Consider the following 233,967-nt stretch of genomic DNA (forward strand, 5'->3'; position numbering starts at 1 on the left):
GCATGGATTATGCTTTTAACATCCTATAAAACTGGTTTTGCAATTTCAATCTGTCAAGTCTTCTGGAAATAAGCCCTGAAAGTCTTCTGCAAATCCTTTGGCACAGCACATCTCGATTTCTTTTCTATCTTAACAATGTGACTAATTATTGTTGGGAGTCCAGAGAAGATGGATTAGTGGTGCAGGCTTCAGGCTTTAAGCAACTAGGCTGTCTACACTGAAACCTCGCACCATTCCAGCTCCATTTCTGGGACCCCCAAAGTAGACTGGCCACTGGCATTTCTACCGCATTGTCCAATGCTATTCAAAGCAATATCAGGTGTGGAAGTGTCATAGAAGGCAGCGCGGTCAGGGGATAAAGCACTCAATTATGGGACAGGAGACAGGGGTCTAATCACTGCATTACTGACTCGTAATGTCACCGTGGGCAAGTCACTAACTCTCTCTGCCCCACCAACCATTGTCATGTCTAGTCAGATTGTAAATTCCGTCTCTCACTATGTATATTGTCACCCCTCCGCTCTGCAGAGTGGTAGCCAATGTCCAGGCGCTTCTGAAGGAGAAATTAGTGTAAACTGTTTTCTTTATTCTCTATACACCAGTCCTGAACAGAGGTGGTCATAAATGGGGTGCTGCCAATTCTCTCATTCAGTAAGCTCAGCCCATGCAACCACCCTGTTCCTCAGTAGAACTCTGCCCCTACAACAGACTCTACTTCGATTAAGGGAGAGAACAAACTTCCCTGCTGCCTGCCGCAACTCCCCCCAAAAATTTGCATCATAAAACGGACAGCAATGGAGCTCTTCTTCAGACTGAACAGTGCTTGCATGCTAAGAAAAACGGCTTGTAAGACTATGTGTAACAGGTCCACCTGCCAACTCCTGCCATTCCAAGATTGCAATGCCTAGCGCAAAGGGGCACAGAGTGCATCTCTGGGTGCTATTGTAATTTACACAACGAATAATAAGAAAACGCCAGTGCCCTATCTACATGAGCAATGGGGGATTTGCACTGCGATGCAGCACTCACGGAAGGTTTCTTGCCAATGGTTAATGTAGCTAAAAGCACAGAACTCCTGCAAGCACAGGGTCAAATCCCAATGGAGTTGACTGCATTCTTCCCAGGTACATAAACAGAGTTCCCTGCAGTGTGCCGGGGGCTGAAGGGGACCTTTCTGATAAGAGCTGGACAATAGAGGTTCTTTATGGACACTGAGGAGGGATTTTTCAAAAGCGCTGAGCCCTGGCCTAACTCTGCTCCTGCTGGAAGCACTGGTAAAGCTCTCATTGATGTCAATGGGAACAGAGTTATGCCAACGCAGAGCATGTTGGAAAATCTCACCCTGCGGATCCTACAGCACTTCTAACCCAAGCAGAGGTTTGCCCTGGTGTTCTCAGCCAAGAAAGCCCCAACCCTGACTTGTGCAACATGCACTGATTGGAGGAGATGCAGACCTGGCTGCATTTTGGGGATGCAGTGAATTTGTCAAGCATTTTGACAGGGGACACAGGCACGGACCTGATTCCTGGCGAAGAAAGAATTAAATCCAGCACAACCTTCCCCTCCCATTGCTCAGGGGGAGAGCTAGAAGAGAGGCTGCTGGGATGGCAGAGAATGGTGGAAAAAACTGGCTTATTTCTATTTCCTAATGGAGCTGTGCTTGATTTCTGCTTACTAATAATATCCCTTGTGGGAAAGTCCTTAGTGACTGCCCCTGTGTCTCCTTTCTGCTGTGTCCTCCCCACAGCTGATAAGCACTGCAGTTCCCTTGGCAGAGAAGGTGCCATAGTTATATAAATAGATTAGAAAACATCTCCAGCTGGTGTGAGATCGCTATGCTGCCCAGTAGGAGACCTGTGGTTGAGTGCTGGTCCTGGGTGGGGTGGTGTCTGTAGCAAGAGTGGCTCTAAAGCCGGCCTGTCTCCTTAGAGACCTAGTGGAGGGAAAAGGGCCAAGAGTCTGTGAATAGAAACGTCTGTGTGCAAATCAGCATGTGCAAGCTGGACTCCTAACCACTCCTGAAAGTACAGGTGGAAGCCTCTAAACCAGTAGTTCTCAACCAGGAGTCCAGAGCCCCTTAGGGGGCCTCGAGCAGGTTTCGGGGGGCCTCCAAGCAGGGCCAGCATCAGCCTCGGTGGGGTCCAGGGCAGAAAGCCAAAGCCCCACTGCATGAGCCAAAGCCCCACTGAAGCCTGAGCAATGTAGCTTTGTTGGGGCCCCTGTGGCATGGGGCCTCAGGCAACTGCCCTGCTTGCTACCCCCGAATGCCGGCCCTGGCTTTTATATGTAGAAAACCAGTTATTGTGACACAGTTGGGTCGTGGAGTTTTTATAGCATGTGGGGGGGGGCCTCAGAAAGGAAAAGGTTGAGAACCTCTCTGCTCTAAACCACTTCCCTGAGGCTGATTGTCCTCTAACCTCATTTTAGTTACACTGTGCCAGAAGCAGCCCCTTACTCAGGAGCACGGCGGGGAGCGAGCGTGCAGGGAGGTGATCAGCATGCATGCGCTGCAGATGGCTCTGGAAGATCTCCCCTTGCTGACATTCGTAGGTCCCTTATCCTGCCTGTGGACCCAGACACTAGAGAGCAGCATTGCTCGCAAAAGCCAGTAGGTAACAAAGTGAGCTGTAGCTCATGAAAGCTTATGCTCAAATAAATGTGTTAGTCTCTAAGGTGCCACAAGTCCTCCTGTTCTTTTTGCAAATACAGACTAACACAGCTGCTACTCTGAAAAGTAAGCACAGACAGCATGGAAGTGGGTTTTCTGTGCACCCCTTTCCACCTGAGAGAGTAGGAGCCCCTCCTGGGGCTCTGCTGAAAAGAAGCAGTGGTTAGTTGAACCCACTCCCAACTGGGAGGGAGGTGAACAAGCAAAGGGTGTGTGACCCAGGGGCCTGCATTTCCCGCACATCCCTGGTTAATGTGGATTTTACGTGCTCTGTGCAGCCACCATCCCCGGGAGGAAGCTGTGGCTATAAACCAGTTTACTTTCCAAGTAAGTAAAAGTGCCCTGGGAAGGCAACAAATGACTGAGCTTTGATTTCTCAGGCCCTGCCACCGCCCTTCGGTGTTTCCAGCAGAACTGGAAATGTTTGCACGCTGCTGGGACCCATGTTCTCTGTCCTCCTTCCAGGGCTTTTTCAGCAGATGGAAAGATGGTTATATGCTTGGAGAGGGTCATATCATGCATGGTGACGCTCCCCTTGCATAAATCCCCTCACCTGGCTATGTTTGCTCTTTGACCACCCCTCAGTAGGGGGCCTGCATGCAGAACAATCCTGCTCGGTTAAAAAAGATGTTTATTAATAAAAGGGAAAAAGAGCCAGGTTCAGGTGTGGCTGGAATTGCTCTCTGATGGGCTCCAGCTGGGCTAGGAGGTAATGGGTTGCTCAGTAGCAATAGATAAGGTAATTATAGGGAATTAGCCACCCAAGCATTTTTGGAAGGTGACTGATAGAAAACAACCAGCAAAATACCAGGGAGCCTCTTAAGGCACCAGACCAGTCAGCTTCCCCACATGCAGCAGGTTCAGACACAAGTGTTTCTGTGACTAGACTGTCTAGAGTGAAAAAATTAAATTGGATGGAGTCTCTTGTTACTGGGTCACCTTCACATTCCTCCAGCGTCTATCTGGGAAGTGTGACCTCTGCAATGCATCAGATGTTTACCTGCTGGCGTGGTTACAGCCTCCTGCCTTAGAGGCTGTTCATCTAGTCCACGCCCCCAGCTCATTCTCCTGGCCCTGCTAACTGAAGAGGGGACCAACCGCCCAGCTGCTGTATCCCAGCACAGGAGGGCAACACCTCTTGCTGTTGCTTTGCAGACAATATTGTGTTGTGTGAAGTGTGTAGATGAAGGCAGGTTGGAGCTGGTTTGTGGGTGGAGCAGTAAATTAGACAGAAGCGCACAGCTGATTACTGCTGGCTGACTTGAGGAGGAAGGTGGGGGGATACCGAGTGGAAAGAACAAAGGAATAGTTCCCACCTGGAAGCGTCCATCCACAAGGCTGCCATACACCAGATTCGGTATATCTGGGACCTTTATCAAGCCCTGCCTGTGAACATTAACAGTGGCATGGTCCCAGTGCTCCTATTTGTTTCTTTAAAGACTCTCTTTCCAAGGTTGACATTACCATACATCTCTCCCTTCTTGTTTTCTTCCGTGTTTCCTTGGTTCGATGTGCTGCGTCAGGAACTAGTGACAGGGAAGTTAAACATCTCCTCTAAGTAAACCAAAAGGAGGGGGGGGGCCTCCCTTCTGCATCCTGCTGCGCTAAGGTCTTGTCTACATACACAGTTGCATGGATTTAACTTGTGATTTGAAAGCAGTTTAGTTAAACCTGCACAAAAGGCTGTGTGGACACTCTTACTTTGGTTTAAATCAGGTTTATTCTGGTTTATTTTAAATTGATTAGGGAGAGGATTAAGCTAAAGATGAAATCTGCTACTTTTAAACCAAAATGAATGTGCACTGAGGGGTTTGCACCCGTTTAACCGAGCGGTTGAAGGCTTGTGTGTAGACAAGGCCTATGATGCTGACCTGACATTGCTCTGTTACTCGTAGGCCACTCCATGCGAGTCTGGAGGGTTGCACTGATAGAACTCGGATCAGAATTTGGCCCAGAGAATGAGAAAACGGAGAGAGGGTTCCATGTGTCTGGCTGCAAAGCACGGAGAGAGGCACTGAGTGCACTGCTTGGGGGCTCTTTCCTGCCTGCCTTGCCTTTTCACCTACTGGCCTAAGCAAATGATTGATCCCTGAATCCCCTTTCTTAAGGAACTGACTGAGCAACAGCTAGGAGTCCTTGCCGCACCTTAGAGACTAACAAATTGGACTCCTTGTTTTTGCTGATACAGACTAACGGGGCTACCACTCTGAAACCTGAGCAACAGCTGAGTGTCTTACTCAGATGGCCCAGATAAGATCTGAAGAGCTCAGTGCCTTATCTTTAAGGGGACCAGAAATCTTGCCCACGGGGTCCTTCACCTTCCCACCCTCCGCCCCACCCCCAATTATTTGTTCCCTGGCTTTAAATGCATCACAGACAAGGAATGCATTTCCCCCCCACACTCCTTGTTCTACATTTCTGTGTTTGCATTACCATTTGCAAGCTATTACTGTGGGCTGCAGCTTGGAGGCTGGTGGTATGGCTTTCTCCTGCACCCCCCTTCCCAGGCCATGCACATCTAAGTCATCCTATGGGCCTTTCTAGCTGTGGGGCTGTGTCTGCCATTTGTGCTGAGAATCCAGCCAGCCTCCTCAAGCCGCACCAGAGATCTGCCCAGTTCTGTGTTTTCAGGGGAATGCACCTGGTGTACTTGGAGTGGCCTCATCCACTGCTCCCTTTACATCTCAGCGAACATCCAGCTGTCCTCTCATCCTGTACATCTTCTCTTCTTGGCCTGTCTCCCCACATCCATTCAGCTGCTTGCACCGTGTACTCCTCTGACCCCCTGTATCATTCAGCCTGTGTCTGCTGGCTTGAGAGAGGAGTGTTTGAGTCGGGGGGAAGAGACGAACAGGCTAGTATTTCAGTGAATAATGTGGGCTTTAGGACCTGCTTCCAATCGCCCCTTCCTCCAGCTCCCACCCACCGCCTCACCAGGGGAGTTGCTCAGAAAGTGCTTTTCTTCTCCCTTGCAGAAGTTGAACTTTGGAGGATTTTCCTTCATGCAGCTGCTGGTGGCTGCACTTTTTCCAAGGGCTGGCCTCGTCTTGCCCCCCACCCCCAAGGAGGACACCTTCTAGCAAAGGGACACTAGCCCAGCAGCACTAGAAGCTGGTTGATTTGTTTCAGTGCATGTCTGGGAACAGCCAGGAATTAATGGAAAGGCTGGGGGGAGCTGTGCCTGCAACTGGGGGCTCTCCTCTGCCCCTCTAAAAGTAGTTAAGGAAAAGGCAGCCTGATTTCCCTGCGCGGGATTGTTCTTGCCCTGGGGGTAGGGAGAGTTGTGGGGAGATTCTCAGCTCTTCTGGGGACGAACTGGAGAAGGAGCATTTTGCATGAAGGAAGCCGAGGAAGGAATCTTGCAAAGGTTTGGGGCGCCACGTCTCCAGGCAGGAGCAGGAGCAGAGGGGTTTCCTGTCTCTGTGCGTTGGAAGACTCCTAAGCCATGCATCCCAGAGCAGGGCTCCTCCTGGGGCTTTGGCTGCTACTGGCCTCTGGCCTTGGAGAGCCCATCTCTGATTCTGGAGGGGTCACCTTGGCCTTTGTCTTTGATGTCACTGGCTCCATGTACGACGACCTGGTGCAGGTGATGGATGGAGCATCCCGGATCTTGGAGCGGACACTCAGCAGGAGCACAAAAGTCATTAGCAACTATGCTCTGATCCCCTTTCATGACCCAGGTAAGGCAGTTCTGGTTCACGCTAATCCTGTTGAGAACAATGCATTGCGCTGACTCAGCACCCATGGTTCTGGTCCAGGGCAATGCAGTGCAATAAACCAGAATCCATGGTTCTGGTCCAGACAAAGTACTGTGTTGCATTAAGCCAGGATCAATTATTCTCGTCCAATATGAAAAATGCTACAAAATATGGGACCCATTTGCACAAGACATTGCATTGCACTAATTTAGGGCCATTGGTTCAAGTCATACTGAGATCATTTCACTCTGGGGACTGGATTCTGGTCCCGTAAAAGGCCTGGTACGGAGAATCTGGGACTCTGATCCAGTAGGTGACATGTGCAGTATCATGTGGTTCCCTTAACCCTGGATCAGTATGAAAACAGACAGAGCTGCATTTAGTAAGGATCAAAGTCCCCCACCCTTTCAAGGCAACTTTGTCCTGCCCTGTTGTCCCCCTTTTGATCCTCAGCTTTTCAGCCTTGTTAGGCACAGGGAAAGCTGGGAGGTAAACGCTCCAAACACAGTCAGAGCAGGGTTGTGCTAATATGGCTAGGATCATTGGGACCTGACTCACTGGCTAGAAAGTATCAGATTAAATTTGAAAAGCATCAGTCTGACCCAGACAGCTAGGGCCTAAGATGGAAGCTGCCAATTTCCTGAAGTAATTCTAACAAGCCTCCCCATATCCTGGGGGATTCCTGCCGCAGCTGATTCTCCTCATGTTACCATCCCATTTAGATTGCTTTAGCCTCAGGTCCTTGCTTAGTTCACAGCCATGCAGCTTGGACTGCAATTTCCTCCAGATCTGTAACTGGAGCAGGGTTGGGCCAGCTCTGTACTTGGAAGGAAGACCTCAGAGAGGCTAGGTTCTGCAGGGCAGGAAGGGGGGTATTGGTGACGCAGTAGGTGGCACTCCAAGGATGTGTCTGCACTGCCAAAAGTGTGTCCTTAACTTGTCCGCTAACAGAGGTTAAATTAGCAGTGAAGACAAGGCTAATTGACTTTTATCTTGGGCCAGCAGCTTGAATTCGACCCCAGGCTGCCTTGTAGGCTTCTCCAGCCAGCACAGAACCAGCAAGATGGTAAGGGCCATATAGTACTGCAAGTGGTTTATACTACTGTGATGTGAACCTTGATCCTTGTGGGCATTAATGAGGACAGGTCATTAATGCCCATACTTTTCACAAGGATTAGTTATGGTGTTAATTCTGAGGATCCTGGCCATATTCTAATTTGATTAATTACATCCTGCTTCCCTAAAAATCCTCTTTTGCATTTTCTGCTGGATGATACACTTCACATCATGTCCCAAACTACTGTTGCTATGCGCTGTTACAGTTACTGTGATCCACCCCAGAGTTGGCTGCATTTTAGTGGATGGATGAAGAGAGGCCTTAGCTGTATAGTTTGTAAAGCAGTCTGAGGTCTTTCTATCTGAAGGACACTACTGGGATAGAAGTCGTAATTGTTTATTTGAACTCTGATAATAAACAAGGAAACAGTGCTCTAAGTTAAATAAAGATGAAAGTTTGTCCTCTTACTGGTCCTTGCTTTTATACACATCCATGAGGTGCTAATCAATCATACCAAATAAGAACAAGCTCTCTGCCAAAAATTCATACAGAAAATAGCAATTCTGAAGAAAGGAACATTTGAATTAAAAGTACTGAAGACAGCAGGAGAAGCTGTCAGAAGCACTAAATGGATTTTTAGAATGAACCGGCATCTATCTGTTGAGTACATTCCTTAAAATAGAAACAGGGCCCCTCTTTACAGCCTAGCATCCACTTGGTCTGTGGGGTGCATCTGTCTTTTGTAACAGAGAACAGTTGGCTTGTCCATTAAATCCAGGCAGCTCGTGTTTCTGCACTGGTTACCATTGGAGACGGCGCCCCAAGGAACTCTACGCCTGGTGATTTAAATGGACTCCATTTAATATGGTCCTGTGTATGGAATGTCTCATGGTACCGGACGTGATTCTTCCTTGTGGGATGGACCCAGATAAATTAATTGACTCTGTGGCTTATCCAGATGGGGATACTTGGGGACTGAGCAAGTTCCCGTTCCTCCAGTCTCTGTCCCATGCTGCGCCACACTGGGAAGTTTCATACCCACAGTCTGCACATGCTGTGCGTTGTTGCTATCACACCATAGCCAAGGTCCTGCCCTCACAGTAATAACTACCCAACAGGGATGGGTCTTGTCGTCTAGGCCAGACTAAGCTGCGTGTTAGCCATGTCCCGGAGCCAGGCTACAATCCAAGGCTGTAACCCAGTCTGGTAACCTAGTTACCGTGCTGATCGGCCTTGTCTATGTTGCAAGGCCAACCATCTTGTAAAAGCATGGAGGGATTCTGGGGCTGCACCTGTGTCCTCTGGTATGGTAGCGGTTACAGTGTAGACCGGACCTAGAGCTGCCCTCCTTGGGCTTTGTAAGGATGATTACTTCTCATTGCCATCACAAAGGGCACCTGTAAACCAGAGGGTCTCTGTCAATCCAGGAAAGAGCTGAAATGGCTTGGGAGGCGTGGGAGGATGGGGCATGGTGGACGGGGCTGGGGGAAATCCTCAGCTCCTGTGGTACCTCTGTCCTGCTATAGCTGTTTGTTTGCATGGAAACAGATGGGGTTACCTCTTGCCAGGGACTCATCTGGCTGCAAGGTCCCTCGTCAGGCCAGGTGTCTGGTTTGCTGTAACTGGAGCACCCTGGCCGGGTAAATTGGCCGTCTCTCCTGTTAAGCTGAAGGAAAAGCCCTCCAGTCTCTGTGGGAGTCAGTCAGAGCACTGGCATTATTTCAGAGGCCTCTGAGCCTGTCTCATGTCCAGAGAGAACCAGTCTAGGGAAGGGGTGCCATAGGCCAGCTCATTGGTGCCAAGCCAGAGTTCGGTGTGCTGATGACTCTTTGCACTAAACGTGACATCATTCATCTGAGGGTCTCTTCCATTAAAACTCACGGCCCTCCTATGCGGCAGGTAGGTTCTCTTAACCCTCAGAGAGCAGTGGGGAAACTGAGGCTCAGTAGACCTGTGGAAGTGCATTGTGTTAACTAACTTGTCTTAGCTAACTTGATGCAAAATGTGATTTTTGCCTTTAGCGAGGACAAGGGCAGTCATGTTTTAATAACGTGTTAGGAGCTGGTCGTGGTTAACTCTAGGGCAGAGTTGAGTTTAGTGCCACATTAGTTAAAACGTGTCAGCGTGATGCGTTTTCTCATTGTAGACAAGGCTGCAGTGACATGCCCAGGGACACAGCCAGGAAGTAGAACCCGGGAGCTTGGGCATCCACCTGCCCTGCTGTAGCCACTAGCAGAATAGTAGGCTTTAAAGGTATCCCCCATCTCACCCAAAGCTGCAAGGCCCGGAGTGGAGGAGTGTTAACAGTGTAAAGGCATCGTACATATGGGGAGATGCCTGCTGCAACAATGAAGGTTTGTCTACACTGCACTTAAAAACCCATGGGTGGGCCTGTGCCCGCTGACTTGGGCTGTGGTGCTGTTTAATTGCAATGAAGACATCCAGTCTTGGGCTGGAGCCCGGGCTATAGGACCCTGTGAAGTGGGAGAGTCCCCAAGCTGCATGGGCCAGCTGCGGGTGTCTCCTTGCAGTGTAGACATACCCTAAGTGTGATGGAATCCGCTCTTGTGGCGTGAGCCAGCAACTCCTGAATTCCAACCCTCTGTCAACAAAAGGTCTGTCTACGCTGCCATCGCGGGGTGTGCTCCGCCTGAGCCAGCTTTAACTTCGTTAGCTCTGGTACCAGAGCAGCGAAGCTGCAGCAGCAGCACTGGCCTTTGGCGCTGGCTTGGGGCTTGAGTGCCTGGCTTGGTCCCCTTTGCAAGACCAAGCCACATGGGGGTGTAACAAAGTCCTGCGACAATGTGGATGAGACCTAAATACCCTGTAATCTAGAAAGTGTCCCACTACAGGGCTGCCCTTTTGGGACTCCGGAGGGGAGATTACCTCTCAATCCCACCCAGGATGGTGGCCACCGTGGAAAAGCACGGACTGGCCGAGCCATCATCAACCAGCCCAGTAAAGGAGACCCAGCGTTCGTCCAATGGCAAGGGAGTGTTCTTTGAAAGAAAGCTATAGTTGCTGATGCAGGTTTCTGAGGACAGGCAGGAACTAACGCAGGTCTTTTGGTATTTGCGGTGGTGGTGTAGCTGTGTTGGGCCAAGGATACTAGAGAGACAAGGTGGGTGAAAAGCTCTGTGTAGCTTGGAAGTTTGTCTCTTTCACCAAAAGAGGTTGGTTCAGTAAAAGATATTACCTTGCCCACCTTGTCTCTTTCATAGGCCTAGTGAGGCTAATATAGGGAAACTTAATATGAGAGAGAGAGAAGATTGTAGACTTGTGCTCAGAGAGGAGAAAGCACTGATATATGCTGTCTCGATATCTTTGGCAGAGGTTGGACCAGCGACCCTCACAGCAGATCCCGAGGAATTCCAGCGAGAGCTCAGAGGTCTCTACGTTCAGGTACAGTTGTCTGCCTCATCTTAATATCTGTAGCACTGTTGGCTAGTGGCCTATGCAACTGGTATTTGAAACCTGAGTGTGGCCAGTTCGGAAACCCAGCTTGTTTGGTTGGAATGTAACCCTTAGCGGGTGGCAAAGAAGCCCCAGATGCCAAGGAGCATAACTCCTAAGCCAAGCGGCCATGGAGCCAGTGCCAGAGGAAAGAATTTGTCTTTGTCATTACCTTTAAAAATAACTAGGAGCATCGTCCAGCAGCGCTACCTGGATCCTCCCTGCCATGTGCGGACTGGGTGCAGCAAGGAATTCTGGGGACACGTGTCACTCTTAAGGGAGATACATTTCTACGCCCAAGGCAGGGAAAGAGAGGGGCTAATGCTGGTGCTGCTGGGGACAAGTTCAACTCCCAGCACAGATGTAGAGCAGCCTCAGGGTGTGCCCAGCTGCCCCTTATTGGAGAATAGCTGAGGTGTGGGAATGTCCTGGCGATGCATGTTGGGAGCACATCAGGGGGCATGCTGTGTCTGAGTCTCCTGAGGGGAGGGAGAGAGCACAGAGCAGCTCTGCACTGGTCGGGAGAGACCCTGGGGGAGCGGTGGGGGGGCCTGGTGTGGTCAGTGCCCCAGCAAGATGCCAGGGGTGCCCTGTTGCTGCAGGTACCATCTTTGGATGAGATTTAGACCTGAGGCCTTGCCCACCCCTGGTTATTCTAGATCCTGGCTGGGAGCTCTTTGTGTGAGAAAGGGTCCTGCCTAGGGTCTGGTTTGGGGAGCTACTGGAGTTGTTCCAGACATGATTTTTCTCCCTCCCACATAAAGTTTAGCTGAAAACAATTTTTGTTTGTTTGTTTTTTTCATTGAATATTTTCCCCAGATCAGATTTTTATTGCAAACCCCTAAACTAAAAATGTTCAGATTTGGATTGAAAAACCAAAACCAATAAATATCAGAGGGGTAGCCGTGTTAGTCTGCATCCACAAAAGCAACGAGGAGTCTGGTGGCACCTTAGAGACTAACAGATTTATTTGGGCATAAGCTTTCGTGGGTAAAAAACCCCACTTCTTCAGATGCAATAAATTGAACATTTCTGACAGAAACAGAAAGATATACCACCACTGCGTTCCACTGCACAGAGAGCTGCATTTTGGCGATAGAGGAAGTGACTCGTGTGTAGATATTCATAACCTTGAATGATGCATTTATCTCTGTGCTCTGAGAGCAGGACATGTACATGTATCACTGCAAAGAGCTTTAGGGTCCTTTGAAGTGCAAAGTGCTATACAAGATATTGTGTATTATTATTGTGTAAGTAATAATCGGCCACCTGGCATGGCTTGGTTATAGCTGAGCGGTCTGTTGAACTCCCCTCTCTATGGTCTACGTCAGCTGGAGGCCCCTAAATGAGCGTCTCTTCCCAGTCCCGTAGGAAAGCTGGCTGTTAGATTCTGTTTTCCTCTGTGTGTGTGAGATGAAACTGTTACACTGGAGGGAAGGCTGGGAAGCCCCCGGGGATGATGGGAGGTTGGATGACTCTGTTGCTGAGCTGCCCACCAGGAGCTGGCATCTCTAGTCGCCATGTGTTTGCACTGCTCATGCTTTGCATGAAGGGTCCATTTGTGAATGATTCATCGGGATTGCAAGCAGGTTACAGGCAGGAGTAGTGTGTGTTATCCGAGGTCACCAGCACATCAGTCAAAGGAGTTAAAGATGGTTACCAGCAACCTGTTGGTCTCTGTGATGGTCTATAATTAACTGTTGATTACAGCATAGATTAATCATTTATTAACCCTTTATAAGCAACTCACAAGTGGAATTTTGGTGTCTGAAAAAGGCACGAATCTGCTGGGATTCCCTGGTGTTTCTGAAGCGCAGGGTGGGACACCAAGTGTGGCTCCTGCCTTTAGCTTCACTCCAGCAGCCTGTGATGTGGCACCTGTGCAGCCAGGTGGCGCTGCTGTGTGCACCTGTGGTGCATACCTGTGTTCAGGCATTGCCAGTGCAAATGGCAACTGTGCCTGTCCGCACGAGGGGCTTTCCGGGCTCAGGATATATGCCCAGGGCAGAGCAGGCATTGCTCACTGAACTCTTGGAAGGTGAGGCAGTGATTGTGAAGGGGCACGTGGTTTCAGCAAGTTTTTCCCTCCCTAAGGGAAATGGTGTCCCACCCCAGGTTGATTCCTGCAGCCCTCACTTTGGGCTCCGTTAGGATTACTCAGGTTTCCTAATGGGCTCTTTGGCTGCAGGGCGGAGGGGATTGCCCGGAGATGAGCGTCGGAGCCATCCAGCTGGCTGTGGAGGTCTCGCACCCGGGATCGTTCATCTATGTGTTCTCGGATGCTCGGGCCAAAGACTACAAGCGCAAGCAGGAGTTGCTGCAGCTCCTGCAGCACAAACAGTCCCAGGTGAGAGTCCGGCTACTGGCTTGCAGCTGCGTTCCCAGGAGATGTCCCTTCTCTGTGACCCAGGAGCCACTGAACGTCCGCTCCCTGAGCCCACAAGGTGACACAGAGCCATGCAAAAGAAGCCTTTTGCAAAGCACCACAGAACCCCTCTGTACTGGTCCAACAAAACCTATAAACAATGCCATGTATTCTTTACCTCCGTCTGCTGGTACATTTTCTATTGGCTAACTCTTGACAGACATATAGACACGGAGCACTCTCGTAACTGTTGTTCACATTGTAGCTGGCACATGCCAACCTTCTGCCAGTGGGGGAGGTGTGAGGATGGTTGGTTGGAGTCTCTTCTGACTTGGTTTGCTGTTGTGCATTTCTCTGTGGCAGGTTGTGTTCGTGCTAACAGGGGATTGCGGGGACAGAAGCCACCCTGGGTATCGAGTGTACGAAGAAATTGCTGCTACCAGCTCTGGGCAGATATTCCATCTGGATAAACAACAGGTGAAGGAGGTGAGTGGAAAAGACCTGAATTTTGTTACTTGTGAGCATCTGTGCTCTCAAATGAACTCGCGCAGAAAAACGATAAAAGACAAAAACGCCCTGTCACCTGTGGGTGAACACTTTTCACAGAGCGATCACTCCCTATCTGACCTCTCAGTCCTCATCTGCAAAGGAAACCTGCCCAATGCCTTCAAAAGATGAGCCTGGGAGTTTAAATTCATAACTTCGCTAGATACTAAAAATCATGGACTGTACAGAGACGTGATTTATGCCTCATTACAACAATCTATAACCCAGCCCCCAGCCTTTACACACATACACCCTCCCCCGATAACTGGAGGGGTATTAATGGCCCACTTCACCTTGCATGGTCCCTTGAAATATGTGTTAACTTATGCTAAACAATCTGTTCCACCTTGTATTTAGCTGTGACACTTTGTGTACCTTTCCCAGACCTGAAGAAGAGCTCTGTGTAGCATAAAAGCTTGTTTGTCTCAACAATAGAAGCTAGTCCAATAAAAGCTAGTGCCTCCCACACCTTGTCTCTCTAGTATCCTGGGACCAGCGCGGCTACAACGACCCTGCCTACGAGAATGGAAGACTTGGATGGTTTTCACAGTCTCCTTTATGTTTTGGGTGGCTGGGATGGCGTGATGAGATCATGATGATCAGAGGCCTCTCTCCTTCGCTGGCTTGATGCTGTCGATCCCCTTTAGTTCAGGTGGACTCATCAAGTTAGCAATGCAAGGCTCTTTTGTCTTTACTTGTAGTCACATTAGTGGCTTAGATTAGCGTGCCATGGATTGTTATCCCTTAGGGACTTCATGGAAGTTTGGGCATTCAGGAGCAAAGCCTCAGAGCCCATCTAATCCCCTGTCCCTGCTCCAGGGGACTGAAGAAGATGGTTGTCTCAGGGCTAACACAGGAGTCTGGGAGTCTGTAGACCTGGGGTCTGTTTCTGGTTGCCTTGGAGGCTAGCTGCGTGATCCTGGGTTAAGTGCTTCACTTCTTTGGGCCTCCATTTCTCCGTCTGTAGCATGGAGACGATACCGCTCCTGGGGTGTGGAGGAGTAAGGCCAAGACTGTAAAACCAGGACCTCGGTGGGAGCTATTGGGTGCTCCACACCTTTGAAAATCAGGCAGGTCCCTAACTATGGAGCCTGAATTTAGACTCCTGCCTTTGACGGTCTTGACCTGGCATGCCTGTGAAGTGCTTGGAGAGCAGGAGCCCAGCGTTCGTCTAACTATTCACAACAGTTTTGGAGTGGTGAGGTCTCCTTCTGCCTCCCTTCCACCCCCCTTCCTGGCTGCTGGCTGTTGCAGTCTACTGACTAGTATTCCCATGGGCAAGGTGCGGGCTAATCACTTGTCTGCTCCGAGTGGCTGAGTGGAAGCCATCTGGCAATAATAATTACGCCAGAATCTTTAATTCCTCTAACATCAGCAAGTGTGTGTGTTTGCTTTGTAACTGGAAAGGATCAGCCCTTGCTGCTGTCTCCTTTTCCCTGCACCCTGCCTCCCTCCCTGCTCCAGCACCTGGAAAACAGCATGTTCGGGAGAAACAGTTAAGGCTGGATCCTCAGATGCTGTGTCAATCACTGGAGCCCTGTCAGGTTGAGGATTTGGCCCTTAATTCTGTGCAAAGGCTATTTTCTTTGTTCCCATTCTCTGGACCCAGCTGCAGGGACCGATGGGACCAGTAAATGCCATTGTATTTTGCATTTGTGTATGAGGTGTGACGTGCTATCTATGATACTCAGGCGGGTCCCTGTTACCAAAGTAATGGTATCCAAGTACCTGAGCATCCCGCAGCCTGTAGTGTATTTATCGTCACCACCCCCCTGTGAGGTAGGGCAGGACTATTGGCCCCATTGCACAGGTGGCAAACCACAGCACAGAGACTAGTTGCTTGCCCAAGGTCACACACGAGCCTGTGACAGAGCGTGGAGTTGAATCCAGGTCTCCTGAATGCCAGGAGCTGGGACTGAAATTACCCGAAGTCCTGCACCATCCTTCTGGCTAGGAGCAGACTGGGTTCAGCACTGGTAGCCAGTCAGGAGTTTCCTGTTGCCAGCTGAGCTCTGCTCTGGAGATCGAGGGGCTCCCTTAGACTGGTTCTTCCCTTGGGCAAGGGGAGGAACCGGAGCTGGATTTCTGTGTCCATATCTAACTTCCCCCCAGACCTGTCACTTCTCTGGGCGCAGGGCCCACAGGGAGCAGGGGGGCTGGGCTCCGGCTCTCGATCCCCTGCAGGACTTTCCCAAGCAGGTTGTTTTTCTTTTTTTACGGGAACAAAGAAAACAGTGCAAGGAGTCAGAGTAGCAGCCGTGTTAGTCTGTATTCGCAAAAAGAAAAGGAGTACTTGTGGCACCTTAGAGACTAACAAATTTATTAGAGCATAAGCTTTCGTGAGCTACAGCTCACTTCATCGGATGCATCGGATGCTGTAGCTCATGAAAGCTTATGCTCTAATAAATTTGTCAGTCTCTAAGGTGCCACAAGTACTCCTTTTCTTAGTGCAAGGAGTGAAACTGAAGGGGAAAGGGAGGGGCAGGTGTGAGCGGGGGGCAGGTGTGAGCAAGGGGGGGAGGAGCAAAGAGTGAGCTAAGGAGCCTGGCTCTATCCTGTGCTGTCTGCTCTGGCTGTCCCATCTCCCCTGCACACCACGCCCCTGCTCAGCCCCACCCTGCAGCGTCCCAGGAGCTCCCCATGTTGCGGATTCTGGGCTGTCCAAATGTGTTTGTCTCGGCCCTTGGGCATGGTGGAGGTTCTGATACAGATCTGTGCCCTTCCTAGCCTGCTTTCCTCCTCGTGGGAGAGCTCACGGTGTGCACCTCATGGCACCAGGATGGCTGCGGAGGAGTGCGGTGCCCATTAAAGGGTCCGCTGGCTTTCCCATGGGGCTGGAGGAGCCAGGCCTTGCCCTCCAGTTGAGTTGTTGCTCAAGATCTTGATGGTGAATCTCGAGAAGGCTCGGTCCTTCCTGCTCATGTAACTGAACTAATCTCTGTATACATACAGTGTGTATTCCCCCTGCCTAGTTTGTGCCTGGCCTCTTACCACCTCTGCACCTTCGGGGGAGAGCTAACCAGGGGCAACAGCCCTGACAGCAGGCCCCCTCCCAATATCTCAATGTCTGTGCATCCCGTCACATCAGAGAGCACCATTTACGGTGGGGTGGCCTGTGATAGGAGGGGACCACATTTCGCATTTGAGGCACCTTCCAGTCCTATGTCCCTGCTCCACGTCACCCTCTCTGCCCCGTAGGTGCTGAAATGGGTAGAAAAGGCTATCCAGGCCTCCAAAGTCCACCTGCTGTCCACAGACCACGAGCAGGGGGGAGAGCACACCTGGCTGGTTCCCTTTGACCCCAGCCTGAAGGAAGTCACTATCTCCGTGAGCGGCCCCGCTCCAGAGATCGAAGTCAGGGATCCGGCAGGTATGTAGCAGGACATTGTCAGCAAGCGGGTCCCAACCTCGGGCGGGGGGGGACAGTTCCGACTATGGGGAGAGCCTAATGAGCAACCTATGCCAGCTGCGGGTCCACTGGCCCAAGAGCAGAGAGCTGGGGTTTAGAGCTAAAAAGGTCCTGAGTTCAGTCCCCTTTGGGGACCCAACCAGGGGCTCGTTTGATGAGTGAATGGGAGACTGAGGCCAGGAAATAACCAAGCTGAGCTGCACTGAGGGAGACGAGCCACAGGGCAAAAATCTGTTCAGCAAAAAGTAATGAGCTGCAAAGACCTTGTTAAGCTCCCAAGTGTGTCCCTTCCCCTCTGCCATGTTAAATTCATACTTTAATTTTGTAAGAGCTGCTTTTCCCCATCCCTTCCGGGCTTTTCTTCCCAGCTGTCAGTTGACAACTGCTGATTGACAGTAACTGCTCCTCAGCCACTGAAATTACCCCACATGGCTGGCTTTCCCCAAGCATTGTCAACGCATGGTGTAAGCAAATGACCTGCAGAGAGTGCTGAGGACACGAGGGAGACTAGGAGGATGAGGGTTAAAGAGAAGTGATATGGGGGCTCAAAGCTGGGAAGGGAGCGGTGCAGATAGATAGGCAGCATGGATGAATGAGAGACCCTCTCAGCTGTCTGGGTCCCGTGGAAGGGACTGAGAGGCCGTGAATACTGAGGGTTTAGAATGAGCAGAGGGAAATGTGGGTAGGTGGGTGTGTTGTCATACGCGGGAGGAGGAAGGGCAGTGGGCTGGGTGGGTGTCTCTCCTTAGAGAAGAGAGCGAGGGAACGATGAGCAACTTCCAGCAAAAATGGAAAAGGAGCAGCTAGCTAGCGTGGCAGGGCTTGGGTAGGAGCGAGCTGGGATCCTGGGCTGCTTTCTCCAGGGGCACAGGGTCTGTGGAGGGAGCCATAATGTCAGAAGTGGCGCTAAAACCTGGTGGGAGGAGAAAGCTCTGTGGGCCTGTCAGGTGTGGGAATACAATGCTGAGCCCGCTGCAAGCCACTCAGAGCTATGGGCAGAAAATGGCCCTGGAGCCTGTGATGCAAACAGTCTCCTGCCGAGAATGGGCAACTCAGAGACTGGGCTTCTGCCTTCCTCTGTCCTGGGCAGGCCGTAATGGGCAGATCCGTCAGGCATGGCTTGCCACCAACTATTGGATGTAGCGGGGGTAGGCCGCCCCTCCCGGGACGGGTGAGTGGGAATCAGGAGGCGCTAACCCAAGGATTCCGCTTGCTGGTGCAGGGAAGATCGTTCAGAAAGGCCGGGGCCTGGAGGAACACCTCAACATCCCGAACTCCGCCAAGGTGCTGACCGTCAAGCCTCACCGGCCGGGCGTGTGGTCAGTCAAGGTAGGATGGAAGCGAAAGGAATTGCCGGGCCAGGGGCCTATCTAGGCCAGATCCTAGAGCAGGCAAACCCCTTTGCCTGAGAGGTTCTCCACGTGCCAAGAGACGTGGAGAAATGTATAGAATGCAACTTTGGTGTCTCGTCCCCATTTTGCTCCCCATGGTCTATCCCCTCTCTAAGGTGGAGACGCTGCAGCTGCCTCGTTAACTGGTTCCAGCCTGGTCACCCTTCCCTGTAGCATCCAAGTGTTGCCTCCCTAGTCCCCTGCCCCCTCTGGGAGCTGGGTCCCTTGTGATAACTTCGGCCCTGATGCAGGAAGGGAGGCTGACCCAGGGGCTGGGTTTTCCCCTTCCACCACCAGCTCTACTCTGGAAGGCAATGGGCTGGCCACCGGGAATACTTCGTGGGGTTCTAAGGAAAGCCAAGTGTCCTGAATAAATAGGGGCATGGGACTTCTCAGGAAGGTGTCAATTGGTTAAGGGCACTTTGAAGTCAACTCTAAAAGTCCGAGGGCTGGCTTCTCTACTGGTGTTGGGGTGAAACTCCATTGAAGTAATGGAAATGCTCCCATTTGCAACAGAGAATTTGGCCTCACTGAACATAAAGATTCCCCCCATGGTTCCACTTGTTCTGTCACTCCGATCCCGTTGTGGTTCTCCAGGGCTGCAGAAGGAAGTGTGTGCCTGCCCAGAATGCAGGCTACTAAAAAAGTCTGTCTGCGGCTTACTGCAGCCTCTCCCTTCTCCCCTACCCCCTGATCCTGCATGGTGGGCAGCTTCAGGAGTCAGAGCTACCCCCTTTCCACACTTGCTGATGTGATGTCTCTGTTTGCTGCTTTCAGATCCAGAGCAGCGGCCGCCACTCGGTGAGAATCACGGGTGTCAGCGCCATCCGTTTCCGAGCCAGCTTTTCCCACCAACCTACGTTCGACCTAAATCACCCCAGAGAGCGGCCTGTGCATGGTACCTCCTGCTCTTCCCATGGCGCGTGCGTGTGCGTGTATGTGGAGGGGGCAGTGGGGTCTGTAAGACGCAGTGCGCTAGACAGCGAATGGAGCTGAAGATAAGTAGGCTCCCACTGCTCTGCTGGGCTCAGGGGCAAGCTGCTCTGTTCCACGTTTGCTGAAGCTTCAAGAGGCCTTCGGAGCAGCTCCAAGTGGAGCGTGTTGCAGCAATCCAGCCTGGAGCCAGCAGGTGTTATTGTTTACATGGCGGCAGTGCCTAGGGGTCCCAACCATAGAGCAGGGCCTCATTGAGCTAGGCGCTGTACAAACATAGAACAAACGCAGTCCCTGCCCCAAGGAGCTTGCAGTCGAAGTATAAAATGAGACAGCAGGTTGCTGCGGACAGGCAGGGGAGTCCAAGGTAACGATGAGAAGAGCATGGAAAGCAGTGATCCCAGCCACCAAATAATAGGGGTGATGTTTGCAGCAGAGAGGAAAGGTCACAGTGCTTTACAATGACTGTCCTGGATGCAGTCCTATTCCTTGCTCTTCCCGCTGCCTTCCCCTGTCTCTGCAGGGCTTCCTATCTCTGTGCTGATTAACTGCACTGGCTTGGAGCCTCCAGGGCACCTGAAGGGTATGGAGCTGTATGACAGCTCTGGCCGGCCCCTCGTCTCCCTGCCACTGCGGCCTTTCCCCAATGGCTCCTCCAGCCAGCTCTGGGTGGGACCCCAATTCCAGGCACCCATGGGAAGCTTCTTGCTGAAAGTGACGGGGGAAGACCCAGATGGACACCCATTGCAGCGTGTATCAGGAGTTGCCTACACCAGTGTGGTCCCAGGTGAGTGACTCTGGCTTGTACGGTCCCAGTGGGAAGAGATTTGGAGCTGCTGTCTTGATGCCTTTTTGTAGCTTGTAGAGTAGATCGGGAATAGGCCAACCAGCTTTTATTCTTCTTACAAGCAGGTACCTGAAATCACCCAGGAAAGGGCTGGAGGTAGGTGTAATGTCCCAGGTTCTGAACGGACATTTCTCTAATACTCCCTCCATGGTAGAACCCCACCTACCTTGCGGGGTTCATCTGTCCAACTTCCTTCCAGGAGCACAAAACTTAGCCCTCTTCTGGGAGAAGGGTTTGTAGCTGCCTGCTCTGTTTTGAAGAGGCACAGCCAGTTACACATTTAGTATAAATGTACAGACAAGGTGAGGGAGAAGCTTGTCCTATGTGACTTAAGGAGTGAGGCTGCTATTTGAAAGCAGGGGTGAAGCAGGTATTGCAGTGATATGTATGATATAAATGCCCAGAGAGGGAGGAGTAGCCAGTGTCATAATAGACTATGGAATCACAGCCTTTCGCAGAAAGGAGGTATTTATTAAACCCAAACAGCTGCAATTAGAACCATGAACAAACAGGTTTCTACACAGCTTTGAGATCCAGCTTCGTCTCCATTGTTTACCAGAACCACACCCTCTCTAGTACTCTATAGCGCACACAGAGATCTAATATCTGCAGAGTATACTGCAAGTAAACATATCATTACAGCAGGACCTGCGCCTTACCGAATGAGGCCCTCACTTTAGCTTCTTATAATGGGTTATTAGGACAAAGCCAGTCAGGGGCTGCTCATTCTTTAAAGAAAAGACCATTCCATTTCAGCACAGGGGTCCAGTTTGGTTTTTTTCATGGTTATTTTTTTTTCCTCTCCCCAATCAAATTTTCAATGTTCTGTTTCTGAGAGTTAGGGAGTCTCTCTCTCTTTCTCTTTTTACCCCATGCCTGTCCCCACCACCCAGGTCTACCCAAAGTGAACATGGCCAGTAAAATCCAGGCTTATCACAATCAGTCACTGCTGATCAGCTGCTCTGCCCAGAGCGAGATCCCCTTCCGACTGAAGCTCAGCCGTGGTGGGGAGATGCTTGGAAAGGATCAACTTTTCACGTAAGTCTCAGGCTCTACTGCAGTAAGTCAGTTACTTCGTAAATTTCCCCAAACCCACATTAGTCACATACAAATATATAGGTATATCTGGCTAGGATGTTAATTACAAGGGCTAGCAATCCGCATACTCCAGGGCACAAAATGATGTCCAGCTTGGGGGACAGGAAGGGGTATGTTCCATGGCATAACATTACACCGTAGGTTCTTGCATGTTCTTCAGACATACCTTCAATAGCTGAGACTGGAGATAGGTTCCCCTCACCAGGATGGACCATTGGCTCTGTCCCGGCATGACAGCCACTGTGTTACTCTTCGCTATCTGTCTCCATAGAGTGGATCTTGCTTGCTCTCTGGGGGGTGGGTACTGCTGACCTCCATCATCCAATCTGGACACTTGGAGTTACTGGAAAGCTGCTTCCTTTGAGATTGTGGTGGTGAAGTCCATGTATTAGCGTAGGGTGAAGAATACAGGTGGCTCAGGGGACCAACTTGGAAATTTCCCTTCCAACTGGAATTCCCACTGGGGCCCTGAAGACCTCATGGCCTGCTTATTCCCTGCTGTCACTGCTGTCATGCTGACTCAGACAGCAAATTCTCTTGGTACTCCGTGACACAGCACAGTGGATTTTCAGTGTGCTAGCAGTGGGTTCCTCATTCCTTCTGCAGCAAAATGCAAAATAAAGGTCTTTACATGTGAGCCCCCAAACTTCCAGCCTGCATGCAGGCTAAGGAGACACACTTGGGATGCAGGGTAAAAGGAACTGTGTGTGAATTGTGATCTCCCACTGCTGCTAGGGAGAGCAGTGGAGAGAGTGGGGGCCTCCGTGCTATGTAACCCAACTCTAAGCAGGTCTAGACAGCATGGAGATAAACCCCCAAGCACCCTGTCTATGCTAGTGCTGCTGTCATTGCTGCATGGGGGAGAGATTTTAGGAAAAATCCGAGCGTCGGTCCAGTTGTCAAAAACCCCTGAGATTCTGCTTTCAGCCAGTGTGGCCCCTTGAAGGTGCCTTCAGTGGGGCTCCCCACAATTATGGCACCATAAATGGTGAGTTGCTTGTGAAAATCTCAGCCAGTGCTGAAAGAGGAGAGCCAGGGGTCTTCCTCTCCAGTCTCAGGGGGGTTCTTTGGTTTGTTTCCCCAGGGATTCTGGGACCAGCAGCTGGGAGATCCCTGTGGTTTCTGGAAGCGATGAAGGTTTTTATGAGTGCACAGCTGTTAGCAAAGCTGGGGCAGCGCGAGCTCGCGGCTACCTCTCTGTCACAGGTCAGTACTGGGGATGGTGGGGGGCACTCGGGCAGGTGACAGCCTCAGCCCAGTCTCCCACAGAGCATGCTGCAATGAGGACTCCGCCTCTGGGCTTTGCTTCCAATATTTAATGGTCAAGCTCAGCACTTCAGTGTTAGAGACCTCTGAATGACAGAATTTGGTACTGACTCCAGTGGGGTGAATGGGGGTCAGCAGCCTGGATAATTGGACCCCGCTGTTTGCTTCCCCCATGCAGAGCCGCCTCTGTACCTGATGCCCCCCAGGAACATCACTGCATTGCCAGGACAAGGAGTGATCATGTCTTGCCCAGTGTCAGGAGACGTTGCTTATAATCTGACCTGGAGCCGGGATGGGAAGGTGCTGCAGCCGGACGAGGGATGGGTGAGGGTCCTGCAGAACCTCTCGCTGGAGATTGTCAGCGTTCAGTTGGATGATGGTGGCCGGTACGAATGCACTGCAAGTAACAGCCGTGGGACAGCTAATGCTTCCATCTGGCTCTTTGTTCTGGGTAAGCTGTCCTATCTCCATGCAGTATCTGAGCCCTATGTTGAGGCAATTACCTGTCCTTGGCTGGGCCTGAAATCCTTTAGAGTCTGAGCTGAAGTGGGGGGAACGTACCGGTTGCTTCTCCAGGGCAAGCCACAGATCCAAGAGTCTTACAGGGCCTGTTTGGAAGGATCTGTGTCATCCTGTATGGGTTTATATGAGCAGAAGCAGTGCAGGAGGTGGCATCCCCAGTGCTTTGTGAAAGTCACTCGTCACCAAGATCAGAGCTGGCCTGATGGATCAGCAAAGCAAATCTCTGCTCTTTTGGGACCCCTGCTTCCTAGAAGCTCCCCAAGCCATAGATCAGCCTAGTGGCAGGACTGCAGGCCGGGAACTTGCTGCTTTATTTAACTGCATCCCAAGAGAGTTATGGGGGGAATATTCCCACTGACTGAACAGGACATAAGGGAAGTAACTACTGCACTGAGTAACCCAGTTAACCCTATAATGACCACTTCACCACATTGCTCCCCTCATTCAGTGGTGAGGCTGGAGGGAGCAGCAATGTATGGCCTGTAGCCCCACCAATGGCAAGGTTGGATCTGAGGAACGTTGCCATTCCAGAAGCCCAGTGTGGAAGTAGGAAGTGAGAGAAAGAGATTTAAGTGTAGCCACCTTGGTTCTGTTAGAAACAGGGCAAAAGTTAGGCTAACTATAACCCTAATAACGCGAGACTTGCAAAAGCAGGACTGGGGAAAGTGTATGGAAAATTGCTAAGCTGTCTGACCTTCTTTTTAGACAAAAGAGAATGTAGTGGTAGCAGAAAATCATTAATAATAAGAAGACATCAGGACGGAAAATGTATGAACAAAGTGCAATTGCTATTCGTCAATGCCTGTAAAAAAAACTATAAATATTTGTGATAAACCACTTGTTGTTCGGAGACTTGTCTAAGGCCAGGGTAACTCCTGCCTTGCAGTCTCCCCCGCAATTGCTTGAAATAAAAATTGACTCTGACTTACTGCATACAAACAGAGAGAGAGGATTTGATTTCTTCCACACCAGTTTCACTACTCTCAGCCATTGTTCCGTTATCACCTTCCGCTAGCTCTGTGCTCCCCTTCTGCGGCAGGAGGAGGAGAGCGGGGAACTGGGCCTCTGGAGCTGGGAGCAGGTGATTGGTGTCTGACCCATGTTGTATGTCTCTGTTTGTAGAGGCGCCTCGAGTAGGGGTTGCCGCAAGCTCGCAGTCGTTCACCAGGGGCGGGGAGGTGATGCTCAACTGCACGGCACTGGGCCACCCTGCACCCCGAATCTCCTGGAAACGATGGGACCGTGCCCTGGAAAAGGACGGCAGGTAACGTTAGCTAATCAGAGCCTCGGACGCTTCGCTCCTGGGCTTCGATGCAAACTGCCGCGGGTCAGCCCCGCTCAGCAGAGCAGCCTCAAACTCATGAGGCTGGGTGATGGGGGAGGAGGAGGGAAAGGGGGACACCTTTTCCACTCTGTGTACACCAAAGGGTATTGAGTACAAGGCTTTTATTGCTGTTTCCAGACCTCCTGCAGGTAGAGGCCGGCTTGGTCAGACCAAAGCTTTTACCCAGGTTACAAAACATGGCTGCAGCTCCAGGCTATGCTACAAATCCGCCTTATGCTGGTAAAGGGGCTGGGGCAGCCGTGGTGTGGCCAGTTCCATGACAGGAGTTTGATGCGCTAGTGTTTAGTCTAGGCCGGACCTTGACCTCATGAAATAGAGGAGTTTGTCTCCTGGGGACTGTTGCAATGCTGGAGGGGCAGAGCTGCACCCCCTTGTCATCTGCTCCTGGTCTTAAGAGGGATCTCCACTCTCGGCAGTGTTGGCTGAGTCATGTTTGTTCTCTTCGGCCTGCTCACTGTATGGGGCTGTTTTTTTTAGAGGTGGCTATTAAATGAGTCCCCACAGGCAACCGGAGAAGGATTTCTGGTGGTTCATGTGCCTGGAGAGGGCTGATAAAGAGAAAATGGGGAAATGGAAAGAAATGATATGAACTGCACATCAGAGATTAGAAGGACTCAGTCTAGTTAAAATGAATATATTTAAAAAAAAAACATGCTTCCTTATCTCTGCTAATAACACTGGAGGTTGCGGAGGCTGTGAAAGTGTGTTAAAATCAAACTGACTTTTCACGCTCTGTTGCGTGCAAGGAGGGGAGGAACAATGGAAATAAACTTACTTTTGACCTTTATTTATTGTCAGTTCCTGATAAATTTCACTTTCAGGCTCCCCCACTAGCGCCATGTTGCAAAGGTTTAGGTTACGAACACCGTACTGGACACTTTTTTTTTTTTGGTGTGGTTTTTTTCTTAAATTGCAGAAAACCAAAAAAAGTAAAAAACATTCTGATTTTTTTTTCTTATTCATGGAAACATTTGCTTTAGTTGTTAGGCCTCATTTCTGCTGTAGCTGATCCATCTGTTACTTTTTTTTTTGTTAAGGGCCAAACTTGACCTATGAATTCCTCTTTTAACTTTTTATTTGGGAAAAGTGCTAGGAGATTTTTTTAGGGCATGTCATGTTCTATTTTCTTCTTTTTTCTGAGCTTTGTTTTCATGGTGACCTCCCCCCCCACCCCTGCTCTTTTCTTTCTTGTTCTAGGTTTCTCATAGATGCTCAGGGCACCCTGATAATCAAGGACGCTGTCCCTGAGGATGCTGGGAATTATAGCTGTTTTGCTGCCAGTCGGATTGGACGGGATGAGCAGACAATAATCCTACAGTACACAGGTACCAGCTCCTGTAGCTTGTCCTAAGGCAGAATCTCCATTGGGAAGACTCCATTGACTTTGGATCACGCTCTTAGCCAGGAGGAGCATTATTGATATTGTTTGTATTGTGGTCATGCGCAGAAGGTCCATTTGTGGACAGGACCCTTCTGTGCCAGGCACCGTACAAACCCATAAGAAAAGGCACCAGAGAATAGGGCCTCTGAAGAGGACTGTGGTAAGACCACTGGCTTTGGGATCACTTTGCTATAGACAGATGCTTGCAATACTCCTCTAGGGCCTGATCCGTTGAAGTGAATGGGCTTTGGATCGCGGCCATCGTCAACAAAGTCCCAAGGGAGGCCTGCAATGCTGGATTCCCTTACCTGGGGTTACTCATTCTCCCAGGGACTTGTTGGAAGAACTGGAGGGTCTTACTGAAAATTAAAGTCATCACCTTCAGGAGTAACATGGTGTGAGCAGAGAGCTGTCCAGCAAAACGCTGCTGAGGTTTTCTGGTTTCAGGGTCTAGTTAAGATTAACCTTTCTATTGTGTCTTATGGTTCCTTCATCCCTGTCCTCTCCCCTCCTCTGTGCTGTTCTCATTCCTTGAGTCTGTGTGTAGACCGGACACAGCTGGTTTGAATGCCTGGTGTTTTCCTTAGGTGGATGCATGGTTGGACTCTTGAACTTTTGTGACAAGTCCCTTGTTAAAGAGGTTATGTTCCACCCTCCTCATCGGGCTCTCTGTTCAGAACCTCCCTCTGATTTATAACGCGCCTTGTTACCTGCCATGTTACCTTCATTCTCACTTCAGGCTCAATAAACTGGTGCCCTGAGGAGGATCAATAACAGCGTGTTACAATAATAACTCAACACTACTGCTCTCTCCACAGCATTTCCAAAGCATCCCGCTTTTTCCTGGGATATTTCTAAGCAAATAATTTTCCCAGGAAAATTTCAGCACACACCTTTATCTATTACAGAAAGATAAGATCAGATATGCACATTTCCAGAACACCTCCCTAATAACAATCCTGAAGCACCGTTATGGCTGGCCCAGCGTCTCACTGGCTAGGAAATACTGACCATAAAACAAGTAACCAGATTACATCATCAGGATGTAACATGAAGATGTTGGAAGAGAATATGTAAAAACATTAATCTTCATCTTAAACATTCAAAATATAAAAAGAAAAGGAGTACTTGTGCCACCTTAGAGACTAACAAATTTATTTGAGCACAAGCTTTCGTGAGCTACAGCTCACTTCATCGGATGCATTCAGTGGAAAATACAGAGGGGAGATTTATATACACACACAGAGAACATGAAACAATGGGTTTTATCATACACACTGTAAGGAGAATGATCACTTAAGATGAGCTATTACCAGCAGGTGGCGGGGGGAGGAAGAAAACCTTTTGTGGTGATAATCAAGGTGGGCCATTTCCAGCAGTTGACAAGAACGTCTGAGGAACGGTGGCGGGGGGGGGGGGGGGGGAAATAACGTGGGGAAATAGTTTTACTTTGTGTAATGACCCATCCACTCCCAGTCTCTATTCAAGCCTAAATTAATTTTATCCAGTTTGCAAATTAATTCTAATTCAGCAATCTCTCGTTGGAGTCTGTTTCTGAAGTTTTTTTGTTGAAGAATAGCCACTCTCAGGTCTGTAATCGAGTGACCAGAGAGATTGAAGTGTTCTCTGACTGGTTTTTGAATGTTATAATTCTTGATGTCTGATTTGTGTCCATTTATTCTGTTGCATAGAGACTGTCCAGTTTGACCAATGTACATGGCAGAGGGGCATTGCTGCCATCATTTTTTTAGTTAATCGCTTGAGTTAACTGCAATTAATCGACAGCCCTAATAATAATCCTTTCTTTCTCCCATCCTTTGTCTTGCCTATTTAGACTATAGGCTTTCTGGGACAGGGTTTGCCTCTCACCATGTGTTGTACAGCGCCTGGCACAATGGGGCCTTAATTGGGCCCTGGGCACTGCTGTAATATTAATAATGCTTGTGTGATAATGCTGTAATAAGGTTTGTGTGACCTTCAAGACCTTGTCTTCAAACCCACCTGTGAAATGGCTAGCATGCCGTGAGCATCCTGTCAATAGCGTCTGGCAAAATGAATCCGTGGCATAACCAGAGCTGGGGCAGCTTGGGGGAATCGTATGTTAAACAGACAGGCAAGGGAAAAGAAAGATTCACTGTAGCATCAAGAATGAATTCTCATTGTTAGATGAAGACCCTCAGAAAGTCGATCGGTGTGTGGTATCCTTTGGTTATGTGAGACTGGGAGCTGCGGTCTGTTGCCAAGCTCTGCAGTGTGTCTCTGCAGAACAGTTTGCCATAGGCCTTTGCCTTTGGAGTGCTGGGGTATCTTGTGCATACTCATGAAGTGCTCTCCAGCGTGGAATAAATTGGAGCCTTTTTCTTTTTGTGTCCTGGATATAGAATCTCCCCACGTCGCTGCAGTGACCCCTGTTGTGCAAGCCCTACTGGGAGAAGATGCGGTGCTGGAGTGCCACGTTTCTGGGGTACCCCCTCCCCAGATCATATGGTACAAAGGTAGGGCTGGAATTGACTCAAGTGAGCTGTGCGACAGTTTGTGTGGGGTCCCTGGGGCATATTAACTACCCCCCTACTCTTAACACAGACAGATTGCACCTCCCAGTCCATTATCCCTTTCCTGCAGATGGACTCCACTCCACAGCCTCACCTGGCTAGCCGTCTTCTAGCTCCTGAGACCCCAAATCTCTCTCCACCCTGGCAGCCAGCCAGCAGCAGTCCATTCTGCATTGCATTGCACCTGCTGCTTGGACCATTCTGTGTTTGGGATGCCCCATGTTAGCCTGCCCTGGCAATGAATGCAGGAAATCCCCTGAGCGGGAGGAAGAACCTTCCTGAGATGTTTCCAGCTCAATTTTGCAGGCTCAAATTCTATATCCAAACAAACTAACTCTCCATCCCTTTGAAGATTTGCCTATTGACGGCAAGAGAAGGCAGGAAGGGGCTTTGCGGTGCTAAGGCAGTGAGGAATAAAGGTTTGACGTTCAGGATCTTTCCGTGTCCAGGGGAACAAGAAGTGGCATCTTCTCCGCTTGGCGCCCATCTGGCGGTCCTGCAGCTCCAGGCGGTGCAAGAGGAGGATTCAGGAGAGTACATCTGCGAGGCCGTCAGTGAGGCGGGGGTCTCCTTTGACGGCATCCTGCTGGAAGTTGGCTGTAAGTCTTGACTCATAAAGCTTTGGGCTCCTTCAGGTTATTAAAAAAAACCCAGCTAACTGTGGCAAATGACCTGCTCTGCTGGGATGTATGCAGTGTAGTGGTAGCCATGTCGTTTGCAGGATATTAGAGAGACCAAGTGAGTGAGGTAGTATCTTTTATTGGCCCAACAGAAGTTGGTGTAATAAAAGATAGATTTTACCTCACTCACCTTGTCTCTCTAGACCCCTTTGAGAGAATTCACAGGAGTTTAGACTGGAATGGCCCAGTTCTGCACTCTGAGCTATTCACTGATATCTCCACTCTCTGCCCCGTTACAGTTGAGTCTCTGTCACTGGACTTCCCACTCCTCTGCTCCCATCAGTAATAACTGCGGTTTATAGCAGCCAGCCTAGTTCTTTCCAGACTCTGGATTTCATCCTGCCCCTGTGCTCTGCACCCACACTGAAGTCTGTGGGGCTTTCCAAGGCATAAGTGAGGACAGGATTTAGTTCTGGATGTTCAACACAAACAGGCTCCCTTCACTCACTGCACCACTGGAATGCAGCCCCTTCTAGGGTGGAAACGCTGCAACCAGCACTCTGCTATCTGGCAGGAGTTCTAGGTACAGGAGGCAAAGAGTCTACCCATGAAACTATAGGGGGATTTCTACTGATGCCTGACACCTCAGGGCAGGAATTGAAGAAGAAGACTGCATCCATTTGAATTTGCAGGGCAGATTTGGGCAGGTAAAGTAAATGCTCAAGTTGAGAGTGGGCCAGGATATGGGACACCTCTGGTGTCATGCAGAGTGTAAAGGGATCACGTCCTCATACGCTCAGGGACTGCACTTCACATCTCTTCCAAACCTGTGTTTCCAAACAGAGTTGTCTTACTGCAGTAGCACCGGGAGGCCCCATTGTGCCAGGCACCGTACAGATACCTAGTGAGAGGAACTCCCTGCCCTGGAGAGCGCTCAGTGTAACCAGAGGCAAGGCAGACAGTAGGGTAGCACAGAGAGGTGAAATGGCTTCCCTAAGATCGTACAGCCGGTCTGTAAGACAGCTAGGAATAGAACCCAGGTGCCCAGTGCTGTAACCAGAAGACTTCACTCCCAGTTATCTCCAGCCCTTGCAATGGATGTAGGTAAATCTCTCTTCCCCATTTAGCTGTATCCAGCACTGGCTTTCTTGACTTCTGCTGCGGTGCCATTGTGTGTTGCTCTCACAGAACAGGGATGTCTCAGCCCAGCACCTTGGAGATAGGAGTTTTGTATCTTTCTGTGCAGCTCTAGGACCTTCCATGCCCTACAGCACCACTGTATTCTTCTGGGCTGGCTCCAGCCATCCTATACAACGCTCTGCAGCCAAGCACTGTGCTGCTAAATATGGTTTTGTGTGTCCACACCTGCAAACTGCCCCTCATCCCAGCAGCGCCACTGTGGCCAGTGTCTGAGTGGGGTTGATGGGACTGAGCCCTGCAGGATGGGGAGCAGAATTGTACTGGAGCATCTGCCCTGGGTTCAGCGTGGGGAGGGAAGGGAGAGGAGACGCCCTGCCTGGTGGAGCCGAGGAGACGGGCTGGGTACTAGGTCTGGGAGTGAGAGCAGCACCAGCCCTGTAGCCGTCCTTGGTGATGGGTTCACGTCATTAGGCGAGTGACCTGCTTCAGGTCACGCAGATCCACTTGGGCTCAGAGACTCATTTAGGGGCCAAGCCAAGATGAAAAATTGGACTTCTCAGCTGCAAACTCTGTGCTCGTCCCTTCAGCCGCCAGCTTGCTGGACAGAGCAGATGGGGCCCGATGAGCGTGAATGGGTTGACCGTATGAACCCCTCGGTCCCCTTCTCAGGGGGAACTCCTCACTGAGCCAACTGTGGTGTGGGCTGAGCTGGCTCCAGGCCCCATGGCTTTTCTCAGGGGGATGCAGAGCCTGAGCCGTTTTGAAACGAGATGACCCTCTGCACAGCCCATTCCCCTAGGTCAAGTGCAGAGCAGCTGCGGTTCCCATTGATACAGACTGCAGAGCTGTAGCCAGCAGTGGAGGGGGATTTCCTCAGGCAGCGGGTCCCAGCCAACACCCCCCACGCACCTGGCTCTGGGGTCCAATTGCTCTTCTGTCGGCATGCTGGCTCGGGCTGCTGAAACACAGCTGGCTCTCTACCATTCTCACAGTGCAGCCGGGGCGGGAGGGAGCTAGAGAAAGGGGGAGAAGCACCATGAGGCAGAGGAGAGTGCTAAGGTGTGAAAGCGGCTTCCCCAGCCTGGTGGCTGTGTCACTGTCTGGGCTGCAGTGGGGAATGCCAGCTCCTGGCTCTTATGAGGGGACATGTTGCCACCTCCAGGGGCGAGGAGGTTAAATGCCTAGCCAGGCAGGTCTGGCGCTTCTGTTTACTAGTCAGGGAGCCTCTCCTACCCTGCATCAGTGTGACCCTGCTCAGTCCCGCGCCCCTTGGGGGGCACAGAGCAGTTCGTAACAAAACCCCGGCCACATTGTGTTTCCTAGTGGTGGGCAGGTGCTCTCCTGGGAATCTGTGGGGAGGGAGAGGGTCGGATAGCCCCCACCCTCTGCGTTCTTGGACCCATTGCTTCGCTGGGAGGGTGACTCTCACTCCTTTTGTTGTGATACTTTCCAGAGGAATTTCCCAATTCTGTTCCCGCTTCTGCGGGGAAGGAGCTCTGGGAAGTCTCGGAGGAGTCTCCTCCCACTCACCACCCATTCATTGTTCTTCCTTGAACGCTCTTCGGCCATGAGGTCTTGGACAGCAACCTCCCTCCATCACAGCTGAGGCCTGGATGGGGCCCACTCTGGATCCTGTTGTTAATGCACTTAGATCAGCCAGAGGGATCCTGGCCAGCTACTCCCTAACTCCAGAGACTTAAGCCATGTCTTTGCTATGATTATAGCCCAGTCAGACCTGGTTACAACATGGTTGTCTCCTGAGTCAATTACAGCACGGGTAACGCTGTAATGAGAACGGGACCTGATCGGGTCCAGTCTTGGCTCTGGCTCTCGCTTTCTGAGCAGACTGTCTCCGCAGCCTGCCTGCCTGGCCCCGGCCGGCCTGGGAAGGAAAAGATGGGGACTTGGGAGGGAAGAATTTGCCAGTTAGGCCTCCCCTCATGTTGACAGTGAAAAAAGCTTCCTCCCACTCTCTGGGGCACATTAAGAATTGAGGGTGTGGGTAGCTTAGCAGCTGCTGTTGTGGTTTGGAGAAGACTGGGTGTGTTGGGGGGTTTTCAGAAACCTCTCTGCGTGTGTGTGTGTGTGTTCGCACGGACACACAAGAACAGAGCAAAGACATGATGCAGCTAGGCATTGCTTTGCGAGGACCTGCAGCTAAAAGAATACACGAGACAAGGAATGAAGCTCCTCTTCTGAACAGACTGGCCCCTGCTATCTTTTCTGATGTAGCTGGGGCTCAAAGCCAAGGGTACAGTGTTTGGTGGGGTGTAGGCCTCCTTCAGACAGCCTCCTGAGCCAGCTGCTGCTTCCCACATGCTAATATAATCAAGAGCAAAGCTCCTGGCAGGGCCATGGAGTGAGCCCAGGTTTCCCCAGGCTGGAAGAAGGAAGGGGAAGGGACGGGGCCGTCTGCCTGGCTTCTGGTGCTGGGAAAATTGGTGGGCCTGCACTGATGTCAGAAAGGCAGCCAGCTCCGGTGGTGTGTGTGTGTGTTGTGTACACTGACCTGACTGCAGGCTCCCCCACTCAGTGCTCAGTTTCTGGATCTGGCTCCATCCTGCATGGGGCTAGCAAGGCAGCTGCTAGACTCATTATAAAGGGAGGCAGTGCGGTGAATTCTGTAACATTAACTGTTTAACCAGCGTGGTTCCAGGGGGCTGGGGGAATTGCCTAGACTAGGTGTTGAGACTGTTTTGTGCTGGCGGAGAGGCCAAGGGGAACAAGAGGGGATCGCTTTCCCAGCAGCAAGACCTGAGCGCATTGCAGCGCCGGACTCCGCCCTCGTGCTGGGCAGAAGTGGAGGTAAAGGGGAAGGGTTTGCAGTCCTCAGACCTGGGCACCTGTAATAGGATGAGCAAGCTCCATCTAGGGATGCTTAAACCGGTGTGTGGAACTCAAACACCAGCTGGCTAAAGTGCCCATCTGAGTGACTGCCTCAGGGGGCCAGCTTGGAAACCAGGCCCGCAGGGAGAGACGGAGGCGAACAGTGAGCGATGTGTCTATGGCTGGCCTTTGAAGAGCATCTGTGTACACATAGACCTAGGCCTGTGTCTATTGGGGGAGACCCCAGTGACTCCAAAGGACTTTGGATCAGGCCCCTAATGCCCCAGATTAACTTTGGGGCATCCCTTTTTTTCTGTCTCTTGGGCTGACTGGTGCAAGCTGCTTGATTCTCGTACTGTCTTAGTTACCCTGTGACCTGCTGTATCTAGCCAAGTTGCGTGGTGAGCTTGGAATGACTCTGGGCTGAGGGAAAATGAAGGGTCCCTTTCCCTCAAACTAGCCCTCGTCCCCCCCACAGTCCCATCCCAGTAAAGTGATGAGTGAAGGGCTGAGAAACGGAGAGAGTGGTGCCAATATGGGAGGGTCTCCCCATGGGGGTGATGGGAGCCTGTCACTTGGGCCATCTGTGAGCTGGGCAAACCAGTGAGAAATACCCCCCAGGCACAGCTCCACATGGGGCCTTGCAAGGTGGATTCAAGACCAACCAGGTCTTTTTCCCTCTGGCTTCTGTGATTCGCTCCCCCTCCGTTTATCTCAAGCTGTTTACATATTCTTAGCTGAGCTCCGAGCAAGATCTGCTAACTCCCATAAAGAGTGGGCACCACGGTGTGATATGCTGTAGCTAAATGCCTCCCTCCATGTTTCTGGAAGTGGACAATCTGAAAACAGCCTATGGGTCCTGGGCTCTTAATTGTTTTTTTTTTAAATGGCAGCTATTAAGAGCCACGTGGAATTGCATCATGCACCTTTGGGGATTTCAATTCTTGGTTTATTTTATAAGAAAAATGAAGCCCCGGAAAGGGAAGATCACATTTGCCAGAGTGTCCCTGGCAAATCTCCTGCCTCTTTTCATGTCCACCAGGAGTGCAAAACCATCGTAAAGGTTAAAACATAACCTGCATCTGGCAACTAATAGGTCTGAAGAGGCTGGCACTGGTTAAATCACTGGCTTTCAGATCCTGGCAGGTAGGTCCCAGGGTGACCAGGAGTTTAGTACTTGGGACATTTATTAGGACACTTATTTGAATTCCTCTGCCAACCACTGGCAATGGAGATGGAGAAGATCCATGTTATCTATAGATAGGACCATTCATGTCTACAGATATCTCCATCTCAATAGAAATCCTCAGCATGGAAAGCAGCAGAGAGGGACGTACTGACATGGAACTAAAAGACAAGAGAGTGAAGTACCCAAGTCCCAGATATTTTCTCTCCTGTCCACCATGATTGAGTTGGACCCGTTTGTGTCATTGTGTTAATCGTTAGGATCACATATTAGAGACAACAGGACTTATTAGGTCATCCTGTCCATATGCCAAGTACTGTACCTTTTACACTGTCTTGAGTCTGTCGCACACCCTAGAGCATCTTGGCGTTGTGAGTCCTGCTGGATGTTGTACGCTCATGTGAAATACATTATAGCTACACCTGTTGGAAACTTCTTTTAATGTCAATAACTTACTTAAAATGGAATGGGGTACAGATCGTCTTCAGGGGCTGGGATGTGGAATGGATATGATCCAAAAGGGAAACTTCTAGCTCAGAGAAGACCTGCGTGCCCTTTAGAATGAAACTGATTCTCCTATTTAGAGATTGCGCTAAATTGGTGTCAGGGCTGGATCTGAGACTCTTCTCTGCTGTCTCCTTCAGCTGCCCCTCGGTTTGTAGAACTCCTACAAGACGTGTCTATGGAGATGGGGAAGAGCATCAATCTGGCACGTCATGTTGAGGGACATCCCCCTCCACGGATTTCGTGGTCCAGACAGGACGGCAAAGCTGTCACTGCCCAGCCTGGTCTGCTCAGCAATTCCAGCCTTCTGGAGTCTGATGAACTCTTTGTGGAAAGTAAGAGAACTGGGACTGTTTGTGCATGCATGCAGGGGTGTATGCCAAGGCATGAGCACTTAGTGCACATCTGGATGTGTGTACACATTTCACACGTCTGGGTGTGTGGAGTATTTCTGTGTATTATCTGCCAAAAGATGTGTGTACTGTTCTCTTATGGAGTGATGCATGTGTGTCGTCACTTTATTTATACACATAAGCATTTTGGGGGGGAATTGGACTAGATCTTATGCCCTTGCTTTGTTGTATGAAGAAGCTGATGGGTTTGGCATATTCCTTGCATTTGCATCCTTTATTAACTGCACTCTGAGGTGCGCCGGTGTGTACGCTTTCATAACTAGCTTTGCACAGGCTTGTTGCCTCTTATGTTTGCTAACCAACCTGCTTCTCCACTGCCTGGCACATCATTTGCAAGGGGAGTGTGAGGTGCTACTGTTCTGACGTGGTAGCACGGTACACCTTGTACCAGGACGACTGTCTCCACCCTTTGGACCACCACAAGCCAGCTGGATGCTTTCCAGGTTTATAAGCATCCGTGTGTTATTTATTAGGTCCTTTCCACCAATTCATCAGTACAGCCTCGTGCGGCGACATATGAATGGATATAAACTTGATTGTTCTCATTTGCTCATCAGCCTCCTGCCTAATTAAGCCATTGAGCACTGATCTCCCAGAGAAGTCCTCTCTGGGGTGTGGGCGAATAGCTAGTACCTTAGTGACCAGAGTGCTGGGTCAGACCCTCAGCACGCTGTCACATGCCTACTTTTCACTCACCTTGGACAGGTGTAAGTGACAATGCTAGGCGGTGTGGGATTGTTTTTAAGGCGGTCCCACTGTTTGCTGGCGTGGGCTCTTCCCCCTACCAGAGCTCAGAGATACGGCGGAGCCCCACCGTATTGCCTTGCTCAGACCTTTCCTCTCCCTTTGCCCCAGGCGTGTCACTGGATGACCAAGCCGTCTGTGTCTGCGAAGCACAGAATGTATTTGGGAAGACCCAGGCTGAGGCCAAGCTCACGGCCACCGGACACAGTTCACAGCCTTTCTTTTGGGCGTATTTGTTGTTAGTTTTGTGCCATTGCTAAAGCAAATTAAAGCCTACGGCACAGACGCTGATTGTCCCCGTCCATATCTGTAACGATGGTGATGACTCTTGTTCCACACCGGTCTCCTTTGGAATATGCAGCTTGGGAATTCCAATGCCCGCTGGCTGGGGCTAAATGTAATGCCCTTTGACATTTAGGTTTATGATACTGTATCTAGAGATGAACCTTTACCCAAATCATGCTGCTAACACCCCTGCACCCTTGGGCAAGGTGGATAGGCTTTAGGCTGAACCAAATTCCCAGATCTGAACTTTGGGGGGAAATGAGATCCCGATAGAGACATTGTGGCTCTGGCCCATTTCTAGCGATAATGTGTTGCAATGAGCCCCCTCTGCCTACATGGAGGTCATCAGCAGGGACTGAACTGGGACCTTCACAGCACCAAGAATACAGGGCTCTGCCACTTGAGCTAAAGGAGTAATTCCTTTTGCTATATATAATTGGGCTGTTAGTCACTTGGCCAGCGACTAGACGGGGACATGATCACACATGAAGCCAGTGTATTTGTACACACATAGTAGTATTGGATCTAATAGACTGTAGGATGCAGCTCTAGTAGGTGCAACCATTCACAACTGAGATGTCTGTAGAGTAGCTTAAGCGATGACCCAACCGTTTATACACACCACATCCAAAGTTCCACCCAGCAGAAGGCAGTGAGGAACCTGCATGAGGACAGAATAGATGCACTAACCTATGGCCAAACCCTGGATGTGAGTCTTGGTCCCTGCAGCTGTTCTGGCACGTAGATCCAGCCAGCACGGTGAACCTCGTGCAGTGGTGTGACCAAGAACTGTTTTGCTGTCAGAGGCTGGATAAGGCTCATATTAATGATTTTTCATCCTGGAAGCTAATTTATAAAACACACCAAGAAGCAGAACTGTTGTCCTGGCTTCTTAAAGCCAGCTTGTCCCCACTTAATGTAGCCTTTTCCTTCTCCAGTTGCCCCAGAGATAGCTGTCGGGGCCCCTGTGATCCGTGCCCATGAGGGTCAGCCCGTCTCACTGCCATGCATAATCCTGGCTGGGAAACCTCTTCCAGACCGACGATGGCTAAAAGACGGGCAGCCGGTGAGGTCTTGGTCCTCTATCTGTCTAATTTGCTGTGCCGGAGGGGACAGGGGGGCAGAGAGTGGTGAGTCATGCACAGGTCAGCAGAGTCCTTGCGCTGCTGGAGCACTGTAGGTAAATCTGATTGTTATTGACAGCAGCATAGCATTTGTTGTGCTGTGTCATGCCATTGTGATCGTGTTATTCAACGGGATGAGGGTACAATCAAAGTAAGAGATAGAAAAGACTTTGGAGAATATCCAGGCCACCACCAGGTGTTACCACTCAGACCCCTTCCCTTGGGAGACTGTCATACAGATCTTGCTGTCAGGAAGCTTTGCCCTGATATTCAGCCTAAATTTTTCTCTTTCTTAATTTCCCCCTTTACTACGGGTTGCACTAAATAACTCCTCTTCCTCCAACGTTACCCCCTTCAGAGACTGGGGGCTATTGTAATATCTCCCCTATGTCATCATGGAGCCGTGAGCTCTTTTCATCTCCCCCCCCGTGATTGTCTCTCTTCTCTGAGCTCCCTCCAGTTTGTCATGAGGGGCCAGATCCTTGGCTGGTGCAAATTGCCATAGCTCTGTTTAAGGCAACGGAGCGATGCCAGTTTATATTAGCTGTGGATCTGATCTTAGATATTTTCTAAAGGCAGAGGGACAAGCATGTGATGCTCGTTGAATGACTCGTCCTGACTCATGGTTTCTTTCCGTTTCCAGGTCATGCTGGGCAGCCGCCATTCCATACGCACAGATGGAAGTTTCCATATAGACCAGGCCTTCCAGGAAGATGCTGGGAAATATACCTGTGTGGTCACTAATGCCATTGGTTCTCGCAGGCAGAACGTGACTCTTGCCATCCACGGTGAGCGGTTTAGAGCTGGGCTTTGCACGTTGCTCATCTGTCTGCTGGCTTTGCACACTGTCGTGTTACAGTGTGTGGAGGCAGCTGCCGGTGTGGATGTTGAGTGCTCACCTCCTCTGCCAGCTTTCTGCAGAGCACCTATGAAACCATGGTGCCTTTTGGAAGAGACATGGCTCTTGCCACTGAGAGAAAGCAGCAGTGATGCTATCTCAAGGCGAGAAAATCTTGCGCCATTGGAGCCGGTTTCCTTAGCCAAGCATCAGTCCCCAGGGCAGCACGTTGTTGACAAAGTAATTTAGGAAAATTCTTATGATCTAGCAGCGCTGGGACATCTGACTGGCCTGCACAAGTGCAATTCGATTCTGGACAAGTAGACTTCAGCTGCATACTAAAACTCCTGGGCGAGCTGACTGAAAGGCATGGACATGGGGGGGACACGTAGTGAGGGCTTCTGAGGCTGGTGGAGCTGCCTAGCGGGCAGTGACCATCAGGCTGGAATTCTCAGAAGGGCCCAGCACTCCCAACTGGGGCTAGATTTTTTCTAAAGTGCTCGGCTCCCATTTGGTCACTTCTGGCCAGGAGAGCTGAGCTGTTTTTAGAAGCTGGCCCTCGACTAAGTAGCCAACTTTTCCAAAGGGCTTGGCACAGCCTTTTCAAAAGGAGCTGGGCTCCCTTGAAAACCAGGCCATTGGGGTCACCACAGGTTGCTGAGCGCGCTTGCAGATTTGGCCCATAATTAGATGACTGAGTGGAAGCTGAGATCTCTTGGAGCTGTGGGGGCCGAGCACTTGGAAATCGAGCCCTGAGCTCTGGTCCTCCCTCGCTGTGCTCAGTCAGTAGTAAGGAGTAAGGGGGATGCTTCTCTCACTTACAGTTCCACCCAGCATTCAGCCTGGTCCTGCCCTCTATAGCACCAACGAGGGAGTGGCTGTCACCCTGCCGTGTAATGCCAGTGGAGTTCCCTTCCCCACTGTGACCTGGACAAAGGTAGGGTGGAGGCTGTAATGCTTGGTCAAGGTGAGAGGGGGGCAGAAAGATGACTCTTTCCTTAGCAGTATATTGGCAAAGGAATCCCATCCGGGGTGTGTTAGAACGTGTCAACCGGCTCACTGCCTGCTGCAGACAGGGACTGGCCTGTGTCAGGTTGTCTCAGCTGGTTGTGGTGAACCCTGAGGTCCCCACTGAGTGCTGAGTTGTGGCTAACGCAGTGCCATTTCCCAGTGTAGACAGGGCCAGAGAGATTGGCCTTAAGTCTACCCCGTGTATCTGGAATGGGGAGAGGGCTTAGATCCCAGAGCATCCAGGAGTTGAGATGGATGCTCCTGAGGGAATCCAGTGGGAGAAGGGTTAAAAGCACCAGCCTAGCTCCTCTTTCCCATGTTTACCCCCACCCCTACCCCTGGCTGGTGACTCAGTTAATATCGAAGCCCCGGCTGTTTGTTCTTTTCCTTTAAAGGAACTGGAGCCCCTTTCCTCCCAGAGCCCCCACTACCACATCCCCAGCGACGGGAGCCTCCTGATCCCCCTGCCCTCTGCTGGAGATTCGGGTGTCTACGTCTGCATGGCCACCAACCTGGGGGGCTCTGCCAGCCGGGAAATCCAGCTCTCTGTCAACAGTGAGTCCGCTTGTCCGCTTGCTTGGGGAAGACCTGGCCAAGGATGCGGCCTGTTAAAATGGCCCCCTCTACTGGCAAGCCTTGGGCTGACAGCAAAAGGGAGTCAGCACCCTCCAGGTGCATTAATAGGAACCTCGGGACTCGCTGAGCCTGTTCCCGGCTCTCTCCCCCTTCCCATCCCTCTCAGCCCCAATAGAAAGACAGACACTCTCCTCTTCCAGTGAACATTTCCTTCCCTTCCCTGTTTGCGACTGAGCCTCCAGCTGTCTCTAGGAGTCGTGAATAAGCCCTGCCTAGCCCATGGGAGCCTCACTGTTGCCCGGAGCTCATACTGCCCCATGCAGGGGACTTCTAGGGAACGTGCAGGGGCAGTGTGGTGCAGTGGTTAGGGCACTGCTCTAGGAATCAGAAGACCTGGATTGTATTTCTAGCTCTGCAGCTGACTTGTCTGTATGGTCTTGGGCAAGTCACTTCACTTCTCTGTGCCTCCTTTTCCTCACTTGGCCCTTTGTCTGCAAGCATAAGCTGTTTGGGGCAGGGGCTGTCTCTTACTGCTAATACCCTGGGGCACTGGTCTTGCGTAGGGCAGTAATACAGCTGGCATTTGTCCTGAGCGGCTATGGATGTGCATAGTGAAGGACTGCAGTGAAGTAGCCCCATGGAAGCCCATCTCCCTGCACCTTTCCCGGGCACTAAATTCACTGAGTCGGGAAAGGCCTTTAAAACCCGAGAGCTCTTCAGTCTGGACGCCAGCCTCACTTTCCTCTCTTTGTCCCACCAACCTAGCTAAACCCAGGATTAGCAGGAACAGATCACGTGAGTCAACGGGACCAATAAGAATCTTTGCCGTGGTTGGGCAGGAAATGACACTGCCCTGTGAAGTTCAGGGATCGCCGTCCCCACTGGTCATCTGGACTCAGGAAACCCGGCTGCTGCCTCTTACCACAGCAAGGTAAGGAACGGGCTAGAAGGCGTAAAGCTGGGGGAGCCCAATGGGCTCATTATTAGGAGCCCCTCAGCTTTATTTATTTCCTTCTTAAGCTCTTGGGACTCTGTACACAGACTAGATTAGCAGCTACTGACTAAACTAACCCCTGCCTGCTGTTGTTCCAGCAGCTTCACCGGAGTTATGGTGGGAGATTAAAGTAGAACGGCCCCTTTCTGCAAGTCTGTTGGATGCATGTAGTGTCCGCTTGGCCCCGGAGGCGATCTGATGGGACTGAGTGGTCTGACGTCTTTCATGGGAAGGAGACATTGTCTAGTGATTAGAACTGGGGAAGTGGAAGGCAGGAGATCTGGGTTCCACTCCTTGCTTTTACTGTTGGCTCAGCCTGTGGCCTTGGCACATTGCCTCAGTTTCCCTGCCTGGAACAATGGTAGTGGTCCCCTGGTGCACAAGGATGTGCAGTTGGCATTGTTTAATTCATAGTAATGGAGCGTTTGACATCCGTGGGTGATGGTGAAAGCATTGCACGTAATGTGGTTTAAGTCCCATAACTACCCAGCCAAAGCCATGAGCCCTGTTAACATTCATGGTAGTGCTTTGTGACTGGGTACGGTGGCTGGTCCCAGCCGATGGAGCAGGGACCCAGAGCTGTCGTGTCTCACCAGCTCAGTATTGTTGCAGCAGGAACACTTTCCTTGCTGGTTGCTATGAGCGGCGATTAGACTATGCCTGGCTGGAGAAATCTGTGACCCCACAAACTCAAACGCCTTGGGATGATATCAGCAGTTGGCACAGTCCTTGAAAGGAACCAGAGTAAGTTCTTGGATTCATCCCTACCAGCCCTTTATCTGAACATCTGTCTGGATGGAACATCTGCTTTCAACCCATGTTAAGCTGAAGTGCACCCACTGGTTTGGCGGGGGAGGGAGCTGCTTTTCATGTCCTGTTCTCCCATCCCCGTCCTTCAGCACAGCTGGCTTTTTGTGCATTCTTGGCTGGTGCCGTCATGGTTACTGCTTAAGGTAGTGGAGCAAGGGAGTGCGGTTAGCAAAGCAAAAAAAGCCAAGAATGTTCCTGGAATAAGGCAGGATCTGGAAAGGTTGAGTGATATGATCTGAATGTGCTTAACTCTATCTCGGCTAAAGTGGGGATCGGTGCCAAGTGCCTGCTGAAGCGTATTTTATTGAGGGGTACTCGAGACAGGTCTACTGCACAGCTAATCCCTGCTAAATGTGTTTTATGGCTCTTAGCTGGGATTTAATTGATACACAATCATCCCCCGGCCAAATGGCCGTGAATAGTCTCCTTCACACACGCCAGGTGTCACGCCAGCTCCTCGGTGCTGTAGCTCTGTTCTTTCAGTGGTTGGCTATGTACAAAAGGCAGAGGAAGAGGTGTTCTCTGAAGACTAAAGACACCGACACCGAAGGCACTGGGTTGCCTGCAAAGTACTTCAATCTTAGGGCCCGATCGGGGGAGCTGAGCACCAATCTTGAGCTCCCATTGATCCCCATGAGGGGTTGAGGATGCTCAGGAGACTACAAGCTAATGCATCCCCTGCTCATGTGAGGAGCCTTTGCTTGTGCATGGATCTGGCCCTAAGCCTTGCGAGCCTCTGAAAGCAAACCCAGCGAATGCTTCAGAGGAGGGGGCTCCTCGTGCTTGCAAAAGTGCAAGGGTTGTGCAGTCCTGGTACCAGGATCTTGCAGGGAACATACAAGAGAGTCCCGACCTGGGCATGGTCCTTGCTTTAAACTTTGAATAACTGATGCTCTTGGGCCATCCATGCATGATCCCTGCGCGTCTGCTGTGCTGGAGATTGCCCGGGGTCTGTTTCTGCGCATACAAGGTGAGCTGAGGCACTAAAATGACAGGATGGAAATATCTGGGCCTTAAAGTGAAAAATAGACAACTTTTTTTTTTCCCTCCCAGCAACAGCTTGGGGCCCAGTTCAGGTCTGGTCTAAGTGGGCTCAGCTTCATGGAAATAACCGGAGTATAATCTCGGCTCCAGTGTGGAGTAGGGCCTTTCATTTAAGGGAAAAAAGTCTGATTGAGGCTGGCTAGCTGCAGGGAATCCTGGCGGATTGGGAGGCCCCAGCAACATCCTGGGGATCAAAGGAGAAGTCACAGAGTGATGTGCATAGAGGAGAGAAGGCTGCAGAGTCACTGGCCACCCACAGTCTCCTCGATTTATCTGAGTGCTTGTAGAAACCCCTCCGAGTCCCTCATAATCTTCAGTGTATTTATCCTCTCGGCACTCCTGTGCTACTATCCCCATTGGGTAGATGGGAAACTGAGGTCCAGAGGGGGGAAGTGCCTTGCCTGAGGCACCCAGGGAATTTGGCAGAACAGGGATTTGAACCCTAGTGCCCTAAACACTGGATCATCCTTCCTCTCCTGACTCCATCCGGTGGCTGTCTCCAATGAGTGGTGTAGCAGTTCAGTCCCTTATGGTATCCTTATGTAAACGAGCAGTGGGTCCTGGACCAAACCCTTGCATTCCAAACCCTCCCCTACACCCCCCCAGATCCTCCACTGTCTGACCTGGATCCTGATCCCCTGTTCGCGGGCCAAACCAAAGTCCTGACTCCGAACGTCATAACTTGGGCCCCTTGCTACAGACATGCAGCTGATTCCTTTTATCAGCGGACATTTATCATGGCGTTCGTGTTGGGGAATCTTCGCGTAGGCCGGTGCCTTCCTCCAGGGGTAGGAGCGATGGCTGTGTGTGTGGGAGGGGATGCTGAAGTGTGGGTTCTAGAGGAAGAGAATCTGCATATGAGGAAAACAAATCCAGTGGTGGGGACTTCAGTGAGGAAACTTCCTACCAAACTCTCCTCTCGCCAGCTTGTGGTCTTGATAGCTGCCAGCTTGACTGGTTCTTTGGGGGCTGGCATAGTCACATACCCCTCACACTGAAATATTTCCCTGGTGGTCAGGTATCTGGAGGGCTGCCACCACCACACACATTTCATTCTGAGTCCTTCATGAGTGGGTGGGCGGACCTCCCATCTCTCTCTCCCACTCTCCCTGGCTCAAAACACTGAGTAGTATCTTGAGTCTTGGGAAATGATCTTCCCAGGAAGGAATTCCTTGGAGTTATATTGGTGATGACTTAAAGAACTTGGCCTGACTGTGGTAACATACTGGAAGTAGGAGGTAAATTGCTTTTCTTTTCACTGCTCCCTAGCAAACACTAGTGGTTTATTGTTTTCCACCTTCCATTAGTTTTTTCCATTAACTTAATATGAATGGACTAAATTCATCCCTACTGTATTTCCATTTATTTCAATGGAGCAATGTCCGGGATGAATTTGGTGCAAGAGCTTACACACTGTGTCCGCTGACACTGAAATGCAGTCACCTCTGGGGTGGGAAGCAGCAGCTGTTTAACAGCGCACAACAACGCCATGCAGCAATTGGGCTTTACATAATTTTTCTCATATGCAGAGTGCTTTGCAAAACTAGGAATTAAGTGCAGCAGATGTGTAGGGAGAGCAGCTGTTCGGGGCCCAGTAATAGCTTTTATCTGTGGCAGGATGTGAGTTTAGAGGCAGTTTCTGTTAACACGGGCTAACGTTGGAGGGCCAAATTCATCTTTCAGTGAAGTCGATGTAGCTGACTCATGTCACAGCAGCGAGCCAAGATTTTTTTTTTACCACCAGTGTGTGGAAGAGCCGTCTGAAGAGAGACTGGAACTTGCTGTCCAGCATGAGGCACTTTCCTAGGTTCATACTGACCAAGCAAATCACGTTTAACCCTCACGAGCAGGAATCTCTGTTAAAACTATCTTCGCAGCCTTACTGGATGAGGGCTCCTTAAACGTCCGGTCATTGGCCCGTGGTCCTGGGGTTAATAACAGGGAATGTGATTCCCTGCCTTACAGCTTGTTAAAATTCCCCTTGATCTTTATCCCCCACCTAAAGAGCCACCATTGCTGCGTGGAAGGAACCTTGATTTAACATCTCCCAGTGGAGCTTTCCCCCTCCCCATTCTTGCCTGTCTAAGTTCCTTTGACTGCTTCCAGTCCTCCCTCTCCCCCATGACCTTTCCCCCTTGGCTCTGCTTGCTGCCTGGGGACAGCCGCCTCTCACCGCTTGCTGGGTTGATCGATGGGAGCACACAGCAGGCAGTCTGCGAACGCGGGCTGAGGTGATGTCACGTCTGCAGGGTCCCCGACAAAGGCAGGGTTGCAGCTGGAGGGGAGCACACGGTCAGCTCCAGCTGCACGAGCCGATCTCCAGGGCAGCTCAGCCACCTCAGGAATGACCTCCTGGCCACAGGCAGCTCTGTCTGACGCTGTCTCATTCTTCTACCTCGGCGTGAGCTCTTCTCCTTCGTCTGGAGGAGCTGAGCAAAGGGATTTAGCATGTTGAGCCATGTATGGAAGCAGCTCACCAGGGATGAGAGCTCCATGGGCCTCCCACCACCATGGAGAATGTTCCCCAGTCTTTGGTCATTTGGTGCATTGTGTGTCTGGACTGTGGTGTCTGTCCGGCTGTGGCAGGTTCAAGGATTACTCTTGTGTCCCCTGCGTAAGGATTCAGGGTAATTATAGCTGAGTCATGGTGGCAGGTTCTGATCAGATCATCACTGGGTTAGAGAGTGACTCTGGGGCAGAAGGAGCTAGGGTGAGGCAGAGGAAGATCCTCCAGGGATGCCGTAGGAAGAGCCGTGTTTGGAGGGCAAACTGAAGCTGAGGGTGGGGATTTGGTGTTGGCCCCAGGCCGAGGGGTACAGATGGCCTCTGGAGGCGGGCTGTCTTCGGAGCAGGGAGAGACCTCCCCTCCTCACACTATCAGAAACTGCAAGTTCCTCAGGGCAGGGCCTGTCTGTCCAGTGCTAATCACGCTGACGGGGCGCAGGGAATAGTATCCTTTCCTGTTTCCCTTCCAAACAACAGGAATCCTTCTTAGATGCTGATTGTACACAGAGGGCTCCTCTGCTTCTCCCTGACAACTGATGCCTGCTATTCCCTGTCATTATATGGGCATCTCCCACTGATGTACAGCATCTGGCTACTAAGAGAGCTTTAGGGACACCCAGGCGGAGACGGGGCCATGTGCTGTTCTCTCAGCTCTTGCGGGTTTTCCGTTAGGGTATCACCCTAGTTGATCTGTTCTCTTCTGATCTAGGTACAGCATCCTCCCATCAGGCTCCCTCCGACTGGCTGAGCCCAGGGTGACTGACAACGGCCTTTATACCTGCACGGCAGTGAACCCAGCCGGGAACTCCTCACTGAGCTACCGCCTGGAAGTCCAAGGTGCCTGTTCCAGCAGAATTCTGTCTGGCATGTCCCTGGGGCAGATAAGCTTTGTATTCGGGGGAGGGGGCAGGACAGTCCTGCCAATGGAGCGCTGAGGTCATTAAGTGTGGGGTGCAGGGGTGGGGGCTTGCATGGGAACAGTGGGGTTCCGTCCTACATACCCTTTGCCTGCAGTGCTCTAGGGACTGGATATGCCCGGCAAGAAGCAGGAGCCCGTTGCAGGGTGATGATGATGTACTACAGGCAGCGCTTGTATCTGTCAGTTTCATCTCTCAGCTTACAAGGGATTTGCTGTGGTGCCCATCACTGTAGCATTTGGACATTAAGGGGAATAGGCAGCAACATTCTGGGATGAAAGGAGGGGACTCGTTTTATGCTGGGCCAGTGATTCAGGGTCTGGGGGAGCCTCCTAGGGCGGCTTCTCTTGCTATCTAGTTCACATCCCAGGAAGCGTCACTGGCACCCAGTCACCAGGCTGCCCCGTTGCCCCTTGTTATGCCCCAGGCTGGATCCTCTGCATGAGTACTGTTGTGTTTGCTGTTGGGTCTTTCCCATCTGGGTATTCTGTGACCACCCCCAGGCCACAGCATTGCTCTCACTGACTACAGGGGAATGAGTGTCTAGGTCCCCTCTGCTCAAAGAATAACATCCTGGTCCCTAGGACTCTTGTTTGGAACAAGGAGTGAAAAAGGGACAGGTTTCAGAGTAGCAGCCGTGTTAGTCTGTATTCGCAAAAAGAAAAGGAGTACTTGTGGCACCTTAGAGACTAACTAATTTATTAGAGCATAAGCTGTCGTGAGCTGCAGCTCACTTCATCGGATAAGTGAGCTGTAGCTCACGAAAGCTTATGCTCTAATAAATTTGTTAGTCTCTAAGGTGCCACAAGTACTCCTTTTCTTTTTGAAAAAGGGACGTTGGTCTCTGGCTGATCTGGGAAATTGACTGCTCGGGATACAGTTTCCTTAGATAAGGTTCGAGTGGCAACACTTCAGGGCCAGCTAGAGCAGGCCGGGCGTGGCTTGTTGAAAGCCATTCAGGAGCCTGTGTCCGGATGTGGGGTGCCTGGCAGCAGGACAGGGCCTGTCCCAGCCACACTGCCGGCCACAGCTGTGTCACTTGACATTGGTCATAAGGTCGCATGTTCAGAGAAGTTCCAGGACATGACCAACTAATTTCCTAGTTTAAACGGACCCTAGTGTCCTAAGAGGGCAACCCACCCGGGGCCCGAGCCAACACCTGTTGAGACCAGCAGCAGCCTTTCCTTACGTTGTGCTTAGCATTGGATCACTGCCCAAATTGCTACTGTGTGTCAGTACGTCCTTGAGCCAGCAGACGAGATGTAGACACCCGACCAGACCAGCATGGTGTTGAACTTCATACCCGGCGGGGCTATGTGGGGCTCGGACAGGATGCTGTATACAGACAGCTGCTAACATAATTATCCTGCTGCTGGCCCGGAAGCATTGCAGGCATTTAGCCTAAAGGGATGACTGTGCTACTGAGTTAGAAATGCAGGAGACGCTGAAGTCATTAAGGAGCCGACATCTGCTGTTCCAGCACTGTCCTGGCTGGGTTTACATGTTCATTTCAACGTGGTCATCAGATTTCTTTCTCTTCCCTTGGCCCAATCAGAGTCCATAAACTGGGCTCCCCTCAATGGTGCCCATGGCTTGAACCTACCTCACCTACATGGGGCCGATGGATAGCTCTCCTGCTCTGCCAGACAGGGTGGGAGTTGGCACCACATGCCCTATGTTGGTGTGAAGCCCTCCTGTAGTTTGATTGAGGGTCCCCTTGTCCACTTGCGCAGGAGAGCAGTCCACGATGCTTCGAGCAGAGGAGGTGAAGCTCTGACTTGGGTTTCTATGGACTGTTCATCCATTTCAGCGAGGGGCTGATAAGGCTGGTGAGAGCCGGGTTTAATGCAGGCGTGGTGCCCTGTGTTACGGTCTGCTTTAAACATAGCTCAAGGCCGAATGGTTTATGAATGTGCGTAAACACACTGCACGTTCAGCCAAACATCTCGACTAGGGACATGTGATCCGCACTGCTGCAGTGGCGTGGACTGGGCCGAGATGACGGTGGGGTAAAGGAGAGGTGGTTCCGATGGGCACATACAATGATGTACACGGTCTGTGGCTGCTGGGCTGCGGGGATCTAGTGCAGGAGGATTCACTGCTCTGAGCGGGTTTTAGTGAACATTAACGGATGAAGCCTTGCAATCCCATTGTGAAGTGGGTCCCTGGAAATCCCACATTTTACAAAGGGGAAAACTGAAGCATGCACCAGTTAACCGCTCTTTCCCAAAGTCCCACAGCGAGACTAGAACCCTGGTCGGCTGGTTCTCCCTCTCACCAGTAAAGCATACTTTTCACCTGCAATCACTGTTTTGTTGGCTGGTGTCTCTCACAAAGTGGTGAGGCCATCTGAGTCCATATGCTGATTTCATCTACTGCCTGTAAAGCCAGCCGTAACTGCTCACATGGCCAGGCCCCACTTTTCATCGAGTAACGTCCTTGGGGGCCATTAGACCCAACGATTAAGGCAGGGAAGCTCTGCCCTCTCTGTTTCAGCACAGTAGATGCCTTTGTCATTGTGAGAGAGCAAATCCACATTCTCTCTCCCCACTCCAGTACATGTCCCCAGTCTGGAATGGCTCTGTCTTCATGACAAAAGCTTTGCTCCAAAGGGAGCTAATTTTGCCAAGAATCTCAACTCTGAAGCACTATCAAGCAGCCCCATATGGAATGAAAAAATACATAGCTAGGGCTGCCACGAAGCGGGCACTGGGCTGTGACTCCTCCTCTCATGACAGCACAGTTTAACGATGTTCAGAGCAGAGAGCAAGGGCTCAGGACTCCTGGGTTCTATCCCTGGCTCTGCCACTAAATCCCCAAGAGGCCTTGGGCATGTCACTTCACCTCACTCTGCCTCAGTTTCACCCTCTGTGCAATGGGGCTAATGACACTAACCCTCCTCCCCCCCGAGTCTTAGGATACTTGGCTCACAGGAGATTCCAAGAGCCATTTACGCCGCCTCCCAGTTTGGTGCTGTCCTTCCTGTACATTCGCTTTATTTCAGTGCCTCCTCGAGTTCAGCCAGGCCCCAAGGTTCTGAAGGTGCTAGTGGGTCACACACTGGACCTGCCGTGCGTGGCTCATGGGGATCCAGTCCCCAAGCTCAGATGGTCCAAGGATGGCAGCCCGCTGAGGGTGGGCAACCAGGATTTCCTGGAGGGGCCCGATGGGACGATCAACATCCTGGACATGCGGGTCTCCGATTCAGGGCGGTACCGGTGCCTTGCAGCCAGCAGCGCTGGAGAAGACACCATTGAGTTTGTGGTGGAGGTGCTGGGTGAGTGCTGAATCCCTCGTGTGAGACGAGGCTCTTTCTCTTTCACTGCGCTCCCTGCGGTAATGTGCTGCTAGGTGACAGCTGCCGTTATGGCTGACGGTAAGGCATGAACGGGGGACCTCCACAGTTAAGGGAAGGAGGCGCTAGGGCTTGAGCTGTAGAGCCCGACTCTGGAGCTGGGGCTGTAATAGACTCGTGTTCTCTAGATCAGGCCCAGAGCAGGACTGGCAGCACGCACTGGCCAGGAAGTTACTCAGGAGCAATCTGTAGCTTGGCGTTAAAGGGCCTGGCCTGGGATGAGAGTGAGGTGTCTCCTCCAGACACAGATTAGGGTTCAATGGGGCCTAGATCCTTCCAAATTCCAAGGTTCCCTTCCTCTCCCTTGCCATGTGGGTGGAAGGTCCGATGCTGCCACATGCCACGAGCAGGTCTTTGTGCTGAACCTTCTTCTGTGACAGAGTGAGCAGAGTGCTTGTCTAAGCCCAGCAGGGTGGGGGTGTCCTTGGAGCCCCCTCCAGAACCTGGTGCCCCATGGATCCTGCCTTGATCCTAGCTCCTGCTCCAGCTCCTTCCAACGTCTGTTAATTCATACCTCGGCTCCTCTTTCCCCGAGACGAGTGTCCACAGGGGCAAGACATTGGGGGCCAAACTCTCCCGTAGGGGATTAGGCCGGAGAGTCACAAACAGGACCAAATGAACAATCGGTGCAACTTCTGTCCCCTCCAGAGCCGCCCTACCTGGATGACAGTGCAGATGTCCTGCTAGAACGAGTGCTCCATGAGAATGTCACCCTGCCCTGCCCCGTCAAAGGTAAGAGACTGACTCCTGGAGCTGGGGATTCTAGTGTCAGAGAAGAAAAGGAGTACTTGTGGCACCTTAGAGACTAACAAATTTATTTGAGCATAAGCTTTCGTGAGCTACAGCTCACTTCATTGGATGCCTCCAATGAAATGAGCTGTAGCTCACGAAAGCTTATGCTCAAATAAATGTGTTAGTCTCTAAGGTGCCACGAGTACTCCTTTTCTTTTTTGCGAATATAGACTAACACGGCTGCTACTCTGAAACTAGTGTCAGAGAGGCATCATGGACTGGTGGTTAGAGTGCTGGGCTAAGAGTCAAGAGACCTGGGTTCTAATCCTGACTCTGCTACTGAGTTCCTGGGAAGCTTTGGGCAAGTCACCCCCCCTCACTCTACCTCAGTTTCCTTATGTGTAAAATATAATATTTACCCACAGTGTAATTCTCTACCCACAGCCCTTTACCTGTGTCTCAGTTCCCTGCCTTGTGTGTGATGTGAATAGGGGCTGGGAGGGACTTCCATTCTGAACTGGGGGTTACCAGGTCCATATTTGGGGTGCAGCCATGTTCTCAGCAATCCCCACCATCATGGAAACCCAGCCCTACCAGGGCTGGCTTTCTGGGCCCTGTGGATGGACAGCTGATTCTTCCATCCCTAGAGCTCAAAGGTGTGTAGATATCACAATCCCCATTTACAGATGGAAACGAGTTGCCCAGGTTCAACCAGCAGGTCAGTGGCAGAGCTGTGAATAGAGCCCAGGTCTCCTGAGTGCCACTCTTGTGCCCTTTACCCGCCAGCCCATGCGGCCTCTGACCTCAGATGTTCCAAGGAGTCAGTGAATCAGCTCCTGGTTGCTCAGGGCCCTCCCTGGTGCTGGCACAATTCCTGCTCTATGTGGAAGATGCTGCTCTCCACACGTAGAGAGGTCTAAGTGCAGGGCCTGACTCAGTTTGAGAGCACGCGAGGCACCTGAATGGCTTGTGTTGAAGTTCATGTGGGTTCTTCATGGCACAGCTGGCCTGGTCCTCACCTCTAGTCCCTGAGCTCAAAGATGAAGCAGCCGTGGGTCAGTTCCACAGCGAGGAGTACCCAGGGAAATGCAAGAAGCGGGGTTATTCTCACTGCACCCCCATCCCGCCCTGCCTTCTCCCCAGCTAGCTCTTTCTAGATCTGCCCTGAGTCAGTTTTCTCCATCTGCTCCCTGGAAAGCATAAATAACCTGCAGCCATTCGGGATCTCATTGGGCCTGAGATCTCAGATGAAAACTCCTGCAGTAGCTACAGCTTCCTGATGTCTGGAGTGGGAGCGGAGGGGGCAGTGCCCTGATCCCCTGGGATGCACAGGGTCTTGGATGCAGACTGGTGGGTATTTGTCCCAAGTGGAGCAGCCTCAGGGAACATCCCCAGTCCTGGGATAGGAAGATGGGCAGAAATTGCTCTGGCTTTTCTTTCTTTTACTCCTTCCATCCTTGCTCCTTGCCTTCCATCTCTCCTTCTGCTGGCTCAGGAGTGAGCTGGGAATCCAGACTCTCACGCCACGCATGGCACTGCCCCTAACTCACCCACCAGGGCAGCCTTGGCTGGAGAGGGGAGAGAAGTCACCAGTCAGAGCAGACAGGATTTATAGTAGCAGGAAGGAGCAGACATTACGATATAACAGCACAATGTGCCTGGTGTCTGGGGCACATTTGATGGTGATCGGTGGAGTGCTGGCAGATCACATGGTACAGGCTCCTTTCCCTTGTCTCCAGTGGCTTCTATAGGAGTCTGGGCATTTCCTTGCCCAGAACAGCCCGTTTGCCTGTAGGAGCAGCTGGAAAGGAGCCAGCCTTGGTGCCTGCTGGGTAGCTCTGCATGGGTTGGGGGACGGTACCGTGCTGCATGCGGGGGAGGTGCCACAAATTGCTCTTGCTAGGAAGATATGGTTCATGCAGTGCGAATGTGCAACATCCCCTTTAAGTCGAGGGAGGGTGGGGTGTCCCTTGTAACTGGGTGATAACGGTGCCTCTGGCCTCAATCAGCCCAGGGTACAGTCATCACCGCATGGCCAAGGACTGCCCTGGGGGTCACATGTCAGTCAATGCCCTCTGGGTGGGGTGGGCGTGAGGGGATGCAGCCCCTGGCTGAGTTTTCCCCCCGGGGAGGTTGGTGCTGTTAATTTTCCCTTAGCTGAGCCTGGCACTGCGGGGGAGGGATGGAGCTGGGAAGTAAAACTGTACCTGGAGCGCCTCCTTGTGGCTATCAGCATGCTGCGCACCGACGATGATTTGAGACCACTGCTCCGACAGTGCTCTGGGAACAACTTCTTGGTGTGCGAAGCATTTCACGTGTGGGGTGGGCCGGCCACCAAAGGCAGCGCTGAAAGGGGCCATCAGACAGGCACTCGGGAACTGACCTCGAGCAGGGTACGGCAGGCAGGGTAGCTCCATCTCCGCCCGAGATAGGACTCAGACTAGACCCCTTGCTCTGAGCACCACCCTACGTTTTAGGGGTGTGTATTGAAATCCAAATTTTGCAGGCAGCACCTATTCCTCTAACAGGTGGTATCCACCTTGGAGCTTCTACTTCCCCAAATGTTGGGGTGTGGGGCTGCGGCAGGGCCATCAAGGAGTGGGGGTGAAACAGGCCGTCTGCGCGAGTTGCTCTTGCCTAGAGAAAGCTGCAGCTGTCTGGCTGATCCACCCTTCCCTGCCTTGGCTATCACACAGGCGTGCCGAAGCCGGCCATCCTCTGGCTAAAGAACTCTGCCAAGCTCCTGGGCAGCTTACCGGGCTCCTCGATACTGGACGAGGGCTCTTTGGTGATCGGTTCTGTGCTGCCCAGTGACAGCGGAGACTACATGTGCCTGGCGACCAACGAGGCGGGCTCTGTGCAGAGGAGAACCAAGCTCGTGGTTTACGGTAAGAAGGGGCTGCGTGGGTGGAGCAGATCCCGGTGCTGGGAGGGTGCTCGGGTGCAGCAGATTGGGCTCCATACCCAGTCCTGGTGTGCACTCTCTGTTGTCAGCAAGGGCAATCCCCCCCGTGGGAGCTGAAGGCTGAGTCTGAGCCTGGGAGCAGAGTTTGGACTCCGGTCGGCTGTCCAGAGCTGAGCTGGTGGAGCCGTATGGGGGGAGGGAGGTTGGGGCAAAGACCTAATATTTCTGATCTCCTGGCATCCTGGGGAACATTGGGGTCAGTTCCCTAGAGAAGGCCGCTTGCCTCCCACCCCGTGCCATGTGCGGGGATGGGAGGACAGGCAGAGGGGTGTCAGGGACAAATGAATTGGGAAGCTTCAGGCTTCACTTTAAAGCCTCATCGCCGTGAGCCCCTGGTGCTGGGGCTAAAAGGGGCTCATGGAGAGCTCCTCCTATAGGTGAGAAGGGAGGACTCAGGCAAGGCTCCAGAGCCAGGAGATACAGAAACAAACCAGTCTCCTAACTGGGAATGTCTCACTGACTCCTACAGATTCTCACCACATTGGACCCTGGAGGCTGCTCAGCCTCTGAGCTCCCCCACGACCCGCTTTCTGGGCATGCTCAGATCAGCGGGCTAGGCTGTGGATCAGCAAAGAGTCTCTCCTCAACCCCAGCCCCTCACTTCCATCAAGAAAAGGAGTACTTGTGGCACCTTAGAGACTAACAAATTTATTAGAGCATAAGCTTTCGTGAGCTACAGCTCACTTCATCGGATGCATTTGGTGGAAAAAACAGAGGAGAGATTTATATACACACACACAGAGAACATGAAACAATGGGTTTATCATACACACTGTAAGGAGAGTGATCACTTAAGATAAGCCATCACTCTCCTTACAGTGTGTATGATAAACCCATTGTTTCATGTTCTCTGTGTGTGTGTATATAAATCTCTCCTCTGTTTTTTCCACCAAATGCATCCGATGAAGTGAGCTGTAGCTCACGAAAGCTTATGCTCTAATAAATTTGTTAGTCTCTAAGGTGCCACAAGTACTCCTTTTCTTTTTGCGAATACAGACTAACACGGCTGCTACTCTGAAACCTGTCACTTCCATCAGTATGTCCTGTCCTGTTGCCAGAATGTGGCAAGGAACTTTTAGCCAGCTCCCCAGGCACTTTGGATGCCCTCTGTGTTCCAGCCAAGGTCCCTTCACTCTCTTTGCTACCTGGCTGCAGGCAGCTTTCTCATAGGCACAGACCCATCGTTTGTCACCTGGAGAGTCCATTCCTGGACGTACATGGAACGTGGGGGCAAGCTCTCTCCCACTGTGCTGGAGAGGCAGGTGGACCCCTGGGCTGATGGACGAATTGGTCTGTGCACGCCTGGTGTCTGCCGATGCAGCTGTTTGAGTGGCCATGTATGTCATGCTTTGCTTGGTGTGTGTTCATTTGAAAGGTGTGCACTAGCCTGGTGAGCCAGCTCTGCATTCCTCTGCTTGTTCCTCGCCCAACATGGCTGTTCCTTTCCTTTCACAGCACCCCCTGAGCTGAGAGATGACGGCCCCAGGAGGAATGTCTCCATCCTGGCTGGCCAGCCCCTGACTCTGGATTGTGATGTTTCTGGCATCCCAGCCCCTACAGTCACCTGGTATAAGGATGGGCAGTTGGTAAGTTTCAGAAGAGAGCTAGTGGACACCTTTGATGTCAGAGGGTGCTGCAGTCCCAGCCCTTCACTGGAGAATGGCAGCAGAAGTCAGGTGCTCTTATCTGGACCTGGGTGGCAGTGGATAAGATGCTTCCCACCTTGTCCTACTTCTAGCTATTTCCCCATAGCTCACGGAGAGTGGCAGTCTCCGTTTCCTCAGTGGAGCACAGTCCATCAAGGTCCACAAGGTGCGGAAGGAGGATGCGGGGTCCTACACGTGCAAAGCTGTGAACAGGGTTGGTGAGGCGCAAAGACACTTCCACGTCCTTGTTCTAGGTGAGTCACGGTTCTTAGCCTCCTTCTGTCTAAGGCACAAGTATCCCTGGTCATGCCAGCAAAATCTGTTCAGGGACTGATGGGAAAAATACTAATCCCAGTGTCCCAGTCCTCCCACCAGGGCTAACCTGCCAGCCTGCTGACAGTCCCTCTGGGGAAGGGCTTAAATTCCTTGGCAGCCGCTAATCCTCCACCTCCCCAAAGCCAACAGGGGTGCCAGGCCACAGCTTGAATCCACGGGGCCAAATTCAGAGCTTGGAGTAAGCAAGTGCAACTCCATTGACTTCCTGAGAGTTGCACCCTATTACACCAGGTCTGAGTTTGGCCAGGTGCGTAGTGTTCATAAGAAAGGCGATACTGAGTCAGACCAAAGGTCCATCTTAGCCCAGTATCCTGTCTTCTGACAGTGGCCAATGCCAGGTGCCCCAAAGGGAATGAACAGAACAGGTAATCATCAAGTGAGCCTTTCCCTGTTGCACATTCCTGGCTTCTGGCAAACAGAGGCTAGGGACACCATCCCTGCCCATCCTGGCGAATAGCCATTGATGGACCTGTCCTCCATTAATTTATCTAGTTCCTTTTTGAACCCTTTTATAATCTTGGCCTTCACAACATCCTCTGGCAAGGAGTTCCACAGGTTGACTGTGCATTGTGTGAAGAAATACTTCCTTTTGTTTGTTTTAAACCTGCTGCTTCTTAATTTTGTTTAGTGACCCCTAGCTCCTGTGTTATGAGAAGGAGTAAATAACACTTCCTTATCTACTTTCTCAGTGAGAGAGGGTGTTGAATGAATGAGGAATTAAAGAGGAGAAGCTCTGCTGAGTCTCCGCCTCCTGAGAAGCCTGGGAGTGGCTGCACTGCAATAAGGAAGTGGAGCAGTTTTCCACTGTCACCTGCCTTTATTTTGCTACCCACCTCCCAACCCCCTCCCCCATAGCATGCCAGGCCTGGTTGTTCTTCCTCTCTCTGGACTGCATTTGGAAGGTGAATGGGAGGAGGACGGTGAAACCGACATGCATCTTGAATGCACCTGATAAACTGTAATAAAGCTGTTAATCCCCTTACAGTGCAACGATCCTGGCCCCCAGGTCTTCCCCTCACTGCCCGTATCCTTGGCCATTGTCATTTTGGCTCTCCCAGGATCTCCTCCTTCCTTTCCTCCCCTAGTCTCGCCTGTGGTGTATGGCGTGGGGTCGCCCCACGACATGTCGGTGCTGGTGGGCTCTGAGGTGGAACTGCAGTGTCGGACCACAGGAGTGCCCGCTCCCCAGGTGGAGTGGATGAAGGATGGACAGTAAGTGCCGGGGGACACAGCCAGCTCAGGTCGGCTTGAGGCTGCAGAAAGCTTGGGTTTAACAGGGGTTGTGAGGTGGGAGTTAGGCCCCGGGTAGGGAGTAAGCTGGGGCAGGCACTAGGGACCCCACACCACATGCAGTTAGAGATTGGGCTCCAGAAGCAGAGAAAGTGCTTTCGGAAACCCGGTGACCTCTCCATCCACTTCTAATGCCACTTCCTCAAAACGTCCATCACTGAGACCCTCCTTGGCAGTCTTGGCACAGAGGCCAAGGACAGAGCTCTCGCCTCTCCTCCCTGGGGAGGGTTCCTCCAGCTCACAGGCCTGTCAGAGCACACATGATGGGATCTGTGCAAGCTGCGTGCCGTCCTGCAGGCCAGGCTGCCACCAGGGAATAGCTCGCCATATCGTCTCTACGTGACACTGCAGCGCCTGGTGATGGGGCAGCTTCAAGGTGCAAGGGCTCTGCCCTGTGAGCTGCTGTGCTCTGGAGTTGATCTTGTCCACAGAGCCTTGTGATCAGACACCGCCTCGGAACTTGCGAGGGGTACGTCAGGGTGGAGACGGACGTGGGGGAGGTTTTGCAATGGCTGCCCCATGTCTGTGGGCAAACGGGGTCTCAGTCTCCAGGACGGTCTATCCAGGGCCTTTTGCTGGCACTCAATTTACTGACCAAGGATAAAACCTCCCAGGAGTCACTAGCACTGTTGCCCTAAATGCAGCCAGCTCTGCCCTCTGGCTGAGGTCTTATGCCTCGTTCTGATCTTCTGTATCCTCAGGCCTCTTGCCCCGATGGACACCCGAATCCAGCTCCTGGAGCAGAGACAGGTGTTGAGGATCCAGGGCAGCCAGCTGAGAGACCAAGGGAAGTACCAGTGCTTGGCCTTCAACCAGGCTGGCCAGCAAACCAAGACTTTCCAACTGCATGTTTACAGTAAGTTCCCAAAGTGGAATTTCCTTTCCGACTGCTGTGAGAACTGCAAATAGAAGTAGTGTGAGTGTGACAATAGGTACATCTACACTCAGCTTGGAGTGAGCCTCCCAGACCAAACAGACGGGCTTGAGCCAATGCGCTAAAAGTAGCAGTGTGGACACGGTGGCTCAGACGGTAGCTGGGGCTCTCAAGCCCTCCTGATCCCCAGGGTCTGAGCTCAGGTGGTCTTGGTGTGCTAGCTCAGGGGTGGGCAAACTTTTTGGCCTGAGGGACACATCTGGGTGTGGAAATTATACGGTGGGCCATGAATGCCTGGGGGAGGGAGGGGGACTCTATGGGGTGTAGCATGTGGGGGCCCTCTAAGGGATGTTACCAAGGATTCATGGGGTGTGGCGCAGGGGGAGGGGGGCTACGGGGCGGTACTGGGGACTCCTAGGGGCCCTGTCGGCAGTGACACCAAGGCTGCTGGACCAGGCCCTGCTATGAGCAGAGGCACCATAGCTGGGATGGGTGCGGCCACTGGGCGGTTTCGAGGCTCTCGAGGGTGGGGCTGTAGGAGACTGGGAGGGGATTGGGCATGCTGCCGCGTGGGGGGGGAAGTGTTCCGATCCCGGAAACAGCGCGATGTGGCTCTGCGTGCCGGAAGATGGTGCTCATCAAGGGAATTGTGAGTCGGGTGCTGGGGAGCACCAGGCAGATGAAGCAGGGCAAGCCCCCGACACACCCAGAGAGAAATTATCTCCCCCAATCTCTTCCTCCATGGTCCTTGAGGCCAAGTCTAGTTGAAGTAATTGACGATCCAGTTATGCGTTGCCCCTTCGGGCTAACAGTGGTGGCAGTGGGCCGTGTGCCTGTTGTCTGCAGATGCTCATTGCTCTTCATCTGTGTGCTGATTGGTATATTCAGGGTGGGTGAGAAGCCTTTATGGTGTTACCCAGTGGGTGACAGCTGCATCATGCCAATGCGCTGCCTTTAATGTAAGTCTCCTTTACTCCCCTGTTTCCTCACCACCAACCCTCAATCCCTGAGCCTCCATCCTTCCCTAACTGCTTCTGGGGCCAGAAAGGAGCCCTCTTCTGCCAGGTGTGTTACGGGGGCTCACCTGCTCTAGCATCAGGCGTGACCACAGAGTACATAGGGGTTTGGGTACCCAGGCCACTGCTGAAGGCAGAATGCAGTGGCCCATTGGTCCAACCTAACTCTGTGTGAGCTTCCTTGCCATGCTGCCCTGCCCCCTTCCAGTGGTAAAGAGTCCTTCTTTCATCAGACCAGCGTTATTTCTGTAGGAGTTTCTTGGCATAGTTGACCCTGAAAAGACCAGGTGTGAACGTGCCACGGCTTCCATGTGACAGTGCCCTCGTGGGCCGCTCTGCCCCAGGAGCTGGAGGCAAGGACACTGTGGGGTCACTGTCCACTGTCCTCTGCCCAGCCCCTCCAGTGGGAGCCATGCAGCCGCCTCTCGGGATGTTCATTCTCCCCCGTGTTTCACTCTCCGCATTCATTCGCATTTTCAGCTCCACCCACCATCCTGGGGTCCAGCGAAAGGGCGGAAGTCGTGGGCCTGTTCAACCGCCCCGTTGGGCTCCGGTGCGAGGCTCGGGGCTCGCCGGCTCCCAGCATTACTTGGTTCAAAGACAAGCGCCCCATCGTCTCCAGCGCCCGGGCAGCCTACACCGACGGGGGGAGGGGCCTCCAGCTGAGCCAGGCCCAGGTGGCCGACTCTGGGCTCTATGCCTGCCGGGCCACCAACGTTGCAGGGGTGGCAGAGAAGGCTGTGAGGCTGGAGGTGTATGGTAAGGCTTCCCGAGCCACGCGGCCCCCGGCCTGACATGCTCGGAGAGGGGTAAGGGGAGGGGGATGCGGCACTCGTTCTCCCCAGCAACTTGGGCTGTATGGCAATTGCTCCCCGCTGGCTCACTAGGCAGCACCGGCTGGAGGGCCAGGGCTCCGTCAGTCGGAGGCCCATGGTTGCCATGGCCAAGGGGAGCGGCGGGTGCCTCTCCCGTCGTGCTCGCCGGCTCCTCCTACAGCTCGCCCCGAGTCCTGCGATGACGCGTGTGCTTCTGTCTTCCTGGGCCTCTCCCCTCCTCGATTCCCTCGGACCACCTCGGGCACTTGAGCCGAGCTGTACGGTGTGTGGTCTCAGGCCCATCCGGTCCCTCTGCTTCCCCAGAACAGAATCCCACCATTCCCAGATCATCCCCCCCCTTCCCGCAGAGGTAGCATGCTGGTAATGCAGCAGCATGTCTCCATTCCACGTAGCCGGTGCTAATGCCAGCTGTGTCCTCCCTGCCCCTGCAGTGCCACCTGATATTGAAGGCGACAGCCCAGAAGGCCAGACGGTGGAAGCAGTGGTGGGCCAGCCATTGGCCTTGGAGTGCTCAGCCAGCGGCCAGCCCCCGCCTGCCCTCTCCTGGCTCAAAGATGGCCTGCCGCTGGCCAGAAGCAATGGGACGCAGATCCTAGGAGGCGGCGCGGTGCTGAGGATCGAGAGGGTCTTGGAAGGCTCAGGGGGGACCTACACCTGCTTAGCCAGCAGCCTGGCAGGGGAGAGGGCAATCCAGTATTCGGTGGTCGTTCGGGGTAAGCTGCTGGGCGACCGGAAGGGATGTCAGTGATGCTGCAGGACTGGGGGAGCTGCACAGCATTCTTAGGGGGCAGTGACCTGCTGTACCGTGATAGGGCCATGGCCGGGGCAACATGCGCTGCCCGGTAGCCACCGTGGGCAGGGCAGAGGGAAGGGCTGCACCGAAGAGCTTTTAATGGATTTGCCATTTTGGGTTTGAATTTGTCATGTGTTTCACTGAGGCCCCCTGGCTGGTCCCAGATCCCAGGGGATGCTGACTGTGCCCTCCGGGCCCCCCAGCTGCTCCTGGATCCTCGGGGATGCTGACTGTGCCCCCTGGATCCCCAGGGATACTGACTATGCCCTCTGGACCCCCTGGCTGCTCCCAGATCCCTGGGGATGCTGACTGTGCCCTCTGGGCCCCCCAGCTGCTCCCAGATCCCTGTGGATGCATTTTCCACTATGTCAGGGTCCCAGTCTGGGTTGAGGGTGAGCAGGACTCCTTTTACTCTTTGCTGACTTTTCTTTTGTGCTTTCTTATTCCAATCAGCTCCTCCTCAGCTGATGATTGGCGAGGGGGAAGGTCATGTGATAGCAATTGTGAATGACTCCCTGAGGATTCCCTGCCATGCCACAGGCTTCCCTGCTCCCAGGGTCCAGTGAGTACAGAGTTGGAGGGTGCAAGGGAACCCCTTTCTGGGGTCTGGCACGGGTCTTCCTGAGGCTTCTTTCTTGGCCTCTTAACCCTTTGAGCACTGGGCTGTAGAGCAGGCTGAGTGGCCCCAGGGCTCTCAAGGGAATGCAGGATGCGTGGCATCTGCTCTCCATATTTGGGGGTGCCTCTTTGTGGTTAATAGTATTGGGGAGCTGGTGGGAAAGCCCCATGGGGGATGGAGGAGCCAAAGCTCTGAGCCGTTACCCCTGGAATTTTCCTTCTATTCAGTGGCTCCCCTCCCCATCCACTGCCCCACTCCTCTCTAGTTTGGGGTATAAACTTGCCCTGGCTCGCACCACAACCCCACGGCAGTTCTACCTTAGCACCATCCCCCCGGGTGGCAGGAATTGTGCTGAATGCACCAGTCATCTGCCAGCTGGGGAAGCTGAGGGAAACTGCTTGTGCGTAATATGGGGAGTTGTGCTGATTCACCCTCCTCTCCCCCAGTAATTTCCTCTTTTCTGGGCACAGCAGCCGGCAGTTTGCAATGCAAGGCTCTACGTTGAAATATCCTAGGAGATGTGAGGATGCTTCACCGTAGCAAGCTCTGCCGGCTGCTCCATGATCCCAGCCCCTGATGCCACTTCCGCTCCCTGTTTCTCCGTTGATTGCCTTGCCTGGTGGGCGACAGGCCTCCTTCTAGGTGGCGGGTGGGGGAGCCGCTGTTCTTCACCTGGTAAGAACTTGCCTGTCATTCCCTCTGTCCCAGGTGGCTGAAGAACGGCCAGCCACTCGGAGAACTGGACGGGGTGGTGATGCCAGAGGATGGAAGGATGCTTTGGATCCCCCGTGCAAGGCTCCATGATGGCGGGCTCTATGCCTGTGAAGCCGGCAGCGAGGCGGGCGGAGCCAGAGCAGAGGTGCAGGTGTCAGTGCAAGGTGAGCAGGACTCTCCCGACCCGCCTGTCAGAGAAGCACGTCCCAGGCTTCATGCTGGGAAAGAGATGGGAGCATCTGGCTGGGAAGCAAGGTCTCAGCCAGCCTCCTTGAGGTGCTGCATCTCCAGGGTCACAGGTTCAGCAATGAGCTTGGCTCCTGCTCCAGCCATTTGGCTCCGTGCTCCTGAAGGAGGTGGCGCTGGTTGGCTCTAGACAAATAGTGCCTGTGGGCAGGTCACTGGGTGCACCAGAGTCTCCTGCTGGAGAACTGGGGTGGCATTATCACCTGCCCCCTGGGAGACCAGGAATAAGCACTGTTTCAGTCACAGCCCCCCAGGAGGTGGAGGGCGGCAGGAACAAACACCAGGGTAAAGGCAGGGGGATCTGGTGATTCCATCAGATCCATCCTCTCATATGAAGGAGGCCACAGGCAAAGGTTCAAGTGGCTGAAGGGGGGCTATGACAGACCCACAAACACCACATCTCTGCACAGACACCCCTGGGTGTGATTGGTATGTGCCCACGTGGCGCCACGCCCCCCTTTCCCCTTTCTCTTGCCAGAGCGCCCGTCAGTCCGCGTTGTGGGTGGAGAGGATCTCAGCGTTGCCTTTCGTCACTCGGTGGCTGTTCAGTGCCTGGCCACCGGCATCCCTGTGCCCAGCCTCAGCTGGTGGAAGGATGGAATTGCTCTGCAGGCAATGGGCAGCCTTCTGCGGGTAGGGTGGGTGCAGCCATGGCCGAGACCAGGGGGACGGATGTGAGCGAGAGGCAGATGTGGTGTTGCAAAGATCACATGTGAATGTGCAAGTCCAAAGTAGGCATGTTGTGATGGGTGTGTGTGTTTGTGTGCACGCACGTGTGCGGAAGGGCTGCTGCTGTGATGGTGCGCTGGGTGAAGCTGTTGGGGTGTGGGTGTATCATTACAGTAGTGCAACACTTTAACAAGCCCTGAGGGTATTTCCTCGGTCAAGCGAACGGAGCACAGCTGGGAGCTGTGTCTAGTGGGGTCCGTACCAATTGCTTTGCATGCTCTGTAGTGTCCTGTCACCTCTGGGGACCTGGCACCAAACTGGGCTTAGGACAGCTGAAAACAAGCATGGTCTCAGCCTAGTGCATGTTCGGCAAATGCCAGGTCTGTCTCCGAGAGCTGGACTAGTAGGGGGTTGGAGTCAGGCTGGAGGTGCTAGAGCAGAGTTGTGGAGGAGCTCAGGGCTGGCACAGCAGGGAGCTGTGCGTTCGATTGGAGGCAGGGCTGTGGGGGAAGGAAAGCCGGCTGAACAGCCGTGGCACAGAGTTACTATCCTGAGTGTGACCACGCTTGCGGACAGTGTGTTTGTGTGTGGCATGACTCTAACCATGGAATCTCTCCTGTCCTCCCCGTAGATCGAAAAGGTGGACGTGGTGGACGAAGGGGTTTACTCGTGTGTGGCCACGAACCCTGCAGGGGAAGGGAGGCGAGACGTGAGGCTGAAGGTGCTGGGTGAGGAACCAAAGCTGGGATGGGCAGCACCCAGTGTTCCAGCCACCAGCTCCATCCTGGCAATTGGCTCGCTGGGCTACAACCTGCCCAAAGAGCTACCCCCAGGCCTGAGGACAAACCAAACCGGACAGTCTCTTTCCCTCCCCTATCCTCTCTCTTTCTTAAGTGAAATTGACTCAGCAATTGCAATGTTTGCTGACTACATAGCACCTTCCACCCGGCAACCTCTGTGTGTTACCAATAATCATTAACCCTGCTAGGGCCCTGGCGAGGGGGATGGTGTTACCTCCCGTTTCACAAAAGTCACAGTGACCTGTCCAATCAGTGGCAGAGCTGGGTGTAGAACCCAGGAGTCCTGGGACTACCAGCCTCTGGTTCTAACCACTAGATGGCATTCCCTCCCAGAGCTGGTTAGGGAACCCCAAGAGGCCTGACTCTCAGCCCCTTGCTCTGTCACGGCACAGCTGTGTGCATAAAATCTCATCCTCCCTTCCCGTGCTGCCTCTGACAACGCCCGCATGGGGCTGCGCAGAGCCGCCGGACTGATGTGATGTTTCTTTACAGTGCCCCCAAATATTGAACCCGGAGAAGTGAACCAGACCGTCCCTGAGAACTTCCCAGCATCCTTTGAGTGCCTGGCCTCTGGAATGCCCACTCCTAGTAAGGCAACTCCGCTCCCTCTGGCTCGTCTTCTTTCCAGCATTCGTCCATTTGTCTGGCCTGGTTTCCCACCCCATCTCAGCCCTCTCTGCTCAGATCTGGACCGGTCACATGGAACTCCTCCTCCCTGTTGTGGTTCTACCTCAGAGCCCACAGCAGTCACCTCCTGCTAAAGGGGCTCCATTTTATTGTTTGTAGTAGGACACTGCCCATACCCCAGCTCACCTGGGGTCACTGCTGTACAAATGTGCAGTTAGACTCTCCCTGCCCTAAAGAGCCTATAGCGAAAATGGGCAAGACAGACAAAGGATTGTTGTGGGGCACTGAGGCACAGAGAGACCAAGGCTGGATTTTCAAAGGAGCCAAAGGGAATTAGGCACCCAATCCCCATTGAATTACAATGGATTTGAGAGTTTCTCTCCCTCGGGCATGCCCTTGACTATCACAGCCTAAGTGACTTCCCCAAGGTCACACAGAGGAGTCGGTGCCAGAGCTGGGGACTGAATGCAGATCTGCCACGTCCCAGCGCACTGCCTGACCCACGCGACCATCCTCCCTTCGGGGGTTGCTTGCCTCCAGGCTGGTGGCACTGCAGCCGGACTGCCAAGCCCCCCAGAATCAAATGCAAAGCCCTCTCTTTAGACAGATCTGAGAAAAGCACCCCAGATTGGCTTGCACAGCCCCTGATTATCACAGACACCTTCCTACTAGGGAGGCAGTGTCTCTTCCATCACGGGCCCTCCTCCTTGCCCTGCTTGGGACTTTTTGTTGCTGTTGTACTACAAATACAAAGAATATAATGGGGAATATAACACCAATATAAAGGAGGTGGCAAAGGGTTTAAACTGCAGACAAGGCAGGTCCATGGGGTGGTGAAGGTGGCAGGGTCACTAACTCAGCCCACATCCTCCTGCTTCCCTTTTCAGACGTGTCCTGGTACAAGGGGCTTCAGCTTCTCTCGGCCAGTCCAGGCCTTGTCCTGTCGGGCGATGGGAGGCGTCTGCAGATCAAGCGGGCTCAGGTCTCGGACGCGGGGAGCTATCGCTGCGTGGCATCCAGTGTGGTGGGCAGCAGCGAACTCCATTACAGCCTGCAGGTGACTGGTGAGTGACCCGGTGGGCAGGGAAGGCACCAGCGGCCTCTGTGTCTCTGGTCTTGGGGTCTCCCATCAGTCGACGGACGCCCTTGTCCATGCCACCCTCCCTCCCTGGCACCGATTGGCACGTTCCTTTACCTGTGTAACAAAATCTCAGTGAGCAGAACTGGGGTCAGAGCAGAAGCAGGAGGGTTTGTCTAGACTGCTGGGCAATTCAGAGCTTGGCCGTTTTAGGCCATGTGATTAAACCCCCCCATGTCCATCCCAGCAGTGACTGTGTGCTGTCCCAGAATGCCTTGCACCACCCAGCGACTTCAGGTAATCCCACGTAACACTCCAGTACAATCTAATGCATACTAACGTAAGGCATGGCAGTCTCGCCACATGACCCCAGAGCAGGACCTGTCACCTCACCGGGTCCCACAGAACCCCCAGCTCATTCAAAGCCTTTGAACTCTAGCTTAGACTTTAGCTTGGGATCCTCCATGGCTCTTGCTCCGCTAGGAGGCTTTCACTCTGGAGGAAGCACAATCCAGCCTTTCCCTTGCTCCAGCCTGGACGCTAAACACCTCTCCCTTCAGGGCCGGAGCGTCCCCTTTCTCCCCCTCCTGCAGTGTTGTCTCCCCCAGCCCAGTACCAATGATGGGATTTTGTTCACCCCACTGGGAAGTCCCGGTGGAAAGGATCATGCCAACAAAACACGTTACTCTGGGTGGTTCTGCCCACCCCATCTTTCCTTTGCCCATGCTCATGTCCTGGTGTTTCTGTGAGACTCAGTGCGTGACTTTGGCCTCCCCAGTGCCTCCCCAAATCACCTCCGGCCCCAGCCTTGTCACTGCGTTGCTGAGCGAGCGGGTGGAGCTGGCGTGCGAGGCTGCAGGGATCCCTGCCCCCACGCTGGTGTGGCTGAAAGATGGCAATCCTGTTTCCAGCACGGCGCCTGTGGGACTACAGGTCAGTGTGGACAGCTAGCTTACAACCAGTCGAAGGGACTGTCTGGGTCCTTCCTGACACCAGGCCTGTGCCCTGCCACCCAGAGCACATCAGTCTGTTGGAATTTCCTGCTCCAGCGGGGCTGGGCAAAGGGCCCTGGGGCTGCCTCCCCTGCTGGTCCCATCCCTCCCTGGTGCGGAAACTTGGGAGCTGATGGTGGGGGAAGTGGGGTTCTCTCTCCAGGGCCTGGGTGCCAGCTGGTGAGGACAGGCCAAGTGCAAGTCCCTGGCTCGCACAGCTCTGTGGTTCCCCATCCCGGTGCTTGGGGAGGCAGGATGCTGAGCAGCAGGCTGGAAGCTCCCTTCTGCTCACTGATCCCTTTTTGGTTTGTTTCTGGGGATGGCGCAGATCCTATCCGGGGGACGCGTCCTCTCCCTGGCCAGCGCGCACCTTTCGGACGCGGGGACGTACTCCTGCGTGGCCATCAGTGCTGTGGGAGAGGATAGGTGGGATGCTGCACTGCGGGTGCAAGGTAAGTACAGGCTTCTCTGACCCCCCCCCCCCGGCTAAGGAATCTGTGTCAGACCCCGATTCCCCCCTCCCCTACCCGCACCTCACCTCCTAGTGACTCACAGGTTTGCTAGAGCAGCTGCTGCTCTGCAGCTTACGCAGATTAGGGGAGCCAGTCTGTCTGTTTGCTAAAGCCCTGTAAATATAAGGTATCATCAAACCCCATGTATGATGACTGCAGGGCCACCCACTTCTCAGTGGCTCTGTCACAGGCTGTTCCTCAGCCCTGCACAGGGGCTTTTCCCAGGGCTTAATTTGTGCCAGAGCTGAGCCCCAGTGCCCCAGACCCTGGCCGTTCCGAGCCCCGGCACCCCAGGGCCTGGCCGCTCTGAGCCCTGGCGCCCCTGGGGCTTGCCGCGTCAGTTATGAAAGTAAAAAAATTGCTTGAGCCCCAGTCCCTAATTGCTTGAGGCCAGGCACCTCTTTTGTTACTGATTAAGCACTGGTCTTTCCGCGTTACGGGTCAGGGTATGGGAAGGAGGTGGGAGGAGAGGTTTGGAATCTACTGGTGTGTTCGTTCAGTCGCCCTGCTCCTGCGTGTTGGCCTCAGGAAGGAGCTTTTCCCCGTTGATTTTACCCCAGGGTTGTTTCCTTTCAGTGCCCCCAAATGACCTTGGTGAGGAGCTAAATATCTCAGTCATCATTAACCAGTCTGTGACCCTGGAATGCCAGCACCACGCGGCCCCCTCTCCCATGCTCCGCTGGCTGAAGGACGGGCGCCCTCTCCCGCAGGACCCTGGAGCCCGACTCTCTGCAGACGGGCCCGTGCTCCAGGTGACTATTCTGGCCGGTGCTGAGTCGGGAGGAGAAGCAGAGAAATTCGCCCTGCAGTAAATGGCTATGGCTCGTTGGCTCTCCCCTGCCTGGCCTTGGCAAGGAATTCCACTTCCCGTGAGATGCGTGGCTTGGAGTCACGGAGAAATGGGCCTACCCCCGTCTCGCCCAGGCTGTGTTCCTCAGGCGTGAGAGTCCTTGTGCCGACTCGGCACTTTCCTTGCCCCTTGAGTCCGCTGGGCCCAGCTTGAACGGCTGCAGCACTGCACCAGAACGGAGGGCTTGTTGCCAGGAACAACCCGGACGATGGGCCTGGGCTGCGAGCGGCCTTTGGCTCTGCTGCCGGGCTGGGCGTGCATTTCTGGTGCTGCTGCTGGGCGAGTGGCGCGCTGCTTGCCCGTCTCTTGACCCCACCCCGGCTCTGCTTGCTTTGACAGATTGAGCATGCTCAGGCGCGAGATGCAGGGAGATACACGTGTGAGGTGTCGAGTCGCTTGGGCCGGGCGGTGAAGCGCTACAACCTCAATGTCTGGGGTAAGCCAAGTGTTGGCCAAACATGGGAGGGGGACAAAGAACCCTTGGAGGGGTGTGAATATTGTCTGGCCCCATGTCCTAATGTCACTCTCTGTGAGAGTTCCTCCATCTTAACCACACGGCATAATACAGCCACCTCTTACAAGGGTCAGGAAAATAGCTGCAACTGGGTTGGATTTTAAGAGCTTACAGGCAGCTCTTGTTATCTTAAGTAGAAGCCGTGGGTGCTCAGCTCCCTGGAAATTCAAGCCCCACGCCTGTAAATTTGTGTCTCAGAACTTGCTGAGAAGGAGAAATTCCTTTGTCCCTCCCTGCTCCAGCTGTCCCAGCCTGGATGCTATTAGTGAGGGTGGGGTGTGTGCATCTTGGATCCACTTTATTAGGTTATGTCCATTCCGTGAAGGCAGTTCAGTCTGTAACACACACACCCCATTCCCAAAGGTGGGGAATGATGCCTATTTTCCACCTAATGGCCAGTGAAACCTTATGTAAAACCATTCCAGTGTCCTGTCAATCCGGGTGCGCTCGCAGTGCAAGGAGACTGCATCCTTTTGGGATCTGCCCTGGCAATGATAAAATCCTTCTCTTACACGCAGGCACACCCTCTTCCAAAATACAGCCCTCCACAGTGCTCATGTGCTGTTCCTCAAACACACTTGCATGCATAACCTTACACTAAGCTTTCTGAAGCTGGATTATCTCGCAAACACATGGTTTAGTTGCTTCTTTTTTTTTTTTATTTTAGAAGTCTGTGGTATTTTTTTACTACTTAAAATAGTTAGTTCACACACACCAAACTACTCTGAAAGAATCTTATTAAAATTGCAAAGTCAAGCACCCAAAACTTAGGAAATGCCAGAATTGAGGCTGGCTGTGCAACATTTTTCCATAGCTTTGTCCTTGAGGACAGCTAAGCCATTTTGGCTAAAATTACCAATAATAATAATTAATAATAATCAGCTGGAGGCAAACACCTGGCATGGAAAATTTCAGCCCAAATGATTGAAGATTGGGAAAGTTTTAAGCAACTGAAAACAGGGAAGTGTCAGGCTACCTTAGTACTAGGCAACGCTGCCTGCCCTATCTATAATAGTGCGGCTGGCCAGTCTGAATGTTCTTTAACCCCATGGCTGGCACAGTATACTTTCTATACTGTTGTATGCTGTAGGAGAGTTGTATGATTGAGAATACTGCTGGTTTTTAATAGCTGGAAAGTTGAAATTATTCTTTCCACATGGATCAAACTTGCAAGTCTGTATGACTGACAGTGGCACTTGCGATTAAATGTGTGATGCTGGGCAGGTTGGTTTCCCGTCAGGGCAACAGGCAGGGGTCATGTGTTTCTCGTTGTTCTCCTTTGGCCAAACCCACCTCCTGTAAGCCAGAGAGTAGCAAACAGAGTGAAGTCCCCGGGGAAGCTAGCTAGCATCACATACCACTGCTTCTGTAGCATGTCTGATGCCCCCTGCACTCAGTTATACCTTTCTTTTGTCCCATGCAGTTCCCCCCTTATTCTCCTCGGAAGAGCCTGCTGCCCTCTCTGTGATGGAGGGACAGTCCGTCAGCCTGTCCTGCGAGTGCAGCGGGATCCCCTTTCCCACCCTCACCTGGGAGAAAGACGGTAGGGTTGTGTTCATATCTTCACTCCTCCCCAAGCAGATGTCACCTAGCAGAGCTACCAGCTCTGCAGCGTTAGTCCAGCCAGCTAGACAGCATGGTTCTGAACCAGTGGGCTAGAAGGTCCCAGGCTGGATTTCAAAGCCGAGGATACACATTGATTTAAACCTACTTAGACTTGTGTTGGCTTGCTCCTGCAGCTCCTTCGTGTCTACAAGGAGAAGCTGCCCCTTTTGGGAAGGCTGCATCTGCCTCCGAGGCAATCGCGGGTTTGTCTCCTTGGAGAGAAGCAGGCAATTCCATGTAACCACCATCCGACCCTCTGTAGGACAGTGTGCCTAGGAGCTAGTGCTGCCAGGAGTCTCAGGAGAGACTTGTGTTTTCTTCCCCCACCCCACCTTTCAGGTACGCCCCTTGCCATGGAGCATGGGCGCCCCGAGCGTATCTCTGCAGGAGGCAGGCTGCTGTACATTGGGAAGGTGCAGACAGCAGATGAAGGATCTTACACCTGTGAGTGCAGCAATGCGGCTGGCAGCAGCAGAAGGGAGCACCGGCTGGAGGTGGATGGTGAGTCGGAGAGGTGCTGGGGGAGGAGTGAGGTTTTATACTAAAGGGAGCCGAATCTCTGAGTGGAGAATAACAATAAGAGCTCCTGTGTAAGTCAGTTGTCGTTAGTGGTTTTGGGGAGCACGAGTGGCTGAATGGAGCATAGAGCTTCTCTCATTTCTACTGTCCAGGTGTGGCGCTTGGAGACTCCATGTCCCAGCATGCCGTGCTCCATTGTGATCCACACTTTGTATGCTGGACCTATGGTCTCTGCAATCTACACCTCCCTGGTGAGGAGGGCAGCTATGATCTGTAAAACTAGGTGCTGCCCTTGGGTTCCTGGCCAGCAGCCAGTGTGGGCTCAGCTGGGCAATCTTTGGGAGCCACTGGTCCAAAGTAGCTGTGTGATTTTGAGTATTTAAAGACAGCTGGTGGTCAGAGTCTGGATTGCCTTAGTATTCGGCATGTCTACCCCAGAGTCTGGATTGCCTTAGAATTCGGCATGGCTCATAGCTGTCCTTTGCTGGTCCAGACCAATCGCTTGCTGCCGTTAATATCCTCTTAAAGAAAACCCAGGAGGAGTTGAATCCCAACAGGTCGGTGTAGTGTCTCTGCCTTGTGCTCTTTTCACCTGCAGTTCTGCCAGTGATCAAAGGCAGCGGCGAAGCCCCAAAGAAGATTTCCGTGGCCAAGGCTAGTGAGATTACACTAGAATGTGAAGCTGGGGGATCACCGCATCCAACAGTCACATGGATGAAAGATGGGCAGCCTGTGAAGAATGGGGAAGCGCTTCTTCTTAAGGACCAGGGGTGGAAGCTGCATATTCAGAGGGTGCAGGTCACCCATGCAGGCCGCTACACCTGCCTAGCGGCCAATGCAGTTGGACAGGTGGAGAGGACGTTTGATCTTGCTGTGCATGGTAAGGATATGGGCAGCAGCTTTGCTGTTGTTTCTGGGACCTTGGGGGCGAGGTGTCTGAGAGCGGGGGTCAGGAGAATGGTGATGCACTGGGAAGTTCCACCGTGCATATGATAGAGCATTAGGTGTGAGGAAGAGATAATATTATCAGGATGAAAAGTTCTGTGTAAGCTCTAGGTATTGTTACTGCAATGGCCATCCCAGCAACTAGTGGCAGGGGGTTTAAATGATGGGGTGAGCAACAAGGAGACAAAGTCATCTGCTTTCCCTGGACTGTGTGAACCAAGCTTTCAAACAGTCGAGTTCCTCTGGGGAGTTGGATCACCTGCCTGGTTGTGTGTGCACTTGTCACCCCTGTAAACTCATATTTGGATGAGCCTATAGATTGGCAGCTACATTCACAGTGAGCTGCTCTGTGGCACTGATCTGGGTCCTGAAGGCACCATGGAGGCAGGCTTATTTTTTGGGCATACCTCCTTGTGCCCCTGTTTTGGACGTGGGTGCGTAGTTTGAAGGCAGGGGTAAGCTGGATTTCCTAGGGCCCCCATTTGCTTATTTTCTTGCTTCCATGGAGACTGCTTTGTAAATGAAAGATCATCTGTTTGTCTCTCTAGTTCCCCCTGAGCTCGTTAGGGGAGCAGGGTCAGTGACCAATGTCACTGTCTCTTTGCATGGTGCCCTAACTCTGATCTGCGAGGCCTCAGGCATCCCGCCCCCATCGGTCAACTGGTCCTGGGAGAACTCTCCCGTCATCCCCAGCGAGCACACACGCCTGTTGTCAGGTGAGGCAATAATGAGTAATCATTGCTGGGAGGTTTATTCTGGCTGGCTAGCAGCCTTGGAACTCAGGGTTTCGCTATGGGGAAATTGACTAGAATTGCTACGGTGCAATGGTTGCTCCGGGATAGCTCATGGAATAACACAGGGAGCTACCCTGGAATAGCTATTGCTGAATAGCTTATTCCACTAAAGTGATTTTGGTCAATTTCCCTATGTAGATAAGCCCTTAGACAATCACACTCCAGAGCTGGGAGCCTGTAGGTCACTGCCAGGCTGGGGGTTTTTGGCTCACTCAGCCAGTGTCTCTGGGAGTCACTTGGGGGTTGGGCAGGATCCCACTGAAAATGTCTTTAATAAATAAAAGCAAATATGTGATTTGTGAATGGAAGTGACAGGGCCCTCTGTGGATGCTCTTAATGCTTCCAAGCATCCTCTGACATCTCTGCCAGCGTGTTAGCAGCTTTTCCCTGGAAAGCACCAGAGATACCAGGGGTGGAGGAAGAGGGTGGGGAGGGAGGGAAACAGGTCTAATTACCACTCAGCGTTCAAACTGGTGCACAGGGTTTTAGCTGCCTAATTCATTCAGCAATGACAGGATTTTCTGCTAATTTAAACCCCGGGAGCGAGATTGTCTGACTTGTCCAATGAAAAGTTGTCCTCATGAAGGTTAAATCCCCACGAGGAGCGACAGGTGCATTCTTTATGAAAAGACAGCTACCCTAGTGGAGACCTGGCAAGTGCTAGCTTTGTCTCAGTGTGGCCGGTTGGAATAAACCCTTGCCTCCCACACACACACTCAGGGTTACCTCAGCCAGCTCCACTAAGGCTTCCTGCTGTGGTTGTGATCTTGTTGTAAATGCTGCTTGTTCCCCAGTGAAGACAAACCCTAAGGAGCAGCGTGTCGGCATGCTGCCATGGGAGTAGCTTGAGGAGGGAATTGTGACTTGGAGAGAGATGATTTTGTCCCTACTCCCTTCTTGCTCCCAGAGGGTGGTAATCTGTTACTGGCCTTCACTGGTAGTAGTGTGCCGCACCGCTTGCCCTGCCATCCCAGCCCAGTATTCAGTGCCTAATTGCTATGGAGACTGGAGCTATATGGAGAGAGACCCTGGGTTGTATTTATAGGGTAGACCCACCCTCTGTGTGGTCTCGTGAGGAAAGAGCACTCAAGAGGATGCCATGTTTGGTTGGACTCCCTGCTGGGGTTAGTGGACACTCCTAGTTGGCTGTACTCTGATAGAGGGGCAGGAGAGGGCACTGTGTAGACCCCTCATGTGTCCTTGTAGAGCTGAGGAGGGTGCCCTGATGCTGTGGTGATGAGTGAATGAGAGAGCTGTGACAGGCCAGCTCAGGCAATGTCGGAGACTTGCTAGGACAGGGCAGAAGCCCTGGATCAGGATGTAGTCACTGGTAATGCAGTTTCTTTGTTCTTTGCCATTGTGGCTTTTCCCCTTTATTTCCAGGTGGATGGATTCTGAGGCTAACACGCATGCGAGCCCAAGACGGAGGCCTCTATTCCTGCATAGCTAGCAATGCGGCTGGGGAAGCTAGGAAGGATTTCAGTGTGGACGTCCTAGGTAAGGATGAAGCACTGGGTCAGAAACACTGTAGATACCTGAGTTATTGCTCTGGGACCTGTCACCATTTCCTCTGTCCCCTTGGTTTTTAATGCTCTGCCTGCTACAAGGTTTCCAGTGGGGAATCTCTGATGTAAACGAGAAGCTAAGTGCTACGCTCACACAAGCCCTTGGGATATGCCCTTCATGTACAACAATCCCCAAATCCTTTGCTCTAGGTGGCTAGAAAATGGTTTCTTGTCTCTCTTGGTGTGGTTGGACTCCTGGCAAGAGAATCATCCTGTCTTCCCCTCTCTTTCTCTTTGGCCTTCTAGTTCCTCCCAGCATTGAGAACGTGGGCAAGGAAGACAGAGTTCAAGTGCCTGAGGGTCAGTCGGTCAGCTTGTCCTGCATAGCCACAGGTGAGTGTCGCAAGTCCCGGCTGAGAAAAGGCAAGAGGTGGTTTTAACTCTAGAGCTCTGGGTGGGTAATTATCATTTTGCTGCCCAGCATCTAAGCAAGGAGTAGGCTCTTTTTAAGCGACTTAGCTATCCATGTGCATTTGAGTCCTTTTTCCCATTAGGGAAAATAACTTGCCTATATCCTGGGCTCCCATGTACTGCAGAGCTGGCTGCATTGGAAATGCCTGGATAGAATCACCATCCTGCTGCCACACTTTTTTCTTCTTTCCTCTGGTAACAAACAGGGGAAGATGCATGTTCAGTAACTCTTCAGGGAGCTGATCCCTCTATTCCAGGGAAAGAAACGGAATATGGCACTTGGGTACCATTTATCAGGGTGAAACTTTGATACCAGGGTAAGGTAGAGATGGGAGATCCTGCCTCATCACAGTGAAACCTTTTGGCCATATTAGGTCTGGAAGAGACCTCCTGGATCATTGAATCCAATATCAGTTATCTGCATCATACAATCCCATTCGTACGCTTATCAAGCTCCATCTTAAAACTAGCTCAGTTGTTTGTTCCCACTGCTCCTATTGGGAGGCTGTCCCAGAATGTCACTGCTCCAATGGTTGGAAACCTCCCAGCCTGAATTTACACAGGGCCAGTTTATCTCCATTGCTCTTGTGGCTCATCCAGCACTCTCTGCCAGCTATTGAGGCTTTCTTCTTAAATCCTAGCGTGGATGGAGAGAAAACATTCCAGAACTGGGCTCCGGGTTGCAGAGCACTGGTCTGGCTCACTCCAGCACAGCTGAGTGTACGTGAGACAAATGCCAGCAAAGGCTGAGTTGTGCTTTTTTTTTTTTTTTAACCTCTTTTACCTTTCACCATACAGGCAATCCCAAGCCGGAGATCACTTGGTTAAAAGATGGCAGCCCTTTGCTTAGCAGAGACGCCTATCATATATCCCCAGACGGATTTGTCTTGCAGATAAACCAAACCACCCTTTCCAGCGCTGGCCGCTACTCCTGCGTGGCCTCCAATGCCATGGCTGATAAAACCAAACACTATCTGCTAAGTGTTCTAGGTAAGTACAGAGCCCTGGGCGTTCTCAGATTTGACCGGGGGAATGGAATTCAAAACCACTAAGATGTTCCTTCGTAGGACTTCAGGGTCTGATCCAGGGTGGTGTTGATCTCTCTCAGCTCCTACTGAGTTCAGCATGCAGTGAGGGCACCTGCCTTTTAGCAAGAAGGGCCCAGCACCCTGCAGGGGCCAGGCCTTTGAGCAATTTGTTGAGCCAGGGGAATAGTCATATCCATGTTTCCAATGAAGCCATGTTAGCAATGAGTGTGTTTAGCCGTGGCCATTGGTATGGTTTCCTTGGCCGTTGTGGTCTAGGCATTATTTCACTTCCACTGGTATTGGGCGGAGTTGAACTGACCCCAGAGTTTCTTTAGACATCAGCACTTGAGGTTCTCTTTGCACCAGATATTTTAGTCCTCACTCAGCCAGCTGTCAGCCGGAGGAGCTGAGCACTGCACACTCTGTGGTGGGCGGAGTAAAGTGGTGGAAAGTCTCAGCTGTGACAGAAAGTCTCAGAAATTAGATACATTATCTCTCTCCATTCAAAAACGATCTCTGTTTCCCCATAGTTAGTCCCATGTTTCCTGGGGCGAGCCACGAGGGTGCCACGGATGATGTTACTGTAGTGATCAATAACCCAGTATCCCTGCCCTGTGAGGCCTTGGCCTACCCTTCCCCCACCATCACCTGGCTGAAGGACGAGGTTCCTTTCCAAGCATCCACAAACGTTCGGTTGCTCCCTGGTAACGTATCAATTTCAGTGAATGTGGTTGCTCAGAATGCTTGACTTCATGTAACTGCTTCCTGATTGGTCTCACAGACTAGGGACTGGATCTGGAGCCTTTCACATCTGCGTCCAGTCCAGGGCAATCGTGTGACCAGGGTTCTCTGGCCTGGGGGTGGGATGAGGTCTTGGACCGTGTTCTTACTGGATAGGTGCTGACATTCCCAAACCCATCATCTCAGCCGATGCCTTCTGGAGCTGTGCCCACGGGACACCAGTGATTTTATAGGCCTGGATGCTGTGCTGCAGATGTGACCTTTGCAGCTCAGACTTGAGGCATGTCAGCCGGGCCCTTTGAGGAAGGTGCTTTGCTGTGTGTGAACAGGCAGCCACAATTCCTGGGGAATATATGCTCTTATCATACCCTGCGCTGTGTTGTGTAATAACCAGGAATTGTTAGTTGGGATGATTCACCTGCTTATTTCTTAACTAAGTGACTAAGGGCTGCCATAGGCTCCATCATGGAGAGTCCTTTTCCCTAACCAGGTGGCCGGGGGCTTCAGATTCTGAATGCCCAGGAGGAGGATGCTGGCAGGTACACCTGCATCGTCACCAATGAGCTCGGGGAGGCTGTGAAGAGCTATGAAGTGAGGGTCCTTGGTATGTACGAAGCCCCTCTATAAGTGCTTTGCCAAGGCCCCATGTTTCCGTTATTACGGCCAACTTCTGCTCAGACCTGTCTCATGGCTGCTTCTTTTCCTTCTCTCACATGCGTGTTCCAAGTGCCTGATGGAGCCGTGGCTTTTATGATATGAACATTTTGGCCCAAGAAGGGATCCTGCCCTAGAGGCCCTTTGCTCAAGCTCTTTGTGTGTCCTTCTCCTGCTGCTCTTGGGGGTATGTCCTACCTGAGCTGAATCAGCTGAGAGAGGGCTGTTTATGTCCAGGAGCAACACCCACGCTTCCCTCCTGGTCGCTCCCTTTGTCTCCTGCTCCCACTCAAGGTATCGGCCACCCAGTGTGCTGCAGCAGGCCCTATCTCAGCTCATGTTAAACATCTACCTTCCATTCCCTTCTGAAGAGCCCTCCCTCCTGGCAGCGGAGCTGTGGATCTGTTTTGCACTGACTTGTATTTGCTTTGCCTTGTGCTCCTTGAGTCACAGTTCTCCTTGGCACTCTTCACTGGCTGGCTGTTGCTGTGCACACCTACAGCATAGGAATGTGCCTGCCAAGCTGTTGAGAGTAGCTCACAAACATGAGTACCAACCTCAGGGCAGACTGTTGCAAGACAGGGCACAAACCACAGATGGGTTGTGTGTTCTATAATTAGATTTCACCAACAAAGCATCAAATGTACATTCCTCAAGCACTAAAACAGCCTAACCATGGAGTCACAGACAGTCCCCTTGGGTACTTTGATTTATCTTGTCACCTGGGCAAGCTTCCCTTTGTGATAGACTAAAAATCATAACAATATTAGGTTACTTCCCAGTCCCAAGGACCCATTGCTTACCCCAGGTTGAGTGCACCCTAGATCTCCCGCCAAAGACAATGCTTGTAGTCAATCCTATAATAAACTAACTAAAGGTTTATTAACTAGGAAAAAGAAATGAGCTATTTACAAGGTTAAAGCAGGTAAATATACACCCACAAATGAGTTAGTCTTAGAAGCTGCTGTAATGTGCAAGCTCTATATGTCCTTTAGGGCTAACCCAAACAAGAGATCCCCGGCTGTTTAGCTTATGCTTAGAAGTCTTGCCCTCTCCCTGAAGTCCAAGAAGCATAGGGATAACAATTTCTTCTTGACAGGGATTTGTATTCCCTCCCCCCCAGAGCTCAAGCGAATGGGATGAGTGTTTTGTCTCCTCTTCATGGGTGTGGGGGGAACAATCAACAAAGTCTTTTATCCCCTGATGTTTCACAATAGCTTGTCTGGTGTCTGTGGACCTTCTTTTGTTGGAGAGGAGATGACAGCTCTTCTGGTAACTAGTGTTTCACACTGGGTAATAAGAAAAGGAGTACTTGTGGCACCTTAGAGACTAACAAATTTATTAGAGCATGGGTAATGTTTCTCTTCTGACTGGGAGCGAGGGGGGGAAAAGGGGGTTACAGTTTTAGAGCAAACATATCTATAGTCAGAGTAAACATGTAAATATCACCTTAGAACATGGGGTACAGATGTTCTAAATCAGATTAATACACTCAGCATCCTACAAGCATTTCATGAAATCTGAACGGACAGTCTCATAACTCTCATATCTATTTAAACAATACTAGCACCCAGATGAGCCAGATTGGTTTCCAGCTATGCATTTGTCAGTGCTCAGTGAGGTCTAGGGGCCTTGGTGTTAGCTGTCAGCTGATGTCCCAGCATCGCATTGCTCATGTGGCTAGATCAAAGGGCAGGTGTGGTGGGAGATGGTTCTCTTGTCCTGATTGTATTCATGTGTTGTCGCTCCTAGTTCCTCCTTGGATTGCCAAAGATCATGCTTTGGGGGAATTTGCCTTGAAGGAGGTGAAAACCAAGGTCAACAGCACCCTGATGCTGGAGTGCAAGTCCGGGGCTGTGCCCAAGCCGACCATACAGTGGTACAAAGATGGGCAGGTGAGGTTGCTAAAGAAAAGGCAGGAAACCGCCAGTGTCGCTAGTGAAAACTCATAACCATTTCTAACGGGACTGGAGCCTTCCAAAGGCAGAGCCAAGGGGAGGGGACCAATGGGCTTCAGTGGGCCAGGATCAATGGGTCTGCAGTGGGGAAGGCTGGAGAGTTCCCCTGTAGTCTGTCATGAAGGACCGTTTTCATCCTGGGCAGCTGTTCTCATTTGATCAAGCTTCTGGAGTCCAAAGGAGACGGCAGACGTGTGACAACCTGGCCAGCCCCTGTTCGAGCAGGGAGCTGCACAGCAGTTGGGCACGGTCAGTTGCCTAATGATGCCTAGAAATACAACCGAAAAAGCCCCCTTCTTGGTCCCTGAGGAGGTGTGCACTCCAGGTCTGCCTCCCAGCGATTTCTGCCATGAGGGCAGGCAGGAAAGGGTAATTCTTTACTCTGTGTTCTGTTTTCATTTAGATTCATGATCTTTACACTGATTCTCATGAAATAATGTGCTTGTTTAAGGCAATGAAACCCTCTGATGATTAATAGCCAGGTATCTATTGGTGAATGAAGAGCAGTTTCCAGCTGGCTGGGCAGGGAAGGGACCATTTGTAAGGCTTGGGGTCTGGATTCTGTATTGTCCTGTGGCTGTTTTCAAGGCTTTGATCCTGGCATTTAATCGCCATGAGAAAGGTTTAACTCCGCCTTCTCCTCCCCACATCCTTGTTCTGGGTATCTCCTCACCAGCTCTTGGAGGGTGACAGCCATCTCCAAGTTCTCAGCGAGGGGCAACTTCTTCAGATCAGACCAGCCCATGTCTCGGATTCGGGGCGCTACACCTGCATCGCCACCAACCCAGTGGGTGAAGACGATAAGGACTTCAGTGTGCATATTCAAGGCGAGTCTCTCTCACGGGATCGCGGGTCGCAGAGCTGCAAATGAGAGTCTGGGAGCAGAAGGCATAAGGGGGCTAAGCCCCTAGAATGCAGGAAGTGGAGTGCTAGAAGAGGGGGACGGGGAATGGTCACTGTGGAAGGGTTGTATTTCACCCACAATGCAGTGAGATTCCATGTTCAAGTGGCGCCCAAGGGGCCCAAGTAGCCAGATTAATTTGGGGCCAGATTCTGATCTCTGCTGGGAGAGGCACAAAGGGAGCAGAAATGGGTTAAGAATCCCAGGCAACAGGCAGCTCCTACCTCTTCCCCATATGCAGCCACCCACACAGCAGCGTGGCAGGAGGGGACGTGTCCAGAGAGTGCTTATCGGGGGATTGGCTGAGGAATGCTTCTCATGGCTAAGCTGTCAGTTTCGCTAATCTCTCCTCCTTGGAGCCGCTTGCCCCTGCTGGCTGCCCACGCACTCTGTTGGGTCTTGTCCCCAGTGTGGGTTGATTGCTGGTGCTTGCTCTCTTTCAGTGCCCCCCCTGTTCCAGAGGCAGGGAAATCCCAGCACAGCCTTCCAGCTCCACTACCAAGAGGAAGACCAGGATGGAAAGGTGACAGAGCACCGGGGGGTGACAATCAACAGCCCAGCTTCCCTGTACTGTGACACGAATGCCATCCCGCCCCCGAAGCTCACCTGGTACAAGGATGGAGAGCCCCTCCGCACTGCGGAGGGGGTTTTAGTATTGCTAGGTAACAAGCTTGGTTTATCGATGCAAACTTCAGTGTGGTCAGATAACTCCAAAAGCTTCATTCAGCTATTTGACAACTGCTGCGCATTCCAGGTAGAGAGCACCTGCCAGGCTCCCGGGCAGGCCAGGCCTGGCCAGCTAGAGTATGTCAGATGTGCCCAAGTGATGCACATCTGCTGTGCTAAAGGACATTACAGGTATGGAAGTGCACCGCCCTGGCTTCCAGATGTTTCAGGTGTGCTCAGCTAAAATACACTGATGTCAGCGTTGCACATACACAGAAATACACAGATCTTCCAGCGCGCCCAGGTGATGTACATCTGCTGTACTATGGGACGTGCCAGGATGCCCCTGCTGTACTGCTGGATGTGCTAAATGGTGCACACCTGCTGTGCTGCCAGATGTTCAGGAAGCCTCCTACGGCTCTGTTAATGTCCCTGAAATGTACAACAGCAGCAACAGGAACGGTGCAGGGACAAGCAATGGAAATGTGACTGTCTCCCCAGTGGGGATCTCTCTGGCCATCTGCCTGCCCTGTTTCCTATCTCGCTGTGTTGCCCTTTTTAAGTGGTTGCCTCCTCCTCCCTCGTTACGGCACCCTTCTGAGTGCTCCAAAGGGGACGGATACATGAGGGTGCCCCTAACAGGTTCTAATGCCCTTGGGCCCAGACCCATTAGCTTTGTCAGAGAGGATGTTGCGGGAGGGCACGGCACATTCCGCTGCCAGAATGAGTCGTGGCACAGGCAGCCTTGAGAGCATGTCTATCGATGGAGGTTGGTTGACCCCATCCCGCACACAAAGCAGCTCACAGCTCTAGTTCTCTCGCTAGGAGAACAGTGGTTTCCTAGGAACCATTCCTGTCCCCTCTCTAACTCTCTGTTGCCTGGCAGGGGGACGTATCCTGCAGATCCCTGCGGTCAGAGCTAACGATGCAGGGAGGTACACGTGCTGGGCTGCCAATGAGGCAGGAGAGGACTGGCTGCACTATGAGCTGCTGGTGCTGTGTGAGTATCCAGGGGAAGATGTCATGGGGCCAAGGGGATGTAAAAGTGACAGGTCGTCGCTTCTGGGTCCTGGCAGAAAGCTGGAGCCACCCAGGACCGCGAATGATCTTGAGGAGCTGCCTTCCTCCCCCAGGTCTTCATGGTCCTCCCTGCAGCTGGGCTGAGCTGAGCTGTCGAGGCAACTCCCTTCAGGAGCTGGCAAGCCCTTGCGGGTGGTGTCCGTGACGTTGTATTCTTTGGTGTGTGGACGGCGCAATCTGGCCCTGTCCCCAAGCTCTTGATACTCAGGTTCTCTCTGAAGAGCATCAGTCTGGGTCATCGGCTCAGTCATCCGCAGAAGGGAGGTGACCTGATGTGAATGCCATTGGCTGGCTCAGAGATCACTCCCTGGGACTCCTCCCAAGGGAGGGGAGAGGTTGGTGGGGAGCACATAATAAATAATAATTTGTATTGCTAGGGGCTGGACAGACCTAGAACAGAGACGTTCCCTGCATGCGAGAGTAGCCTTCAGCTCTTGTCACACTTGCATATCTGAGACAGTGGTGCCTAATAGCTAGAGCAGGGTATTGGGAGCCAGGACTCCTGGGTTCAGTTCCCAGCTCTGAAGCTAACTCACAGTGGCACCGTGCTGTCCCTGACAATAGAGAGGGGAGGCGACTGAACTGCAGAAGCTTAGGATAACAGCAAGGAGCAAAGTGAGATAAAATCATGGGAAGTGAGGGGGAGGGTGGGGGGAATGAAGGGGCACTGAAGGATGAAGGCTATTGAGACCCTGCCCTGGTGCTCCATCCCCTTGAGAGGAAGGCCTGGGTCAGACTTCTCCTCCCTATCTAGGAGGGCTGAGAGATGAGCAGCCCATAACTGACCGGTTCTCTTCTGTCCCCAGCTGCCCCCGTTTTCCAGGGGAACAGGGAGGAGTTGGTAGAAGAGGTGACGGTGATTGCAAACAGCACGGCCCACATGAAGTGTGATGTCACTGGGGACCCAGCGCCTGCAATTACCTGGCTCCGCAATGACTTGCCCTTCACCACCAGCCCTCGGCACCAGCTCCTGGAGGACGGCAGGCTCCTGCAGGTCGGTGTCATGCCCAGCAGGCTTTGCAGTGGGTGGAAAGTGGCAGAAAACACGCACCGTTGGAGGTGTTAGCGCAGTTTCTCTGGCTGCTGCTCTGAACCCATGGTGAGTGCCTGTGATGACTCCTATAGCCGTCTCAGCAGGGATCTGCTTTCCCTTTGCAGGTGGCTTCGGTCCAGGTGACGGACACTGGCAGCTATGTGTGTGTGGCAGAGAATCAGGAGGGCTCTACAGAGAAGCGCTTTGCTCTCATAGTTCTGGGTGAGTAATTCAAGTGGACCCTTCTCTAGATTGGTCTCTTATCCGATTCCTTCTTGGTCAGCCCCTTGGGTCCTTTAATAATTTATTTACCCAGTCACTCATCGGTCTCTTGATGAGTTTATCCCAAACCTTTTCTTTCTCCATCCATCCCATTTTTCTCCCTTATCTCCGTAGCAAGTGCTTAAAGCACCACACAGGGAAGCAGACCAAAGGATCCTGGAGAATGCCACATATTAGGCACACACAGTAGTACAGGGTTTGAAAGGACTGAGATCCTATAGCCTAGGAAAACCTAAGCTAGGAGGACAGCGGTAGCTATAACCAACAGATATATTTATTTAGGTACATTGCAGCACGTTTTCACAAATGGAGGCTCAAAGTCTGTTTGCAAAAAATGTGGGTGCCAAATCGCCCACTTACAATTGCACACACAAACCAGGTGAATGCGTGTGCAAATGTCTGGGCTGGTCCCCGGGGAGCCAGTTGAACGTGTGCTGCTGCACCTGCGGGTTTGCTGTGTGGCTTGGACCCCTCTGCTTTTCAAACTCTTTTTCCTTATAGTTCCTGATGGTCTACGAGCCTTGGGGACCAGGGCTTGTTTCTTTTCATAAGGTATGTTGACACGGGGCGTGACTGTGGCTTGTGTAGACATACATGAGTTGCCTTTGATCTAGCTAGCTCAGGTACCAGAGCAGTGAAGCCAAAGCAGTGCATTCTTCAGCACAGACTAGCCTGCAAGTCATTACCTAGGGTACCAGGTGGATTTGTACAGCCTATGCTGAAGCAAACACTGCCGCAGCCCCAGTGCTAAAGGTAGCCCAGGTCTTTCTACGTGAGCTGCAATCCCACCCCGTGACTGCAGTGTAGACCTGCCCTTAGACTGTGTGTGCACAGCACTTAACATGCTGAGACCTGACCCGGTTGGAACCTCTAGGCGCTAGGGTAATCGTAATGACTTCCCATCCATTCAGAATGCAGTTCTGTGCTTGCTTTTCTCCCCGGGCCATGCATCTTCCAAGTTGTGCCACTTTCCAAGCAGTTCCGTTAACCAATGTCTTAGACTGAGGGTAACGTCCGCACATATCATTGGTATTTCACACTGGCTCCTCCTTGGGCAGCTTTTTACTCCTATGTTCGTGGTTCGGACTGCTGTTTACACTGAGTGCAATGTCCAGACAGGGCTCCCGTCTCTCTGGCCTTCCACACTCTGCTACCTCCAGGGCTGCTGTTTAATACGTCCAAGCTCCAATCCTTTCTCCTCCCTAGCTCTTTTTGCTGCCCGTTGCTGTATCTGCAGGGCTGGTTAGCACTCGGCATGTACAGCACCTGGATAAACGGGGGGAGATTTCTAATCAACACGTTTTGATTTTTGGGAGGAGCAGTTCCTCCAAGGATAGTGGGAGCAAACCCCGAAAGCATCATTGCTGTCATCGATAGCAGCCTCTCTCTGACATGCCATGTCCAATCACATCCCACTGCCGAGATCACATGGTACAAGGATGGCCAAACCCTGCTGCTCAGCGAGGAGCTTATCCTCATCCCAGGTGCGTATGGCTGTGCAGGTGAAAACCTTGACTGGTTAATAAGCCAGTGACCCTCCTACCAGAGCTGGCTGGCTGCTTCCTGATGGGAGGTTACATTTCTTATGGGGCCACTTAATAAACTGATACCTAATACAGAAAGTGTAAGGTTAGAATTTTCAAAGGAGTCTAAGGGGTGTAGGCATGCAACTCCTGTTGAGATGAATCCCATAGGTTGTTCTGAGAATCCCAGCCTGGAGTTGCCAGAGTGGATAATCCCCTCCGTGATGCTCTCCGATGGATGAGGCTGGAAAAGTTCTCTCGTCACTCCCTGTAATCAACATGGAAAAATAACCCTGACCTGGCAGCTGAACTGCTGTTATGATGGTTTGGAGGCTGTAATATGCAACTGCTCTGTGTCTGGGTCTCCAACTGAGCTCGACAGGGCCTTGAGAGAGATTTGCATGACTATCCAGATGCAGTGTGGGGAGCAGGCTGGTGGGTGGATGTGGCCAGGTGCTAACTTGGAGCCACGTGGACAGAGCCGGGCAATGAGCCCCAGCCTTTCCTGGCCTTTCCTTATTCCAGGTTCTCAGATTCTACAGATCCCACGAGTGCGGATTTCCAGTGGGGGAAAGTACACGTGTGTGGCACTGAATGCAGCCGGCAGAGACGAGAAGCTGTTTCTTCTCCGTGTTTATGGTGAGCAAAGGCTTCTGAGCCTTGTCTGCCTCATGCACTGTGGCCCAACATCTTCCCCCTCAGCCTTTCTGGTTCCATCAGATCAATGGGACCGAAGTTGCAATTTAGCAGCAGAGCACGTGATGCCACACATGGGCCTTCAGCTCCCGCCCAGGATCCTGTGGAGACGCATCTGTCTGTGCTTGATGCAGGCCAGCTCTGTTCGAGCAGTAGCCTCTATTCTGGTGTGGCTCCTGTACAGCACCTTCCCTGGCCAGGCATTCACAAAGTAATATGATTGCACACACACAGCTACAGCTAGTACCTAGTTTGGAAACTTGGTGCTTTGGCAGCTGCCCGCAATGCTAGGATCTCTAAAAGCAAGTGTGCTTAGGGAGTTATACCTATGCTTGAAAGGAGGCTGTATCCCTATGGGCCAGATTTTCACAGGGCTTGCTTAGTTGTCCTGACAACATTTGTGCATGCAACAGCCTGCAAGGGGTTAAGTGCACAATTTGCATTTGCATGCATTTGTGCAGCTGCCTCCTGCATCTGACCTCCTTTGGAAAGTTGGCCCTGCACATGTGTTTCATGAATAGCCTCTGTGTGGTATGGGGAGGCATGCACACATGGAACTGTATGTCCTAAATATACATGCGTGGGAAGGAATGTAGTATCTTTGCATCCGCGGTGGTAAGGATAGCTCCTTAGAGATCTTTAAATTTATCTGTGGGCAGTCTGTTCCCCTCCATAGGAAATATACTGCCCCATCATCCAGCAATACTAGAGTCTCTTGTCTCTCTCTCTCTCTGGTAAAGTTCCCCCCACCATCACACAGCCCCTTGGAGGCCAGCAGGAGGGTGTGATGGTGCATGTCGGAGAGACTGCTGTTTTTCAATGTGAGGCTGATGCTCTGCCAGAGCCAGAGGTCACCTGGTACAAGAATGGGCACCAGCTGGCACTAGGGAACGGTGCTCAGACCCTGCTGAGAGGGCAGAGGCTGAAGATTGAAAACGCCCAGGTAAGGTTAGGTTGTACCTAGGGAAACCATTCAGCCTTCCGTGCCCTGTGTGCAAGATTCCGACGACTCCCTCCTTCTCGCAGGTGTCGGATAAAGGGCTCTACAGCTGCAAAGTCACCAATGTGGCTGGGGAGGCAGAACAAACCTTCACGCTCACTGTCCAAGGTAAGAGAAGAGGGTTTAAACCACGTGTCTCCATCCGTTCTCTCCAGATTGTCTGTCTCAGGAGACCTAGGACTGGGGTCGTGAGAGGGTGCAGGTCAGGGCTGAGGTTAGTTGGCAGATCTGGAAGCGAGACCAGTAACAGCAAGCCTTTCTCCACTGCCCTACTCCCTGTGCACTGAGTAGGGGAAATTAATCTGCATCGAGCTTTTCGATAGAGGAAAGGTCAGAAGTCGGGCTGGCCATTGCCTGTTTAAACTGCTTTGGACGGAAAATTGGGTTTTTGACTCGGTGAACATTTGTGTGAAAAGTGTCTGCTTCCTGTGGAGAATTATATATATATATATGGGTCAAAAACCAGAATACCCAAAAACTATTTGCATTCTGAAATGCTGCCGCAGTGCCTCATGGGAGTTGTAATTCTCGTGCTTCTCTTCTCTATGGGGTGAGCTCCCCAGCTAGACTTTGGGCTTCTCTGTCCTGCCCTGCAGTGCAGACTGTCAGGGTGTGAATGCCGGAGCACGCCAAAATGTTTCATTCTAATTGCCCTGTGTGGATGCTACTGGCACAAACTAAAAGGTACCTTGTTTGCATTAACACAGTCCTCTCTGAAACGGGACTACACTACTTTGAACTAGGTACCTTTTCATTTGCCCAGCAGCATCCACACAGGGCAGTTAGAACGTAACATTTTGGTGCACTCTGCACTTCGCACCCCTGTAGTCCACACTGAGGTGCAGTGTAGACATAGCCTTCATCTGCCATGATGCACCACCCCCACTCACCAAAACAGGAGACCACGGGAGATGTAATTCAACCAGAGAACCTGGCTTATGGGGGAGATGGGAAGCAGGAGGCAGCACAGTGGCCATCCATTTCTGATTTTGATTGTTCTCTGAAACACAAAGTTTTTTCCTGAAGAAGAATCCCCATTTTTGTGACCAGTTCTAGTTCGATGCTAGGTCAGTGCTGCAGAGCTGTGACCCATGGACATGGTTAGTGCTGGGGAGAGGACTGACTGAGGCAGATGTCCCCTGGGCTCTGCAATCCAGATCTCGATTTCAAACTCAATTCCTAAAACTTGAGGGCTCTCAGCTATGGGGTTTTATCTTCAGAGGCTGGGCAGCTGGGAAATGCAGGTCAGGGATGAATGTGAGCGCAGTCCCCAAGGAGGAGGAGGAGGATGGTAACAGCCCCTCACAGAGCCCAGTGGGGGCTTGGGGCCAGTGCGCAGCTGGGGCTAAGCTTGGGGCCAGTGAGGAGTGTCCAGACACTCCTCTCTCACTGACACCCACTGAAGATGGGAGTCACTTTTTATTTTAGCATTTTCAGCTGTGCATGCAGGTACAGCCCCTGCAAGAGGAGTGCTGAGTAGGGAAACAGCATGGGGCAGCACATAGGGGATCAGGGTTTTGTTCCTAGCTCTGCTGCCTTGAGCAGGCTGCTGCCTGACTGTGTGCCTCAGTTTCCCCACCTATACAGTGGGAACAATGGCACTCCCCCTGGCTTTGGGAACTCTGGGTGAAAGTGCTCAGTGGTGTTTACTGTGTGTCTGAGTGGGGGGAAGGGCTGCTCCGTGGCTGTGCTTTATGAATGTGATCTCAGCAAATGCGGAGGGGTCCTGGTGTCCCTCAGCCCCAGTGGCAGTGACTAAGCCTCCCTGTGTGTTCTGCTTCTCTCCCAAAGCTCCCCCGACCATCGAGAACCCACACCAGGAGATGGTCTACAGAACCGTGGGGAGCCTCCTCATTCTGACCTGCAAGGCGGCCGGTGTTCCCCCTCCTGCCATCAGCTGGCTGAAAGATGGGGCACTGCTGGGTAAGGAGGCTGCATCACCGCATCAGCTGGCTTGATGGGCTGCTGGGAGAGAGAGCAGGGCTGGGTGTTAGCTGAACATAGCATACGCAGCTAGAGCGTCTAGCAGGGAGGGGTGGTTTCTGGGTTTAGAATAGAGGACTGCGGATGCAGTGTTCTGGGTTCTGTTCCCAGTTCTCATGCCAACTTGCTTCGTGAATGGAACCGCTCTGTGGCTCAGTTTCCCTCCTCTAAAGTGGGGATTCCACTCACCATGTGTGGGGATGAGGCCTGGCTCACTCATGTGTGTGAAGTGCTTTGAGATCTAAGGCAGTGACAGAAGGGCATATTATAATTCATGAAATAAACACCATGGGGTATGCGAGGCCATCTTTGGGCGGGTTCATGGTCTTGTGTGCTTTTCATGAACTCTTGTAAAGCCTTGGGGGTCTATTTACAGAGCCAAAATCATGTGAACTCTGGTTCCCTTGTGGTGTTTCAGTTCTGGGGTAGTGGAATTCGCTGGCCGACATGGTATTTAGATCCCTGCAGAATTAAAGTCTCCAGATAATATAAATGCAAGTACCAGGATATCTGACTTTATTTGGTTTTACCCCAATCCTACTGTGAATCCAATCGACTTGAACCAGGTTCCGCTAGGAAATGTCCAGTATGCAGCCAGGGAAATGTGTTGGCATCTAAGGATCCTGATCTTGATTTTGTGTGGTGAAGTTTTCGTGACCCCGATGATACATTGAAGCAGGGTCCCAGCGTTTCATACCCGTGAGCAGAAAGTTCCCAGCGCTGTGTAGGGCAGCGCTGTTGAGTAACCCCAGGAAGAGCGAGAGGAGAATGGGGTCCCAATGTCCCGCTGGGGGGAATGCCAGTGGAAAAGGTGGGAAGCCTCCTTGCCAGAGGTGGGTTGTGGACGAGCAAGCCCGAGGGAACCTCCGCAGAGGAGAAGCTGCGTTCTCTGTACTGGTTTTGGAACGATGCACTCTCTTTCTCCCTCAGAGAGCAGTGTGGAGCAGGGAGTGGTGTCCCGAGGCGGGCAGCTGCAGATCAGCCACTTGCAGCCTTTCCATGCGGGCCAGTACACCTGCCTGGCACAAAGCCTTGAAGCAGAGGCCCGCAAAGAGTTCGTCGTCTCAGTGCAAGGTGTGTGTGGCATTGCAGCAAGCAGGCTGCCTCCGAAGGGGATGGAGACAGATTGTTGTGAGAGCATTCGTGCCTCTTGAGGATGTGGTTTGCACTATAAAGGGGTCAGGTAATTCCTCTGCCCTCCAGTCACATTCTCCTCTCTCCGCTCAGCGGTGCCCAGGATCCTGAGCGCAGGCATCCCCAATGAGCACAGCGTCCTGGAGGGCACCGGAGTGAAGCTGGAGTGTGAAGCAGAAGGACAGCCGGCTCCAGAAGTCACTTGGCTGAAGGATGGGAGACCACTGGAACTGCATGCTGCCCCTCGCCGCTGGTATGCCTCTTGCTAGGGCTCTGGTGTTGCAGAGGGGCGCCATGGCTCAGTGTGCAGCGGCTCTCAAAAAAGCTAACAGAATCTTGGGAATAATTAGGAAAGGGAGAGATAATACGAGAGGAAATATCATATTGCCTCTGTATAAATCCATGGTACGCCCACACCTTGAATATTGCGTGCAGATCTAGTGGCCCATTTCAAAAAAGATATATTGGAATTGGAAAAGGTTCAGAAAAGGGCAACAAAAATGATTGGGGTAAGGAACGGCTGCCATAAGAGGAGAGATTAATAAGACTGGGACTTTTCAGCTTGGAAAAGAGACGACTAAGGGGGGATATGATTGAGGTCTATAAAATCATGACTGGTGTGGAGCAAGTAAATAAGGATGTGTTCTTTACTCCTTCTTATAACTCAAGAACTAGGGGATCACCAAATGAAATTAACAGGCAGCAAATTTAAAAGAAACAAAAGGAAGTATTTCTTCACACAACACACCATCAACCTGTGGAACTCCTTGACGGGGATGTTGTGAAGGCCAAGATTATAACAGGGTTAAAAAGAGAACTAGCTAAGTTCATGGAAGATAGGTCCATCAATGGCTATTAGCCTGAATGGGCAGGGATGCTTTGCGTTGAGTGTAATGCTTGGCTTAGTGCACATAGCTCGAGTGGCTGGTTCTGGCAAGGATGATGCCTGCTACTTAGGGCTCAATGAATTAACCCTATAGCTCGAGTTGGTGGGACTTGTGCTTTCGGCACAGAAGGTCACAGGTTCGATACCCAGGCAAGGCCATGGTGTCTGTGTATGTGTGTGGTCCTAGTGGGTTCTGCTGACTTACTGAGTCTCCTCTCTCTGTATGTGCAGGCTGTCTCCTGATGGCAGCTCCTTGCTGCTCAAGGGGCTGCGGGTGACTGACTCGGGGGCATACACCTGTCTGGCTCAGAACAGGGCCGGAGAGGACACCAAGCTCCACATGCTGAATGTCCTGGGTGAGTGATGCATGCCGGGTGACGCTGAGCACAGGTGGCGTTTGCTGCTGGGCAGGGGGCAAGGATTAATCCCGTCAATGTCAACCCCTTCTCCCCCTTAGCTCCCCCTACTATCGAGCAAGGGGCCAACGACTCTGCGGTCATCACCAGCACCCCCTTGGGGCTGGTTACCATGGAGTGCCAAGCACGGGGCTCCCCTCCCTTACAGATCAGCTGGCTGAGGGACGGACTGCCCCTCCCTCTCTCCCACCGGGTGAGGCTGCTTTCCGCAGGACGCACCCTCAGGTAAGAGAAGAAGTTCCCGAGTGCTTTCCACTCTGGCCAAAATCCTCCCCCTGTACTCATGCACTGTTGTGCCTGGCTGCCACTGCCCACTCCAGAGGTGGCTGCGTTTCAGTGGAGTGTTGAACGTCAAGGAGCCTGATTTTCAGAGGTCCTGAGCACCCACCGCTCCCACTGGAGATACAGCTGGGTGCTCTGGAAGGCTGGGTGCTTTGGAAAGGCGGCCGTATGCCATGCGGTGTGCACTCAGCTGTCCCGTGGCAGTGGCACTGCAAGCAGTGGGGAGCAGAAGCCACAAGCTGGCCTTCATGTGCTCTGAATTGATTCTTCATCATCTTATCCCACTCCCTACCCTGGGAGTTAGGATCTCTCCAGTGCAGGACTCGGATACTGGAATCTACACCTGTGTTGCATCCAGCCGGGTGGGAGTAGCGGAGCGAAGTTTCATCCTGCAGATCCAGGGTAGGAGAGGAATGTCACCTGTGTAACCGAGGGGTCTGCTGAGGAGGGCAGAACCTGGAGTGTGCGGGGAAAGGGGCGATTGGGGCTGAGACAAGAAGAAAGCATGGAGAGGGGTTGGGGAAATGTGGGGAAGGGATGTCTGGGAAAAAGGGGCTGGGAAGTGGGGGGAGGAGAAACTGGCTAAATGCAGATTTGGGGAATGTGGTCACTGGCTAGTTGACTGGAGGGGATCACTAGAGAAGAAATGAGCAAGGGGCAATGCAGGGTGTGATGGGGAATCACCGTGACACTGATCATGGAGGGAGAGATTGACGGAGATGAGGGGCCCCGTCTGTTACTGTCCAGAGGATGGAGGAATGGCAGGATGGACAGCAGGAGCAGACCCAAGCCAGGCTGCCAGTGTGTCAGAGGCCGTATGAGGGTGTCTCCGCTAACTGCGAACGGTGCTTTGCAGAGTCACCTTCTGTTCAGCTACCTTGGGCAGCCTCTTTCTACTGTAGGCCCCTGAACTGGGCATCCACAGCCACGCCTCTCAGAGACAGAAGGTGCAGTCTTGGGTGAGGGGGACAAAGGCGTCATCTGAAAATGACAGGTGAGGCCTCTTCTGGCCCCGGTAACAGATGCCTGCTGCTTCTGCCCCCCTTCCCCCCCAGTGCCTCCATCCCTAGAGCCCTCGGAGAGCAGCGAGACCGTGACTGCAGTGACCCACTCCGCCGTGACCTTCACTTGTGCAGCCAGCGGGTCGCCGCTGCCCACTATGACCTGGCTGAAGGATGGCAAGCCCCTGATTCTGCAAAACAACCTGGTGCCCCACGGCCTGGGCACAAGGCTGTACCTGGAGTCGGTGCAGCCGGCCGATTCTGGCGTTTACTCCTGCATTGCTGGGAACAAGGCCGGGGAAGTGAGCAAACACTTCCACCTCTCCGTCATGGGTGCGTGCCTGGGCAGCCCCTCTGCAGTCTGTCGGCAGGGAGGCTGGAAGGGGGTGAAGGTGGGGGGCAGCAGGAGGGATGGGTGAGGGGCAAGCAGGCTGGGCTGATGGGGCTGAGCTGGGGGGCATGAGGAGGGGGGTGGGCAGTGCCCAGTCTGTTCTCTTGGATTCTGCTCTCTACATTTCTGGGCGCTAAGGGCCAGATCCTCCCAGGGGCATTCCTTTGGACTAGCGAATCTCTGCGCTCATCCCCAAGGAGGACCTTCCCCTTCTGCCCGCCTGCCCTCCCAGGCGCCTGTCTGGAGGAGGGGCGGTGAAATCAGCCCTGCCGTGCCTTGCAGAGCCCCCGCGTATTGAGGATTTGGCCCAGCCCACGGAGGTGGCTGCCGCCATTGGGGCTCCCTTAGAATTGCTGTGCACCACAGTTGGCGTCCCCACCCCCAGCATCACGTGGGAGAAGGATGGCCGGCTGCTAGCCAGGCCCGGAATCGTGGCCAGGAATGGGAGCTCCCTGCGGATAGAGAGCGTGCAGGTGGGGACTTCTCCCCCGCTCTCCCCCCTTCCCTCCCTCCATCCCTAAGTTTTCACCTGAGCTTCCCCTCCCTTCTGGCCTTTCTCAGGCGGATGATGCTGGCTTGTACACCTGCCTGGCTGCCAGCCCCGCTGGGGAGGATGGCAAGAGCTTCTGGGTCAAGACACAAGGTACCATTACACAGCAGGGCGCCTGTGGCTAGAAAGCAGGCAGGTCGCGCAGCGGCAGCAGCCAGCCTCATGTCTGCGCTGCCATCAGACGTGACTCTTGGCCCCTGGGAGAGTCGGGGGGTGGGGGTGGGGCAGAGCTGGCCACATCCGCCTCTAGCCGATGGTGGGTGGGTGAGCTCACCCTGCTGGCTTCCCTTTGCCCAGGGAGGGGAATGGATAGTGCCCCCGAAGGGAATGGGTTGGGTTGAATGGCATGAAATGCAGGGTTGGTATCAATCTCCACCATGCAGCAACCTTGGTGGGTACTGGTTTAGTGCCACTGGAAGGCAGTTGTGTTCAGGCAGGACCAGGCTGGGTCTGCGGGTGGGGACAGGGGCCTAGACATCTCCTATAACTGGGGTATTGGGGGACATACTGTACTCTTCCCCTAGTGGGAGCCTTTCAGGATCATGGCTGGGCCCGCAGGTCCTGGTCCTCTCATGTGCCCACCCTTCTGGATCAGCAAGGTGGAAGGGGGATGTAAGTGCCTTGCCTGTGAGCCTGGGGCTGGGTGACAGAACAAGCAGGGTTAGCACAAAGCGGAGCAGTGAGGGCTGGGGCATTTCTCGGGGGTGGTTGGTAGGTGGGCGTTACCATTTGGGGACGGCGCCCTCTCTCCAGTGCTCCCAGTTGCTGATGGGCACGATTCCCCTTCAGCACATGCCTGACCTGCTTGGCTTGCGTCCCTGCAGCACCTGCGAATGTTCAGGGCTCCGGTGAGACGCGCTCTGTCACCGCGCTGGCCGGCGGGCAGCTCTCCCTGGAGTGCCCTGCCGACGCTGACCCGCCACCCCACATCAAGTGGCACCGAGGGGGCTCCCTGCTGCAGGTGTGTAGTTGGGGCGTTTGCCGGCTGCTGTATGTACCAGGCTGGGCGTGCATGGCAAGGAGGTTGGATGGAGGGTCTGACGTCTCAGCGACGTGGCGCTGACTCCCCATATCATCTTCCTGGCTGTGTCAGGGCCCGAGAGATTCCCTCCCACTCTCTGGGGTGCAGCCAATGCACAAGGTGGCTTCCCGTCACTGCATGGCAGGGGACTGGAGCCCCTGTCCTGGGGATCCCTCCCCAGTGTGTGTCCCTTTGATCAGCCACCCCCTGCCTGGCTCGGCTCTGGCCGCTCAGTGGTACGGATGCTGCCTCTGGGAGATTGAACCAGGGCCACCAGACTCATTGCCCGTGAAGTTTGCAGTCTGGGCGGCACTGCTGATGGGGTGTTTGTCTCTGGGTGCTGGCAGGAGGATGCCCACATGCGGTTTCTGGCCCAGGGGCGCTTCCTTCAGATCCAGCCCATGGGAGAGCCTGACGGCGGAGAATATAGCTGCACGGCGAGCCACGCACTGGGGAGAACCAGCCTGCGCTTCCACGTGGAGATCCAGAGTGAGCAGAGCTCGGGGGGCCTGTGGGGAGGTGTGAGCTCCCGGCTCAGATCCCGCGGCGCCGTCAGTTGCTGGGGCTCCACGGCAGATATCAGAGCTGGGCTGACAGACGCTCTGGCCCTTGCTTTCCTTCCCGGAGTTGGGTTGGTGGGATATGCTGTGTGATGGGATCCCATTTATCAATGAGCCATCTCCCCATCAGCAGAGGAGTGGGCAGGCTCTTGGGAGTCCCTCCATTTACACATCTCATTGCATTGGCTTGGTTAATTGGCAGGAGCCAATCCCCGTGCAGCATGTTCTGTCCACGGGCTGTCCGCCTTCGACCTGCTCGTTACCTCATCTTTCCATTCCCGATTTACCCTGTCCATTGTTGTTATCTTGTTCTTGGCCAGTGGTTCCCCGGATGTTCCCTTCCCTGGCCTTGGCCAGCTCAGAGAGCAAGGCTCTCCACTCGCTGGCCCATTTCCTTATCTTTGTTAGCACCAACGTTCTCGTTTCAGCCTGCTCATCTCTGCGCCTCTCTAATCCTGTCTTCCAAGAAATGAGGCCTCCCCTGGGTTTAATTACTCATCTCAAGCCAGGCGTATGTGGGAGTGAGTGAAAGAGGGAGGGGTTTCAGACCCCCCCCATCCCCAAAACATTGGAACCCCTCAAAACTTCTTCCTACCCTGCTGCAGCACTAGGCTTACAAGAGCAGAAGGGGACTCTGCACTGCCCCTGGACAGAGGGGACTCAAGGGCAGAGCAGCTAAGCACAAACTCCACAGTTTCTCTTACTGTTATTTACCAATGCCTCACGCCCCCCGTGATTTTTTTGTTGCAGCTGCCCCTGTGATAAAGCTGGGCCCCTTGGCTGTGAGCACCACTGTGAACGAGTCCGCTCTGCTGCCGTGCGAGTCGGAGGGGCGGCCCACGCCCCAGCTCACGTGGAGGAAGGATGGCCTGCTCCTGCTGCCTGCTGGGAACCCCAGGTACGTGAGCCCACTGTGCTGGTGGCAGGCCCAGGGCCGTTGCGCAGCCGTGCTCTCCCATCAGTTTGAAACTGGCGGTGGGAAAGCAGCTGCTTCCCGTCTGTTTTCTCAGTGGTGCCTCAGCACAGCCAGTGGCTCAGGTTTGTAACTGGGCTGCTGTGTTTATTACCCCCACTCTAGGCTGGGGGAACTGCGGCAAGGGGAGATGAGGTGACTTGCCCAAGGTCCCATGGCCGGTCAGGAGCCAAGTTGTGAACAGAGCCCGGGTGCTCTGACATCTAGCCCTGTGCTTGGACCACTCCTCTGTGCTGGTGATGGCCACCCCTGGGCCTGCCATACAATGGCTCTGGTCTGCTGGCAAGTGTCCTCCTCTCTCTAAGTGGCTGTTTTCCTATTTGTCTGCTGCTTTCCATCAATGAGGCATTAAACCAAACTGGCCGGTGGCCTGATGGACTCACCTTCCCTCCCCTCAGGTTGGAGCTCCTGTCAGATGGCTCCCTGAGAATAGACCCAGTTCAGGTCCAGGACATGGGACATTACCTCTGCGTGGCATCTAGCCCTGCTGGGTCTGACCGACGAGGCCTGGACCTCCGAGTCTTAGGTAAGGGGAGCGTGAGGCGGGAAGGGACTGACCTGGGAATGAGGCAGGCCCCTAGGAGCCTGGCGTGCAGGGTTCACATCCAGCCATGCTGCATGGATCTAGGACAGCCTCTGCTCTGGATACCACCATCTCCTTTTTCCTATACATGCCGGCTTCCCCTCTTCTTTGTTCCAAGAGGTCCCTCTGCCTCCTGCTGGACTGGCCCAAGCCACTGCGCTTCCCCCTCATTAATGCCGCCTCCCTCCAGCAATGCCTCGAGCTGGTTGGAATCCGCTCCTGAACCGATTGTGTCTATCTCTGCTCCTCGCAGTCCTTCCTGCCATTGCTCCGGGGCCCTCCAACCTCACCCTGACGGCCCACAGCCCGGCCTTGCTTGCTTGCGAAGCTACTGGCCTCCCCAAACCCCAAGTGACCTGGAAGAAAAACGGGCACCTCCTGAACGTGGACCTTCCACAGAGCCGATACAGGTACCGGCGCCGTCCTGCCATGCACGCTGCCTGCGGGGTGGGATGCTCGGGGAAATGTGCAGCTGCCTTTTGTAGCGCGAGTCAGGTCCAGTGGGTGGTTCTGCTGCCATTTGGTTCGCCTGTATGCTGCTTCTGCCATTGTACCCTAGCTCCGCCCTGTACACAGCTGGCCCGGACCCTCTTTGTCCTGGGGGCCACTGCTAACCTTAGTGGGGCAGGATCTGGTCCTACGTTTGTGACTCCCCCTCACCCAGGCACTCTGTGTCCCAGGTTACTGTCCTCTGGCTCCCTGCTGCTTGCCAGCCCCAGCCTCCAGGACACGGCGCAGTTTGAGTGCATTGTAACGAACCCCTCCGGAGAGGCTCGCAGGCTCCTTGCTGTTGCTGTGCATGGTGAGCGGCTCTCGGGCATGCAGTGGTCTCACCTTGGGACGGGCTTTCTGAGCTCTTTCCATTTCCCGGCACGCAAATCGCTGACTGAGCTCCGGCCAATGCTTTCCCGGCACTGGCGTCCGGGCTGGAGCCCCAGTGACAGCGAACACAGAGCCGTGCTCTCTGGGCGAGCAGCCTGGGTGAGCCTGCAGAATCCACTGGGGTGGGGGGTACACGCATGCATGTGTGTGTGCGCGCCTTGGTTCTGCAGCTCAAGCTGCAGCAGCTCATGCGTTTAGCTCTGGAGGTCCCTAGTTCAATCCCTGGTGTGTCGGCCAAGATGATGGCTGTCACTCATGCTTCCCAGAGCCTTGCATCCATGCCCAGAGGGGAGAGTCTGGCTCCTGCTCTTCGCTGCACAGCCCCGCTCACCTTGACTCTCCCCATTTGCAGTCCCTCCCACGATTGCCGACGATCACACGGACTTCACCGCCACAAGGATGTCCCCAGCAGTTCTGACCTGCTATGCCTCTGGGGTGCCGGCACCAGCTGTGTCCTGGAGCAAGGATGGAGCCCAGCTGGGAAACCGAGGCAGTAGCTACCGCGTCTTGCCGACAGGTATCGGCAGCACCATCCCGTACATGGGTGTGTCAGTGGGGGCAGGGCAGCACGCTCACCCCCCAAGAGGGGGCACTATTCACCTCCCCCCTCCATTACTTACTGCTCCTGTGTTCTCAGGTGCTTTGGAGATCAGCCGTGCTCTGCCGATTCATGCCGGGCGCTACACTTGCATGGCGAGGAACGCCGCTGGCGTGGCACACAAGCATCTCCTACTGACAGTGCAAGGTACCCGGAGCTGCCAAGGCCACTACAGGCTGGGGGGAAGGAGGCGAGTCCCAGCCCCAGAGAGGGAGGGTGGGAAGGGGAGAGGCCTGCGAGAGAGCACTCCATCTGCTGGGACCGTGAAGGAGCATTAGGGAGTAGCCTGGCTTCTTGGACCTCTCCAGGTTATGACTGACCATAGAGCCCAGGAGGCTGGGAAAGCAGCCAGGTTGTACACTCTGAAGGAGCCAGCTCAGGCACCATTCTCCGTCTTCATTGCAGAATCCCCGGTGGTGAAGCCCCTGCCCAGCATGGTGCAGGTGAGGGTCAATGCTGGTGTGGTCTTGCCCTGCGAGGCGTCTGGGATCCCCCGCCCGGTGGTCACATGGCAGAAGGAAGGGATCAGTATCCCAGCAGGTGAGCTGGGGTGCAGCTAAACCAGCCGAGCTCATAACTGTCCGGCTGCTCACTGCAGCAGCCGGTCCATGCCTTCACCACAGCACAGTCCCTGGGAGGGGTTGGTGATGTTACTGGAACTTAGCATCCCGGGCGCTGCTGGGAGTGGCAGTGGCTTGGGCGACAAACTATCTGAGGACCTTCCAAATCTCCCATCCCCTCCTGCCCTAGATCCCCAGTTCTCATGGAAGCTCTTCTGGCTGCAGTGCCGGGAGGCACTCTGCTTGGTAGCCCAGTGCATCCCAGCACGGTATCAGAGGGCAGCAGGGGGCACCGTGAATCAGTTCAGTGGGAAATCAGGACAGCTGGTGATCCTAAAATACCCCTTGGCACATGTAAGGAGACATTAACCTGGGTATCCTTGCTAAAAACCACCAAGAGTCATGAGGCTCTGCCTCCACCTGCCGATGCGGAGGGTCCGATGGGTTCTTCACTTCCTAAGCTAAGTGGCTGTGTGCTCCCTTGGAGGAGGCTGCATGTGATGCGTGGAGGAAGCGGTCCCTGTGTATAGTCTGTCAGTCAGTCACTAATGTACTTGGGCCAGGGTGGTTTGACCCCTGGCTGGCCTTCCTGCTCTTGCTCTTCATTTCTGTCACATCCCTTTTCTCTCTGATCTTTGTTTCCTGGTGGCAGGAGCTGGTTTCAAGGTGCTCCCCAGTGGGCATCTGCATCTGTCCCGGGCCTCTGAGGAGGATGCGGGGGTTTACCTGTGTGTGGCTCAGAACCCCTCGGGCACAGCGCTGGGGAAAACCAGACTGATTGTGCAAGGTAGGAGCATGAATGGGGACCCACGCCTCAGAGCAAACCCAGAGCCACATGTGAAACCCAGGGGGCTGTGCGTTATCCCGCAGCATGTGCTCTCCTGTTCTCCTGGGCCTGGCTGGAATGTCCTGCCTGACCTGGGGAGGTGGCAAGTATCTGTTACTAAACCTTCCATAGGGGGCCCAGGACCCAGTGTATTTCCCAGCTTGATGTAGGATGCAGGGGTGGGCAGCAGAGCTTGGTCACCATTCTGGTCCCCTACAGGTGTTGGACAAGGAACACCTTCTAGCTTTACAGTGCTTGGAGAAGAGGGCAGGGTGGCTGGATTGTGCTGTCTCCAAACCAGCGCCTGGGAGCCAAGTGTCACCACTCGCTGTTACTAGAGATGGGCTGAGCTGCAGCATTTGGGAGCTGGATCCAAATTTCCCCCAAGCACCCAGGGTGTTCATGTCTGGGTCTGAGGTAGCACAGGGGCCTGCTGGAAACGTAGAGCCTGGATCTGGGGTGCAAAGCCAGCTGGTGTTTGGATCCGATGTTCTGGCTTGCCCCCCCTCCACTCTTGTGTTGCATTCATCTCTGTGCACCATGAGGAAGAGCAGGGGGAGGCGGGAGGGTTTTGGCAGCACGCAGGGGCAGAGGGTAACAGAGGAGCACCATGCAGAGCGGCTAGGCTGGGGTGGGGTGGAGTTCATTTACCAGGGGCTGGGCTGGCATCTCACTGCAGGGCACTTCTGCAAACTCGGTTATTCATTCAAAGCTGGATCACGCCTGGCATTCACTGGGAGGTAGCTGTGGGAAGGGGAACTCTGTCCGCTGAAATCAGATGAGGGATCCTTTGTCTCCCATTCTCTGTTTTTTTTCCAGTGCCCCCAGTCATTGAGGCCAGCCGGCTGGAGCTGTCCATCCTGGAGGGCTTGCAAGTTCTCCTGCCCTGTGCAGCTCGGGGAGTCCCTGAGCCCAGACTCACCTGGTCCAAAGATGGGGTCCCGCTGCCAGGGACGGAGGGAAAATTCACCTTGCTGCCGTCTGGGGAGCTGATGGTGAAGGACTCCCAGGTAAGCAATCCAAGGGGGCAGTGTGTTTTCTGGTTTATCTGGGGCACATCCCATTTATTTCTCCTAGGTCTGCAGGCTCGTGATAGTAAAGGGATCTTGGGAAGAAGTGGCCTTGCAGTGTCACCCTGGGCTGACTGACTACATGTCCAGTGCCTCTTGTACTCTCAGGAGCTTGGAGGGCTGCAGGGGAGGAAGGGGAGAGCCTGGTTCCCCTTAATAGTGACTCCCATTGGCTGATTTCAGGACCTGCAGTCAATGGCTTCTAAGCTTTCTGCCCCGTCCCCTTTGGCACCAGGTGGAGCTGCCTGTGTCTGCATGTGTGTCTGGGGGGACGTTGATCACACAGGTCCTGCCAAGAGAAAAATTGACTTTTAAAACCAAGCACTGAATCAATCTGTGCACAAACACCACTCGAGGATGAGCCTAGCAGAGCTCTGCCCTCTCCCTGGTATGGTCCCCACTCCGAGGCAGGGAGAGTGGGAACTGGCTGGACCCCTGACGTGCACACGTACCCCCAGGGAAATCTCAGCCGGCACAGTGCTCTCGGGATCCTGAGGAGTACAAAGGACCCAGCTCAGAGTGGAGGATCAGACCGTTGGCTGGAATGGAAAAGCACTCAGAATCTTTTGGGCTTGGTTCATTTGTGGGGTGCAGTGTCTTGCCCAAGGGGTGTCCCACTGACTTACTCAAACCTTCCCCCTTTGCAGGGTGGGGATGCCGGGACCTACACCTGCACTGCAGAAAACTCTGCTGGGAAAGCCACACTGCAGCTCCAGCTCTCCGTCCACGTCCCTCCCGCCTTCACAGAGCAGCCAAGGGACCAGATGCTGAACAGGGGCGAGAGGCTGATACTTGGCTGTGTGGCGAAGGGGAACCCGATGCCCTACCTCACCTGGACGGTTAACAACAAACCAGTCAGAGGTAAGCTGGGCAAACTCTGCCACAGGAGCGGTGGGGGCTGGCATGGAATGAGGGGGGATTAGATTGGGGGAGGCAGAGAAAGAAGGCGTGAGACCCCCTGTGGTGGGAGGGGTAAGAGAGCAGGTGAACGAAAGGAGAGGGACCTGGGGGCTACACTGGTGTCTCTTAGAAAAGGCCCCAGAGATCCTGGTAGCAGGGTGCAGACCTAGCTGTAGGTTATTGTGCAGGGCTGTGTGCAGGAGGGAGAGCAGTCAAGTGGTTAGAGCAGGGAGTCGGGCTCCTGGGTTTTGGTCCAGGTGGTGACACTGACTCTGTCTGAGTCACATGACTTCTCTGTGCCTCGGTCTCCCCACCTGTAACATGGGGCTAAGAAAACCCACTTCACAGGGGGGGCAGTTTGCAAGACTTGCACTGTGAGCTCACTCAGCTAGAGGCGGTGGAGGGGGACGTGCTGCTATTTTCATCATCCAGGGTGGGGCTGCCCTCAGAAGAAGAGGAAAGGGTGACCATTTTGTCCAGGTCTTGCCGTTCCTTCTGGGAAGTGAGGGGATCAGTCCTGGTCTGTGTCGCTCACTTTCCCCCAGGAACAGAAGGGAGAGCTGGACTCCAGGGTGTGGGCTGGGGGCCTTCCAGCCCCTTCCCCATTCACCTTCCCCATTCACCCTAACTCTTGGGCCCCAAGGGCTCCAGCATGCTGGTGGCATGGCTGAGTTGGCAGGCACCTGCTTGCTCCATGGTACCATGCACTGGGGAGCTGTATCCACTGTCTGCCTGCCAAACCATCCCGTGTGGCCTCCCTTGGCAGCGGGCATCTGGGAGCAGAGCGGGCAGAGCACCCTGCAGAGGGAGGCCGTCACCAAAGAGGACAGTGGCACCTACACCTGTGTGGCCGAGAACGGCGTGGGCAGCGTCAAGGCCATTGCATTCGTCTATGTGAAAGGTACCTTGGCAGGTGGGGGCGGCTCGCTCATGGAGTGCTGAGAGGAGGGGGTCTGGTCTCGGTCTGGAATAGCACCTCTGTGGTCAGCAGACCCTGTTCCGGGAGCGCATAGCCCAGACCAAGAAAGATTTTTGTCTCTAACTCATTCTCCTTCCCCAGAGGCTCCGGTCCTACGTGGCAAAGTCAGTGCCTACCAGGTGGAGCCCCTCGGGGGCAACGCCCTCCTGAACTGCGAAGCCCACAGCGACCCTGCCCCAGTTATCCACTGGAATAAAAACGGGCTCCCGCTGCTGGGCAGCCCCCACCTACGCCAGCTGCGGAATGGCTCGTTGGCCATCTATGGGACGGTGGTGAGTCCAGTCCCAGCACTGGCTCCCTGTAGACAGGGGGCTGAGGGCTGCAGGGGTGCATGAGAAGGGGCTTGGGTTTCTTCCCTTTTCTTTCTATTCGTTTGTGCTGCCAGATTTTTCCTTCCCTTCTTTGAGTCTCAGGGCTGGATTAGATTGGAGCAGGGGCTAGCGAAATCTTGGAGCACTCTGCATAGCAGAGGAGACGCTGTCTGGGAACAAGCAGGGTCACCCACACAGGGGCTGGGATCTCTGGACCCGTTCACCCAGCGGAGGTATACTCGGGAGGTAACTTCTCCCTCTGTGGAACTAGTGCACGGGTTCCTTCATTGGGCCAGCCTCTCCTTTTGTTGCGGGGGGGTCATGACAGGGTCTAAAGAAATTCTTTCCTCTCTACCCTATCTCCAAATAGAAGCATTCTCTGTGAGGAGGGGCCAGCCGGCAGATAAGGCCCATATTGATCTCCGGCGTCTGTCACTCAAGGGGAACCTGGAGAGGCCCTAGCTCCGGCTCTGCAGTCCTCTGCAGAGGCCCGATGGGGCATTGCGTGTTCGCCACCAGTTTGTCTTAAAGATGAAGGGGCTTCAGTCTGCCCGATGTTATGCTAATTAGCTGTGCCCCTTGGACTCCAGGGAAGTCGTCAGTGCAGCCCTGCCTTGGACAAGGTGGGTGATGCACCTGCTTTCCCTCCTCCCAGAGCGACGATGCAGGGCGTTACAAGTGCGTGGCGGAGAACGAGGTGGGCATGGTGGAGAAGGTGGTCACCCTCGCCCTGCGGAGTGAGTGTCCGTCCACATTGGCAGCCTCGGTAGTTTAGTCTCACGGACGGTGTCGTCCTCATGCCTGCGGGGCGGGGGTTGAGGGTTGGGGGTTGGTTTGCAGGGGAAATGGCCGAACTGGGTGTATCCTGCTTGATCAGGTCCCTGCCATTGCCCCAGGCCTTGGGCACTGGTGCACCTCGGTCCCTCCAGTTCTCTCCCTCTGGCACACAGTGTCATAGTCTGCTGAGGCCTGACATGCTTTGGCCCAATTGGGTTAAGTGCACAGGCGCTTGCTGGTGTGGGGGCCGGGGATATACAGGAGGTCAGACAAGATGATCCGGTGTCCCTTCTGGCCTTAGACTCTCTGACTCTGTTACTGTCCTCAGGATGTGGGCAGAGGACTGAGATCAAGAAGAAAAAATGACAGAGGTGTCTAGTAACCCCACTGACGGAGAGGATCAGCCTCATAAAATGCCTCGGGGCCTCAGAAATCCAACGTGACTGTGTGTGAACATCTCTCTTGGAAGAGTCTGGGTTACATCTGAGAGAGATACGCAAGTGACTGACCAGAAGCCCCTCAAAATAAGTATGGGTGGAGCTATCCCACCCCCTCTGAACTCTGGGGCAATTCAGAGCTGGATGTCAGAACGCCTATACTGGTCTCGGCTCCACTGAGCACACACGGACTCAGCCGGGTGTCGGGTGCTGCACTGACCAGGTGGTTTCCCCCCTGTGTTCTAGGTGCCCCTGTGTTTAGTGTGAAACCTCAAGACGTGGCTGTGAGTGCTGGGGAGAGGGCAATGCTGCACTGCCAGGCTACTGCAGAGCCAGCCCCCACAGTGGAGTGGACCCGGGAAGAGAAACCTCTCCAGGAGAACCACCGAGTCCAGATCCTAGCCAACTCCACGCTGCTTATCAGCGCCATTGAGGAGAGAGACGTGGGGCTGTACGAGTGTGTTGCACGCAATCTGATGGGATCCTCGGTCGTCCAGGCCTTCCTGACGATGCGAGGTACGTGCCCCATGTGCTGGAGATCCTGCATGAAACAGAGGATCCCATTAGTGCCCTCTACCCTCTCTGCACACCGCAGGGGAGGACGGTCTCTGGGAGGGCAGCATTGCTGCGGGGGTTAAGCAAATAGAACCATATTGGTTGTAAGTTCTATTTCCCCCGCCCGCCCTAATGGATGGGCACTGGGCAAGCTGGGGCAGTTGGTCCAGATGCTGTCTGCCCTGTGGAGGGGGCTGTGGCCAGCACACCTACTCCTGTGTCCACTTGCCCCCTCAATCCAGCGGCAAGGCCTGTGTAGGGGAGGATGTGGCGGTGGAGGTATGCTCGCCCCATCAGTGCCCTGGTACGAAGCACAGCTCTGAGAGGTGCCTCTCCCCCTGTGCATGCTGGGGGCAGGCTCCGGCCTGAGGGACATTGGCCAGTGGGAAGGGAGGATCCCTGCAAAGCTGGGAACTCCCCGACCTGGTTTCTCTTGGTCTGTCTGGGGGTTTTACAGCAGGATTTCAGTCAGCAGGGAGCTGTAATGCGTGTGTAGCATCCAAGTGGTGTTTGCAGATGTGTATGGAGGGCCCTGTGCCCCACTGAGCGCTCCCACGAGAACACGGATGCTAATAGCAGGGGCCTTTGTCTATCAAGTGGATTCACCGTTTCCCAGACTGGGGCAATGGGCCATCGAGGCTGGTCTCTTGTCTCCATCAGTGGCCAATCCTGAATGCATAAGACGGAAGGAATATTCCACCCCTCCTCCTTTGCAAACACAATAAATCAGCTGAGATGAGGAGGAAGTTCCTGGTTCCACCTGCTGACAGGTGAAGCATTAGGACTCACAGTTGAGCTGCTGCACCAGCCCTTAGCCTGGATACCCTGTCTGGTGTAATGCAGGCATTATGCTTATTCCTATAAATATCTAATATGCTCCCTCTGTAGCATCCTGCAGCACTGAGTTGCACAGGTTAACGATGTGCTGTGTCAAGATGTACTTCCCTAGTTATTTGTTTTAAACCATGTTGCCTTTTAATTTCATTGGTTCTTCCCTCCCTTGTCCTGTACTGTGGAATGGCACTGAGAGGTGGGGCAACGGACCTCTATGCCTCTCTTTATTTGATATCCTGCTGCCTCTCCCTGTACTCTTCTCCTTTGCAAGCGAATAGCTCTGGGGTGGAGCTGGGGGAATCTTGAAGCTGCATTTAAGCCCCTGAGCCACGAAGCCGCAATGAAGGCATACCCCACAGCAGGCTGGTCTTCCCCATTTGAGTTTTACTGGATCAATCCTCAGTGATTTGATTCTTTTGTCTCAGGAGACCTGCTAAATGCCCAGGCCTGATGACGTCAGCTTTTTCTCGGTGAACAGATTGAAGAGCCAGACGAGACAGTCATGCGATTAGGCAGAGGAAGTATGTGGCAGTGCCCTGTGCATCCGTCTGATTAGCAGTAATGGGGTGCCGTGGCACTGCCCAGATGCTTTACAGGAAGAGCAAATGAAACACACTGCAGAGAGAAACCCAGGCCAGAGATGGTTGTGTGCAGCACAGAGAGCAGCCTGAATGGGACCGTGTGAGACTATGCGTGTGGCTGTGCATGTGTATTAGTCTGTGGGCAGGTGCAAGGATGTGGCTTGTATAGAGATCATCCAGATTAGTCCTATGGAGCTGTGAACCCCAGCTGCCCTAGGAGATGACTCCCTTTGCTCCAACCGTGACAAATCAACGCTGGCCTGACCTGTGCCTGGCAGCTGGTGCAGCAGTGTATTGAAGCAAAGGGCAGAGGGCTCCTGCAGGCCAGGCTCAGGCTGCCCATGGTAGCTGGGCACCGGAAATGAAGCGGTGCAGGAGGGGAGATGGGGATTAATGGCTCGCTGGCCAAGTGGGCCCTCTGCCCACCAGCTTGGGTCTTGCTGTGCTAAGTGTGGGTCTCCCCCACTCATTCCACCCTGTTCCCCTTCCCTCAGGAGAGCCCCTCAGAGTCCAGGGAAGTCTGATCGGCATCATTAATGACCAAGAATTTGGCATTGCCTCTCTGAATGCCAGCGTGATGGAGGATCCCCGCTCTGGCATGGCCACCATACGGAGCAGCATCAGGAATATCCCACCAGCTGTTGGTGCGTGACGCCCCGGGGATACATCTTGTGTCCGTTACACCTACTACATGGCAAGAAGCCGGATGTAAATCTGGGTGAAATACCCACTACACAGTACGCTTGCCTGTAGTGGAGTGGCATGGAGCGACTTAGCCGTGCGGTATTTTTTTACCAGCTCTAGTGAGATGTAATGGATAAATGCTGCTGTTCCCACTCGTACACGTATGTAACCCATTGTCTGTTCCCTGGCTAGGTAACCCATCCCAGGATTTAGGGAGACCCTCTAGTAGTACAAGCTGCATCTAGTCTGGGAGCTGGAGACCCGGGAGAACCACAGGACCAGTCTATCCCCCTTTATATTCACATACCTAAGTCCTGTCTGCCCTCCCCCCGCCCCAGCCTGGGACAATGCAGTACCTGCAGCGCCCCGCGGTATGCTAACCTAACCGCGACTGTGCCTGCCAGGCACCTATCAGGGTGTGGTTCTTCAATGCCCCTCTGGCACTTGGCAGCCAAAGCTCGTTTTGGGCCTCGTTCAGCGCAGGGCTGAGTGGATGCGGTACAGACTGGGGAACGCTGTTGGGAGCTGAGGAAGGAGTCTGGAGGATGAGGCACGAGGTGGGTTTGCTTGAATTGAGCTGGTCCGATCTTCCTGCCTGCTGCACTCCAAATGCAGCAGGCACCGCAGCTTTCTGTGCTTTCCCTCTGCATTGGGCACTGGTGCGCCCACCGCTGCAATCGTGCTTCCGGTTCTGGGGCCCACAAGTCAAGCAGGATGTTGATCAGTTGGAGAAGGGTCAGAGAAGAGCCATGAGAATGATTAAAGGATTAGAAAACCTGCGTTCTAGTGATAGACTCCAGGAGCTCAATCTATTTAGCTTACCAAAGAGAGTGTCCAGGGGAGTGACTTGATGACAGTCTGTAAGTACCTACATGGGGAACAAATATTTAATAGTGGGCTTCTCAATCTAGCAGAGGAAAGTATCACACAAGCCAATGGCTGGAAGTTGAAGCTAGACAAATTCAGGCTGGAAATAAGGTGTAAATTGTGAACAGTGAGAGTAATTAACCATTGGAACAATTTCCCAAGGCTCGTGGTGGATTCTCCATCACTGCCCATTTTTAAATCAGGACGGGATAGTTCTCTAAAAGATCTCCTCTAGGAGCTATTTTGGGGCTTTCTCGGGTCTAGGTCAGATTAGATGATCACAATGGTCCCTTCTGGCCTTGGGATCTAAGCTTGCGACTCCCTTGGTTGGTTTCTCGGGTGCTGTTGGAGAGGGAGCTGCTCCTAACAGGGTTTTCATGGAAGGGATCTGGAGGCTGAGTTATGGGGGAGCCTGACCCATCACCGAGAGGCCTCTTGCCTTGGTATGAGAAGGTCTGAGTGCCCTCTTCGGTGGCTAGTGGGAGCTGTAGGTGCTTAGCACCTCTGAGAGCCAGGCCATACTCCTGTCCCCTGGAGCACAGGGCTAGCAGGCAGGAACTCCTGAGTGCTCACCCAGATACAGACGGGAGTCTCCCATGTGAGCAGAACAGGGTTAGTACCTCCTTGGGATGAATGGCTCCAGACTCTTTGGTGCTGGGAGTGCTATGCTGGAGCAGGATCATGATCCTGATTCTGCTGTACCAATAAGGACCTTTGACCACAATTTAATTGCTAAGACCAGGGTGACTGATGCACTGGGCGGGGAGCTGGCTGGGATTCCGGAGCACCTTTCCCCAGAGCACACAGCTACTCCTCAGGAGAGCCCTGACTGAGATGGGACTGACCCTTGTGCCCTTCCCCGAACCTCCCAGGGCTGCTGATGAGAGTCCTGGTCACCATCATTGCTCCAATCTACTGGTCCTTTGCACGTCAGAGTGGCAGCACCAGGAACGGCTTCTCGCTGACCAGTGGTGTCTTCAGGCAGGAGTCACAGGTGGAGTTTGCCACAGGTGAGGAGGCAGGCGTGTGTGTCCTGCTGAAAGCCAAGGGAGGACGGCAGAGATCATGGTGCAGGAGTCCGTGGGGGAGCCTTGTTGTTAGGGAGGTTCCCTTAGGGCTGGGTGGGGACGTGGCATCAGTGGGAACAGACGGCCTGGGACAATGATCAGGGTGACATCCGTGGCCTGTCTCGGTCAGCAGAAACGTTCCTTCAGCCACCCAGAGAGCTAGGTATTACCCATAGCTCATAAGGAGGGTGGATTGGGGAAGAAAACCCTGCACTGCTCATTTCTCACCCGAAGGGGTCAGATAATAATAATAAATACCTGCCTCTTACACAGGGCTTGGCATCAGTAGATCTCAAAGGCAGGCAGTATCATTATCCCCATTTTACAGCTGGGGAAACTGAGGCACAGAGGGGCAGTAGCTTGCCAAGGTCACCCAGCAGGCCAGTGGCAAAACTGGGCATTGAATCCAGGGATCCCGAGTCCTATCCTTTAGGTTGCTTTTCAGGGAGTTCCTGGAGACAGGCTGGTGACCACTGCATGCTGAGGTTGTGCAAAACATTCACAGCAAAACCCAAGCCCCCAAGGGGTGCCACCTGGTTCTGGTTTTGTTCTGTGCTAGCCATCTCCACCGTGGTGCCTGAGGAGTCTGGGATGGCTCGTGAGCCTTTGGACCTGGGCTATGTCCTAGCCTGAGTGACCCACCTCTGCTTTAGGGGACCAACTTTAGCACAAAACCCTGTGAACTTTGTGGCTTCAACCCCACACTAGTGAAAACTGACCCCTTGGCCTGAATTGCAGATGGGGGCTCCGGGTTCACTGGAACCCCAAGGGAAACGGGGTGTTTGGTGTCTAGGGATCTGGAGGGAATGGAATGAAGAGCTGTTTGCAGGGCTCCCAGCCAGGCAGGGCAGCTCATTTCAGTGCCAGCCTTACCGAGCCCTTCCTAAGAGCCAGTGGTGGGGTGTGGTGTTTTGCTGGGGTGGCCTACAGTGCTCTGCAGGGAGCCTTGTGTCTGCACAGCGCCTTGCTGGGGTCAGAGACCAGCCTGCAGATGCAAATACACCCAGGTTTAAAAGTTGGCTTCGAGATCTTGAAATTTGCTGCTGGCCCCATCCATAGCCCAGATCTGGGCCCTTTGCAGCCTGGCTCAGCCCCAGGGCTGACTGAAATCATCGTGGGCGGGATCGTTAACGGGTACGGAGTTGCTGACCCCCTGCTTGCCTCTCCTTGTCACTGCAGGGGAGCTTCTCCGGATCACGCATGTCGCCCGAGGCCTGGACGCAGGCGGGGCTCTTCTCTTCGACGTTGTGGTCAACGGGTTTGTGCCGGAGAGCATCGCTGAAGCTGCTGTGCTTTTCCAGGTCAGTAGGAGCTCCAGGACACCGCCCTCGCCGTCTTCTCTGCCCAGCTGCCCCCGCCAGCACCTTGGCAGCGCCTGTTCCTGTTCACAGTGACAGCCAATGGCACAACGGGAGATCCCCGCTGCCATGGTCCCTCGTCCCCGGGAGTCCCGCTGAGCCCCGGTCCCTGAGTGTCCCATCTCCCTCTTCCCCCCCCAGGATTTCAGCGAGCGCTACGTGCAGACAGGGGCTGGGCAGCTGCATGTGGAGTCTGTGCAGAGCTACTTGCAGGACGGGCTCCCGGTTCAGATACGCTGCAACCACAGCATAGAGTACAATGCTGCCCTGGGTCAGCAGCCCTCCCTGGTGCAGCACGTCCAGGCCAGGGCCGTCAAATCCTCCTTCAACCCGGCCTCTGAGGAGCTCCTCTTCCAGCTCAGCTCCTCCCTCCACGCAGGTAACAGGAGAGCAGCCGTCTTCTCCGGGTGAGTGTTGCCCGCTGACAGCCCTGGAGTCAGAGTCCACAGGCCGGACGGTGGCAGGACAAGCTTCTCCCAGCCTGCCTTGCTCCCCAGGATGAGAGAGGGAGGCCGTTCCCCGTTGGCATGCCTGGGAGCTGGGTGACGCTGTGCCGCGGGCTCCTGCCCCCCATGCTCCCCATGAGCCCTGCCTCACTGCGGTGCTGACGGGGCTCTCTTACCTTCTTGTCTTTGTCACAGAGGCGAACGGAGAGCAGTGCCCACAGGGGTTTGCACTGGGCCCGCAGCAGCTGTACTGCATAGGTAAGTGCCTTTCCTGAGGGGTAGGCCATGTGCTTCCCTCAGGCTGGGGCCCGTTCTCCATCTCTGCTCAACGCCAGGGCGTCCTCAGTGTCTGGTGTCCCCGGGGGTGCCGCGGCCCTGTAATTCCCAGTGCGGCTAGACGTCGGCATGCTGCCTTTCACTGAGCTAACGTGCTAACAACAGCAGTGTCGGTGCAGGTGGCAGCCTGGGCTGGCCACCCCAGTTCAGTCCTGCCCCAGGGCCGTACTGGGAGTGGCTGGCCCTGCCTGCGCCCGGGTTGCTGTTTTTAGCAGACTAGCTGGCGCTTGTACGTCTACCCAGCACCGGCTGCAGTTGACCTCCAGCTCCAGTGCGGCCATCCCCTCCCCCAGCTGCTGGAGGCCCTGTGTGCACTGGCTGGGGGAGGCTCTGGCACCCTGTGGCTGGCAGAGGCAATTACCAGATGTGCATACCTGGGAGCCGTCCCAGCCAGGGCGAGGAGAGGTGCTGCATGGGGGCAGGAGGTGAGGTTGGAGCGCATGCTGCAGTCTGTGCGTGCAGCCTCTGTGCTCTCCCCCCAGCAATGGCAGCTCTCCAGAGGCAGTTACCCAGGGGCTGGTTTCTGCTTCCCCGCTGCCCTGGGGTGACCTCCGGGTCAGTAACCTCTGCTGAGGTGCCTCTTCCCCGGCGGTCGTGGCTTCGCCTGGCTCGGTGCTGAGGTGGGGGCAGCAGAGTACGTGCTCTTGCTGGGAAGGGACGGTAACTCCTTTCCCCTGCATCCCAGATAGGAACGAGTGTGCAGCTGCGAAGAGCCCTTGTTCCCATGCCTGCCACAACTCCGTGGGCAGCTTCTCCTGCACCTGTCCCGCCGGATACGCCCTGGCGCCGGATGGCAGGGAGTGCAGAGGTAAGGAAGGAGCTACCCTCCAGCTTCCTTCCCCCCCAACATTGGCCTGACCTCCCAGGGAAGCTGCAGGCCCAGGACAGGACAGCCTCTGGGTGTGAGCACAAGCAATTCGCCCTGCGCCCTCGCTGCAGGAAGGCTCTCCAGAGCCTCCAGAAGCCCTGAGGCGAGGGAGGGGATGCCCCCTCTGCCTTCTCCCCAGAGCGAGAAAGGCCCCTTTCCCTAGGGGTGGTGGGTGCCTGTGGGAATATCAGGAGGCTGGGGACAGGAACACGTGCAGGTCTGGCCCTGGGAGCTCCCTTGGGGAACGTAACAGGGGGCTGCCCCATAGACCAGTCCATCCTTCTTCTCTGGACATCTCAGGGGGAAAGACCCCCCTCCCACCCAGCACGGGAATGTCGGTGCACCCTGCTGGGCCAGAGGTCGAAGGGCGCGGCGGCTGGAGGTCCGGCGATGCTGTTAAGCAGCCATTGGCAGTTTCACCGATGCTGCCCAACAGGAAGGAGACCAGCAGCAGGCCTCCCTGCAGAGAGGAGGGCAGAGGGTTTCTCTTGGAGGTGGCCTGGGCCCAGAAGCCCCCCTGCTGCCAGGCTCCGTGGGCGAGGGGGTGAGGCAGCTATACTGACGGTCGGCTCTCTCTGCAGACGTGGACAAGTGTGCGCAGGGCACCCACGCCTGCCGCCTGGAGCAGCAGTGTGCGAACCTGGCGGGGGCCTATCGGTGTCTGACGCGCTGCAGGGCTGGCTTCCGGCCGGCCGTGGATGGAGTGGGGTGTGAAGGTAACGGCCCCTGGGCTCTCCTGCCCGGCCCATGGGGAGGGACGTCGCCTGGCTCGCACTCCTTCCCTAAGGCTCTCCAGCGGGGCATTCCAGCCTGTGCCGGGGGCTGGATGAACAGCCCAGGGATGAGTCCTCTCTACAGGGCCAGCTCCCCCCATCCTGCCCCACCTGGGGGCCTCCTTAGCGGAGAGGGGAGTTAGTCTCAGTGAGCCCAGCCAGGGAGCCCTCGATCGGCCCCGTGCTCAGTACAGGTCAAAGCAGATCAAGAGGCTGGACACTAAGAGAGGTCCCAGGCAGTGACAAGGGGTCAGTGATCTCCTGGTATCTCAGCCCATGATGCATGAGGAGGGGCCATAGCTTTAGTTCAAGGGTGGGCAAACTTTTTGGCCCAAGGGCCACATCGGGGTTGCGAAACTGTATGGAGGGCCGGGTAGGGAAGGCTGTGCCTCTCCAAACAGCCTGGCCCCCGCCCTCTCCCACTTCCCACCCCCTAACTGCCCCCCTCAGAACCCCAGACCCATCCAACCCCCCTGCTCCTTGTCTCCTGACTGCCCACTCCTGGGACCCCCCGCCCCTAACCGCCCCCCTGGACCCCACCCCCTATCCAACCCCTCCTGCTCCCTGTCCCCCAAGTGCCCCCCTGACCCCTATCCACACCCCTGCCCCCTGACAGGTCTCCCAGGACCCCACCCCCTATCAACCCCCCTGTTCCCTGTCCCCTGACTGCCCTGACCCCTATCCACACCCCTGCCCCCTGACAGGCCCCCCAGGACTCCCATGCCTATCCAAACCTCCCCTGCTCCTCGTCCCCTGACCACCCCCCCCGAACCTCGGACCCATCCAATCGCCCCCTGTCCCCTGACTGCCTTCCAGGACCCCCTGCCCCTTACCCAACTCCCCCACTCCTCACCCCCTTACCATGCTGCTCAGAGCAGCAGGAGCCGCAGCCCCGCCGGAGCCAGCCACGCTGCCCGCACTGCCTGGCAGGAACGGCGGGCCAGAGCGCTGGTGGTGTCGCTGCGGGGGAGGGGCCGGGGGCTAGCCTCCCTGGCTGGGAGCTCAGGGGCTGGGCAGGATGGTCCCGCAGGCTGGATGTGGCCCACGGGCCATATTGCCCACCTCTGCTTTAGCTGCTGCGTGGGGACTTGCTCGCCGGGAGACCTCTCCTCTCGTTCTTCCCACAGATCCGGACGAGTGTGCAGAGAGATCCCACGCCTGTCACTACAACCAGATCTGTGAGAACACCATCGGCGGGTACCGGTGCACGTGTCCCCGTGGTTACAGGACCCAGGGCACCAGCCGACCCTGCTTGGGTAACAAAGACCTGCCAGCCTTTGCCATGCAATGAGAAAAGCAGGGGAGGCAGCACTTCTGCTGGTTCGAGCAGGAGAGAGGGGGTGGACCTCAGGACTCCTGGGTTCAATTCCAGACTCCGATACTGACTTGCTCTGTGACGCTGGGCAAATCCGGAGACGGGTCTCGACCCCCCCCGCAGGCGGCTGCTGGAGTAACGCAGCTAGTTCTGTCTCTGCCCAGTCCCTTCACGCCGTCACCTGTAGAGGGAGCCGCCAGCTTTCCCGCTGCCCAGCGAGAGCGCCCCCTGGTGAGAGCAGGGGGGAAGGAGAGTCGCCGGGCATGGGTCTGGGGGAAGCTGCCAGTGAAGCTTCAAACCCTGCAGGAGGCGGGTGTTTGGGTGCAGGGGGTGGTGGGTGTGAATGCTTTGCGCTGGGCCTTGTCCCCTGCCCTTCGCCTCAGGATCATTCATTACCCCGTACAAGCCTTCTGTGGTGGTGGGAATCAAGAAGTGTTATCTTCACTTCATAGGTAGGGATACTAAGCTGTAGCTGGTGCAGTGACTTGTTCAGGGTCACGCAGCATGTTAGTGGCAGAGCCAGGAATAGAAACCCAGGCGTCCTGACTCCTAGTTCCCCCCACTCTAACCAGGAAACAACTCTGCTTCCCAGAGCCAGGGAACAGAGCCCAGGAATCCTGGGTTCCTATTTCCTGCTCTAGCCACTAGCCAGCACGGCTTCTGCCCCAGAAAGCTGGGCTTTTGTACTCACGCTGGCTTTTCTCTCTGTATCAGACATAAACGAATGCCAGCGAGTACCTCCACCATGTGCTTTCCAGTGCCGCAACCTCCAGGGCACTTACAGATGCCTGTGCCCACCTGGGAAGGCCTTACGTGGGGATGGCAAGTCTTGTGCTGGGCCGGAGAAGGCAGGAGGGAATGTGACGCGTGTCAGCAACAGAGGGACCCGTCTGCAGTGGCTCAGACCAAGTGGCCGATCGCCCGGGGGAGGCTATTACACCTGGTTCTCCTTCGGCCAGTCTGGTAACGCCCTGAGCCCCGGCAGCCAGGCCCAGTGCCCGTCAGGATTCACCAGGCGCAATGGACTTTGCATTGGTAAGGCCATGCGCTGCTGACCCTTGTCACTCCAGAGAGGGGGAGCCTTGGAGCGATGCAGCCGGAACAGGCCCAACTCCAGCTTAGCTGGGGGGCAACTGAAAGCTTGCGGCACCTGCTGGCTGCCTGGGGGGGCAGGGGTTGGGGCCATCAATCCAGTTCCTGATGAACAAGTGTCCGTGTTGGAAAAGCCACTGGTGCAAGCAGGCGCTCTGCATGCTGACATCAGCAGAGAGGTTGTGGGCTGACAGAAGGGTCATGCAGGATCTGGGTGCCCAGGCCCTAAAGGGAATAGCCCGTCTTATAACCCACTATCCTCGCTCCTACTTCCCCTCTTCCTCCCCACTGTGCCAGCCATTCTGTGGCTCTACCTGCTCCCCCATACAATTGGTCTCTCCGGGGCCGAAGCCTTTGGTCCCCCATGGGGCTGGAGTGGGGTTTTCCTGGGCCAGATCCCCCCCGGAAGGTGGATAAATGGGAGCGTTTGCCGGGGCCTTACGCCTTTGCAGGGTTGTTTCAGTGGCACCATGCACCACGGTGGCTGTGCATTGAAGGCATGGGGGCAGTGTCATGCTGCATGTGGGGTTGCCCCTCGGGGTGGGGGGGGGGTGGGACACAGAAGTGCATTGAAGTGTGCCAGACTTGGAATCTCTCCTCTTTTCCCCTCCCTTCTCTTTACACAGATCTTGACGAATGTCAGGTGCGGAACCTGTGCCAACACGAGTGCAGGAACACTGAGGGCAGCTACCAGTGCTTGTGTCCAGCTGGCTACCGGCTGCTGCCCAATGGGAAAACCTGCCGGGGTCAGTGCGTGCTGTTCAGGAGTCTGTTACATAGCGTGTGTCCGTCCATCCGTCCCTGCCACTTCGATACTGTAAGCCTTAATCTCCCTTTCTAAAGCCTGGATTTCACATCTGTCTCTGGCTGCGCCAGCAAAATCCCCACCCAGCTGCCAGGCTCCCCACAGTGCCTGCATTGGTGCTGCACTTTTCATCTCCCAAGCAAAGGGGCATCATTGTAGGGAAGTCAATGTAGCTATGCCAGGGCCGGATCTGGCCCATTAATTTCCTACACCTCACAAATGGAGCTCGCAGCTTAGTATCACTGCCACCAATCCATGGAGCAGGAAACAGAGGTGATGTGACTTGCCCAAGGGACACACTGCATGGCAGTGGCAGAGCCAGACTTAGAACTTGGGACCTCCTGGTGCCTATGCCTGGCCTCAGTCCACTAGCCCACAGTGCCATGGTCCTCCTGCCCCCTCTGCCAAGCCATTGCTTAGGAATTGCTGTGGTGCCCCTGTGTGGCTCTGTTGCTTCCTGGACCCGAGTGCAGTATGGTCATGCACAGTCTGCTTTGGGGGCATGTTAGTAACTGGGCAGGTGCCCTGGTCGGGTGCCTGCTGCCAGCAGACTCTGCAGCTCACCCAGCAGGTAAAATGGAGGAGCTTCATTGCAATGAGCTCATGGAGAAAGCTCTTCGCTCTCCAGGGCGCAGCTGCTCGCCTGAATGCACGGAGTGGTGTGATACAATGAGCAGGGTCCCCCAGCAGCAGAGCCTGGGCCCCGTTGAGCACCTGTCTGTCCCCATTCCCCCATCCTTTCTCCTCTGCAGACATAGATGAATGTGCAGAGGGGAGGATTCACTGCAACCCGAGCCAGGTGTGCTTTAACACGCGGGGAGGCTCCCAGTGCCTGGATATGCCCTGCCCCACAGGCTACAGGAGAGGCTCCAGCCCAAGGTAAGACGGGGAAGGGGCGGAGAAGTTCTTTTGCGGGGGGTACCCAAGCAGGGCAGCTATTCCTCTTCTCCTGGCATGACCAATCTGCCAATGCTCTTCTCAGCTCTGCTGCCAGGTTGTGGGGGTGGTCAGGTCCTGGGTGTAACAACAGTGGGCCTGGACTGGCACATGCCCATTTCAGTACATTAATGATATTTAGCACTTTGAAGAGGTAAAGTGCTGAGACTTGCCAAGTCTGACCCTCCCCCTGCCCTTTCCCTGGTGGGGGGAACTGAGGGCACAGACTGGCTCAGTGACTTGTCCAAGGCTGTCCTGGCTTAGAACCCAGGAGTCCTGGCTACTAGCCCGAGGCTCAGGTCGTGCTGCTGCTCCTCACCACTCTCACCCACGTCCTCTGCCTGTTCTCGTGCAGAGTGTGCTTCCGCCGCAGCCCTGGAGGCCCCTTCACCCTGCAGTACGAGTTTCTCACGCTGCCCTTTGGCATCCCGGCCGGCCACGACGTTGTCCAGCTCACTGCCTCTTCCCAGGGGAGCCTCCTGCAGAACCGCACTGTCTTCACTCTGCTGGAACAGGGCCCGGGCAGCCCCTTTGCCCTCCGGGATGAGAGAGGCCAGGGGGTCCTCTCCACACTGCGCCCACTCCACGCTGCCGGCATCTATCGGCTGAAGGTGCAGGCCCTGGCTCACAACGAGCAGCGGGCACGGAGCGTCTTCCTCATCCTCATTTCCGTCTCACCCTACCCCTACTAATGGCAGCCAGGGGGCGCTGGGAATGGGCAGAGGAAGGGGGAAGATGCTGATCCCACGCCCCAAGCCCCACCAGACATTGTCTCCTTCTCCTTCTGTTCCTGATTCCATCTCCCTTACGGGACATCAGCTCAGTCTGACATGAGCGTCTCCCTTTGTCCCGTGTGTCTCCCTGGGATCCCAAAGCCCCATTGCCTGCCATCAGCTCAGTGCCCTGCAAGAGATTCCCCATGATCCTGTAAAACTCCCCTCCCTCGGCTCCCAGCTAGGGTTGCCAACCCTCCTGGATTGTTCCGGAGTCTCCAGGAATTAAAGATTAATCTTTAATTTAAAGATTGTGTCATGTGATGAAACCTCCAGCAATATGCCCAGCCAAAATTTGACAACCCTACTCCCAGCCCTATGGCTCAATCCCTTGGTGAGTGAAATTGCCTTGACCCCGTGGGATGGTGCCAATGCAGTTTGGAGGCCTGCAAATGCTGACCTCTCGTCTGGACTTTGTACCCATCGCTTCACCTACTAGCTCAGCAGAGGAGCATGTACTTGAGGCACTGGTTCATCCAGTGTTCTGCAGTGCTGGAGGGGTGAGGGGTGTAAACATCAGGTGCTATTAGTCTCTTGCAACATGGTGCTGTCCTTGGGCCTGCTATCACATGTGGCTTTTAAGCAAACAGAGCTGCCAGCATGGTCCTGAGGGCAATCAGAGCTGAGATACTGAGAACCTGGGAGGGGAAACCGCCAAGCGGCTGTTAGTCTCCTTGGCTTTTGGCTCTCAGGTGGAATCACAAAGCCTGTGGCTCTCCTGAGATAGACACTGGAGACACCAGGCCATTACTGTTCTTTTCCATTTGTATTGGGGTAGCACCTAGAGACCCCATCATTGATCACAGCCCCATTGCTCAAGGGTGGGAGAGGAAATAGAGGCCCAGAGAGGTCACCAGCAGGTCAGTGCCCATATCAGGGACAGAACCGCAGGTCTCCTAAGTCCCCATGCAGTGCCCTGTCCACGCATTGAGTGCTCAGGTGCATACTGCTTGGGGAGCTGAGATGCACATTGCAGCTTTGCCAGTGGTGCAGAGATTTGCTAGCATTGCACAGGTCCTGTAGCCATCCCAAGGTCAAGCACACCCTGCGCAGTGCTGGGTGAGGCAGATGTTTAAAAAGCCACCGAGCTGATGTGGGAGGGCTAGGAAGGGAGTTCCAGGGCTGAGGGGTTTGTTGGTAACCACATATTAAAAGGTTAGTTCCCTCGTGGTCAGTCTTTGTTATAATCAGACTGGTTTCTCGGCATACTTATTTATTTCTGGTTTTGTACCAAATAAAGATGATTTTGTGAGTAAAACAATTGTGTTGTTTGAGGGCATCATCCTTCTGCACTGCATGACGGCGCTTCAGATTTCGGACTGGAGCTTGGGGCCTGACTCTGCTCTCAGTCCCAGCAGCCAACTGTTGCTGAACTCAGTGGGGCAGGATCTGACCCATTTTCTCATTCGTATCCTCCATTCCAGGCATCCCCATTGGCTTTGGAGATTACGATGGTAATAACACCACCTAGTCCCTCTACAGTGCTTTTCATCTGTAGATCTCAAAGCGCTTTACAATGGAGGGCAATGTCATCTGTCTCCATTTTATAGATGGGAAAACTGAGGCACAGGGAGGTGAGTGATTTGCAGTGCTTAATTTGTAATGATAGCGGTGCCGGGGCTCAAGCAATTTTTTTTTTATGTTCATAACTGATGCAGCAGGCCTAGAGGTGCTGGGGCTATGAACTGCCAAGCCTAGAGACGCCAAGGCTCAGCCCTGGCATGAATTAAGCCCTGATGACTTGCCCAAAGTTTTCACCTGTGGCAGTGACAGGGCACCAGTCATCACGTACCTCACAGCTTGATCCTGTACCACTGAAACCAATGAGAGCTGTGTCAGTGACCATGGTAGATGCAGGATCAGGCCCTAGGTGCAGTTATGACCTCGGGGTGGGAATAAGCTGCAGGAACAGATGGGATCTGGAGATACAAAGATCCTCTCTCTGTTCAGTGATCTTTATCTCTGTTTCTGGGGAGGGCCCCCACGTCAGGTCAGAGGGCGCAGGGCTGTCTGCTCACAGTGCTGGTGGCACTGACTTCTGCAGTAGCTGTGTGCTCAGCACCAGTGAGGGGGTGCTGGGTCCTGTGTAGAGGTGACCTGCAATGGTTATTCGAAATAACCGGGTTTGTGTGATGGAGAAAGGAGGTGGAAAGAGTATCCTCCCCACTTCTTGTTTGTTACCTTAGCAATATCAGGAGCATCTCGTCTGTCCCCCCCCTTTCGGGCCCCCCACACACACACACAGTTCAGCAGAAGGAGCTCCTGCTCTGGGGACCTTTTAGGATCATCAAGGGGTCAAGTTGGGACCATCTGGTACTGCTTTGAGCAGCAGGTTGGACTAGATGACCTCCTGAGGTCCCTTCCAACCCTGATATTCTATGATTGATCTGAATGAGGGAGCTCCCCATAAAGAGAAGGTGTTTGGACATCTCATACCTACCCAGAGAGCGCGCTCATTGTGGGCCTGATCCCCACTCATTTGAGTCAATGGAAAGATGCCCGTTGGCTGCGGCAGTATCGGCTCAGACTCCATAAGAGACAGGATGCTTAATGACTAGTCTGGAAATTGCACACAGGATGATAGAGCATGGAGGTGGGCTGGGCCGAGCCCTGGGGTGAAGGTGCTGCAGCGAAAGACCAAGCCTTGCAAAGGCTCTGCTGGAGCTGGTAGTGTGCAGAGCTGCCCTGCAAATGCAAAGGCCCTTTGCCTGCTTTGTACCTGGTGCTTTGCGTTGACCTACCTGGTGCTCAGTCTGCTTAGGTCAGGCCCCCTTTTAGAGGGTGACCTGAGCTCCGATACCCTGAACCTGACCCCAGAGGGTGGCATTGTTTTCAGACCTGACCCAGACCTGCGTCAGCAGCACCACTCCCACTGCCTCGTCCTTGGGGCTTTGTCTGAGGAGCGCTGCCAGTTCCCTGTGCCCGCAAACAGTCTCTGTCTGCCTCGTGCCTGCAGGGGCTCAGCGCAGTGTGGCAGCTGCGTGCCCAGCTCCTGCCAGCTGCACTGTGTGGGCTGCAGAGGGAGAGGTCGCAGTGCAGCTGCAGGAGCTGGGCGCCAGCCGTCCCCCGGGGCCCTGGGCAGGAGGTGATCTGGGACGACCCAAGTCCTAGAGGGTTGCTCAGGTTGATTTCAGCCCCCACCCAAAGCTGACACTTGGGATCAGTTCCCAGCAGGTTCGGGGGCTTGCAAGGCTCTACTCAGTTGTGCTGCTGGCCCTGGCCTGGGCTTTGCGATATGCTGAGACTCGCACAGTGCTGGCTCCCAGTTCCCCAACGCCCCTGCTAAGCGGGGAGGAGGCCGTGTTCTTTGAAGTCAAGCGACCCAGTCATGAGAGGACTGTTTGGATTTCAAAACGCCCCCTCGTGATGTGTCCCCGGCCCTGTGCAGCTGTCGGCTTGGTGGGAGCTGGGAAGTTGGGAGCTTACATGGGACAGGCTTGATCCTGCGTCAGCTGGAGCTAAGTGAATGAAACCAGTCGCGCCTCCCTCTTTCCCAATCACCTGACCCACCTACACCCCCGCCCCGCAAAACCACGACCAAGACCCCCGTGTGATGCATTGTGCCTGATAACCTCATCTGACCCCATAATCTCCCAGCCCTCAAGGGCAGAGATCAATGTGACTGCAATCATTTGTAGCATGGGGAGGGTTTCTCTCATTCACCACTCCCTCTTTTAAACCTTGCTGGTGGTGTGTTGCTGGAACAACAGAGGCTGCCATGTTCCAGAGGTGGCTGCATTCAGCTGTGGGGAAAGCCCCTCTTTCACGGGGAACCCAAGCTTTGCAATGTGCTGGGAACATGGGTGTCACATACCTAATTTTGCCTAAAATAGAACAGGGTGAAGTTGCTCTCCTCTCCAAACAAAGGGATAATCTGCAGAGCCTGCTGGTCCCAGCATGCACTGTACCATCTTGGGTCTAAGGGATTGGCCAAATGGATCAAACAGATGTTCCTAGGGGTGATTGAAGGCTAAATTCTTAACCTGGGAATTTCCTGCTTTATTTTCAAAAGGGAACTGGGCATTTCCCTCAACCCCCCCATGGCAGCATGAGTCCTGGACCTGGTGTTACCTAGAGGATTGTACACTGGACTGGGACTCAGGAGAGTTGGGTTCTCCCACTTGTGCCACTGGATTGCTGCGTGACTGTGGACAAGTCACTGTACCTCATTTTCTCCATCTGTTAAATGGGGATAATGTGCTTTGCAGTGTGCTTTGAGATCTACTGGTGATAAGAGTGGTGGTATTATTAGTATTGATACAGAAGAGGCCTTGTTTCCTGATGCATCTGATGCACCAGGTTGTGGTTAAGTGGAAAACTAAGAGCATGGGAAATTAACTGCACTGTGGGGCTCATCAGTCAGGCATCAAGATGCCATCTCCCTAAAGACTTCCCAATTGTATTAGCTGGTTGTCCTGGAAGACAGCTGAAGACGTAGTCTGCAAGGCCCTTTGCTGGCAGAGAGCGGCAGGAAGCTGGACTTGTCCCTAGGGACATTCCTGTCAATATTTCATGCAGCAAAGGGACATTGCTTTTACTCCATGGACATTTGATTTAGTTCCTTGTTTGATTTGAAAGATACTACAGTGCAGTCAGTGCCGGTGAAAGGTGCCTGATTGACATCCCTGGAGGCTGGAGTTGTCTGGGGAAGAGGGACATCATAGCCGGGGCACAGCAAACTTTCCGTGTGTGGCTTCATGTTCTTGTCTGGCCACTGACCTGGAAGACGTCACCTATAAGGTGAGAACTTAGAGCTCAATTTCAGAGGCCCGTTCAGTCCCTTGGCCTCTCTGCTTAGCTAGGGGCAGGGGCCAAAGCCACAACCAAAGTACCCCAAGAGTGCTACCCCGTCACTGCAACTACCTGGGCCTCAACTCACTACTGTGGTTGCAGCCCATGCCATGATGTTGGGCAGCACAGACTGCCAGGCAGGAACCATTGGTCTCCAGCACTCAGCATCGCTGCACCTACCCCCCAATCCCCTCCCCACCTAAGTGCAGACAAGGGCAAACCAGGGTTTCCACGCTGGAGCCTGTCAGGGTTTACCCCAACGGGAAGGTATTTCCTTGTTGTCATCAGCAATGTCCTGTGTCATTGCAAAATAGCCCGGTGCTGCTGCCTTCTCATGGAGAAGTCCCTAGCCTGCAGGCCCTTAAAACAGCATCCCAGCAATTGTGCTGTGCTGGCTGACAATGACCAACTGTAACTGCAGTTCACCAGGGCTAATGGGAGCGGGCGGAGGGCTGCCACATTCCTTGCGCAGAGAACGAGAAGGGCTGGGTTGTCAGTTGCATTTATCTTCATGAGGATTCTGTAATGAGGAAAGCAGTTGCTAGTGACACTTCGTACACAGGGGGCATAAACAACCCGGTGGGCTATCTGCTATTTAATAATTGGTGAGTTATGTTCTCTGTCAAAGGATGCCTCTGAGGCGCAGACAGGTGCATATTCAGCTAGGAGAAAGGGGAAGAATCTGTGGGCTTGGACAGCCAAGGAAGAGAGGGTTTGTGGTTGATAATAAAACCTACCACTTTTCCTCCATAGATCTGAGTGTCTTAAGGATGGTATTCCCATTTTATAGATATTTAAATAATACGTAAATAGCTCATGTGATGCATAGCTATCAAAGTGCTTTACAGAGATATTCTCATTTTACCGGGGGGGGGGGAACTGAGGCATAGAGAGATTGTGACTTGCCCAAAGCAGAGGAGTGGGACTCAGAAAATCTGGTCTTTATTCCCAAGTCTGCCACAGATTCACTGTGCAACCGTGGACAAGTCACCGAAGGCTAAAATTTTCAAAAGTAGACACTAATATTGAGGGTCTCTGTTCTGACCAACTTAAGACATCTAAGGCCTGATTTTCATAGGTGCTGAGCACCAACAACTCAGGGGTTAAATTGGCCTGACTCCTGGTACCTTTTCCTGGTGACTGTATCTTGTGGTCCAGAATCTAAGCTTTCTGCAGTGTTTTGTGGCCATGAAGCATACCTCCAAACTGCAAATTGGGTGTAAATACTTGCAGTGATATCTGCAGAGAAAGCCTAAAATTGCAAGGCTGACTTTTGAAACAGCACCTATTGATTTCACTTGATGTGTTAACTCCAAAGACTAATGATGGCAAATTACAGGTCCATGTTGTTAACTATTACACTGGTGATCTCAATATGCACAAAAGAGGAGGGATGAGCAGACACCACAGTGATGGGCAAGGTATAAAAATCTTGCCTGGTTGTACTATGAGGAGCTGCACAATCTACAATCTCATTTTAGATGTGGGTGGAGCCTGGATCGTGAGCAGAGGTTGGGGGAGCACCTGTTTGTTTTTTCCAGATTGACACCGGTCCGCCACTCCAGTGGGGGCTGGTAGTGCCTAGCATCGCAGGAAGTCAAGCCCTATCTAATGTTGGCCATCCAAAATGAATGGCCTCTACAAAATTTAGGCCTTAAACTTTCTGTCAGGCTAATAATGCTTGTCCCCTTTGAAAATCCATGTGAAACGACAATTCATGAATCTCTGAGAATCTCAGTAGGAAACTGCTATATGAGTAGGGATTGTTATTATTTTCCATGTCAATTAGCAATGCATTTGGGTTAAAAATGATTGTGCCAGTCTATGGAGAATAGCGAGGGCACATACACTTAGTGATATACACACACACAACGATACACACACACATACAATTCTGTTCGCCAGAGAGCTTGCCTTGGGGTGTATGTCAAAATCTCTATTTTTCTTTATCTGAGGTGGATGTTCTGTAAGTCTTTTCCTATTGCTATAGCCGCAGCTGGTCATTATTTACATTATGCCCTCAATCAGGAAGCGGGGCCCTGTTGTGCTATCCCCGGACATAAGGTAGGTGCTGCCCACAAGAGCCAGCCATCACCAGATGAGAGACAAGGCAAGCGGAGGAGCACAAGGTACCAGTGATGATTTTGTTTAGTGGAATAAGCAGCGGTCACCCCAGGCAGAAGAGTCCCCAAGTAGACCCAGTAATAATAGTCCATGACAAACGGATCCCAGAGCAAACAGATCAGCATTCAAGCAAAGGCAGCCAAGGAGTTAGTCTTTAGTAGAAAGAAAAGGAGGACTTGTGGCACCTTAGAGACTAACCAATTTATTTGAGCATAAGCTACAGCTCACTTCATCGGATGCATTCAGTGGAAAATACAGTGGGGAGATTTATATACATAGAGAACATGAGACAAGGGGTGTTACCATTTCCACCGAATGCATCCGATGAAGTGAGCTGTAGCTTATGCTCAAATAAATGCCTTAGTCTCTAAGGTGCCACAAGTCCTCCTTCTCTTTTTGCGAATACAGACTAACACGGCTGCTACTCTGAACCCCGTCTGTGGTAGGAGTTTGTCACCTTCGCTATTTTAACAACTGAGGCCGGGCAGCCTGCTGCTGCCCATGTGCTGAGCGGTCTTCCCCCTGCGTCCCTGCCCGGCGGCTGGAGCGCTGACCCGGCCAGGCGGGAGCAGGGCCGGGCCGCGGGCACCGACTCCGTGCTGCCCTTCTCCCGTCCCGGGCGGCTGAGCTTCCGAAAGGAGGGGGACGGGTTGGCCCCTTTCTCCGAGGACGAGCCGGAGCGCAGGGCGCAGGGCGCAGGGCGCCTGGCTTTACGCGCGGGGCCTTTGTGCCGCTGGGGCTGGGGGGCTCCTGCCAGAGGGGCTCGGGGTCCGCTTCGTGCCTGGGGTCTGCCGCCAGCGGGACACACCAGCGCAGCCGGCGGCGCGGGGGGCCGGTGGATCCGGGGGCCCCGGAGCTTTCAGCGCAGGCCGGGTCCCGGTGCCTCCCCGCGGGGCGCTGGCGGGCTGCGGGCGCCCCCGGCCCCGGCCCCGGCCCAGCTACGGGAAGGGGAGTCGCTCCCCGCGGGTGCCGCCCACAGCAGGGAGACGCCCCCTCCGGGCCTCGCCTCCCGCCCCCTCCCGCCGCCGCCGCGCTTCATAACAGGGGGCCCCCGGCGGCGCTTCTGCCCGGTGCCCCCATCGCCTGCCCGCGTCCGGAGCTCGGAGCGGAGCCGAGCCGGCGGCGTCTGTCGGGGTAATTCGGGGACGGGATCAGCGGAGGGAAGCTGGGGGGGTGGAGATCCGTGGGGGGAGGGAGGCTAGAGGGATCAGGGGTGGAGATCTGTGGGGACCAGTGGGGGGGAGGCTAGAGGGATCAGCGGAGGGACCGCTGGAGGGTGGAGATCCATGGGGACCAGTGCGGGGAGGTTGGGGGGAGTGGGGACCAGTGTGGGAAGGGAGGCTAGAGGGATCACTGGAAGGATGCTGGGGGTGGAGATCCGTGGGGAGGAGGCTGGCGGGAGCTGGGGACCAGTGGGGGGTGGCTGGGGGGGAGTGAGGGTCAGTGGGGACCAGTGGGAAGAGGCAGGGGGAGGGAGGGTGAAGATCCAGGGGGACCAGTGAGGGGGAGGATCAGTAGTGGGAGGGAGGCTAGAGGGATTGGGGTGGAGATCCATGGGGACCAGTGGGGGGAGGCAGGCAGGGAGGGTCAGTGGCGGGAGGGAGGCTAGAGGGATCAGCGGAGGGATGCTGCTGGGTGGAGATCCGTGGGGACCAGTCGCGGGAGGCTGGCGGGAGCTGGGGACCGCTGGGGGGAGGTGCCATGGTGTTGAAGCAATGGGGCGGGGGTGGGTTCTGGAGAAGGGGGCCCCCTTGCTCATCAGGCAGCAACACCCTGCTCCCTCCATCCCCGGCGCTGACTCCTCAGCACAGCCCTCCCCCCCCCCGCTGCTGCTCTGTCCATTTCCTCCCCACTGACCTGGGACAACATTTCAGAGGAGCGAAAACTGCCTAGAAATGAGACTGAAGTGGGGAGAGGAGGGAGGTCTGGCAGAGCGCTTCAGCTGGCTGAGGCAGGGCAGGGAATGCACATGCCCCAGGCCTCTGCAGAAAGGGCCCTAACAACCCCAGCTTCCGTCACCGCCCCAGTCAATGGCTTGTGGCCCTGGAAGAGCTCTGATCCCAGCCCCAGCAATAGTGACGCTTGTTCTGTTTTGCTGCAGCACCTAGGAGTTCCAGTCGTGAGTCAGGTCCCCATTGTGCTAGGCGCTGTACTCCCATAAGCTGCCTTGTCTTCACTAGGAAACCAGGTGTGTGTGTGTGTGGGGGGGCTTTCTTTTTAAAATCCTAGGGTGCAATTGTGGCCCTGGACTTCAATGGCGTCAGGATTTTCCACCCCTAGTGGAGATGATGGGATAGTTGTAGGGTTAGCATGTGATCATTGGTCCAGGTAAACCCTAGGGACTAGCTAGTGGGTTAAAATACAAACCTTATTCCTGGTATAGATGTGGTCTTAAACTGTAAGTTCTCTGGGGGCAGGGGCTGCCTCTTTGTTCTGTGTTTGTACAGCATCTGGCACAATGGAGTCCTGTGACGGGTGCATAGAGTGCTGCCACAACACATCTAATAACACTAGGAAAGGATGGTTCATTCTCATAGGGAATTTCCACCACCCACCCCATCCCGCCTCTCCCCTCCCTCCTTACTCTCCGTGCCAAGAGCAGTTAGCCTGGCATAGTGCAGGGCAGGCAGGTGTGTCTGGAAGGCAAACTCACACCTGTCTTTGCCCAGGGCTAGTTGTTGAAATCAATAGCTGTTTGACCTCACCCGACACCTTCCGTGAAATGCAGGAAATTCCTCTCCCTTCCTGGCCAGGCTCGGCCTTTCTTGGCATGATCCCCAGGAGCAAGAAGCTTTGAGTCACTGCACCCTGGAAGGAAACTGTGGTGATCCAGACTGTGTAGAGAACAACCCTGCTCCAAATCTCCCCAACACCCTGCATTTCCCTCACCCTTCGTTAAGGAGGACAGGTGCTTGGAAATCATCCCTGTGTTTCTCGCAGTGACTATGCAGCCTATTAGTATGAACACCAAGGTGGGACCCAGAACTCCTGGGTTCTCATCCCAACTCTTAATACATGCGGCCTCTCTCTGGTTTGTCTTTGCAAGTCCCTGCAGGCCAGGTTTTCAAAAACTCACGGCTTGGTTATTAAGAGCCTAGCACCCACAGTCATTCTGACCTTCATTTCTCTGGCTCGGTCTCCCCATCCATTGGGGATAATAGTATCTACCTGTGACGTTCCCCTTTGGTGTTGTCTGGACCAGTGATCTGCTAGGCCACTCCAATCCTTGACTCTGGGAGCCAGCCTGACCCTGCTCTGCTGTGAGAACCCCCACTCTGGGCTGTTCTCGCACAGCCTCTGGCATGTAAGATGCTCCCAGAATGATAGTAGCCAACATCTCTGGTCCCAGAAACAACCCTCGGAACCTCCGTCTTGCCGTGTCCAGTTATGCCCATTGAACCCTGCAAGCTTATATAAGTTTGTCAATTAAACAAAGAAATTGTTATGTACCAGGCTTGTTATACCAAGGGGAGTTTCTGACACACTGCAAATCAAATGCACTGCTTCAGGTAGAATAAACAAACAGATTTATTAACTATAAAGGAAGATTTAAGTGATTATAAGTCAAAGCAGAACAAGTCAGATTTGGTCAAATGAAATAAAAGCAAAATGCATTCTAAGCTGATCTTAACACTTTCACTGTCCTTACAAACTTCGATGCTTTTCACCACAGCTGGCTCTTCAGCCAGGCTCTCCCCTTTGATCAGTGGTTCAGTGGTGTCTGTAAATGTAGGTGGAAGAGAGAGAGCATGGCAACATGTCTCTCCCTTTTATCATGTCCTTTCTTTCCTCTTGGCTTTGCCCCCCTGCCTCTTCAGAGTCAGGTGAGCTTACCTCATTGCAGTCCCAAACTGCCCAAAGGAAGGGGGTGACTCCCTCGAGCATTTAACAGATTCTTTTGTTGCTGCCCTAGCCAGTGTCCATTGTTCCTGTGAGGCTGGGCTGGGTTTGTCCCATCCATGCCCTGACGAGGTGTGAACTGCCTCTCTGCTCTTGGAGAGTTTTTGCATGGGCTTGCTTTAAGCCATGAGGATACATTTTCAGCCTCATAACTATATACATGGAATTATAACCTATAACCTTAGTATAACATGACTGTAACAATTACTATAACATCAGTGTAACAACCCTGCTCAGTGCATCGTAAGCCTTCTGAAGACACCCAGCATGACAATCTTTGCATTGGATACCACAGAATCATTTTATAAAGGTGAACATGGGGGATCTGGGGTGTCCCCTCAAGGTACAGAGCATCACACTACCTCGCAGGGTTAGTTGTGAATTTATTCTGATGTGTAAATGCCGGAGGTAATGCAAAGAACTAAGCACTGTTATTACTAAGGGGCTTGCACCTGTTTATTCTGACACTGAGATCATTGTCTGGGAGGTTACACTGGGCTGCAGTGGAAAAGACTGTGTGACTATTAGTAGGGACCTCACACCAGGAACAGGCAAACTTTTGAAAGAGGCACTTGAGTTTGAAGGCCCCAGAATCTGGCCCCTCCATCTCACAGGTGTGTTCTGTTGGAAAATGGTCCTTTGATAGTAAAATCATCTCTCTCAACAGAGGCTGCAACAAGTGTGAGCATCCCAGATGGGAGACCCTTATCCTCATGCCCCAGGAAGTGGGGTTTGTTGAGACTGCAAACATGTGACTATCCCTGTCCCCTTTGCTCACCCTGACAGCTCTCTCCTGGAGATGGTGGAATTGAAATTTACAAGTTTCCTGCTCTTTCAATAAGCAGGAGCCTTATCCATTTCAATGTTGGCATGTTTCCCAGTTGAGATCCGGGTAGAGACCAGAGGAGTGTGGTCAGTGACAGGCATATATTTGGTAATCTCCTGGGCTTGGTGGCATTTAGACTTCATGATGGGTCAATAAGAGGAAGTTAATGAAGGCTCAGGGGACTGTTAATGGGTGCTGGTGTTTTTAACCCATAGCTTGTCAATTCATACCCCCTCACATCAGTATTCACTAAACGCTGTTTCAATTGGCTGGCTCCTTTCTCTGTGACACAGTGAGCCGGTGGTGTCAGTTTAGTTTCCAGTGACAATGATCTGACCCAGGTATTGTCCTTTGGCTGGCAGAGCTATTTGTTATACTGCTGTTCCTTCTGATGGGAACTGGATGGCTCAGGTTGCTGGTAATAGCATATGCATCTCTGCGTCCTCTGTTCAAATTTAAGAATAAGTCAGTAGTGGCCAAATAAACATCCTGATGGCTGATTAGTGGCCTGTGTTGAGTGAGTTTGGGCGTGTACTTTGTGGGGGCATGTGTGTCTCAGGTCAGTTCTTATAAGACAAGTGCCCAGCAGGGTTACATTCACTTTATGCAGGAGGTATGCTCCCAAAGTGACACATTCCAGCTGGTGGTATTTATATGGTAGTTTATATGAGTTATGCATCCCTTTACACATCACAAAAATCCAACCCATATGTCCCAGTTCCCTAACTTGTTCTGTTTCTTCCTTAACTTTATTTTGGAAACTAAGGTTTCAGGTACTGGTCTGTGAAGTTTCAGAGTAGCAGCCGTGTTAGTCTGTATTCGCAAAAAGAAAAGGAGTACTTGTACACCTTAGAGACTAACAAATTTATTAGAGCATAAGCTGTAGCTCACGAAAGCTTATGCTCTAATAAATTTGTTAGTCTCTAAGGTGCCACAAGTACTCCTTTTCTTTTTGCGAATACAGACTAACACGGCTGCTACTCTGAAACCTGTCAATTTGCAAGGCACTGAATTTAGCCGTATAGAGTGTAATGCATCCGATGAAGTGAGCTGTAGCTCACGAAAGCTTATGCTCTAATAAATTTGTTAGTCTCTAAGGTGCCACAAGTCCTCCTTTTCTTTTTGGTCTGTGAAGGTATTTCCCTAGCTTATACTAAGAGACAGAACAAATGTCTTGATTTTGACAAGTTCCCTATCTGCTTATGCCAAAGCTTACTTCAGCTAATGCAAGGGATGCAATGGGATACTTAGCATAAGAAAACAGGATTATAGTCAAGGTATAGGCCAATTTAGGCTATATAACTGCTATATTATTTGTGCTCAATGCATACTAATGTGTCTATGGTGCGGCAAATACATATTATAATATGAGATATATCTGCTAGCCAGCATATGTTGATCAGCCTCATAAACACCAGAGCTGGTCCTAACTGGCAATTTCAGAAGAGAAAGCAAAGACTGGACCACAGAGGCTAAACTCCCTTGTCATTCCTAGCAGTGGTTGTTCTGGGTCCCGTTCCTTTTCTGTGGATAAAGGTAGGGCTGTGTTCTCCAGGGCACTTTTTCCCAGCACTAAAGTAACTCAAAGGACATAAGGGGCTATTGTATGACAGAGAAACATTGTCTGCATGGGGATTATCATCATTGTTGACCTAGTCCATTAAGAAACAAAACTCCTGCCCTGGTGTAAACGTCCTGTCTCATCAAAAGGGACAGAGGGTACACCCAGAATTACTGTAAAATAAAACATTTCTCTGAAAATGCTCCATGAGATGCCAGCTGGTGTTTTAGGTTCTTCTGAAAATTCCCCTCTTAATCCCAGCCTGCCCCATCTGCTCTGGTAGTGGCTGGCTAATGGTGAAATCAGGAAGGTCTGAAAGGAAGGTTCGGGGAAGCTAAGTCATTGCTGGGCATGTGGGATGTACTGGTTACTAAATCTGCCTGTTTTTCATTTACTGACAGCACTGAGCCAAACTCACTACGGGTATAGAGTGGCATGGCCCCATGGGCTTTAATGGAGCTCTGCCGCCTTTACATCAGCAATACATTTGACCCCTTGCCTCTAGGAAGAAGTGAAAGTGACTTTTCACTGGGATTGTCCACATTCTGGGCACTCAGACAAGACTGGGCAATTTCCTGTTTAGCTTGAACCAGCGTGTAAACGCCCCACTCATCCAAGTCACTGCACGGAATCATGAATGAAATGCTGATTCCGGGCATTGGCAGCAGGAACCACAGGCAGTGGCAGGTTGTATGCCTGTTGTATGCCTGACCTGTTCCTGTCAGAGCATCAAGCCTCGACAGCACACTAATTGACACTGAGGTCAGCAGCCTTGGGCTGAACCCAGACAGTCTGCTAAGGCAGAATTGGACCTTACATCAGAGGAATTAGGTTTGAGAGTAGCGGGTCACCTGGTGGAAATTGGCAGAGAGTTTGTCACCAGCATGAACATTGTTTGAGCATTTCCACCAGCTCTGCTGCTAAGAGAATCTGGGAAAGGGTCGGCTAGCACATGTGTGCACTGGATTTCGTTCCCCTGAGCTCAGGTGAGGCGCACCAGAATCAGGGGCTTCCATGGCAGTCATGCCCCAGATGAGTAAGTCCTTGGGATGTCTGTGCTCAGAGCCAGGAGTGTGATTCCCAACCCAATGAGACACGCTTGTGTTAGCTCTCCGCGCACTAAAATCAGAATGTAGCTGTGGCAGCACAAGCAGTGGGACGGGCCAGCTGCCCCAAGTATGTGCCTAGGGTCTCGGATGGGTGCACGCTCGGGGGCAGCTAGCCTGTCCCGCTGCTCACGCCACCGCAGCTGCACTCTGATTTTAGCGCACTAGCTCACTGACAGCTAGCAGGGAGTATGTATCCTCGAGCTGGGAATCCAACCCAGCTCTAAGTGTAGACGCATTCCTCTAAAGAGTAGCATTTTCCTCCTGCCCCCGAAGTAGCACTTGGCTTCCCTTCCACACTCTGACGGTTTATCCCAATCACCACACCCAGAGCGCCCCCTGCTGCCCAGTCAGTGTGGAATTAGGGACTTCCTGTTAGCAGGTTGGTAGTTAATCCTGGGATTCACTAGGACAAGCTAGCATGTTTTTAAATACAGCTTGTCCTTTGTGCGGACAAATGGTGGCTAGCATTGTGTAAGTTTTCTAACATGGTGCTTTTTCCCAGTATAAATGAGGCCCAGGTCCCCTTGGTCAAGTCCCTGCCCCTCTCAGCCCCTGCCTCAGTTTCCCTATTTGAAGTCTTTCCCTCTTTGGAATTGTAGTGTGTGTGTGTGTGTGTGTGTGTGTGTGTGTGTAAGTAACAGGAAGACAATGCTTGGGAATGTCTCTGTGGATTCTGTTTACGCTGCCACCACAGGCATGTGTCCTGACCTTCTCCCCCCACCCCGCCCTCCACTCGCAGCATTTCACACTTGGCTGGGTGCATGGAGTTATGAAGGGTGACGGCTGCTGGGGGAAGCAGGATCAACATTCTGTCCTAGTGGTGCAGATCCTCCAATCCTGACTGCCACATGTGGGATCAGGGTCATGTACCATCCTGCCAATGCAAAATGTTCAGATCTGCTTTAGCCCTGCCATGTCTCCGAGCAGGCAGCTGGCATGCCTGGTCATGATTAGGATTCCATCTAAATTGTTTTTCCTTGTGGCCTTTTCATGTACAGTTGGATATATTGGTCTCATTCGCTTACCTCTTTTTCAGGACATTTACTGAGCGCTTGAGGAAGGATTCCTGCTTGTCCACCAAAGAAAGGTAATGGGCCAAGCTGCTTTTTGCATTTCTTGTTTCTTTTGTGGTCTCTGTGCCTGGCTGCAGTTTTTGTGTAAACCAGGTAGCTAGGTGGAGTCGTGGGACTCTCGGTGATCTCTCTGCTTTTGTGCAGCTACCCAACCATCAGACTGATCAGGAGAAATGCTTTAGTTAGGAGTGGAAAAAACAGTGGTGAGGGAACCCCCCCACCCCATCCCCCGGAGCCTGTCAGCTGGGATCTAAGGCCCTGGGGACATTAGAGAAATTTGCATCATCTGACCTCCACGGAGGTCCTGACATTGTGCAACTCCCTGGAGTTAGGCTTTCTGCACTGAAGCAGGGTGGGGTTTATGCCTATGCAGCTGAATGCGGTACTTTACAAAGGGAGCTGCACCCAGTGTAAATCCTGCTTTGTGCTGGAGCAGTGCAGTTGCAGTGTGTGTTGGTACTTACGTAACTTGCCAGGCTTGAGAAAGTGGCAGCAAATAAAGGGCAAAAGTTAAACCACTGTCCAGGTAATGAAAACCCGGTTACATTATGTAACTCAGTGACTTGCTGAGCACCCTTCAGGGAGGTTAGTTATAACATCCTGTCATTGGACTCCATGCTGTACTGGTTTAAGTGGCATGCATGGTCCTAGCTAGGGGGAGAGCTGCTCAGAAATTTGGCTGGTTCACTTGCTGGCTTGTTTAAAATTGGCTTTCTGTGCATCTCAGCCTCGGTGGAGTTTGAAACTTGCTTTGTAGCCACGTTCAAGTGAATAAAACGTGATCACCATAAACCAGCAAGCTAAGGCCAAAGGAGACACAGCAGTATTTAAACTGGAGTGAGTCTGCACCAAGTGCTAACAAGTCCACAACTACCTGGGACTTCACAGGTGTTACTCTGCTGCCATGTTCAGCTTTATGGCAACACCAGGGACAACCTCCACTTGAGCTCCAGGAGAATCTCCACAAGCAGTATGAGGCCTTTGACATTGGTGGACGGTTCTGATTTTATCCAGTAGGGGGCAGTGGTGCACATGCCAGGTTCATTGCAGCACTTACCTGGGTTCATGGGAGGTTCGGCTATATTATAGAGCCCTCTTCCCAGCACATACCCTGCCATTAACATCTCTGTTGCCCACAGAGACTCTAGCTCACCACACCCCATTGGTCTCTGCCATTTAACGAGTGTTTAATCTGCAAGGGGACTTTGCTCCTCACAGGTTGGTTACTCATTCCCCAGATCTCTTCTGAAGGACCCATTGGAAGCTCTTTGAAAATCTAAATATGTTTCATCCCCTGGGTCCCCTGTCTGCTGCTGGATGAATGTCTCCTGTTCCCCTGGCAGGCTCACTCTGCCCTCCTACCTGAGAAATAAACCAGGCTGTTGTATGCAACCCCAGCAGGGGGGCTGAAGAGTTTCTGTCTCTGACTGATACTGTTGTCTCCCTTCCCAGGCAAAGTGGTGCTCTGGCTCTGAATGAGGGTTTCTAGTCAAAGAGTCTGTGGTTTTTAATTAGCGGTCAAATCCCAGAGTTGGAATCACAGCTCTGGGAGAGAGCAGCCTAGAGAACAGCGCTTGGAGCCAGGACTCCAGGGTTCCTAGATTCAACTCTGCAACTTACTGGCTGGATTACCTTGGGGTTAGTCAAGGCCCTGCTTGGTGCCTCAGTTTCCCTCTGTATAAAATGGGAATAACAATAGTGGCCTCAGGGTTAACTAGACAAGCTCCCTTCCATGCTGGGCTGAGGGGCTGAGGCCTTGTCTGCGGTGGAGCACTGGTGAGTCCCTCACAACGGCAAGTATATGATTGGGTCTCCCTGCTTTCTCCAGACACAATGTCTCAGTCCAAGGGCACAGTGGTTCTTGCCTACAGCGGTGGCCTGGACACCTCCTGCATCCTGGTGTGGCTGAAGGAGCAAGGCTATGATGTCATCGCTTATCTGGTGAGGAGCTCACATTGCCTCATGCTTCCTCTCTCTGCCGCCCCCCACGCCCCATCTTTTCCTGACACTATCTAGCCCGTCTCTTGCAGGCGGGGTTCTGTGCAACAGACTCTGGAAAAGCAGTGGCTGGGCCCCCCTGGGGTGGGGTTTTCTGTGTTCTGCTAAACACTGGGAGCTGTCAGAAAATAGCCATTTTTGCCAGCTCCAGGGCTGCTGTGAGCATCTGCCCCAATGGTGCCGGGTCTAGCCGCAGCAGTGGGGAGGTGATGTGCTCGCAGGGCCTTGGGATTCGTGATCTTATTTAAAAAAAAAAACCTCTCTGCTCTTTTCTCTGTCAAAAGTGTCCCGGGGTGAATGTGATTCAGAGGGCCCCGCTTCCCAGCCAGGGGCCCGTCAGGTGTCAGGGCGTCAAGGCAATCATGGTGAGGGAACCAGCTAGAGCGGGTCTGAAATGTTGTTTCAGTGGAAAACCCCATTTTCATCAAAATGGAAACCTTAGAAGATGCTGATGAAATTTTGCTTAGGAAAAAAGGAAGTGGAGCGGTTTGGCCATTGGGGGATGGAATGTTTTGACTTTTCATTTCGAAACAATTTTTCAAACTGAAATTCCTTTTTTTTTTTAATCAAACATCTTTTAAACCAGGGGTTCTCAAACTGGGGGTTGTGAGGTTATTATATGGAGGTCTTGAGCTGTCAGCCTGCACCCCAAACTCTGCTGTGCCTCCAGCACTTATAATGGTGTCAAATATATAAAGAAGGGTTTTTAATTTATAAGGGGGGGTGACACTCAGAGGCTTGCTGTGTGAAAGGGGTCACCAGTACAAATGTTTGAGAACCACTGGTTTAAACAGTCGAAATGGGACCAGACGGCTTCCGTCGACCCGCAATGAATAGTTTTCAAAATTTTGTTTTTGCAGGGAAACTTCCATTTTCTTTTCTTTCTTTTTTTTTTAATTTCATTCCGTTGTGGAATAGAAAACATTTCAGTATCTTGGAATTTCCCCAACAGAAAAATGCTGCTTCCCACTCAGCGATAGCCCCTCCTGGGGCATGAGAGGGTTAGTGGGGCGGAGGCAGGGTGAGGGTGACAGTGGGGTCCTAGCTCCAGATAATATGGGGAAACACACAGTGCTCTTCCTATTGCGTTAATCTTTGCATGCAGGAGCTGAGGCAGCAGCCATGACCCTGCTGCCGTAGCTGGTTAAATATTGACTGTCTAGTACGTTCCCGGGTCAGTGACCCGGGAGGTTCTGCTCAGCTGGCACATTCGGTGGCCAAGTGGGACATGGCCCCTCTCGAGCCATTGTTCCCAACTGAATAAAATGGGACCACTGAGAAACCTGGACATCAGCCTTGCAGTGCTGGAGTGAGACCTGCCATGCCAGCCTTACTGAGCAGAGACTCTGCCCGGCTGGGGGCGGATGGCTAGACTCCCAGTGTCCCCAAGGTGAAGGGACTTAGCCAAGGGCTCTGTCTCCTTTAGATGGCCAGGAAGGAGGCCTTTGTTAAAAGGGGATCTGAGTCTATGAAGCAGGTACAACAGTGACTGCAAACAAACAGATTCCCCCTAATGCACTGGAGAGGTAAAGAGCAGCTGTCCATGAGCCAGGGGAAGAGGCACGAAGTCAGCAGGCAAGGGGGTCCCGTGCCACTCTAACTCTGGGCTGGGGGTTGCTGTTGGTTACACCTGGTGGCTGAGGGGCAGGAACAGAGGCGTGCTAGAGAGGTGATGTGGCTGCACTTAGGCTGGGAGGTGTTGGTCAGTGTCAATAGAAATGAGCATTGTTAATGCTGGGTGATGAGCAAGATTCAATAGTGAAGCCGTAAATGGTCCTGCTGGGACCGATCTAGCAGAGGGGACTGAAATCTCCATGACAGTGCGTTGGCTTTTCCTGCCAAGCAGGCGACTCAATCCAGACAATTTTAGTGATGCTTAGCGATTATGGAAAACATAATCCTAACTATACGTATATAATGATGGGGCCTAAATTAGCTGTTACCACTCAAGAAAGAGATCTTGGAGTCATTGTGGATAGTTCTCTGAAGTCATCCGCTCCATGTGGAGCGGCCGTCAAAAAAGCAAGCAGAATGTTGGGCATCATTAAGAAAGGGATAGATAATAAGACAGAAAATGTCATATTGCCGCAATATAAATCCTTGGTACGCCCACACCTTGAATACTGCATGCAGATGTGGTCGCCCCATCTCAAAAAAGATATATTGGAATTGGAAAAGGTTCAGAAAAGGGCAACAAAAATGATTAAGGATTTAGAATGGCTTCCGTATGAGGAGAGATTAATAAGACTGGGATTTTTCAGCTTGGGAAAGAGGCGACTAAGGGGTGATATGATGGAGGTCTATAAAATCATGAGTGTTGTAGAGAAAGTAAATAAGGAAGTGTTATTTACTCCTTCTCATAATACAAGAACAAGGGGCCACCAAATGAAATTAAGAGGTAGTAGGTTTAAAACAAACAGAAGAAAGTATTTTTTCACACAACGCACTGTCAACCTCTGGAACTCCTTGCCAGAGGGTGTTGTGAAGGCCAATACTATAACGGGATTCAAAAGGGAGCTAGATAGATTCATGGAGGATAGGTCCATCAATGGCTATTAGCCAGGATGGGCAGGAATAGTGTCCCTAGCCTCTGTTTGCCAGAAGCTGGGATTAGGTGACAGGGTATGGATCACTTGATGATAACCTGTCTGTTCATTCCCTTTGGGGCACCTGGCATTGGCCACTGTCAGAGGACAAGATACTGGGCCTGATGGACCTTTGGTCTGGCCCAGTATGGCTGTTCTTAGGTTCCCCACTGGGCGCCTGGTGACCTAGAGGTCTCCCGAGTAGGGCAGCCTCCAGGCCGCATCTTGTGGCACCTCTGGGGAGCCTGGTCTCCCCTGCAGTACAACTTGCTCAGAATGACCAGGGAAAGCACAGCTAGAAAGGCTGGGTCGATCTGTGTTCTAACCTCTGGCTCAGATAAATTGCCACAGCCTGGAGCCTTCTGTCCCTGAGGGGATTCCTCCCCCATCCTCTTACGGCCAGACGCCAAATGACTGTGTGTTCCTTCATGCCTTGGAATACTTGAGACTTGTCAGTAGGAGCCCGGTTGGGCCACCTGATGGGCTAGGGGCTGCCATCCTGGCCGGGGCTGAGCTGTTCAATCTCTTTCTCATTTTTACTTCCAGGCCAACATTGGGCAAAATGAGAACTTTGAAGAGGCGAGAAAGAAGGCGCTAGCTCTGGGAGCTAGAAAGGTAACACAAACCCCGTTGCCTCTTGCAGGCGTAGCTCTGTTCTCAGTTCTGTCATAATGCCATCCCTGCAGCTCACGGACAGGCGTGCTATGTAAATCATACACACGCCTGGGGAGTTAGGACCAGATTTCTGGCTGCTTCAGCTCCATAAGTACAGGGCTTTGCCACTGGGCCAATGAGAGCTGCATATCTGCTGGCTTTTCAGAATTTTGGGGGCATCTCCAGACTCTGGATGGGGTTGGCGGGGTGTTCTCCCTCCTCTTTGTCCAAGGTCAGAAACGTTTTCAGAGATTTCCCTCTATAAATGGCCAAACCACCAATAAATCCTAGATGCAAAGAGACATTGCACATAGCCACATCTGTAACTCAATGTGTCTCCCTTGTTTCCTTAATCCTTTATAATCCTCGCTACAGCCAAATTTCTATATTTCTTCTCCATTTCTCACTTCCCTCTATCCCTTTTCTTTTGCTTCTTCTCCTCCTCCCCAGCATTTCTGATTTATTTTCCCTCTCAAACCTTTCTTCGTGCCTTACAAACAAGGAGCAGTCATTTCAGGGCGGGTGGGTTCAAGGGATGGTTGACCAGCTACAAAGCCTTTCTGTCTGTGTTACTGGTTCACATCCAGACCAGGACTTAGAGTCATTCCCACCTGTTTGGTGGTCAGCAGAGGGAGGTAGCCCAGGGAAGCATGTGCTACTGCCATGATGTATCTGTTCTAGGACTAGAAAAGGGGCTTTGGTTTCTACAGTTGTTGATTCAGAACCTTTCACCCACACCTGGAAAAGGGGAGATGCTTATATGAGTCATTGGTGACACTGGGCTGGTTTCATCCTCCACTGAAATCAGTAACGCTTCTCCGGGGATAAATTTGGCCCTTTGTCTCCGGGAAGTTAGTCAGATCTATGGGTGCAGTTTATGGAAGACCTCAAAAGCAGGTGGTTGGAGCAGAGTTCCAGCCCCTACGGGATGGTTCGTCTATTGAATAAATGGATTTTCACCCCCCAGCAGCACCCTATCCCAGCAGGAGCCCTGGGCCACCCTTGTTGCTTGGGGCTCTGTCTTTATTGTGCAGGTTTACATCGAAGATGTCAGCAGGGAGTTCGTGGAGGAGTTCATCTGGCCGGCGGTTCAAGCTAATGCCCTGTATGAGGACAGGTATCTCCTGGGCACCTCGCTGGCTAGGCCTTGCATCGCACGGAAGCAGGTGGAAATTGCCCAGAAGGAGGGAGCCCAGTTTGTTTCTCACGGAGCCACCGGGAAGGTAAAAGAAGGGCAGGCCATTGCCTGGCAGTGGGACTGGGCTTTGGGTGCCTAGGAATGCGAGGCTGGTAGATAGGAGTTCCCCCACCCCCACCACTTTATAGATGGGGAAATTGAGGCACAGAAATATGATTTGCTGACTATCACAGAGCAAGTCCCTGCTTTCGGGCTCTTGGCTGGAAGCTCTCCTGCAACTTCAGTTAGAGTTAGCACTGGCTGGGAAACTTTCCTTTAAAAAAACAACAACAAAAAACAGATGAAATGTCCTGGCTTATTGAATGGAACTGACATGTTTTGAGTCAGCTCAATCTGTGGCTGCCCGAGGTGCCATGGTGCCTCATGGCAATTTCATCCCTTTGTTGATATTTCAACCTTTCATCTTCCTTTGGGTCTAAAACAACCCTGGAAATAACAATCTTTCCACTGGGATGGCAACTCTGATTTTCACCCAGCTCTGGTTAGAAATTTAAAAAACTTGTGTTTGCACGGAAGGGGGTGAAGAATCCTAGCTCCCTGGGCCTCGCCAGGCAACTGATGGCACAAATCCTGGATCAGGAGGAGTTTTATTTTAAAGGGTGGTGGTGATGGGGGTGAAATGAGCGGCGTTGTTCCAGCTGCAGCACTGGGGCCATTGTGGCTGTGGGAGGCCCCCCGGGGAAGCAATCTCCAGTTTTGGTGCTGAGTGTGGCGTGCTGGGCCAGAGTGGGAGGGGGAGAACTGCTCATCCCCCTCCCTCTGCTGGTCAAGGAACCTGTGGTGCTGGGGTGAGGCTCAGAAATGGAGGATTAACAGACGCCCTGCTCTCTACAGGTGTGAGAGCACAGTCGCATTCTTGGGGAACTCCAGTAGTGGGTTAGTAGTAGGGAGCCCAAAGGTTTGTTTTGACCCAAAGAGTGGCCTAGTGGACAGAGCACAGGACTGGGACTCAGGAGACCTGTTCCTGGCTCTGCCACTGATCTGCTGCGTAGGTGTGGGCAAGTCACTTGCTGCTCTGTGCCTCAGTTTCCCCAACTTATAATGGGGTTAATGACACTGACATCCATTGTACTGCACTCTGAGATTGCCTGATGAAAGGTGCTAGGCATTATTTTTTATTGTGCATGGGTTTGCTGTCCCATTGAGCTCTGTGTCGCAAAGCCCCTGGCTTCAGTCTGGGCTGTGGCTGATCTTTCAGTCCTCAGCAGTAGGAGAAGCCTGAGGAACCTGGGTACCCTGATTCGGATCCAGGTGGAAGGCGTTTTAAAAAACCAATCTCTCCCTCTCATCCATCTGCAAACACGGATTGCGGGAGTGATCTCAGAGCCATGGAGCTGGTTCCCCTTGGCTGGATTGTTCTGTAGAGAGGGGGCAGAGATGTTGATACCAGATCGGAAAGGTTTTTTTTGGCCAGCATTTACCACTAGAGGGGGCTAGCAATCTGCTTTGAAAGGCAGTAGTCAGGTGTAGCTCGCTCACTGACCCACAGAGCAGGAGGTTACATGCAGAGATTCCCCGCTAGAGGCAGACAGAGACCACAGGACGGGTGCAGCTCAGCGAGAGAAGCTACCCATATAAACCAGATGAGGGATGTCACTTTATTTCCTATGGAAAATGAACTGGAGCTTTCTCATAGGGCTGGTCAGTTTCCATTTTCCTTTCAGCTAGGAGTTGCTTGTCCTCCATAGCCCTAACAAACCCCTGATGGTGAATTGCATCAAGGGAAACATTGCACAAATGGGGTACACCCCCTGCCCTGCCTCCTTGCTAAAATCCACAAGTCTCCCTGCGTACACTCTCACCACTTGTCGTTGGCCAGGTTAGAGCCTCTGTGGAAAGTGTTCATGCAACATATGGCAAGAAAAGGCCTGGAGACAGAGGGGGTTGGAGGCTGCTTCTCCGTACTTACCATTATAAAACTTCTGTGCTTCCAAGCTGGATGCATGTCAGAGTTCTCCAGGTGATGATGTAGCCTGGGAGAGTCAGATGGGTATCAGACCTCCAGGGTCCACAGAGAAGCAAAGGGATTCTGAAAAGCATCCTAGGATCCTAGATGTGTAGGGCTGGAAGGGACCTGCACTGAGGCAGGACCAAGTAAACCTACCTTTATGGTTAGATATTAGGAAAAACTTTCTAACTTAAATCTCTCTCGCTGTAGATTAAGCTAGTTCCTTTTGTCCTACCTGCAGCGGCCAGCGAGAACGATTGATCCCCGTCTTTTTCATAACAACCCTTAACACACTTGATGTCTGTGACTGGGCCCCCCCCCCCCCCCAGTCTTCGTTTCTCAAGACTAAGTGCGCCCAGTTTTTGTAACCTTTCTTCATAGGTCAGGTTTTTAAAACTTTTTATTGTTTGTGTTGCTCTCCTTTGGAATTGCTCCAATTGTCCACATCCCTCCTACAGCGGGGGGCCCGGAATTGGACCCCGTACTCCAGTGGAGGCCTCGCCAGTGCTGAGTAGAGTGGGACAGTTACCTCCCAGGCCTTACACTTGACACTTCTCTTGATATACCCCAGAATGAGCTTAGTTTTTTTCACAATTGCACCACATCGTCACCTCATTTCAATGTGTGATCCACTCGGAGCCCAGATCTTTTTCAGCAGTGCTGCCACCTGGCCAGCTGTGAGCAGGGAATACTTAAACTGACTCCTGGGTGCAGTAGCAATCGTCAACCCGCGTATCTTGTTGCTGCAGGGATATTTTGGAGGCAAATAAGCTGAAGAAGACTCAGAGGACCTAGCAATATCCCCTGCAATTATACGGGCTCAGGTAGCATTTTAGGGCTCTCAAATCACTACTTCTCGTAAGCTGGTCACCAGCGGGAGACGGGGAGAAGCTTCCTGCCTCGTGCAGTGCCGTGTGTGTGGGGATGGGTTATTTTATTTTATGTCATTTTGAAGCATCTGGTACTCGTCAATGCTGGAGACACGCCTGAATGAGCCATTGCTTCTGCTGGGGCATTTCCCGTATCCCGTCTTGCGCAGCCCTTGTGGGTGTGTCCCAATCACTCTGTTTGGAGACTCAGCCACCTCTCCCGTCTTCCAACCATCCCCCAGAGGGCACTCTTGAGTGATGTGGCACCTAGGGAAAAATCCCTCCTCTCTGCACTGAGCTCAGCTCCCCACTTTCCAGTTAAAATGTCACCTCCATTATTGGGTATTGCACTAACCAACCCTCCTCCCCCTCTTCCAGTGACCACAAGCAGCAAGGAAGCTGCACCCTAAGCTGCTGCCAAGTCTCTAACTTCCCCCCCATCCATTAAGCCGGGTCGGAGGGAGCGTGTGCTGGTAACTCGACCCGGGAGCGTGCCATCCCCGGCTGAGGCAGCAGCAGGGGCTCCAGCATCTTAAATGCGCACCATCTGCAGCGCCCTGTCTTGGGAGCAGATGGACTTGTTTGGGGCCTGTAAGGGAAATGAGTGCCCTGGAATATGTGCGTGTGTGTAATAGTCCCGGGGGGGCCTCCTTGGCCCAGCAGCAAATGTAACCAGCCTGATCTAGGGAAGAGGGGGTGCCCCATTTGCCCGCGATGTTGTTGAATTGGGCCTTTGTCATCTTTCTTCCCCTAGAAGCTCCCGGAGCTGCTCAAACCCTCCCTCTCCAAGGTACCTGGCCCTTTCCAGGGAGCTTGTTGGCAAGGTCTGATAACGAAGGGGTGTCCAGATTTACCAGATCATCAGCCATCTCTCCTGCCTGGACTCTCATGAATCACCCCTGTTCCTAGGGAGCAGGGCATACAGTAGCTCTGGTTTAAAGCCAAGAGTAGCTCTGGTTTAAAGCCAAGTAGCTGCACTAGGCTGGGTGTGGGACTGCAGTTGCGTGCAATGGCCCCTGGCACCAAAGGGCCAGGTTGGCAAAAGAGTTTGGCCCTTTGGGTGCGTGTGGGGAGGGGAGCTCAGCTAGTTGGCCCTTTAAAGTGACATTTAAAAACTATACCTTAGGTAGAATGCACCCATAGTGCTATGGGCACTGCTTGATGTACGTGGAGGCTATTTCTTTCTCCCCTCCCTCCCGCCCTGGCCAATACTGGTGAGAACGTCTTCGTGCTGTTCTGCCATCCTGCCCATGGCGCAGTTCTTCCCCCAGTGCTGGTGCCAATCGACTGTTCAGCCTTCACTATGGGACATAGATGCATCTGGATGAATTCAAGATACGTAGACCACAAGTTAAAGGTGGAGTCTCTGTCTCAGGGCTTGTCTACATGGGGAAGTTTACTAGCATTACTCTACCAGTATAACTGTTTGGAAGTGACCTAAGCTAAACCCAAAACAGGTCACTCTTATTCCATATAAAGGGTGTGCCCAGCAGGAATTATACCAGTTTAGTACTGCTGGTAAATTTCCCCATGTAGACAAGTTCTCTGCTTCAAATGTCTTTCCCACCTGTGATTGTCTCAATCTAGCTACTTGTGCAATATCCAGGATCTTTATGACTGAAAGCCCTGAGTGGTCTAGGAGCTGGAGGTCCCTTCAGGACAGTTCAGATTGGTTGCGTTCCCCTTGTAATGATTTGCTGCCCAAGAGCACCGTTCTCAAATGAGGGGCCCTCATCTACCTGTGCCCAAGTCTGGTGCGCTTCTGGGGGCAATGCAAGGGAAACATGCATGGCATCAGTTAACTAGCATCATGAATAAGATGTTGATGTACCTCACTACCCTCTAGTGGATGGAGCCAGAACTGCTCAGCTGTGTGCCATAGGCCCTATATTGCTAGCAGCTAATGGAGATTCTCCTTATGCTTTTGATAGAGGAGGATCTGGGTTCCATCCCTGTTCTGTCGTGAAGTTCTGAATGGCAGCATAGCACGAATCAGACTCCTGAGCAGCCACAGATTTGTTACTGGATTGTGGCAGACCCTTGGGTTTATTCATTCGAACTAGATGGCATCTCCTGTTGAGAGACTGCTTGTTATGGTTCCTGGGTGCTACGGCAGGGGATGATTAATACAGGTATTCAAGCTTGGAATGGACTTACACATCCCTGTGCAAACACACATGTTCTGCCAAAGACTTGGCCTCAACAGTGCGTTGCGAGGCCATCGCTGACTTTCCCAGCTCTGTGTAGCGCCTGGCTAGGAGCTGAGGCAGAGACGCATAGAGTGCTATGGCTGTGACATGGCACTGAGCCAGTATTCATCTTCTCCAGGCATTTTCAAACAGATGGGTTAGTGCTTGCAGCGAGAGAAGGTTAATTAGAGACTGATACTGTCTGGGTCTCTCTGGCTCTCATGCTCTTATAGTGGTGTACTTAGGGGCTACTTGCCCATTAGCCGCCGTCCCAGGAAATATGGCAAATAGGGGGCGTGGACAGACCAACCCTTACTTCTTTCCCTAATTCAGGTTTTTCCCTTCTTTCCAATAACTGCACATTTCCTAGGCCTAGTTGAAATATTGACGATTTTGTAGTTTCTCTTCCTCAATCCAAAGCTGCAGAGTTTTCCTCCTTGTTTTATTTGCCAACAGTGGGGCAGAAGATTGAGTAACTGGGCCGGAACCCCGTCTCGTTGAAGCTGGGGACGCTTTATGAGCTAGGCTAGCTGAGGATCTGATCTGCCAAGACTTTCACAGTCCCTCCCCCAAACCTTCCCCACCCTTTGGGTCCTGCTGGGCTTTGGCCTTCAAGGGCCTGTCCAGGGAAAGGCCGTTGGGACTGGGTAGGGATATGATTGCCTGTGGGGCTGGCTTGTCCCTCGCTTGCTCTCACAGTGGGTTGGGAAATCCACAAGGTGTCACTGGTTTTGATAGACTCATGTTCTCGCATCTCATCTGCTCTCCCAAAGACTTCTCCACCTAAGCCTGAGCCCCTGGAGATGGCGTGCATAGCCCCGGACATTGGCCCTGGCAGGGGCACCCGCGAAGGGGACAGAGACCGAACCTCAGCTCTGAGTGGGGACAACAGGCTTGCTCCATGTAGCCTGGCTCTGGGATGTTGTCTTCTTCATTCGTTGGTGGTGGCGTGGACCAAGATCACAGCCTTTCCCACCAAGTCTGAACTCGCGGGATGGGGCTCAGGGCCATTCCTAAACTCCCCTCTGTTCTGTTTCAGGGGAATGACCAGGTTCGATTTGAGCTCACCTGTTATGCCCTGTGCCCTCAGATCAAGGTAAGGAATTTGGACTATTGTTCCCACTAAGCATGGCTGAGTCACAGGTTCCCTTCAGGACATCTGACTGGTGTGGGGAAGGGTCTCGAGTATCTGGCTGTCAGGTTTGCCCTCTGCACAAGGGTCTATTCGTGTATTCTGGTATGACTCCCACATTGCAGATGCTGGAATAGCGTTCCCCACCCTTGCCCTCAGATGGCTCGATGCCCCCATTTCACTTTGTGTTGGCCAGCTTCAGTGCTTTGACATGAGTGTCCATGGCAAGGTTCCCTCTGCCAGCCCAGTCACCTGCGGGGTGTTAAAGTGACCGCTAGTCAGAACATTTTACTTCAAAAATACTTTTCATGGGGGAAAAAACCTGCCCCCTCCCCATGAAAATGTTTGTTTGTTTCTTCTGAAAGTTTCTGTTTTCAACAAAAAAAACGAAAAACCCAAAGATGTTTCCCTTCCTCCCCCATTCTGTTTCATTTCCCCATTTGGAAAGTGGGGGAAAAATAACTTTTTTTTTTTAAATTAGTTTTTGAAAATTGATTAAAATTCAGTTTTTGGATTTGGTTTTTCAAATAAAAATGGAAAAAATTTCACCCCCCTCCCCGCCCATTTAAAATCTTTGTTGAATCACATGTATAATTTGGCGCAGCTCTGGTGAGTGTATTCAGAATTGCTTAGGTGGCCCATAAAGCCTGTAAACCTTTAATTTTTGGGGGTGGGGAGCACCAATTAGCCCTCAGCTTTGGGGTTTTCGAGGACCCCAAGAAATCTAATAAGGGAGCGAGCACCGTTTTGCTTTCGTCATGCTTAGTCAGCTGACCAGAAATGGGCAAATCAGATTGGATAGAATCTAAGCCCTGCCCCCATGCAGAACCTTGGACCACACCTCTGGTCTCCAGCCTTTTCTGAGCTTGAAATAAGTTGGCTTAAGTCGCTGTAGCATTCCTGGCTGTCTCTGCTCATCCAAGTTCTGGATGGGACGAGAAGCATCATGATATCACAAGACATTCTTCTGGTAGTATCATGGACCTCCTGCAAGAGCCCCAGGATTTGGTCTTTGGGCCCGTTTGGACCCAGATCTCAGTTTAGCAGCTTGGGCTTCTCTCTCATTTTTCCCGTCCCAACTCTGCAGACCCAAAAAAGCATCTGTACTTGGGTGCTGATCAGACCCAACCAGCCAGCCCTTTAGGGATCTCCTCGTGACACCTCTTTGCTGCCAGCATCACACCCAGGTCAGATGTTACTGAATACCCACAAAGACTCCACTGAGTAACTGCTCACAAATCCCCTCGCTCAGGGCCTGAGCCAAAGCCTGGGGGAAGACCCCATTGTCTTGAGTGGTCTTTGGATCACTGAATGCCACATGCATAAAGACATCTGAATGTGGCATTGTCACCAGGCTCCTTCAACCTACTAGTGCTTCCCAATGTGCAGACGGGGCCCAGGATCTGTCAGCTTGTTCACTAGCCTTTCAGAGAGAAAGGAAAGGCACAGGGTCTCTGGATAACCTGCTGTTGGGAGCTTTATTTTTTAACACAGACGCAAGCGGCTCAGTTTCTCTTTAACAAGCTGCCAGCTGCTCAAGATGACGTTTTGGCATTTGAGGGGGCTGTAATGATCTTTAATTGACCTATTTTTACCCCAAACACCACAGTGCTGTGAAACAAATAGTAACAAGGCAGCCGCCTTGAGCGGCTGGTGGGATAATGGACACGTCCCCCTCCCCGCAAGCATATTCTGCTGCTTGTTAGGGTTACAGTGGCAGCTTGGAAGGGTCTCGGGTTACTCAACCTTTCTGTGGGGAGATTAAATCTCTGCCAATGGATGTGGTGTGTGCTTCAGGCGATGAGAATCACTTTGCCGCACTCCCTGCTCTGTGAAACTTGCAAAACTAGTCCCCAGTGTCTTTTGCTGGCGGCGAGGCTGTTCCTATTGATTCTCTCAGTGCTGTTTGGGATTCGGATGTACTGATGAGGAAAAGGATCATAGTGACTCGTCTGCGGAAGGGTGTGGAGGGAAAATGGGCTGGGGTGTGTGAGGGGAGTATTATTACTGGGGAAGAATCAAAAGGGAACAGGCTTCGGTTGTGGTCTCGTTAAACCTCCAAAGATTGACTTGGTTCCTTTTTATCTGAACCATGGAAGCTCCTGCGATGGGTGGGGTGGAGACAGGTCCGTATACACTATTCCTATTCCCAAAATCTTCCTCATCTCGGCATTTGCCGGCTCGCAGTAAAATTCTCTCAATACCCTGTCCCTGATCTCGCTCTCCTAGGGCGAGGCGGGAGTTGTCCTGTCAGCCGGTGGCATTAACAAGGTTAGTTAGGGCAGAACCAATCCCTCCGTCACGAAGGTCCTGAGGAGACATGAAACCATGCCGCACAGATGAGGAAGGATGAGGGGGGCGACAGCTCAGTCCATCCACTCTGTCCACCATCGTGCCCGGCAGCTGTGGTGGTGGGATGAAGGCCTGAACGGGCCATAGAGCCTGAATTCCTCTTTCGCCGCTGGACGCAGCCTCTGCCTCCGGGTTGAGGTGCTTGGGCAGAGGGAAGCTCGTGCGGCTGCTCCCTGGTCTGTGGCTGACAGCAGCCTTGACGGTCCCAGGCTGAGAGTCCAGTGCCTTCCCCAGCACAGCAAGGGGGGGAAGGTGGCAAGTTTGCCTGCTCACCGGGCAGGCCTGGCTATACAACGGTGCTTTGCTTCTGGAGAAAAACCAGAACAGCCAAACCCTTGCCTGGGGGTGGAGGGTGATCAGGCCAGGGGCTTTGCGCTCGCTTTCACGGCCACGGCAGATGCTGGGGTGGGTCTGAACCTCGTGCCCTGCACCAGGTGGACTCAGAGGTGCGAAGGCCCCTTCAGAACTGGCAGGCCCCTGGGCCAAGGGAGTGCCACTCTCCACCACGTAGGTTTCCTCCCACCGACTGACTGCATAGCTGAGCTTTAGCCTGTAGGGGAGAGTCCCCTGGCTCAGAGCGGCTCTTTCCGACTTGGGGCTGCTGGGTGTGAGCTTGCCTGGAGCTTTGTGGGTCAGGATCTCTGCATGGCTGGGCTGGCCCACGCATGCGAGCAGGGGTCTCAGAAAGGACCCGCTGCCGCTGAGGGACATGGGGGAATTGGCCACCTCCCTCTGGCGGCTTGTATTTGAAATGCTGCAGAGGCAGCCTTGCTGAACCCGCTGTCTGTCTCTGCCCCGTCTCTCAGATCATCGCTCCCTGGAGGATGCCAGAGTTCTACAATCGCTTCCGCGGACGCAACGACCTGATGGACTATGCTAAGGTACGATCTCCCCTCCGTGGTGTCAGCTGCGCCCCTCATCCTCGTGGCACTTGCCCTTTGCCCCAACGTGGAGGCCTTTTCTTGCCTCTGTTGTCCCCCAATCCGTCCCACCCTCTGGGCCATGGTCACAGTTCTCGCTCTGCCCAGGGGATGGAGATGACATTAGATTCACTTAGTTGTTCCTTAACTGGCCAGGAGGTGACCCGGCTGGGGAATGCCCAGTGCCTACAAAACCTCCCCTGAAGTGCAAGAGGCGGGAACTGACCCCAAGTCTCCTGCGTGGCAGCTCACGGTGGTTCCACTGGGCTGCCCCACTCCAAATCTATTACTCTTCATTGCATTGGGGGGTAGCATTAAGAGGCACCGGCCAAGGTCTGGGCCCCATCGTGCTGGGTTCTGCGTAGACGCGTAGGAAAAGACAATTCCTGCCCCCTAAAATCTCCCAGTCCTAAACTAGACAAGGCGGAGGTATGGAGGAAGGAAGGATAATTCTCCCCATTTTACAGATGTGGAGCTGAGGCCCAGATGGCCCGGCGCTCTGTTGCCCTGTGTGATGTGCAGTCATTGACACCAATGCGGAGCGGAATCAGAGCGGTAGCGTTTTACACCCACTGTACACTGGGGTGAATGACAGCACGTGGTGCAGGGCAGTGGACAGTCAGGCCCAGAGAGATTAAGGGTGACATCTTGGCCCAATGGGAGTTTTACCATTGACTTTAGGATTTCACCCTGAATTACCTGCTCAAGGTCACCCAGGGATCTGTGACAGTGAAATTAATCCTGTATTCCGAGTCCCCATCCTGTAACTTAAAGCACACACCCATCCTTAGTCTCCCTTTAATTCTCATGATGCAGTGTGGCATAGTGGATAGAGCACAGGACTGGGGCTTGGGAAAATCTGGGTTCTGATACCGGCTCTGCCACTGGCCTGCTGGGTGACCTTGGTCAAGTCACTGAACCACCGTGCTGCAGTTTCCCCATCTTTAAAATGTGGATAATGACACTGCCTTCCTTTTGTAAAACACTTGGTGGTCTACTGTTGAAAAGCACCATGAAAGAGCTGGGTTCTGCTGCTGTTCATTATTATTATTGTCTTGATTCCTTCTTGTTTTCCAATGCAAAGGTGCTCTGGATTTAGCTGAGCACCATCTCTCATGTCCATTGTGGGAATTAAGACTGGCTCTGTGTGAGATTTCTGCTGCTGTTCCTGAATGTAAGGGTGTGTGTGAGTGTGTGGTGTTTTAACGGCCTGTAATTACCTGGATGTTAATTGTAATCCATTTGCCAAGGAAACTGGTCCCAGCTCAATGGCTTGCGTAATAGACAAAGCAAATACATTTTCCCTTTTGTCGTCCCTTCCTTTTTGAAGTACAAGTTGCAATAAAACATTAGAAGTTTTTCATCAGGTTCTTTAAGCGCCCACCGGGGTACCTTTCTTTTTTAGCAACTTCATGGAAATGCTTGACAACTGGGCTCAATCAATCAAAAGGGAAAAAGCAGCTCTGTGCATAAACCAGAAAATTGCTTCAGTTTTTAAATAGCTGCCTTCTAGGCTGGCTGGATAATATCTGTGACGCCAAGGTGCTGAGTTGGAGGGGATGCGCTGCATGGAGCGCTAACAGTGGTGAGCAAGGCCTCAGCATCCCATTAAACCCCTGAGTGCTGTGTGTTGAGGATTGTGTTTGCCATCTGTTGTTTTATTATTAAGAAGGCAGTTTACAAGAGCTTCCCATATGTTGCCAAACAAATTGTCAAACAGCAGAGTTAGGAAGAAAGCTGTGTTTTTATTATATGGAAAATAGTATGTGTCTCTTTAAAAAAGCAAAAAAAAAAACCATAAAAACCCCAAAACAAAACCCCACCAACACAGTTTGGAAGCCCTATTTAAAAGGACAGGGTTGCAAACACAGCTTTCAGAGATACTTGAGCTCCAGGCTTCTCTTTAACGTACAGACAAAAGGAGTTTTCTATTCTTTTATGATCCATGATCTGAAGAAATCAGCTGTTCTCTTCTTGCAGGGCCCAATCCTGCACCTGTTTAATCTTACACACCTGGGTTCCGTTGGGGTCTCAACAAGATGAAAATCGGGCCCAGATTGCCTTTGATAATTTTACTGCTCATGTGAGTAAATTGAAGCACCTGGGTAAAGAGTTGCAGTATCAGGGCCTGGCACACGTATGTAGATTTACTCACGTGAGCATTGACATCACAGAGGTGTTGGCCAGATCAGGCCCTTGAATTAGTTTTATGTTCGTAATCTGATGCTGTCCACTTAGTTTAGTTCTGCAAGTAGGTGATCAAATGGGTGCTTTAGGAAACCTAACACAAATAGAAATAGTGGCACTTCTATCTTAAATTTCACTGAACACAGGTGTCGGGTGTGAGGGTTTTTTTAAATCTGTCTTTGAACATTGCCTTACATTGCTGGAAATCCAAATACAGGAACATTAGGCTGGTGCCAGAGGAAAAGTAAGTGAAACTGACGATAAACAGAAGTAAAACAGATAAGTCTAGTTTCAGTGAAGTTGGTCTAATATGAGAACATTATCCATTTGATGACTAATGATGGCTTTCATCAAATAATGTACCTGGATAATGTTCACTCAGATCTACCTTTCAATGCCCACGCTCAATGAAATGCAAAAAGTAAACAAACTTTATTGTGAGTCTCGGGTTATTTGGGGGGGGTCTTCAAGCCTTAGCTCCTGGAGTCATGTGATGTGAGAATCTCCACTTCCATTTTAAAAATCATGTTTCTAGCACTTCTGGCTGTGGAAGAAAACTTGACCCTTAAAGGCTCAAAAATCAGAAGGAAAATTAAAGTAACCCACACTGTAGTATTTTTAAAAATCTCAGGATTTTTTGAATGCCTGCAAGCTCACAGTACTGAAAGGGCATAAATGGTGAAAGGTCTATTACATCATTTCTCTGTCAATGATCTATGGTTTAGTAACCCGGAAAAGGATATTTTAAAAATATGCAGGGCCCAGTCTTCTGCTAGTATAAATCATTGCCATCAATGGAGCTAGACTGACCTACACCAGCTGAGCATCTGGCCCGGAGAGCCTCCCTCTCCTCTCTGTTACAATCTCATACGGCCCAGTTTTAGCCTTGTGGGACTATTCATGCACTTTGAGCATGTGCTTAAATGTTAGTCTGCAGGCTTGGGTCTAAATCCGGAGTAACTTGATTGAGGCCAGTGGTGTGACACCAGCCTAAAACTGGTGTGAGATCAGAATCGGACTCCTCAGTCAATTCTGGTCTCAGGCTAAGCAGCCCAAGGCAAACGCAACTTTGAAGTGACAACTGTTATGACCGTTTTGTAAAAAACACATATAACACCAGGGAACTGGAGACGGGTCTGGATTTCAGATTGGAATGCTTGTTTTTTAAACTCTAATTGGAAACTCAGTTAATTTTTCTGTTCCAGTCCTGTTAATCTGTGAAAACACAGGGTCTGAAGGAAAAGGATGCGATTCTGGCGGATGATTGGAGGGAGGCAGGGGCGTGCGTGTGAGGACAGTTGTGAAACAAGTGTGCGAGCGTTCGTGCTCTTCTGCGCACAGGCTGCAGGGAGGTGAGCTGGAGGAAGGGAGCTGTTAGCAGACAGCATTACCTCAGGGCCACCCTGTGCTGGTGATTATGGCTCATTAAGAATAAACAAAGAAGAGCATTAATTGACTAACAAGCTCTTGGAAGCTAATGGAGGGATCAGCAGGCTGCTGGAGTGTGAACAGGGTCCCCTCTGTCAGGCTGTGGAGCTTGGACGTGTTTCATGGACCCTGCTCTGAGGGTGAGGGAGGAGGTCTTCGGGGGGTTGGGGGTTCCACTGGGCAGAGTCTGCTTGGAGATTCTGATTTGGGATAGGTGGGCCTGTACATGCCCAGGCATGGTTATAGACAGACACACGTGTAGAGTTTTGTCCTGTTTTGTGCTGTTTCCTTGGCATTTGAATTTGATCCTGGACTCAGGATGGGGTGTGGGGGGGGCAGGATTTCTCAGTCTGTCTGAAGTTTGCTGTCCCTTTCTGGTCTCCAATGTCACGTGGCCGTCCAGCTCTGTGGCTGGCCCATGTACACCCAAGGCCAGCAGGCTTTTATCCACCTCTGATGGGCCTGGGGAAATTGTCATTGATCTAGGGTTCCGCAGGAGCAAACAGAATGGATACAGCCCCTGGTGAGGAGCTAGTTGTATCCTCCTTCATCCATTAAAGCACCGGGGTGGACGCTCCAGGGTTTCTCAAACACCTGGCAGCAGTTCAGTCATTCGTATTTGGCTGCAGATTTGTGCAGCATGAGGACACGAAGGGAAGGCATTGGCGCCTGGGTCGGGCCATGACAATATGCCCTGGCTGCTGGGGGAGCTATTGCTTTGTTGGTCACTGGTGGAACAAGTGTCTGTTTGCATTTTGTTTTCCTCCGGGGTGTTCTGGGTTGGGGGAGGCTTTATAAGAGAAGCGTTTACTCATCCCCACTGTGTCCAAGCACCTTCCAGGTATGTATTAAACGATGTGAGCAGCAGCGGTCACGTGATTCGTGTGCTCTCTTGCCCTGGCTGGGGGGAGCTGGCCTTGCAGTGCAGTGAGTGAGTTTTGGTAGGGGTTTGGCTTGGTTTTTTCAGGGTGCATGCTGCTCTGTGTGTGTGTGTGTGTGTGTGTGTGTGTTAAAGAAGGCAGGTCAAAGTGCACCTGGCACTGGGAGCGGAAGGTGGGAGGTTTGCAACGGGATTGATTTTTGGCTGTATTCTAAACCCATGAAAGCCAGGATGACAATGCGAAGTGCTGGCCCAGTCCTGGCTCCAGCAGCCCACACTGCTCCTCTCTTAATCCGAGCTCTGCCTCTTGTTTGTTGCATTGCAACTGCATCTCTGCGGCCTCCCCTGCTAATTCCCTGCGCTGCCCGTTCGCCTCGCGTTCAGAGCCGTCTCATCAAGTGAATTGTCATCCGATAATTGAGTGAGCTGGTGACCTTATGAGGGAGCTGGGTGTTGTGCCTGTAGGGGGCGGGCAGCTGAATCTGGGTGGGTGCATGACTGTTGGGGGCACCGCATATCCATGCAGCCATATACGTCTGTGTGCCAGGGAAACGCACATGAGGCGGTGGGGGGGGGGAACGGGCGAGCTCTGCAGAGTTCGTGGTGACATGTCTGTGTGAGGAGGGGTGTCTGTCTGTCTGGTGCTCCAATACAGCTGTGGCCATTCCCTCATCGACCGCTCGGTGCTCTGTTAACTGCTGCTGAATTCCGCTGTAGGATCAGCAGGGATACTTCCCCAGCAGCTAGAGAGGTGCCTGGGCCAGGCCTGCAGCTCCATGCGGGAGACACCGGACCAGGCCCTTGGTAGATGCAGATCAGTGTAGCTCCTGGTGCAGTGGGTGGCGTGCTGTTGATTGACACCTGTTCCTCTTGTCCGTGCCCTGATGCTGGGGCCACAGAGGGGCCTGATGCAGGGTCCTTTCCTCACGCCACTGCCTTTCACACCTGCTAACTGGGATTAGACCCCGGGCCCTGCAAGGTCCCTGCAAGGACCATGGATGCAGCGTGGCAAACTATGGCCTTAGTCTGGGCTAGGGTTTGACCCAGCCCCTGGATAGGGGAAGTGCAAGCCCTTTGGCTCTACCCTGCAGCCCAGTGCTTTCCAGGAGTGGCCGGGGGCATGGCCGGGCTATCCAAAGAGTGGGAGAGCTCTGAGCGCAGCCCCAAGGGTTTTGCAGTCCCCAATGTAAAAGTGCAAGAGTCCCGCTGCTGTACATGCAGAGCAAGAGGGAGAGATGGTTGAGGTGGAGAAGTGGACAGATGGGTAGGCTGTGGTGGGTGAGTGGGGATGGGACTGCAGCAGGCACTGCTGATGGGCTGGGGTGAGAGTAAGACCCACACTAGCTTGAATCTTGCTAGCACCACTCAGACTGGCAGTGGAGATGCAACAGCACCAGCTTCGGCGTGGGCTGTACGAGCTGCCCAGGATCCTGGGTCCGGACGTGCATTGTTATCCTGTGCCAGGGTCCGTGCCACCACATGGTTGCTGCTGTTCTTAGCCTGGCTGGCCAGGTTCAGATTAGCATGGGTATGCCTAGCTGCACTGCAGCGCAGGCTGACCCTGAGAGCGGAGGGTTGGATGGAGGTGGGGCGTGGGTAGGTGAACAGGTGGGGAGGGGTGTGAAGGGGGAGCACGCGTGGGAAGGGCAAGTGAATGGTGTCAGGGTCCTGCCAGGGGCAAGGCTCAGGCAGGCCGAGGTCCATGCCAGAGGTCAGGACCGGTGTCGGGGTTCCGGATCAGTGCGAGGGTCGGAAACCAAGTGAGAGCTGAAGGATGCTGGGAGTTCAGGAGCGGGGAAGCACGCTCCGTCATGGTGGCTCACTGGGGATCCCCGTCGTGGCCTGGACCCTTCCAGGTACACCCAGAGGGCATATACGGGGGCAGGGGACAATCGGAAGCCTCCCAGATGGCTGCCAATAGGATCTCTCAGGCAGGACTTCCTGTATAGTGTGTCTGCCGCAGGTTGTGGGGAGCGGCCAGGTCACGGCTGCTGCCAAGCGGCACATGGCGATGTCCACTGCCTGGTGGCTCTGCTGACCTGGGTGTGACTCCTGCCAATCCTTAGCAATGGGAGGGTAGCTGGGGCTCTCTGCACGTGTGCGAGCCATTTTGGAGGGGAGGAACAGCCTCATTGACTTAGAACAAAGGACGGATGTCCCCCTTCACTCTCTGACCTCTCCATTCGTTTGGCTTCCTTCTGCGGGTAAAAGATGTTGCCTTAGGGCTGAATGGAGCGATGGCGCTGCAAAGCCTGCGTGCTAGCCATTAACCCACAGTCTCTGCTCACATCCCCATCCTTCTGGGCAAGAAATCAGTCTTTCTGCCCTGTGAAGCGCCATGCATGGATATGGCATGGTATCCATACTACGAAGAACACAGGCGTGCAGGATCTGCCAGTCCCTCGGCGTGTGAGTGAATATGGCTCTGAATGTGACCCCAGGAATGCAATGCTTGTGCTCACTTCATGCTGCCTGTCCAGCTGGGCAGTACCTTGGATCTCCAGGAACCTGCTTTGGTGAGAGATGGCGGTTGGCCTTGCCAGTGGGGTTGTGCCCTAGTCTCTTGGAAAAGCTCCAGGGGATCTTTAATTGACACTGCTGCCGGGTCCCCCATTTAACTTGCCCGTGTCTTGATGGTAACAGCAGCACTGGGTGATGCGCAGGGTTTTCAGACCCATGCTCTGGGCAGTAATGAGCCAGTCTGCCTTTCTCACCCGGCTGGAGTTCTGAGCCTGTTTTCCCTTCTCTCCACAGAAACACGGCATCCCGGTTCCGGTCACTCCCAAGAGCCCCTGGAGCATGGACGAAAACCTCATGCACATCAGGTGAGCCTGGGTGGATGAAGGAGCTTCCCAAGGGTGAGGTATGATCAGCACACTGGCCTGATTCTCTGTCCTGTGCCTTATGCAGTCATTTCAAAGCAGGGCAATGGAGCATCGGGCCCAGCATCTTAGGTATCAGACAAGGGCTGTCTTCCCCGGGTGTGCTGGGTCCTGACCCAAAGCTGGTCTGTGAAAGCTTCAACCCCTTCTCTGTGGAGCTCAGCATCTCTCCCAATGCCCCATTTCCCAAGTAGACAATGGCCGTTACTTTGCTTGTCTTCCACACCTGGAGTGCTGTCAGTGGTAAGAGCCCTCTGATGAAGAATCCCCTTGACACGTACTTTCCTCCAAGTGCATCATTTCCCTGCATTACAGACAGAGACACACACACACACTACTCAACATCCCTGTTTGTGTGCATAAGGATTAGTAATAGGAGGGACAGAGACTCCTCCACCGCCTATCCCTTCAGCAGTGAAGCTGCTCCTCTGTCTAGGTTCTGCTGGTGCCCATTGCTAGTCTCTGAGCAGCTCTCTATAGAGCTGGTCCTTGCGAGTCTCCCCATGTAAGGTTGCGACCTCTTCCCTCTGACGTTCTCCTTGCAGTCTTGCATGAGCGATGGTGAATGAGCATGTCTTGCTCTAAGCTAGTCCCAGCTGAAGAGGATCATGGGGACGTAGTAAGAAACTTTCCCTGGGAGACAGGTTACTCCATAACTACCGACTGCAGGGTTTCTTGGATCTTCCCCCAAAGCAGCTGGTACTGGCCACATAAGAACAGCCATACTGGGTCAGACCAAAGGTCCATCTAGCCCAGTGTCCTGTCTTCTGACAGTGGCTAATGCCAGGTGCCCCAGAGGGAATGAACAGAACAGGTAATCAAAAAGTGATCCATCCTCTGTCTCCCATTCCCAGCTTCTGGCAAACAGACGCTAGGGACACACTTCTGGAGGCAGGATACTGGATTAGATGGACCTAGGTCTGATGCAGTCTGGTAGTTCATATGCTCAACCCTGTGGGCCCAGTGCTGCTCTGTGAGATCTTCCTGTCTTTGCTGGGTTTGCATGGGCAGATCTTGGCCCTATCTGTAGATTTTGTTAATTTCTTTCTCTCTCTCTCCCCTCTGAAGCTACGAGGCTGGGATCCTGGAGAACCCCAAGGTAATCGATCATCTCCTTTACGTCTCTTGTCTTACATGGCAGTGACTAGAGCTGAGGGCGTGTGATGTATTTGCAGCCTAATTTGAAATTTCACGGCAGGCCGTGTGTGGCGGGGAGGCCAAGCCCTGCCATTCTCCTCCCCCACCGCCACCCCCGCCTTCCCCCTCCTGGTACGTTAATTGCTGCTGAGATGAATAGGGGAAGGAGCTGTTTCAGGGTGACACTGAAGGAAAAAATGTCATTGGGAAACAATGAAGAAGCAATTAGCCAGATGAGGCACTTGACTGAGGGAAGAGGGAGCGGGGCTGGGTGCTGAATGCACCCCAGCTTCCAGAGTGCCGCTCCTGTCCCCATCTGGTGCTAGAGAGGGGAGGTGTGGGTGACCGGTGCAACCTCAGACTATTGGAGCAGTTTTGGTCATTCCCCTGCCCATGTGCCACTCAGGAGCCATGTCCCCTCCAGCGTGGCCCAGTTCCGTAGCCCGGTCATGCCTCTTGCTCGCTTGGCTCTGTTGTGAAGCGAAGGGTTAAGAGCCCCCTGGAGGGATTCCTCTCCAGGGGAGAAGCGGGAGCTCTGTAGCGGGATTAGAAAATCCCTTTGTGTGGGGATGTTGCATGGGTACCTTCTCCAGGACTCAGATCGCCTTGGGGAGCTGCTGCTCAGATGCTGTCCAGCTGAGACGTAGCCCAAAAGAGCCCTGGCTGGGAGTGCCCTGCAGAGGCAGAAAAGGGGCTCTCCTCCTTGGCTGTTGCTGTTTGTGAACCTGGCTTTGCATGCCAGGGGGTGAGGGGAGAGAGCAGCCAGGTGCTGTGGGACAGAGGGAGATGTTAGGCACAGCTTGTGCAGTGGGCCCCCGGCAGGGTTGAGAGTGCGGGATGTGTGGGGGGAGATCTGCAGACCAGTACTGCTGTATTGGCCTGGAGTGAGGCTGGGCTGTCTGGGGAGGGATGGGGGAATAGAGCAGGGAGGGGCTGGAGCCTAGCTCCTGATGTGGAGTCATGTGCGGTTGGAGGCTGCAGGACAACCTTCAGGAGGAAACGCCCATCCAGGATGGAAAGTGGTTCTTCCATCCAGAGAAGCCTGGATCCCAGACTCCTCTCTCCCTGTCAGCAAGGATTCTTCTCCCTTATTGCTACCTCAAGGCTGGGCTTTGCATTGGAGCCAGCTGGGGACAGGCTGGGTGCAGTGGAGGAATGGCGGGGAGAACATTCCCTGCACCACCCGGGCTGCAGATTCTTCTGCCAGTCGAGGGGCCTTGTCCTGTGAGGCGTTAGCCCCTGGGGAGCTCCCGGGGTATTGAGGGGCCTCCAGACACCAGGCAAATGTGCAGGTCTGGGTTCGTGTTTCCCTGATGTTTATGGGCCAAGGCCCCACAGTTGCTTGGCCAGGGGGAGCTCCCAGGCAGTTGCTGAACCCCCACGAATTGTGGCTTCCCTAGTCGGAAAGGGATGGAAATCTCAGCCTCCCTAGTGCAGCCTCCTCGTGCCTTCTGCACAGAATGCTGACGCCCCCTCTAAAGAGCCAATCCCAGCCTCCTACCCACTCGGGTGGGGGAATCCCCTCACCCCACTTTCCAGCCACTGGTCCCTATGTTAACTGACTCTCATCCCCTGAGGCCCTGTGCCCTGGGTGATCAGACAGCCCTCCCCGCCCAGCCCAGAGGCTGTCCTTGTTCCAGTGCAGCGCCTGTCACCCAGGTAAGCATGGCTCCTGCTCTGACTGTTCTAATAGGGCTTGCTGGGTGCTGTGTTTCCAGTTCATGCTCCACCGGCCTTGACACACTTAGAGAACTACTTAAACTATCCATCAGCACCAATTAGACAAGCAGTGGGGGGAAGGGGGGGAAGGATGAAGAGAGAGAGATGCAAAGGAATCCTCCTCACGCCCGTGGTGCACTCATGGCCACGTAGCCCGTGGCCAGGCTGGTGTGTCCACTTGCGAGGCAGTGGGGTCAGAGGGGATAGCCCCAGGGAAGAGGGAGTCTCCAGTTTTGGACACAGAGATAGTGATGGCTGTGTGGGCTTACGGGTCTGACAGCGACTTCAATCTGGAGCCTGTCACCACTAGGTTGTGGGCTTCCATCTAGCCCAGGCCAGTCGTGATTATTCCCATTGGATGCATCTGTTCAGGGAGGATGCATCTGTGTGAAATGAGCTTGCAGGGTCTCGCTCTAGCTTCTAGCAGACCGGTGTGTGCGTCTCATAAACCACTGCCTCAGAGGGCACCCAATGAGCATCTGCGTTAGCAGCCTCAGACCCGGGAGTGAATGGGCCGAGGGGACTGAAGTCCCCTCTTGCCCCAGATGAGGTCTTTCCAGGTCAGGCTCTGAGGCACTATGGGGAAGGTTGTCCTGCTACTGCCTGGGCTGTACCTGTTCTCAGGGGGTGAATGGAGGGCCTCGCTCCCCAGGGCCCCCCACCCTGCAGCTTTGCTAGTGCACTCCCAATCCTGACCTGTAGCAAGTCTTGCTGTTCCAGCCTCTAGGGCCCTTCCCTCCCATCTCGTACCTGGCCTGCAGCTCCCTGGGCCTGGGGCCTTGTGAGTGTCGCTGTACCTCCGTCCCCTTCCATTCCAGCACTGAGCCACTCCAGACTGGAGGCTGAGACCATACCAAGCCCTGCTGTGCTCCCGCACTGAGCCCAGCTGTCCACGCGGGACCAGCCTGAGGCCATCCCACTTGTGTCACTTGTGACCAAAGCCAGATCAGAAAACTCAGTTTTCTAGTTTAGCACTGTCAGGGAATAAAGGTATTTGCCTTTCTATCTTAACCCTTTCCTGGGTCCCCTTTTAACCTCTTGGGCACCAGCCATTTCCAGCAATGGAATTCACAAGGAGATACTTGCAAGGGATTAAACTTCAACACAGTCTCTTCCCCTTTCTAAAGGGGTAGTGACTTCACTGGCCTCCACCTCTGCCCCAACCCACTTCCTGAGCCCAGGAAGAAAACCTGGGGCCTAGGGCAAAGATCTAATTGCTGTGGAGAAGGCCTTCGAAGAAAAGAGGGGTGCCAAACCACTGTGAGGCTCCCCCCCCCAAACCTCTCAGACCTGCCAAACGGAGGGATTTGAAAGCAGATGGTTGAGCTATTTTCTGCCTCTGTGAGGCCCGATTGAAGGGCAATGAGGCAGCTAATGCGGAGAAAGATAGAAATTTACTTGCTTTAACTTCATATGGCACTCTGAAAGAGTTCATTCAGTCCCGAGCACAACAATATCAGCCGGATGAATAAACCATTTGCGGCATCGATAGCTCTACATCATGGGTTAGTTCATGGACCATTTGCTTCCAATTTCTTCTCTTCTTGCCCCGTTTTTCTTGCTTCTTTCTTCTCTCCTCCCCTTCATACACACACTCTTCCTTTCTCTCTCTCTCTCCCTCTCTCTCCCCCCCTCCTTCCCTTTAAAGATGACATTGCAGGACTAGCCCCCCTGCGGGGATGGATAAATAGAAGGCATTGATACACTGCAACAAACTATTTGTCATTTGAACTGTGCTTTTAGGAGAGAGAATAAAAAGAAGGCAGCCGCGCACGGTAATGATGGAATGCAAGCCAAATGTCACTTTTATTTCTATTTAGTTATTTTATTTAATAGGGGTTTTCATAGTTGGCTTAGAAAATTGGAAACTATATGACTTTGACTTCCAATGTTTAGTAAAGAGATTTTAATACTTTTCTTCCTCCCTCCCTCTCCTGTCTTTCCTTTTGAACTCAAAGTTTTTCATCATTTCAAACAGGTTGGTCTAGTTAATAAGTATGATCAGGGCTAGAAAAGGCCAGATGATGTAAAATTGAAATCTGCGGCCCGTGTAATCTGTGTGTGTGGGCTGGGGGTGGGGGATGCGTGCATATATCTTGTTTAAATAAAGAAAAAGAGGCATGAAAATCCTAGACAGTTTTTGGTAGAATATATATATCTCTCTATATATTTAAAAATAATTGCGTTGCTTTCTGTCTTGTTTTAAAGAAAACGCAATGTCTGTTCCCTTTGAGGATTGTTAATATGTGTGTGTATCATACATGTGCCAGATCTTCAGCTAGTGTAAATCAGCAAAATGCCACTGACTTTGGTGGATCTACCCCAGTTTTAAACCAGCTGAGCATCTGGCTTCTGTGTGCCTATATTTTGCTGGGGGTGTAAATAGGCACAACTCCTTTGAAGAAGATGAAGTTAGACGCATTTACACTAGCAGAGATCGTCCCACAATAGTTAAACTAGAAGGCCTCAAGGTTGTGATGTATTGAGCGCCCTCTGTTCGCAGCAGTTAAAAGTACTCTGTGCCTCTCAGCACTGGGGTTTCCCATAGAGCTGGGCAAGTCACTGTAAAGATGGCAATTTTCTTCTTTCCCAGCATGCACCAGCTACACTAGACCCTGTGCTCCTCTTGGTGCAGTCACCTGTTGCCCCTGCACTCCACAGATTCCCATTTAATCAGATCTGTCCTCCGGGATAATGGATCACATAGGGCTTGAGCCAGAGCTATTAGTTGGGTGTTGGATTTGGCCTCTTGTGAGGATGAGTCATGCTAGTAACTGGCGCTCTGGGATACTCCATCATGCCTAACAAAGTCAGCTGGTGGCTTGTAGGCTGTCCCTTGAAACAGGTCTGTGGGATGGAGGTAGGAACTGTGGAGAGGCCTCCTCACGGAAGGCTTGTCTACACGGGCAGATTTACCAGCATACTTATACCATGTTGTGTTGGGGAAATCCTGCACTCCTTTGCCCCCGGTACTAGTGGCCATATGGGGTAGCACCAGTGCAGATTGACTGTGCAGTGTGGTAGGGGTAAAGAAGCCAAGATTGTAATGCAGGAGACAATGCGGCTGCATAGACCAACTGATGCATGTGAGATGAGCCTAATCCCCTTAATGTGGCTCTTTCGGGGGCTCTATATGCCATCTGAACAGACTTCCAGCTGCATGTACTGAATGGTTGAAACGTGTGTTGAAATCCAGGCAGAACTTTGTCTTCTCGATTGGCACGAATGTGGCAGGGGTTGAGTTTCATGATGTAACCTTTGTGTCAGCACATTGATTGGTAGGAGGAAAGCTTCCGACAGAACTCGAGAGAGAGGGACGGCGACAGAACTTGCCTGTGTTGTTCTGACATTTCTGCTTTGCCTTGTGGGGTTAGAGAGAGAGGTGCAGGAAAAAGACATGCAGGGAACTGAAGTGAATGGAGAATGTTGTGAAAATAAACTGGATCAGGTGGCAAGCTCTTCTGATTTAAAAAAAAAAATTAAGGGGGAGGGAGTTAGAATTAAATGGAAATTTGTGTCAAAAAGGTTCATTTTTCTCCCCAAAAATCTTTAGATGGAATAAACTCAAAACAAAACAAATTTTCATTTCACATGGAAATGTTTCATTTCCCTTCACCCCCACGCCCCACGTGGGTTTGTTTGGGGTTTTTCCAATTTCTCCCTTTTTTAAAAAAAACTCCCATTTTTACCCACAGTGAGAATCAAGTAAAAAGGGAGAAAAGTTTACTTTTAAAAAAGCCAGACCTGTCTGATCCTCCCCATCCCTAGATCAAAGCATGAAACAGCCTTTAAGGATCTGATCCTCCAATGCACTGAGCATCCTCAATTCCCCTTGAAGTGCTGCTTGGACTCTGGCTGGACAGAGCCTTTGGGAAGGATTATCTGGGGGTTAAAGCACTGGGCAGGGAATTGGGAGACTCTGGTTTTATTCCTATCTTCGCCTCTGATTTGCCATACACCCTTTGGCAAATCGCTTGCCTCTCTGTGCCTCAGTTTCCCCATTTGTAAAATAATAATACTCCCCAATCCCACAGGGGTTTAATTAGTTTAATATTTGTAAACCATGTTGAGATTCTCTGAGATGGTGGTAAGAGAGCTCTGAGGGTTGATATGTACCTAACTGCAACCCTGACAGTTAACAGGTGCATAAGTTCCATTCAAACTAAGTAACATTTAAAACAACAACAAAATAAATCTTAGGAGAAAGCTATTGCTGTGTCCCCTATACAAGAGGCTCTCATTCAAATGGCTGGCTTTGAGAGAATGTGTCTGTTATGACAAGTGGAGGATGCCACCAAATGGCACTTCATTAGCCCCCAAAAAAGAAAAAGTCCGGGGGTGGGGGGGAAGTGTCAATGGAATGATTCTCGAGGCAGTCTGTAACTTCAGACACAAGATGAGCCCAGCTACCCTAAGATGAAAACACTAGAAGAGCTGTCTAGAGTGGGCAGTACAAATCAGAAGACCCCAAGGGCTGTTTCCGAAATAGGAAAACCTCCCCTTGGTTGTCACAGGAAAAGCAGCGTTAGGAAGTTGTGACAAGCCAGGGCATAGAAGGATTCGAGACCAACATTTTCAAAGTGGGGTGCCTAAAGTTAGGCATCTAAATCCATATTTAGGAACCTAAATCAGTAGCCTGAGTTGATAATGGGAGCTGCTGAGTGCTCAGAATTTGAAGTCAATAGGAGCTGTGGGTGCTTAGCACCTTGGAAAATCAAGGCCAGTTTTTAGTGGGGTGTCTGCCACTAGGCACGTGAGTTTGCAAATGGTCTGAAAGCATTTCAGAGCCATTACATCCAGTCATATTCGTGTGTGTGTGTGTGGGGGGGGGTGATAAGTGCAGGAGGGAGGCACAAAATTGCAAAGCTTAAAAGATGCAGCTACATTCACATTCCAGGAGGGGAGAGAGACTCTCCCACCCCCACCCCCTCACCTTTTCTGGTACGTGCTTCCAAATGTGGCAATTCATTGGAGTCACCCGAGTCCTGAGCCATAAACTAATTGTGAGAGCCATTTCCACTGGGCCAGCTTTAAAAGAGAGAAGATGCCTCTTTACTATAAATCTGGAAAAAATATACATAAAGATTGATGTGTTTTGAAATGGGTTTTTGCTTTGTTCCTCTATTTTCCCTCTGGGCATATTAACCTCGGGGACACTGTAAAAAAGCACATGCAGCAGGAGCACCTGCTGGGGTCAGGGCTAGTCATTAGTTTTTTCGGTCAGTGCAGCATAAACCCCAATTCTCCACGTCTGCGTCGCTCTCTGGAAGCGTGCGCTCCGCCACTCGCTCTCTGCCAAAGTCCCACTTTTTCCTGCCTGACTTGTTCCTCCACAGCTATTCCATCTCCAGCTGTGCGGGCGTCAAAGAAAAAGATGAGATCAAGTTGAGGGGAAAAATTGTCTGATTTCTCTAGCTCTTTGTTCCCAGACCCCTAGTAAGCTCCAGCACTCTCCTTTGTGACAACATCAAAACTCTGTGCTAGGTAGGATTTACTGCCCGTGATAACCCAGGCTTCTACTTTTGAGATGGTGTTGGTGAGCGCCCCTGGACTTGCGTACAAATAAGCACCAGGAGGGAGCTGAAGTGAAGAGCCCTGGGCAGGGGGGATCCAGATGTTCCATTCAAGCTAGTTGCATGGGCCTTCTCTCTCATCTTCTTTGTAGCCACCAAAGGCGTGGATGGCTGTAGCTTGGTAAGCCAGGGATGAGGAATGAGTTGTGGTCCCAGTGAGAGGGCATCATTTTCATGGGAGCCGGAAGACAGCTATGAAAGCATGGCCGCCCAGAATTGGGTAAGAGGCAAGCCTAGAACAGGGAGAGAGAAGTGAAACCCTGAGTGGGTCATCTACTACAGGGATCAAACCTGGGACCTCTGGCTTTTAAAACATTAAGCCTCTCCTGCCTGAGCTAAGGGACCCAACTCTGTGAGCCGCGCCTGTTGAAGATTCCTCCACTTCTGTCTGTAGCTCAGTCATGCTAAAGTGGGAGTGGGTGTGAGTTACACATGGGATGAGTGAGGTTGTGGAGATGGAGAGAGGACTGACAGGGAGGAAGTCAGGGGTGTCTGGATGATGTTAAACCCCGAGTATAAGCAGGGGGTTTCAGGGGCACGGTCCATTCACAGTGTGTCGTCTGGGAGCGCGTAGCGCTGCCTTCGGGCATGCACAGTTATAGCTGGCAGTAGCTCTCACCTTCCCCTCTTCCCTTCAGAATCAGGCACCTCCCGGCCTCTACACCAAGACCAAAGATCCTGCCACCTCTCCAGATACTCCAGACATCCTAGAGATTGAATTCCGGAAAGGTAAGTGCTTTGGGTTCCTAGTTTTATTTTTCAGATTACCTCTTTTGGGGCCGGAGTTTGGTCCCTCCCTCCCCCCAAAGTCCTTGTGGTGGGGGTTAGCCATGGACTTCAACAAGACCAAGATTTGGGCCTTTTGTCTTTCACTGGATGTGGGATATTTTGAACAAGAAGGTATAGGAGAATTTGGATCCAGGCTGTTTTTAGCTAGAGGGGGGCATAAGTTTCCAGGCCTGGCTATGGAGCTGAATCCAAACTTCCACCCCCATCTCTGCTCATGCCCCTTTCTGGGTAGTGAGACGGGCCAGTTGTCTCACCCTGATCACTTTTGGTCAGAGGATACCTCTCCGGACTTCCATATTACTTGGCTTGGTGCAGCTCTCCATACTAATGGCTGCTGGCTTGCTGGAGTGCCTCTGTGTAAGCAGCTGCCTGAGCGCAGAGGGGCTATGTGCCGGGGCAGCACGTAGGTGTGAGGTCAGCGACACATCCCCATATGGGTGTGTGCCGAACCATGGAAGACGTGGGTGCGCATACTTGCTCCTCTGCCCCGGGAAATGAGCCTGCATATGCATGGCTGAGATGTCCGTCCGTTATGACACGTGCAGCAGAGACACCGAGCACAGTTTGAAGCAAGAGAAGGAAAACCTGCAGGTACCTCGATCTCCACTTTCTCCTCAGCAATGTCCACCCGACTCCCACTTGGATCTGGGCTGGGAGTCGAGGGCGGAATGTGCCCTGGGAGGTCTCTCCTCAAACTCCCATGGAGTCACTCCAGACAGAAACATGAGCGGAGTGTGCTCTGCTGCCAAAGGCCAGGGGTGCATGCTGGGTGCCCCAATGTCCATAGGCTGTTGCGTTCCTGAGGCCACAGCATGATGCATGAGCACAGGGGCATGGTGTCTTATACAAGGCAGTTGTGTGTGGAGAGAGAAGCAAGTGGGCTCTGACCTACAGGAAGCGGGTATTGCCCAGCGGTCTGAGAATCAGGATGCTGGGTTCTCTTTCTGCTCCTCCCACTGCCTCACCATGTGGATTGTAGGCTCGTGACTTCCCCTCTCTGTGATTTGAAAGAGGGATGAGAAGATGTGGGTGAGGTTTGTCACAGTCCTTGCTCAGAGAGCCTCCAACACTGGTATCTAGAGAAGGTGCAAAGTCTTATCACAGAATGAGGCCAGCAGAGCACGCAACTCGGTGGGGAACATCTCATGTTCCCATTGTCTCAGGCTCTTAGAAGATGGTGGGGGACCCTTCTCTGGCCAGTGTGTCTGCATGCAGCCCCCTGCAGACAGGCTGGAGAGTCCTGCTCCATTTTAATGAACCTCCCCGAGCATTAAGAATCCCTCCCTTGCAGCCCTCCTCCCCTCCCGCCAGCTCCCCATTCAGCCGCTAGTTAATTTATTTGAAGTTTTAATCTAATTATTAACTATTTTAAAGGCTAAGCAGCTTTCTCCAACAACAGGGCTGACAACTGGCAGCTCTCCGTTGGGTGGACTGCATCCAATACCCCGGCGCAAGACGATAATAGAAAGGGGGGGGCAAGAGAAGGGTGTGGGGGGAGGGCTCAGTGAGAAGGGGCTTAAGGTTCATTATTGCCAAGACTTACATTTAATAGCAATTTACAACCGAGTTTATAAACCCCTGGAAAATCGGGGGTTTAGAATGGGGAAAGCTGACAGGGCCCTTCACTCGACAGCGGCTCTCGCGGGCGCCTTCGTAATAAAGACTAGAAAGGAAGCCATTGAGGCCTGATTGGCAACTGATAGTGCGCTAAATGGTAATGAGAAGGGCAGATGGAGGGGAGATTAGCCTCCGACTCTCAAGAGCTTTCCTTTGTGGGCCCCGCAGCCCCCTTGTCAGCTTCCTAATACATTTATTGCTCATTTCACACTGCTGAAGAAACTGCCTCATTCTATTCAGAGGTCCCCCCCACCCCCCACCCAGCGCCTTTAAAAAAAAAAAAAAAGTGTAATAATTAATTCATGGAGCCCTCGGCCCTCACCGCGGCCTGCCAGGGACTGGCCTGAGATGGGCTCCCAGTCACTCCTGTCAGGCAGATCACTGGAAGCATGTGTTGCATTTGTCTGCAGAACAGACACTACGGGGGGGGGGGTGTACACCCGCACCTCCATCACTCCTCCCCCCCCCAACCCACACACATCCACACACACACACAAACCCCTTTCTTTGGCTGTTGGGTCGTTTGTCAGGCCCTGCCTCAGCGGCTGGTGGGACAGAAGGTGCTGTGGCATAAGACAATGGCAGAGCGTGAAATTCAATTAGTTAAGGGCCTGGTTGCAATTTCACGGCCCTAAAAAAAGAGGGAGGACAGAAGCGGGGGGTGGGGGAGCATTTTATGGCCTTTTTTTTATTTATTTCTCTTTTCTCCTGAGGGCTTTCCCCCCTGAGTGCGGCGGCTTGGACATGCCTTTTTAAGAAGTTATTTAGAGTTCATATCTGTCACATCTATTTAACGTACTCTGGGTGATGTTAAGAGGTGTTCTTGACATTAAAAAGCTGATTCAGCTCCCTCTCCCACCCACCCCCATCCCCTCTCTGCATCTCTCACTTGCTTTGCAGGTGTCCCAGTGAAGGTCACAAACACCAAAGATGGGGCAACTCGCCAGTCCTCCCTGGAGCTGTTTGTTTACCTGAATGAAATTGCGTAAGTGTCGTACGCTCGTGCCATCTCTTGCACTCTCATCTTCGGGGAAGAGTCCCCGTTGACGTGGGTGCACACGCTGAGAGGGCTTTGCAAGGATACCCACCCACCTCATAGGCTCGAATCTGGGCAAGGCATCTAAAGTAGCACTTGTCCTGCAAGATGTACCAGAAATTGATAATGGGATACATAGTAGAGCGATCCAACAAATAACACACGGTGCACACGTTTTTGGGCCAGTTGTGAGCTATTCTAGGTTCTGACTGTTTACACAAAGAACAGAGTTTATATAAGTTCACCGGGAAGGGAGCTAGGGTTGCCAAGTGTCCAGTTTTCGGGCCATTAAAAGTCTGGTCAGCGGCGCAGTGGGACTAAAGCAGGCTCCTTGACTGTCCTGGCGGCCCGCAGCTCTCGGAAGTGGCCGGCATGTCCTGCGGCCCCCTAGGTGCAGGAGCGATGAGGGAAGCTCCATGTGTTGCCCCAGCACCATCTGCGGGGGTGGCACCTGCGGGCGCAGGTAGCGTGCACTATGTAGAGCTGCCTGGCCACACCTCCACCTAGGGGCCGGACATGCCGGCCATTTCCGAGAGCAGCGTGGAGCCAGGGCAGGCAGGGAGCCTGCCTTAGCCCCTCTGCACCGCCAACCGGGAGCCACGTGAGGTAAGCACCACCTGGCCAGAGCCTGCACCCCAAAACTCTGCCTGCACCCCAACCCTCTGCCCCAAGTCAGAACCCCCTCCCACACTCTAACTCCCTCCCGGATCCTGCACCCCCTCCTCCACTCCAACCCTCTGTCCCAGCCTGGAGCCCCCTCCTGCATCCTGAACCCCTAATTTCTGGCTCCCCCCAGAACCCTCACCCCTCCCGCACCCCAGCCTCCTACCCCAGCCCTGAGCCCCCTCTCACACCCAAACTCCCTCCCAGAGCCTGCACCCCACACCTCTTCCTGCACCCCAGCCCTCTGCCCCAGCCTGGAACCCCTTCCCACACCCTGAAGCCCTCATTTCTGGCCCCATCCCAGAGCCTGCACCCCCAGCTGGAGCCCGCACCCCAACCTCCAGCCCCACCAGTGAAAGTGAGTGAGGGTTGTGGGGAGAGAGCGCAACAGAGGGAGGGGGGGCTGGAGTGGGGTCTCAGGGAAGGGGCAGGCCAGGGGGTGTGGCAAGGATGTTCGGTTTTGTGCAAATAGAAAATTGGCAACCCTAAAGGGACCGTTGTCTAATGGTTAGAGAACATGACCTGCGGTTCTAGCCCCAGCTCTGCTCCTGACTCCTTGGCGCAGGGGTGATCACAGGGAACCAGTGGCCCAGCTGAGCAAAGAATCCTCTCTCCCACGGTAACGCTCAGTCCCCTTGGCGAGTGTTTTGACTGGGAAGAACTGGGTTTCTAGTAATTGTGTCAGCACTGGGCCATCAGTCCCTGTGTTCTAGGTCACCCTCCCCAAAGGTCCGATTGCCCTAGTGGTCCCTGGGTAAGTACCTGCCATCCAGCTGGACTGACTCATTGCTACTCATGTGCTAGGTGCTCAGGACCCCACCCTGTATCTACTGTGTAAACGTCGCCCCTTCCCACCTCCTACCCCCGCCACCAGTTTTTCAGATAGGTCCCTTCCCTTCAGCCATCCCTGTCCTCCTCTCTCACTGCGAGGGATGATTCTGCTTTTACAGGGCTACTAGAAACAGAAGATTTGGTCACCTGTCTGCCTTCCCTGTCTCTTTTCTGTCTCCCTCCCTGTGTTGGGAAGTGGGTGCTTAGGGTTTCCTTCTCTTACAGATAACTGTGGTGGTGGATTGCCTCCACCACCACCAAGTCCCTGAGACACAGACCCATTCTTCTGGCCCTGGAGAACAGGACCACGTTCCATCTTAACAGGGCCTCCAGGGCCATTTCTAAACTGAGTGGCCAGGTGATTGTGGAGTGCCATCTGGGTCTGATTCTTTCCTCACTTATTCCACTGATGCCAGTAAAGCTGCCTCTGACTGACCCCCGCGGGTGTGAGCGGAGAGTCGTCTCCACTGCAGCCCCAGGGCCAGGGATCCAAGCTGTGGTTCAAACTAAGAACCTTTCAGCTGGGCATGATGCTTTCATGTACACCATGGAAAATGTCCCTATGCCCCTTCCCTCTGGTACCTTCCACACGGCTCTGTGTTCTACCACTTCTCAAAGGGCTGTGGTCCTGTCTTTGGCTCAGAAGTAGGCAGGCCCCAGGGGAACCATTCATCCGTCCCTTTGCCAAGTGCCACGCAGACGCCCCGTCCCGCTCCTCCTTTGTGCCCCTGCCTTTATCCCCCTGCAGTTGAATGCGAATGAACTTTTCCATGTACTTCTCTTTTTAAATGTTAATTAAGTGGTTTTAAAATGACTTCACCAAGGGCGAATGCAGCTGCAGCAGCTCCCCCTCACCCCTTCTCTTGCCCGTGTATTTGTCTCGTGGCCTGCTGGGCCATGTTTACTCGGGGATCTACTGGCCCAAGGGGTAAGCAAGGAGATGAAAGGAGGATTTGCATTGGCAACAAGGCTCGGCTTTTGCGGGGGGGGGTTCCACATTCCCTTCTCTGTCCAAGCTGCAAAAAGCGATATTTTTTGGTGGCATGGTGGGGAAAGGACTCCTGATAATGAATCATATTCCAGCTGTCCCCAGCCTACTGTGAGGCAGCATGACTGCTGACAGACTCTGTTTGATGGCTTCACACACATGCTACGCACACATGTACTGGCCTGGCACCTCAAAGGTATTTAGGTGCCTAACTCTCAAGTACCTAAACACTTTTGAGGATCTGGGCCAACATGTGTCTGTGGTGGCGCTGGACTCTGCTCAGTGGGGCAGGGAGGGGAGAGAAATGCCATCACCCACTTTCCTCACCTCTGCTGCGGGCTGGCACCGCCGGGCCTGGTGCTCCCCTGAGCTGCCTGCCTGTCGTGACGCTGCCTGGTGGTGATCCTGACGTGGGTCGCTGTGCAGCAAAGTCCAAGCTAAATCCAAGGCTCTGTACCTGCCCCCCTGAGCCATGCTCTCAGGGCCTGGAGGGAGGCTGCTGGAAGAGGGACCGTCCCATGAATTTAAAAATGGCTGTTGTAATTTCCCTTTGGTGGCAGAGAAGAAACAGGGCGGTAATGATTATAAAGGGAATTCTTTACTGAAGCTGCTGGGAGACAAGAGCCTGGTGGTTCTCTCAGGCTCTCCGTTTCCCAGGCTGACTAACCCAATCTGTGTTGCCTCCTGTCTCCACGCTGGGTCTGCCTAAGTCCTGGCCTGGGGTAGGCAGCCCTAGTACAGGCTGCTGACTGCAGTCCAGGTGCTGACCCGAACTGTGGGCATGTTGTGGTTAATGGCATATGGTGGCTGAGGGCATGAGAAACCCCTGAGGAAGCAGAGGGGAGGGTGAGGCTATGGGTGAGGGGGCTGTCCTATTTCAAGCCCTCTCAGGGGTTAATCTGGAAAGCCTCCAGATTGTCCTTGCAAGCCCTCCTATGTTGGTATCCTCTCCAAATATTATAAACACGTTCTCCACTCCATTATCCAAGTCATCAATGAAAATATTTACTAGTACCAGACCCAGGACTGACCCCTGCTGGACCCCACTAGATATGGCCTACCAGTTTGACAGCAAACCATTGATAACTACTCTTGGACCGTGGTCTTTCAACCAGCTGGGCACCCATCTTCTAGTGATTTCACCTAGACCACATTTCCCTGCTTTGCTTATGAGAATCTCAGGTGGGACTAAAAGAAAAGGAATACCTGTAGCACCTTAGAGACTAACAAATTTATTTGAGCGTAAGCTTTCATGAGCTACAGGTACAGAGAACATGAAACAATGGGTATCTCTGTGTATGTATATAAATCTCCCCACTGTATTTTCCACTGAATTCATCCGATGAAGTGAGCTGTAGCTCACGAAAGCTTACGCTCAAATAAATTTGTTAGTCTCTAAGGTGCCACAAGTACTCCTTTTCTTTTTGCGAATACAGACTCACACGGCTGCTACTCTGAAACCTATCAGGTGGGACTGTGTCAAAAGCCATGCTAAAATCATGATCTATCACATCTTCCGCTTCCTCCCATCGGCTAGGCCAGTAGCCCTGTCTCTGGGGCCAGATCGGAGGAGCTCAGGTATCACAGTGCTGGCCACAGCATAAAAGCCTAGCCAGAACTTCCCATAAAGCCAATAGATTCCCAGTGACCTCAATGAGAGTTGGACTGAGCCCTTCTAGTGCAGAGTGCCAGAAAGGGCTGACTCTTCCCAGTTGGCATCCCGTAAGCTCCTTTCACCGAGCTGCTCAGCTGCTTCCAAGTGGCTTATTCATCCCCTGGCAACATGTGACACCTGTCCCACCTCTCCTCTCCTTTCTCTCCACAGAGGCAAGCATGGCGTGGGGCGCATTGACATTGTGGAGAATCGGTTCATCGGGATGAAGTCCCGAGGTGAGAGCCCCTTCCTTGTGCAACTTCCTCCTACTCCCCAGCCCCAAGCAGCTCTAAGGACCTCACTCTCAAAAAAAGAGCTGGCTACTCTCCACTACTCAGCAGTGCTTGGGCAGAGTGCAGAATCCAGAGCTATGAAGCCCTGTGGGTGAAATCCTGGCCCTGCTGATTGAAGTGAAAGGGAGTTTTGTCATTGATTCAACAGAGCCAGGATTCTAGCCTATGAGTGCGCTTATCCAGCCTCTCTCAGCATTGTAGGTGAGCGTCTGGTCATCAACAATTGCCCTCGATATCTAACCAGCAGCCTCTCTTAATAGTAACTAATGCTCATTGGATTAAGGGGCCCTGTTCCTTTCCTCATTTGGGGCGCAGTGTACACAGGATTGGGGCCTGGGATTGTAAGGTTTTTTTGGGCAGGGACTTTGTGTATGTGAGAGAGATTCCTGATTGTGACCACAAGGTGTTACTGCAACACAATTAATAAATAATAATAACCAGATGTATGTCCTCCCACCTAAAAAAGCATATTTCTAAAATCTCCGTTTCTTTGCCTGTGAACTTCTGACTCTAGAATCAATTTTTCATTTTTAAGGACTTTTAACTTTCCTCTTCAGTGAAGAACGTTGCAAACTCCAAGGAACTTTCTTCTAGTATCTTGAGCTAAATGAATCAAAAGGGGAAACAGCATATATCTAAGCCATTATTTGTTACCAGTGGACAAATGTCAAGGTTTAGTCAGGGAGGGGGATTCAGTGTTGCCAACTCTCATGATTTTGTCACAAGCTCTCACAATATTTAGTGTTTTCCAAGCCCAGCTCCTAGAGTCAGGGGATTATGTTAGACTCTTGGCTTTCGTTGAAAAATATGAGTTTCTAGCCCTGAAGATTGCAGGGATAATCTTGGGAACATGATCCTCTAAAGGTTAGTAACTCAGAAGGCAGATAAAAAGAACCCAAAATGTTTTTAAATTCTCATGATTTGTAAGCCAATTTCTTAATATTTTCATTTATTTATTTATGTATTTATTTATTTATTTTGGATGGCCTGACTCTTAAACTCTTGGGGTTGTCATTTGTCGGTGAGAAACAGCTTAATTGAAAATCTCAGGGGACAAGAGCTGCCTTCTTCCAAGGTGAATATCAATACAGCTAGTTAGCGTCTCCATTTCATCTTCCCCCTTCCCCCTTTTAACTCTCGTTAATATCTATTTATGCACTCCCTTTATTTAAACCTGCTCTAGGTGGCAAGGCTGGAGCTAATATTATGATAGCATTTCACAGCAAAATACAACCCACCTCAGTCTTCCTTCAGATCAAGACAGGAGGGAATTATTTACAAGTGTGTTAGCAAGTCCGGCAACCAAAGGCCCAAACCCCCTGGTTTGATTTTAGTTAGCGCAGTTGAATTAAAAAAAAATCAGCCCTCTAAACCTTTGTATGTGATTCTCAGAACACTGAGTCATTTGTCAAGATCTTTTTTGTTTTACTTTAAAGAGTCTCTGACGTGCTCCAGTGACCCTTGCAGCATTCAATAATTGCCTTAAACCCCATTTAACCATCATGTATGTTTTCCACGTGTTATTGCTGAGTGATAGCCAGCGTGTTTGGGTGTAAACAGGAGATTTCTCCTTTACTGTCAGCCTCCTCCACGCTATGGCAACAATCCAAGCATTACGACATTAGACATTGCCGTGATGCTGCAAGCCTCTGCATATGGCATCGTTGACCACGTAAAACATTTAACATTGTGCTTATTACTCTTCATTATTTGTATTACTATAGCACTTAGGATCTCTACTTATGGACCAGGACCCCATTCTGTGTCCATCTTTCTTTAGCAAAGCATTTAAGTGCATGTTTAACTTTAAGCATGTGCTTAGTCCCTTAAGGTGAGTCTACACTACGGAATTAAGTTGACCTAAGTCACATTGTCTTGCAGCCACCGCATTAATTAAATCACTTTTGCACGTCCATGCTACACTCCTTATATCAGCAGTGTGTGTCCTCACCAGGAGCACTTGTATTGATTGTATTGTGAGTGTGGAGCACTGTGGGATAGCTACGGAAAGGCAGCCACAGTCAATGTAAGCAACACAGTGTTTGCTCTGACACTGCATCGACCTAACTACATCAACTTAAGCGCTACGCCTCTCGCGGAGGTGGAGTTAGTAAGTCAGTGTCGTGGGTGAGTTATATCAGTGGGAGCAACATTTTAGTGTAGACACTTACAGAGTTAGGTCGATATAAGCTGCTTTACATCAGCCTAACTCTGTAGTGTAGACCAGGCTCAAGTTTATGCCTAGCTTTGCTAAATTAGGCCTGGTTTATACATAGTTTTTGTACTGGTATAATCTCATCAGCTAGGGATATGCATTTTTTTCCCCAATATAGTTATACCAGTAACACCTAACATGGTATAAAGGTGCCTTACCCCATAAGCTTATTCCCCTTTCTATTCAGGAATAAGCTCTACTCATCTAGGCTCCTTTATACTGGTATAACTGCATCCCCACTAGGAGGTTTGTACAGCTTTAACTACACCAGTATAGGTAAAGTCGTACAGGATTTGTGAATAGACCATGTTTTAGGGCTGGGATACATGAGAGAGGAAATTGCTGGTTGGGAAGGTGAGGGACTGATTGTACATAGAAAAGGGACCTTGAGGCCATCAAGTCCAGCCCCCTGAGCTCAGGCAGCACCACATAAACCTAGACCAAATGCTCATCTCTTGGTATCAGCAATGGTGTGAAAGGTCTTACATAAAAAATATGTTTACGTTTGTTAAACTTCACAGCCTGTATGATAGCAATCACAGTGCAGTGTGCCAGAGGAATTCTCTTGGGGTAGGTCTACATGCATAAACTGTACTGTTTTAACTATAATCCAGTGTAGAGAAAATAGTACAACTAGAGCAAGGCAAAAAATTTTGGATGAATACTTTATTTGCTGGAAAATGCATTTTCGGGTCAGCCTAAATGATTCATGAACTTGGGCTGAATTTGGCAAATGGTCTTGGCTGAAAAGTTTTGTTGTGTTTTTATTATTTTTTAAGTTTGGAAATTTAACAAGGTTTTTTTGTGTTTTTTTGTTTTTAAGGGTAAAAATCAGGGGAAAAAGTTGTTTTGGTTTGAATGAAACTAGGGCTGTCAAGCAATTAAAAAAATGAATCGTGATTAATTGTGAGATTAAACAATAATAGAATACCATTTATTTAAATATTTTTGGATGTTTTCTACATTTTCAAATATATTGATTTCAATTAGAACACAGAATACAAAGTGTACAGTGCTCATTTTATATTTATTTTTTATTACAACCTAATACAAGTACTGTTGTGCAATCTCTTTATAATGAAAGTTGAATTTACAAATGTAGAATTATGTACAAAAAAAACTGCATTCAAAAACAAAACAATGTAAAACTTTAGAACCTACAAGTCCACTCAGTCCTACTTCAGCCAATCGCTCAGACAAACAAGTTTGGTTACAATTTGCAGGAGATAATGCTGCCCGCGTCTTGTTCACAATGTCACTTGAAAGTGAGAACAGATTTTTGCATGGCACTGTTGTAGCCGGCATCGCAAGATATTTACGTGCCAGATGTGTTAAAGATTCACATGTCCCTTCATGCTTCAACCACCATTCCAGAAGACATGCGTCCATGCTGATGACTGGTTTTGCTCAATAACGATCCAAAGCATAGCAGACCATCGCATGATAATTTTAATCATCTGAGTCAGATGCCACCAGCAGAAGGTTGATTTTCTTTTTCTGGTGGTTCTGGTTCTGCAGTTTCCGCATCGGAGTGTTGCACTTTTAAGACATTTCAAAGCATTCTCCACACCTCATCCCTCTCAGATTTTGGAAGGCACTTCAGATTCTTAAACCCTGGGTCGAGTGCTGTATCTATCCTTAGAAATCTCACATTGGTACCTTCTTTGCGTTTTGTCAAATCTGCAGTGAAAGTGTTCTTAAAACGAACATGTGCCGAGTTGTCTAGAGACTTCTAGAACAGGAAATATAGGGCAGAATGCGGGTAAAACAGAAGAGGGGACGTACAATTCTCCCCCAAGGAGTTCAGTAACAAATTTAATTAACGCATTATTTTTTTAACGCGCATCATCAGCATGGAAGCATGTCCTCTGGAATGGTGGCTTAAGCTTGAAGGGGCATATGAATGTTTAGCATGTCTGGCACATAAATACCTTGCAACGCCAGCTACAAAAATGCCATGTGAACGCCTGTTCTCACTTTCAGGTGACGTGAATAAGAAGCAATCAGCAGTATCTCCCGTAAATGTAAACAAACTTGTTTGTCTGAGCGATTGGCCGAACAAGAAGTAGGACTGAGTGGACTTGTAGGCTCTAAAATTGTACATTGTTTTGTTCCTGAGTGCAGTTATGCAACAAAAAAAAATCTGCATTTATAAGTTGCACTTTCACGATAAAGAGATCGCACTACAGTACTTGTATGAGGTGAATCGAAAAATGCTATTTCTTTTGTTTATCATTTTTACAGTGCAAATATTTGTAATAAAAATAATATAAAGTGAGCACTGTACACTTTGTATTCTGTGTTGTAATTGAAATCAATATATTTGAAAATGTAGAAAAACATCCAAAATATTTAATAAATTTCAATTGGTATTCTATTGTTAATCAGTGCGATTAATCACAGTTAATTTTTTTGAGTTAATCACGAGTTAATTGCGATTAATTGACAGCCCTAAATGAAACATTTTGATTTTTTTTCTCCAAATATTCATTCAGCTCCCGGTACGACCCACCCCTTGTGGATGAAGTATATTGGTATAGCTATTCTCAGAAAGGCTGGGGAATAAGCATTACCAGTAAAAAAAAAACCCTTTATAGTGATATAATTAAGCGACACTATGGATTGTACTGTGTATCTCTTTTTTTAGTAGAAAATCACACCAATAACTGAAACAGTCAAATGACTACAAAAATGGTGTGTAGACCAGGCATCAGAGATTTTGGGACGCAGCCTCTGGGTCTCATCTCAGGAATACTCCTCTAGGACAATGGTCGGGAGAGAATTAGTGAAACTGGTTGAAATTTTGATGGGGAAAAAAACAGGAAAAGTGTTTGATGAATTTCCCCTCTCCCATTCATGTGACAAACTCTCCAGAGCTGGTTGGGAATTTTGAAATGTCAATTTCAAGTTTTGATGGGGGGGAAAAGTTTGAATTGCCATTTTCCCTTGTTCTTTTCCACGCTGCTTTTATTACTAATTAGAAAACAGTTAGTTGTTGGTTGGTTATTGTTGCGCTTGTGATGGGATAGGTGCTTTCCAGGCTTTCAAGAAGGAATGGTCCCTGTTCCAAAGAGCTCCTGGCCTAAGGACAGACTGACATAGAGGTTAGGGAAGGGACAACAAACAGGATTCGTTTTATACAAGTCAGCACAGAAGAAGTGGGACGAGTTTTGGAGGAAGTAGGTGCCAGGAACCTGTGAGCCTAGGCCAGAGTGGTGCCTATTCTATAACTAAGCTCACGGTCCCTCAAGCCACGCAGATCTCTGGTATGATCAGGAGAATGCAGAACAGGCTTTACCAAGCTGGTTCTTTGACAGCTCCTTGATTAAACTTTTCTGGGCTTCTGTGCAGAGAAGTTGTGGTCCAGGCTTTGTGACACAGACCCTCCAAGAGTGCCAGATTGTGATACCAGGACCCCTAGATCTGTACCGTTAATGAAGGCCCGGGGGACAGAAGGCTGTGGGTGACTGAAAGAGGATTTCTGTTTAGACTCCAGTGTCTTGGTGATTGATAATGGTGGGGGAAGGAACCAGAGAGAAGGGAACAAGCATTTGAGCCACTCTGTAAAAGTATTTTAATCAGAGACCAGGGAACGCAACTTGTGCCCAAGCGAGAGCAATACTGGCAGCTTCCTATCTGCCCCGGGAGTGAAATCCTGGCTCCACGGAGTCCATGGCAAAACTCCCATTGGTTTCAGTGGGGCTAGGCTTTCACCTCAGGGCTGCACTTTGCTTTCTGCGGGAAGTGACTGCCCTCCTCTTTTAATATGTAGGGGCTATTCTACTGGGCGGAGGGATAGCTATCTATTGTGGGAAGGGATAGCTCAGTGGTTTGAGCATTGGCCTGCTAAACCCAGGGTTGTGAGTTAAATCCTTGAGGGGGCCATTTAGGGATCTGGGGTAAAATTGGGATTGGTCTTGTTTTGAGCAGGGAGTTGGACTAGATGACCTCCTGAGGTCCCTTCCAGCCCTGATATTCTATGAACTGGCCTATGGGAGCTACAAGTCCCAAAAGTCATTTCTCCTTCCTGATCCAAGTGGAGCAGGGCTAGCTCGCTACTGGTTTAGACCTTGGTTCAGCAAAGAGGGATGTGGTTGGACCCATAACTTCATTGGGGCTCCACATGGGCATGTGGATCCAGGGCCTTGCTGTGGGGACTGGGGCAAATCGAGCTCAGATGGAGAACTGTGTTATATGCCAGTGTCCATAGTCTCCACGGCTGCATTAAAGACGAGGCCAGCGTGGGCTGCATTATGGAATTCATCCCACAGACCGGTTGCAGGCCAGTGCCTTAACCAGAAGACTTGCCGCCTTCCCCCATCAGCATCGCATAGTCACCCCTTACATTAAGGGGAGATGGAATGGGGGGACATGGCCGAGGGAATTCTAATGTCCACCCATGACGAGCAAAGCAGGGGGAAGTGGGAAGGGAAAAATTCAGTTGTATTGATTTTTACAAAGCCTCTCACTGAAATTCGTTAAGGACTACCAGGAGCAGGGCAAGCAGGGAAGCTTGGTACCAGCCTCGTAAGCCCTGTTATCCAGGTTTGGTTGTCTGTGTTTTCATGGGAGGCCAGTGGCTAATTCAGCTCCCGCTGGCCGGTGACAATGGGGCTGAGCCAGCTAAGCGCCGCCGCGGCTTGAGAGGGCAGGCTGCAAATGGGAGTCGTTTTCCTGCCTCATGCGGCTTTTCATGGCCTCATTATCAAATTATCTTTTTAGCTCTGAAGGGGGGCTAATTAGGGAAGTAAATGAAATCAGTGGGGAGGAAGCGGGAAGGGAAGGGACAGGCTTCTGGCTCTGCCAAAGAGACGGGTGTTTCATTTCCTCCTTGCTGGATACAGGCCTGTCCAAGCACCTAGGTCCGAACGCAGGGAAGCTAGCCCTTCCCACCATTTGCACCCCGAGCCACCCCTGCGGTCCAAGCTAGTATGAGTCCATCGACCTAGGCTGGGAATTGTCCCTCCAGTCGCAGTGTAGCTGTACCTGGAGGTGTCTTCATCTACTGGGGCAGCCTGGCATTGCCGCAGTCTGCTAGCAGCACCACAGGGTGCTTTGCCCCATGCTGATGATGGCGCTTTGGGACTAGAGCCAGGCGTGGACAGTCCCCCAGCCTGGAGCGTGATGCCCAAGAAATCCGGGGGGGTTGCACAGTCAGGGATGAACTTAATTGCTCGGCCCCTGGGGAAGTGCTTGGCCAGCAGGATCCTGGAGTGTAGCCATTCAGTCCTCTCCCTTGTCGCCCCCCCCCCGCCACCAACCCACCAACCCTAGCTTGCTATGAGCTAGGTGCTGGGCCCTGCTGTGCCAGGCACTGTACAGACTCTTAGTAAATGGCATTCCCTGCCCTAAAGCGCTTACTGTCAAACCTCCGGGGCCCTCCAAGTCTGCCATCCGGGTGAGCTTGTGCATCACGCAGGGGGCTGGGGTGGGGGTGTTCTCACTTTCAATCTTGTGTTCCCCTCATTTTCCCTTTTGGACCCTGTTTGGCAGGAGCCAGCACGGAATGTCTGCATATTGATCCCTGTTGAAATTGACAGATCACAGTCAATACGGCTAAACAGTTCAGTTCACGGTAAACTGGCAGTAGAGGTTACAAATTAGAAAATTTTAAGCAGTAGCTGTCTCCATTCCTCTCCCCTTCTTCCTGTCCACTTTTCCTCCCCGCCATCCCCTTTCTCAGCAGTAATTATGGTGTGATTGAAGCGCCGCCAGGCTGCAGCGCTGACACCTCTGTCTTTTCCCTGTAAACACGGGGAGATGGAAATAGACACTTGGAGACGCTGTGAGTGTCACTTTGAAGGTGTCTCTTGTCTCCTCCATTGCAATGCTGGGAGCTTGGCTGTCACTTCTCTCCCCTCCTTGCACAGTGGTTCATACACTGACTGTCAAAGGCGCCCGGAACCGCAGTCTTTTAGCATCAGGTTTCTGTCACAAATCAAATAAAAATAATAAAGAAACAGACAGACAGCGTTCGTCTGCTCTGCGTCCCCTGCCGCGAGCGGAGAGGAAATGTGGGTGGGGGAGGGAAAGAGGCACAAAAAACAAGCTTTTGATCAGTCCAAATTAACTTTAACACCTTCTAAGGGAAGGTGCAGGAATTGCGCTATTGGTGTTACGTGCTGCTTTTCAGTTGCTTTGTTGCCCAATATGTCCCCCTTTCCAGAGGGTCTAATGTTCCAGTAAGTGCCCCCAAGGCATTATTTTATTATGTGGGTTACGCCAACTCCTTGCCAAGGGATGTTGTGAAGGCCAAGTCTATAACCGGATTCAAAGAAGAACTGGATAAATTCATGGAGGACAGGTCCATCAATGGTTATTCGCCAGGATGGGCAGGGATGGGGTCCCTAGCCTCTGTTGGCCAGAAGCGGGGAATGGACGGCAGGGGATGGATCACTTGATGAGGACCTGTTCTGTTCATTCCCTGTGGGGCACCTGGTATTGGCCACTGTCAGAAGACAGGACACTGGGCTAGATGGATCTTTGGTCTGACGCAGTATGGCCGTTCTTATTGTTCTAGGTACTGTACGCTTGTCTAGTGAGCAATTCAGTTCAGAGACAGTCTTCTCATCATCTAAATAGGTAAGACAGGACTAATCATGGGAGGAGAGGAGTAGTTCAGGTGGAGAAACTGAGTCAGTGAGCGTTCACTTGACTTGCCTGAAGGCAGCTACCTATTCCCCCTGGTTGGGTCACCTGCAGAGAGGTGTAACTGAATGACACCTCCTCTTGCCATTGAGCGTGACTCCAGCTCCAGTCTGGTCCCGTTGACAGAAGTATGTTTTAGCCGTGGCTTTTCGGTGGTCAGTGGGATTTCTTCCTCTCTTTTCCCCTTTAATAGGCAGGGCTGGATAATTCAATGCCTGGTTGTTCTGTGAGCAAGGGTAAGGGCAATCCCCTCTCAAGTGTCAAGGCCTTACCTGATGGCAATGCCCACACCCTGGCTGGGCTAGCAGCAGGGAGCTTGAACCTGGGATCTTTGGCTCTTAATGCATGAGCTGCTACTGTCTGAGCTAAAAGACCCATCTCTCTTACCCAAGGCTGTAGAAGACTCCTCAATTGCTAGTTGTCCTGGTCACCTGGGCCCTACCAAGTAGGCAGAGTTTACGTGATCTCCACAGGGGTTAGGAAGAAATCACCTCTCCCATCAGGCACATGATGGAGGTGGTTGCTCTTAACTCTGAAGCCTCGAGTATTATCTGCTGCTGGAAGCCCGATATTATTATTATTTATTATTAATTATGTGTTACTGGAGCACCTAGGAGCACTCCTGGACCTGGGCCCCATTGTGCTGGACACCGTGCAAAAATCAGAACAAGACAGTCCCTGATGGGATGTTCTGGACCAATGATCCAATCTGGCATGATAAATCCGTTGTGTCTAAAATTGTTCCTTGACCCCTTAGCCCTTGTGGATCTACTGAGCCGCAAACATTCTCAGATACCTGAACTTAGACAAAGGCATTTTCCTTCTTTGGTTCATTTCATGTTTCTGTACCCTTTTTTCCGGGATTTAGATTCTCCCATTATTTTGTGCTGAATTTTCCAGTTAGATGAATACTTTGCCACATTTTCTTTACTGAAACTGAAAGCAGCCCTGTGTGGTATTGGATTGACCTGCAAAGCTGTTAAAGCCTGCAGCGTGCCCACTTGATTTTAAATACTTCTCTAGTTCGCAGCATTAGTCAGAGGCACTCCTTGAGATGTATTGTACGTTCAAGTATATTTTGGAGCCACAACAGTTTGACACTGTGACTGCTGTCTTTTTTTTTTTTTTTAAGGCATCTATTTTTGTAGTGTGATACAACAAAACACAATGTGTGAGCTCCTCCTGCTGGTTGTGCAGCAGTATTTTAGCTGTGTTGCCAGGATCAAAAATGTTAAACAATGTGCGTGCAAGGCAGCTATTTTCACTTGTATATTAGAAATATGGGGACAGAGAGGAGAGATGGCAGGGGTATTCTTTGTGAGTATGTGTACAGTCCTGGGATATGGGTGTGTGTATGTATATGTGTTTTGAGGGTATGCATACTGTATGTATATGTTCTGTAGCTAAGCCTACTGTGTGTGCATTCTGCATATTTATTGGGCACGCATTTTGTGTGTGTGTATGTGTGTGTGTGCACTTCATGAACATGCATGCTGCGTGTGACTTGCTGATTGTGTGTGCATGCATGCATATACTTCCCAACAGTCCTGGGTTTTGTGGGACTCTCCCGCTTTGACGCTCCGAGCCCCTGTCCTGCAAAAGGGGCATTTTGACCTGGGCCCACTGTTGGAGCGGGCCCTGAAACGGAATGGTGGTGTGACCTGGTGCATGGGGTCACAGCACCACTGAGACTTGTCTCATCCTCCCCCACACCCTGTCTCTGTCAATGGAGGGGCGGATGGGCCAAATCTGAGTGGCGCTGCAGCCCCATGTCGCATTGCCCATCCCACTTGAGCTACTTGAAACATTAAGAGGCGCACGCGCGCGTTTGTGTGTGTGTGTCACTTGACCATGCAGGCGTGTGTACCTGTGGAATATGCCCGGGTGCCTACCTGCTGTGTCTGGCACATGGCGATGGATGCATGCTTCATCCGCAGGCATGGTGTATGCGCGATGTGGAGGTGAAGGAGGGTAGTGGTATGGTTCAAAATTAACCAAAAATAAATCCATGTAAACCAAGCCGAGAAAGGCTGGAACAAAGGAAGCTGGGTTTTCTGCCTCTGCCCCCAGAGAAGCCCAACTGGCTTGGCCCCACAGCACTCAGTCATCAGAATAATTAAACTTCTCTTGTGGTGGCTGTTTTCCGAAGCTCTGCCGTGATTCAGAATTGGGGTGGGGGGGGAAGAGGGAGGGAGAGGAGCGGGGGGGTCGACAGCCCCAAATGAGGTTGCACTCCAGTACCCCAGGTAGCCTCATTTCTTCACAGCTGATGTGTGGTTCTCATTGTGTTGTTTTTTTTTTTTGCCGCTGGAGGGGAGTGGAGGGTATTTCAGGCCCCCGTCTCCCCGTGCCTGTGCCCTGCGTCGCTCGTTTAATTACAGGTTTTCAGCCGCAGACCGGTGGGCATGCATCGGCAGGGGGATCGGCTCCTAAACCCTGTCATTTCGCCTCGTCAGAGTGCCTCTTCAAAGAGGGGAATCTAGACATTTTCTCCACAAGGCGCGGAGTGGACTGTCTCAGCCCCAGCATGAATATAATGACAGATGCATTTTACAGCAAGCTGGGACTGAATGGGCTCAAGCACGGCTCCTTCTGTCAGCCAAGTCATTATTTTTTGTCATTTGCTGACAGTTTTGGTCTCATTCGTCTTTCTCTCTCTCTCTCTTTTTTTTTTTCCCCCCTGCCTGGAAAAATGGCTAGGTATCTACGAGACCCCAGCGGGGACCATCCTGTACCATGCTCATTTAGATATTGAGGCCTTCACCATGGACCGGGAGGTGCGGAAAATCAAGCAGGGGCTCGCCTTGAAATTCTCAGAATTGGTGTACAATGGTATGTACTGCCCCCCTCCCCCAGACCTACCTCCCACAAAACCGTATTCCCCCCCGACCCCATAATGGTAAAAAACCCATTACTACTAAAGGCAGCCAGCCCTGCGTGTTTGTTACATGGTTCTGGCTTTAACAGAGATGGGCCCAAGCTGGGAAATTTTAGGTCTGGATTTGAGGCCCCTTGCAGAGATGGGGAAAAAGGCCTGTTCTGTCACCCACTCCATCTCCCTGCCTAGGATTGGTCCCTAGGGCACAGCATTCTGTCCAGTTTAACTTTAAAGGGTCCAACCTGTGGGGTGGCCACAACTGCCCATGGGAGACTGTGGGAGTGCTCACAATTAGGAAGGCATCTCTGTTTTCCAGCCTCGCTCCAGTTCCATGGTTTGACCCACCCCAAATAATTCCTCCTGGCTGCTAACACACACTGCAGATTGCTATAGACTGTTCCCTCCTCCCTCCCCGCCCCACACAGGTGCCTCTTTAGTCATTGTGCAGCCAAGCTATCCGGAGTAGCCCTCGTAATATTCCCTCTTAAATTGGTCCCTCCAGCCACTTGATCACTTCAGTTGCTCCTCTCTGAACTTCCTACAATTGGCCGATATCATGGCAGTAACATGGCACCCAGAGAGGAATGTTCTCCAGCCGCAGTTCCACCGGGAGTCAGCTGAGGATGTACCTTGGCTTGATACCTCTGCCTGTGTGGCAGTTTTCAGATTTTTGGTTCAACCTGTTATAAGGCCAGGAGACCAGGCTCAATCCTCAGGTCCACTGGTGTGAATCTGGAGTGACTTCATTGAACTCTAGGGTGGTTGATATGGCGGGAATGGTTTTGTAGTCTTATGACCACAGCATCTGCCACCCACGAATACCACCAGGATAGCACGGAGTAATGCGTGCATATTAAGGAAAACTGCAGATCTGAACACCCTCAAATTTTAGGGAAGCTCGAACCCAGCACTGAATCTTGCAGCTCAGGTCATTTCTAGTTCTTCTGGCTTCTCAGTGACCACAAGGGTGATGCTCTAGATTAATCACAGCTGCAGGAGGTCAGCAAGTGGCTGAGTGTTTAAAAGGATTGGTTAATTTCATGACCATTTGTCCCCATACTAGCTAGGATAATAAGGGGAATCAGATCTCATACCCCGGGGTGTACACTGATCTCACTGCAGAGGTCATGAAGAGCTTCACCAGTTGCCCTCTTCCTCACCATGTTCCTCACTGTGCAATTGACTGGGTGCATTATGGGAGTTTTGTGCCTTCCTCTAAAGCATCGGGTGTTGACCACTGTTGGAGGCAGGATCCAGGCCTTGTGGGACCAATGAGCTGATCCAGCAAACCCTCCATGGTTAAGTGTGATGTGCTTGTGTGGAGGTGTTCCCACAGTTTGTGGTTCATGTTTTGGAGGGGTGTCTGCTGGAATTGGGCCCGGTGCGAAAGCAGCTCCAGTCCCAAACAACCCCCAAACTCTAGGGTGTTTGCATTTCAGAACTGAATTTTGCAGCTTTTCTCCATGAGCAGATTTTAAGAAGGAAAATGTGCATGTCAAAACCTTCTCCCAACCCTTCAGCATTTTGCTTGTGCTTCTTCCTGATTGCAGGAATGTGCTATGCAGCGTGTAGCCCACAATGGGGCACTGTGCATTTTTACGTGATCTAGGATTTGGTTTGGTAGAAGCAACACAACAAAACAGGAGACAAAGTTTTTGGCTTTTAGGCAGCTCTGAACAGCTGCTTGTTGGGGAGAGGGGGATTTCAAAATCTGAGATAACTCAGCCAATCGGTCATGCAGTCAGTTGTGCTGCTCACTGCGGTTTATGACCGTGGTGCCATTGATCAGAACACTGAAAGGGGCAGCAGGAGTGGGGGAAATAGGACATGAAGCCCCTCACTTCTAACTCACTGGTTCAGCTCCAGCCCAGGTTGGTAATGATGGAAGCTTTATACCATCTGATGTCTGCTCTGCACCCTACATGAAATGAGCTTGATGGGTCTCAATTCAGTTCCTAGCAGACTCACACACACCACCAGAATGGGCCCCAAGTGGAACAGACATCAGATGGTAGCAAGCTTCAGTCATTACCAACCTGGCCTGGAGTTGATGAGGCCAATGGCCCATTCAATCATACCCTTGGAGCATGCCTCTCATACAATGGAGATGGTCGCTTTAGAGGAGACTGGAGTGGCTAAGGGTGTGTTGCCACTGATGCTCTACTTATTCTGTGGATAAACTCAGAGCCAGTTGCTAGGACTAAATTAAGGAGCCCAAGTTTTGATTTTTAAATCTTGTAAAACTGATGTTGATTTGCGTTTTTTCCCCACGCTTGAAAAATCCACATTTGGATACTGTAAGCTGGCAGCGGGGACATGTACCCTTTTGCAAAGCCCCAGCTGGGGGACTATATGTTGCACACCTGTGGATATAGTGTATTAATTTTTAAAAAAAGACAGTTGCCAGGAGGCTTGCTGTTCATGATCCACTGTGCTTCATTTTGTACTTTCCTGGCACATCCAACCTCCAGCTAAGGATTCAGGTAGCAAAGCCCAACTGGCAGTTCCTTTGCTAAGTAGTACTATACCTAACATAACCACTAGAGGGCACAGTCAAAACACCATGCACAAACCACTACTTTTACAGTAGCAATGAGCTTGGCCCATCTTGTTATGTAGTGCTCAAGAATAGTGCATTAGTGGACTGTGAAAGACCCTGCAGCAGCCCTGGGCCATTTTTTGTTTCTAAGCCCGTCCTCAGAGGGGGACTTTGACTCTTTCTTTCCCAGGTGGCCAACCCCAACATTCAAACCAGGAGTCAGGCCCCCAAAAATCATTGGATATTTTTTTATATATATAATATACATTGGGTGCTTTTTATTTGTCATCTAGTTTCTGAGCCTTTAGGTCACGTTCCAGACTTTTCTCTATAATCGTGAGAGGCCCATGAAATAACATGTCTCCAGGAGCTGGGGCTTTAAGAAAGCAAGACTTGGCAAGGCTGGTTTCCCTCTGTTCATTATCCAAAGAGAGATGCCCAAGCCTGCCTTGTGTTCCTGTGTTCTTGTCCCCTTCCTCTGTCCTCCCTCCTCCTCCTTGAGATATCCAGTCTGTTTCCTCATCTCCAGAAATGCATACAATCATGGGGTGAAATTCACCCCTGGGCAGAGGCCTACAGGCTGCTTAACCCCTATTTTGAAGGCTTTAGTGGTTCATCCTCATGCTGCAGGCCCTCTGCAGGTGTGAATTTCACCCACAGTGAAGATGTTTTACATGGGGAGGAGGGAACTAAGCAGACGGTAGAGAGTAGCAACAACTACTCTGCGTTGGCATGAGAAGGTGCAGTATGTCACTGAATCGCCCTGTACCATTCAGAAGGAAAGAAACTCTTGAAATCTTCCCCACTGCCATTCTTTTCATTTTCTTTCTGCTGCAGCATCTGTCCCTGGTTATTTTGCTTTCACTTTCCTTATGTTTGAAAAAAGAAAAGGACGAGAGAGTTGTTTATTTCTAATGACTCTAATTATTTGGAAGCCACGGGATTAAAAGGCTGCTTGGAGAATTCTGGGTGGTGGTTTTTTCTCCCCCCTCCCCCCCCGACCCCCCATAAGTGGAAGGGGCTTTTGTGTAGCTCATCTGACATGCTGTCAGGCCAGAAAATAAAATGCTATGGTTCTTGTCAGTGTAGAACCTGTTGGCTTTTCTGCAGAAATGAACTTTCCTTACTGTGCATCCGACAGCCAGGCTTTCTCCAACCCAGCTGTTAGAAAAGAAAATTGAAACTAATAATTACCTTTTTAGCTAGTAACCTTTCCATAACGGTTGAGATATTCACCAAGCTGCTTTATCCGGAGGCAGCAACCTGCTCAGGCATGGAGAGATTTTGACATGAACACCGGTGGGTTTATTAGTTACCTTTCCATATGTGCTAGCGTCAACTAGGCAAGGGTCTAGTTGTAGTTTTCCTTACCACAGATAGGAAGGGATCTGACTCTCTGTTGGTGTCAATCAGTAAGGGTCCACTGATCCTACCCCAGTTTACACCAGCTGAGGATCTGTTCAAACTCTTTTTTCTGAGAACCATGCTAGCTAAATGTGCTAGAAACCAGTAGTGGTATTTTAGATTTATGCTACCAGAGGGGCCAGAGCAACTATATTGAAGGCATGATTGTGGAAAGTCTGAATGGTGTGAATAAAGTTATGGAGAATCCTTCGCGGTGCATGGAAGGAACAAATCAGGGAAGATTTTCGGTTGGTGGCGCTCCGGGGCAGAGTTAAGGTTATTTGCAAGTTGCATTTTGATGGTGGTTGCACATGTGTAAAACGTAGAGCTGGCTGGGAAAAGTCCCAAAACCTTTTTTCTTTGGCATTTGCCAAAGGGTTGAAATTGAAACGTTTGAAAACAGATTCGTTTCGATGATGTTCCAATGGACCTGGCTCCCTGTCAGCTTGCCCACCCAGCTTCCGGGCAGCCGGGGCTTCCTTGGCCTGCAGTTCTGGGGCAGCCTGCCAGGTAGACAGCCCTGAACTGGGGCTCCATTCCATTTCATGGACAACTTTGAAATCTGAGGGTTTTATTCTGAGTTGTAACAAACCCAAATTCTGAAATATTGAATCCCTCTGTGAAATGGAACGGCCTTTCTCTGCCCACGTGTGGCTATAGGCTGTCTGTTGTTGGGGAATGGAGTTTGCATTGGGTGCTCAGAATTAGCTGTCTTCCTAGATTTTGGTTTTGTTTTATTTTTAATAGTTGTGTTACTTGCTTATGGGCATCCTTAACTGATGAACAGCACAGAGGTTTGTGTACGAATGATGAGAATGCTTCTGGAGTGCTCTAAGCACTTTACAGGGATACAGACCTGTGTGAACCATATTGGACCAGTGGCAAAACTGAGTCACAGAGAAGTTAAAGATCAGATTTTCAAAAGGGACTTCTAACTCTGGGTTCCTAAGTCTAAACCCCACAGCCTGGTTTAAGGCGCTGAGCCCCCTGACCTGCCGTGGATTTCACTGGGAGTTGTGGGGGCTCAGCATGTCTGAAAATCCGCTCTAAAGTTGGGCACTTAAAAACTGGAGCATTCAGAATGATTGGCACTGCTGAAAATGTTAACCCGTGTGACGTAGTCTTGCCCAAGGTCTCACAGTGGTGGTCAGGAATAAATCCCAGTTTTCCTGACAGCTACCTCTGTACTCTAGCCCCTAGACCATGCTGCTGAAACAGGAGCGAGCCACAAAGTTTGGATCCAGATTCAATCTTTCTCAAAATTTGGGGGGTTTCTCCCTGAGGTTTTGTTACAGCCTTTTCTCTGGTCCCTCGAGCACTTCATAACATCCCCGGTGGAGCACTGTGATATGTGTATACACAGGCTCCCCCAGGGAGCGTGCACCACCGCATTATAGCACTGATCTCTTGCAGAGTAGGGATAGAATCCCTTGTCCACTAGATCAGGGCGAGTTTGCTAGAAACCTTTTTAAAGGCAGCTGCTGCTTGCCATAGTGTGGACAGGGCTTTTAGAGCAGTAGTTCTCAACCAGGAGTCCAGGGCCCCCAGGGGGCCGTGAGCAGGTTTCAGGGGGGCCTCCAAGCAGGGCTAGCATTAGACTCTCTGGGGCCCAGGGCAGAAAGTTGAAGCCTCACTGCATGGGGCTGAAGCCAGGGGTCCTGAGCCCTGCCACCCGGGGCTGATGCTGAAGGCTGAGCAATGTAGCTTTGTGGGGGGGGCCCTGTGGCATGGGGCCCCAGGCAACAGCTCTGCTTGCTACTCCTTAATGCCAGCCCTGGCTTTTATATGCAAAAAAACAGCTATTGTGGCACAGGTGGGCCATGGAGTTTTTATAACATGCTGCAGGGGCCTCCGAAAGAAAAAAGTTGAGGACCCCCGCTTTAGAGACCATTTTTGGTCTGCGTTAAATCAGGCCTATGTGAACTCAGACCAACCAGGACAGAATCGGGGAGGCTAAGCCTAGACTAGGAGAGCATGAACACAATAAATAATTCAGCCTGGAATAAAGGGCATGAAAGCAGCATTACCGTATTGCACATCTGAGGTTATCCCCCAGCTGAGGGAGGGTGCTGGAGGCCTGGCTTTCATGCTCTCCTGTCTTTCTTTAACTCTTTAACACCTAATTATTGTAACTAGGCTCTGAATTTAAGAGAATTAGTGTTTATCTTCCACCTCCCCCCACCCCGATTGTTTCCATTGTGGGAAGGTGACTTTGCAACAGACTTCACCAGCTTTCAGCTCCCTTCTCCCTGCCAGGTATGGCCAGGTGTTTAAATGCCATTGTCTCCCACAGACCTTGTTTGCGCCATCAGATTGAAATGATTAGAGCTGGAGTGCAGTTACAAAGTGAGAAGGCTATTAAAACGGATCACTTCCACTGGGGAATTTGTTTGCAGTAGGGGGAAGAAGGGGGGGTGCCTTACACCTGGAGATGTCAGATTTAGTATTTAAATAGCTGGTTATTATTTTAATGTGTCTTGGATTTAATGTTTTTCTCCATTATCATGGAAGAACAAACACCTTAAATTGTCCTTAAATTTCAGGAGCTTTAACTGTATTTGTCAAAAGAAAAAGTTTATTTTCTTGCAGCCGCACTTCCAGCCTTATTGTGCTGCTTGGTATCCATGCAGTGACCCCTTTCAGCTGGTTAATGGCTCATGGCAACACTGCTGAACCATCTAAGACAAGAAATGATGAAGAACCCTGCACCTCATTGAAACTGCAAGGGGAACTTAGGAAGGCAGAATGTAATTATCCAAGTTGGAAAGACTTTGCCCAAGCATCAAGATTTATACGCTCTCTTAGGAAGGCTGTATGGCATCATTACCAACAAGACGTGGTCAGAACCTTGCTTTCACAGCTCATCTCAAAGATGGCATCTTCAGAAGCACAGAAGTCTGCGTATTGGTTCCGGACTGACCCGGAGAGAAGACAGCTACCTATCAAATTACCAATACCAACTCCTACAGCACTTGGGATGTCTCCATTTCATCCAAGTACTCAGCCCTGCTTAGCTTGTGAGATCTGACAGACTCTTACCCCAGAGGGGTGGCTGCAGGTCTGTCCATGATTTGTGCAGGATAAACAGACTAAAATACTGTCGCATAAGGAAACTGGGTGGAGGAACAAAGCTGTTCCTGTAATGCTCATCATTGGGGTGCCGCAAGGGGTGCTGGTGCAGTACGGACGGTCATTCAGTTAGCAAGTTGTGAGACCAAGCTATATCACTGGGCCAGGGCAGTGCTGCAAATCCAGCAAAATTTGGGATTTCTGCTCCTTGAGACTAAGCATTTCAGACAGCGGGCAGGAGAAGGGGGAATAGCCATATCGGAGCATGCATGTCCCCACTGCAGGATAACTAATGGAGATGTATTAACATCAGCCTGTCTCAGAGACATGCACTCCACCTTTGTGATGACTGGCCAATAACAGATCAAGAGGAATATCTCCATCTCCCAGCCCTTCCTTAAATCCATATGTCAGTAGAAATCTGAAAAATACTGCCAGGAGACAAACATCTGAGCGGTGTCCATGGAGTCTCGGTGCAGGTGGGGTGGACGATACCCTGACTCATGGAGTTTACAGAGTGGCCATTGCTCTGGCTGCATTGATCCAACCTAATTCTGAGGCCAAGAAGGAGGGGGGAAAAATACTTTTTGTTTCCTGAATGGCTTCCACCCTGAATCCCCAAAGACCAGATGGGAAAAGAAAGCTGAGAGGGCACCTGTGTGGTAGCACAGAGAAAGATTAAAGAGATAAAACTTCTGGATCACTGAAGATGCTTAAATAGAACCTTTCTTTCTCCCACTATCTCTCTCCCCATCTCCCTGTCTTTATTCTAGGTCTCAGGGGGATTAATGGGCTAATTAGCTCACTTAGTGACAGGACAGTGCACAGGAATGGCAGGCAGGCAGGACCTGAGGCTCTCGCCATCGGTAGGAGAGAGGAGTACAGAGAGGCACACAGGTGCCAGGCTCTGAGTTGTGGGCACCATCTCTATTTGGGGAGCCCCCGTGCCCATTTGCCAGCCAGCCACAGAGCAGCCCAGCACCTGGGAGAGGAGACAGAGCGGGAGCATGTGTTCATTCTCCATCGAGAGTTGGCTTGTGGAGTAGCAGCCGGACCAGAGTGCTCTCTTCTCTGCAGTATTTGGATTCCATCCAGACCCCACCATGCCATGTCAAGCCATGCAGCACCCAATGCTGCTGGGTCACACTGTGCCATGCCAAGCTGCCCCATCCCAACTCCCACAATGCCATGCTGTACCAAACCCCACCATGCTAAGCCACATGGCACTAACCCTCCCCACATGTGCCACTCCCAAGCCAGGCTGGCTACAACCCGTCCTTACTGTGAGTTTCCGTTCTGTGCCATGTCCGGTAAAGCATGCCACAGTCTCTCATTCCCAGGTCACCTTATTGCACAGTGCCCTTCAGAATGCCCCTGACAAGCGGTGGGGCAGGGCATGAAGAGACTCCGAGTGGTGGCTTCTTCCTGCTGCTGTTTCCTCTTCCAGAACTGGCCACATGTTCACAAAGGCCACTCTACTGGTTGCCAGGTTGTGATCATGAGCCACCCAAAAATCAAGGCTTGGTTCAAACCTAGGCTTAAAGTCTTGCAGTTTGCTGGATGCTGCCCTGAGCTGCAGGCTTGGAGATGAGACTGAAAGAGTGAAAACTGTTTTCTTTAGCAAGCTGAGAACTGATGGACTCATCCAAAGCTTCACCCCGCATACCAGGATTAAGTACCGGAAACTCCTGTAACCTGTTGCTTGGTATCCCAGCCCTGTATCTAATCCCTGACAGAAAATCTTCTAGTGAGGAGCTTGAAATGTTTCATTTCAGTTCTCTGTGAGTTGGACTCAAGGCCCAAGGACGTGGTGACCGACCTTCCCTCCAGTTAAGTAGGCTTCGATGGGACATCCTTCTGAGCTCCTACATGGCCCTGTGTGCTATGTACCCTCTTCTTTGCCCCAAGAGCCTGAATACTTTCACTCTCCCAGCCTCTGGGAGCAAAAGCCTGGATCCAGCAATCAAACCCAGGACTCCTGCATGAAGACAGAGCTGACTGATGATACTGCCCTAGGAGCTGGTGGCCATCATGACTACAGAGACCTGCCTAGACTTTCATCTTCAGGTTGCCTGTTCAAATCCGTCCCAAGTCTGTTGCGGCCAAAAGCATTCCCGTTTGACAGCTGGCTGGTGGCTCCTGGGAAATGGGTTTGGTGAGTCTGAGCCCAGTTTATAGCGGAGTCATGTCCAAAGCCGACAGGGCAGCCCCAAGAGAGGCCAAGAACTGAATGGCCCCGGAAACTGGATCTCCTCCTTAGTGCTGGAGACATCCCTCTGGCTCAGGATTGAGGGGGGGCTGACCAGACAGGATTGGGGGGTTCACGCTACAGCTGATAAGACAGAGAACAGGGGTGCGCCTGAGTTTTCAGCCGCGCAATGTAAACAGCACGGAGAGAGAGAACACAACACCCCGGCCTAGCCCATTTCAATTCATTCCTGGGAAATCTGCTAAGAGGAGAGAATAAAACTTCCCTGGCAGCTTTCAAGGGACTGCAGAGAATGATGCGAGTCCCCTGGAGAGGGGCTAGAGTGCCTTTGACACTCAAGTCTCAGACAGATATGCCTACAGCATTGCTCCACGGACAGCAGAGGAAAGCAGAGATGCCTGCGCCCTGCAAGTGACAGGCAGCTGTTACTCTAGAAAGGGCCGGGGGAGCTGAGCCTACCTGAGAGCAGGCACAGGACATATGGGCCCTGATCCTCCTGCCTGATAAAGCCCCTGAGGTCAGGCCCTGCCTGTGTTATCTTACTGGAGCTGTCTGGTCTGCCAGGATCCCTGCTGGGCTCAGAGATAAAGGGGATGGGAGCTGGCCAGGCTTGGTGGGGCAGACTTTGAAGTCACCTCTCCACCTGTCCATTGTCGAGGGGTATCTGTTCCAGAGCAGACAGGTTGTTCTACGTGGAGGTGATCAGCCATTCGTGGCGGGGGGTGGGGGGAGGGTAGAGTTACCACTGGAAACAGCTGTGGGCTCCTGTCTATGCACAGAGACGTATCGTGCCCCTTCTCAGATTAACCCTTTGAAGCATTGCTCCCCATTCCACCATCCCCCCATGCCTCCCCAATCCCCCACTGTCCTCCCAAATCACCCACCCCTCCCTTCTCTCCCCACTCCAAGGAACTCGCCTGGCTTCCCACAACCCTCCCTGTTTCGATTCCCTTCCCAACCTGTCCTATCTGCTGGTTCCCAGTAAACCTAGCTGACACTTTATAGTGGCTCCTCCCTGTCTGGGGGGAATGGTGTGACTGGCGGCTGCAAGGGAACTGTGGTGCTATCGGTTGGTCACGGGAAAGCATTTACCATCTGCTGCAAGAAGAGTGTCTGTCTGTCTCTCTCTCTCTCTCCAGGTGACCCTCCCCCGTTGCTCCTTTTTGGGTGCATTTAATAAGAATATTTTACCCTGCCAGGCACCTTCCATACAAAGACCCTGATGCATTTTAGAGGCGTTAATAAGGAATCTTCATAGCCCCCTTTATGGCGTAGATTTTATTAGTCTCATTGTGCAGAGGGGGAAAACTGAGGCACAGAGCGGTGACGCGACATGCTCCTGGACTCAGTGAGTCAGTGGCACCCCCTAAAGTAGAACCCAGGAGTCCCAGCTCCCAATCCCCTGTTCTAGCTACTAGACTGCATTTCCTCCACAGAAGGCGTGACTAGCATTGAGTTCTCCTTCCCGGATTTACAGTGTCAGAGCCCCATAGGCTGGTGCCCGGAGAGTCTTGGCATTGCCACTCAAACTAGCTCTCTGCATTTTTCTTCTGAGACACCGAGGAAGGAAGTGCTGGCCGTAGCACTGACTGGCTCCGGTTCTCCATTCTCCCTCTTTCCATAGGTTTTTGGTACAGCCCGGAGTGCGACTACGTCCGCCATTGCATCAGCAAATCCCAGGAGATGGTGGAAGGGAAGGTGCGTGTGTCTGCCTTCAAGGGCCAAGTCTACATCCTGGGCAGAGAGTCCCCACGGTCCCTGTATAATGAGGAGCTTGTGAGGTAAGCGGCCAGCTGGTGAACCTCGCCCGCAGTGCATATATCAGAAGGAGCTGGGGCTCTGGGTGACGCAGCTCCGCCAAGGTGTGGGGGTGTCTCCTCTGTCCTTTCTTGTCCTGCTGGTTCTTGGCAGGCCTGGATGTTAGTGATGGTGGAATTGGGTCCTAGCTACAGCCTTGAAATCCAGATTCTGAGCTCCCCAGGGTGTAGGGATAGTGGGTCCTGGTGTTGTAGCGGGCCCCTCTCTGAGATAACAGCGACCAGTGGGGCTGTGGGCGCCGGGCAGGGGAAAGAAGGATGGGGAAACGCACACTAGCTGCAGCCACACAGGGTTGGTGATGGAGCTCCTGTCTTCATGCTCTGCTCTAGCTGATGTCCAGGGTTGCTGTTTGGATGGGTGGGGGTGACAATCTGTGCCTGGAGCCTCCCAGTGCAGTCTTGGTGCCCCCAGGGCACCATGGTACCCAAAGCAAGCTCATACCCCTATAGGCAATTCCCTCCGTTACCCAGAGCCATTCAGCACCTGATGCCTCGGCCATTGAGGTGTCCTTTCCAAGATGCCGCCTAGATCTGCAGGCTGGCACCATGTCCCCCGGGTGGCTGCTCCCTCACTAATGACTGAGTCAATGTGTTCCTGTAGACACTGTTCTGAGCCTCCAATGGACCATGCACCCACTCGGCTTCAATGGGTCACAGGTGGGCAGGGGGTGATGTTAATACCTGTCTCTGAGGAGACACAGTGTGGGGCCTGGGCAATATTGATGCCAGTCTCTCAGGGGACGCAGGGCCCCACGGGCGATATTGATGCCAGGCTCTGAGGGGGCACACAGGGTTAGGATGGGGTATTCTTGACAGTTGGATACTGTGGCAATGGGCATGTTAGAAACCAGTGGCAGATGGGGAGCTCTTAGCTTTGGTAACAGACCTGTCTGAGTCAGGTGCCTGCATTACAAATCCCTTTAGTCAGCCAGCCTGGCATAGCCCCATGGAGTGCAGAGGCCGGGAGCGAAGCTGGAGGGGCCTTTCCTTTGTGTCCCCCATGTCCCCAGCCCCATCCACTGTTCCCGGGAGGGCGACATTCATTGCACGGCCTTGTTGGCCATGCCATGAGCAAACAAAAGCACTGCACCAAGGCCTGCAGCTCCCTGAGAGCTCTGCTGGGAAGCTCTTGCCCAATTCCTGCCACCCAGGGCTGCCTCGAGGATAGCTGGGGATCCAGGCTGTATGGCAGAGGGAGGGGGGACAGGATTGGGGATTTAAAACAAAGCATTTGGGTGGCACATATGGGGTCCCAGGGCCCCCTAGATGCCATCCAAGTTGGTACTAACATATGCAGCTGCGAGAGGACCGGCTTTAACTCCCCAGCCATCGTTTCCTCTGCGCCGAGTATAAAATTAAAGCACGAGTTTTGTTTTGAAGTTGATTTTTTTTTTACACTTTTCCTTTGCTTTATGTTGTCGTCTATCTCTCTCTTCTCCCCCCCCACCCAGCTCCTTTCAATCTCACTATTTAAACGCTTTATAAGCCATAAATACACCCGCATCAGTTTAGAACAGTCAGAGTAAATGTCAAATTATCTTCTCTCTTTCTCTTCTTTGGCATTTTTCCTTCCCTCCCCCTCGAAATCAACAGCTCCTAATAATCCACCCCAACCCTTCATTATGCCTTGCGTTCTCAGCCGTAGAGACTAAATGAATAAAGTATATTTAAAAAAAAAAAAAAGAGGGAGGAAAAAAATAGCGGCTGGAGAGGGGTGGGGCTGAGAAAAAGAGAGGGAGAGAAAAGCAGGGGCACTTATTCTCACTGCGTCGCCAAGCGTTTTCCTTTTCTTTTTGATTTCTCCATGGCTGGTTTGAAAGCCTTTGAGTGACGGCGTCATAGGAACCCGAGAGAAAGCGGTGAGAGGTAGAACCGCGTGGAAATGCCTCGCACAGTAGGTAGAAAGTAACGTAATTATAGAGCAGGGTCAGAACCACTCGAATGAGCAAAAATAAAAGCACAGAGATTTTTCTGTAGCCCGTCAGGGGAGGTAAAATCATTGTAAACTCTTTTTTTTTTTTTTTTAAGGTTTGCAGTTTCTGGAAAATGAGCCATGTTTTTTTTGGGGGGGGGGTGGCAGGAAACAGGAAACTAGCTGGGTTGGGATTTGTTTTCTTGTTTTCTGCTTTGATTGGAGGCAGTTGGGGGATTTTTAAATTTCATATTGTGGCATAAAACGGCAAGGATAAAAAAAAAATGGGGCCAGATCCTGAGCTGGGGTAAGTCAGTGGTGGCCCCATGGTAGCCGATGGGCCAGATCCCCAGCTGGTTTACGTGGGCATTGTTTCATTGCCTTCATTTAGAGCTTCACCCCTTTGCACCAGACGAGGGTGTGGCTGTGTGTCTCCTGGACCCAGTTTTCAGCCCCAACTCGGCCAGTACTTGTGCTGAAATCAACAAGCATTATGGCCGAGTTAGGGCACGAGGGTCAGGTCCCTGTGCTAGGTTGGTGCGAGTAAGTTCTGGCAGATACACAGTTGTGCCAGCACCGATGCCGCTGCGCCAGGGAGCGCACTGGTGCACATGGGGCTCAGGCATCTTTACCACTGTTAGCGAACCCTGCTCGAGGCAGGGTTGGTGGTGCATGGTGGAACCCCCTCCATGTGGTCTACATTAAGTGCTAGTGCAAGTGCGGCTGATTTCCCAGGGATCCCTGCTGCAGACAAGGCCTTGGGGACCCCAGCCTGGACAAATCTCTGGCTTTGAACTCTGCTGTCGTGCTGTCCTACCTCTAGTTTGTAGTGCTGCCTAGTGGGGGTGAGGTGAGGACGCTCTACGGAAGCTGCCAGTCCCTTCAGCATGAAACCTCCCTGAGTAGTGGTGGGACGGGAATGCCGAGGACTGGATGGGGAGACTGGAACCTGCCAGGCTTAGAAAGGAAAACCGGAGCACGGTGGGGTGTGTGTGTGTGTGAGAGAGAAGACTGATGGGAAGAGACAGACAGACGGGGCGGAGGAGAGAGACGGACAGACAGGCGGGGCAGTAGCAGAGGAGAGAGACGGGAGAGAGACAGACAGAGGGGGCGGAGGAGAGACATAGACAGACAGACGGGGCGGTGGTGGAGGAGAGAGATGGGAGACAGACAGACAGACAGGGCGGAGGAGACAGACAGACAGACAGACGGGGCGTTGGCGGAGCAGAGAGACAGACGGGGCATTGGCGGCGGAGAGAGACAGACAGACGGGGTGGTGGCAGAGGAGAGAGACGGGAGAGAGACAGACAGACGGGGTGGAGGATAGAGACAGACAGACGGGGCGGTGGCGGAGTAGAGAGATGGGAGAGAGACAGACAGATCTGGAGGATGGTGTGAATTGCACCCTCAGCAAGTTTGCAGATGACACTAAACTGAGAGGAGAGGTAGATACGCTGGAGGGTAGGGATAGGATACAGAGGGACCTAAACAAAGTAGAGGGTTGGGCCAAAAGAAATCTGATGAGGATTCAACAAGGACAAGTGCAGAGTCCTGCACTTAGGACAGAAGAATCCCATGCACCGCTACAGACTAGGGACCGAAAGGCTCAGCAGCAGTCCTGCAGAAAAGGACCTAGGAGTTACAGTGGACGAGAAGCTGGATATGAGTCAACAGTGTGCCCTTGTTGCCAAGAAGGCCAATGGCATTTTGGGATGTATAAGTAGGGGCATTGCCAGCAGATCGAGGGACGTGATTGTTCCCCTCTATTCGACATTGGTGAGGCCTCATCTGGAGTACTGTGTCCAGTTTTGGGTCCCACACTACAAGAAGGATGTGGAAAAATTGGAAAGAGTCCAGCGGAGGGCAAGAAAAATGATTAGGGGACTGGAACACATGACTTATGAGGAGAGGCTGAGGGAACTGGGATTGTTTAGTCTGCGGAAGAGAAGAATGAGGGGGGATTTGATAGCTGCTTTCAACTACCTGAAAGGGGGTTCCAAAGAGGATGGATCTAGACTGTTCTCAGTGGTAGCAGATGACAGAACAAGGAGTAATCATCTCAAGTTGCAGTGGGGGAGATTTAGGTTGGATATTAGGAAAAACTTTTTCACTAGGAGGGTGGTGAAACACTGGAATGCGTTACCTAGGGAGGTGGTGGAATCTCCTTCCTTAGAAGTTTATACGGTCAGGCTTGACAAAGCCCCGGCTGGGATGATTTAGTTGGGGATTGGTCCTGCTTTGAGTAGGGGGTTGGACTAGATGACCTCCTGAGGTCCCTTCCAACCCTGATATTCTATGACAGACGGAGCAGAGGAGAGAGACAGAAAGACAGGTGGGGCGGTGGTGGAGGAGAGAGACGGGAGAGAGACAGACAGGCGGGGCAGAGGAGAGAGACAGACAGGCGAGGCAGTGACGGAGGAGAGAGATGGGGCAGTGGAGAGGGGAGGGACGGTGGGAAGAGAAGCGAGGGAGAGGGGGCTATAGACCAAGCTGTGGGAATGCAGTCTGGGGAGAGGGGAGGAGTGGCTGGCATTTAGGCCCATGTTGGTAGACAATGAGGATGCTGTTTCTGGTGGTGGGGGACAGGGCTCATGGCCGGAGCGTGTAGAGAGGAGGCTTCAGAGGAGGAAAAGACCCCCTACTGTGCCCCCCCACACCCTGTTTGGTTAAAAGGGTTGCGTTAGGTAAGGGGCCTCCTTGCGTTAGGTAAGGGGCCTCCTGCCAGTCACGTGGCAGAGTAAATTACACCTGTTTTTCAAGAGATGAGGAAGAAAGTTACCAGGGAGGGAGAAGGGAAAGGTTGAGTTGGAGACCTTGGGGCAGCAAACTTTGTGGGGGGGTTCCCCCCTTTCCCCCGCTCTATAATTAATTTGAATGTACTCAGCCCAACAAACGGCCATATCCTAAGATGCCATGATGGGAGGTGCTTTTTGGTGAGCGCCTGCCGGAGGGGCAGCACAAGGCAGAGCTCTTTACTCGATTGGATTTGAATTCCCGGGGGGGCTGAAGCTGTTCTCTCTTTGGAGCCTCTGTCCCTGAGGATGGATCATGGAGCACATGGCGGTTGCATTGGTAAATGGTTCAGGGAGCTGCTGCCTCAGAAGGAGACTCAGGCCTAGACTGTTTTTCCATGGGAGGCTGGGAAGGAGCCAGGGATTACTTGCAGTTCCATTTTACTAATTCCAGAAGGCTCCAGAGCTTCAACCTCCATCAAGACCATCCAGCAACTCCAGACAGTGCAGGAAAAGTCAGTGTCCGGGAGGAAGGGGAAGGATTCCCCTCCAGAGGGCTTTCAGAATAACGAGACCTACTGTATTCTACTGGGTGAGGCCCAGACTAAGGGCCCAGGTTTTCTGCTCACTTGTGCATTGCACGTGCATATAGACACGTTTGGGAGGTGCAAACTTGCATTTACTGTATGTGTGCTTGTATATGTCTCTGTCAAGAACAAATCATGTCAAACCAGCCAAAGAGCCTTCTTTAACAGGGTGACCAGCCTTGCGGATGGGGGGGAAGCAGTAGCTGTGATATATCCCTACTTTAGTAAGGCTTTTAAGATTTTCTCACATGACCTTCTCCTAAGCTGTCACACTCAGGTGCAATCCAGACCAGCGAGTAGTTGTGTCACCAACTGCCCTGCAACCATGTGTGCCTCGCAGTGCTTTGTTGTTCTAGCTTGCAATCTGGGCTGCTCACAACAGCCTACCAGCATGTAGGTCACACCTTAAGTGTCTGGACAGCCATAGTCCTTGTCCAGCAGCTCTGACCCCAGGAGCCTGTCAGCAAATGGCTGACCAAATTCTCAGGTCAAATGGCTGATTCCTTTGTCTAGGTGTGTGAGAGAGAGAGAGATGCCCTGCTGTCTCGAGGATTCTGTTTACTACTTATATGTACATTGAGGGAAACACACATTTCTTCATTCAGGATATGTCTGCCTCAGTTTCCCTGTCTGTTAAGAAGAGCCAATAACATTTCCCCTATCCCACCAGGATGAGGTGATGTTGAACCTGAGCCCTGCGCATGGCTCACTCTGAAGCGGAATTTTGCCTAGTATCCTTGTTCCAAAGGGGTTCTGTATTCACCAGGTAGAAGGCGTGTAAAAAATCAAGCACCTAAATCTCAATGGAAGGCCCTTGAATCAGTGAGTTGGTCGCTTTTGCAGTGCTCCGTACTCACCATTCCCTTGGCACTGCTAGCAATCTGGGGTGCCTGACACAGATGGACGAGGCCAGGGGTTAAGTCATTAGCTGAAGACCTGGATTCAATTCCCTGCTCTGCCATAGTCTGCCTCTGTGACCTGGAGGAAATCGCTCAGCCTCTCAGGGCCTGCACGGTGGGGATGCTAGATTTGCCCTGCAGCCCAGGGCAGCCGAGTGGGGAACTACATTACATGTGTGTGAGCTGCGTGTGCTATGCTGATGGGACCAAATAAGAACAGTAGATTGAAATCAGGTCACTTATTTAGGTGTCGACCCTGGCATTTGGCAGTTTACATCGCTCTGCGGGCGGAGGAGAGAAAAGGCAGCCCCGTGAGGTTTGCAGCTCCTCTCTCCAGTTGCATTTGCTGAGCCAGGGGTGTCCTGATGTTTAATGGTCTGTTTTTCTCTCCCCCTCCCCCCTGTTTTTTGCAGTATGAATGTACAAGGTGACTATGAGCCCTCCGATGCTACTGGCTTCATCAACATCAACTCCCTTAGGTTCGTATTGCCCCAGCATGAACATCCCATTTCCAGGTGGGCCCAGCGTGCGGTGAGCCGCTGGAGCAGGCTTGATAGTGTGCTGGAGATCCCTGCAGACGCTGGTGCATGGAGAGCTTCTCTCACCCATTCCCAGCCAAGAACCTTCCCAGGGAGGCAGGAGAGACATTGGGGGCATAGGTCAAAGATCATCCAGGGTTTCCCTGGCAGTGGGGTAGCGGTATGTGGCTTGTTCCAGCAAGGTCTATGATCACCCTCCCCACATGAGCTCCTGGCATATCTGCTCCCCACTAGCTGTCCCCTGAGAGCCCTAGAACAGCCAGAGCCAAAGCCTTAGCCATGTGGGAACTAGTCAGTTCTTGGAGCGCAGGAATGAAAACTGGCTTGTTTTCTCCTTGATCAGGTGCTGGAGAAAGAGCAGCAGCCTGGCTGTGTCACTCTCTGGGCCTCACACAGTCTCACGCTCACCCTTCCTAGGAGCTGCCCCCGATGTCTCCAATTTTCAGTTTGCAGGAGGCATTTCCTGTGTGGGGCTTGCACATCCTGAGGCCTTGTGTCTGGTGCACTCATGGTCTTTGGGCTAGCTTTACCAGTGCAAACCCCTCCTGCAGGTACCATTTATCCTGGCACAAGTCACGGCTTTGCCCAGGCAAGCTAATCGGGGCCTGCCCTGGCTTGTATTTGGGGTTAAACCCCCATTAGCTCAACTGGTGCAAACCCTGGTTTGCCCTTGTCTACACGCAAGGGTTATCACTGGAACAGACAGACCAATGACTGCTGATGACCGAATCAGCCAACACCTTAGAGTCCACTCCACTCGCCTCTAGCCAGCTGGGGCTGAGGTTGTCTACACTGCCATTGGCGGCATGACTGCAGCTCAGGTGCGCATACCTGCACTCGCTTTAATCTAGTTAGCACAGATTAAAGTCGCGGGGAAGACGCAGAAGCATGGGCCGTACAAGCCCGCCTGGTCCCCCTGGGTGTGTACTCGGGTTGCTAGCCCAGGCTGGAGTCTGAGCCACCTCATTTTCATTGCTAGCCTTAGCTGTGCTAGCTACAGCAAAGCTAGCACAGGTAAGCTAAGCTGTGTTGCAATCACCTCTCCAACTGCAGTGCAGACATAGGCTGCTAGAGGTGAGTGAAATGGTCCAATTGCAGTGTAGAGGGGCTCGAGACACATCAGGTGGTATATGACACCAACCCCCACATCTAATGCCGAGTTAAAAGGGGGATGGGGACTGACTACCTGAAAGGGGGTTTCAAAGAGGATGGCTCTAGACTGTTCTCAATGGTAGCAGATGACAGAACGAGGAGTAATGGTCTCAAGTTGCAATGGGGGAGGTTTAGATTGGATATTAGGAAAAACTTTTTCACTAAGAGGGTGGTGAAACACTGGAATGCGTTACCTAGGGAGGTGGTAGAATCTCCTTCCTTAGAGGTTTTTAAGGTCAGGCTTGACAAAGCCCTGGCTAGGATGATTTAACTGGGACTTGGTCCTGCTTTGAGCAGGGGGTTGGACTAGATGACCTTCTGGGGTCCCTTCCAACCCTGATATTCTATGATTCTATGATTCTATGACTTTCTTGGAAGCTGAGCTGCCCTGGCAGTCCGTCCCACGGCAGTAGATGAGACCATGGGCAGGAAGAAAACCACCCGCTCATCGCTACCCCCTCAGAGGTCACTCAAGTGCCTCCAGCCCAACCTGGACCGCATGGCTTGCATGAGCAATTACAGAACATCTCAGGAAGAGGAGCCTTGGATAATTACAGCTTCCTACAGAACCTCCAGTCTCTGTATTTTACTTATCTCCCAGACCCTGTGAATCCCCTTGAATGCTGTGAAACACACCATATTTACATAATGGGCTCTTTCTTTTTCCATTGCCTGTTAACTGCTTTGTTCTCCACAATAATGCACAATTCCCCCCCCAAATCAATTAATTACACTAGCTGGCAGGAAAAAAAAATCAAACTGTACAGGCCTTAACAAACGTTTGCTCCGACATCCCCTCATTCCCCCTAAATTAATTGAATCGAAATGCGTGTTATTCCTGTTAATTTACAATTAATTTTTTTTTAATCTGGTTTACAGGCTAAAGGAATATCATCGTCTTCAGAGCAAGGTCGCCGCAAAGCAGAATGAATAGCAATCAATAGCGCACGGGGCTCTCACTCCCCTTTCTAATTTTTCGAAGCGCTCACACTAATTGTGTTGGTAATTTATAATTGTAACTCGTCTCCCGGAGTCGGCTTGGAGGTGATGGCTTTGTTACAAGGCTTCTGCAGCAAGTGAAATGGAATAAATAAAAAGGGGTCAACCAGGAGAGGAGCGAGAAAAGAAATTAAAACAACCCAGCTTTTTGTTTCTTTACACGAGTAGGGTTTTATTATTTGATTGTTGCTGTTTGTTCTTCCTGCACTTCGATGGCCAAACTGTTCCTCGAGCCAGCCTTTGTGAGGTTTGCAGTGGATTAAGTGCCTCTGAAGGACACGCGGTTTTGTCCCAGTGTGTACCTTTTTACTGGAGTGGGAAGGGGGAGAGGGAATGTACCCAAACAATCCACTTACCTGCTTCTTCCTTGGTTGAATGCTAAAAGGCCACCAAGGATGGGGAAGCAAAACTCCCATCACTGCTTCTGATGCTTAAGTCATTAAGGGGATGTCATTGTTTCTCTCTTATCCTCTTGAGCGCCAAAGGGTCAGAATTAGGATTTGTTTAATTTAAAAAAAAAACAAAAAACTTTTCCTCAATCTGAGCCCAGAAGGAATGTTCTGTTCCATATGATGATTATTTTTATTTAAATTCCAATTTAAAAGTGATGTTTTATCTTCCTGGGGATGGGGGGGTGGGGTGAGATACAATCATTCCCGGGGGCAGCCTTGACATGGCAGCATTGTGCCAGACCATGAACACCGCTCTCTGGAAGGGGTTGGGGAGAGGGAGGTGAAGCTGAACGAGCCTGCTCTGAAGTGCAAGATAGAAACAAAGACGGGCTTAGATCCAAGGTCCAGCTCATCCACTGCCCTGTCTCTGACAGTGGCCAGGGCCAGATGCTTCGAGGAAGATGTCTGAACCCCATAATAGCAGATGTGGGCCAATCTGTCACCAGCTCATCTTGGGCTCTCATAGTTAGAGTCTGGCTTAAGCTCTGCTGCAGGAGGTTTACTATCCTTGCCAGAATTTTTCATTCACTCTGGCTAGTCTCGGGCTCCATAGAAATGCCCAATCCTTGGCTGAATCTTGCAAAATTCTTGGTGTGCGGAAGGAAGGGACTGTGTGTTGGGCTCCAGCCCAGTTCTCACCATGACCTTCTGGGTGGCTGGAGCATAGTAAGTTGCTAGGTAGCTACGGATTTGTCATCATACTGCTGATGTTCACTAAGCTGGGCTGGGCTCACTTGGGTTCTGCCACTCTGTACTCTGCCTTGCTGACAGCTCTCTCTCCCGGCGCCCATATGCGCTACTCTCCTCCAAATCTCCTCCCTGAATGCCTCTGCCATCCCCCTACCATGCCATGCCCCATGCCAGGAAAAAAAAACCTACCATGGCCAGGGCTCCAGGAACAAGCCTTCTTCTTTCCAAGATCCCTCCTTAGAGACCATTCCTTTCATGTGGGCTCCTTCAGAGCTCTCGCTGATCTCACTGGAACCCATTTTCAGCTGCGCTACCTCCTGTTGTGGTGTATGGGCTGGTCAGAGTGAGAATGCAAGGGTTTGATCCTGCCAGGTGCTAAGCACCCTTAGCTCCCCGTGACATAGGCTTGGAGGCCATGCTACAAGAAAGAGATGCTGCAGGGTATGCACGGGTGTACTCCTATGGATGTGGTTTCCTACAGATGTGGTCTGATACATCACCCACCAGCATTAGAAAAAATCGTCGTGCATTGTGGGAAAGCTGGAGCCACCAGCTTTCCAATGTTGTATAACGTTATTTGCGCAGGTGGATGAAAACTTGGACTATCCTCTCTTGAAATGGTCACTGATCCCTTAAGAGCTTTTTACCAAACAGACTTGGGATGCTGTGAGTAGCCAAAGCACAATGGGACAGTCCAACCCTATTACTCTGGCTTGTAACCTTACAATAAAACACCTCTGCTCCCCCACACACCCCTATACACACACAATCTGAAAACAATCTGATTTGGTTGTTGGAGCAAAATATGAATCCAACTTTTGCAATTCAGGAACATCACCAATGCCCAGTGGATCATCTGAGAAAGCATGAAAGAACTCCACAGATTGGTCTTGTCGATGATGGAGAAATGCCACCATGTTAAAACACACTGAACTACCATGACTTTAAACATGGCAGTCTTTCTCGCCCCAGACCGCTAAGTTGTGTTTAACACAGTGTGTGCTACTCCAGGATGTAATTTCCTGGTGTAGCGGACACAGCGAGAGGCAGCCCCAGACTTTAGGGGCACGTTGGGTGCTGATCTCGTTAGAGCAATCTGACCATAAATTGCACAATGGCAGCTGCTGAGTGCTGAGTGCTTTGGAAAATCTGACCCATGTTGCATTCGAGTTCCATTCAGAGCAGAGCTCTAGAAAGCCTTATTAGTATTGCTATGGCAAATGCTGGCCTGTTCCCCTCAGATCCCTATGTTATCATTTGACAGCCACACTTAAATCCAAGGCCTCTAACCCCTCAGCACAATGGTGCTCTCTGTGGCTTTGGGGGTGTTCAGATAGTGCCGCAGCACATTGATTCCATGCAATTTGAGTGCTAACTGGTTTATGCCATGACACTAGGGTGGGATTAATTTAAGTTGAGAATGGGACACATTGCATAAAACAGCTGTAGATTTTGATCTGAACTCGTGGGAGGGGAAACCAGCTTGGTTTTCTTTGCTGTTGAAGCCGATCATATGTTCTGTTGCATTCATTTTGTCACCTTTGGAAGGTCTACATCGGTGACAGCTTCCTGTTGCAGTTCCCAGCCAGTATGCGGTGTGAGGTCGATGCTGTTTAAACGGAGCTTGTGGGGGACTGAGAATCCAAATGTATAACAATAACAATACCCAGCTCTTCTCTGGTGCTTTTCATCACTAGATCTCAAAGCACTTTACAGTGGAGGTCAGTCTCATTAGCCCCATGAGCCCTTTGCAAGTCTCGTAGGGAAAAACAAATTCTTCTCCATGAAGAATTATCTTACAACTGTAGAACCTAGAGATGGAAAAGACCCAGGAGATGATCTACCCTTCTTCCCGACTAACCAGTGCAGTATTATGCCCTACGCAGCATGTCTTCTTGTGCTTTGGTCAGGTACGTTTACATGTCCCAAGCAAAGGAGCTTCCAGTGTTTCCCACTGGAGATTATCACACCACCATCTCCATCATCTCCCTGTTGGAAGGCGTTCCTCCTGGCAATCCACCCTGATGCCTTGAACCACTCTAATTCCTTTGCATCCTTGGTGCGTCCACGCATCGTGGCTGTAAGTAGGCATCATGTCACAGCAGGTTAGCCAGGCTCTACATACTATCTAGCTCCTTTCATCTTTCTTCCAAAAACCCATCCTTCCAGCTGCTGGGATCATTATAGTGCTTGGCTCTGACCTCCCTCCAGTTTGCCAATATCTCTCTGATTTTAGCCAGCCAAGAACTGAGTCTAATAACTCACCAGACCTATATAGAGGATGACTTGAGCTCCTTGCTCAGTGACTGGATACCTGTGCATAGGGAGCCCCAACATTTGCACTGGCCTTTGTTTAAGTGCATTGAGATATTTAGGCTGGGTTGAGATTTTTGGATGGAAGGTGCTAGGTGAGTGCATAACGTTGTATCTTTCTTTGTTACTATGCTATCACAACATAACTTTTCCCTACCCAGGAACCCAGGCTGGGAGCACCCACTGAACTGGACCCCACATAGATCTTTAATGGAGGCCGTTTGGGTTGCTGAGTGTGGTTCAGGGCACAAACATTCAAGGTGGTCCCTTGTGCAAACATCTGCCAGCTTTGTCCCTCCCTCTCTGCAGCACACCTCCAAGCTCCTAACTATAGGAAAGCCACAGTGCAGGCAGTGGGCCAAATGTGGCTCGTAGGGCTGGCCAGTGCAGTGGTGTGGCTGGGAGGAGTACAGAGCTGAGTGTGCAATACTCCGGTTTGAGCTGGGAAGTCTTCAATCCCATTGAGCCTTGCTCGGGTAGATCTGCAAACTCCATAGCCAGCTGCTCTGCATTAAAGACAACTGCCGTGGAAAGCTGCTCCCTTTGTCTCCCCGCTGCATGGCCAGTGCTGTCTTCAGCTGGAGAACATTTGGATGCCCTTTACCATAACCTCGTTCTTTTCAGCACCCTGCCCCGCTTGGAGGGAGCCAGTTAACTCACCCATCTCTCGTCCGTCCACGTACCTGGAATGGTGGGTGGAGGCCAGCTTCTGAATCCAGGGAGCAGCTCTTTCTCTCCCATCAGTCCAGGGTTTGCGCCTTACAGCTCCTCCAGCCCCCTCCATCCTGTCACAGCAGCACATGTAGGGGGGCTTTGGCAGACAGCCCTGCACAGGGAAGCCCAAAGAGCTGTGGGTAATTGGCAGCTGACCGGCCTTCCTGTTGGCTCTAACCTCAGGCTGATCTGCACACGTCTCAGGCTAGAGAGAAGGGGTCACCTCAATCGATATCTCATCTGCAGGCTCTCCTAGCGGAAGTGATAGTATATTGGAACATGGTAATGGGTCTTGTCTAGTGGAAAAGGCTAATCTTCCCCAGCTGTACAGGATCTCTGCAGGTGTCCTCCAGCTTTCTCCCTCCCGGCTGCCCCGGGGCCTTGTCGCTCACAGAAGAACAAACATTCTTCTTTAAAGCTGCAGCCATCCAATTTATTGCTGGCTCCTTCCAGCCAGTGCAGAATGAACCCCCTTGCACCCCTTGTCAGATATGATGGGCCATCTCCAAGTCACAGCCTGTGGCTGGGGGGCTATTCTGCTTTGGGGGTGCTGACCTCCTAACAGGAGTGAGAAGCTACCATCAGAGAGAAAGAAACCAACTCGAGGGCCTTGCACAGCCAGTAACTGAACAACGCCCAGTTCCCAGGTGGAGGATCCAGGCAGGCGCAGCTGATCCAATGCCCCAGAGCATTACGGTGCAGCCACCATAGCAGCAATGGGGCTTTGCTGGACAGCCCATCAGCCACAGCAGAGGCCCAAGCGTCTCCTTCAGAAGAATCCCACCAGCACTCTTGATTAAGGACCAGCACTGGCCATGGAGCAGCCGAGCGGCTGATGTTGCCACTCCCCATTGGTTATTGGTTAATGCAGACTCAGAGCTCAAACATGAGGATGATTTTTGTCTGGCCAGTCTAGGTGCACCGTGTCCGGTGGCACAGACTGGGATTACCTCTCCCAGTACACTGCCGCCCCTAGGGCTGCACCTGCTCCTGAGCTGACGCGACTTCTCAGCATCCTCGTCCCCAGCAGCTGACTGAGCAGGAGCCTGTAATCTGCAGAGGGTCCTGCTGGTGACCAGAAGCATGGCGTTAGCCTCCCTGTGCGTGGCCGGCCTGCTTCGTTTTTTACTGTGTAAGCAAGTGACACTAACCCAGGCCCATAAGAGCCTACTAAAAGTTCTTGTGCTCCAGCACATTTCTCAACATGATTGAGAGTTTTGTCGGAGTAACGTTTTGGCCCAGCTAGAGCTGGGTAGTCTAGTGGTAAGCACAGACCTCGGAGTCAGGAGGGTTGGGCTCTGCTTGGGATGCCTTGTGTAGCCTTGGCCATGTCACTTTCCTACTCCATGCCTCAGTTTCCCCAGCTGTAAAAGAGGGACGGTGATTCTTCCCTGCTTTTCAAAAGTTCTTTGAGATCATGGGATGAAAAAGCCTGCATGAGTGCTGCTACGTAGTATTGTTATTTAATTATGACTACCTACTGCAGAACTGACAGAAGTCAGGCAACATCTGTAGAATCTCAACTAGATTGTAAGTAAGCTCTTCAGGGCAGGGACCATGTCATTGTAGGTGTTCCCACAGTGCCTAGCACAGTGAGCTCCAGCGGTGGGACAGAGGCTACCGTAATACAGATCATAATAGCAACCAATCGTTTTTGGTAAACATTTCAAAAGTACCTAAGGGGCTTAGGAGCCATTTTTAAAAGTTACTTAGAACTTAGGCACCTAAATCCCATTGACTCTCAGGAGTCCCTTTTGAAAATGGGGCTGAGGCACCTACGTGCTTTTGACATGTTACCCTCCATCTACTGCACATTGGTTGCCTCTGCACTGGGCAACGTGGCCCTGAACGGTTAAGAGGCGACCACGAGACACCCCTGAGCCTTGCGCACAGTTCACGGACCCGCAGCCCGGCGTGGTGATTAAATGTGTTTCCACGCTTCCACGAGAGCGAAATTCCCCGGTGGGGTTGGGTGCATTTAGCCAACGGCTTCGCTGGCGATGGGCGTCTTTGTAAACCCCTTAACAAGGTGCCTTTGTCTAAACATTTAACAAGGCTCCCTCTTGCTTCTCCCTGGGAGTTTCCCAAGGCTGGGGCTGGGAGGCCTGAAAGGGACCATTATGCTCTTCCCTGGGACACGCTGCCATGGGCGGCAGAGGGAGAAGGCTGGCTGGGATCAGAAAGACACCAGGGCAGATCTGCACACCCATTACAAAAGGCTGCCCCGAGGGGACAGACAGTCAAAGCTCAGCCGCAGCAAAGAAAGAAACAAGAGGCCTACACAGGAGGCTGGAACGGCAGAGCGGGAAAGTCCATCTGGTCACTCAATAGCAGTGGTCAGTGACCTACTGGTGCTTTGTGAGGGCTTCCTTCTGGCCTGCCCCACCCCCCACCCCCCAGAAGGGGGAATGAGAGACGTGGTTATGCGCGGGAGGCTGCAGAAGGGACAGGTATGTTTTGTTGGCCTCTGGTAACCGGAGAGTCAGACCCCTGCTGTTACCAGCGCTTCCACCCTCTCAGCTCGCTTACTCTCTGCAGCTCCCGTTCTCAGGGCAAATGGGTGCAAGAGGAGGTTGTAGCCGTGACCTTTGTGGTCACATGAGCTGCCTCCAAGGGGGTTGCTCTCACCTGGCCCGCTTTTCCCCCGCCCTTCTGGCTCCAACCCACATGATTATGGGAAAACCTATAGTGTGGTTTCTTTACGGGTCACTTCAGTGGGGCGGGAAGGGGAGGGGGTCATGAAAACGGGACCAAGCCGGGGCAGGGCAGCTCGCAATGTGTTTGTGGAGGGTGAGCAACCATATGGCCGGCATCCCTAATTATAGAACTGTTCACCCAAAGATCCCAAAGCACCCAGCAAGCTGGATTATGTCAATTGCAAACGAGAACTCGCCTGAGCTTCACCCAGAGGCATGGTGGTAAAAAAAGAAGTGGGTGAACTAACCTAACCTAAACTCCCTAGTCCCCAAATGAGAAGGGGGCTTATCTGAGTTTACCGTCAACTATCCCACTAGCTTCCTCCCAGTGCTAGGATGCAGCCCCAGCTAGGGTCGCAGGCGTGTAACATTGTGCAGTAATACACCCACTCCACAGACATGAAGAAGCAGATCATGCCCAGCTGAATCTACAAAGTGAATGTAATTACCTGAGCGGGGCTGCGGCCTGAATACAAGGGGTAGCGCCCCTCCTCTGGGGAAAAGCCCTGGCATCTGTAATGCCCTTGAGTGCTCTGAAGGAGGGGTGGGGGACAGGTATTTCTTTTTAACTCCACCGCCACTTAAATAAAATGGACCTTTCTGTGGCTATTCTGGGTGTTTGTTTTGTGTCCAGCAAGGCCAAGGCCATGACATTCATGCTGTTCGTGTCCAGGGGTCCCACATCTTGAATGGTTCATCGGGGCAGCCTTGGGAGCCTGGCGTGGCTGGTGAGCTGCAGAAGGAAGCATTGTGAGACCCAAGCACCAGTGGCTTTGAAAGCATTTAGAGAGATGACTCTTTGTCACATTTGTAAACGCACCTAAATGAGTTGGGGGCAGTGGTTGGGGGCTAGCCTAGGACTTGGGAGACCTGGATTCAATTCGCGACAGGCTTCCTGTATGAGCTTGGGCACGTCACTGAGTCTGTCGGTGCCTCAGTTTCCTAACTGTGCAATGGGGATAACAGCACTGCCCTACCTCCCAGGGATGTTCTGAGGGTAAATACAGTCATGACCGTGAAGTGCTTTGAGATCTACTGATGAAAAGGACCATAGAACAGCTAGGTATTATATTCACATTTTCAAAAGTGCTGTAGGCAATTAGGCACCCTCCTCCCTGAAAGTCAATGGGGCCGAGGCTCCTAAGTCATTGGGCGTTTGAGAAATTTCCTCTTTGTCTTACAGTGAATTAGAGTAGGAGCAGCCCTGCCCTGCTGCACCATCTGCCTCACAACCTGGCTCAGCAGGCCTGTCCCTGTGCTTTACCAGTGCAGCTGGCTGTGTTAGCTGGGCATCCGCTGACGGACTGGGAGCCCACGTCCTTGCATGGCAGCATGTAGTGGTGCAAATAAGGGACGTAATCGCAGGATACAACGTTCATGCTTTTGTTTGGGGGGAATTCTGTGTGTGCCTGCAGACACGGCTGAGCCGGCCAGGATGACTTTGCCAGATAGGCCAGAATCATCCAGATTCCAGAAACTGGACATGCTCATTAGCTGTTTGGAACTACCTAGGAGGGACATGCCCAGACTCACTCTCCAAGGGTGCAACCAATGGGAACGCCAGGGAAGAAGGAGGAGCATATAAATAGGAGAGGAGTGGGACCCATTCTCAGCAGCCGTTTGGAGTAATGAAAGGCCTAGAGAGGTTGCTGTAGAGAGAGTGTTCTAGGGGCATTGGCCGTTGTGTTGGATTGAGATTGCAGGCCCCCTTCCCCGCCCCGGAGAAGGAGATGAGGCCTAGAATTGCTGCTGTCTGGTTGCAGACTGATACTGCAAAGACTCAAGGAAAGTTTGAAGGATATTGTGGGACTATTGCTTGTTTTCCCAACTTTAAAGTGCTGGCGTGTCCTGCAGAGGGCTTGGACACCATTCACAGAGATTGAGAAGGGGAAATCCCATCGTCCCCAGAGAAGACCCTTAGTGGATGCCTAATTGCATGTTGCCTTGGGATTCCCAGCTGCCCTGTTAAGCTCTCCTATGGCACAAAGGGGATGGGGTAGCAGTTCAGGATCTTGCCCTACATCTGTAAGGTCCTATATCGCAAATCACTGCCCATTTCCTGCACAAGCAGCTGGAGCTCATAGCAATGCAGCGCCACCCCCTGCTGACACCGAGCTAGTCTCATGTAGCAGTATGGGCCTGCACATTCATGCCCCAATGCTGGGCTACAGACCGGTATCCCCGTGACCGATTGTGTGCCCTCCTCCTCGTCTCCAAGGAGCCGTTCACCCTCGCTCAGGGTTTCAGATTCCCCTGCAGCTGCCCTGGTGGAGAGAGGTTGGGAACTCAAGGAAGGATGGTCCTTTCTCCCGGCAGTTGGGTTGGAGAGCCCCTCACACGATGGCTTGCACCTGCTAATGTTAGCTAACGCCGTGCCTTGACACCAGTGCAAGTAACAGGTCTGCAGTAGGAGCTCCCTCCCAGCAGGGAGCTACCTAGGCCAGGTCATCTCCCACACCCCCACCCAGCAATGTTCCTCTAAGAAGACTGTCTACGCCAGCCTGGAGGCCTTCCATCCGCACACGCCGGCAGGAGCCCTCCGGCCTCGCCTCGCTCCCCTGAGCTGGGCTTGCTGCTGACTGTGTTTAGTTAAGAGTGTTTCTTATTTTTTATGAATCAAGCTGAAATGTCAATGTCCCAGGCCTCCCTGCCCCCAACACCATCTGCCTCTCCGCCATGCACTAGCACAGCTTCCAGCGCCCCCACTCCCCTCGCCCCTGTCCCCACTGCTGGCCCCTCCCCCACAGAGGGACCACAACACAGATTTACTGTCACATGTTAAAACGTGTTTTAGCAGCAGGGTCAGCGTGTCATGGTAGCCCCTCATCGATTTGTTTTTTGCTCCCTTTGGCGAAAGCACTTTGGCCCCAGCCCCTAGGAGTCGTATCCAGCTTCACAAGCCCTCTCCGCCTTCTATTCCCCATCCTGAGCTCTCCAGGGGCAGCGGGGAGACGGCGAAGGGCAAACTGCCACCAGATATAACTTCTGCTGGCCAGTGTTGAGAAGGTCTAAATCGTGGCCGCTGGGCGAGCTGCCAGCTGTGCTGCTGAACTCCTGACCTCGGCAGGAGATGTAATGCGGCTCCCTGGTTTATCTCAATCAATATTCCCATAAAAAAAAAAGTGGCATGAGGGAAGGTTGAGGGGCTCTCAGAAATCCCACCCTGACCTCTGCTTGTTTGCAAGACGGAACCATAAACTTTCCGATTGTTGTTTTTTTTTTTTGGTGCTTGGTTTAGACCACGTTTCTCTGCGGGGCTCTGCTATGGGAGGCTATGGTGGGGGTAGGGAGGCCCTGATAAGGTCTGCAAGCTTTTGTAGGAGTCTGGAGCATGCAGGCCATCAGGTTCTGGACCGGGAAAGCCCTCGAGCTCTGTGGGCTTCAAAGCTCGACTGTCTGCTCTAGACAAAGCTTGGCTACCACCACCAGCCTGAGATGCCAAGATGCTGTGTGTGTGTCGGCTACGCTCCCTCGCTTTGAAAGTCTAAATACTTTCACGCTTATTCGCCACCTGGGGCTGATCTACGCTGGGCTTTCCAGTCAGCCTTTGGAGTAAATAGAATGATGTCTGCCTCTAGTGTGGACAGGCATGTGCAGCTGAGGTGCTTCCCCATCACAAAACCCTTAAGTCCTGGTCCCTTATGGAAACGTCTTCTAGAATTTAATAGAACACGGAATCCTTTCTGTAGGTTCTTCGGATCATCCCACAGAATTTAATAGAGACTTCTGTCCAGGGTTTAAATTCTCATAAAGTATTTCCCGGAGCCCGTGTGGGAGGAGTCGGGCACCAGGACTTCAGCCCCGCGAGTTTGAAAATATTTACAGGAGACTAGCTCTGCTCCGGGCAGTTCTGGCTAGATTTAAATCCTGCTTCTGTCCCTTCCCCAGAATGCTGTGGGCTGATTCAAAAGCTGGACAGGAAGAATCTCAAATCTTTATTAAATTCCTTAGGTTTTTAGAGATGATTATGATGACTATTATTAGGTCTGTTTTTGTCCAACATCTAGCATAATGGAGCTCTAGTCCAGAGTTGGGCCTCCTAGACACTACTCCAATAAATAACAATATCCATTATTTGTCATATGATTGTACAGTGCAGGTACATTGGGGCCTTTAGGCTCTAAGATATAACAAAAAGCATCCTTGCCCCAAAGAGCTGCTTCTGACATTCCAATTCTTTTAACTTCTGTGCTTGTTGGGCTCAATGGAGGAATTATTGAATGGAATTCTCTGACCGGAATTATACAGGAGATCAGCCTCGATAATTATAATGGTCCCTTCCAGCCTTAAAATCTAGGAATCCCTGTTCAGTCCTAGAGAGCTTTATCCATCTAAGCACCAGAATGGATCCAACACCAGCTGAAGATTCCTTTACATACTGCAGTGACTAGCCCCTGTGGGCAGATGAATTTCCCAGCAGAATGTAGCGTTGCCAACTCCTGAGATTTCCCGCCTCCCCCAAAGTGTCACCGTATTTGGTGAGTCTCTTAAAGCCCCAGTTCCTGGAGACATGTGACTATGTAAGAATCTCAGTTTTTGTTTTTGAAAAAGCAAGCTTCTTGCCCTCCCGGTTGCAGAGAGAAGTTGAAAAACAAGAGCCGCGTGCGGCCTAAAGGCCCAGAAACCAGGCTGTAAAGGAAAAGAACATGCCATTTTTTTTTTTATTTCATGATTTTTAAGCCATGTTTTGGGGGCCTGATGCATGATTTTTTTAAATGCTTGGGGATGTCAACGCTGGAAGCCAAGTAGCTCAGGGCTTTGCAGCAGCCACTGCAGCCCTGTCCAATCACTGACAGGTTCCCACGGCTCTATTTAAGGGACTGACCCCCTCCTTACCCTTTCTCCACCATGTCTGTTCTAGCCAAGCTGGGGAATGTAGGTGCCACATGGCACGGTAGTGGTGGGGGTCCTGTCTGTTATTGCTGGAGTACATCAGACATCAGGACCCATCAGCTGGGTAATTAGGGCACAGTAGCCTGGCTAGGCTGCCTTCTGGGTGCAGCATGGGGGTGCAGTATCCCTTTAAAGGTTAAAAAGTTGCTGCTCTGCTCTCTCCTTGGTTCAGCCATCCACTACCTTGATTTATTTCCTCAACATATGTTTTCTATAGTGGCTTTTGGACTCCTGCAAAAAACAAACCAAAAAAACCCCCTAAAACCTTATGATCTGGTCCTGGAAGAGTTAACCTGCTGGTGTTCCTATTTTTAAAATCTATTCTGCACTGCTCCCCCACACCCCCGGTAAATCCTTCCCCTCCCCCACATCCCCTGCAGCCAATGTGGGGAGCCTGCCCAATCCTGCAAGCGCGTGTGCACAGGACTTCACTCGCGTATGTGACTTGAACAGGATTCTCGCGAGAGTGACGTTCTGTATGCTGGCATGACCAGGGACCGGGAGTGTTCCTGTCCCGAATGCCCCTCTCAATTGGCTGAGCCACCTGAGGCTTTCACCTTGCTTTCATTCACTGCGCAAAGAGCTGCAGTAAGAAGTCCCTGCCTTAGTTTCCCTGTGGTGCTTGGCCATTATGTGACTGAGTGAGTTGGACCCTGAGCCGAAGGAAGGGGGGAAAAGAACCCTCCCCACTGTGTTAACCGTTGTTTCATGAAAGTGGCAATTCTTCTGTTGTGTGTGTTGAATAGGGAGGAAGCTGTAATACCCTATGTCCCTACCATTTTAGTGCTCGCAGAGTGGGAAATCAATAGACTAAAGGCCCTAAGTGCAGCTTCAGGCGCATCGTTTTAGCCAGGATCGAACAACAGGATGGGTAAGGGACTGAAGAAATGGGGGTGGAAGAACTCCCTTGATATTGGGTTGGGGATGCTGGAGGACATGAAATTACTTCACTTCCCTCTCCTTCACTTGGGCCAGCTGTGCAGCTCGCTGTCATCTGGACACAGCTGGGAGGGAGGAGTTGAATACCCACAAGAACCCTCATGTTTTGAATCCCGCTTTATTTTGTGAAGTGTTAATACTGCCGGGGACGTCCTCCACGAACACATTCAGGTGATGATTATTTAGTTGTGGCGTGGTGGTGCCTGGTGCTTCTGCTGGGATTGGGGCCACCTTGTGCTGGGCACCAGGCACACACAGGCTAGGCAATCTAATGTACAGATCTGATGCACCCCGTTATGCCAGGCTTTGTCCGACTGCAGTAACCCAGGCCAGCTGCCTTCCTGCAAGAGGGCCGGGTCAGTGGGCTACCTGCTAATACAGAGCACTATGGAGGCCATGACACAGAGTGCTCTGTAATGGAGATTGGCAGGGCTGTAAACTGGGAGCTGATGGGAAGCTGCCCATAATACAATGCAGAGCAATGGTAATGTCCAGAGAGTCCTGCCTGTGCTATGGAATGGAGCTGGCACACCACCAGGGCCAAATATAACCATGACACCAACCTAACCAGTCCTGAGCGGGATGAGGGACCCAGGTTGCCAATCCTCCTCTCACATCCCGGGCCACGGCAGCCTGATTTCTCTCCCTTGTCACCATAGTGCCTTCTCCCGATTCTTGTTTCTGAGGGCCACCAAGCCTTCACCAGCCATAAATTGCACCCTGTCCATAGTTCAGAACGGCACCAGGGAAGAGAGCAGGTGACCAATGGCTTTGACAATATGGCAGAGCAAGAATATTAGCTCTCTGGCATCCTCAGACTAGCTGGCCCAGCAAAGCTCTGTCTGGAGGCCTCTCGCCTGTCTCCTCGCTGATCGTGCTCCTCTCACTTGGCTATAGAAAAGTGTGAGATGATGGCTTAGGGAAGAGGCTGATTGACTTGTTGTCTTGCCAGGGTTTAGGACTGGTGAGGCGAGAAGGCAGAAATTAACCTTGATTTGGGTCATGCCCTCACCCTCTGCCCATATTTCTACCCTGGCTGGTGATGTGAGGTCTGGAAATGTGGGGGCCTGACTCAGCCAACGGGAAGTCAGTGCTAATCTTTCCATTGACCTCAACATGCACTGTATTGCGCCCTGAGTAAGTAACGTTCCTCCAGCCCTGTTTCTTCCCCCAAGAGGCCCGCAGCCTTTGCTAAATCTTTCCCAGCTAGTCTGGCACCATCTGGTCCCAGAGGAGGCCAGTGCCTTTTGGGATGCCTCCAACCAGTTGGAAGATCCGACCAAAGCAGCCGACTGGGTTGCAGCGGAGAAAGCAACAGGCGCAACTGTCCCCAGGTAATATCAGCAAAGGTGGGAGGGTGCTGGGGGTCAGGTGAAGGGGTTAAGGGTGGTCAGGAGGCCTGGCTTCAGGGTTTTCACCCACTCTGTGAGCCAACTTGAGACTGCCTGTGTGGGTAGAAACTAGCTGGAAGCTGTACCAGCAACTCTGCCTTCTGCTTTTCAGTCTTTCTCGCTATTTACCAGTAATTTTTGTCCTTGGCCAACTTAACGACTGAAAGAGATTGTATTCTACCACATATAGGCAGCTCTCAAAGGGAGAATGGCACACATTCTGGGAACAATGCATGAGTTTGCTACTTCTGTTATATTTTATTGGCGCTCAGGTCCCATCTGGTAGCCACAGTTTGCTCCAATGTCTCCTGCCATTATGCTACCACTTGCCTGTCTGAAATATTCTCTCTCTTTTTCTCCCTCCTCTTCTAGCTTTTTTTTTCCTTCATTTTCCCAAAAGCCGAGCAGAACTTGCTCAATAGTGTGATGTCAGATGTGTTCAAAACAGACCAATAAAGCCTAATGCATTTCCCCTCTTTGTCTGTCAAGCTCTCTAGTGCCTGACATTTTCCTCTCAGAAAGCCACTTAACACACATCAGCAACAATCCTACACAAAACAGCCACTTGTTAGCTAATTGTGCCGCGTACCTACCCACTCTCGCGCTCTCTTTCTTGGGCTGATTTTGGGAGGCCCGATCCTGCGTGGAGCTGGCAGGTTCTGAGAGCCCTCAGCTCCGAGCAGGAGGAAATGGGAGCTGAGGGTGCTCAGCAGCTTGCAGAATGGGACCCTTTATCTCAGCCCATGTAGATGCTGACATGGAAGGATGTGCTGTGGCGATGTAGGTTCTAATCCCAGCTAAACCACTGATTTACCCTGTGACCTGACATTTAGCGTCATGGCCTGTGCTTTTGCTTCTTTGTGCCCTGGAAAGGTATGTTTGTTTGTAGTGTCTTCTCTGCTTGCTTTTTGTCCAGGACCAGCCCACCCTGTTTTCTAGGAAGACTCTGTGGACAACAGGAGACCTGGGAGGATTGTGACATCACAAGCGCCCAGCTAGTGGAGCCTAATGAATTGTGAGGGGTGGGGATTTTAATCCAGATTGCTTCTATAACATTTGTGGCTTTTTTACTAAAACACCCAATGGACAGTTGAGAGACAAGATCTCTCTGTGTCAAGGCCCCTGTACCTCTGCAGAGATGGCTGAAATCCGGGTTCCACGGACATCAGCGGGAGCTTTGCCATTGACATCACCGGATCCAGGACATCACCCCAGGTCTCCAGCAAAACAACAAGATCCGAGACTTGATATTGCTAAGAACACTCTTCTGTGTTTAAAAGGGCACTGTGATGGGGCCTACGCAGTGGCCAGGGAAGGATTAATGGGCTCCTATGGGCTCAGTCGTCCCTGCCCCAACACTTGTGGTAGATGACAGGCTTGGAGGGAAGTGTGACAAGGGGAGAGCACAGCTCAGCTGGGAGCAGACCGGGAAGGTGAGCTCATCGCCAGCTCTGGCTCGGAGACAAAGGCCTGGCTAAGACATTGTTACCTACCAGAACTTCACTCAAGAAGGCAGGTCTGACCCGAGGTCCCACCTGGGATGTCCCTGGGAGATGGCTGCCTGTCAAGTCCCGAGCCCAGGAGTGAGCAGGTCATAAGCACAGATCTCTGCGGGAGACCTTTAATCCCAGACTGTTACACCTCTCTGATGTCATTGTGCCGGGAGGGGGACACCAGCCCCTGGGTGGAAAGCGCCTCAAAGTCATGGAAGGAATGCTGGCCTCTCCTAGTCCATTGCAGCCATCTGCCCTTCACTTCTGAAGGTAGCACACAGCCTTTGGGTCCTCCTGGACTCGTCGCTGCTCCACAGCTCCCCACAGGCAGCATCAGCTATAAATGCTGCTGTCTGTCTTCAGCTTGCAAGGAGGCCGACTCCTTTCTCATCAGCGAGGTGATCAATGCATTCACAATCTCCAGGCTAGACTTTCCTAGCCCGCTCTACCTGGGGATGGAGCTGAAAGCCATCTGGAAGCGCCAGCTGAACCGTTATGCAGAAGCCCACCGAAGGGGCAATAAGGACAAACAGGAGCATGCCCCACTGATACCCTGCAGTCTACACGGTCTCCCCATCCGATAACACACAAGTCAAGGTCCTGGTGCTCAAAGGCCATCTGTCTCTCCAAGATCTGCCTCGGTATCCATGATCAACAGAGACAGTAATGTTCTGGGAGCTAGTGGCATGCCCTGGACTGTGGATCTCCTTGCCACTGGAGGTCAGGGTGAGCCCAAGGTGCTTTATCCATAGATGGATCATATAGATTCACCCAAGCCTCACTTTAATAACCGTGAGAACCTTCCCCAAGAAAGAGTCAGAGAGACGAACCCCACAAATTCAGCAAAAGGATGACTTGTCTCATCCTCTCAGGTGGTTGTTTTTTAATCTGTGTGTACGAAACTTAGCTACCATGGTGATAGGCACGTTGCATAGCCTAGGTATAATGAGATGGTGTAGGGGTGCTGGTTAGTTCAGGTGGTAGGTGGAAAGGAAATATTTCCTCTCTTGTTGCTGTAAATCAAGAGGAAGTCACCACTGTAAAATGGGTGTGTGGGAGAAGAGAGTCAGGCCCAGCCTTATGTCACAGGTGTGGATGCCGTGCAGGTGAGAGACAGATGTTAGCAGCTGTTGGGTTGTTTGGTGGCCTGTGTTTGAAGTGAGTTGGTTGGTGTCAGACCTGTTCTTAATGGACAACTGTCCAAACTACAGAACCCGCCCCCCGCATCCTGCTGGGTCCGTTGGGCAGACTCAGTGGAGAGGCCAAGGGCTGAACCAGCTGGGTCCTCTCTCACCTGGAGAGGTGGCCCTTCCGAATGTCACAGTCAGGGTTGAGGCATGTTGGCTGGGGGCAGGTCTGTGCGGTTACTGCTGCTCTTGCTCTACCTGTTCGGTGGCTAAGGAGAGGATTTCAGCTTCCAGGGCTGTTAATCCGGCAGCAAATCTCACTGCTGGGTTCATTGTAAACTGAAAAACGCGCTTATGGGGTGCACTGATTACTTTATTCCCAGGAAAGAATTTTGTCCCCTCATTGGGATTCATTGTAGTTGAGGGAGTCTCTCCAGACCATGGCAAAAACCCTCAGCTGAGGGCTCTGGCTGTTTTCCAAACACAAACGGCGCCACTAGGGGGTGAGAGACTGGAATCGCATGCGGTCAAGGCCGTCCTGGTCTTTGTAGAAGAAACAAACCAGTGTGGACCCTTAACAGCCCAGCCCAACTTGTTAATGTCATAGTGAAATGCACCACGGATCTGCAAAGACAAATAAAAACTAAAGCTGGTGGGGCCAATATGAAAGCCGCTGAGCTGAGTTGCCAGGCACTGCAGCACTCAAACCTCAGCCAACTGACTACCGCTCAGCAGATGGGAATGCAGCCCAGAAATCCCCCATGAGGGAGCATCTCCGCTGGTGAAATACACACCTGGTTTTCCACCGAATGCATCCGATGAAGTGAGCTGTAGCTCACGAAAGCTTATGCTCAAATAAATTTATTAGTCTCTAAGGTGCCACAAGTCCTCCTTTTCTTTTTGCCAATACAGACTAACACGGCTGCTACTCTTGACACCTGGTTTGTAGCTCACCTGCCCCGGGAAGATGTTTTAACATCACATAAATGCAGCGAGGAGAGGGTTTTAACCCCCACCCCACTTCCCGTTTGTGGTATTCTCTTAAAGAAGCCAGGTGGCAGTTTGGTTTTGTAATTCTGCCACACGTCAGCTGCTGTAGCCTAAATTGGAGCCCTCTTACATTCAGCAGCATGTAGCCTGCTCACGCCTCTTCCCCCCGTGAGTGTGGTGAGCAGAGGAAAATCAGGTCCTAATCCCACTTCTGACAGTGACTCACCAGGGAATTGTGGACAAGTCACTTTGGGACAAATCTGCTAGCGATGTTCAATGTCTCCTTTACTGGGTCCCCAACAGGAGACACCTAAGGCCTGATTTTCACCCAACATGCTGAGCTCGTCTGAAAATCGAACTGCTTCATTGGGTGCCTAAATGGGAGCTGAGCTCTTCTGAAAACCTTGGCCTTAGAGCCTGATTTATCATTGGTGCTGAATATTTGCGGCTCCTCCTGACTGCATGTGGACTTGGGTGTGATCAGCACCAGTGAAGATCAGCCTCAGCTTGGACACCCGAAACCTGGGATGTGTTTAAAAATGTTGGCCGTAGTCTCTCAGTGCCATGGTTTCCGCCCGGGCTTTCTTCAATAATAGAGGTGAAGTGCTTTGAGATCACGGAGGGCACTTGGGACAGGGCAGCATGTCAGACACCTCTTCATTTCAGACACAGAGCATAAAAGACGCGGGCAGTATTTCCGAAGGCATTCATCTTAAAGGGCGTCAACCCCTTTTAATGGCTTCGGAGAATTTGTCTTAGCTTTGATTGTCAGAAAACAACCCCCTGCCATGCACTAATAGTATTAGGAGGTGGGGCCAGTGGCCACCCGTGGGGGGGGAATGGAGAAATGGAGCTGAGGGTGGGAGGAACAGGGGGGACATGGGGCAGAGATGGAGGGAGGGGACATTGTGGCGATGGAGTGGTGGGGTGGGGGGGCAGTGAGGTACAAGTGGGGAGGAAACAATGGGGGGACTGGAGGGAGAGGGCGTGAGAAGGAAGCACCCAGGGAGGGGGTGGGCAGGAGCTGGGCTGTGAAATGGAGGAAGAGGACACTGGAAGGAAACATAACAGGAGTGGGGAGGATGAGGGGAGAACGGAACGGGAGTGGAGAAGGGGGGAATGGGGCTTTGCTTTCTAGGTTGCCTGACACTCTGATGCCAGCCACAGCCGGCTTGGTGACAACTCCACAACGACACCCTCTCTGCACTCCAGCCTCACTCCAGCACAGAATCTGCAGAGCCTGCTACAGAGCCCAGCTCGGTCGGGCCAGGTCCACGTTTACGGCGGGTAAAATCTCCACTCTGGTGATGGTCTGGCAAAGCAGCTATGTTCATCCTCTTCATGGGCCTCCTCCCCCCACGCACCTGTCTGAGGTTCAGGGAGCTGGTCGCCGCCCCGGTCAGAGAGGAAGGGGTTAAGTACAGCCAGCACCGGCAGAAATCAAAGGATTACAGGTTTGTTGCGGGACGGTCCCATCTGTCACACACACAAAGACGCACCCCCATATCTCTGGCCTCGGCGGTCAGTGAAGAGCCCACTACATTAGAACTCCATTAGCAGAGAGACTAGCCACAGCAGCAACAAATGGCAGCTGTCAGGGCACTGTCCTCTATCTTCTAATTCCTTATACGCGCTTCTCAACAGCATTTAAATAGCAGTTCTACCGACTGGGCCAATTTTGCATCCTCCTCCTGCCGCTCTCCTGTCTTTAAAGATACAGTGCTCTCCTTCCCTGCTCTACTGCCTCCTCCACCTGGCAGCCCAGCTCTGTTCCTGCTGGCTTTGGGTGACATTCTCTGGTCAAACCCTTGTCCTCTGCCAGAGCTCCTGCTGGCAGCCTTCTCCACGAGGAATGCATGTCCGTGCACCCATGCTCGCTCCGAGAGCCACGCATTAATACACCAGACACCGACAGACCTGCCCTCCACACGTTCACATGCCCCCTCACACAGATGCACAGTCGCAGAGGCACTCACGCACATCTCTCACACACACACTGCAAAACACACATTCACACTCGCTCAGCTGTTTGTCCAGATGCACACACAGGGTTGCAGTTACACAGTCATACACACTGTGGTAGACATGTACCCTTGGAGATGGCCAGTCATACACATTTGCAGCTGCACAGTCTCACGTCTCCACACGTGAACCCTCACTGCAATGAATATGAAGAGTCATCGATTCCAAGGCCAGAAGGGTCTACTGTGATCATCTAGTCTGACCTCCTGTATAGGACATCCCTGTAATGACTCCTCCTCCAAGTGCAATAGCTGTGGTTGAACAAGCGCATGTCTCTTGGAAAAAGATCTGACTTTGATTTTAAAATCTCCAGTGATGGAGACTCCACCGCAATCATTGTTGAGTTGCTCCAATGGTTAATCACCCACCCTGTTAAAAATGTGCACCTTATTTCTAGTCTGAATTTGTCGAGCTTCAGCTTCCAAACACTGGATCTTATCATACCTTTGTCTGCTAGACTGAAGAGCCCTCTACTATAAAGCTCCTGTTCCCCACATAAGAGAGTCCAGGGGGGTGAGGGAATATCTTTTACTGGACCAACTTCTGTTGGCAAAAAGGACAACTTTTGTGCTACGCGGAGTTTATACACTGTGATCCAGTCATCCCCTTGAGGTTCTCTGTGTAAAGCTAAGCAGACTGAGGTCCTTGAGCCTTTACTATATAAGGCCTGTTTTCCAGCCCTTTAATCATTCTTGTGGCTCTTCTTGAATAGCGGATACCAGAATAGAACACAAAATTCCAGTAGCAATAATTGGCAATAACGTAGCCCTTCATCAGTCTCGGACCCAAGCCCCACGTTGGCTAGTGGCTGAGGTAGATGAGGATTGCTGACTTCCTGCCTCAAGTATGGAGGGGAGGGGCAGGCAGGAAGAAGGGGACGCTGAGAATAATTTATTATGCTCCCCCTACTCAGCACCTTAGGTTATACAACATTCCTGTGTAGACGTGGTCCTAGCAAAGGACTCCTTGTAAACATTGTTTTAAAGGCAGGGGAAGGAAGGTGACCTCCAGAAGAGGTAAGCGGAATGTCCGGGTTCCAGTAACACAGACACAGGTAACTAACCGCTTTCATGTTCTCTCCACAGGTACCAATGCGGAGAGTGGACCAGATGATATGTCTGGGGGGAGAAAGCAGAAGGAGACTCCGCTGGTTGGGAGGCATGAGATGCGATGTCCTGAGGTTGGAGGTTCCACGACCACCACTCCCAAGAGGAGAAGGCGGGTGGTGGTGGTCGGGGACTCTCTCCTCCGGGGGACTGAGTCATCTATCTGCCGCCCTGACCGGGAAAACCGAGAAGTCTGCTGCTTGCCAGGGGCTAAGATTCGTGATGTGACGGAGAGACTGCCGAGACTCATCAAGCCCTCGGATCGCTACCCCTTCCTGCTTCTCCACGTGGGCACCAATGATACTGCCAAGAATGACCTTGAGCGGATCACTGCGGACTATGTGGCTCTGGGAAGAAGGATAAAGGAGTTGGAGGCGCAAGTGGTGTTCTCGTCCATCCTCCCCGTGGAAGGAAAAGGCCTGGGTAGGGACCGTCGAATCGTGGAGGTCAACGAATGGCTACGCAGGTGGTGTCGGAGAGAAGGCTTTGGATTCTTTGACCATGGGATGGTGTTCCATGAAGGAGGAGTGCTGGGCAGAGACGGGCTCCATCTTACGAAGAGAGGGAAGAACATCTTTGCCAGCAGGCTGGCTAACCTAGTGAGGAGGGCTTTAAACTAGGTTCACCGGGGGAAGGAGACCAAAGCCCTGAGGTAAGTGGGAAAGCGGGATACCGGGAGGAAGCACAGGCAGGAAGGTCTGTGAGGGGAGGGCTCCTGCCTCATACTGGGAATGAGGGGCGATCAACAGGTTATCTCAAGTGCTTATATACAAATGCACAAAGCCTTGGAAACAAGCAGGGAGAACTGGAGGTCCTGGTGATGTCAAGGAATTATGACGTGATTGGAATAACAGAGACTTGGTGGGATAACTCACATGACTGGAGTACAGTCATGGATGGTTATAAACTGTTCAGGAAGGACAGGCAGGGCAGAAAAGGTGGGGGAGTAGCACTGTATGTAAGGGAGCAGTATGACTGCTCAGAGCTCCGGTACGAAACTGTGGAAAAACCTGAGTGTCTCTGGATTAAGTTTAGAAGTGTGTGCAACAAGAGTGATGTCATGGTGGGAGTCTGCTATAGACCACCGGACCAGGGGGATGAGGTGGATGAGGCTTTCTTCCGGCAACTCACGGAAGCTACTAGATCGCATGCCCTGATTCTCATGGGTGACTTTAATTTTCCTGATATCTGCTGGGAGAGCAATACAGCGGTGCATAGACAATCCAGGAAGTTTTTGGAAAGCGTAGGGGACAATTTCCTGGTGCAAGTGCTAGGGGAGCCAACTAGGGGGAGCGCTTTTCTTGACCTGCTGCTCACAAACCGGGTAGAATTAGTGGGGGAAGCAAAAGTGGATGGGAATCTGGGAGGCAGTGACCATGAGTTGGTTGAGTTCAGGATCCTGACGCAGGGAAGAAAGGTAAGCAGCAGGATACGGACCCTGGACTTCAGGAAAGCAGACTTTGACTCCCTCAGGGAACAGATGGCCAGGATCCCCTGGGGGACTAACATGAAAGGGAAGGGAGTCCAGGAGAGCTGGCTGTATTTCAAGGAATCCCTGTTGAGGTTACAGGGACAAACCATCCCGATGAGTCGAAAGAATAGTAAATATGGCAGGCGACCAGCTTGGCTTAATGGTGAAATCCTAGCGGATCTTAAACATAAAAAAGAAGCTTACAAGAAGTGGAAGCTTGGACATATGACCAGGGAAGAGTATAAAAATATTGCTCGGGCATGTAGGAAAGATATCAGGAGGGCCAAATCGCACCTGGAGCTGCAGCTAGCAAGAGATGTCAAGAGTAACAAGAAGGGTTTCTTCAGGTATGTTGGCAACAAGAAGAAAGCCAAGGAAAGTGTGGGCCCCTTACTGAATGAGGGAGGCAAGCTAGTGACAGAGGATGTGGAAAAAGCTAATGTACTCAATGCTTTTTTTGCCTCTGTTTTCACTAACAAGGTCAGCTCCCAGACTGCTGTGCTGGGCAACACAAAATGGGGAAGAGATGGCCAGCCCTCTGTAGAGATAGAGGTGGTTAGGGACTATTTAGAAAAGCTGGACGTGCACAAGTCCATGGGGCCGGACGAATTGCATCCGAGAGTGCTGAAGGAATTGGCGGCTGTGATTGCAGAGCCCTTGGCCATTATCTTTGAAAACTCGTGGCGAACGGGGGAAGTCCCGGATGACTGGAAAAAGGCTAATGTAGTGCCCATCTTTAAAAAAGGGAAGAAGGAGGATCCTGGGAACTACAGGCCGGTCAGCCTCACCTCAGTCCCTGGAAAAATCATGGAGCAGGTCCTCAAAGAATCAATCCTGAAGCACTTAGAGGAGAGGAAAGTGATCAGGAACAGTCAGCATGGATTCACCAAGGGAAGGTCATGCCTGACTAATCTAATCGCCTTTTATGATGAGATTACTGGTTCTGTGGATGAAGGGAAAGCAGTGGATGTATTGTTTCTTGACTTTAGCAAAGCTTTTGACACGGTCTCCCACAGCATTCTTGTCAGCAAGTTAAGGAAGTATGGGCTGGATGAATGCACTATAAGGTGGGTAGAAAGCTGGCTAGATTGTCGGGCTCAACGGGTAGTGATCAATGGCTCCATGTCTAGTTGGCAGCCGGTGTCAAGTGGAGTGCCCCAGGGGTCGGTCCTGGGGCCCGTTTTGTTCAATATCTTCATAAATGATCTGGAGGATGGTGTGGATTGCACTCTCAGCAAATTTGCGGATGATACTAAACTGGGAGGAGTGGTAGATACGCTGGAGGGGAGGGATAGGATACAGAAGGACCTAGACAAATTGGAGGATTGGGCCAAAAGAAATCTAATGAGGTTCAATAAGGATAAATGCAGGGTCCTGCACTTAGGATGGAAGAATCCAATGCACCGCTACAGACTAGGGACCGAATGGCTCGGCAGCAGTTCTGCGGAAAAGGACCTAGGGGTGACAGTGGACGAGAAGCTGGATATGAGTCAGCAGTGTGCCCTTGTTGCCAAGAAGGCCAATGGCATTTTGGGTTGTATAAGTAGGGGCATAGCGAGCAGATCGAGGGACGTGATCGTTCCCCTCTATTCGACACTGGTGAGGCCTCATCTGAAGTACTGTGTCCAGTTTTGGGCCCCACACTACAGGAAGGATGTGGATAAATTGGAAAGAGTACAACGAAGGGCAACGAAAATGATTAGGGGTCTAGAGCACATGACTTATGAGGAGAGGCTGAGGGAGCTGGGATTGTTTAGTCTGCAGAAGAGAAGAATGAGGGGGGATTTGATAGCTGCTTTCAACTACCTGAAAGGGGGTTTCAAAGAGGATGGCTCTAGACTGTTCTCAATGGTAGCAGATGACAGAACGAGGAGTAATGGTCTCAAGTTGCAATGGGGGAGGTTTAGATTGGATATTAGGAAAAACTTTTTCACTAAGAGGGTGGTGAAACACTGGAATGCGTTACCTAGGGAGGTGGTAGAATCTCCTTCCTTAGAGGTTTTTAAGGTCAGGCTTGACAAAGCCCTAGCTGGGATGATTTAACTGGGACTTGGTCCTGCTTTGAGCAGGGGGTTGGACTAGATGACCTTCTGGGGTCCCTTCCAACCCTGATATTCTATGATTCTATGATTCTAAGGGCAACAGCAGACGTTACAGGCAGATGGATGCTCAAGGATGGGTCATGGTGGAAAGGGCTCTGCTGCTAAAGCCAGCAAAGTGGGTGTTGCTAGGTACAGTCCAGAACAGGGAAGTCACTTGCTCAGGGTCACAGCTTCCCCCAAAGGAGCTGAGCTGTTAAGAGGGAAACCAGCACAGCAGGGAAGATGAAAGCAGAAGGTTAAACCTGAGGACTTGAGCTGGGCTATCTGGGTTTTATTTTGTTTTTTAACTAATTCAACAATGGAATCCCTACATTTTCCAGATCTCCTCACCCCTGACGGAGCCAGCCTGGTTGGCGGCTTTGGGCACCCTCCTTCTCCACATCCCTACCTCTATGTCCAGGGGCCTGGGTGACTTCTTTTCCCTGAGTTAATAGTGCTGGGCCATTGGCCTTGGCTGGTCTGTACTACAGCTAGATATCTGATGCTAGCAGCATGGGTGCTGGAGCTAGCGGTGCTGGGTGGGCTGCCGCACCCCCTGTCTTGAAGTGGTTTCCCTCATATCCAGGGTTTACAGTTTGGTTCAATGGCTCTGAGCACCTCCAGTATATAAATTGTTCCAGCACCCCTGGCGAGCAGCTGTATGGACTATGCTGTAGCTGCCTTTCCCTGCAGCTGACACCCCTTGATGGTGGCCCTTCGTGGAAGAGATGGCAATGAGATGGTGTCAACAGGCCGTCCCTACAAAGACTCGGAGAGCCTGGGTGCAGAGGACTTGGGAGGTCTCCTGCAAGCACTGCTCCTGAGTTGTTCCTCACCTGCAGGGAAAGAAACGAGGCGAAGTACGAGTTCCTTCGCAAGCTGTGTTCCTATACCATGCCTGGTAAAGGAAGCGAGGCTGAGGTAGTCACCACTTTCCTAGACTATTGCCTATGCTGCCTCCTGCTGGGATTGGAGTAGCCACACGGTCGCCCACAGCCGCCATCCTTGCCACAGTCCTCACTGTGCCTCCCACGGAGGGAAGCGGGGGCTGGATGAGCCACGAGCTTGCTGCCGCCAGCACTTCCCCAGCACTGCCCACAGAGACGCCCTGGCAGACAGGTAATCAAAACAAACACTTCTGCAGATAAATGCATGGCCGGGGCGCTTGCAATACATAACTAATTTCTCCCCACATGATCTCAAGGAGCAGGAGCGGTGTGAAGAGCGGGGCCCGGTGGCAGTCTGACTGGACTCCCTGGAGTGGTAATTCTGAGGATGACAAACACAAGCCAAAGAAAAATGTTGAAAAATAGGCACTTCCCGCAGCCCTGAGCAAAGGAGCTATTGCAGGGTTTGGAAATAACCACGGTGAAAAGAGGGAGAGGGAGGGGTATTTTCTCATTGAGAACACGTGAAGTGCCAAACAAGCTGCTATTACAGTGGCTTGAAAAGGTCCGGGGGGGGTGGGGGTGTACAGGAGGGGAGAGAGTGGGGAAGAGGGCAGAAGTAGTGGGAAGGAGAAGGGATGGGGAAAGGAGATGAAGGAAAGTGGATGAGTGGAAGAGGGTTAAGGAAGAGCGTGTGAACGGAAAGGGGAGCGAGTGTGTGAGCGTGGGCATAGCACAAGACAGAGAAAATGGAAGGTGAGAAAGAGCAGAGAGCAAGAACCGGTATGAAACTGCTACTAGCAGAACTGCCCCCCACAAGGCCCGGCTTGCCTCCCTCCCCTCCCCCTGCCCGAGCCGAGCTTTCGTTTCAAAAGGGCCACTTGCCCCTGCTTTCCCCTGTTCTCTCACCACCTTCCCCTCCTCCCCTGCCTATAACCACCGCGGGGAGAAAGAAAGAAAGAAGGAAAACAAAATATCTACAGTTGTCGAGAAAAATAGAGGCAAACATCCATAATTTTCTCTGTGGGGCTTTGCAGTAATTGAGCCATTTGGATAAAAATAAAGGCAGCGGGCCCTTTAGGTAAGAGGAGCTTTTGCAATCCAAGAAGCCTGAATTATGCGTCTTGTATCACTTTAAATCCCCCGCGCCCTTAGCCCCCGCCACCTCCTCCACCTGACACCAAACCACTTTTCCTTTTCTTCTTCGTTTTTTTTAAGTACCCTGTCAAATGTCCTCCGATGAGCAGAGAATTTCAGCTGTCACAACTAATTCTGTAAAAAGAAAAGGAGTACTTGTGGCACCTTAGAGACTAACAAATTTATTAGAGCATAAGCTTTCGTGAGCTACAGCTCACTTCATGCTCTAATAAATTTGTTAGTCTCTAAGGTGCCACAAGTACTCCTTTTCTTTTTGCGAATACAGACTAACACGGCTGCTACTATGAAACTAATTCTGTGTGTGTTGGGGAAGGGGTGTGTTTTGGGGTGGGGGTGGATGGTGGGAGTGGGGGAGAGGGACGGAGGAGGAAGGAGATGCATCTTTGAATCACTCGTGTCTGGCTTTTTTTGTTGTTGTGATTATTACAAAGGGAAGATTTACATCAGAAATTTGTTTCTGGGAGTGTTTAAGGGCTGTAATTTCCTCCTTTTCAATTGCTGCCTGATGTTTTCTTATTGCGTCACCTTGCTTTCCCCCTCCAGCGCTGAGCTGTCAGCCTCCTATGGGATCTGTTCACACACGGCAGACCCTGGGGCTGCCACCTCTGCAGCTCTCCGGACCACACTAGGACCCTGTGGCGCTCAGCTGGCCCATGGGCCCAGGGCCTGGGCTGGTTCTCATCTCAGTGAAAGCCGATGGGTGTTAGTGGGGGTGCAAACCAGCAAAGAATTTGGCCCACTGTCTCAACAGTGTCTGTCTGCCCCATGTTTTCTCCTGCTCCTCCTTCTCCCTCTGTCCCACTCCCCTTTTTCTGGCCTATGTGATCCTTCCCCACGGTGGGAGCTGAACAATCCCTCCACACCGTGGCTTTAGAAGGGTGCCTGTCTGGCTGCCTTTGTCCATTCTCAGTTTATACAGCACCTAGTGTGCTGGGGGCCTAGTCCGTGACTGAGACTCCTCCTTGTACTCCTCATCCCCAAACAGCCAGTGCAGGATGACGGAGGATGTGGATGGAGCAACTCACAAAAAACAAACAGCCTCAGCAGTACACCAGAACTGCCAGCTTCCCCCCTGTGGCTCTCCAACCGGGCTCTGAAGAGCATGGGGAGGGTGGAGTAGTTTAACACTGCTTTGAACTGTGTCCACCAATCCCTGTTTCCCCCTTGCAGAATTTCTTTTATGGCAGTGGGCATGGTGCTTAGAGAAAGCTCCTCTCCCTGGCTACCTCCCTTTTCCTTGGGGCTGATCTGGAGTCTGTGTGAAGTGAGAAGAGTGGTGACTCCATTAAGGTGGAGAACATGGTGTGTAACAGCCATCCTGCTCCCTCGGGACTTCTGCGTCTTTGCTCCTCTTGGCATCAAACCCCAGGTGCCCAGGAGCTCTTTATCCTAGTGCAGGAAGGCAGAACAAGAACCAAAGCCCAGAAGTTAAAAGCCAGAGAAATTCAAATTAGCAAAAAAGCACAAATTTTTAGCAGGGAGGGTGATTAACCCTTGGAACAAACTATCGGAAGTGGTAGAGTCTCTGTCTCCTGAAGTTTTCAAGTCAAGACCGGATGCCTTTTTGGAAGATGTACTTTAGTCAAACACAAGTTATGGGGCTGGATGACATTCTATGGCCTGTGCTACACAGGAGGTCAGACTACAGCAGCGTTTTTCAAAGTTCAGGTCGTGACATGTCAGGCACTGGGCCGCAGCAGCTCTGGTCAGCACTGCCGATTGGGACGTTAAAAGTCCCGTAGGCAATGTCCCGGTCAGTGGTGCTGCCTGGCTAAGACAGGCTAGTGCCTACCTGTTCCAACACTGCGCTGCGCCCTGGAAGCAGCCAGCAGCGGGTCCAGCTTTTAGGCAGGGTACCAAGGGGCTCCACACACTGTCCCCGCCCCAGCACTGGCTCTGCATAAGGCCAATGGGAGCTCGAGGGGGTGGTGCCTGCGGGTGAGAGCTGTGCGGAGCTGCTTGCGCACTTCCACCTAGAAGCTGGACCTGCTGCTGGCCACTTCTGGGGCACAGCGCAGTCTGCGGTGCCAGGACATGCAGGAAGCCTGCCTTAGCACCTCCACTGCACCGCCAGAGGTAAGTCTGTGCCCCAACCCCATGCCCCAAACCTCTGCCCCATCCCTGAGCCCCACCCAAACCCGGATCCCCTCCTGCACTCCAAACCCCTCATCCCCAGAACCCTGAGCCCCCTCCTGCACCCCAACCCCCTGCCCCAGCCCTGAGCCCCCCCCCAAACCTGGAGCCCCTCTTGCACCTCAAACCCCTCATTCCTGGCCCCACACTGAAGCCCTCACCCCCACACCCCAACTTTCTGCCCCAGCCCTAAGCCCCTCCCACATCCCAAACCCCTCATCCCTAGCTCCATTGGGTCACGGGCATCAATAATTTTCCTCAACTGGGTCCCCAGAAAAAAAGTTTGAAAACCACTGGACTAGATGATCACTATGAATCATGGCAAGGAAGAGAGCAGAGGAATCTTTAAGTCCCACATATTCTCCTTCCATTTGGTTTACATTCATATCCTCATTTTGTCATTGTATCTTAGCTATTCAGAGTTGTTTATGCTCTTTTCCTTCTCTGCTGGGTCATGTTCTTTAAATGCAGCCCTTAATACCATGCAGCAGAAGGTGGACCTGGGCCCACACACAAGAAAGGGACTCAGAATAGCGAAGATCAAGTATCCTCAGGGCCGGATGTACCCTCTGGAGAGAAGCAACTCCAAGGCTAGCACATGGCACATGCACTGTTTTACAGTATTGCCAAATCTGAGCATTCAAATAGCATGAGTCAGGCTCCCAAAATTCATGAGAGTGGCTTAAAAAGTCATGAGAAATTGAACACTAATCAATATGAGGGTTCTTTTTACGTGTCTTCTGGTGCTGAAGACTTGGCTTCATATTTTCAAGCTTTTCTCTGACGTCATAAGGGCTAGAAACTTCCTTTATTAAAAAACTGAAAGCTGAGATTCTCAGGTAATAACATGATTCCAGCAGTTTTAGTTTTAGAGACACCCCCCCTCTCCAAATCACAAGCCTTGCAGTGAAATCAAGAGCATTGGCAACACTGATTTTATTAGCATACAAGGTTAGGCTCCTTTGGTTACAGCAGCACGGCGGGCTTAAGGGGACACACCGTTGCAGCCCTATTCTACCTTTATGTCAGAGGAAAGGTCAGGATCCTACAGCACTTTCTAAAAAGAGCAGAGGATTGGCCAGTAGCTTGCTCAACATCTCGCTCGCTCTCACTCAAACAGAATAGACTCTAAGGCAAGTCTGGGGAGGTGTGCAGCAGCCCGGCTGGAACATGGTGAGCAAGACCGTGCAGGAGGTGAGCAGCTGTCCGGGAGGCATGCAATGGTAGCATGCAGCTGCAGGGGACGTAAGAGACAAGAGGGCATAGGAGGCTGCATGGGTGGTGTGTGACTGTAGCTGTTGTCGGGCTGTAGCAGAGGCATGTGACTGGCACTGGCCTGCAGCAGTAGTGGAGGCAGGTGGCTGTACAGTAGTTCGTGTTTGGCTGTGCAGGAGGCAAGTGACAACAGGTTGTGGAAGGTGGCATAGGAGGTGGGAGGCGGTTGTGTGTGGAAGAGCGGCTGCAGAGGCTTGCAGAGTGACTCAATCTCACTGCGCTGAGGAGGGTCGCTGTCAGGATCATTGTCCCCAGGGCTGGAGTCTAGTGATGGGGCTAAAGAACCCAGGACAGTGTTAAGCCAGTGCCCGCCTCGGGAAGGCAAGATGTGATGGGAAGGAGTGACATAAGGAGAGGGGTGATGCCATGAGAACAGCTCCCATAGGCCACCCTGGGAGCAAAGGGCCTCTAACTTGGCTCAGGTGTTGGGTCACTCCCTGTAGCTGAAGAGTGCTTGTCATAGGTCAAGCCTAGGGGGTTACTCTCCATGGGAGACTGCCTTGCAACTCCAGGCCTGGGACATTAACTCCATGGCTGATACCTGTTTCCTGCTTGCCCCTTACTTTCTGCTTCACAAAGGACTTTTGTTCCAGCCAGCTATGTTAATTAAAGGTGGGCTCAGGTAAATGTCCTGCTTCGCCGGAGACTAGCAGAGACCAAAGAAGAGCTGCTATGCTACATAGTCAAATCCGACTGCAGCCTCCCTCCCCGGGTCAGAATTCACACGTGGTAACTAGGGATGGGCTCAGACCAAAACCAAAGATCCAAACAGCTACTAAGGCTGGCGGAATTTGGCTCCAGATTTGAAATGTGGGCTCCCTTTTTGTTATTATTATTATGATGATTTAATATGTATTACATATTAATTACTGTAAGTATTAATAAGTTTCTGATAGCTAATATTTATATTGCAGTAGCACCTAAAGACCACAATCCGGTCTGTTCCCGTTGTACTAGGCACTGTACAAGCGCAATAAATGACAACCCCTGCCCTTAAGAGCTTACAACCTAAAAGATATTTATAATTGTAATGGGGCAAAAAGAATGGCATAGAACCTTGGTCTTTAATTGATGAGTGCTGTATGCTGGCCTAGTTCTCTTGGTGTTTTCTGCATGACGGTAGTGGGGTAACTGAACAGGAGACTGTCTGGAACAACAGCAGGAAGGGCAAGAGTGGCTGAAGATAGTCACCTCTGAGCAAACACTGAATGTTCAGGGACAATGGCAGAACTATTAGCTTTGATTATTTGGCCGCCTCTCCAGCTAGCCTATGCTGGACTGGCCCCAGCTGTTTAGCTGGTTCGGGTGGAAAACATTTTTGGCACCCCTGTTCCCATGGCTGAGCACAAATAAATAAATAGCCAGCTGGAGTGAGCCAAAAAAAAAAAAAGCAGAGGGAATATAAGGAAAGGTTCCCACTAATTTCATAGTCATTGGATCAGGGCAGGCCCTGTGAGTACGGTACAGGGTATCCATGCAATGCAGAGGAAATCAATAAAGTTCATAGTTTATGCACCTCTGTTCTGACGGTCAGTGCCTTGATGTAGACCCTGATCCTCCAAACACTTACGCATTTGCTTAACTTTACTATTGTGAGGAGTCAAGGAATCAAAGCCGTAACGAGTTCCCCAATAACTCGGGGGTATCCGTGGAATCTTAGAAATCTTTATTATACTAATAATAATTAATAATTAACAATAGTAATTATTAAAGCTCCATAGTGAGCATGAAGGAACCGTACCCATGGAAACCTGGAAAAAGAAAATTAAAATCCATTGAGCACTTACAGGGAGCTTCATAGCATCTAGGCATTTAGAAACCTTATTATTTGTGAAGTGACTGTGTGTGAGAGACAGAAGAACACATGGTCCCTCCTCCAATGAACAAACACCTCTGCATAAAACCCCTTGCAAGGTTAGATCGAGAAGAGGAATCAGCACCGGTCAAAATGCAAGGATTATTCATGCATGATGTAATGGTTGCGTGTGGAATATGCTTGAATGTCTTGGTCTAGGAACGATCCTTGCATGTTGCTTTCATCCTTGACTGACTCGGCCTTGCATCATCTGTGTGTGATCCTTGCACTTTTGCTGGCATATGGTCAAAACCTGATGTCCTTATTCACTCCTTACTCCAGCAAATTTCTCATTTATGCCAATGGGCCTGTTGTTTGAATAAGAACTTCTGGATTTGGCCTGGAGCCATGGGTGGGATCAGACCATATCCCAGCCGTGGGTGGGACCTAACTGAGCTATTCTACGAGTCCTTATATAATCCAGGGTTCTTGA

The 233,967-nt window shown here is 52.0% G+C and overlaps 2 protein-coding genes across 3 annotated transcripts; both read left to right on the forward strand.

Annotated features, from left to right (window-relative positions):
- The first annotated feature begins 5,671 nt into the window (after window positions 1-5,671).
- Window positions 5,672-116,412, forward strand: HMCN2 (hemicentin 2). The gene is made up of 97 exons (XM_043498830.1): window positions 5,672-6,348; window positions 10,755-10,825; window positions 13,065-13,223; window positions 13,605-13,727; window positions 16,986-17,157; window positions 18,419-18,525; window positions 19,365-19,485; window positions 20,044-20,307; window positions 21,261-21,405; window positions 22,550-22,671; window positions 22,910-23,182; window positions 24,376-24,517; window positions 25,796-25,923; window positions 28,361-28,474; window positions 28,981-29,130; window positions 34,948-35,142; window positions 37,188-37,315; window positions 38,017-38,161; window positions 39,036-39,148; window positions 39,618-39,777; window positions 40,564-40,729; window positions 45,861-45,988; window positions 49,073-49,345; window positions 50,072-50,155; window positions 52,852-53,043; window positions 54,576-54,706; window positions 54,873-55,020; window positions 56,188-56,314; window positions 57,094-57,248; window positions 58,763-59,041; window positions 59,550-59,831; window positions 60,365-60,473; window positions 61,239-61,408; window positions 61,969-62,123; window positions 62,791-62,887; window positions 63,452-63,547; window positions 64,474-64,650; window positions 65,443-65,597; window positions 65,985-66,108; window positions 66,745-66,920; window positions 67,358-67,454; window positions 68,956-69,075; window positions 69,477-69,638; window positions 70,255-70,536; window positions 71,150-71,317; window positions 72,779-72,892; window positions 73,207-73,293; window positions 74,170-74,361; window positions 74,930-75,103; window positions 75,631-75,744; window positions 77,547-77,689; window positions 78,429-78,579; window positions 79,097-79,315; window positions 80,206-80,319; window positions 81,206-81,393; window positions 81,558-81,654; window positions 83,037-83,198; window positions 83,763-83,876; window positions 84,674-84,876; window positions 84,960-85,041; window positions 86,725-86,856; window positions 87,847-87,990; window positions 88,144-88,303; window positions 89,168-89,292; window positions 89,394-89,577; window positions 89,939-90,036; window positions 90,690-90,968; window positions 91,309-91,499; window positions 91,588-91,669; window positions 92,401-92,537; window positions 92,945-93,086; window positions 93,908-94,055; window positions 94,529-94,656; window positions 94,967-95,123; window positions 95,394-95,515; window positions 95,948-96,112; window positions 96,233-96,340; window positions 96,599-96,733; window positions 97,406-97,540; window positions 98,399-98,589; window positions 99,297-99,510; window positions 100,316-100,450; window positions 100,610-100,800; window positions 101,495-101,576; window positions 102,300-102,569; window positions 104,518-104,667; window positions 106,447-106,584; window positions 107,821-107,942; window positions 108,141-108,378; window positions 108,641-108,703; window positions 109,467-109,589; window positions 110,231-110,365; window positions 111,550-111,678; window positions 112,452-112,772; window positions 113,456-113,575; window positions 114,387-114,513; window positions 114,926-116,412. Exons 1-97 carry the CDS (start codon window positions 6,114-6,116, stop codon window positions 115,260-115,262), a joined length of 15,132 nt encoding a protein of 5,043 aa, XP_043354765.1. The 5' UTR covers window positions 5,672-6,113; the 3' UTR covers window positions 115,263-116,412.
- A 6,848-nt stretch (window positions 116,413-123,260) lies between these two features.
- On the forward strand, window positions 123,261-202,007 carry ASS1 (argininosuccinate synthase 1). 2 transcript variants are annotated; one of them, XM_038374643.2, is made up of 17 exons: window positions 123,280-123,392; window positions 124,360-124,446; window positions 130,691-130,741; window positions 132,556-132,668; window positions 135,857-135,925; window positions 136,999-137,187; window positions 143,208-143,264; window positions 146,459-146,533; window positions 153,822-153,892; window positions 155,018-155,048; window positions 163,017-163,107; window positions 165,685-165,769; window positions 170,128-170,192; window positions 181,813-181,944; window positions 192,836-192,992; window positions 199,572-199,637; window positions 201,729-202,007. In XM_038374643.2, the coding sequence occupies exons 4-17, from the start codon at window positions 132,561-132,563 to the stop codon at window positions 201,781-201,783; spliced, it is 1,251 nt and encodes a 416-aa protein (XP_038230571.1). In that variant the 5' UTR covers window positions 123,280-123,392; window positions 124,360-124,446; window positions 130,691-130,741; window positions 132,556-132,560; the 3' UTR covers window positions 201,784-202,007. The 2 variants fall into 2 exon arrangements, with proteins under 2 accessions (XP_038230570.1, XP_038230571.1); XM_038374642.2 differs by lacking the exon at window positions 124,360-124,446 and having other exon boundaries at window positions 123,261-123,392.
- The last annotated feature ends 31,960 nt before the right edge of the window (window positions 202,008-233,967 follow it).

Source organism: Dermochelys coriacea, chromosome 16, assembly GCF_009764565.3.
Source record: "Dermochelys coriacea isolate rDerCor1 chromosome 16, rDerCor1.pri.v4, whole genome shotgun sequence".
In the NCBI taxonomy this organism is placed as follows: Eukaryota; Metazoa; Chordata; order Testudines; family Dermochelyidae; genus Dermochelys; species Dermochelys coriacea.

Coding starts and splice junctions, on each gene's coding strand:
- ASS1 (XM_038374642.2), top strand. CDS start 132,561: ATGTCTCAGTCCAAGGGCACAGTGGTTCTTGCCTACAGCGGTGGCCTG. Junction 155,049..163,016: donor GGATCCTGGAGAACCCCAAG/GTAATCGATCAT, acceptor TCTTCCCTTCAG/AATCAGGCACCTCCCGGCCT. Junction 181,945..192,835: donor CTCAGAATTGGTGTACAATG/GTATGTACTGCC, acceptor CTCTTTCCATAG/GTTTTTGGTACAGCCCGGAG.
- HMCN2 (XM_043498830.1), top strand. CDS start 6,114: ATGCATCCCAGAGCAGGGCTCCTCCTGGGGCTTTGGCTGCTACTGGCC. Junction 75,104..75,630: donor AAACGTTCGGTTGCTCCCTG/GTAACGTATCAA, acceptor TTCCCTAACCAG/GTGGCCGGGGGCTTCAGATT. Junction 96,341..96,598: donor TCTCCTACTGACAGTGCAAG/GTACCCGGAGCT, acceptor TCTTCATTGCAG/AATCCCCGGTGGTGAAGCCC.